The sequence below is a fragment of the Microcebus murinus genome, chromosome 6, assembly GCF_040939455.1.
Source record: "Microcebus murinus isolate Inina chromosome 6, M.murinus_Inina_mat1.0, whole genome shotgun sequence".
Lineage (NCBI taxonomy): Eukaryota > Metazoa > Chordata > Mammalia > Primates > Cheirogaleidae > Microcebus > Microcebus murinus.
In genome coordinates this window covers 10900484-11164382 of record NC_134109.1, presented here as the reverse complement: position 1 = coordinate 11164382, position 263899 = coordinate 10900484, and the positions used below count along the sequence as shown (strand labels likewise).

Here is a 263899-nt window from a genome sequence, read left to right as displayed (position 1 = left end):
CACAACTCAACCAGCCTGTACTGGAGATGCATATTTCCCCCAGTTTTTTTGTCGTCTCGCCTCTTACACACCGCAGGATGGAGTGGTCGCCTGACTCCCAAACGCCAGCTTTACTCGCCAAGCTAAACTGTTTGCAGAGAAATCAGCTTCACAATAGATAGTTAACCTTTCGATGTGTGTATCACTGGAGTACCTGGGGAAACCTTTCTCGTATATTGTTTTCTGTGTCCTAAAACCTTGGGAATCACCCAGCTTAGGGCAAATGAGTGCCCTCTACCCTGCCCCTCCCTTGAAGCCACCATGGCACGGAGCTTAACTCATTTCTTGTGGTAGAGGGCTTGCCGGTGTGCCCCCAAGAGTTTGAGTGGCATAGAGCCTGTGCCCAGCTGGTGCCTGAAGAAGTCTGGTAACAAGAGACTGTCCCTGATGGCAGAGTGAGAAGGAAGGGCTGCAGGTCCCTCCCTGGCAGGACAGAGCCTTGCCCAGCCGGGCTGTTTGCTGGGAAGAGGGATTCCACTGGAGAGAGGCTGGAAGTAAGGCCACTGAGGTGAGAATTGAGCGTGTTACCGGGTCAGAAGGGTGGGTGAGGAAATTCTCAGTGGGGGCCTCTGAAAAACTGACAAAAATCGTCTGTGTTAATCAGGATTCTCCACAGAAACAGAACCAATAGGGAAGGTGTGTGTGTGTGGAGAGAGAGAGACACACAGGTTTATTTAAGAAGTTGGCTCACATGACTGTGGGGGCTTGGCCAGTTCAAAATCAGATGGGGTAGACCAGCAGGCTCCAGACTCAGGGAAGAGCAGATGTTTTCCAAAGGAAGTCAGCTGGCAGAATTCCTTCGTGCTCAGGGGAGATCAGTATTTGATCTGTTAAGGTTTTCAATCCGCTGAATGAGGGCCCCCATATTATGGAGGATAATCTGCTTTACTTAAAATCTACCCATTTAAATGTTAATCTCATCCAAAAAGAACCTTTACAGAAACATCCAGAATCATGTTTGGCCAAATGTCTGAGCCTGTGACTCAGCCAAGTTGACACATAAAATTAACCACATCACAGCCTCCAGGCGAAAAAAGAGTAGTTTTTGTTTGGATATTTTCCATGACAGAAGAGAGAGCTTCTTGGACTCCCTTGGACAGCCAAGAGAGCTGCAGACCACGCCAGCTGAGTTAAAATAGCATTTTGCCCCATTTATCCTTCATGCCTCCACTCAGTTGACCCTGAAGGTACCCAAAGCAGCCATGTGGCAGGGAAGTAGAGGAAAGAGAAGTGAGGAGCAGATCATCTCTCTCTTCCCAGCTCTTGATTTCAGAGCCTGGATTAGATCTAAACTAAGGAAAGGGAAGTTATAAATTGCCTGTGAGATGGATATTTCAGCTTCAGATTAGATAGTGTTTTTATTCATTATTTTTTTCATAATAAATTTTTTCCCTGATTTTGTGGATGAGATGTTAAATGGTATTCTTGGGCTGGGTACAGTGGCTCATGCCTGTAATCCCAGCAATTTGGGAGGCAAAGGCATGAGGATTGCTTGAGGCTAGTAGTTAGAGACCAGCCTAGACAATATAGCAAGACCCCTTCTCTACAAAAAATGTTTTTAAAAAATTAGCCAGGCATGGTGGCACATGCCTGTAGTCTCAGCTACTTGGAAGGCTGAGCCAGGACGATTTCTTGAGCCCAGGAGTTTGAGATTGCAGTGAGCTATGATCGTGCCATTGTACTCTAGCCCAGGTGACAGAGTGAGATCCTGTCTCAAAAAAATAAATAAAACAAATTGATATTCTTTCTGAGTTAGTTTTATTGGAGGCACAAAGACTGAAAACAAAACAATAGGTACAAAGTTTCCCCACTCTCCAAACCAGAGTGCTTGGAGACTCTTAGACCTGGCAAGGACATTGTTTTAAAACCAGTGTTGTGACCCTTAGCTCAATACTCAGCTTCAAAGTATAAAAAGGTTGAAGTTGAAGAGGTTGGGAGAGAACATTTCCTACAGAACATAGTTTGAAATTCATGGCCAATGTTAAATAAAGTATAATTCAGGCTTGTAATTAGTTATGTCAACAAATATCTTTTTCAGAGTTCCAGAGTTTTCTCCATGGAATATAGCACTTTCAGTTCTGTATTAGATTCAGAGATTTATGTTCCTGTTTTATCTTTCCTCCTAGACTGCAGCTTCTCAAGAAATTCCCCTTGGATTCATCTTGGCATCCCCCAGAATGCCTAGTCGGTGCCTGGCTGACTTGGTGGGTCATAGTTGTTTGTTGAATGAATGCATAAGTAAGCAGTTGACCTTAGTTTGAGGATAGGCTCTCTCCAGCATTTTTAGTTGGACCAAACACCAGAGGTAAGAGTACTGACCTTGCCATGTAGCATCTGTTGATAATTCATAATAGCTTTATTTGTAATAGCCCCAAACTGAAAACAACCAAAATGTCCTGTAATAGGTAAATGGCAAACAAACTGTGGCACATCGATACTATAGACTACTACTCGGCAATAGAAAGGAATGAACTATTGATATACAGGCATACATTGTTTTATTGCACTTTGCTTTATCACACTTCACAGATAATGCATTTTTTACAAATTGAACATTGGTGACAACCCTGCATGGAGCAAGTCTATTGGCACCATTTTTCCAACAGCATTTGCTCACTTTGTGTCTCTGTGTCACATTTTGGTAATTTAGATAATAGTCAAACTTTTCCATTAATATTATATCTCTTATGATAATCCATGATCAATGATCTTTGACATTACTATTGTAATTGTGCCCATATGTGATGGCAAAGTTGATCGATAAATGTTGTGTGTATTGTGACTGCTCTACCAACCAGACTTCCCCCTTCTCTCTTCCCCTCCTTGGCCCTTCGTATTCCCTGAGACACAATAATATTGAAATTAGGTCAGTTAACAACCCTATAATGGCCTCAAACTGTTCAAGTGAAAGGAGAAGTTGCACATCTCTCACTTTAAATCAAAAGCTACAAATGGTGCAGCTTAGTGAGGAAGGCATGTTGAACGCTGAAATAGACTGAAAGGCCTCTTGCACCAAACAGGTAGCCAAGTTGTAAATGCAAAGGAGACGTTGTTAAACGAGATTAAAAATGCTAATTCAGTGAATACATGAAGGAGAAGAAAGTGGAATAGTACTGTTGCTGATATGAAGAAAATTTTAGTGGTCTGGAGAGAAAATCAAACCAGCCACAATGTTCTCTCTTTTTTTTCTTTTTATTTAATTTATCAGCCTCCAACAGATGCAAACACAATATTCTCTTAAGCCAAAGCCTGATCCAGAGCAAGGCCCTACCTCTCTTCAATTCTTTGAAGGCTTAGAGAGGTGAGGAATCTGCAGAAGAATATTGAAGCTAGCAGAGATTGCTTCATGAATTTTAAGGAAAGAAGCCCTCTCCAGAACATAAAAGTGCAAGGTGAAGCAGCAAGTGCTGATGGAGAAGCTGCAGCAAGTTATCCAGAAGATCTAGCTAGATAATTAATAAAGGTGGGTACACTAAACAACAGATTTTCAAGGTAGTCAAAACAGCTTTATATTGGAAAGAGATGCCATCTAGGAAATTCCTAGCTAGAGAGGAAATGTCAATGCCTGGCTTCAAAGCATCAAAGGCCGGGCTGACTCTCTCATGAGGGGTTAACACAACTGGTAACTTTAAGTTGAAGCCAGTGCTCATTTATCATTACAAAAATCCTAAGGCCCTTAAGAATGATGCTTAAACCTACTCTTCCTATGCTCTATAAATGGAACAACAAAGCCTGGGTAATAGCACATCTGTTTACAGCATGGTTTGCTGAATATTTTAAGTCCACTGTTAAGACCTAGTGCTCAGAAAGATTCCTCTCAAAATATTACTGCTCATTGACAATGTGCTTGGTCACCTAAGAGCTCTGATGGAAGTATACAAGATTAATGTTGTTTTCATGTCTGCTAACACAGAATCTATCCTACAGTCCATAGATCAAGGAGTATCAATTATTGAGTATTACTATAAAGAAGTACATTTCATAAGGTCATAGCTGCCATAGATGGTGATTCTTCTGAGGGACCCGGGCAAAGTAAATGGAAAACCTGGAAAGGATTCACCATTCTAGATGCCATAAGAACATTTGTGATTCATGGGAATTGGTCAAAATATCAACATTAAATAGAGTTTGGAAGGAGTTCATTCTAACTCTTATGAATGACTCTGAAGGGTTCAAAACTTCCCAGTGGTGGAAGTAACTACAGATATGGTGAGAATAGCCAGATAATTAGAATTGGAAGGGGAGCCTAATTATGTGACTGAATTGCTGTAATCTCATGATACAACTTGAACAGACAAGGGGTTACTTCTGATGGATGAACAAAGAAAGTCATTTCTTGAAATGGAATCTACTCCTGGTGAAGCTGCTGTGAACATTGTTGAAGTGACAACAAAGGATTGAGAATATTACATAAACTTGGTTAGTGAAGCAGTGGCAGGGTTGGAGAGAACTGACTCCAATTTTGAAACAAGTTCTGTGGATAAAATGCCATCAAACAGCATCACATGCCACAGAGAAATCTTTTGTGAAAGGAAGAGTCAATTGATGTGGCAAACTTCATTTTTGTCTTATTTTAAGAAATTGCCACAGCCACTCCAACCTTTGGCAACCACCACTCTGATCAGTGAGTAGCTGTCAACATCAAGACAAGACCCCCATCAGCAAAATGATTACAACTCATTAAAGGCTCAGATGATTGTTAGCATATTTTGGCAATAAAATCTTTTTAAATTAAGATACATACTTTTTAAAAAACTTAATGCTATCACACAATAGACTACAGTATAACTTTTATATATGCCCTGAGAAACCAAAAAATTCCAGCAACCCACTTTGTTGCAATATTTGCTGTATTGCAGTGGTGGAACAGGACCCACAATATTGCCAAGGTATAGCTGTATGCAATATCTTCAATGGATCTAGAGGGCAGTATGTTGAGTGAAAAAAAGTTCATCTCAAAAGGTCATATAATGTTGAAATGGCAAACTTATAGAGAAGGAGAGCATATCAGTGGTTTCCAGAGGTTATAGGGAGGAAGGCTTAGAGGGTAACTGTGACTACAAAGGAGCAGCACAAGGGAGTTCTTTGTGGTGATGAAATAGTTCTGTCTCCTGGTTGCAATAATGACTACACATGTGCTCAAATGACATAGAACTATACACATATATAATACCAATGTCAATTTCCTGGCTTTTATTTATTTATTTATTTATTTATTTATTTATTTATTTTTTTTTTTTTTTTTTTTGAGACAGAGTCTCGCTTTGTTGCCCAGGCTAGAGTGAGTGCCGTGGCGTCAGCCTAGCTCACAGCAACCTCAAACTCCTGGGCTCAAGCGATCCTTCTGCCTCAGCCTCCCAAGTAGCTGGGACTACAGGCATGCACCACCATGCCCGGCTAATTTTATATATGTATATGTTGGCCAATTAATTTCTTTGTATTTATAGTAGAGACGGGGGTCTCGCTCTTGCTCAGGCTGGTTTTGAACTCCTGACCTTGAGCAATCCGCCCGCCTCAGCCTCCCAAGAGCTAGGATTACAGGCGTGAGCCACCGCGCCCGGCCTATTTCCTGGCTTTTATATTATAATTACATAAGACATAATCAAAGAAGGAAACTGAATGAAGGGTAAACAGGACCTCTCTGTGCTAACTGCACAACTTCCTGTAAATCTATAATTACTTCAAAATAAAAAAGTTAAAGACTACATCGTCCATGTTGTATTCTTATCATAAAACATTTAACCTGGATGTCACGAGGAAACAGACAAATTCAGATTGTGAACTATTCTACAAGACAACTGACAACTCTTCAACAAAGTCACGTGAAAAACAAAGTCTGGAGCACTGCTTTGGACCAAAGGAGAACAAAGAGAAATGACAACCAAATGAAGTGGATAATCTCTGATGGATCCTAGATGTACACATTTTTATAATATTGGTGTGTGTGTGTATGTGTTTGTGTGTGTTTAGACACAAGGTCTCACTATGTTGCCCACGCTGGTCTCAAACTCCTGGCCTCAAGTGATCCTCCCACCTCAGCCTCCCAAAGTACTAGATTGCAGGCATGCACCACTGCACCTCGCTTTTAAAATAGTTTAAAATTTAAAAGTATGTAACTATTTTAATAGGAATAGAAGTGGAGCTTTTTTCAATTCATAAAATAATCAGGATCAAGACACTCAGTAAGGGGTGGGTCCAGTTGCCAATGGACTCTTTAGAAGCCTCCATTGCCAGTGGCTGGAGTAGATGTACTTGCAAATATGTAGATCTACTTTCCAAAAAGAAGAGTAGATGTGGGCTATGGAGGAATCTTCAATTTGGAGCAATTGGAACAGTTGAGCTTGTAAAACTCCCCAGTAAGAAAGTGACTCATCTAGCTAGGGAGTGATTTTAAGGAGGGTTGGGGTCTGGAATCAGATTGCCTGGACTCAAGTCTGAACTCTGAACATCAGCTGTGTGACTTTGGCAAATTACTTAATCTTCCTGAATCTGTTTCCTCATCTGTAAAATGAGAATAATAACAGTAAGCCTCAGAGGGTTGTTGGAAGGATTAAATGCAATGATATATGTAAAGTGCTTACTGCAGTGCCTGGCATATGGTGAGCTCAGATCAACATTAGCAACTCCTGTTGTTGTCATCACACACGTCCTTCTAATCATACACATCAATGAGGAGGAGCTCTTTGAAAAAGTAGAGAATTACAATACAAAATGCCAGTAGTGCTACAATGTCACCCCAAACCAGGGGAAGTATGGCAGAGGGAAGTCAGGTCGGAAAGCAGTTAAAAGATAGCAGTCTTAATCAGTTGCTCTTAGAAGAACTTACTTTTGCAAAAAATAGTAATAATGATGATAATAATAATGTGAGCACATGGCTAGAGCTGTTCTCCCAGTCTTGGAAGGAGTCAGTGCAAGTGAGGGTCCCTGAACTCAGGTTTCTTTTGCTTCAGGGCAAACCCACCTCAGCCTTTGCCATTAGTGGCTACATAGAATTCTGTACAGGAAGGTATAAAATTTTATTTATTCGATTTTCTGTTATTTTAAACTTTTTCTATGTCACCCTAATTAACAGACAGAGGCTCTCTAAAAGAAAATGATATTTACTAGGGAACAGGATTGCAATGGGAAAATGTGTTCTGTGGCAAACTGTGTATTCGGAGGTAAAGGTAGACAAAGATTTTTAAAGGAAAAATAATTGTTTTGATATAATTATCCTTGCTATAAGTATAAATGATAAGGGTGACAGCAGTCCAAGGTTGCACAGGCAGTTGTTGGGCAAATGTCCTTGTGGAAATATTCTGTGTATAGGTTGTGATGGCCTTTGTGCAAGGCTGTAGTTTTTGCAGAGTCTTTTGTGATAGTTTGGTTATTAGGCATACAAGTGTGAGAGCCATATCTTCGTGGGCTTCCTCAGCTCTATTTCTCAGAGTTTTTGTTTTTTAAACACAAGTGACTCCATTTTGATTCTGATCACTTTCACAGCTGTTATCAAAAACATCATGATAATCATTCACGTGAAGACATTTTTGTGCACATCTCTGATTGTTTCTTTTTGATGAATTCCAAGAAGTAAAATTTCTGAGTCAAATGAGCTACATGTTGCCAAATTGTTGACCAGAAAGTATGGGTCAGAACACACTCAAGGCAGCAGGGAATGAGGATCCACCTTTCCATGCCCCATGCAAACACTGGGTATTTCCAGTTATTTGCTCTCTGGGGCAGATAAAAAGGATGTGCTCACTCAGTGCTCTTTCATCCTCTGCCGTGTGAACCCTCAAGTATAGAAAGCTAATGCCTATATCCCCCAGGCACCCTCATGCGCAGTTCTGCAAGTGACCTAGACCGTGTCAATCTGACTCCCCTGTTGAGGAACGTAAAGGTGGAAAGGGCGCAGGAACTGTGCTTCTGCTTCTGCTGCCAAGCATTGTCGTGGGGACTTGTTTTTTTGCAATAGCAGAAGCAGAGTCCAGGTCTTACTTTGCTATGTGAAGTGCAGACCGTGGTGCATCATTCAGTGGCATAGATGACACCAGAGGCAGTTTGGCCCCAGATTGAACAGGTGGGGCAGTGGCTTCCCAAAATCCCAGTTTTTTGATCATGGCAGCAGTTGAAGCATCCTTGGTGACCCATTTCTTCATTGTCATTTTGGGCATGGGGGCCATTCCTGGAACCTCAGCCTGGGCTTCCCTCCTCCAGTCCTTGAAAAATCTTGTAAGTCACCTAATTCCCTGTGTTAAAATCCATGCTGCCTAAGATAGCTGGGGTGACTATCTATAGCCGAACCCTGACTGATAGATACATGAGATAGCAGTTATATTTAATGGTCTGATGTGATATCTCATTTGGTATTTCCCTAACGATTAGTTATCTTAAGCATCTATTCATATGCTTGCTGGCCATTTGTATATCTTCTTTGGAGAAATGTCTATTCAGGTCCTTTGCCCATTTTTAAATTGGGTTGTTTGATATTTTGTTCTTAAGTTCTAGCAGTTCTTTGTATATTCTAGATATTAACTTCTTATCAGATACACAATTTGCAAATATTTTCTCCCATTCTGCAGGTTATCTTTTCACTCTGCTGATTACGTCCTTTAATGCACAATTTTTTAAAAGTTTGAGGTAGTCCCATTTGTCCTTTTTGATACCTGTGCTTTTGCATTATATCCAAGAAATCATTGCCATGTCCAATGTCATGAATCTTTTCCCCTACGTTTTCTTCTCGGAGTTCTGGGTCTCACATTCAGGTCTTTAGCCCTCCATGCCTTTTTAAAGTTATTTCTGTCAATAGATGATAGGTGAGATAGAGATATATAGATACCTCCAGAGAAAAACATTTTACATAATGCTATCATATGTATTTTTATGGATATTGTTTTGTTTTACCTAATACATATCATCTGCTGCTGGCTTTTTTCTATTCTGTGGGTCTTTTTCATTATTTTAAATTGTTGCTTAGTATTCTATGGTAATCATATGCTATACTTTATTTAGCCTTTTCCCTATTTTACTAGCACTTGTGTAGCTGGATGTTAAAGGAACATTCCCTATTTTGAGGAAATTTCAACATAAACCTCAAAGCTGAGGATAGTAGGGACAAGGAAGAGAGCTTGGAAGAGAGCTGCTAGACATGCCCCTTTGGGTTTTATCATAGAGAGCAAAACGAGTCCCATGGCTGTGAGTCCCTGTCACCCACATGTGACCTGTAGGAGGGAGGGCTTGGGTTCCTTGAAAAAGATGCTTCAAAAAGAATGCATTCAACAAATATTTGTTCAGTGCCCTCTCATCTATCTGCTCAGTGCTATGACACATTGGTTAATGCCACACAGCTCCTGTCCTCACGAAGCTTTCAGCATGAGGCTGGAAGGTGCATTGGCTTTTCTTGGTTCCTCTCTCAGAGCCCAGGGGGGCTAGGGTACACCTGAAATCCTAGGGCTGTACCTGCCACTCCACTGGCCAGAGACTTTCTACAGCTGCATATTCTTGGGTGAGACGAGGGATGTCCAGGCAGAGGCTGGGGCTGTTGGTACCGGCAGGCTGAGAGGGCTGCCTTGCTCAGGGTTGCCTGGAGGCTGTGCAGAGGGAACGAACGGACTTGAGTTGTCTTGAAGGGCCCAGGCAAACCCAGCCAAGAGAAATACCCACCTAGGTGTGGAGACACCTGCAGACAGAGGCAATGGATGTGGGGGTGGGGTGGGGGGCGGGTGGCTGGGAAAGAGAAGGGTCCACAGCACTAGGGCAGGGGAGAGCATAGGCCATCAGGCAAAATGGCCATTGGGAGGGCCCCGTGGGGAGTTGGCAAAGAAGCTCCCCGGGACTCACCGGCTCATCTGTGAAATGGGATAACAGTACCTCTTCATGGGGTTGCTCTGAGGGTTCAAATACTGGATGTTGACAGGCACACAGCCTCAGGGCAGTGCTTGTCAGTCAGCAAGACCCGCCTCCGTGCCGCATCGCGCTGTCTTTGGCGCCCTCTGCTGGGGAAGATTCGAACCGCTACCTCTTCTGTCCTTGGTCAGCAGGGGTCTGTCACCACAGGGTCTTTGGTCACAGGAGGCCTCCCAGGCTGGACCCCTTGGCGGCTGCTCTCCAACAGCCCAGCCCTGTTGGTTCCCTCCCGACACTCGGGGCAGTGCCATGACCAAATGCTTCTCAGCTCCGTTGGGCAGGTGCCAGGTCAGGCCCAGGGGACACATGGTGCCAAACTCTAGAGGGGCGGCTCACCCTGCAGAGTAACCTCCTTACCCTCCCTTCTCAGGGCAGCCCTCTAACCGTCATCTCCTGCCTTTAGACTTTATAGGCCCAACTCGGACACCGTCCTCCTCCCCCTCAGCTTCCAAGAGATTCAAGTCAAGCTTTCCAAGTGTGCCCCAATTAGCTCTGGGCAGGCAGAGCATCTCCCCTTCTCTCATCCATGGGGATCAGGGAAAACTACAGCCCACCAACCCCCTCTCCTCTCTTTCACCCTCTTTCCCTTTCCTTTCTCTGCAATCTCAACGCCCTAATTATATCCTCTACTTCTTTTAGAACTAGTTGTACAGTTTCTCAGCATGACCTCCGGGAAAGGTTAGGAAGGGGAGGTTCTTAGCACATGATCCTGACTGTTCCTTGCCTTTGACCTCGTGCTGAAATGCCAATGAGCATCCAATCAATGGAAGGAAGTTCTGCGTTTAACATTTTATATGGGAAACGTATAAAAACATGCAGGAGAAAACCAGCTGTAAATCCTGGAGAGGGGAGCAGAGAAAGTTTAGGAAAAGATTCTCAGGTTGTTTTAATTGTTTCTGTAATGTTTGAGTTCTTGAGCTGAGTGATGGGTACAATAAGTGTTATATTATCATCTATAGCCTTTTATTTTTTTTTTTTTTTTTTTTTTTTTTTTTTTTTTTTTTTTTTTTTTTTTTTTTTTTGAGACAGAGTCTCCCTTTGTTGTCCAGGCTAGAGTGAGTGCCGTGGCGTCAGCCTAGCTCACAGCAACCTCAAACTCCTGGGCTCGAGCGATCCTTCTGCCTCAGCCTCCCGAGTAGCTGGGACTACAGGCATGCGCCACCATGCCCGGCTAATTTTTTATATATGTATCAATTGGCCAATTAATTTCTTTCTATTTATAGTAGAGACGGGGTCTCGCTCTTGCTCAGGCTGGTTTTGAACTCCTGACCTTGAGCAATCCGCCCGCCTCGGCCTCCCAAGAGCTAGGATTACAGGCGTGAGCCACAGCGCCCGGCCATCTATAGCCTTTTAGATGCCTGAAGTTATTTTATATTAATATTATAAACAGTGCATCTTTTTTTTTTTTTTTTTGAGACAGAGTCTTACTTTGTTGCCCAGGCTAGAGTGAGTGCCCTGGTGTCAGCCTAGCTCACAGTCCAACTCATGGGCTCAAGCAATCCTGCTCCCTCAGTCTCCTGACTACAGGCATTCGCCACCATGCCCGGCTAGTTTTTTCTATATATATTACTTGACCAATTAATTTCTTTCTATTTATAGTAAAGGCAGGTTCTCCCTTGCTCAGGCCGGTTTCGAACTCCTGACCTCGAGCAATCCGCCCACATCCGCCTCCCATAGTGCTAGGCTTACAGGCGTGAGCCACCGTGCCCGGACAACACTGTATCTTTCTAACCGAGTCTATAAACTGAGAAAGAGGAGAGCAGGGGAACATGTCTCTGAAGCAATTTGCTGTAATGGCAGCAGAGAAAGTGAATGGCAGTTGGTCAAGACAGTGAATGGAAAATTGAGCTCTATAATAACTAGATTGGCCTCTTCACTGGGGAAGAGAGGAGGAAAATATCTGCGGTTTCAGTTTTCTGGAAAAACAAAACCTATCTCATTTGCTGCCTGCATCACCTGGGCTGGGCTTCGGCTGGGCTGGACCTGCTTAAGGCATCTGGAGTCAGAGCCCCAGGACACAACTAAGCTCAGTTGTGTGTTCTTGCGAATTCAGGCAAGGGAGGAGGCAGTTGCAAAATCAAGGCTTTAAGTAGACAAGGGGGGATGAAATCTTTAGGAGCTGGGATAGTTCATCCACAGCTATGGAGGGAGGGCGGAGTGTATGGGTACAGTTGCTAGAGGTTGGATTTGATGTTGCGAAGTGATTTATTTTCTGATTGGTTCTACCTTCTTAATGAAATAAGAAATCTTCTGTGGGTAGCTGAGAGGAGATGGTCATAGACACTTTGGAAAAGAGAAATAGAATTTATTATTGAAATTTCATAGAATTGATGGGTAAAAAGTCCACATGCTGGCCTGTGTCATGCCTCCAGAAGTGTTTCAGCCCCAGCAACAGGATGACCCCCACCCAAACTGTGGAGGGATGTGGAGACTGTTGAGGCCACATACATACAGTCATTATGCTATTTAGCAAATTCTCTGGTGCTGATGTTGCAGCTGCATTGGGGTGAGGGGGGGATTTCTGAACAGGGGTGCAGATTGCCATTGGTGCAGGGTAAACTCACTAAAAAAACCTGTTGATGTCACACTACTGTCAACATGAACAAACAGGGAGAGACGAATGTCTAAGTAAAAAGGTTTTATTTGAGAATAATATACAAGAAGTAGGACCGCAATCCAGTACAGAGCACGGTGGCCTCCAGTGTGTCTGAAGATCAAAGGAAAAGATTAGGGTCTTTTAAGGGAAAGAGGAATGCACATTGTTTTGAAAGAAAGTTCACTGGCACTGGCAGCATCTTGCAAGAGCTGGTGAGTTTTGATTGGTGAGTGTCAGTAGTTGTTAGGTAGGACTTGTAGTTTAGAGTTACAATTAGGGCCTTGCAGTCTTGGATTGGGTTTGTGAGACAATGTGTCAGGCAGGTATTATTGTGCAGCTAACTGTCCTCATGTGACTCATGTAATAAGCTGCGGTTTGGAAGAATTCCCTGTGATATTTCCAGGTCACCAGGCAAATCATGGATGAGAGGCTTTCCTTCCTGCCCTTCCCCAGTGCCATCTGCCAGGGTTTGACACAACTGACTCCATTTTGAATCTTACAATTTTCTTAGCACTCATGTGGAATCCTTACATGTAAATTTCAGAAATCCTGGTGCTTTCTCTTCCATCTGTTCTCAAGGCAGTGGCAGAGTGAAGGTGACTATGTCACCTCTCTGCCTTAGGCCCTGCGATGCTCCTGGTCTCACTCAGGGCATGAGACCAAATCCTTGCACTGGTGGTGAGGCCTCACATGGCCTGACCCCCGCTACCCTGTGACCTCAGCCCTTGCCTGTCTCCCTTGCTCACCAGCTCTGGCCACCCTGGAGCCCTTGATGTTCCTCACACCTGGGCCCTCTGCCATCACTTCCACCTGGAATGACTTTCCCCACGATGCTGCCTGGCCTTCTCCTCTAGGCTCATCAAATAACATTCGATGTATCTGGTTTCTTATCTTGTTTAATTTGCCCTCACTGGCTTGTAACCTCCCTCAGGACAGGCATTTCAGTCTGTCCTGTCCCTAGTCAGTGTCTAGCAAGGGGGGCCTGTGGCAGAGACTTTTTGAACAACTGAACATCTGGCCACTTTCAGGACTAAGATTATTCTGGAAATCACCTTCTTGACTTCATTGGAAACTAATATTTATCCTTTTATTATAAAACTTCGGACATATTTCTCATGAACTTTATTATGCACAGTGCAGTGCACCCTCCTGTTCCTGAATTAAATGACAAAGCATAATGTATAGACTGGCAATGATTGATATAGGGACCAAAGCCCATTTCTTTTTTTAAAAAAATTTTTATTTTTAATTATTATGGATACATAGTATTTGAACATATGTATGGGGTATATGTGATATTTTGATACAAGAATACAATATCTAATGATCAAATCAGGGTAACGGTGTCTATAATATCCAGATTTTTCCTTGATTGGAAAAGAGGAGAAAGATGTCCGTGGTTTCGGTTTCCCGAAAATTGAAACTTTTCTCATTTGCACCTGCATCTTCTGAGACTGCGGAGAAAGATGTCCATTGTTTTGTTTCCTGGAATTTGAGTCTTTTCTCATTTGCTGCGTGCATTGTCTGTGACCTTGCTCCAGTGGGGGCGGAGCTGATAAAAACCCCTGGAATCAGCCCTTTCAGGAGCCATATAAGCTCGAGACCTCGGTGTCAGTTCTACCTTCTCTGGAACTCTCCTTCTCTGGGTAAGACTGGGGGTGCCAGCAGGGGCTGCCCCTCTGTGGCTCTCACCTTGGGTGGGGAGGGGGTTCGGGCAATGGGAGGGAGGCCGGCACATCCACTCTCTCACTGGGCTCTTTGTTCTCAGGGTGACTGTGATCCTAGCAGGTGAGTCCAGGAGGGAAAGGGACTGGACCCCCACCTGCCCTTGGACTCAGGACCTTGGAGATGGTGATCCTCCTCCATGCCCGGGTCTCCCTCAGGCCTTGAGAGTAGTTGGGGGTGAAGCGGGCAGGGGAAGAGGGGTCTGGGGCAGCGCCAGCCCATGCCTTGGAGGCAGCTGGACCGTGTGGGGTCTCGCTTTGCTGAGAGACGCCTTCTGACCTCCAGCAAGTCTCTTACCCTCCCTAAGCCAGACCACGTTTCCTCATCTATAACACGGGCGTAGGCTCGCACCTTCCTCCTGTTAGTGGCATAACATATGTAAGAGCCGGCACCTCACAGAGCAATATGCCTTAAAAATGTACTTGGTCCAATGTCCTAATGTTCTTGCTTTGAAATTGCTCCCTGTAGACCTAAGGGGGTCCCAGCAGTGTGTAAGGAGTTGGCGCTGGGGCTTCAGGAGGAAGGAAGCAGCCTACCTGGGAAAGAAAAGCCCCCAGAGCCCTTCCCAGTGCAGGTCCCTTGGTAACCCCGACACCCTAACATCCTCCTTCCCTCACCCCAGGGCGTCGGCAGTGTCCCAGCTGGCCTTTCGTCATGGGTGAGTGTTCCTGGGAGAGACTGGCACTGGGGGCAAGGAGGCACGTGGGTGAGCACAGGGTCCTGCCTAGGGACCTGTGAGTGGGGGTTGGGGGCTGCCTCACTGCACCCCCATCCAGCTGTCCTGCGTGGCTCTCCCTCTGAGAAGTCTCAGCCCTGGTCACCCTGCAGGTCCCCTCCCATCTAGGCCTGGCCTCCTTCTGCCTAGACCGAGGGGTCTGCAGCTCAGTTCCGCTCCTTTTGGCTCTCACTTCCCCTGGGTTCCCCCCAGAATTGGCCTCCTGTAGATTTTCACTATGTTGACGGGACCCCTCTGTCCTGCTGCATCTCAGATCCAGAGCACTGAGGTCTGATCTCTGACCCTTTTATTTTTCTCTTGCCCAAATTGCTTTCTAGGTTTGGTGAGTCACACCTACAAACCCTATAAGCGATCAAATCTCATTAAAGGGGATTTATTAACCTGGTACGAGGTGGCTTACTTTCCAACCTGAATCTGGCAGAGCATCACGTGACAGAGACCCCCTTGTCTTAAGTGGAGCGTTCCCTTCTACTGCCGCCAGGGCTTTAGACAGAGCTTACCTCTTTCAACCAGTTGCCAACTAGAAAAATTCCTAAATGCCCCCGTGACTTGTAACCCCTACTTCGAGATGGCCTACCTTTCTGGGCAGACAGATGTAAACCCTCTACGTACCGACAGGCAGCCAACTGGGTCGGGACATGCAGATCCATTTGGGACAAGCCATCTGTCCAGCAGTCCCACCTTCTCTAGAAGTCCAGCTTCTCTGAGTGAAGCAGGGAGAGCCAGGCAGGGTCATTCCTTCCTCCAAGCCCAACCTGGGCAGCCCCCTCCCGATCAGTGGGAGTTGGCTCAGAGAGTGGAGGGGAGGCCAGTGTGGCGTCACTCACGGAATGTTCTTTTGGTTTCTAGGCAAAATTGCAACTATGATTAAAAATGGTGAGTCTCTGCAGGGATGGGGCCAAGTCCTCACCTGCCCATGGGAAGGTGGACCGGTTCAGGTTGGGGGGGGGGGTGCAGCCGACCCAGTACAGGCTCAGGTGTCCTGAAGCTGCATGCAGGTAGTCGTGGGCATGAGAGAGATAAGCAGGAAACAAGGAATAGAAATAAGGAGCTGGAAACTCGAAACAGGGAGCTTGCAGACAGGGACCTGCAGTGTGGAAAGCCAGGCGTGCTGGCCATCTCGCCTTTTCTGACCTTTCACTGTGTGACCTTGTCTTTACACTCCTCTGACCCTCTGTTTCCTCTGCTGAAGAAAGGGCCACTGGATCACGAGGGTGACATGGGTTGAAACAGCAGAGTGTGAACACAGCAGATGCATTAGAGGGAAGCTGTGGGCTCAGGTCCCCTGGGTCTAGTGGCTTCCGATGTGCTGTGCGGTGACACCACGGTGTGTTCCTTGCTTAGCTCTCTCCTGGGCAAGATTTGCTCCCATAAAAAGATTTGCTCCCCAGTGAAGATGAGAAGCTGGTGAAGCACCCCGTTGCTCCAGGGTCTGATGGAGGGAGACACTGAGGCAGCTTCTCTCTCTGCTCCCTCACCCGGCTCTACCCCCGGACCACGCCTCCTGGCCGTGCCCATGGTCTTCCTGCACTCAGGGCTCACGTCCTCTGAGGCCCCGGAGGTTCCCCAAGCTTGACCCAGAGTGTGGGTTCCTTCCCCTGAGCCTACCCCCCAACCCAGCTCCTCTTCCTCGCAGCTGTGGTCTCCACGGCTATGACCGTGCTGGTCCAGGCCATCGTCTTCCCTGGGGCAGGAATGGCTACAGGCTTAATGACCGGGATGACGGCCGCAGCGGCCACCACTGTCACCAGAGTTGCTGTGGGCAGCCTGAGGGCTGTTCTGAGGTCACTGAGTAAGTGTCTGGGCAGGGCTTGCTGGGGAGGGCAAGGAGGAGGACAAGAGCCTCCAAGGACCAAGCCCCGGTCTCAGCCCTGCCATCCCAGCCCTGTTCCTTTGTCTCACCTCCACATTGTCTCTCTGGGCTACTCTGAGGGAGGCAGGAGCCCTGGCCTGGGGCAGGTTGGGGTCAGGACAATCCTGTCTGAAGCAGAGTTGCCAGGTTGCTTGGGGCATCTCTCTACCTTGGGGGTTCAGCAGAGAACCCACCACCGGGGTTCACGCCACTGGGTAGCCGCCTGCAGCAACCCTTTCCAAAGGAGACATCCTGAGGGTTCTGGGAAGAGGGGTGGTGATGCCAGGTGGGGTCTCCAGGCCTCTGGCCCCCCTGAGAGGCCCTGGAGTCTATGACTCCACAGTTCTGTCTCCCGGAGCTGCCTGGCCTGCTTGTCTCTCTCACCTGCCGCCTCTTCCCCAGGACTGGCCTGACTCTTCCCGTCACGCACTCATGCTGGTCTCCCTGAGTCTGCCTTTGTGACCTGCGTGGTGGCCTCTGCAAAGCCCTCTGCCCCTGAGGAGAAGAGGACCACGCTATGGCAGGGGGTGTGGCCAGCCATCCGACTCAGCCAGGGACCCGTCCTGGGGGCACAATGAACCCAATGCTGCACCGCCAGAGGAAAATAAAGAATAAAATTCAATTGTTGAACTCCTCCCTGCGTGTCAGGCTCAGTTCTCTTTCCTGACCATGGCGTCACAGACAGCTGTGCGTGGCGGCTCCAGTGAATCTAAACTGGGAGGCAGAAGCCGTCTCTGCTCCGCTGCTCACTTTGTGTGAACCCTGGGCAGGTCCCCTTCTCTCTGGGCCTCTGTTTGGCCCTCAAAATGGGGAGTGGAACTAAATGACCCTCAGGACCCCAGGCAGGGTGGGTGTTTGGCTCTGTCCTTCTGAGGAGGTGGGATGGGGCAGGGGAGGGCGTCCTGTATGGAGCCACTTACCCCAAAGCCAGAAGTCCGTGTCCTTGCACACTCCCCTAGCCCCAACCCTGTGCACATCCAGTCACTATTTCCCAAGTGGCTTCCTCAGGCTCAGCAATGTCACTGCCCCATCTGAAGGTCAAGATCCAGAGTCACTCTGGGCTCCACTGCCCTGTCTTTGGCCTTGTTTTCCCCAGCAGCCTGCAGGAAAAGTTAAATTGTCAGAGGGCTCTGACCTTTCTGTTTCAAGGCCCTTGTCCCTACATGTCCTATCCCTCTCAGGACAAGGCTCTGTAGAAACTTGTCATCCCTAGGATGGGTTCTACTCCAGGACATCAGGACATTCACTCTCACATTGATTCCTTCTTCCTCTCCACACACCCTCTGATCACACGTGCTGGGGTCAGGCACTGGGTTGGCTGCTAAGGGACATGACTTGGCCTTTGTCTAGGCAGTACGCAGGGTCCACTGGCTATGGACCAACAGGCAGGTACCCATCAACAATGACTTCAGATAAATGCTACACCAGGGGCCAGCTCAGGGTTCTGGGGGCCCAGAGGATTTGATGGCATGATGAGGAAGGCATGGATTTCTTCCTGAGGGCTTTGGGGAGGCACTGAAGGGTTTGGATGTGGCAGTGTCTCCATCACACAATCAGAGACGCTACAGCCTTGTGCACCCTGTCCTATGCTGTCACTAGTCTGACAAGTTCTTGGTTTCCAAGGAGAACCAACATCATCAGCCTATGTGTACATTTCAAAACGTTGAACAACTCAACTTATTCGTGTTCTCAAGTGGTTCCTACTTGGGTCAGTGAAGCATGGTCTCTACCCAGCCATAGGAATAAACCTCTTGGGGTATTCATTCTTTCAATATGTGATTTTTTTTCCTTTGCCCCTTTCTATGATGCCTTGGGAAATCTGATAAAAGCTGTGAAACTTCTCCCCACAAAATGCACACATTCTCCAAATAATGCCCTCAATTCCAGGACATTCCTCAGAGTCTCTGAAGGCCCTCATTCGAATAGCAGGAAAAGCTCCTGCAATGACTGGAAGTCTAAGCCCCCCACACAAGGAAGGCACTGGGGTCTCACCTGGATCTGGAAGGATGGACGGGTGTGCAGCCCAGCCGAGGCCTGGTAGACAGCCCTTCAAGGCAGGTTACCCAGAGCTCCCAATTGTTTTGCCATGTGTCCTGATATCCTCCCCATCCCCACTCATGATCCTGGGATCTTCCAGTTGCAGAGGGCCTATTTCCATTCTGGCATTGAGTTCCTGGCCCCCATCCCACACTTTGCACACTTCCTTTTCCTGCTTGCGTGCCTATGGCCCTCCCAACTGGACTTTGAACTCAGGCAAGGAAAGGGCAGTGTCTTGCTCATGCCGCATGACTACTGCCATTAATAAGGACAGAGGGCTCAGGGTCAGTGGCTCACAATGTGTCCTGGCTGCCTTCTATCCCTTCCTCCCAACAGGAACCTGCAACCCCAAAAATGAATGAGGGGGAAACTGAGGCCCACAGAAGACCCATGAATGGCCCCACACCATACTGCCCATCCCTTGTGTGTCTGGGACCAATAAAATCCTCCTGCCTGCTGATTCTGTGCTTGGTCAACCTGTCACCTCCTTCTACCCCTCCAGGACAATGCAGGCTGGGAGAATGAGTGGCCTTGAAACCTCCAGCTCAGAACTCCCCAACCAGAGCTGCAAGAAGCAAAGCCAGGGGAGGAACATCTGCAGGTGACTATATGCGTCACGTTCATCTGATTTGAGTGCAGGTTTTGGAGGTTCCACTTGGGGTACATTTTCTCTTGGCTGGTCCTCTTTAGCCTCAGGTCCAGCTGGGGGAGGAGAAGAAGGTGTCTTTTTTCACTTTTTTAAACTCTTCGACTAGGCTCCAAAAATGGGCCCAGCAGTGCCCAGGAGGAATTTGGATGACAGGGAGAGTCCAGCTGACCCTGGGGAGGAAAAGGAGGTGAGCGCAGGGGAGTGGGCACTGGGCAGTGGCCGGGGCTGCTCAGGAGGCCTGAGGCCCAGAGATCCCACCTTGATCCTCCTCCACGTCCCGAAACCCCCAGGGCTCTGCTTGGGGCAGAGGATGCAGGAGGCAGCCGAAAGGGAGAACACAGGTGACTCCTAGGAACTGAGAGATGTAGAGTCCTCCACAGACAGACCCTGAGAGCTGCAAGTCCCTCACTTTGCACAGGTGGCCAAGAGGCCCAGAGAGGGGAGGGACTGGCCAGGTCTCCATGGTGTCAGATTTGGGTAGAGCTGAACCCAGAACCCAGGCATCATGTGCCCTGGGCCCCTTTCCCTCCACTCCCAGCCCAGTGCCCTCTGACCCCTCCACACTCACTTTCAACCTCACCCAGAAGGAGCCTGAGGGCATGGTGAGGGAGAGACAAAGGACTCTGCTCCTGACAATTGCAGACTATAGGGAGAGGATCTCTCCTTGGGCTCAGCCCCTCGGCTGCATCTTGTCCTGGCTCTGGTCCTCCTGCCCCAGGCACTTACCCACTGACTGCAGAGTAGCCACCAGGCCACTCGAGCACTCTCCACCCCCATTGGCAATGGCCCCTGCAGACACAACTTGGCTGCTATGGAGGAGGCTTCCTCTCTCCGAGCCCAGGGGGGATCTCCCAGCCCGTGAGATCCTTAGGCCTGTATCTGCCACTCGCCTGACAGAGACTTTCTAGTGCTGTCCATTCTCGTGTGAGCAGGGGATGTCCAGGCACAGGCTGGGGCTGTTGGTACCGGCAGGCTGAGAGGGCTGCCTTGCTCAGGGTTGCCTGGAGGCTCTGCAGAGGGAAGGGACTTGAGTTGTCTTGCAGGGACCCAGGCAAACCCAGCCAAGAGAAATACCCACCTAGGTGCAGAGACACCTGCAGACAGAGGCAATGGATGCGGAGGTGGGATGGGCGGGTGGCTGGGAAAGAGAAGGGTCCACAGCACTAGGGCAGGGAAGAGCATAGGCCATCAGGCAAAATGGCCATTGGGAGGGCCCCGTGGGGAGTTGGCAAAGAAGCTCCCCGGGACTCACCGGCTCATCTGTGAAATGGGATAACAGTACCTCTTCATGAGGTTGCTCTGAGGGTTCAAATACTGGATGTTGACAGGCACACAGCCTCAGGGCGGTGCTTGTCAGTCAGCAAGACCCGCCTCCGTGCCGCATCGCGCTGTCTTTGGCGCCCTCTGCTGGGGAAGATTCGAACCGCTACCTCTTCTGTCCTTGGTCAGCAGGGGTCTGTCACCACAGGGTCCTTGGTCACAGGAGGCCTCCCAGGCTGGACCCCTTGGCGGCTGCTCTCCAACAGCCCAGCCCTGTTGGTTCCCTCCCGACACTCGGGGCAGTGCCATGACCAAATGCTTCTCAGCTCCGTTGGGCAGGTGCCAGGTCAGGCCCAGGGGACACATGGTGCCAAACTCTAGAGGGGCGGCTCACCCTGCAGAGTAACCTCCTTACCCTCCCTTCTCAGGGCAGCCCTCTAACCGTCATCTCCTGCCTTTAGACTTTATAAGCCCAACTCGGACACTGTCCTCCTCCCCCTCAGATTCCAAGAGATTCAAGTCAAGCTTTCCAAGTGAGCCCCAATTAGCTCTGGGCAGGCAGAGCATCTCCCCTTCTCTCATCCATGGGGCTCAGGGAAAAGTACAGCCCACCAACCCCCTCTCCTTCTCTCTTTCACCCTCTTTCCCTTTCCTTTCTCTGCAATCTCAACGCCCTAATTATTTCCTCTACTTCTTTTAGAACTAGTTGTACAGTTTCTCAACATGACCTCTGGGGAAAGGTTAGGAAGGGGAGGTTCTTGGCACATGATCCTGACTGTTCCCTGCCTTTGACCTTGTGCTGAAATGCCAATGAGCATCCAACCAATGGAAGGAAGTTCTACATTTAACATTTTATATGGGAAACGTATAAAAACATGCGTGAGAAAAACCAGCTATAAATCCTAGAGAGGGGAGCAGAGAAAGTTTAGGAAAAGATTCTCAGGTTGTTTTAATTGTTTCTGTAATGTTTGAGTTCTTGAGCGGAGTGGTGGGTACATAAGTGTTATATTATCATCTATAGCTTTTTAGATGTCTGAAGATAGTTTATGTTAATATTATAAACAGTGCATCTTTTTTTCTTTTTTTTTCTTTTGAGACAGAGTCTTGCTTTGTTGCCAAGGCTAGAGTGAGTGCCCTGGCATCAGCCTAAGCTCACTGCAACCTCAAACTCCTGGGCTCAAGCAATCCTGCTGCCTCAGCCTCCCGAGTAGCTGGGACTACAGGCATGCACCACCATGCCCGGCAAATTTTTTCTATATATGTTACTTAACCAATTAATTTCTTTCTATTTATAGTAAAGGCGGGTTCTCCCTTGCTCAGACTGGTTTTGAACTCCTGACCTCCAGCAATCCGCCTGCCTTGGCCTCCAAGAATGCTAGGATTACAGGTGTAGGCCACCGCTCCAGGACAACATAGCATCTTTCAAGCGAGTCTATAAACTGAGAAAGAGGACAGCAGGGAAAGTGAATGGCAGTTGGTCAAGACAGTGAATGGAAAATTCAGCTCTATAATAACTAGATTTTCCTCTTAACTGGGGAAGAGGCGAGGAAAATATCTGCGGTTTCAGTTTTCTTGAAAAACAAAACCTATCTCATTTGCTGCCTGCATCACCTGGGCTAGGCTTGGGCTGGGCTTGGGCTGGGCTGGACCTGCTTAAGGCATCTGGAGTCAGAGCCCCGGGACACAACTAAGCTCAGTTGTGTGTTCTTGCGAATTCAGGGGAGGGAGTGGGCAGTTGCAAGAGGGGATGAAATCTTTAAGTAGACAAGAGGGGATGAAATCTTTAGGAGCTGGGGTAGTTCATCCACAGCTATGGAGGGAGGGCGGAGTATATGTGTACAGTTGCCGAAAGCTGGATATGATGTTGGGTAGAGATTTATTTTCTGATTGGTTCTAACTTCTTAATGAAATAAGAAATCTTCTGTGGGTAGCTGAGAGAAGATGGTCATAGACACTTTGGAAAAGAGAAATAGAATTTATTATTGAAATTTCATAGCATTGATGGGTAAATATCAAGTCCACATGCTGGCCTGTGTCATGCCTCCAGAAGTGTTTCAGCCCCAGCAACAGGATGACCCCCACCCAAACTGTGGAGGGATGTGGAGACTGTTGAGGCCACATACATACAGTCATTATGCTATTTAGCAAATTCTCTGGTGCTGATGTTGCAGCTGCATTGGGGTGAGGGGGGGATTTCTGAACAGGGGTGCAGATTGCCATTGGTGCAGGGTAAACTCACTAAAAAAACATGTTGATGTCACACTACTGTCAACATAAACAAACAGGGAGAGACGAATGTCTAAGTAAAAAGGTTTTATTTGGGAATAATATACAAGAAGTAAGACCGCAATCCAGTACAGAGCACGGTGGCCTCCAGTGTGTCTGAAGATCAAAGGAAAAGATTAGGGTCTTTTAAGGGAAAGAGGAATGCACATTGTTTTGAAAGAAAGTTTACTGGCACTGGCAGCATCTTGCAAGAGCTGGTGAGTTGTGATTGGTGAGTGTCAGTAGTTGTTAGGTAGGACTTGTAGTTTAGAGTTACAATTAGGGCCTTGCAGTGTTGGATTGGGTTTGTGAGACAATGTGTCATGCAGATATTATTGTGCCGCTAACTGTCCTCATGTGACTCATGTAATAAGCTGGGGTTTGGAAGAATTCCTTGTATTACTTCATGGTCACCAGGGAAACCATGCATGAGAGGCTTTCCTTCCTGCCCTTCCCCAGTGCCATCTGCCAGGGTTTGACACAACTGACTCCATTTTGAATCTTACAATTTTCATAGCACTCATGTGGAATCCTTACGTGTAAATTTGAGAAATCCTGGTGCTTTCTCTTCCATCTGTTCTCAAGGCAGTGGCAGAGTGAAGGTGACTATGTCACCTCTCTGCCTCAGGCCCTGCGGTGCTCCTGGTCTCACTCAGGGCATGAGACTAAATCCTTGCACTGGTGGTGAGGCCTCACATGGCCTGACCCCCGATACCCTGTGACCTCAGCCCTTGCCTGTCTCCCTTGCTCACCAGCTCCGGCCACCCTGGAGCCCTTGATGTTCCTCACACCTGGGCCCTCTGCCATCACTTCCACCTGGAATGACTTTCCCCACGATGCTGCCTGGCCTTCTCCTCTAGGCTCATCAAATAACATTCAATGTATCTGGTTACTTATCTTGTTTAATTTGCCCTCACTAGCTTGTAACCTCCCTCAGGACGGGCATTTCAGTCTGTCCTGTCCCTAGTCAATGTCTAGCAAGGGGAGCCTGTGCAGAGACTTTTTGAACAACTGAACATCTGGCCACTTTCAGGACTAAGATTATTCTGGAAATCACCTTCTTGACTTCATTGGAAACTAATATTTATCCTTTTATTATAAAACTTCAAACATATTTCTCATAAACTTTATTACGCACAGTGCAGTGCACCCTCCTGTTCCTGAATTAAATGACAAAGCGTAATGTATAGACTGGCAATGATTGATATAGGGACCAAGGCCCATTTCTTTTTTTAAAAAATTTTTTATTTTTAATTATTATGGATACATAGTATTTGAACATATGTATGGGGTATATGTGATATTTTGATACAAGAATACAATATCTAATGATCAAATCTGGGTAACGGTGTCTATAATATCCAGATTTTTCCTTGATTGGAAAAGAGGAGAAAGATGTCCGTGGTTTCGGTTTCCTGAAAATTGAAACTTTTCTCATTTGCACCTGCATCTTCTGAGACTGCGGAGGAAGATGTCCATTGTTTTGTTTCCTGGAATTTGAGTCTTTTCTCATTTGCTGCCTGCATTGTCTGAGACCTTGCTCCAGTGGGGGCGGAGCTGATAAAAACCCCTGGAATCAGCCCTTTCAGGAGCCATATAAGCTCGAGACCTTGGTGTCAGTTCCACCTTCTCTGGAATTCTCCTTCTCTGGGTAAGACTGGGGGTGCCAGTAGGGGCTGCCCCTCTGCGGCCCCCACCTTGGGTGGGGAGGGGGTTCGGGCAGTGGAAGGGAGGCCGGCACATCCACTCTCTCACTGGGCTCTTTGTTCTCAGGGTGACTGTGATCCTAGCAGGTGAGTCCAGGAGGGAAAGGGACTGGACCCCCACCTGCCCTTGGACTCAGGACCTTGGAGATGGTGATCCTCCTCCATGCCCGGGTCTCCCTCAGGCCTTGAGAGTAGTTGGGGGTGAAGCGGGCAGGGGAAGAGGGGTCTGGGGCAGCGCCAGCCCATGCCTTGGAGGCAGCTGGACCATGTGGGGTCTCGCTTTGCTGAGAGACGCCTTCTGACCTCCAGCAAGTCTCTTACCCTCCCTAAGCCAGACCACGTTTCCTCATCTATAACACGGGCGTAGGCTCGTACCTTCCTCCTGTTAGTGGCATAACATATGTAAGAGCCGGCACCTCACAGAGCAATATGCCTTAAAAATGTACTTGGTCCAATGTCCTAATGTTCTTGCTTTGAAATTGCTCCCTGTAGACCTAAGGGGGTCCCAGCAGTGTGTAAGGAGTTGGCGCTGGGGCTTCAGGAGGAAGGAAGCAGCCTACCTGGGAAAGAAAAGCCCCCAGAGCCCTTCCCAGTGCAGGTCCCTTGGTAACCCCGACACCCTAACATCCTCCTTCCCTCACCCCAGGGCGTCGGCAGTGTCCCAGCTGGCCTTTCGTCATGGGTGAGTGTTCCTGGGAGAGACTGGCACTGGGGGCAAGGAGGCACGTGGGTGAGCACAGGGTCCTGCCTAGGGACCTGTGAGTGGGGGTTGGGGGCTGCCTCACTGCACCCCCATCCAGCTGTCCTGCGTGGCTCTCCCTCTGAGAAGTCTCAGCCCTGGTCACCCTGCAGGTCCCCTCCCATCTAGGCCTGGCCTCCTTCTGCCTAGACCGAGGGGTCTGCAGCTCAGTTCCGCTCCTTTTGGCTCTCACTTCCCCTGGGTTCCCCCCAGAATTGGCCTCCTGTAGGTTTTCACTATGTTGACGGGACCCCTCTGTCCTGCTGCATCTCAGATCCAGAGCACTGAGGTCTGATCTCTGACCCTTTTATTTTTCTCTTGCCCAAATTGCTTTCTAGGTTTGGTGAGTCACACCTACAAACCCTATAAGCGATCAAATCTCATTAAAGGGGATTTATTAACCTGGTACGAGGTGGCTTACTTTCCAACCTGAATCTGGCAGAGCATCACGTGACAGAGACCCCCTTGTCTTAAGTGGAGCGTTCCCTTCTACTGCCGCCAGGGCTTTAGACAGAGCTTACCTCTTTCAACCAGTTGCCAACTAGAAAAATTCCTAAATGCCCCCGTGACTTGTAACCCCTACTTCGAGATGGCCTACCTTTCTGGGCAGACAGATGTAAACCCTCTACGTACCGACAGGCAGCCAACTGGGTCGGGACATGCAGATCCATTTGGGACAAGCCATCTGTCCAGCAGTCCCACCTTCTCTAGAAGTCCAGCTTCTCTGAGTGAAGCAGGGAGAGCCAGGCAGGGTCATTCCTTCCTCCAAGCCCAACCTGGGCAGCCCCCTCCCGATCAGTGGCAGTTGGCTCAGAGAGTGGAGGGGAGGCCAGTGTGGTGTCACTCACGGAATGTTCTTTTGGTTTCTAGGCAAAATTGCAACTATGATTAAAAATGGTGAGTCTCTGCAGGGATGGGGCCAAGTCCTCACCTGCCCATGGGAAGGTGGACCGGTTCAGGTTGGGGGGGGGGTGCAGCCGACCCAGTACAGGCTCAGGTGTCCTGAAGCTGCATGCAGGTAGTCGTGGGCATGAGAGAGATAAGCAGGAAACAAGGAATAGAAATAAGGAGCTGGAAACTCGAAACAGGGAGCTTGCAGACAGGGACCTGCAGTGTGGAAAGCCAGGCGTGCTGGCCATCTCGCCTTTTCTGACCTTTCACTGTGTGACCTTGTCTTTACACTCCTCTGACCCTCTGTTTCCTCTGCTGAAGAAAGGGCCACTGGATCACGAGGGTGACATGGGTTGAAACAGCAGAGTGTGAACACAGCAGATGCGTTAGAGGGAAGCTGTGGGCTCAGGTCCCCTGGGTCTAGTGGCTTCCGATGTGCTGTGCGGTGACACCACGGTGTGTTCCTTGCTTAGCTCTCTCCTGGGCAAGATTTGCTCCCATAAAAAGATTTGCTCCCCAGTGAAGATGAGAAGCTGGTGAAGCACCCCGTTGCTCCAGGGTCTGATGGAGGGAGACACTGAGGCAGCTTCTCTCTCTGCTCCCTCACCCGGCTCTACCCCCGGACCACGCCTCCTGGCCGTGCCCATGGTCTTCCTGCACTCAGGGCTCACGTCCTCTGAGGCCCCGGAGGTTCCCCAAGCTTGACCCAGAGTGTGGGTTCCTTCCCCTGAGCCTACCCCCCAACCCAGCTCCTCTTCCTCGCAGCTGTGGTCTCCACGGCTATGACCGTGCTGGTCCAGGCCATCGTCTTCCCTGGGGCAGGAATGGCTACAGGCTTAATGACCGGGATGACGGCCGCAGCGGCCACCACTGTCACCAGAGTTGCTGTGGGCAGCCTGAGGGCTGTTCTGAGGTCACTGAGTAAGTGTCTGGGCAGGGCTTGCTGGGGAGGGCAAGGAGGAGGACAAGAGCCTCCAAGGACCAAGCCCCGGTCTCAGCCCTGCCATCCCAGCCCTGTTCCTTTGTCTCACCTCCACATTGTCTCTCTGGGCTACTCTGAGGGAGGCAGGAGCCCTGGCCTGGGGCAGGTTGGGGTCAGGACAATCCTGTCTGAAGCAGAGTTGCCAGGTTGCTTGGGGCATCTCTCTACCTTGGGGGTTCAGCAGAGAACCCACCACCGGGGTTCACGCCACTGGGTAGCCGCCTGCAGCAACCCTTTCCAAAGGAGACATCCTGAGGGTTCTGGGAAGAGGGGTGGTGATGCCAGGTGGGGTCTCCAGGCCTCTGGCCCCCCTGAGAGGCCCTGGAGTCTATGACTCCACAGTTCTGTCTCCCGGAGCTGCCTGGCCTGCTTGTCTCTCTCACCTGCCGCCTCTTCCCCAGGACTGGCCTGACTCTTCCCATCACGCACTCATGCTGGTCTCCCTGAGTCTGCCTTTGTGACCTGCGTGGTGGCCTCTGCAAAGCCCTCTGCCCCTGCGGAGAAGAGGACCACGCTATGGCAGGGGGTGTGGCCAGCCATCCGACTCAGCCAGGGACCCGTCCTGGGGGCACAATGAACCCAATGCTGCACCCCCAGAGGAAAATAAAGAATAAAATTCAATTGTTGAACTCCTCCCTGCGTGTCAGGCTCAGTTCTCTTTCCTGACCATGGCGTCACAGACAGCTGTGCGTGGCGGCTCCAGTGAATCTAAACTGGGAGGCAGAAGCCGTCTCTGCTCCGCTGCTCACTTTGTGTGAACCCTGGGCAGGTCCCCTTCTCTCTGGGCCTCTGTTTGGCCCTCAAAATGGGGAGTGGAACTAAATGACCCTCAGGACCCCAGGCAGGGTGGGTGTTTGGCTCTGTCCTTCTGAGGAGGTGGGATGGGGCAGGGGAGGGCGTCCTGTATGGAGCCACTTACCCCAAAGCCAGAAGTCCGTGTCCTTGCACACTCCCCTAGCCCCAACCCTGTGCACATCCAGTCACTATTTCCCAAGTGGCTTCCTCAGGCCCAGCAATGTCACTGCCCCATCCCAAGGTCATCCAGAGTCATTCTGGGCTCCACTGCTCTGGTCTAGGCCTTGTTTTCCCCAGCAGCCTGCAGGAAAAGTTAATTTGTCAGGGGGCTCTGACCTTTCTGTTTCAAGGCCCTTGTCCCATCCCTCTCAGAACAAGGCCCTGTAGAAACTGTCACTCCTAGGATGGGTTCTGCCCCAGGGCATCAGGACATTCACTCTCACATTGATTCCTTCTTCCTCTCCACACACCCTCTGATCACACGTGCTGGGGTCAGGCACTGGGTTGGCTCCTAAGGGACATAAATTGGCCTGTGTCTAGGCAGTATGCATGATCCACTGGGGGATGGCCTAACAGGCAGGTGCCCATCAACAATGCCGTCAGATAAGTGCCACACCAGAGGCCAGCCCAGGGCTCCTGGGTCCCAGAGGATGTGATGGCATGTTGAGGAAGGCATGGATTTCATCCTGAGGGCTTTGGGGAGGCACTGAAGGGTTTGGATGTGGCAGTGTCTCTATCACACAATCAGAGACGCTACACCCTTGTGCACCCTGCCCTATGCTGTCACTAGTCTGACAAGTTCTTGTTTTCAAGGAGAACCAACATCATGAGCCTATGTGTACATTACAAAAAGTTGAACAACTGAACTCATTCGTGTTCTCAGGTGGCTCCTACTTGGGCCAGTGAAGTATGGTCTCTACCCAGCCATAGGAATAAACCTCTTGGGGTATTCATTCTTTCAATATGTGATTTTTTTTTCCTTTGCCCCTTTCTTTGATGCCTTGGGAAATCTGATAAAAGCTGTGAAACTTTTCCCCACAAAATGCACACATTCCCCAATAATGCCCTCAATTTCAGGGCATTCCTCAGAGTCTCTGAAGGCCCTCATTGGAATAGCAGGAAAAGCTCCTGCAATAACTAGAAGTCTAAGCCCCTCCACAAGGAAGGCACTGGGGTCTGACCTGGGTCTGGGAGGATGGACAGGTATCCATCCCAGCCGAGGTCTGGTAGACAGCCCTTCAAGTCAGGTCACCCAGAGCTCCCAATTGTTCTGGGCTGCATCTTTGTCTCTTCCCTAGCCCCACTCATGAAGGTGGGACCCCCTCCCCCCGGGTTCCAGGGGTCCTGTTGCATTCTGGCATAGAGTTCATTGCTCCGACCTCTGTGTGCCATGGCACCCATGCCTGCACAAAGACAGGAGTTTTCAGGTGAGAACGTGGTCAGGCTTGCAGAACTTCATGTGTGAACTCAATCTCCCTTTCGACTTTCCAGTCACAGCAGGGTTGTTGGAAAATAGACTAAGAGATGTTAGAAGTTTCAGGGGTTTTGCAGGTCTTTGCCTTGAAGGAATCTGTGGACATGTTACTTCACAAAATAGAAGCTGCTTCCAACAAGGGGGACATTGTGAAAGGATGTTTGCATTTCTTCTTTTGGTGCAGGTCATCGCTTTGAGGATTTTTGCAAAGCAGAAGCTCGATTTGGCCCCTTGGCAGAGAAGCTGATATAAATGCCTGCCCAGCAGATAACGTGCAGCTGGAGCTGTCCTAGAGTTCAAGGCTATTCCTGCTTCACTCTTGACTACATGTCTCTGTGTTTAGAAGAAGTAGATTAGAGTAGTACACAGATTCAGTGTTCTCATTTTATACATTTTATCTTTAATTTGTAGGCTCAGCTAGGTCTGTTTCTAACTTAGAGCTTCACATGCTTATGTTTGAAAAATTGTGTAACCGTCTATTCTTGTAGACAGAATTAGGTAAGGTTCTCCTGGAAACCTCAAAAAGTGAACTGTATACGTAATTCTGTAACAAAAGACAACTATTTGCTGTACCAATAACTACTGATGCGGGACTTCATTCAGGGTCTCAGTCTGTGGGAAGCCGAGAACTCCTGACTCCCCCATCTTTTAAACTGCTCTTCGTCTCTGTCTCAATCATTTCTCTGTCTATAATATATCATTTCTTTATTTCTTATTTCCACATTCCTTGCGACGATCCCTCCTTGCGACCTGTTTGCGCTGGTAGGGTGGCCAACTCCGGGCACAGGGTGACCATTCCTGACTCAGTCACCTCCCCTCCATGTGCACAGGGCCCACACGTAACACTTGGTGTTAGGGACCGACCTTCCACAGCCCCACCGGACAGAAAAGCAGAGACATTGAGGATGCAATCACACAAGAGGAGGTTTATTTTCTGGCTAGCCAGGGTCCAAGCCCCAGAGCACCAACGCAGTGGCCACTCTCGCAGGCAAGGACCCCGACCTGAATTGCGGGGTGCCTTTTATCCCCCCCCCAAAGGGCCCTAGCAACGCACAAACTAATCACGCGCTGGTCATGAGCTGACCTTAGAAGTGATTAATTTTCTTTGTATTCTGCGCAATCCCTGCGCATCCCACCTCCCTTTTGCCTTTCTTGACAACCCAAGAGATAACCAGAGGTATGAGTATAAACAGATGTGTGCTGTTCGCTAATTGCCTCACCCTACTTCACACGAAGGGGGGGGGGGGAACTCTTTTCTTGTTGTGCCACTGAGACGCCGCCGAGGCTCCATCGAGGCGCCCCCACATTGGCACACTGCTCTTTCCTGCTGGTATGCTTGTGGCCCTCCCAACTGGACTTTGAACTCAGGCAACGAAAGGGCAGTGTCCTGCTCATGCCACATGACTATTGCCATTAATAAGGACAGAGGGCTCTGAGGTCAGTGGCTCTCAATGTGTCCTGGCTACCCTCTATCCCTTCCTCCCAACAGGAACCTGCAACCCCAACAATGAATGAGGGGGAAACTGAGGCCCACAGAAGGACCATGAATGGCCCCACACCATACTGCCCATCCCTTGTGAGTCTGGGACCAGTGAAAGCCTCCTGCCTGCCGATTCTGTGCTTGGTCAACCTGTCACCTCCCTCTGCCCCTCCAAGACAATGCAGGCTGGGAGAATGGGTGGCCTTGAAACCTCCAGCTCAGAACTCCCCAACCAGAGCTGCAAGAAGCAAAGCCAGGGGAGGAACATCTGCAGGTGACTTTATGTGTCATGTTCATGTGATTTGAGTGCAGGTTTTGGCGGTTCCACTTGGGGTGCATTTTCTCTTGGGCGGTCCTCTTTAGCCTCAGGTCCAGCTAGGGGAGGAGAAGAAGGTGTCTTTTTTCACTTTTTTAAACCTTTCGACTAGGCTCCAAAAATGGGCCCAGCAGTGCCCAGGAGGAATTTGGATGACAGGGAGAGTCCTGGGGAGGAAAAGGAGGTGAGCACAGGGGAGTGGGCAGTGGGCAGTGGCCAGGGCTGCTCAGGAGGCCTGAGGCCCAGAGATCCCACCCTGATCTCCCTCCACGTCCTGAACCCCCCAGGGCTCTTCTTAGAGCAGAGGATGCAGGAGGTGGCCAAAAGGGAGAACACAGGTGACTCCTAGGAACTGAGAGATGTAGAGTCCTCCACAGACAGACCCTGAGAGCTGCAAGTCCCTCACTTTGCACAGGCGGCCAAGAGGCCCAGAGAGGGGAGGGACTGGCCAGGTCTCCCTGGTGTCAGATTTGGGTAGAGCTGAACCCAGAGCCCAGGTATCATGTGCCCTGGGCTTCCTTCCCTCCACTCCCTACCCAGCACCTCCTGACCCCTCCACTCTCACTTTAAACCTCACCCAGAAGGAGCCTGAGGGCATGATGAGGGAAAGACAAAGGACCCTGCTGCTGAGGATCACAGACTGCAGGGTGAGGATCTCCCCTTGGGCTCAGCCCCTGGGCTGCATCTTGTCCTGGCTCTGGTCCTCCTGCCCCAGGCACTTACCCACTGACTGCAGAGTAGCCACCAGGCCGCCCGAGGACTCTCCACCCCCATTGGCCATGGCCCCTGCAGACATCATTTGGCTGCTGTGGATGAGGCTGCAATTTCTGACCCGGTGAAGCCCAGGAACCAAGTACCAGGGGAACAGCCACCATGGCCAGGGTTGTTGGGGGAGAGAAGCTGGATGGGGGTGGGGGGCTCAGGGGAAGGGATCCCCTCAGGACTTCCTCCACAGTTTCTGGGAACCGTTGGCTTGAGCGTTTGGAAGATAGCAGCTTGGAGTGGGGTCCCAAGGTGAAGAAGAGGTGGTAGGTGTTGAGCCAGTGCTATGTGACGCTGGGAAAGTCACTGTCCTTCAATGTGTCTCAGGTTTGTGCATGTGTGAATGTGGGGGTGAAATAAGGCATTGTAGTGTTTAGGTTAACACATCAACTGCCATGTGAGCTGCATTTAATTCACACTAGTTTTGAGCCCGGGGCCTCGTGAAATGTATGTAACTCACACGTCTCTTCACCTTGCCGGCCACGTGAACTATTTTTCAAGTTGCATATAACTGACACCCAGAAAACAATTTAAAAAAATAACGTTTTCATTAAATTAGAAAGGATCATTTTGTTTTTGAAGTTTTTATTCTGTTTTCATAGTAAAATACCGTGGCCCCAAGGAAAAATAAAAATTTTTTTCTAGTGTGGCAGTCAATATGTTTAACCCCCTTGGAAACAAAATCTTCCTTATGCGCTCGTTATACATAAGGACGACAGTAGAAGCTGGGACCGGAATGGGGGGAGAGCTTTTCCGTGGAGTATGGCGAGCGTTGCTCTCTGCCCCTGCGGTTCACCCAGGCAGCTCCGGGAGCGGAGGGTGAGGGGGTGAGCCAGGTTTTTTAACCCCCAGCAGCCGTGTCTCCACGGTCTCCCAGCCACCCCGGACAAGGGCCAGGTAAACTCCTGGCGACGGAGACGATCCAGGTCACTCACCTCCTCCGACCGCAGCAGCCACCACCAGCTCTAGAGAGCGAGAGCAGGGGGAGCGGTGGAGGGGAGCGAGGGGAGCGCGTCCGTCCGACCGTCCGCAGGTTGAAGGGGACCGGGAAGGTAAGCGCACGCTGGCGCTTCGCGGGCTGGGGTCGGGGGAGGCCTGCCCACTCACTGCCCAGCCCCGGCCCGGGACTCACCGCTCACGTTGAGGCCGGTCCGGGTCCCACTCGGCTCAGGAAGGGAAACCTGGCGTGCAGCACTTCCCCTGCCAGCAGTGGGGCCCGAGCACGGCGCGGGCGTCGCCCCACTCCCCGCCCCCACGCCCAGGTCCCCGTCGCTGTCTTCCGCCCACCCCGCACCGGGTCTCCCCGGGGCGCGTTCGCCCTTGCAGGATGGATCTGCCACGGAGGAACGCGCGCTCGAAAGCGCCTGAAAGCCGTAGCAACGGGGCCCCGCGGTTCCGAGCTGCGAAATTGTGTGCTGCACACATCAAACAGGACGCCAGGAGCAAAACGGCATTTCGTTTCACTTCCAGAGAGAGACACCGACGCGCTCTGGAGCTTTCCCTTCCGGTCCGGTCCTGGCTCCCCTGGAGGTGCACACGCGCCCCGCGCCCGCCGCCTTCCGGTCACGCTGCGCGGGGCTCTGCAAACTGCTCGCCTTATTTAACCTGCCATTTGCATTTCCCCGGGCTGTTTAATATTCTTTAGCAAGATTTTTTTTTTTAAGTCAAATTTATTGAGGTGTAATTTACATAAAGTAAAATTCACCCTTTTCGTGCACACTTCCATGAGTTTGGGCGAACTTTCACAGTCGTGGAACCACCCGCTCAGGTGCATAACATTTTAGCACCCCCTCCTCCTCGTCCCCCCAGTTCTCTCAAGCTCTTTTGGAGTCAGAGTCACCCCCTCCCCGCCCGTGGCGACCACTGATTTGTTTTCCCTCCCCACACGTTTTGACTTTCCCAGAACTTTAACGTCATATTTAATTGTCATCAAATATTCTATAGAGTTCAACGTGTCAGCGCCCCCCCCCCCCCGTTTTAAGGGTTTAAATTCGAACTTTTACACCTGGAGGTTATCTGGGCATTGCAGTGCTGCTAACATCATAGGGCGCAGGTATTTTCTGTGTATTCTAGAAGTGGAATTGCTGGGTTAGAAACTATGCATTTCTTATGGCACCTGAAACTTACTGTTAGGCTAACCTCCAAAAATAGTATCAGCCTACACCCCCACGCAAGTACGTGGGAGGATCCATTTTTTTTTTTCTTCTCCTCGCCAGCAATTAGCATTGTCACTTAAAAGAACCTTTGTTGATGTAACAGGTGAAAAATGATAACTTATTTTAATTTACACTTCCTTTTACCACTAGTAAGGCTAAAGCTATTTCTAAGTTTATTAGGCTATGTAGTTCTCATTTTGTGAATTATTTTCTTTTATTCTTGGCCCTTTTTTCTGTTTTCCTTATGGATTCAGAGAAACTAATGTTATATTAACTCTCTTAATCCGTTCTCATAGATGTTGCAAATTTTTGTTTTCAGTTCATCGCTGTCTTTTGTGTGTGGGGGGGGTTCATAGAAAGGTTTTTAATATTTATGTAAACTTGTCAATATTTTACTTTATTGTTTTTGTCTTTGTGTGCCTAAAAAGGACATTTCTGCTAGCTATCAGATACATCATCATTGGTATTTTCTTTAGATTCTTCTGGGGTTTCACTTTTTTAAATTAACTTTTAATCCATCTGAAATTTAGTTTGCTACATATAGAGTGCTTTACATATCTTACATATGTCTTAGCCAGTTGTTCCAACATTGTGTATCATATCATCTTTCATTTCATCTTTGATATTCCATTTTTGTATTCAAAACTCATATAGTAGACTATATATCAGTTTACCAGTTAGGACATTTTCTATTCTGTTGCAAAGAGCTTTATGTCCTACAACAACATCACACTGTTTTAATGCCTGTAAATGTATTATTTGACTTAAAATCTGTGCATAGCAGTGTCAGAATTGTTAATCCAGGGTTATACATTTTTTGTGAAGATTAAAAATACTCTGTAAGGCCGGGTGCTGTGGCTCACGCCTGTAATCCTAGCTCTTGGGAGGCCGAGGCGGGCGGATTGCTCAAGGTCAGGAGTTCAAAACCAGCCTGAGCAAGAGCGAGACCCCGTCTCTACTATAAATAGAAAGAAATTAATTGGCCAACTGATATATATATAAAAAATTAGCCGGGCATAGTGGCGCATGCCTGTAGTCCCAGCTACCTGGGAGGCTGAGGCAGAAGGATCACTCCAGCCCAGGAGTTTGAGGTTGCTGTGAGCTAGGCTGACGCCACGGCACTCACTCTAGCCTGGGCAACAAAGCGAGACTCTGTCTCAAAAAAAAAAAAAAAAAAAAAAATACTCTGTAATGCCCTCTATCATCCAGAAGTGCAATTCATAGATAACATCACCTAGTGACACACAAGATATTGCCCAAACTGGAATACAAAAGAGAAATGAAAGGAAATTATTTATAATAAAATAGTCTATATTTCAATTTCAATATGTAAATGCTCAAGCACTATTATACCTGAAGATATAATGAAAGAATGAGTCCCTTGTATCTATATTAGTTTAGAATTAAGATGACATAATATTCAATAAAAAATTCTTTTTTTTTTTTTGAGACAGAGTCTCACTTTGTTGCCCAGGCTAGAGTGAGTGCCATGGCATCAGCCTAGCTCATAGCAACCTCAAACTCCTGGGCTCAAGCAATCCTCCTGCCTCAGTCTCCCGAGTAGCTGGGACTACAGGCATGTGCCACCATGCCCGACTAATTTTTTCTATATATATATTAGTTGGCCAATTAATTTCTTTCTATTTATAGTAGAGACGAGGTCTCGCTCTTGCTCAGGCTGGTTTCGAACTCCTGACCTCCAGCAATCCTCCCGCCTCAGCCTCCCAGAGTGCTAGGATTACAGGCGTGAGCCACCGCGCCCAGCCTCAATAAAAAATTCTTAATGCTTACTTTTTATATTTGATGTTTTGAAACAAGGGCTTAAGAAATATATCTATATATTCATACCCATATATCTATATCTAATCACCAAGAATGTGATAGTGGGAAAAACAGACTGAAGTACCTTGCTACTGGTGACATGATCTTCTGTAATGGGGAATAATTCTTGGGAAAGTTCAGAACAAATCAAAGTACAATCTCTCCCCAACTTAATGACATTCCTGGAACATTCAATCTATATTATGATTATGCCAAAAATACTTAACACATGTAAAACGTGGTTAAGTTCTTGGCTCTGATAATTATGAGAGGTTTTTTTTGTTTTTTGTTTTGTTTTGTTTTTTTGCTTATGTGACAGGATCTTTGGAATTTGTACAAGATAATTTTCAGTTGTGCACGATGGTCTTACATATTTCAAGATGTCAAGCACAACATCAAATTTCCAAAATGCCCTCTAGGGGGCAGTACCATCCTGTTAAAAATGAATGCCTTGGCCAGTAATTTTTTTCAAAAACCTACAAATGTTTATAATTACTTGTAGAGAAAATAAAATAAATAAAACTAATGATATTAAAATTTTCTGGAACTAGTGTTAAGAATTATTTGTGCATATTGAATATTTAGCTTGGTATATGTGACAGATTAGTTGTAATCACAATTTTAATGATGTATTTTAGTTAAGAGATTTACAAAGTAATCCTCAGTACCCACCTGGATAATACAGGATGATCTGCGTATTAAACAACCAGGAATCTTTCTCTCGTTCATTATATAAATCATCCTTCCTGTTCCATTGTCCCACTCTTAATAGAGACATGGATATAGAGAAATAGTCTTTTACTCTAAGAAAAATGACAGTCCAACTCATTATTAATGTCAACAGGGGCTGGGGAGGACTCAGGCAACCCAGAGACCTGTCCTCATGCTCTGTAAAGAAAGAGACAGATCTGAGGGGCTTCCCTGTAGGATGGGACTCCAGTAGGGCCAGATCTGAATTTTGACCAGAGGAGGGGAACCTGGAAAATTTGGATTCGGCCAAAAGGCCACACTTAAGGATCTAATAGACCGCAGGTGGCTCTGAGACTGCATATTCCCCACCCCTGCCTGGACAGTCTTACATGAAGATAACATCAACAACCACAACCACCATCACACTGTGGCCAACGCAGCCTTGGAGAGATGCAGCCCTGGGCTTCAGGCCTGGGGAGAAAAGCTTTCCTCTCCCCTCAGCATCAACCTTTCCCTTTGATGGCCACGGGGGCTGGGTCTGTGTCCCCCGGAAGATCCACCTCTCTCTCCTTTGCACAAAGTTTCCATTGTTTTGTTCTCTGCCATCCCTGAGGTTTAGGTGAAGCACTCACTGGTCCGGGACATCTCACAGCCCCACAGTGGGGTTAATGGAGCCTGTATCAAACTGAAGTTCATTGATTCATTCAAAATGTAGATATTTATATACAGTTTCTTTATGTCAATCACTGTTTTGATCCAAAGCAGAGTTAATGAAGCCTACATCAAGAGCCTTTCCCTGAGAAGTGTGTGAAATACCATAGTTGCTGGGTATAGGTGACCCAAAATATTCAGTGATGCCCCATTTCCCCACTTTTTAAATCTATAAAAGATGCCATCACTGGAAAATTAATCCCAAGCCACAAGTCCTCATTTATGCAACATTAGAATAGCTCCTCTTCGAAGGTTTGTGATCTCACTGCATAACCACTTACCGTGATGCTTTAAAAGTCATCTTTCAATCTTGTTACCTGTTGTCTAGCACTTGCATAGGTGAGATTATGCTCTCAGAAATGATTATGAAATCCCCTCCCACCAATTCCCAGGTGACCCTTACATGCATCTGAAACTAGCATTCATTGAGGGAGTCTCACAGTCCTCTGCTCTTCAAAATAAAGCAGAGGCCACCCCTTAGGACGAAATGCTTTATAATTGTGCAATTATAAAAAAACTTGCTTCCAAGGGATATTTTTCTAAGGGGGGATTCTCTCCTCAGTCCCCAATTCTGCACTGTGATTCAGGGTAGAGGGGTGTATGAGTTTTCTAGGGCTACTATAACAAATGACTACAAACTGGGTGGCTTTAAAGAGAAATTGATTCTCTTGAAGTCCTGGAGGCCACAAATCTGCAATCAAGGTGTCAGCAGGGCCATGCACCCTCCAAAGGCTCCAGGGGAGGTCCTTCTTCCCTGCCTCTTTGGCTTCTGCTGGCTCCAGGCATTGCCTGGCTTGGGCTGCAGCACTCCAGCCTCTGCCTCTGTCTTCACGTGGATTTCCCTCTGTTTTTTTCTCCTCTTCTGTCTCTTATAGCAGCAATCTCCAACCTTTTTGGCACCAGGGACCAGTTCTTCATGAAAGACAGTTTTTCCATGCACCTGATGTGCAGCACGGTTCCTAATAGGCCTTGGACCAGTACTGGGTGGGGTTGGGGACCACAGTCTTCTAAGGACACTTGCCATTGGATTTAGTACCCACCTGGGTAATCCTGGATGACCTCATCTTGAGATCCTTAACTCAATTGCATCTGTCTTCAAAGATCCCTTTTCCAAATAAGGTCACAATCATAGGTTCTAAGGGTTAGGAGATGGACACATCTTTTGGTAGCCACCATTCATTCAGTCCACTATAGTGGACAAGCACCCCACAGCCCCCGGGTCCCCTAAGTGCCACCACTGGGTGTCCTGTCTACCTGACTCCTTCCTACTGTCTCAAGTTCCTGCCTCCTAAAACCGGGCACCTGCCTAGTCCCTGCCAGTCCCCACTCACAGTAAATGGCCCCAACTCTGGTTGTCCCTTGCCTGCCTTGGCCCAAGGCTAACACTCTGACCCGCCCTATCTCACCTTCGTAGCCTGTGCCTGTAGTCCCAGTAGGCTGTAACTTCAGATCTCTGGTTTCCTCTCTGGTCCTTGCTGACTGCTCCCTGAGTTGCTTTCCTGCACCCCTGCAAACTCCCCCTCCTTCTGGGCTGGGTCTTACCTTGGTTCCCAGGATAAAGGGCAGCTGGTATGACTGAACCATGTGACACTACAGCGTGTTCCCACAATGTGTGCCTGCAGCAGAGAACATGCAACGGGCCATGTCGAGTTTCAGCCGCAGTGAGCTAGTACAGCATAAGGAACTCCCACCTCCTCTCTTTCCTGTTCTCTTTTTCTCCCCACATGTTTTTTCCTCCCATTTTATTTTTTCACATCTATCACATGGTGTATGACCGTTTGTTATGACCACAGTCATGTCATATAATAAACTGTCCCCAAACACGGTGTCTTAAAACAACAATCTTTTTTTTTTTTTCCTGATGAATCTGCGGCCAGACTAGAGCCATTCTGCTGATCGAGGCTGGGCTTGGCAGGTGGCTCTTGGTGGGGGGCCTGCAGCTTCCATGTTCACTGACAGCCTGGGGGTCAGGTGAGGTGGCACTGCTCCACCTGTGTTCATTCCAGAGCCCAGGGGAAGTCCTCCTTATGGGGATGGCAAACACGTGAGGCCTCTTCAGGCTTGGAACTGGCATGCTGTCACTTTCAATTGGCCAAAGTCAGTCACATGGTCAAGCCCAAATTTGAGGGGCAGGAACTACTCTGTCCAAAAGGAGGCCACAGCAATGATGAGAATGCGGGGGCTGGGGGAAAGGACTTGAGGCGAGTGATTCAGTCTATACCTGCTCAGCGCCCAGGAAGCCCTCACCCAGTGTGCCCCACGTGTTGATTTGCATGTGCTCTAGGGTTTGAATGCACACCTGGGAGCATTAAAAACTCCCGAGATGACATCTTTTTAGCTTGATTTTCTCAAGGGATTGGGTTCAACCATGGAAAGCACAGAGGGCCAAGCTGCCTGTGGTTCTTGAAAACAATGGAAGAGCTTTTAGGATCAGGCCCCGGGGCTCCATCATCTTGCACTTAAAATATTAACAGAGCCATTAGAGTTTCCACAGCCAGCTGAGGCCAAGGAAGGGGCCTTGGGGCCAGAACAAGCTTTCGATTTGTCTGGAAGACAGCTGGGAAAGACCAGCAACAAACCCGTGCCAAGAGCGGTCCCCACGTTATCTCATTTGATGCTCACCACAGTCCGGTAAAGTGGGTATTTTTAAACCCACGAAATGGAGCACTTACATCCTTGCAATTATAATACCTCTCCCTGGGCAATTGCTCGAAAGGAATCTTGTCAAACGTGATGCAGTCCACTTCCCGGCATTGCTGGAAAAATTGGAAACGTAGGTCAAGTACCCTCTCCCGTCGAGTTACATCAAGAAGCTTGCTTGCCAGAGAAACCGGCGAGCTGAGAACATCTCTCATTAGACGTGCAGACAGTGCCTCGCGGACAGCCTGCAGGGTTCCCTGTCCACCTCTAGGCCTCAGTCCTGGGTCTCCAGGTGCTATACGGGAATGTCCCGTGGCCTGGGGGCAGGCTGAAAACCCTCCAGCCCTCCTGGTGCCAGTCTGGATATCTGGCAACCAAGAGGGACCTGTCCACTCTTCAGTTGCCTTTGGGCGACAGCTGACTCCAGGGTCCATGCCCAGCAGCTCTGGCGACTGGGGAAGGTATGGGGCAGGGGGACCGGGGCAGGCGGAAGGAGGCACTGACCTCTTCCTGCTCTTCTCCGTTGTCTGATCGCCTCCTCCTCCATCCTCCGCCTGGCCCCAGAGTCACCCCTGAATCCTTCCCTCCCTTCCCCTCACCCCACGGGGAAGGGGCTCCCTGCTCCCTCAGCCCTCCCCCAACTCCCCTCCACCCCACACTCTCCCACCGAAGCTCCAGTTGAGGGAACGGGAGCCTCCCAAGGCCACAAAGACCTAGAGGCTCCGAACCGCACATTCTTCCCCCCACACCCCGGTTTCGTTTGTTCGAATATTGCAGCGCCTCTCACACAAATCACTTGGCGGGTGCCAGTGTGTGTGGGGGGGCTTGTTACAATGCAGATTCCAGGTCTGGGATGGGGCCTGGGATCCTGCTTTGCTAACAAGCTCTCAGGGGACACCCATGCTGCTGGTCCACAGACCAAACTTCGTGCAAGGGTCTAGTGTTTAACAAAAAGTACACGTGTTTTATTCCTCTTCATCCTAGCTGCGGCACAGTGAGGCTGGCAGGGCAGGCGCTAATGCCTGTGCATTTTACAGGTGAGGAGGCCAAAGTCTAGAGAGCCGGCATGACATGTTGGAAGCCCCCTGGGTGGCAGGCAGCACCGAGGGAAAGGAGCCCAGGCTACTGATGAGGAACATAGTGCCTGGGATGTCATGCTGTTCACCTGCACAGACGTGCTGCCATGAAGCTGTGGGCCTCAGCCCACCAGGGATGGCTCTCCAGCTGCTGGAACCCATCCTACGTGTTGAATGTCACCCACACCTCTTCCTCTGAGAGCAGCCTTGAAATTGTGGTGACTGTCCTATTATTCTGAGGTCCCATTGTTGCTGGCCTAGTGAGGTGCCCCAGTAAAGCAAAAGACTTCAGAAAAGCTGTGCGTGGTCTTAGGTGGAGAGCACACACACCCCGGAGGGCGGAGCTCGCTGTCTTCCTGTGCAGGATCAAGTGCACTTTGTGGGTTGTCCTTGGCAGTGAAAATGGGCCATATAAATTATACATTGAAATAATAGAGGCTGCTGCAATGTGCCAGAAGGTCTGCAACGGTGGAGATGACGGACATCTTCGCCAGAGAACTGTAGGTTGTGCCAAAGGCACAGAGAGAACTCAATAAGGGAAGAGATGCTGAGGCCAGGAGTTCAACTTCTGGGTTTCCATAAAGCAACGACATGTGCCTTTAGCTGTGGTCAAAGCTTGCTGGCCTTTGACAAAGGACCAGCATGCTCAGGGTTTCCAATCTTGGGCAGAAAAAGGAGAAGGAACAGTGTTCCGATCTACAAGTGACAACGTCGTTGGTCCCAGCAAATCTGCGAATGTCCAGGCTGGAGGGGTGGAGCTGGGAGAGTCTGAGCGCCCAGTTCATCTGCTGAACAGCTGAGGAAACAGAGGCTAGAAGACAGAGACACGTGTCCAGGGTCACCAGCTTGTTGTGGGCTGTATCAAGGCCAGGGTGTGGGCTCCTGAGTTGCAGTCTCAAGTTCACCACCGGGCTTCACCTCTGTGCCTTCTTGTGCACCAGCTCTTGCTGGCTTTTCTTAAGCAGATCAAAGGGGCTCTGGATTTAAAACCAATGGCAGTGGAGCCACACGCTGCAGAGTCTTGGAGAGAAGGACTTACGTGGAAAAAGGCAGAATCTCTGACATCAGAGAAAGACACATTCCAACAGGCTGTCCCCCTTCTCTGTGCAGGGCTTTTTTCTTGGGCCACTATTCAGCTGGCATTTCAATCTTCAGCAAATGCTTGTCCATGAAATGAGGGGAAGAGTTGCATGTATAGGTCATTCCCACTTCGGGTTTTCATTTTTCTCTTCAACAAACGCGATTTGACATCTTCTCTCCACAAGCCAGTTCCTGTGCCGGGTGTGGGCCATGTTTTTAAAAGTTGGGATATCTATTTTCTTAATGTTGAGTAGTACATATTTTGGATACAAGTCCTTTATCAGACACATGATTTTCAAATATTTCTTCTCAGTCTATGACTTGTCTCAACAATCTCTTAACAGTGTCTTTCAGAAGCAAAAGTTAGTTTTGATAAAGTCCAATTTATCAATTTTTAATTTTATGGATAGTGCTTTTGGTGCCACGTCTGAGAACTGATTGCTACATTCAAGGTCATGTATTATAGATGTTCTCTGGCCTTTTGTTCTAACAGTTTTATAATTTTACATGGTGAATTTAGATAAACTTCATGTTTTGTTTAAGATACGAGGTTTAGGTTTACTTTTTTTGCATATGGATGTTCAATTGTACATTAAGTTCTCACCACCATTGATGGGCTCATGGAAACTGTGACTTTAAGCAAATAGGTATAACAAAACCAAGTTTACCATAGGCTAATTGATGTAAACAAATATGCAAGTTTCCACAACATATTTCTGGTCACAAAACTATCACCAAACTTCTAAATAAAACTCAAAACACAGCTAATATTTTAAAACAATTGTTTTAGACACAGGGTCTTGCTCTGTTGCCCAGGCTAGAAGGCAATGGAGTAACCATAGCTCACTGCAACCTTGACCTCCTGGGCTCAAGCGATTCTCCTGCTTCTGCCTCCCAAACTGCTGGGATTATAGGCATGAGCCACTGTGCCTAGCCCTATACATATATTTAAGGAAGGTTAATAAAAACAAGTAAGATAATTATTTGTCTGTTTACTTCAGTTCAGGGTCATGGGTGGCCAGACCCTATCCCAGCAGCTCAGGGCCCAAGATGAGAACTCACCCTGGAAGGGACACCGTCCCATTGCGAGACACACTCATGCACCCATACTTACTAACACTGGACAATGTAGACATACCAATTCACCTAACGTGCACATCTTTGGGATGTGGGAGGAAACCCACCAGATATGGGGCAGAATATACAAACTCCACACAGACAGTGGCCCGAGCTGGAAATCAATTCTTTATTTCATCAATATCATAACAAAACAACATTTAATGAAACAATGTTATCTGAAGACCTGCTGCATCTACATGATTTGATAAAGACTACACTTTCTCCATGCTATTGTTTTTACAAAAACTAATAGGCCATATCTCTGTGGGTCTATTTCTGTATCTATATTCTTTCCCATCAATCTATGTGTCTATTCCTTTGCTAATACCACACTGTCCTCGTTACTATAACTTTATAGCAAGTCTTAAAATCAGGTTGTATAGTTCCTCCAACTTTATTCTTCATTTTCAAAATTGTATTAGCTATTCTTATTCTTTTGCCCTTCTGTATAAATTTTATGGTTTGTCAACATCTCAGAAAAATATCCTGCTAAAATTTTGATTGGTATAGCATTACATTTACAGATTAATTTGGAGAGAATTAATTGGTATCTCTATTACATTGGGTTTTCTAATTCATGAACATGTTATGTCCCTCCACATATTTAAGTCTTTGATTTATTTCATCAGCATTTTGTAATTTTCAGCATAGAGATTGATACTTCCTTTTTTTAAAAAAAAATACGTATTTCATTTTTGAAGCTATTTTGAATAGTATTATTTTAAATTTTTTTTCCAACTATATGTTTAGTGTATAGAAAGACAATGGAGTTTTGTGTGTTGATCTTGCATGCTGTGGCCTTGTTAAACTTACTTTTAGTTTAGGGAGTGGATTTTCTGTTGTTGTTGAGATTTTCTACATAGATAATAGCACTTTATATTTTTCACATGTACAATTTGCCTTATAGCTGTCTCTACTGGGAACCCTAAATAACAGTAACTTAAAAAACATAGCAGTTTATTCTTATTCAGCTCTACTCTGTGCAGTCTTGAGGGTGAGACCTTCCATCCCTAGGATATTGGCTCTACCTGCAGGGTCTGAATCGGCTCCTCACTTACGTTTGCTTTCCAGTGGGGACAGGAAGGATAGGGCATTCCCTGGAAATTCTGCTCATCCCTAACTGCAAAGGATGCTGGGAAATTAGGGCTTTATTCTGGACGACCATTTCTCTAGCCTCTCCTATAAGATAAGAGGGGCAATAATTATTAATAACAGTCCCAGCCACAACAATAAGGCTCAAGAAATGTCTCATTTCTTTATTTTTATTTTTTTTTTCTTTTTTTTTTTTTTTCAAAGCATGATCACGTGGATCATTTCTTTATTTTTAAAAGCAAGTCAAATCGGGCTTGGAGCTGCCAAGGTTGTCAAGGTGTGGGACCAGCTGACTCCCTCCAACACACCCCACTCCACTGCCTGAAACAACATGGGGAGAGAGACCTCTATTCTCATGCGCTGCCCAGTACCACTGAGGAGGGTGGCTTCTTCATTCTCTGGGGGGCACGGTGGCTCTGAGGAGGGGACCGAAGCTACTCCTCACTGAGGGCTCAGCTACACGGGTGCATGCCCCTGCCGTGGAGGCCACCTCTGCAGCATCTTCTCAGCTACTCCTCACTCTGGGGCCATGGCCTCAGCGCTCTGCATGGCATTGGGTCAGTTTCTCACTCTCAGGGAAACCTCCAAATCCCAGGGGTCCCTGACATACTCTCAAGGAGCATCAAGGTTAAATATTTAAAATCAGTATAAATTATAAAATTCATACTAATACTAATCTTAGAAATATTTATATTTTTAAAATAGTCTCGTGCAAAATACATCCAGAAGAGCCTCAGGGGAACTGACCTTTTGTCAGGGAAATGACGTTTGACTGGACAAAACATTGTTAGGTTTAATATTTAGAAAGGAGGTGTCTCCATCAGGCTCTTGGCAAGAAACAGACGACACAATTAATTTGGGGATTTTCAGGAGACTTTATTAAAGGGACCATTTACACAGGTGAGGACAGGTGTGGAGAAGCCACAAGGGTGGTGCAGCACTTTGGGGCTAGTAGCATGGGGGGTCTGAGGCGGGGGAGCCTGAGGGTGAGGGCAGGAGCTGTTACCAGGACGGGGAGAGGGAGAGAGCCCTGCAGAGGGGCAGGGGGCGTCTGTGCCCTCAGCAGCCCACACAGAAGGTGCTGGAAGAAAACAATGCCCTGACAACACTCTGCTCCTCCCTCCTATCCTTTGTCAGTGTTTCTTCTTTCTCCTTAGCTGGACCCAACAGGACGCGAGGGGCAAGGAGGCCTCACAACGGATCCCTGGGAGTCCAGAGGGGCCTATGGAAGTGTCCAGCACGGTGGGCAATGGAGGAGTAGAGTAATATTAGCCAAACTTCCACAGTGCTCGCCCTGTGCGGGCAAGAGGCTTTTCTTAGGTTAACTCACTGAGTCCTCTCAGGGCCACAAGCAAAGGACACAGGATGGGGTGAGGATTCAGAGGCCTTCCAGGCGACTTCTTGTTGAAAGGATGAGGGAGGGCTTCCTGGGGAGGTGGTTCTGAGCTGGGCCCTACAGCGAGGAGTGGCTTGGAGAGGACACACTTACTTGAAGTGCCTAGACTGAGGCGCAGAAGAGGAGCAAACAACACCCCTGGGCCAAAGTGAATAAATCGTCTCAGGAACGAACAATGGCGAGTGGCATTTCGTATGTGCTGGGAGGGAGGGCAGGCGGGAGGTAGGAGGGGTTTGCATGTTCAGACAGGATTGGGATGAGGAGGAAGTCACTGGCTTTCTGCCCCTGCTGCAGTCCGTTGGTGTTTAACCATGACCTTTGAGAAGGCCAGGCCAGAAGGAGGCCTTAGAGGTCATCACCACCAATGATTGTCATCCTTAAGCTTCCTGAGTGCATTGATGCTCATTACCTCTAATAATCACCACAATCCTACAAAGGAGGCATTGTTGTCTCTTTGTAGATGAAGAAATGGAAGCCCAGAGAGATTAAGTCACCTGCCCAAGGTCACACCGCTAATAGGTGGCAAAGCTGAGACTCGATTTCAAATCTGACGAGATCCTACTATACCATACGCCCTCCACATTTGAAACAGAGACATAAGCCATGGGGAGGAGTAGAGGACTGGAACAGACCTTGCACATAAAGATGGGGGCCCCGGATTGAGGAGGAGAGGAGGTGTAAGATTATCCAAGGCAGTTCTAGGAGGAAAGCAGGCACACATTGAACTCTGAAGGGCAAGGTGAATTGCTGTTAGTGGAGAGGAGGGAAAGTGCTTTCGAGGTGGGGTGACAGCTTAAGAACATTTATGGAGGTAGAATGAGCATGGTTCACAGCCCTAGCAGGGGAAACCGTCCTGGCTAGAGCAGGGAGGCTGGGCTGGGGAGGGACTTTGCAATGACAGTCTGGGGACAAGACTGAACTGGCTTTAAGAGGACTTAGGTATTCACTCAAGTTCATGAACAGGAAGATGACATGATGAAAGTAGGGATTAAGGAAGATTAAAATCCAAGGTACACAGTTTATCACCATAGACATGACTTTGAACAATGCAGGTGACACAGCTACTTAAATTAGGTATTCACAACAAGAGGCTCTTAAACACAGTCACCCAGTTTTTCCTTTAGCACTGGGTATATTAAAACAAAGGGGTGTCATTCAAAAGGTAGCTAACACATAAAGTAAGTGGGTTTTTTTTCCCTTTTCTGACTTAATAAGTTTAAGTGACATTTGTATTGCTTTTCTGGAAAACTACTGCCCATAAATAAAACCAATGAGCATGTGTCTGCCTTCACAGTTCGTGAGAGAGCCTGTTATTTTGTCCATGTTGATAGAGGGCACCTGTAGCACAGTCCTGCCACCTGCTCCCTGGCTTGTCGGAAGCCCTAGGCAAGTGCTGGAAAGGAGGGCTTGGTCTGAGGAGCCGCAGGACTTGAACGTCTAGCATGGGGTGTGGGGTGCCAGGCTCTGTTTAGACCCCTGGTGGAAGAGCTCCTCTTCCAAGACAAGGTGAGAGCCTGGAAGCTGGCTTTGCTTTGGTTCTTATAAAATTGTCAAATCAAACTTAAACACACACAAATGAACTTGTCGCCCCACGCCCCTCACCTCAAGCTCAATGAATGAGGAGAGGGAGAAAGGGGAAACCAGTCACTGGGATGGGATGATAAGCCATCATCTGAGATGCTGGAGGAGGTGACTGTGCAGGCCACTGGTTATTCCACATCCGCCCTGTGTGAGGTGCTGTGCTAGGTATGGGGAGGATGCAAAGATGGCTGAGCCCAAGTCTCTGTGGAGAAGCCACAGCTTGGAGTCCTCGGATGTCACCTCTTCAAGGACCCCTTCTGTCCCATCGGGAATACGTGCCTTATCTGGGGTCCCATTGACTGTGTTGCCCACCATACTGAAAGGTCATTTGCTAGCTTACCTGTCTTTCTGTGCTCTTCCCAGTACTACTGCATTGTTCCTGGGATCTGTGTCTTAAAAAATTGATTGTCCAGTGAAGCAAGGAAAGTGGATTTAAATCCAGCTGAGAGAGTGGATGAATTCTTTTGAGGCGGAATCTAAGAAAGTCAAACTCATATAAACCAGAGAGTAGAAGCATTGCTACCAGGGGCCTGAGGGTAGGAGATGGGGAGATGTTAGAATACAAACTTGCAGTTAGTTATAATAAGAATAAGTTCTGGAGACCTAATACACAGCATGGTGACTATAGTTAATAATAATGTAATGTATACTTGAAACTCGCTATGGGAGCAGATTTTAAATGATGGATGTATTCATAAGCTTGATTGTGGTGATTATTTCATAATGTATACATACATCACATTGTACACTTTAAATACATACAATTATTATTTGTCAATTATACCTCAATAAAGCTGAGGGGAAATAATTTTGAGCTGTCCCGGGACCATTTGCTTTTCTAAAAGAAGCGATTTACAAAACATCATCCAGCAGCTCAGACAGAAACTACACTGGGCGTTTCTGGGCTTCAGGGCGATTGTGGAATTCTGAAAAACTGCAGCCACCACTAGGCTGCCCCGTTGTCTGGACAGCCTGGGCAGCATGGCACAGCTACTAGGAGGAAACACCAATCACATTTCATCCTCTCACTCCAGGGGGACGAGAATGCCACAGTCTCAATGGCCTTTGTGCCCCTTGGACTGGGAGTGGGTAGAGTGACTATGACCATAACTGTGGACATTTTGCCCCTCACTTTTCTGGTCTATGTATGTTGTGGCATCGAGTCCTTGGTGCCCAGACTTGACCAGTGTGACAACAAAGTATTTGAAAGGGAGGACAAAAGATGTTTGACTGCCGCCTGGGTTAAATGTGTCAATGGTAGACCCCTGTGGATTGTCACGTGAAGAATCATATTTACCACCTCCCTCTTATGATCTCAGTTCTTCCTTGACCTCTCTATTCTTTCACCTTGTTCTGGAAAATATCCTTTAGGCCTCTGGACAATAGACTAACTGTATAGGTGATGAAAAATGAAATCCCACATTCCATTCTCCAATGTTAAGTTCACTCTAATTATGTTGGCATAATGACTTGACACAAGAAACAGAGTGGTCACGCACTCATACAGTAGCGGTTACTTAGCAACAAACTAGGAACTGTGTTAAGTAGGTTTTGCTTGTGTCCAGATTTGTGTGGAGGAAGAACTGGAGTCACTGTTGAACGTGGATGGACATTTTGTGCATGAGTTGAGTAGAGTTCTTCTCTGGATGCTACTACAATGTAGTTGCCTAACAAAGAGTTTGAAAGGCTGTAGTACTCCTGAAACTGTTTCATGGGTCTAGAGCTAATTTTAGGAGGAACTAATTGTATCTGATTATACTTGCCATTTAGTATGTGGTTTGAGTTATAACAATTTTGCACAACATAGAATAGCTATTCTTAAGATCTGCCTTAGGGCCAGGTGCAGTGGCTCACGCCTGTAATCTCAGCCCTTTGGGAGGGCAAGGTGGGAGGATCACCTGAGGCCAGGAGTTTAAGATCAGCCTGGGCAGCACAGTGAAACCCTGTCTCTACAAAACAATTTAAAAAAAGTTAGCCAGGTGTGGTGGCACATGCCTGTCATCCCAGGTACTCGGGAGGATGAGGCAGGGGGATCAATTGAGCCTAGGAGTTTGAGGCTGCTGTGAGCTATGATGATGCCACTGCACTCTAGCCTGGAAAATAGAACAAGACCCTCTCTCTCTTAAAAGTAAAAAAAAGAAAGAAAGAAAGAAAGAAAGAAAGAAAGAAAGAAAGAAAGAAAGAAAGAAAGAAAGAAAGAAAGAAAGAAAAAAAGAAAGAAAGAAAGAAAGAGAAAAGAAAAGAGATCTGTCTTAGTTTCTAAATCCATCAATCATTTCTATTTCTATTGCTCAGGTGATCTTAGAGAACATGCTTTATTTCCATTTTACCTCCTGCAATAGAGGCTCAGAGAGGAGAAGACACATGCCCAGGACCACACAGCTAGTGAGGGAGGCATGACTGGGCTTCAGACCTAGAGCTGCCCACTCTGTCATTTCTGTGGGATTTGTGGGAGGTGTCTGGTTTGAGACTTGAACACCCAGAGTGGGACTCCTCAAAGATGGTAGCCAGGGTTTTCTTGGGTATCTGTCATGTATGTTTTCACTCTTCCAAAGCCCAGCATCAAATGGTCGTTGTTCTGGCCAACTTTCCCTCAGGATCAAGATGCGGGAGGGAATAAAGCCAGACTCTTCTCTGCTCCACTGTGTACAGGGTCTGCCGCATTGCTGGTGGTTTATTAGTATGTGCTGAATGAATGAATGATTGAATGATTCTAATTCCATTTACAGCCAGTGCTTACACTTGCCATGAAAACTGAAGCAGAGCATAATGGTTTCCATTACTCGAGACTCAAGATATTATTTTTCTGTAAACGACACTACTTTTGCATGTTACTAGAGAATTACAAGTTCTCATTGTTCAAATTATTGTTCTCAATAATTATTGTGGTGACACAGGGAGAGAAACGGAGCTGCTCCTTCTTATGAAACAGTGAGCCAGCATGAGTCAGGAATGAGCATGAGCGGGTATTGTGGCAAAACAGGTGGCAACGGACTGCCTATAGCTCTGTTTGCCAAGACAAACGCTATCACGGTGCATAGCTTTAAGACGCTCGTGCCGTCTTGCTGAGCAATTGTGTAGAAGCCTGTGTGTGCCAGCTCAGTCCGTTTCATCCTGAATGTGAGCCAGTCTGACATAGGCTGACTTCTCAGGTGCTTTGAGTTTTGGGGGCCATAGCACCTATTTATAAGCTGGGTCTCCACATAGAAATGAACAGAAGCTCTGCTTCACCTCCCCAGCCAACACGCACCGTCTGGAGGCACCCTCAACGTGTGTGTCCTGTATCTTCAAGTCGGGCCCAGATGTAAGGGTTAGGGAAATCCTTGTGCTAGAGGGCCATCGTTCACTCTCTCCATTGTCCATTCATTAATCATTTCTTCTATTCTGTCTCTCTCTTGTAATAAATAGTTATCAGTTTCTTGCCAGGTGCCAGACACACTGGGACATGTAAAAATGGGTAAGTCATTCTTTCTGCTGAAGCAGCCCCATTCACGGGGCACAGTGCCTTTGTCTTTGGGGCTACTTTAATTTTTTTCTTTTCTTTTTTCTTTTTTTTTTTTTTTTTTGAGACAGAATCTCACTTTTTGCCCAGGCTCGAGTGCCGTGGCATCAGCCTAGCTCACAGCAACCTCAAACTCCTGGGCTCAAGCGATCCGCCTGCCTCAGCCTCCCGAGTAGCTGGGACTACAGGCATGCGCCACCATGCCCAGTTAATTTTTTCTATACATTTTTAGTTGCCCAGCTAATTTCTTTCTATTTTCAGTAGAGATGGGGTCTCACTCTTGCTCAGGCTGATTTCAAACTCCTGACCTTGAGCGATCCTCCCGCCTCGGCCTCCCAGCGTGCTAGGATTACAGGCATGAGCCACCGTGCCTGGCCCACTTTTTTTCTTTGAAGATTTACTGGCAAAGGAGGGGCTTTTGCAACTCAGAAATTCAAACAACTTAACATTGAATATTAGACATCACTATCTTTAAGAGTCTTCCACTACTATGCCTGTGTCTTGGGCATCTCCTCTTTCTCCTTTCCCTCAGAAGGAAAGACTTTCATCCCTGCCTCCCAAATGACTCAAAGAATGAGTCATTTGGCCAAAGAATCCTTGATCCAAACTCCTTGAACAATCAGCACCTCCATTAGGTATTATTTACTCCCCTCCTTGTCTTTTTAAGAGGAAGGAGTGAGTGGTATAAAGATTTAATTTACTCATGGATATGTTATGCCACATTTTCTCGTCCTTTCCCACCCTTGCTCTATGCTGCCCCTTAAAAGTAATTTCTGAGTAACTACAGTAAGTTTTGGTTTTAAAACACTTACATGTGCATTATATGCAGCTGCACTCATTAACAGTTTGCATATTTTGCATTTTCTCTTAGATTATAAGCTCGTCTAGGCAGGGGCTGCATCTCATTAGCATCCTTCTTGTTCTCTCTTAGTTCCAAGCAGCGTGCTAGGTGAGTAGAATGAAGCTTTATACATATTTTTGCTAGATCCAAACAGTTTTTCACATTGGGTTTGAATAAAGGGGTCGTCAATTCCTTTATGCAACAGAACTGAACATGCAGGACAGGAACTGAAAACAGCCTTCAGCTGTGCTAGTTGAAGGAGCTGATGAATAAAGCTGGGACAAAAAGCTCAGACAAGTGACAAATGTGTGACGTGGCCAGGTTATACCACAACTGGGAGTAGGAAGGCCGGAGGCAAGTGGGCAGCACTGCTTCCCTTCAAAGCTTTGAAATTCATATCCCAAAACAAAGCAAAATATTGTACTGGCCTAAAAAACCCACAACCTCAACCTCAGAAACCAATGAATGAGGGAGGTTTGCTCTGGCTTGGAATACATAATAATAATGGCAAAGCCTTTGCTATAGTTTGGGTATTTGTCCTCTCTAAGCTCATGTTGAACTGTGATCCCCAATGTTGGACGTGGGGTCTACTGGGAGGTGTTTGGGTCATGGGGAGGCAAGGTGCCCTCCTTCCGGTAATGAGTGAGTTCTTGCTCTGTTAGTTCCCATGGGAGGTGGTTGTTATAAACAGCCTGGTTTTCTCTCTCTCTCTCTCTTTCTCTCACTCACTCTCACTCTTTCTCTCTCTCTCTTCCTCTCTCATCATGTGAACTCTGCATGCATGCCGAGTTTCCCTCCTGCCATGAGTGGAAGCAGCCTGAAGCCCTCACCCACGCTGGTGCCCTGCTTCTTGTACACCCTGCAGAACTGTGAGCCATAGATTACCCAGCCTCAGGTATTCCTTTATAGCAACACAAATGAACGAAGACATCCTTAGAATAATACTTTCTATGCTGCAGCTACTATATCCTTAGCATTTTATTTGTACTAACTCATTTAATCCTCAACAACGATATGAAAGTCAGTCAGTCTTTTTACTCCTTCTCACTTCCTTTAAAGTTGTTGATTTGCTTCCTCTGTAAGGGCTGGGACATTTTCCAAAAGAATGAAAGAATGAAAAAATGAGCTCTTTGGAGACAGGCTCTGTTTTCTCATCTCATGACCCCAGTGTCTAGCATGGTGCCTGGCACCAGGGCTGTCTCCATAATTTGCAGGGCCCAGTGTGGAAGAAAAATGTGAGGCTCCTTGCTCAAAAAGCAAGAAAAAAAATATGATTAAAGGTACTAAACTATAAAGCATGTTCCTTTCTTCTATGCTCTCTCCTTAACATATTATGTATTTTTATTTTTTTTTATTTTTTTTTTTTTTTGAGACAGAGTCTCACTTTGTTGCCCAGGCTAGAGTGAGTGCCGTGGCGTCAGCCTAGCTCACAGCAACCTCAATCTCCTGGGCTCAAGCGATCCTTCTGTCTCAGCCTCCCAAGTAGCTGGGACTACAGGTATGCACCACCATACCCGGCTAATTTTTTCTATATGTATTAGTTGGCCAATTAGTTTCTTTCTATTTATAGTAGAGACGGGGTCTCGCTCTTGCTCAGGCTGGTTGTGAACTGTATTTTTAATTATTATTTAATGTTGCTCTAAGTAAAGACAAATTAAAAATTTAAGTTGCTACCCTGAATTTTAGCATTCATCTTTACATTGTATAATTCCAGTCATAAATGCAAAGATGAGTTCATTTAACTCATTTATGAAATCATGGAAACTATGCAATTCATATTTTGTGGCTTATAGGTGCATATGTATTTTTTTCTTACTAGGACAGTGGAAATGCTGCAGAAAACAAGCTCATCTTGCTTTTCTTTAACTTCTTGATGTATGTGTGCCTGTTTCATCAACATGCCTTACCTTTCTCTCACTGGGGAGTAAGGGAGGACTGGCAGGACCAGGCACTCAGGTCCTGTATTCTACCCTTCTATGTCACCAGCCTTGGTGGCAGTGGTTGGCAAGGTAGGGAAGCAACATGAGTAAGAAAGGATGTGACGGGGCTCCTTGGCCTTGGTGCCTGTTAGAACGCCTTTGCCTTCATTCTGCACTTGAGCAAGGTCTGGTTTGAACGGAAACGGTGGCCTCTTGATGGATCACACTTACCTTGGACTCACTTAGAGCCTCTCTGAATTCCCATGGGTGTGGGTCCACAGGAATTCTGTGTTCGTGGGGCATCATGACATTATGCAAATGGCACAGCAAAGAAAGGTGAACCCACACATTGCACTTAAGACCTCTGCTCACAGACATGCTCCAGTGTCCCATTGAACTTCACTTGCAAATACAAGTACAAAGATAAAATTGTTAAGAATTTCAATACAGCCACAGGAGGGTACCAAGCTCAGGGCCCTTCTGAGCTTGGGACCCTGTACAACTACCCAGGCCACCCACTAATGCAGTTGGCCCTGCCTGGTCAATATTTGGTTAATGAATTAACAAATATTACTCCTTAAGCACAAGCCTCATTAGCCAAAACTCAATTCTTTATTAATGGCGAATAGCATAAATATATTAATCTCTTGGATTTTTTAAACTTCTAAGGAAAAATTTTAATCTTCTTTTCTTATATGAGGTTGTTTAATCAGCTGCAATTTTGAGCAGATTTGAGTTTCATCAATTCCATTTTTTGCTAGAGAGAGGAAGTCTTCAAGAAAGAAGAGGAGGGAAATAGATGAGGCATGAAAAATTCATGGTTAGGGAAATCAAGCCCCTGCAAGGGAAAGATGAATTCTTGTGGCATATAGTGTTTGATGTATTAATAACCACTGTGGTTCAGAAGAGATTGAATGAATAAGTATGTTGAGGCAATGCTACTTCAAAAATTGGGGGGCTGGTGGGTTGTATCTGCATGCCCTGGGCTTTCCTAGGGGGTCCTGTGTTAATACCAAGGTGACTAAATACCATTTAAAGGACTGAAATGCAGTTCTTTCAAAGGAGATAGTGGGGGAGAAATCAAATGACAGATGCCTGGAGTACTAATTCTATTTTACCTCCCTCCTGAAGGAAGCCCTTTGTTGAGTAAGAGATTCAAGAGAATCAGTTTACACTAAATGTGTTAATTCAACCAGCATTTGTCAAGTGCCTACTGTATGCCAGTGCCTACTGTATGTTAGGTGCTAGGACTTTGAAGTTAAGTCCTCATCCCCCCAGAAGCTCTCAGTTTATCCTGCCATGATAGTTGAAGTGTGGCTTGGATCCAGGTGGGTGAGGAGCCCCCCTGTCTCCTGGTGCGTGGTAAAATGACCGTTTACATCCAGAGCCCTCGGATGTTGGAGGAAATCATTTTACCCCACAGAGGTTGGTGTAGCTACGATTGTCATGGCAACAGATTAAGCAGCGCTGGGACTCGAGAGTGAGTGCCCCAGCTGTGCGCGCTGCCTCCTCCTCCTCTGCTTCAGTTCTAGCCTGATGATTCTCGCTTACTGCAGAAACCTGGATGTGAAATTTGGGTGGAGAAGAGTGAGCAGATGGGCAGGGGCTTCAGGAAAGAGGAGAAGTGAGTAGAGACCCTCTAGATTCATATAGATAAATAATAAGCTAAGAAGTATAACACTTGCTGGACCCTCCTGGTGTGCCAGGACCTGTGCTAGGCTTGTGACCTCATCTTACCTGAACTTCACAGTAACTCTCTCTCCCAGTAGAGGCGAGGAAACCAAGGCTCAGATGGGGTACAGGTAAATTGTCCTGTCTGATCCCAAAGCCAGTGCTTGAAATGCCAGATGGCAGTGGTTCTGAAATGCAGGTACTGTGTATCTGGGGCTACAGTGAATGGAATGGCTAAAACGCAGATTCCTAGGCCCCACTCTGGACTTACTGAATCACCACAGTGTCTGGGGGTGGGGCCCAGAATCGGAACAGGAAGGGACCTTGGAGGGTACCTGGTCCACGTGAAGCCTAGGGATGGGGAGTGACTTGTCCCAGGACTAACTAGTTAGGACTAGGGTCTGGCTCTGCCAGCTCAGTGGGCTCAGAGGGAGTGGAGTGGGGTTTTCACAGGGAACCAGAACAGGACATGGTGGGTCCAACCACTGAAAGTTGTCCTTCAGTTATGATGACGAGTCCCCCTTGAACTGGTGTTCCAATCAAGGGAAAGAAAAGAGGGAGAGAAAAATCTCTCGCTGGTGCTTATTGTATTTTCTTTCCAGTATTTCTGTCGGCAAGGCCAACCCACCTCCTAGCCCGGTCACCAGGGCAACCATCACCCCCACCTTGACAGTCAAGTGAGAACGCAGCTTCTAGCACCCACATCCAGGGCCGGGGACCCAGCCCTGTAATCAGCCTCCCGCTGGCTCTGCAGACAGCAGCGACAGTGAGGCCGCCAGCTCCCTGCTCTGTCCCCCGCACCCCCACGTGGTGCAGGCGCCCCCTCCCCACGCTCACACCCTGCGTTCGCTTCCCTCGCCCACTGCCTCCCAGGAGACAAATGTGCAATCTGCTCTCAGCCTGTATCATCACCTCTGGAGGGAGGAATCTGCCCTTGAGTCGAGGCAGAGCCCAACACACGCGGCCCACACATGAGAAAAAAACACCCCCTCCCGGAGAAGGGGAGTGAAGGCAGCGGACGCCCTCTCCCCCTCCCGAGACATCTGAGGGGGCGGCGGAGTTAACCGACAGTTTGCAAAGTGAAGATGGGAAGAGAGGCGAGGCGGCCAACTGGGAGGCGGGCTGGGGGGAAGTTGGGCGCCCCCAGTAATGGAGCAGCTCCCCTGCTGGGCTGCCCAGCGAGATCAGGGCCGTCTGTGGTCTGTGGCCACGGACACCTGCAGTCGGACCCCCAGCAGGTAATGAGCCCTAGGCAAGGTCCCTGCTAGAACACTTTCCTGAGGCCAGGCTGGGGGCATGGGTCCTCTGTCAGGACTTTGAAAGGACTGATTCCATGGAGCCCACCCAAGTACCTGCCTGCTACCCTGCGCTCATCTGAGCTCTTCGTCACGGACTGGAGCCCATCCATGCTTCTGGCCAGCTCTATCCCCGCTTCTGTTCCAGATGCCACAGTAGTTTCCCTCTCTCCTTTCCTCTTCCCGCCTGTTTTGCACACAGCCTAGGCCATCTCAGATCCTCTGGGTCTCACCTGTCTCTAGGCTGAGCCAGAGACAGAGGATTGCTGCAGCCTGAGGCCAGCCGCTTCCGGCTCCCCCGCCCATTTTCTGACCGGATACAGCCTTCCTCCTGCGAAGTTGGGTCTCAGCCCCAGAGGCTGCGGAAAGAGCCAGCTGAGACCACTGAAGTGCCAGGGAGTTGACTGCCCCCAGGAGCCAGTTCTGGCCAATGGGAGGCACAGGGTTGGAGGAAACCTTATACTTCCTTCCCGGGGACGGTTCCCAGGCCTGGGGTTTCTGTACCGCCTGTCTGGGGGTGTCCTGTGTGGCTGAGCCCCCGGCCCTGCTGTGGGGAAGAGGGCCGCCTGGCAGCACTGCACTCTGTCGCTTCCCATCCTGCCCAGCCTCTCTCCACTCTCTCACTCCGGCTGCTGTGGGATTGCTCTTCCCAGCCAAGCGTCAGCACTTAAGCTTTGCCTCAGACTGTTTCTAGGGACTCCAGCTAAGTCAGCACTCAGATTCAAATACAACAGAATTCTTGTCCTATATTATCTAGCCTAATTCCCTCATTTGACAGAGGGAGCTGAGGCCCAGAGAAGATAAGTGATTTTCCCAAGTTTACAGCTAGTTAGCAGAGAAGCTATGTCTATTCATTACTGTAACAAATGATGTACAAGCATCTACGACATGCCAGGCATGATTCTAGGCTCTGGGAATGCAATGGTGAATAAGATGGACAAAAATCCCTGCCTTTATGGAACACAACATTTTAGTGGAGGATTGGAGGAGAAAAGACCATAAACAATATGAATATGTAAACTCCTAAGAATGTTAGACTGATAATTGCTGGTAGTGGTGATGGTGGATATTATAGGCCTAATTGTGACTCCCTAAAATTTGTATGGGTACTTCTCCTCAGTACCTCGGAATGTGACTGTCTTTGGAGACAGAGCCTTTGAAGAGGCAGTTAAGTTAAAACAGGCCCTAATCCAATATGACTATGTCCTTATAGGAAGAGAAAAATCTGGACATCCGACCAGGGATGCCTGCACACAGAGAAAAGGCCATGTGAGGCCCCAGCAAGAAGGCTGTCACCTGCAAACCAAGGAACAGGCCTGAGGGAAACCAAACCTGCAGATACCTTGACCTTGGACTCTCAGCTTTCAGAACCAAGAAAAATTTCTGTTGTTTAGCCTCCCAGTGTGTGTTATTTTGTTATGGCAGCTCCAGCAAACTAATAAGATGGGATTTTCATTTCATCAAAGGCATCCTGAGTTGGCCTTGCTGAGAACATGACATTTGAGTAAAACCTATAGGAAGTGATGAAGTAAGTTTGAAAGTCCAAAGGAAGAGCATTCCAGGCAGAGGGAATGGTGGGCTCAATGGTTTGGATCCAGGTCATACCTATACTTTGAGTGTTGGAGGAACAGCAAGGAGGGTGGTGTGCATGAAGGAAGCAGAGTGGGTGAGGGGGATGGGAGGACCTGGGATCAAAGAGATGAGGGTGTATGGAAGGATGTTCTCTGCATGAGATGGGGAGATCTTACAGGGCTTGGGGTGACAAGGAGGGATTTTGCCCCCAAGGGACATTTGACAATGTCTGAAAATATTTTTCATCATCTCAACTGGGGTGAGGAGAGGTAGGGATCCTGCTAGGATCAATGCACAGGAGCACTTCCCTTCCCCTCCCTAGCAAGTACCAGGCCCGCAGTGTTCATTGTACCAATGTTGAAAAACCCTGGTTTAGAGCACATGGTGACTGGGTCTAGCTTTTGTGTTAACAGGTTCATTCTGGCTGCTTTGGGAACAACTTTAGAAGAGGAAGGGCAGAAGCAGAGGCACCCTTGATCCAGGTGAGAAATAATGGTGGTTTGGACCAGGGTGGTAGAAGGTCTCCTGACATGCCAGTTCATTGCTTCCTGCTTCTTCCCTCTGTCTCTTCTGACTTTCTCAGTAAACATTAGCAGAGCCCTTACTGGGAGCTAACCATTGTGTCAGGCATTGAGCAGATTCCAACAGGTATGGCCTGCTAGGAATCTTGGGTGATCTAGTTCACCCAATATCCAAACTGGAGAGAAGGGAGCCAACCAGGCCCTGTGGCTCATGCCTGAAATTGGAGTGACTCAGAAAGCTGAGGCAGAAGGATCGCTTGAGTCCAGGTGTAGGAGGCCAGCCTGCACAGCATGGAGAGACCCTGTCTCAAAACAATTAGCCAGGCATGGTGGCATGCACTTGTAGTTGCAGCTACTCTGGAGGCTGAGGTAGAAGGATTGTTTGAGCCTGAGAATTAGAGGTTGCAGTGAGCTATGATTTCATCACTGCACTCCAGCCTGGGTGACAGAGCAAGACCCCATCTCTTAAAAAGAAAGAAAGAAAGAAACAAACAAACAAAAAAACTGAGAAGGGAGCTGCAGGGAACAGCTGCTGACTTGGGAGGCAGACTTTGTGGTGATATGCTCGGGGCCACAGATGGAGCTCTGGGCCAGTTGTCAGCAGTGGCCATCTACTCAGACATTAAAGAACACACAGAATGAAATAAACTTTCACTGTGTTAAGCCATTGAGATTTCATGCTTTCTGTTTCTGCATCATTGGCTACCTCTTCTGCCTAATAAAAGACTGAAGGGCCACAGAATGACAACAGTGACCAGGTGGGTAGGATCGTAGCTTGGACAAGCTTCATTGTGATAGAGATGGAGAGATGTGAAGAGATTCTAGAGAAGTTTTGGAGGTAACTGGGGATGAATTAGAGGTGGAAGGGGTGAAAGTCAGGGAGGTGGAGGCAGTAAGGATGACTTCTAAGTTTTTGGCTTGTACACCTGGATGGAGACATTGTTTTTTGTTTTGGTCATTTTAACCACATATGGATTTTATATATGTTATTGTTTCTGAACACTATGTAAATAGTATCATACTGTAGATAATCTTTGGTAATTTGCATTTGTTGCTCAACATGTTTGGGAGGTTTAACCTTGTTGAATTATGTAGTTGTAGTTCATTTTCACTGTCAGTTTTCCATTGATTATAATACAATTAATGTATCTACCTCTTGATGAATGTCTGTTTCCAGGTTTTTGGTATTTCAATTTGTATTCCTATGAACTTTCTTATGCATGTCTCTTTGTGCTAACGTGCAAGAGTTTCTCTAGTGTTTTACTAGTTAATGCCAAATTATTTTCCAAAGCGGTTGCCAAAGTGGTTATACCAATTTACACTTCCACCAGCAAAAACATGTAAGAGTTCCTCTTGCTTGACATCTATAAAACATTTGATGTGGACCTTTAAATTTTTGCCTGTTTGGTGGATGTGTAAATTTGCCTTTTCCTTTTTATTAATGAGGATTAGTTTAATTATCATTAATTGAAGTTGATCTCCTTTTCATAGGTTTATTGGTAATTCTTCTTCTGTAAAAAGGCTATTTATATATTTTACTAATTTTTCATTTTTTTATTTATTTATGGTAGATAGTGCAAGGAATCATTTTTCTATTTAGTTGTCTTCTGACTGATTTTTTGGAGTTCTTGATTTGGATAGTAATCCTTCTATGATTAATGGGTTATAAATGTTTTCTTCCTAGTCCATAGTTTGTTTTGTCATGGTCTTTGTGTCTTTGTGGTATCTTTCAATGAATACAAGTTCTTAATTTTAAAGTAGTTGGATTTACCAATTTTTTATTTTATAGCTTGTTTTTAAAAATTTTTTTCCCTATTCAGTTATTCTTCTATATTTTCTTCCAAAAGTTTGGGAAACTTGCCTTTAATATTTCAGTCTTTATTTATTTGAAATTGTTTTTTTGTATAAGATCTCAGGTAGAAATCAAATTTAAATATTTTTCTCATGTAGATAATTGCATTAATTTCCTATTCCTGCTGTAACAAATTATCACCAACCTAGTGGCTTAAAACAATAGAAAATTATTATTTTATAGTTCTGGAACTTAGAAGTCTGAAGTGGTATTCACTGGGCTAAAATAAAGGTGTCAGTAGGGCTGCGTTCCCTTCTGGAGATTCTTGGGGAGAATTTTCAAGTTTTGCCTTTTTTTTTTTCTTTTCCAACTTCTGCAGGCTGCCAGCTCATGGCCCCTTCCAACTTGAAAGCCAGCAATGGCCAGTCACGCGTTTCTTACATCCGCGTTTCTTAGCATCACTCTGACACTTAACTTCTGCCTCCCTCGCTCATGTAATTACATTGAGCTCACCTGGACAATCCAGGATAACCTCCCCACCTGGAGATCCTTAAATTAGTCACATCAAAGTCTCTTTTGCTATGTAAGGTAATTTATTCACAGGTTCAGGGGATTAGGACATGGACATCTTTTGAGAAGCATTATTTTGCCTCCCACAATAATCAGTTGATTCAGTGCTGTTTATTGAATCTTTTGTGAACCTGGGTTCAGAGGACACTGTTCTGGTGACAATAGTAATAGCAAACACTTGTGCCAGGAATTTTTCTAAGCATTGTATGCATATTATCTCATTTAATTCTCACAACGACATTTGTGCTAAGTGCTACTATTATTTCTATCTTAGCGATGAATAAATTGAGGGACACAGAAGTTTAAAGTACCTTGTTGAAGGTAGGAAGTAGCAGAGCATGGATTCAATCCCAGGCAGTTTGGCTCTAATATCCATGTACTTAGCACCATGCTATTGTTAAATGGATAAATGAAGTGGATAAATCTAGCTTCCCTTAGATGTGTGTTTGTGACAAAGTCATATAACTTCTCTGAGCCTCTGTTTCATTATCTGTAAACCTGGAATAGTGGTATATCTTTTCTGCACTTCACAGGGCTGCTGTGAGGGCACACTGAGACAGCAAGCATGAAAGCAGTTCAGATAAGGAAAATAGGGCTCCACGAGTCTTTCTACCACATGTAGAGCCAGGAGTGGGACTCAGGTTTCTTGGCAGCGAGACTGGGGTGGGCTACTTCTACCACAGTGGTAATTAGAGCAATTACAGATTCCAGTCCTCAAATTGAGCATTTTCCTTTCATCAGCCTCCTGCCCTGGAGCAGGCAATGTCAAAGCTATATCTGTGTATTCAATCAATTGTTCATTAACACATTCACTGCCACACTAGAAAAACAAATTATTCCCCTGGGGCCAGGGTGTTTTATTAAAACAAAACAATCCTTTACAATTTGTTTTTTTATTGTTTTCTGTGTGTGTTATATGCTATACAATCCATGTTTTTAGAATTAAATTGTTAATTGTAAGAATTAGAATAGCAACAATTAAGATTTGATGAACCCACTGCAGGGTTTTGCTTCATCATGCCCCAGGCCCAAAACTAGCCTGAGTTAAATATAACTCACATGGCAGTCAATGTGTTAAGAATGTCATCATTCTTATAATATATATAATATATAATAATATAATAGATTATATTGTTACAAGATCCAAATATGAGATAATACTTTTCACCTGGAACAGTGTAAAGTTGCAAGTAATATTTAGTATCATTTACAAATCAAGGGGAAAAGGAGGAGAGTTTCAGAAATTGACAGAGAAGGTAGGCTCAGGAAAACCACTTCCTCAGGTCTTTGTCTCTTTTCCATCCTCATCTCATCATATTTTTGTCCCTTTCCATTTCCCTTCACGCTTTCTTACTAGAGTAGGGATCAGAAAACCTAAATTTTAGCTGTGGGGGTCACCACTGACCACTTTCACTTTGAACTTCAAAGGCAAAAGTGAAGAAAAAGAGCAAAGAGTGGGGAAATTCACTCTACCAGATCTTAGGATGTATACCTAAGCTATAGCAATAAAATCTGCACAGCATTGGCATAGGAACAGGTCTAGATCAATAAAACAGCAACAGGAGCCCAGAAACAGACGTGTGTTTCTGGGAACTTGGCATATGATAGAGATGCCATCACACACCAGAAGGAAAAAGATAGATTGTTTAGTGTGTGCCACTAGTAAAACTGGCTCACTAAGTAGGGATAATAATATCGTATTCCTGTTTGCACTATATGCAAGGTGAATTCCAGATGGATTAAGACCTAACTGTCATAGGCAAAAGTAGAAGTCAAATAGGGGAAAATGTAGGAGAATATTTTGCAATTATTGGTGGGAAAAGATTCTTAAACAAGACCCAAAAATCACACTCCACAAGGCTTTAGCATTTGGCTACATCAAAATTAAAGATTTCTCCTTCATTGTAGGATAGCAAAGACTGAGCTAACAGGATGCATGAAAGATTGGGAGAAATATCTGCAATGTCCAACACTGATGAAGGATTAATGTTCTAATTCATAAGAAACTCCTTCAATTCATTCAAAATCCAGAAGAAAAATAGCTAAAGGATGTAATATGTAATTCACAGAAGGAAAAAAAATCTCAATGGTTCTTAAGTACATGGAAAAATGGTTACTACTACCAATCATCAAAGAAATGCAAATAAAAATTACAATGTGACACTACTGATACCAGATTGATAAAAATTAGGACATTAGAAAATACACAATATTAGTATATAAAGTGGGGAAACGGGTATCTTCCTACTTTTATGTGCCATTGGTGAGAGTGTGAACTGGCAAAGCCATTCTGGAGAGCTACATGACAGAGTGAAACCAAACACTGTAGACTTTGTGACCCAGCAGTTTTATTTCTTTCCTAAGGTCTGTAAAGGACACATCTAATACTTATTCCAGCATTGTCTACGGAACTGCTGGCAGCCTCATCATCCACCATTTGAAGAGTTAGCAAGTAAAACGTGTTAGACACAAATCAAATAACTATTAGTGGTCAGAATTCTTGAACTCCTAGTATATAGAGCCACATGGATAGATCTCTAAGACATTAAGTTGAGGGAAAAACAAGACACAGAATGGGTTCTTAGGACAGTACCATTCATGTATACTAAAATTAGGTACATAAACCATGTCTCTTTCCAGGATATATACAGTAAATGTACTGGGAAATACTTAAACATACAAGAGAGGGTGGATATGGCGGGTAGAAGAAAGGGGAGTGTGGAGAAGGAAGGAGTGGAAAATAAAAATTAAAAGAGAGGGCCCTTGCTGACTCTGAAGAGCTGAAGAGTATGAACAACATCACTGGTGTCCCCAACGTCCAAAAATCGCCCCAATCTCCCTTCTATCGTTTCCTGTTCTTAACAGAACCAAGAGCAAGCGACTCCGCGTGGCTGTCCACAGCAGGGCCTTTCTCCATAAAAGACCTGGGTCCTCTCTCTTCCGCCCCCCGTGCCAGGCACTCGCTTCCTGAACCCCAAGCTCTACCTTGACTGCACTTAAGATTCAGTTTAAGTGTTTCTCCTCCAGGAGGCTTCTCTGAGCGCTGCCCTTCCCAAAATGTCCGCTCCCCCAGGACTGTATTCCCACACACCCCTCCCTCAGGGCTAGAGCTGTGCCAGGGTGACTCGGCGTCCGCAGCCCGCCAGCTGGGGTGGCAGTTGTAGGGATAAACGGGAGGATACTTCAGCAGTGGAAGCCAAACCGCCCTCTCTTCTGCTTCCCCTCTCATTGGCTCTGCCTCGAGCCCATCCCTGCCCACGGTCCCCTTCCCACGGTCCCCTTCCCCGCCCCCTTCCCTGCCCCGCCCCCTTCCCTTTCCCTGCCCCCTTCCCTTTCCCCGCCCCCTTCCCTTCCCCGCCCTCTTCCCCGCCCCTCCGCCCCCTTCCCCGCCCCTCCGCCTCCGCTGGCAGTGGGTGGAAGGCTCTGCGCACGCGCCACAGGGTGGGGCGCGCTCGCTTGGGGGCGGGGCGAGGGGCGAGGAGGGCAGAGGAGCGGGCGCAGAGGGGCGACAGGGGCGCTGCGTCGTTGCGCGGCGGTTGCGTCCGGCCGCGTGCGCGCGGCTCCAGGGAGGGGGCGGGGCCGAGGCGGGCGCTGCTGCGGCTCCCCCGCCCCCGGCCCCGCCCCCGCCGCCCGCCCGTCCCGCCCCCCCCCAGGCTGCGCTCCTCCTCCAGCCGCCCGCCAGCTTCCTCGCTCGGCTCCCGCGGGCGAGAGCGGGAGAAAGTCCTGCTGGTGGGCGGCTGCGGGGCTGCGCGCGTCAGGCATCCCGGGGCCGCTCCGGCCCGGGCAGCGAGGGGGCCCGCCGGTCCATGCATCCGCCGCCGCCAGCCGCTGCGATGGATTTCAGTCAGAACAGCCTGTTCGGCTACATGGAGGACCTGCAGGAGCTCACCATCATCGAGAGGCCGGTCCGCCGGAGCCTCAAGGTGCGCCCCGGGGAGAGAAATTGCCCTCAGGGCGCCCGGCCGGCTGGCCCCGCGCAGCCCGGCGCCGACCCCCGCCCCACTCCGCCACCGTCTCCTCCCCGAGGCGACCCGGGACCCTCGCAGAGTCGGACCGGCCCCTCCGTCCTCCTCCAGTCCCCGGTCGCCGTGTAATCCAGAACTGGCCCCCCCCGGGGCCCCTTCTTCAGCTCAGCCCCGGTTCTTCCACTCTGGATCCCCTACCCTGAAGGACTGGTCCCGACCCATTCCCTGAGCCGTAGCCAGCCCCGCGGCCCCGGACCCTCCTGAGGCGTCTTAGCCGCTCCCCACCTCAGGAACGGCCGAGCCCCTGTCATGGGGCAGCCCCAGGGTCCTACCCCTTCAGGCAGACGTGGCCCCTCAGTTCCGGCCCTGTTCTCCCGCCGCCTGCAGGGGCTGCCCCTCGCAGTCACAGCCCACTTCTCCTCGGTCCTCTCCTCGGCTCCCCCAGCCCTGGTCCCCTATGGTGTCTGGGTTCTGGCCCCGGGACCACCCCTTGGACCACACAGCCTCTCCCCCTCCCCCCACCTCTCTCTGGGACCACCCCAGGTCCCATCCTCACCTCCCATCCTCAGGCCCCCATCAGATCAAGCATGGGTCCTTCTGTTCCCGAGGCAGCCCGGCCTCCCTTCGTTTCCCAACCAGTACCCATTCTCAGATTCATCCTGGTCCCCATCTTCAAAGCCCTGTCGACTCTTTGCCCTCACCCTAAGTCCCCTCACCCCCTTTCCTCCTAGCCCCTCCAGGACTCTAGCTGGGACTCTGCTCCCCATCCCCCTTGAAAGAGTCAACCTTCAGCTTGTTCTCCCCACCCCCACTCTCTCCCCCACCCCGCAGAGTCATCTTCCTTCCAGAGGTTCCAGCTCTCACCGCCGGCAAACCTAGTTTACGGACCCCCCTTTCCCTGGCCATCCTCTTAATAGTTGTTTTAGCTCTTCTCTCTCCCACCTGCCGCAATATCTCCAATCTTTGATTCTCTTTCATCCCCAGAGTTTATTCCCTTCCCTCCCCCACTCCAGATCTTGTCCTTTACGTTCCTACTCGGTTGCAGCCTTCATCCATCCCCTTTTGAACATTTCCTGGGGCAGAAAAAAAATGCTGGGAAAATAACCTTGAGATATTAAAGGTAAAAAGTGTATATGTGTGTATGTATGTATATATACATATATATATGCAACACATATATAAATATTTATTTTATACATGCGTATGAAATTGATTTCAGTATGGTTCTGAAGCCACGATGTGATTCTTCAAGCTGCAATCTGAAAGCTAGAAGAGTAAAAACAAAAAATCCCCCAAAACTCAACCACCCAATTTGAGACATCTGTGGTTGATGTAGCCTAGTATCCTCAGATCCTTGATTAGTTTTCATTGTTAATGCTTAAGGGTGAAACTTTTTCATTAGTCTATACTCATAGAGGGTCGGGGTGGGGTGGGGCACAGAAGACTGACTTGATGATTGTGTGCATAATTTGTATTTTACATTTGACAGACACCAGAAGAAATAGAAAGATTGACAGTCGATGAAGGCCTCAGTGATATTGAAAGGGCTGTCTATCTGCTCAGGTATTTCCTAGTCTTTCTGTGACATTGCTTTTTTTTCCCCCCTGTGACAGCGTGGATGCATGTTTTCTGATATGTCATGTTAGTTATGCTCACATTTACTTAACCACTTGAATGGAGTACTTTCACATGCATAGCACTTAATTCTATTATAAATTAGATTTGAGTATGGACTTATGAATTTGAGAACTGAAATCAAGTAAGATACCTAACTTATAGAATATTGTTTGGAGAAGGAGGAACAGAAGAACTAATGCTTTGATTTAAACATCATCCTCTTTTTCTTTTCTGGCTTTGTTTGGTTTTCCTCACATAAGATTTAGTAAGTTTAGCATTTCTTGGGGGCAGAAAATGCTGGAGGAACAACCTTGAGGTATTAAAGGTAAAAAGTGTGTGTGTGTGTGTGTGTGTTCTTTTGCGTGGATGTCTATGTTAATAGTCACAGTATCCTGTGATTAATTTTAAGTTAATTGTAGAGGATGAATGTTATATGGTATTTATTACATAGAAAAAAATCCACAAATATGATAGTTCAATTTGCTGTTTAGGATATCCTGTTTATATTACTTTTGTTATGTGAACTTTAATTTTGCCTGAGAGGTTTTTAAAATTTAATTGAGCCTGCTCTCATTTAAGTTTCAAACCATCTCACAGGCTCTATAGAATTGCTTAAGGCAAATGGTATTGTAAATATTTACAAGATTTTTATGAACTATTTAAAAAATTGTGTTGTAGATTTAGCATCTTAAAAGCAAGTACAGTGAATATTAATAAACATATTGATGAAAATACCTTAGAAACAGAAAATTTCCTAAGGCATTTGTGTATATTTACTTTAAAAATTTTCCTTAGCTTACACAACATTTTTTCTCCTTCTGACAAATTAGTCTTCACTTCTGTTCTTGTTTTTTAGAATCAGATTTTGAAAACTAGTTTTATTTGTTTACTTCCTAGGATATTTGTAACTTGTCATCCTTGTTTCCTTAGCTCAGTGCCTCCTTGTTCTCCTTTCTTGTTGCCACTCCTGTGTTATTCACTGAATGATCCTATGAAAAAAATTCCCTCTCTAGGACTTCTATTTTCTTAATTATTCTTTAGCCTAATAGTGGAGTCTTGAATTTCTGTTCTTTAGTCAGAGTACCAGCATACTTACCATTTAGACCATTTCCTTTGATAATTCTATCATTTAAAAATGTTTCTGCATCTTGGACTTTATGTTGATGTTATTTTTTCCCCCTTTTGGTCATTTGTGGTTTGCTCTCATCATTTCTACCTATTTATTTAAAAGAAAACTTTTATTTGGGTATGAATGAACAGTATGTGTTTTTGGCGTTTATTAGAGAATAATGAAACTTTTAACCCATTTTATTCCTTAATAATTAACATGTTTTTTATGGTAAACAGTAGTTGTCAGCATTTGCCTTTTCCCACAGTTCTTTTACTTGAAGTAGGTAGACAGTTGATGAACGTTTGGATAAATTTCTTTTAACATACAGCAGTTAATGATTTCAAAAAAGCTCCTATTCTATTGAATTATTTTCTTTAGTATAAACACTGGCTTAGAATTAGGAAATGGAGAATCTTGCTCTACTTACTTGTGATAGCAGACACCTTATTCTAGATATCAGTGATAAGGCTTCTTTTTTAGGAAAGCTTGTTTTCTATTTGCTTTTATTGTTTGTTAGCAAACCAGGTTGTCTAAGTTGTCTTTATTTCCCAGATACAGAACATAAGTTTCACTTAGTTCGGGAACTTACAAAGCCCTTATAGAGACAGATGGGCCATCTCATTCTTAGGAGAGTTTTAAGAGAGATCCGATATCTCCTTTAGTTTCTTGTGGCTTACCTACCTTGAAGGAGGTTTGCAAGGTGACTCAGAAGAGGAACACTAGTTTGGTTGTGTATGGGTTCTCCAGCTGAATTCTTCTTTTGTATTCCTACCATCTCACAATCTCCTATGGGAAAGTGGGATTTCACCTTAAACCAGCTAATGGAGGGATTATGCCAAGACTGCCTGAAAGATTCTTTCTTCCCTGGGATTCAGGGCAGGGAGTGGGATTATTTCATAGACTTGTTCCAAATTTTGCCTCTGTTAAAGCCTCCTCGTCTGCTCTCATGTATTGAGCCTCCTGTTTTAAATGTAATTTATTTCCTTTTTTTCACTTGTACTTTCTAGTGCTATAGAACTTAATACTGAGTTCCTTTTCCCCATTCTGTCAATGATATTCAGGTTTATTTTTAAGTGCTTTACTTTTTCCTCTGTATTGGATATTTAATATTCATATATACATATATATTTTGCTCTGCTTTTGTGTGTTAGATTTGTTTCTTTAGTCCTCTTATTTTGTATATTAAAACTATTTTGGAATATTATGTTAAATTGGAATTCAGAGTCAAATGTGTGTAAGTATCATTAGGAAATGCTTTATATTAGCAAAGGTTCTGATGGCAATCCAGTGTATAAATAAAGCATTATAAATAGCCAGTGAAAAACAAATTATACTGACAAGTCAGTTATTAATGTTATTTTCATTAAAGTTTGGAATGTTATGGTATTGAAATATTTGACACAGATGAATTTGTGGTTTTGCATAAATATGATGCTGATATACCCATCTATGGCATTTAGCACTGGAGCAAAGCAATGACTTTCTTAATAGTCACTTTCCTAATAATCTTATGTGAGTCTTATGTGACTTTCCTAACAGTCACAGCTTGTGTCTCAGTCAAAATCATATCACAGCATCTTTTTCCTGTTCTTGCTCTTCTTTGTGATGTTGGCATATATTTTAGTAATGTACTTAAAATATGTGAATAATTTTATTATAGAAGAGTCCTAAGTATGTATACTGTGCTTTCCTTAAATAAATCTTTTCTCATATACCTCTTATTTTCTACCAGATAAAGTCCAGACCCTCAAGCCTGTAATTTAGAATACTCCATAAGTGACTCCATTTTAGCTGTGCAGTGTGATGTCCCAACAGTCCCTTACTTTTTTTTTTTTTTAACAGCCTTATTGGGATAGAATTCATATTCTATGTAGTTCACCCATTTGCAATATACAGTTCAGTAGGTTTTAGTATATTCACAGAATTATGCAATCATCACCATAGTCAATTTTAGAATATTTCTTCATTCTCCCCAAAATCCTGTACTATTAGCAATTACTCCTCATTTCCTAACTCTCTCAGCCTTTGCGAATCACTCATCTGCTTTCTGACTAAATGGATTTGCCTATTCTGGACATGCCTATAAATGGAATCATATAATACGTAGCTATTTGTGACTGCCTTCTTTCACTTAGCATAATGTTTTCAAGGCTAATCCATATCATAGCATGTGTCAGTATTTTATTTCTTTTTATTGCAGAATAGTATTCCATTTTGGGGATATAACACATTTTGTTTATCCATTCATCAGGTGATGACATTTTGGGTTGTTTCCACTTAATCCTTCACTTTTTGAAGCAGTTATGTTGGCCTCTTCACTGTAATTCAGACACATTGTGTTCATCCTTAATTCTGCTTTTCTCCATCCTGCCTGGAATAATACTTTTTTTAAATTATTTTTTTAGAGACAGGGTTCTTGTGCTGTTACCCAGGCTGGAGTGCAGTGGCATGAACATAGTTCAAGGCTCACTGCAGCCTTGAACTCCTGGGCTCAAGCAATCTTCCTGCCTTAGCTTCTCAAATAGCTGGGACTACAGGCATGCACCACCACCATGCCCAGCTAATTTTGGAATACTCTTTCATTATACAGCTATCCAACATTTACTATCCCCAGGATCCAGTTGTAATCTTGCATCTTTCATAAGGTCTTCCATAACTACTGAAACCACATGGGGTCCAGGTTTCTCTGCATTCCCAGGTTACTTACTTAGTGGCTGCATCCCTCAGGTGGCAATTCATTACTGCTTGACATTTCTTAACTTCTGTGTGTTTGTGTATAACTTTTTTGTTCTTTCTCTTTGTTGTGACAGAAATACACACCACTTAATGGAATGAAGCATATTTAAGATGACCAGAATGCCATATGAATTAAGCAACTTCTAATATTTTTTTTCATAGTGGGCAATAGGATCAGATAGACTTAGGCTATATCCAGTTCTACCATTTATTATCTGTGTGACCATGGACAAGTTACTTATGGTTTTTAAGCCCTGGTTTTCTCATCTGTAAAATGGAAATAATATTTCCTATTTCCCAGAGTGGTTATTTTTTTTCTTTTTTAAAGGCTGGTCAAGTGAAGCAGTGGGACAGAGTGGTTATGTGAGGAGTACTTGGCATGTAATATGTACCCCATTAATGTTAATTTCTTTCTGTCTCCTTTCCCGTTTACCTATTTCCTTGCTACTTAGGTACTCAAGTTACATTTCAAACTTCTAAAGAGGATAATGGTATTAATTTTGCCTTCCAATAACTTAATAAAGTGACAGGCAAAGTATATCAATTGAAGTTTATGATAAATATCCATTAACTTCCTTTGCTAATAGTATATATCAGAAACCAGAATCTTCATAAATTATAATTAAGCTTTTTATAAGTGACAGAAAGGTCAGCCTGTTTATTTATATTTTCTTACCAAATGACCTTATCTTAAGTAATATTTGCTATTTATACATTAAATCTGTTAGTTGGTTAATGTACCTAACCTTTTATGTTGCTTACTTTTTTTTTTTCCTGCAAGGCAGAGCAGAGGTGGGATGTTGCTTACTTTTAAAGTCACTTGTGACTTTTAAAATATTTTTCACTTTGTGCTGTGAGTTTTAAAACATTTTGCATTTTGCCTTCTTGGGACAGTCAGATAAAGTGCATCTTTTTTTTCTTTTGGATATGGGGGTCTCTATGTTGCCCAAGCTGGAGTGCAGTGGCTATTCACAGGTGCAATTATGGTGCACTACAGCTTCAAACACCTGGGCTCAAGCAATTCTCCTGCCTTAGCTTCCTGAGTAGCTGGGACTTCAGGCACATGCCACTGTGCCTGGTCATAAAGTGCATCTTTAATCAGGAACTTTTCCCCTTTTTCTTTCTTGGCCCATTTTGTTTTTTATAAGAGTAAGTGCGTCCCCTAGTGGTATAACAGAGTGAGAGTTCTGCAGTCATATCAGTGGATGTAAAAAGGTAAGTGTGAACTGGAGCTGTGGCTAATCACATCTAAGAAGTCTGGCATCTCTCATCTTGTGGTCAGGACTAGAATGGGGCCACAGCAAAGCTGTAGGGAGAACTCTGGTGGTTAGCTTTGCTACTCAGCCAGCTTTTGATTGTTCTTTTAAAATACCTATCCTGTTTGCTATCCAAAAGTGAAAAATTGTGTGAAAAACTTTGTAGACCCTTATTTTTAAGACCTATTTCCTCACATTTCTTTTACTTTTATTATTGATTTCTATTTTTGATGCCTTCCACCTTTTAGTACTGGGCCTCCCTGCAAAGGATAACTACTCTCCTGACTTCTAACACCATGGGTTGGTTTGCTTGATTTTGAACTTATTTTTATATAGTAGCAACCGTAGTATGCACTTTTTTTCCTAACTTTTTTTCTTACCATTTAAAAAAAGAGATTTATCCATATTGTTGCATATTGAGCAGTAATTATTCACTTTCATTGCTGTATAATATTCCATTATATGAATGTACTACAATTTATTTATTCTGCTGATGTACATTTGGCTTGTTTCCAGTTTTTGGATTAAGAATAATACTGTTATAAACATTCATGTACAAGTTTCTTGGTGAATATCTGTATGCATTTCTTTTAGGTATCTTAATAGAAGTAGAATGCTTAATAGAAGTAGATTGCTCATGGCACATGCCCATATCCAGCTTAAAATATACTGCTAAACAGTTTTCCAAAGTGCTTTTACTAATTTATACTTCTGCCAATAATGTATGGTCCCAGCCTATATTTTTAAGGAAACGAAAGTGACAAACTTTCTAGCACATAATTTCTACCATCTTAGTAATGTAGTAACTAGCTACATAGTTAATAGCCTTTAGATGTTTCTGTTTTTCTGTGCATAATTTACTTACATCATCTAACTTTTTTCTTTCCATACAAGAAGGGAGTTACAGGTTTTTACAATAAATGTTCATAGGGCTAGACTGTTGGTTAGAAAACTCTTGGCTATAAGGTTGTCTTTTAGGAGATGAGGTATTTTGTGTATTCTTTTTTCTTTAAAAAAGAGAAACAAAGTGGATGTTGGAGTCCTTTACCTGTTTTGGGGAGTACCACCCCCAGTCCATGTACTTCTAATGATTCTAAGAGGTCCCAATTTTAAAAAATTGTCCAAGTTGTCATCCTCTGTGAAGATAATGTACAAATGACTTGGCTCTCCACATAAAAATTGCAGGCATATTCATTTTTGTTTTTGAGGACACAGGGATCACTGTTTAATGTATTAAGAGGAGTATATAATGGATTTCAGCTGTATAGCTTCCATTATTGCTAAGGCCAAATGACTTAAGTTGTTGGCAAACCCTGAATTCTCTGTTTTGGAAAAGTACTAGCTCTCTGAATATAAGGGGTTTGGAGATTATGTCCCATCTCTATTTCCTTGTCATTTGTAATGAGAACAACCATGGGAGGCATCTGTTTCTTTTTTCCTACATACTGAAGCTTGAGAAGGCTCTCTCTGTGATATCAGTAGAAAGCAGAAAATGCTTTCATGGGATCTGTAGGAAAAGCTTAAAAATAAAAAGTAAACTATTAAAAGTGACCCATATAGTGTCATTGAAAAGACCTGTAACTTAATAACATGCAGTTATGAGAGAGTTGAGCAAAATTTTCATCTTGTTTGGTTATTTAAAATACTTATAAATTTCTATGGTAAAATAATATTTCATAATATAAAATAATAAAATATATTAAAGTGAATCTATAAAATATAAGAAAATATATCAATACAGTAATATTAAAATGAATGGTTGTACAGATTTGAATGGATTAAGTTATGTAACTACAATGTAATCATAACATGTATATGTATATATTACAGGTTTATGTATATGTACGTATATATTTGTTTTCATGAACAATGAACTCATGTTAACACCCTTGGGAAGAAGCTAAGCGAGACAGAGGAAGATTGGGTTTTGTCCTAAATCATAGCTAATTAGTTCCCAATAAAAAGTGGGAATTCTATTATTTGGCTTCCAGTCTTATTAAGTTGAATTATACAGTGGTTTCTTAGTATTTGCATTAACAATTAAAGTGATGCCTATATCAAGTGGTAAAATTTATATAGCTTTCTTAAAATTAGGGTTACATGCAGAGAATTAAACCATGGAATAAAGTCCAATGATCGTTTAAATCTGTATAGCTTTCAACTTGGATATTTTGGTTATTTTAGTATCTTTCATTGACCATGTTGGCCATCAAATGTGGGAAGCATAGAGAAAGTGTTCAGACTTAGTTCTTCATAGTCACCACTTTTGGCTTATACTGGTATGTGGTGATCATGTTAGAAATAATTGCAAAATCTATTATATCCTTGTGTATGGATGTGCCCTATAATGTAATTTCTCTCCAGTCAGAGATGTTAATAATAGTATTAATAGTTGCTTTACAATAAATCATATGAATTCAGGTTAAAACCTACAAAATATTTATTAAGTACTTATTTGCTAGGCATCTCCTGGGGAATGGATGGTATTGTACCAGCAGATACTTGTATTCAAGAAAGTTGTTTAAGGAAAAAAATGCATTTTTCTTAAAATTTCAATGTATTAATAATAGAGGTCATCCCCAATTAGCAAGTATAATGAGCATTGAATATCAGTATGTTGTGTTGGAAATACTCTACATTAAGACAGATCCAGATTTATTCTTGGAGGCTAAGTCTTGCTCATTTACTTACTGAGAGACTCTGGGTAAGTTGCTTACCTTCTCTGAGCCCAAGTCTAACATGGGAACAATAATAGCTACATTATAGGCTTATTGAGAAGATTAGAGGAAATGTATGTAGAAGGCATAGGCATAGTGCTCCGTACAGAGTTGTGTTTCAGTAAAGGATAATTATCTCTTAAATCATCTGTTTGCAATTCAGAACATATTTTACTTTGGATGTATAGGAAAATGCCCATCTAGAAACTCCATTAATTATAAAATTTTCTCTCCAGATTAGTTTTCTAGATTGGGCCACCAAAACTCTTACCCCTCCATCCCATTTTTGGAAAATAACTTATTGAGGTATAATTTAAATAAAACAAGTATACAGTTTGAGTTTTGACAAATGAACATGAACCAGCACAAAATAGAGAACATTTTTGTCACCCCCCAAAAGTCACTGGTGTCCTTTTGCAGTTAATTCCCCACCCTGACCGTAGGCAACTGTTGATCTTTTTGTCACTATAGAATAATTTTGCCTGTTAGGGAATGTAGACATATGTTTTTATATTTCTTGGATAAATGGCTAAGAAAAGAAATCTGGGTTATATGGTACGTATATTTTTTTCAATTTTTTCAGCTGTATTGAGGTATAATTGACATCTAACAAATTTCACATATGTAAGCTATGCAGTTCAATGAGTTTTGACTTATGTGTACACCTGTAAAACCATCATCACAATTCAGATGATAAACATATTTATCACCCTTAAAAATAACTTTGTGTTCCCTTGTCATTCCTCTCTCCTTCCCCTGAAAACCTCCATTTCAGGCAATCACTGATCTGCTTTCTGTTAGTATAGATTAGTTTGCACTTTCTAGAATTTTATAGAAATGATTCATACAGTGTCTACTCTTTTATCTGGCTTGTTTCATTCAACATAATTATTTTGAAGTTCATCTGTGGTGTTGCGTATATCAATAGTGTCCTTTTTTATTATAGATAATTATTCCATTTTATGGTTACAACACATTTTGTTTATCCATTCATCAGTTGATGGACATTTGGGTAAATTCCAGTTTTTTGCTATTACAAACTTAGTGTCTAGAAACATTCATTTACAGATCTTTATGTGAACATGTGCTTTCTTTCCTCTCTGGTAAACATTTAGGAGTGGAAAAGCTGGGTCATGTAGTAGGTGTATGTTTACTTCTTTAAGAAACTACTAAACTGTTTCTAAAGTGATTGTACCGTTATACATTTCTGCCAGCAGTATATGAGGTATATGAGAGTTTGAATTGCTCTGTATACTCAAGAACACTTGGTATGATCAGTGTTTTTAATTTTAAGCCATTCTAGTGGTATGTGGTGATATTTTATTGGGTTTATAATTTGTTTTATCGATTATAGAATATTGAAGTCTCCAACTATAATTGTGAATTTGTCTATTTCTCCTTTCAAATCATTTTTTACTAGTACATAAAATCCTAAACAATTATAGTATGTTGAAGCTCTGTACTTAAGTGTGTATACAACTGTTAGGATTGTTGTTTTCTTGGTGAATTGACCCTTTATCATTATATAATGTTTATCCGTTGAAATATTCTTTTTTTGAAACCTAATTTATCTAACATTAGTGTAGTCACTCCACTTTTCTTTTGGTTAGTGTTTACACAGTATAACTTTTACTGTCCTTTTACTTTTTTGTAAATACATTTTTTAGTTTGGAATAATTTTAGATTTTCAGAAAAGTTGCCAAGATAGTACAGAAAATTCCTGTATATCTTTCACCAGTTTTCCCTAAAGCTAACATCTTACATAACCATGGTACGTTTGTCAAAACTAAGAAATTAATATTGATATATCACTATAAACTAAACTGCAGACTTTATTTGGATTTCATCAGTTTTTTCACTAATATCCTTATATTTCTGTTTCAAGATCTAATCCAGAATACCACATTGTATTTAGTTGTCATGTCTCCTTAGTCTTCTCTTGGCTGTGACACTGTCTTAATCTTTCCTTGTTTTTCATGACCTTGATAGGTATTTTGAAGAACGTCCCTCAACTTGGGTTTGTCTGATTTTTTTTCTCTTGACTAAATTGGGGTTAAGGGCTTTTGGGAAAAGTACCATAGAAGTGAAGTGCCTTTCTCATTCCATCATATGAGGAGGTGCATGCTAAAAACAATGATTCATCTCCAGTAATGCTAATCCTGATCGAAGGTAGTATCTGCCAGGTTTCCCCAATATAGGAGTGATGAGAGAGGACTTCTCAGCCTTTCCTGATCTTATGGGGAAAGCATTCAATAGCTCACCATTAAGTATGATGTGACTGTGGTTTTTTATAGATATCATTAATTTTTCTCTATTCCTAATTTGCTGATAATTTTTATTATGAATGAGTTTTGAATCTTGTTGAATATTTTTTCTGAATCTATTGATATTATATGATATATAGCTTTTCTTAGTCTTTTAATATAATGAATTATACAGATCAATTTTTGAATGTGAACTAACCTTGCATTCTTGGAGTGAATCCTACTTAGTCATGATGTATTAGTCTTTTTATATGTTTCTGGACTGTATTTGCTACAGTCCAGACTGTATAAATACAGACTGTATTTTGTTGAGGATTTTTTTCATTTATGTTAATGAGAGATTTTGGTCTATAATTTTCTTGTTAAGTCCTTTGCCTAGTTCTGGGGTAATGCTCATAAAATGACTTGAGAAGTGGTTTTATATGTTCTGGAAGAGGTTGTATAGAAATGGTATTATTCCTGTCTTAAATGTTAGGTAGAATTCACCCATTAAACCTCTGGAGCTGGAATTTTCTTTTTGAAAGGTTTTTAACAAAAAATTCAATTTCTTTAATAGATATAGGGCTATTAAGGCTATTTCTTCTTGGGTGAGTTTTGATAGTTTGTGTCTTTCAAGTACTTACTGTATTTCATCTAAGTTATCGAATTTATGGGCATTGAGTTATGTGCTATGGTAGTATTCTTTTATTATCCTTAAATGTTTGTACGATCAGTAGTGATATCCTCTTTTTGGTTCCTTATATTAGAAAATTGTGTCTACACAAATTTTTTCTTGGTAAGCATAGCTAGAGGCTTTTCAGTTTTATTGATCTTTCAAAGAATGAGCTTTTGATTTTATTAATTTTCTGTAATGATTTTCTATTTTCAGTTTCATTGATTTTTGTTCTAATCTTTATTATTTCCTTCCTCCTGTTTGATTTGCATTTAGTTTTCCCTTCGTTCTTTAGTTTCTTAAGGTGGAAGCTTAGAGTACTGATTTTAGTTCTTTCTTCTAGTCTAATATATTCATTGAATGCTATAAATTTGCTCTAGTATTGCTTTAGCTGTATCCCACAAATTTTGATATGTTGTATCTTCATTTTCATTTAGTTGAAAAAATTTTTTTATTTCCTTTGAGACTTCTTTGACTCATGGGTCATTTAGAAGTATGTTTAATTTCCAAATACCATGTTTCCTCAAAAATAAGACCTACCCATAAAATAAGCCCTAGCAGGATTTCTAAGCATTTGTGCAATATAAGCCGTATCCCAAAAATAAGACCTAGTGATGGGTATGGCTACTCAGTGTATCTGCACAACCCATGCATTTCGTCGCAGAGCAGTAAAGAAGATGAGCAACCCTTCTCATCTGCCCCATGAGAGCTCTATTGCTCGACATGAGAGATTGGGGCCAATAGTTCTAAAGGAAATAGAGTTGCAAGAAATTCAAGATGGAATTCGGGGTTTGGAGAGTTATGATGATGTTCCAGAAGAAGACAACTTAACTATATTTGAATAAATGTAGATTGTTGTACCGTGCTTAAAAAAAAATACCACATCCCCTGAAAATAACCCCTAGGGTGTCTTCTTGAGGAAAAATAAATATAAGAACCTGTCTTATATTATAAGATAATTATAAATTATCTTATTAAAATTATTAAAATTATCTTATTAAAATTATAAAATAAATATAAGAACCTGTCTTATATCTCAAAAACACAGTATTTGAGGACTTTCTAGATATCTTTTTGTTGTTAATTTTTAGTTCCATTATGGTCTGAGAATGTACTTTGATTTCTGTGACTTACTCCTTCATTATAGTTCTGATTTCGTTTCCTACTGTTCTCTTCTTATGGTGTATACTCCAGCCATCCTTGCTATTCCTTAAACACACCAAGTTCACACTTATGTCATGGCTTTTGCACTTGATGTTTTCTCTGCTTTTAATATTTTTCCATCAGATACCTGTATTGCCAGCTTCATCATTTCCTTCATATCTTTACTCAAATGTGGGTTGCCTGCTAATCTCAGGTAATGACACCAGCATCTACTTAATGTCACAGATTAAAAACCTGAGAGTATCTGAAATTTTTCCTGTTCCTCATCTCTGATATTTAAGCATATTAAGTCTTTCTTTTACAAAATAGGAACATTCGCAAGATATCCATAGTTTTTTGATATACATATTAAAAAATAAACATTTAGTCAAGATGATTTTCAAATACTTGATTAGCAAAAAGCTGCTGGTGGTAGGGGAAGGTTAAAATTAAATTTTTACTTTGGAAAACACTTATTTCTTCTTTTGGTATACTAGTGAATAAATAGATGTAGCTTCATTTCTTTTTCTCCAGAAAAATTATTTCTTAATGTTCCAAGACAGTGTAGATCTTATTGGTTTATCTTTTGTAATTATATTTCCTTAGACATTTGTGTACTTGAAATTTGCTGAGAGCATATCTTTAGTCTCACCACAAAAAAGTAAGTATGTGAGGTGATGGATATGTTCATTAGCTTGATTATAATAATCATTTCACAATGTTTATGTATATCAAAACATCATGATCACTTTGTACCCCATAAATATATACAATTATAATTTGTCAATTTATAATAAAAATGGCAAGAGACCTCCTAACATATTGTACATTTTGAATATATACAAATTTTATTTGTCAATTATACCTCAATAAAGCTGAAAAAAATTTTTTTCTTTTAGGATAGCTAGAGGACTGGTAATTCATATATTGCTGAAAAGAATGAGAATGTCTAAAACAATTATTATAAAAGACATCAGGGAGAAAATTGACTTCTCTTAAAGAAGAAAATATTTAAAAAATCAAGAAAATATATATGTATGAAATTAATTTAAATGAATAGTTTATTTAGGATCCCATAAGAGATTGTATAGGACCAGCACTTTTTAAAAAAATCAGATTCTTGCCTTATGGAGATGATGCTTTGACCCTGACAATAACTAGTTGTTTGACTTTGAAGAAGTTCCGTGATCTCTATAAATGTTTCTTCATTGTCACAATGTGAAGGAGACAAATTTCTAAGGCCCTCTTTAGCTCCAGCATTCCATTGTATTCTATTTTATCCTGTCCTTTTTATTAAAGAAAAGAAATTATTATTTCACACAGATTTGATAGATTGATTTTTGATTGATTGATGAGCTTTTTAAGTACTATTATTGATTTGTATTACATTTCTTCTGATTGTGCCCCATTTATAGTAGTAATCAGTCAGATGAGCAGATAGGCACCACAATGTATTATTTGGGACTCTCTTTCTGGGTCACATTATCCATTCTACATTTTAGTCATGGTCTCCATGACGTGATTTCCAAATCTGTGGCTGTAGCCTTGGCCTTTTCTCCTGAACTTTGGAGCAGGCCTGCTTGCTGGCTGCCTCCACCAGGATATCTCCACCAGAGTGTCCTGCTGGCTTTTCAAATTTGGTGTTCCTGAAACAGAATTCATCACTTTTTTTCTAGATATGCCTCTACTTGTTATTGGAGCCTGATCATCTTTTTAAATCATACTGGAGGGAAACCTGGGAGTAATTTTATACTGTTTTTTTTTGTTCTCAGTATTCTAAGTACTCAGTCTTTGTTGTCTAACAAATTCTGTGCTAGGCATAAAGCCTTACTAGGTTGTGTTGGAGAATCCAGAACCATGCTTTGTACCCAGCAGTTCCTGAGTAAATACTTCCTGAATGATTGAACATACCAGCCCATCTGTCTTCTCTAGATTAAATAATTAGGTTCTTTCCCCTTCCTGTGATAGCTACTTATCACCTCTTCTTCCTGTAGGTACCAGGGATTTGGTCTGCTTTTATCTCTTTTTTACAGCTGTTGGTTACTATTCTATTTTCCCTTCTGAGTTTTTCTCTTGCTGGGTTGGCAGTATGTCTTCTTAGCTAGCCCCTTTCCCCTGCTCTGTCCTAACATAGCTGTATGTTTTAAAAAGTATTTTTAGAGGATTTTTACTGCTGTTTGTTAGTGGGGAAATAGAAAGGCTAGTTAAAAAAAAATGACAAGGAGGAGCTTACAGTGTTTCCAGAAATCTTCCAAATTTATGTAGTTATTTCTGAACTTATATTTTGCATTCAATATTCTTGCTATAGCTCATATATTTAGGACAGACTTTGGTAATCTTCCCCTTTACTCTTTGCAAAATACTTTAGAGCAGTGATTTTCAACTTTTTTGTTGTTTTTTTTACCATGACCTTACCATGTAAGGAATACATTTTAAATTGGGACCCACATATACACACACATGTTGGTGTGCACATGTATCAATGTATAAAACCGAAACTAAAATTTCACAATAATTATCCTCCCTTATAGGTACAGTATATATAATACAGTGAAAATATACCAAAGCTAACATCAAATGTAATCTTGTTTGTATTGAACTACAATGTGGAAAAAATCCAAAATAAACAATACAAAAAAACCAAGGATTTATTAATGCCACAGGTATGCTTGCATCTTGGTAACTTGATTCTACTCCAGGACAATTGAGGATCATATTCATTGTGTTATACTGTTGTAAAATTTGCTCTGGAATGAGGAAGAAAGAGAGGTTGAAATAATTCCAAGATGTGTGGCTGAGGAGTCAGAGGGCTGTTTATACCTCCGTGGGTATAAAGAGGAAAAGTGAAAATGAGCTCAATTTTTTTTCAGGCAAATTTTGGACCATTCATTCATTGATTCATTAATTTTTAGTTGATGCATAATAATTGTACATATTTATGGGATATGGAGTGATATTTCTGTATATACAATGTATAATGATCAAATTAGGATATTTATTAGCATATCCATCACCTTGAACATTTATCAGTTCTTTGTGTTATGAACATTCCAAAATCCTCTCTTCTAGCTTTTTGGAAGTAATACACTAAATTGTTGTTAATCATATTCATCCTTTGGTGCTATAGAACACTAGAACTTATTATTCCTATCTAGCTATATTTTTGATATATAAAATTGAAGACCCATTCAAAGGCGTTGCTCTCTGTATAACTAGTGGTACAGATTTAATCAAAAGAGGAGTTTGTCTCCTCACAATGAGCATGAAACTTCTGCATACTATGTTGACATGATATTGATTGTAAAAGACACTTAGTAAACATTATCAGTAAAGAATTTATTGTAACATGAATATTCTTAAATAAATCACGTGCATAACTCTTGCAAAACTATCAATTTAGAGACCTTTTTAGGCTGACAGTTAATCCAATTCTTATAATGAAGAAACTATGATCTGAGATGATGTGATGGCTATAGGTTATAGACTTAGAAAGCATAGGTTGGAATCTGGCTCTGATCTTGACTAGTTGGATTACTTTGGGTGAGTCACTTCTTTTTCTGGGCCTCAGTTTCCTCAACCTTAAAGTAGGGTTAGAAATATATTGCTTCTATATTGTGAAGACTAATGTGATGATGTATGTAAAGTGCCTTGTCTATCGCATACTAGGCCCTTAAATGTTAATTTTTCTTTTACCTTTCCTTTGGTCTTATTAAAAATATACCTTATCCCTCTCTACGATCCTACATGTGATGACTATAATCAGGTTTGAATAGTTCTCTAACCATATAATTAATATAATAATTAATGCAATGAATTTTTTTTTTTTTTTGAGACAGAGTCTCGCTTTGTTGCCCAGGCTAGAGTGAGTGCCATGGCATCAGCGTAGCTCACAGCAACCTCAAACTCCTGGGCTCAAGCAATCCTTCTGCCTCAGCCTCCCGAGTAGCTGGGGCCACCATGGCCGGCTAATTTTTTCTATATATATTAGTTGGCCAATTAATTTCTTTCTATTTATAGTAGAGACGGGGTCTCGCTCTTGCTCAGGCTGGTTTCGAACTCCTGACCTCGAGCAATCTGCCCGCCTCGGCCTCCCAGAGTGCTAGGATTACAGGTGTGAGCCATCGCACCTGGCCTGCAATGAATATTACTATATTGTTCTTAATATAATATAATTAAGGCAATGTTTTAAAGATTTAACATTATTAAGGATTGGATTTCATAGTACTAACATATGGAAATGTGCCATATTTGAAAAATTACTGATGTTATTCATTAGTATTCAGTATTTTTTGCTCTAGATTCTTGAGTCCCTCAATCAGTATCTTTTTAAAGAAGGTTTTGTCTTTCTTGGAAGGTTAATTTTCTAAGGTAATCATTTAACTTACTTTGTTTTATTCATTAAAATAAACTTTAATATGGCCGGGCGCGGTGGCTCACGCCTGTAATCCTAGCACTCTGGGAGGCCGAGGCGGGCGGATTGCTCAAGGTCGGGAGTTCGAAACCAGCCTGAGCAAGACCCCGTCTCTACTAAAAAAATAGAAAGAAATTAATTGACCAACTAAAAGTATATATACAAAAAATTAGCCGGGCATGGTGGTGCATGCCTGTAGTCCCAGCTACTCGGGAGGCTGAGGCAGGAGGATCGCTTGAGCCCAGGAGTTTGAGGTTGCTGTGAGCTAGGCTGACGCCACGGCACTCACTCTAGCCTGGGCAACAAAAAGTGAGACTCTGTCTCAAAAAAAAAAAAATAAATAAATAAACTTTAATAATTTGAGTAAATAAATAAATATCAGCTATGCAAAGTTTCATTGTGAACTCAAAGCAAGGCCTGTGGAGCATCTGCTTTATTGTTATAAATTCAAGAAGTGTCAACAGCTTATGTATCATATTTTGAATTTCTAGTGAGAGCTGTAAGGTGTAGGATCACTGGCTCTTTATAAATACAAGTCATTTAATACCCTACACATAGCTGAACAGTAGCCAAACTTGAGTTCTCAGATACAGTAGTGACTGACTATGTCATGTCATCATATTTGGATACCATCTGTTCCTTCTCATCTGCCTTTTCCAATTGGTTTAGGACTAAATAAACTATGAGAATATCCAGGCAAGGAAAAGAGATAGGACTTTTTGCTATATAGTCAAAATCTACTCCATTAGATTTTAAGTTCTTAGATGGTATGAGAAAGGTACAAGAATAGAGAGAGATAATATTGTTAGTGTCTAAATCTGTTCTAACATGAGGCTTATTCTTTGTGGGGAAGGGCAAAGGTTTTGTAAACTAGCGCACATGGCCTCCTTTTGACAGGCCCAAGATAGTGTTTCTGAAAGTGCTTTAGGCAGTATCATATACTAAGAATTACTGGACCTTTGTTGATTGCTACAAATTGGCTATCATTTTGTGTTTTCAGCATCATTGAGAACCAGCTTTTTTCCTTTTTGAAGTGATATGTTTTTAAAAGCATTAAGCAGCACAGTTATACATTTTCTCTAGCAGTGCTGTATAATTTAGGAGCAGGAGTGGGATGGAAAAAGCAGATGGTTGGGTTTGGTATTGTCTGGATGCACAGTTAGTAAGGGAGTCAGTGTCACGTAATGGTTATTAGCATGGGTTTGGGAGTTGCACAGGCTGGATAACTTTGGGCAAGTACCTTTATCTTTCTAAGCTCCAATTTCCACATCTATACAAGGGAGTAATAATAGTATCTACCCACCTTTGTAAGATTATTGTGAGCATTAAATAAGATGAATGCAAATAAAGTGGTCGTCAGCACAAATCCTGGCATATAGTTTTAAGGCACTATTTTGATTTTGTTGTTACTAGGATCAGGGGAATTGAAGAAGTAAGGTTATTAGTGAGAGTCTAATTGAAATGATAGGGAGGTTCAATCTGGCAAGGAAGAAAGTGAAACTAGAAGGAATATTAGAAACTGGAGAATAAGAAGATATTAAGATATTAGAGATGTGATGAGGGTAGGAAATGGGCTTAATAATAGAAAAATGGAAACATAAGAGTTTATGGCCAAGAAGTGAGATCACAGAGTTTGAGATTATGTAAGTGGAGCATTTCCAGGTAATAAGATTCAGCCTTTGACAATAGGAGTAGGTGGCTGATATGAAGTGGAGACATATTCATTTTATATCAACAAATATTTATGAAGCTCTAACTGTGTACTGCTGTGGTAGGCACTGGAGAATGTGAAATTTGGGCAAAACATCCTTGGATTAGAGGAAGTTAGAAACCAGCTATTGGTCACTTACTTGAATGGTGAAGTTTACTATCACAATGCCAAAAGCTGAGAGAACAAAGAAGACTATGCAACTTTCACTATAACAAAGAATATTTGAGTAGATTGACTTGTTTTTCATTGGTTTAAGATATTACTATAAATGGCTCTTTAAAATAGGTGCATCTCCCAGTGGGGATAAAATAATTAGTAACATTAATTTAGAATTTAAAAGATAGCTGTCCTAAATTCATTTATTTAACTAGTCTTATTTTTTTCTCCTTTTTTGTCTTTAGCCACTAGTGTACAGATTAGATGATTAACCCAGTTCTTTTTACTTTTTACTCTTTTTACCTTTAGAGTAATGATTTGTTTTCTTTTTGTTTCTGAGTGAATATCCTAGACAAGGAGCATGTTTGAGAGAATAGCACAATTGGGGCAAAAAGAAACAACTCAAGTTGTAACCATGATGATTATTTCTTGTTCTGGACTTTGTTTGTTGAGACAGAATCTTACTCTGTTGCCTAGGCTAGAGTGAGTGCCGTAGTGTCAGCCTAGCTCACAGCAACCTCAAAGTCCTGGGCTCAAACAATCCTTCTGCCTCAACCTCCTGAGTAGCTGGGACTACAGGCATGTGCCACTATGCCCGGCTAATGTTTTATATATATATTTTAGTCAGCCAATTAATTTCTTTCTATTTTTAGTAGAGACAGTGTCTCGCTTTTGCTGAGGCTGGTTTCGAACTCCTGACTTTGAGCGATCCTCCTGCCTTGGCCTCCCAGAGTGCTAGGATTATAGATGTGAGCCACTGCACCCGGCCTTGTTCTGGACTTTTCAATTGAAAATTGTAGGTTTTGAAGTCTGGGAAACTTATTTTGTAGAAAAACAAAAAAGATAATGTTGATTAAACATTTATTTAAAGAAAAGTACCATATAAAATAGCAGTAAAGTAAATTTGGTACTGTTGACTCCCTCAGTTCTGATTGTTTTTTGATTTCTTCCAGTCAATGATGGTAGCATAGATCCATACATACTTGCTTTATTTACAGTGACTGTGACTAAAGTCAGCAGGAGATTATAGCACGTTCACAGCCTCAAGACTTTCCCAGGCTTGCAAGTTAAGAACCCTCACTTTAATGCACAACCAAGTCTACTCTTCTCAGTATCTCTTTTGTGTGATATGCAGCTCTTTCCCAAATTCCTCCTCACTTTACTCTGATGTACATTTAAGTAGACTTACTGTTGTTCCATCCCTGCTATTTTTGTCATATTACTTTTAACATTGTCATTATGAACAAGAGTCCTGTTGCCAGGACTAACAGAAGTAGTGAACACATGCTGTCTGATGTCAGATGGACTTTGTGCTTCATTCAGGCATACTGTTACTGTGCACTTGGCTCATTTCACTCTTGTTGTCTAAAAAAGTGTTAAGATTCTGCAGTCTTCTTTTCTTCTTTTGACTCTCCCTCTATTGTGGTGACCCAATATTTGGTCCCAGAATCACCTGGAAACTTGTTAGAAATCAGATTCTCAGGCCTCACCAAGACCAACTGAACCAGACTCTCTGGGAGTGGGGCTCAATGTTAACAAGTGCTCCAAGGTGATTCTGATAAATGCTAAAGTTTGAGAACCACTGCTCTAGCATTTTGTTATTACCCAACTTGTATACATTTATATGAATTCACTGACTTAATATATAATACTTATGCTAAGCTCAATGTATAGGTTGAAAGTATGAAATTACCATTGTTGTAGGTCAATAATGATCTAATGTTGGCAATTTCATATGGCTCAACTAATAGTTGATTTGTCTAACTCAGGGTTTCTTAGGCATATTTGTCGAGATTTGACATTCTTTGTTGTAGTCAGCTGTCCTATGCATTGTAGGATGTTGAGCAGCATCCCTGGTTTCTCCCTACTAGATTACAGTAACATTTCCCAAGTTGTGAGATCAAAAATGTCTCCAGACACTAAGGGATTGGGGAAGTGTATGTGGGAGGATTGCTCCCGGGTGAGAACTACTAGCTAATCCAGTTGCATTCTCTTCTAATTCATAATACCCAATGCACTACCCATAATATATCCATTTTTTCCCCTGCGTGAGAGAAGGGTCAGATATAAATTGATTATATAAATTAAATTTAGTTTTTATGTTTGATAGAAATTATGGTGATTGTTTAGGTTCATTATATATTTTTTCATGTCTTGTTTATAGTGAGCAATGTCAGCCTATAGACTAGTATTATTTGTTTTTTAAAAATCTTAATTGCTATCAAAGTCTAAATGACAATTTGATTTTCTTTCTCTTACTAAGTAACTTGCTCATTTTGTTTGGATGCCCAAAGGATTTTTTCTTTTCTTTAAAGCTCAACAGTAGATCTTCATGTTGGTTATACTGGGTTGATTTTTGTCAGGTATATGATATTTTTTTAATTACAGGAAAGGTTTTTTTTCTTTTTAACTTTTAAAAAATCCTTCCCTTGTATTGGTTTTCTTCTTCAGCAACTCTCAAATCCAATTACTTTCTTTCAAATCTTTTTTATCTTTTTAAAATTTTAAATAATTTTTAACCTTTTATTTCTCTTGAGGCATCATCCATTGTATTCATTTATCTTCTCTTCTTTCTAGTTTAGTCTTCTTTTCTGAAACATTTCTTCCAATTTGTTCCTGAGTTTCCTCTACCACTGTAGTTCAGTTTACATTTTCTATAATTTTATTACCTCATTTCTGAATTATTCATGTGGTTTTTCGTAACATATGCATTTAATTTTTTTTTTTGCCCAGGGAGATATAGTAGGTTATAGTTATCTGTTTTGTAGGCATGTCTGTCTTTCATTGTCTTTAGGAATATTAGTTTGCTTCTTATTCTCTCTTTTTTTTAAAAAAAATTACATATGGAATCTGTGATCTTTACTTCCCATTTTTATGTGAATTTGGTTTTAATAAACCTTAGAAGGAGATTTGCTTCAGGACTTAAGACATGTAAATAAATACAGCTTCCAAATAGCTTTTCTAATTTCAGGTTTTAGAGCTACTTTTTTGTGTTTTTGTAGTATTTAAAATAGGATGCCTTACTTTCTGTGGTTTCCTGGTTCTGTTTCTCTTCTGCACTTTTATTTGGACCTTCTTTTTTTTGCATGTAGGATCTGTTATTACTGTGTCAATTTGGATTTTATTTCCTAGAACTTTTCTTTAATGTGGGCCTTTGTTCTAGAAGTTTTGAAAGTTCATGGGGATAAGACTACTCCTTCAGGTATTACTGTGGACTTACCCTGCTCATTAGCTGTTGGAGTATACAAAACCATGTACATCTTTAGCTATTGTCCATTAATGCATGTATTTTTGGTTTGTGTGGGAAATCTTATGTAATTATGGTGTAGATGCTGTGCATGAGGTTTGTTTTTAAAATTTTACTCTCCTAGTTGCTCTGTTTTTTCCTGAGGGATTCAGGGAATTTCAAAAACTCTGTGTTCACTGCTGTTTTCTTTCTAGGTACCCTTTCATCAGTCTTTCTTTTTGTATCCATATACTTTATTTTGCACAAGTTTATTGAAATATTGATGTACAACGAATTACATTTATTTAAAGTATACAATTTTATGAGTTTTCAATTGTTTCATGGGCATTTCAAAATGCCCATGAAACCCTCACTGTGACCAAAATAATAAACATATCCATCACCCCAGAAAGTTTCCTCATGCCCCATGGAACCTGGCCTTCATTCTCCTTTCTTCATCCCCAGGCAACACTGATCCGCTTTCTGCCACTGTAGTTCAGTTTGAATTTTATATAATTTTATATAAAATCAAACCATAAAGTAGTTCTTTTTTGGTATGGCTTTTTTCATTTGGCGTAATTATTTTGAAATTCATCCATGTTGTATGTATTAGTATTTCATTCCTTTTTATTGCTATGTGGATATATCACTATATGAATATATCACAATTTGATTATCTGTTCACTTGTTAGTGAAAATTTGAGTTGTTTCTAGTTTTTGTCTATTACAAACAAAGATACTATGAATATTTTTGTTCCAGTGTTTGTGTGAATATATGATTTCATTTCCCTTAGGTAAATATCTAGGAGTGGAATGTCTGGGTTGTTTGGTAGTTATATGTGTAACCTTTAAAGAAATTGTCAAACTTTCCAAAGTGATTATACTATTTTATATTCCACCAGTAGTGTATGAGAGTGCCAGTTCCTCCTCATCCTTGCCAACATTTGTTATATTCAGTCTTTATAATTTCAGTTGTTCTAGTGAATGTGTAGTGATATTGTAGCTGCTATTTGAATTTATCCAATGATTAATTTTATAGAGCATTTTTTTTCAGGTGTTTATTTGCCATTGGTATATTTTCTCTGGTGAATTATCCAAATCTTTTGTTCACTTTTTATTGGATGTTCTTGTTATCAAGTTTAAGAATCTTTATACATTCTTGATACAAATTGTTGAATATATGTTTTGCAAATATTTTATTCCAGTATATGCTTTACCTTTTCATTTTTTTTTAAGTCTTTGAAAAGCAAGCATTTTTAATTGTGATGAAGTTCATTTGGTTGTTTTTTTAATCTTTTATGCTTTATGCTTTTTGTGTCCTGTTTAAGAAATCTTGTCAAACCTGAGTTCACTAAGATTTTCTGCTAAGTTTTCATTTAGAAGTCTTATAGTATTGGCTGTTACACTCAAGCCCGCATGCAATCTGCTTTGTATTAATTTTTGTGTATTGTTTCAGGTCGAGGAGTGATTCACTGTGTTTGCATATGTCAATTTGTGTTCTACCACCACTGTTGAAAAGATTATCAGTTCCTTATTGAATTGTCCTTCCATCTTTGTGAAAATTCAATTACCCATTTATGTTAGAGTCTATTTTGGGACTCTCCATTCTTTTCCATTGATTTATATGCCAGTGCCACATTATCTTGTTCATTGTAGCTCTATAATAGGTTTGAAATCAAACAGTATTAGCCCTATACATTTTTTTTTTCAAATTTGTTTTGGCTATTTTATATCCTTTTCATTTCCACATACATTTTAGAATAAACTTATTCATTTCTATGAAATGGCTGCTGGGATTTAGAATGGGATTATTTTGAATCTGTACTTCAATTTGGGAGATTGACATCTTAACAATATAGAATCTTTAATCCTTGAATTCTTAATATTTTCTCATACATTTGGGTCTTCTTTATTCCTTTCAGCATGTTCTATAATTTTTGATCTATAGATATTGTACATCTTTTGCCGCATTTTCCAAATATATTTTATATTTTTATGTTTATGTAAATTTGGTTACTTTTAAAATAACAATTTATAATTTTTCTTTTATATAGAGATACGGTTGACTTTTATATATTGAACTTGTATTCTGCCACACTGTAGACTCACTTATTAACTGTTAGCTATTTTGTAGATTACTTAGGCTTTTTGCTGTAGGCAATCATGTTTTTTGTGAATAAAGACAATTTAACTTCTTCCTTTCCAATCTGTAAATCTTTTATTTTTCTTGCTTTATTGCACTGGCTCAGATCGCCAACATATTGTTGGTATAAAAGTGGTCATGGTGAACATCCTTGCCTTGTTCCTGATTAGGGGGAAAGCATTCCTTCTTTCACCATTAAGTATGATGCCAGTCATAAGTTTTTTGTAGATATTCTTTATCTGGATGAGGAAATTCCTTCTGTTTCTAGTTTGCTGATACTTTTATTAAATCATGAGTGGATGTTGGATTTGTCAGATTCTGAATGTATTTTCCTGGATAGAGCTGGAACCCATTCTACTATTGGTAAGTGAAGTATCCTAAGAATGGAAAAACAAACACCACATGTACTAAGCAGAAATTGGTATTAACTGATCAACCCCTAAGTGGATATATAGGAATAATATTTATCGAGTGTTGGGCAGGTAGGAGGGGGAGGAGGGGATGGATATATACATACATAATGAGTGAGATGTACACTATCTAGGGGATGGTCATGCTTGAAGCTCTGACTCAAGGGGGTAGGGGGACCAGGACAATATATGTAACCTTAACATTTGTACCCCCATAAGATGCTGAAATAAAAAAGAAATAAAAAAAAAAAGAAATAATACAGAAATATCCATGTACCCTTTACCCAGTTTCTCCCTATGATAACATCTTGAAAAACTGTGTTACAATATCACAACCAGGATATTGATGTTGATACAGTCATAATACCTAAGATTTCCATCACCATAGGATCACTCATATTATACTTTTATAGTCACACTTATTTCCTTCCTGCCTCTATATCCCTCTTTAACTCCTGGAAACCATTAGTTTGTTCTCCATTCATATAATTTTTTCATTTCATGAATGCTATAGAAATGATATTATATAGTATGTAACCTTTTGGGATTGACTTTTTTTACTTAGCATAATTTTTTGGAGATTAATTCAGGTTGTTACACATATTATTAGTTTGTTCCTTTTTATTGCTGAGTAACATTCCATGGTATGGACGTACCACAGTTTGTTTAACCAGTCATCTGTTTAAGGACATATGATTGTTTCCTTTTTTGTTTTGTTTTGTTCAAATACAGCTGTTACAAACATTCATTCACAGGTTTTGTGTGAACATAGGTTTTCAATAAACATTCATCCACAGGTTTTTGTGCGAACATAAGTTTCCATTTCTTTGGGCTAAATACCCGAGACTGAATTTGCTGGCTTGCATGATGTTACATTTAGTTTTTAAAGAAGCTACCAAACTGTTTTCCAGAGCAGCTGTACCAGTTTATATTCTCAACAGCAATGAATGAGTGATCCAGTATCTTTGTTTTTGGTAATGTCATTATTTTTCCTTTAGCCATTCTAATAAGTGTGTAGTGATATTTCATTTTGCTTTTACTTTGTATTTGCTTGATGATAGGAATTGTTTTAAACCTGTGTATGAATTTGGGGAGAATTGACATATTTATTATGTTAAACTTCCCAGTGCATCAGCAAAGCATGTCTTTCTAATTGTTTAGATCTCCTTTGATTTCTTTCATCAATATTGTGTAATTTTCAGCATACAAATACTGTACATATTTTGTTAGTATTTCTTTTTTTTTGAGTGCTTATAAATGATATTGAATCTGAAATTTCAGCACCCATGTGTTGAATTTTGTCAAATGTTTTCTCTGAATTTATATGATCACGTGATTTTTTCTTTAGCTTGTTAATATGATGGATTACAGTGATTTTGAGCTTCATCAAATGATTTAGAAAGTGTTACCCCCCCATTCTCTTTTCCGGGAGAAATTGTTTAGAATAGTGTTAATTCTTCACTAAATGTTTGGTAAAATTCTCCAGTGAAACCATCTGGGCATGGAGATTTTTGTAGGAGTTTGAAAATATGAATTCAATTTCCTTAATAGATGTAGTACTATTCAGATCTATTTCATATTGGATGAGTTGTGATTGTTTATGTATTTTGAGGCATCAGTCCATTTTGTCTTAAGTTGTCAACTTGTATGTGTAGAATTACTCATAGCAGTCATTTATTATCCTTTTGATATCTGTACAGTCTGTAGTGATATCTACTGTTTCAATCCTGATGTTGGTAATATGTGTCTTGTTTTTTTCTTTGTCATTCTTGCTAGAGGTTAATTGATTTTATTGATTTTTTAAAACAACTATGTCTTTGTTTTCTTCCTTTTCTGTGTTGTTTTCTGTTTTTATTTTTATTAATTTCTGTTCTTTATTATTTCTTTTGATTTGAGATTTTCCCTCTTTCCTAATGTATGCATTTAGTGCTATGTATTTCCCTCTTTGCACTGTTTTAGCTGTGTCCCACAAATGCTGATTTGATGTATTTTCATTTCAGTTCAAGTATTTTAAAAGTTTCCTCAAGACTTCCACTTTGACCCATGGAGTATGTATAAGTATGTTGTTTAGTTTCCAAGAGTTTAGGGATTTTTCTGTTATTTATTTCTGGTTTGATTCCATTTTGGTCAGAGAAAAATCTCTTATTTCAATTTTTGAAAATTTGTTGAAGTTTGTTTTATGGTCTAGGATGTAGTCTGTCTTGATATATGTTCTTTGGGCCCTTAGTTAGAATGTGTATTCTGCTATGATTGGATGGCATGTTCCATAAATGTCTATTAGATCTTGGTTGATGGGACTGTTGAATTTTTCTGTATACTTGCTGATTTTCTGTGTAGTTGTCCTATCAATTGTTGAGAGAGGTATATTGAAATCTCCACCTGTACCTATGTATTTATCTATTTCTCCTTTCAAGTCTATCAGTTTTTGCTTCACATATTTTACAACCTTGTTTGGTAAATATACATTTAGGTTTGCTATGTCTCTTGATGGATTGCCTCTTTTATCATTTTATAATGTCTGTATCTGTCTGCAGTGATTTTCTTTTCTATAAAGTTTACTTTATCTGATATTAATATAGCCACTCCTGCTTTCTTTTGATTCTCACTTCTATAATACATCATTTTTCATTCTTTACTTTCAACCTACTGATAAGTGTTATATTTGAAATGGGTTTCCTGTAGACTGCATATAATTGAGTCATATTTTTTAGTCCACTCTGCCAATCCCTGCCTTTTAATTTATGTATTTAGGCCATTTATATTTAATATAATTATTGATATTTTAGGGTTAAAGTCTGCCATTTTATTTTTTGTTTCCCGTTGTTCTCTCTCTCTCTCTTTTGTTTTTCTTTTCTTTTTTTTTTTTTTGCCTTCCTGTGTAATGCTTTGTCTTCTCGTCTACGAGGTATTAGAGATCATGTTCTTTTTTCACTAATTGCAAGTTAGTGAATAAAATTCACCAATGTTTAATATTAAATATTCCTAATATTCATCCAGCTTGTCATCTACTCATCCATCCTTTCAAGAGATACTTACTGAATTTCTGCTCTGGGTTAGTATTATCATATTAAACATCACTTTTTCAGATTATTCTCTTTCTCAGTTCTTTAGTAGTATATTTATTCTCTGTGGCTACTGCAACAAATTACCACAAATTGGGTGGCTTAAAACAACAGAAAATTATTCTCTCATAGTTTTGCAGAACAGAAGTCTGAAATTAAGTTGTCAGCAGGGCTCTAGGGGAGAATCCATTCTTGCCTCTTCCAGCTTCTTGTGGTTGTCAGGATTCCTGGATTGTGGTTGCATCACTTTAATTTCTGTGGTCAAATTGCCTTCTCCTAATCTGTCGTCTTCTCTGAATGTCTCTTTTAAGGACAATTGTTATTGGATTTAGGGTCTAGCCAGATAATCCAAGATGACTGCTTCAACTCAAGATCCTTTTACATGTGCTGGTCTGATATATATATTTTATAACTATAAATCCATTTGAAGAGATAAGAATAATTTGTTAAGTAAATAAATATTATGGCATCAGCAATTAATATTTAAGTTGGTGTTAGTTAAGAATAGGTGGAATTTCTCTCTGTGGTGATGCCATATTTACTAGCATTTTTTTGATGTATATTTCAAGTACTTGTAGAACTTACGTCACTTAGGTTATATTTTAAAGAAAAAACATTTTTGCAGTTTATGGAAATGGTTCAGAAGAATCTGAATACTTTTTTTTGAAGTATTTAGGTTACTCAGAATATCACTGAAATTATTTTGATAGAGCATTAATGAATTTTACATCAAAAAGTTATTGTATAAATATATCCTACTGAAATATATTAAGAGTATTGAGTTATCTTTAAGAAATTTCTGGCAACTCATGGAGTCAGTCTAGTGCAACAAGTAATTTCAGTGTACTAAAAGGAAGTTGTGTGATTTTTCTGTGGTTGGTTTTATTGCTTTCCCTGTTGCTGTGATTATTAATATTTTACCAGAATAAAATTTAGTGATTTATATTTTTATAAAGTACAGCAAACTCACAAATAAAAAATGAGGTAGAATTTTAAAGTGAGTGATAATAGTTTCATGATTTTTAGACTTAAGACATGTATATAAATAGTTTCAGAAGACATATATAACTAGCATAAGCATAACTAATATCTTCAGGTATTTGTTATAAGATTCACTTAGTAAAATTTCAGTTCTGATTTTATTTTTATATCTAAATGATGTGTTGATGTGTTTCATGTTTAAAACTTTGTCAGAAGTCTGAGTGCTTATCATTCAAAACAGTCGTTTTCAGATTAATCCATGCTTTTTATAACTGTGGACCAGGAATTCAGCTTACAATTACAAATTTTAAATTTGTGTCTTCTTTGTAAGTGCTGGTCAAGATATCCAAGGAACGAGCGTGATTGCAAATCTTCCATTTTTGATGCGGCAGAATCCTGCTGAGACACTTCGGAGAGTCTTGCCAAAAGTCAGAGTAAGTTGGTATGAAATAAGATTTGAATTTCCCATTTTTTCCCCAGTAACATGTTGTCATTGTTGGGAGAATACTTTGGAGCTTTGATGGCTGATCTTTTGTACCTAATAATTGAGTGGGGGAAGTATTATTATATACATTTGAATTATGATGAAAATATTTAGGGAAATTAGCTGATAGAAATGGAGAAGTCTTGATCTTAAGTTGTAAAGTTTTCTTTAGTCATTTTCCCAGTAGAGACATTTTAATAAAGCACGCTTTCAGTAGCTCAGATAAACCTCTTAATTATTCTTATAAAATCATAGGTAACCCCTTTTCCTCCCCAAACACTATAACTGTTATTAGTGATAAGGGTTCTGAGAGTAAAGAATAGGAGACAATGAGATAAAGTAATATAGTAACTGGGGTTGGTGTGGGGGGTACACTTGTGCATCAGGAGGTCAAGGAAAGCCTCTTTGAGTTGCTGAAAACTGAAGGGATGGGAGGAAGCAGCCATTTGAGAGTCAGGAATGAATAGTCCAGGTAGAGAGAACAGAAGATAGCTCTAAGGTGAAAGGTAGAACTGAGAGAGGCAAATGTGGCTGGAATCCAATGGATAGGGTTGGGTGTGACTTGAAAACAGATTAGAGAAATGGTCAATGATGAGCATGCAGGATTTGGTTTTCATTCCTAGGGCAGTGGAAAGCCATGAAAGGCTTTAAGCAGAGCAGTTTACATTTTACAATGATCATTTTGGTTATTTTATGGAGAATGGATTGGAATGAGACAATTAGAGAGCTTCAGCACTGGTCCTTGTGTTATTTTTATTTATTTTTAAGAGATGGAGTCTCACTCTGTCACTCAAGCTAGAACTCCTGGGCTCAAGTGATCCTCCTGCCTTAGCCTCCTGAGTAGCTAGGACTACAGGAGTGTACCACCACACCAGCTAATTTTCTTTTTTGTAGTGACAGGATCACACTATGTTGCTCAGGCTGGTCTCGAACTCCTGACCTCCAGTAATCCTCCTGCCTCAACCTCCTAAAGTGCTGGGATTGTAGACATGAGCCACCGTGCCTGGCCCCTCACATTGTTTGATGGTGGCTAGTATTAGGACAACCAATTAGGATAATAGATAGTAGCAGTCATATCTGAGATATATTTATTGATGTAAAATGAGCAGAACTTCATAATGAATTAGATTTGGGAAATGAGGGATGACTTCCAGATTTCTGATTTGAGCATTGCTATGGTTCTGCTGGTTTTCAACATATTGGTTGATAGTCTGTTAAATCCATAGGGAAAAATAATTTGAGTACTTACCAATACTGGTAGTCTATGAATGATTCACTTTTAGAGAATTTAAAGTATTTAACAGTAAATATTTTATGCAAAAAGTTAATCATTCTCAAGATTCTTAGCACATTTATAACAGTAATATATACAGCTTTTAGAGCTGGCCTTTACCTTACAGAATATAAGATAAAGTGATGTTGGAGATTTTTCTGGCTTTATGTATTATAAGCTTTGACCAGTGATATTTTCATTTTACTACATTTGCATTTTGTCCTTATAATAATGTATTAACTGAAAAATGGTTTTTAAAATAAGTTACTATTTTTACTGTTTCAGAGAAGAAGGAATTTAAGGTTAAAATAAAATGACGAAACAGAGTTAGGATTATAATTCTAATCATAGTACTTCCACAGTTTCGATTAAGTCATCTCAAGGTTAAATTTTTTTTTTTTTAGTTTTTGAAGTACACATGGGAAGATTTATTTTTCTTTTGTAAAATAATTTTCAATTATGGGTATATAATAGTTGTATCAAGGTTAAATTTAACTGAGAATTTAGAAAGGAAATATTTTGACCTCCAATCTAAATTCCATAATTGTGGAGACACTTTTTAAATATAGTTGGGACAGTATTTTCATGTTATATGATTTAACCCTAACGTATCTTTTGAAAAAGAAATAACTTCTGTGGTCTTTGTTGATTAAGTGTTAATTCTTTTTCCACAGTATATTATATTGAAATCTTAGATGTTAGATTTTAATATTTAATTTGAACTTCTGGTTATCTAGAAGTGAAAGAAGTTGATTGTTAAGATAAATTTCTAAGATACCATGGTACTTTGTAAAATGTAGAACAGTAATGATATAATTACACCATGTAGTAAAGGTGACTCCTTTATAATTAAGTGCAGAAAAAGTCTCTACCTGTTGAGTTATTAAATTTATTTGTTTAAGTTACATTTCGGGAACCAAATATATATGTCTTAAAATTATATAATAGAAAGTGTGCAGTGCCAGGGACAGATAAAAATAACTATAGTGAATATTTATTGAGGACTTACTATGTGTCAGGCACTGTACTCTGTCAAACATTTTATACATTTTTGTCTGTGAATCCTCATAGCAGTTCTATAAGGGTCACTTGATAGAGGAAGAAACAACTTAAGTAACTTACCCAAAGTTGCAAAGCTAGTAAGTGGTAGAATTATGTTTCAATAGGAGGTCTGACTCTTGAGTGCTTGTTCTTAACTACTATACAACCTCCTCATTAGCTGATCATGACTGCAGTAGATGTATTATGTGTAATTTCACTTCTCAAGCCTTAGTCATCTTTCGTCCAGTTACTACGACAGCCTCCACACTGAATCTACTGCTTCCTCATTGCCTCCTAGAGCACACTCACCCAGAGTGATCTTTAAAGGCATCAGTTGTATCTTACTGCTTTCTTGCATGAAAACTCCTTCAGTAATGTGGCAGGCAGAATAATGCCCCCTCTGCAAAGGATATTTGGCCCTAATCCCTGGAAACTGGAAATGTTACCTTATTTGGAAAAAGGGTATTTTGTAGATGTGGTTAAGAATCTTGAGGTAGAGTATCCTGGATTATCTCAGTGGGGCCTAAATTCCATCACATGTGTCCTTATAAGAAGAAGGCAGAGGGTGATTTGACACATATCTGAAGAAGGCAGTGTGAAGATGGAGGCAGAGATTGGAGTGATGTGGCCACAAACCAAGGAATGACAGAAACCACCAGAAGCTGAAAGAAGCAAGAAATAGTTTCTACCCTAGATCTTTGGAGGAAGTGTGGCCTTGTCAATACTTTGATTTTGGCTGAGTGATACTGATTTAGGACTTCTGGCCTCTAGAATTGTGTGAGAATAAATTGTTGTGTTTTAAGCCACTGGTTTGTGGTAATTTGTTACAGTAGCCACAGGAAACTAAGACAAGTAACTTCTCATTTTAGGTAGAATAAAATTCCTTACCATGTTCTTTAATCACCCCACCTAGCTTTCTGACCTCATCATCTACCAGTCTTTTCTCTTTCTTGCATAAGGGCAGAATCTTTGTCAGTCTGGTTTATCACTGTATCCTCACAACCTGGAACAATGCCTAGAAAATAACAGACACTTAAAAAAATTTTAAATGAGTATTGGTTGAACTCAATATTCTGAGACAGTAAGTGTCTACCTGAAAGACTGATGATTGGCCTGATCCTTTGGTGACATTCTTGGATGAGAAGTAAAAAGAGAATATTAATGTATGGTATAATGCTGATTTATGTTTGTAGAGAGACTTTTTTTGGGGGGGTGAAGGGAGGGAAATAATAATAATAGAGAAAGTATAGTTTCTTAGAGAAACTATAGAGAAAGTATACTTTCTATAGAAAGTATAGAAAAGGGACATAATATAAAATCTGATTATTTGAGATCAGTGTATGTGGTCTAGCAGTTTTCTGATTCTGAAAAGAGTCATTGGTTCTACTTTTATTAATTTTGCATGATTTTATTTTTATTTATATAAGCAATAGGAAAATATAAATTTTTCCAAATGTGATGATTTATTATGGTATTTTATATCTATTGAATATAGGTAGATATTAATAAATCCTTTTTAAAAAAGATTTATTCTAAAATTTTTATAGAAAGGGTTTACTTTGTAAATAAAGATATTTGTGAATAAAAAGCTTAACTTTACTAAGTCCTATCTCAAGTAGTATAGTTAAGTGGACAAACAATACAATGGTTGAGCATTTCTAATTTGAAAATATGAAAGCCAAATGCCTAAAATCTGAAACTTTTTGAGCACTGACATGATGCTATACATGGAAATTCCACACCTGACCTCATGTGATGGGTCATAGTCAAAACACAGTTAAAACTTTGTTTCATGTACAAAATTATAAAAAATACTGTCTTAAAGTACTTTAAGTCTATGTGTATAAGTTATATATGAAACAAATGAATTTCATGTTTAGACTTAGGTCCCATCCCCAATATATCTCATTATATATGTGTAAATATTCCAAAATCCAAAACAGTCCAAAATCTGAAACACTTTTGATCCCAAGCATTTCAAATAAGGGGTACTCTAACCTGTAATAATATGTGGAACACTTACTGGGGGCCAGGGGGCAGGCGCTTAATATTTTAGACACATCCTTTCAAAAATCCTCATGACAACGCCACATGATGTATTTATATTCATTTTATAGTTGGAGAAAATAGATGTTTAAAAAATTCAGCATTTTTTACCAAGAAAAAGAAGTCTTACCTAAAGGAATTAAAGACATCATATAAACAAATGATATAAATTCCTTTATTCTTGTTTGCTCATGAAAAGGTGTCGGTCTTGCTCACTGTAGATGATATTTTCTGAGATAAGTTAAAAGTTAAGCTCTGAGAAGAGCAAAAGGATTTTGTGAAAGCAATGTCTTTGTACATAATAAGCAGATCCTGATGTCCCAGACCCCCTACAGATCATAGAAAGCCCACTCTAGAGTACAGTATTCTATTAACAGGCTGATGGACTCTCTCACATGGAGGATGGTGAGGAAGAAAGTGAACTGATTCCTATAATGTAAGGTTGGTGGAAGAATGAACAGGGTCAGAATTGACTTCATAAGGAGGTTTTATGGTCTGGAAAGCATAAGATTCTATAATTTTATTCTTCCAGTTCCCTAAGGAAACAGAGGTAGTATTAACCAAAGGAATTAAAGAATAGGATACAATTGCTCTTTCTTCTCTGGTTTACAGCTCAAAACTAAAGGTACATTGACCTCAGTGCATTTTGAGAATAATGTCCATGTTATGTTTTTTCTTTTTTTGGTCTTTCTTTCTTTTTTTTTTTTTTTATCATGTTTTTTATTTTTTTAAGCCAGTCAAATTTAGCAGAGGGGGTTGAATACCAACTTTAGTGACACTAATGTTAATAAGTTCTGATAACCCACTACCGTCGGACCAGTCATGTTTTTTCTTTTTATGAATATCTATTTGTATTTGAGGACAAAATAGATTGACATTACTAATTATTTTATGATAATAATTAAAGTTCTATGGAAACATTTACTGAGTGTATGGTTTTTCTGGGCATATAGAGTTATATAAGCTAATATTCCTAATGGACCTAAAAATATTGCCTTTTGCTAAATTCTAGTGGAGACTGGTATTCTTTTTTTTTTTTTTTTTTTTTTTTTTTGAGAGTGAGTGCCGTGGCGTCAGCCTAGCTCACAGCAACCTCAGACTCCTCCTGGGCTCAAGTGATCCTCCTGCCTCAGCCTCCCAAGTAGCTGGGACTACAGGCATGTACCACCATGCCCGGCTAATTTTTTGTGTATATATTTTTAGTTGGTCAATTAATTTCTTTCTATTTTTAGTAGAGACGGAGTCTCGCTCAGGCTGGTTTCGAACTCCCGACCTCAAGCAATCCGCCCGCCTCGGCCTCCCAGAGTGCTAGGATTACAGGCGTGAGCCACCACGCCTGGCCGAGACCGGTATTCTTACATGTGCTGCTTAGTCATTCAGTTATTTGTTATTTTTACCCTTTCCACTAATAAAAATGAAGTGGAACTTTGAAATTCTTTTTTTTTTTTTTTTTTTGAGATAGAGTCTCGCTTTGTTGCCCAGGCTAGAGTGAGTGCCATGGCATCATCCTAGCTCACAGCAACCTCAAACTCCTGGGCTCAAGCAATCCTTCTGCCTCAGCCTCCCGAGTAGCTGGGACTACAGGCATGCGCCACCATGCCTGGCTAATTTTTTCTATATATATTAGTTGGCCAATTGATTTCTTTCTATTTATAGTAGAGACGAGGGTCTCGCTCTTGCTCAGGCTGGTTTCGAACTCCTGACCTTGAGCAATCTGCTCGCCTTGACCTCCCAGAGTGCTAGGATTACAGGCGTGAGCCACTGCGCCCGGCCTGAAATTCTTTTTAATGTGTAGTTAAGCTTGTAAGAGAGTAAAGAATAGTTTCAGGGCTCAGAAACAAAGTAATCAGTTCCAGTTCCATTTAGGATCTAGCAAGCTGCAAGAAAATGTCACTCCCATTCTAATAACAATAGGTTATCCACAAAATCCACACAATCATAACTTTTCCTGAGCACATCAGAGCTGACCACAAAGCAGCCACGTGAGCTGTACTCAACAGAGGAACAAACTCCTCTGAGGAAAGAGAGGACACAGGGACACCGACTTGGCAGAGTATAGGAGGAAGAGATGGCCACCACATAAGGTGTTTAGAAAAATCAGCTAAGATTTTAACAAATTTTTAAAGAATGACTGTCAGCTCCATAGTTAATATCAGCTTAGAATAACTGGGAGCTCCAGACACAAGGGAGCTTTGCACTCACTTGCAAGCTCTTTTTCACAGGTCTCCACTGTTTGCTCTGTGAGAAAAGTTTGAGGAGGCAAGGCAGGAGACTAGAGTCCCCCTTTCTGATGTAGGTGTGATGGTGATTAGTTGCTGTTGAAGAGCAGGAGCTGACTCTGCCCACCTCCTCAGAACCTTCTCCTGATGAAATAAAAGTCTAAGCGAACCTCCCTGCTTCTAGAGCACAGGTGAAGATCCATTGCTTCTGTGGGAGTGGTAAGAACAAAACCACCTGCCTCCAGGACCACACAAAAATCACTACTTCTGGAAGAAGGGTGGAAGCATAAGCCTTTGGACCCTGAGGAGGGGTAGAGATGTTAGACCCAGGACTCTGTACTGATTTACACAGAGGTCTGCTAGCAGTAGAGAAGAAACTCGACCCTGCCAAAGACACCTCCCCCTTTGTACCCCCAAGATACAAAGTTATAGGGTAGAAATAGTGATAAAGCTCCATTCATGAGGCCAAGGTTTACAGGCCCTGCCTAAGGTGGGGCTGGACCAAGATCATTGAGAATCCCCTACATCCTAGCAGGTAGTAATGAGCAACAGTAGTCTACTGCTAGGGAAGGCACAGGGGTGCAGAGAGAGACCCCTGCTTAGAACTGTAGGTGGGGCAGGAACGCTGAGGAAAACCCTTTGGCACCCCAGTCTGCACGTTAAAAATGAGGTAACAAAGTGAAGTATCTCCAGAATGGAAAAACCAGCACCACATGTACTCACCAGCAAATTAGTATTAACAGATCAACACCTAAGTGGACATATAGGAGTAACATTTATCGGGTGTTGAGAGGGTGGGGGGGGGGAGGAGGGGATAGGTATATACAACCACGATGAGTAAGATGGCAACATTTGGGGGATGGACACGCTTGAAGCTCTTACTTGAGGGGGGTGGGGGGCATGGGCAATATATGTAACCTTAACACTTGTACCCCCATAATATGCTAAAATAAAAAAAATTTAAAAACTTAAAAAAATTGAGATAACAATTAGAGGAATTTGAAACCTTTGCTGCTGTCAAGATTTCCATGGCAACATCAAAACTCAAATTTAGCTCAACTCCTGACTAGACTTATTCAATCCCCTATACTCACAGCCTAGCAGAGGAGGCATGTCCACTTCTGAGCATAAATACCATTGCCTCCATTTTCACTAAATGTCCAACATTCAATCAAAAATTTCTAGGAAATTTTTGGAAAAATAAGGAAAAAAAAATTACCGAGACATAAAGCAAACAACAAATCTAGTATCATATAGTATCAGTGGTGACTCAGATGTTAGAAGTATTAGGGAATGTAACTATGATTAATATGTTTTAAAAATCCAGTAGAAAAACAACATGCATGGACATAGGGATTTTCAACAGAGAGAGGAACTATAAAACAATTAAATGGAAATGTTAGAAATAAAAAGGATGATATCAGTGATGAAGCATTCCTTTGATGGGCTTATCAACAGTTTGGACATAGTTGGGGAAAGAATGGGGGAACTTGAAGATAGAAATTATCCAACCTGAAACAGAGATAAAAAAAGAGTGAAAAAATAGAAGAGGATATCCAATAACTTGCAGACAGTATAGAGAGATTGAATATATATGCATTTGGGGTCTCAGAATGAGAAAAGAGGAAACAGGGAAGAAAAACTATTTGAAGAAATAATGGCCAAGACTTTTTTGAAATTAATGACAAACAATAAACCACTGATCCAAGAAGCTCAGAGGACCCCAAGCAGGATAAACACACACACACACACACACACACACACACACACACACACACACACACACACACACACTCTCACACTCCTAGACATATCAGAACCAAACTGCTGAAAATAAAATAAGAAACAATCTTGGAATCAGCTAGAGACAAAGAAAACATTACGTAGAGAAGAGCAAAGGTAAGAATTAAATAGATTTTTGACCAGAAACTATGTAGTCTACTGGACAGTAGAATATTATATAAAAAGTACCCAAAGCAGAAGGCAAGACACAAAATTAAACTTTAAAAAACCCCAGAAGTATATACCCAGTGAAAATATCTTTTAAGGATAAAGGCAAAATGTGTTTTCTTTTAGACAAACAGAAATTGAGGGATTAATTATTCCAGACCTATACTACAAGAAATGGTAAAGGAAGTTCTTTAGGCAAAAGTAATGTGATGCCAGATGGAAAGTTAGATTTACATGAATAAATGAAGAGCACCAGGCTGAGTGTGGTAGCTTATACCTCTTATCCTAGCACTTTGGGAGGCTAAGGCAGGAGGTCAGGAGTTTGAGACCAGCCTGGGTAACATAATGAGACACCCATCTCTACAAAAGATTAAAAAAAAATTAACTGGGCATAGTGGCACATGCCTATAGTCCCAGCTACTCGGAGGCTGGGGCAGGTGGATCACTTGAGCCCAGGAATTTGAGGTTGCTGTGAGCTATGATGATGTCACTGCACTTGCCTGGGTAACAGAGCAAGACACTGTCTCAAAAGAAAAAGAAAGGAAAGGGAAAGGGGAAAAGAGGAAAGAAAGGAAGAAAGGAAGGAAGGGAGGGAGGGAGGGAAGGAAGGAAGGAAGGAAGGAAGGAAGGAAGGAAGGAAGGAAGGAAGGGAAAGAAAGGAAAGAAAGAAAGAAAAGAAAGAGAGAGAGAGAGAGGAAGAAAGGAAGAAAAGAAAGAAAGAGAAAGAGAGAGAGAAGGAAAGAAAGGAAAGAACACCAGAAATGGTAAAAATCAGGGTAAACGTAAGAGAAATAATAGCAATTCTACACAAATTCTTTCAGAAAACACAGGAGGAAATAACTTCTTAAGTCATTCTATCAGGCCCAGCATTACCTTGATACCAAAATGGGACATAGACATTACAAAAAAAACTGTAGATATGTGTCTCTTATGAGCTTGGATACAAACATCTAAAAAATGACAAATCCAGCAATATGTCAAAAGGGTAGTATATATCATGACCAATTGGGGTTTATCTCAGGATTTCAGGGTGGTTTCAAAATTCAAAAACTAATCAATATAAATTATCCTATTAGCAAACTAAAAAAGAAACATCACCATCTAATCATCTCAGTAGATTTAGAAGAAGCATTTGACAAAATCCAACAACCATTCCTGGAGAAACAAAAATAAAACACAACTCAGCATGCTGGGAATAGATAGGAGCTTCCTCTGTGAAAAACTTACAGGTTCACTTAAAGGTGAAAGACTGAGTACCTTCCCCTAAGATGAGGAAAAAGCCAAGGTGTCTGCTGGGAAGAAAATATCTTCTTCCCACTTTTGTTTAACACTGTAATTATACATTTCAGCCATACAGTCAGGCAACAAAAGTAAATGAAAGGCACCCACATTGCAGAGGATCAAGTAAACTGTCTTTTTTTCCTCAGAAAATATTATCATCTATGTAAGAATCTATAAAAGAATACAGAAGGGTTGTAAGATACAAGATCAGTATACAAAAATCAATTGTATTCCTACATACCAGCAACAAACAATTGGAAAATGAAGTTTTCTTAAACTACCACAAAATGGCATTAAAGTATGTAATGCTTAGGGATTAATCTGATAAATGATATGCAAGACCTATATACTGAAAACTTAGTGAATGGAAAGGAATATCATGCTGATGGATCAGAAGACTCAATATTGTTAAGATGTCAGTTTGCCCCAGATCAATGTATATATTTAATGCAAAATAATAAAAATTCCAGCAAGGTAGGTTTTTTTTGGGGGGGGTGGGTAGGAAACGACAAGCTAATTCTAAAATTCATATGAAAATATAAAGGACCTAGAGTAGCCCAAACAACTTTGAAAAATAGAAACAAAGTTGGAGGGCTTATACTACCTGATCTCAAGGCATAATGCACAGCTACAACAATTAAGGACTATATGATACTGGTGTAAAGACATACAAAGAAGTCAATGGGACATATAAGGAGTTGAAAAAAAAAACGAGTTTAAAAAAAAGTCAGTTGACTTCCACACAGGTGCAAAGACAATTCATCATAGAAAGGATAGGCTTTTCAATGAATGATGCTGGAACAATTGGGGGGAAAATTCCATATCTTGCATCGTATATAAAAATGGACTCAAACTAAGTCATAGGCCTAAATGTTAAAAAATAAAATTGGAAAAATTTCTAGAAGACATCATAAGAAGAAATCTTTGTCACCTTGGGTTAGGCAAGATTTTCTTATGTATACCACTAAAAACATGATAGAAGAAGAAAAATTTGTTAAGTTTGATCTTTTCAGAAGACACTGTTCAGAGAATGAAAAGGCAAATCAGAATGGGAGAAAATATTTGTAAATCACATATGTGATAAAGGACAATGTGTTCAGATTATAAAAAGAAGTCTCAAAACTCAATAATATTAAAATAATCCAATATAAAGAAACAGGAAAATTTTGAAAGATACTTCACCAAAGAAGATTTGTGGATGACCAATAAACATAAGAAAGGATGTTCAACATCATTAGTCATCAGAAAACTGCAAATAAATCTACTAGCCAACTGTTAGAATTATCTGCACTATGGAAACTTCAAATGGGCTGAAAAAAAAAAAAAAAAAAAAGAATTATCTGCACTAAAAAACCTGACCATACCAAGTATTGGCAAGAAATGTGAAGCAACTCAAACACTACTGGTAGGAATATAAAATGGTACAACCACTTTGGAAAACAATTTTGATAATTTCTCAAAAATTTAAGCATATACCTATCTTCTGTATTACCCAGCCATTTCAATCCTAAGGATTAAGAGAAATTAAAGCATATGTTCATATAAAGACTTGAACATGAATGTGCTTTACAACTTTATTTGTAATAACTAAAACTGTAAATATCCAAATAACCATCAACAAGTGATAGATAAATAAATTATAGTATAACCATTCAGTGTTATAATACACTTTATATATTCTAAATCTACGACCTTTGTTGATTATGTATTAAAATATCTTCTTCCACTCTGGTTTATCCTAACGTTTTAGATTCTGTTTTGTAAACAACATGATTGAATTTTTAAAATCCAATCTGATACTCTTAATTAGAATATTTCACCCTTTTGCATTTAATGTAATTGCATATGTCCTTTTACTATTTGCTTTTTCTTTTTGTCAACTGCTCTGTGTTCCTTTTTCTCCTATTTTGTTTTTATGAATTGATGAAGTAATTTTATTATTCCACATTTCCTCCCTTTTGTTAGCATGGAAGTTATATACTCTTTTCTTTTGTTAGTGACCTTAAACATTACAGCAAAGACATGTTATCAAAGTTTAATATTTATAGGTATTTTTACCTTCTTCCTGGATAATACAAGAGCCTCCACTCTTTAATTCCATTTAATCCCCTTCTGATTTACATTATTGTTGTCAGCTATTTTAATTATTTATATATTTCAAGCCTCAGAGATATTATTGTTGTTTGATATAATCAAATTTAATTAGATTTATCCACATATTTATCATTTTATTTATTTTTTTGCCTATAGTATTTCTATTTGGAATTATTTTTCTTCTGTCACAAGAACACCCTTTAGTATTTTCTTTGGTACAAGTCTGCTGATGACAAATTCTCTGTTTTTATTATTCTAAAAAAGTATTTCATATTAATTTTAAATAGATATTTTTATTAGCATAGGATTTTACACTACCTATATGGGGATTTCTAGAAATATGTAGGCAAATTTATGACTTCTTAACTCTGCAGCTTATTTTCTTTTGTCATTTTTGGAAAATTCACAGACATATTTTCAAATGTGTTTCTGCCTAATTTTCTCCCTTCTCTTCTTCTAAGACTCCAATTTCACATATATTAGATCTTTTCATAATATCTTTTATGTCTTTTATGTTCTTTCTTTTCCATTCCTTTTTTTCTGTTTTGTGATTGATTTTGTGTGTTGAATCCTAAGCCATAGGATTGATTTTGTGTGTTGAATCTCCTGGTTCACTAATTCATGTGGGTCTAACCTGATTTTGATTATTGTAGTTTTTTGATCTAGAATTTCTACTTAGCTCCTTAAAATCTGCCATATCCTTTTTTATATACCTTACAACTATCATTGAAATTTTCAATTGTGTCTTACATCCACTTGAACTAACGTATGTATCACCAGTACCTGGAATACCTTTTGGTATTGCTCCTATTTTCTGTTGTTTCTGCTGGTTCTCATTCATGTTATGATATTATCATATGTCTGGATATTATTGATTTTGTGCTTGATCTTGTATTTGACAAATTATTTGTAGAAATAGTTTAAAGCCTAGGGGTATCTTTCTCTAGAAAGGAATATGTTTTCTTCTGGCAGACATTTAACTGTCCTAGAAATAAAGTCTCATTTACCCCAGTTTCAGGTATTATATGATTTGAAGTTGCTCTCCCCTGCAAAGGCCTATCTATTCAGGATTACCCTTACTCCTATTGCAGAGGGGATGTCAAAGAATTTACTTAGGCTCCGATTCTCTCAGGACCCTCTTCTAGAATCAGCAAGTACCCCAAGGGGAGAAAAAGGCCCCAAATTATATGGCCACTTTTCTGGATTTCTGTTGTCTCTTAGATCTTGGAAGGGTAATTTTTTACTACCTCATTAGTTTCCATATCCCTTTATGCAGATGATTTTTATATTTTATCCAGATTTAAAAACTATCCTTATCAGGAGAGTTGATTAGACTTACCTAGTCTGCCTTTAGTCTTAAAGAAGTTCCGTTTCCTTTTATTTTTCCTTCTTAGTTTAATCTCAGAATGATATTAACCCAATGTTTCATTTATATACTGGCATAGGTTCCATGTACACATATATACATCTACCATAGCCTGTTATCATCCCCACATCAATACAAATCAATTGATTATTTTCTATTGTTATGTTAGGAATAATTCAGAATCTAAAATATTTTGCCAAAGCACTGTGACATATCTCCTTATTTAAACTTGGAGTTCTTAAGCTGCCTTATTTTGTTGGGGTGAAATTATGTTTATAGTAGCAGTTCTCTACTTTTTGGCTATGTTTTCTTTGTAGGTAAGCTCATCTTGACCCTTGCCTTTAAATATCATCTATATAAATTTACTTATTTGTAGGAAGACCTTTTCAGAGTATCAGATCTGCATATACAACTCCCTGTTTGAAATCTCTACTTGGATGTCTCAAAGTTAACAAGTCCAAAATTGAGTTCATGGCATTTGCCTCAACACCTGGGCTTCCTCCATTATTCTAATGTGGGCTTCCTCCAGTCCCCTATTTTAATGTATACCACTGTTAGCCACCTGATTTATAAGCCAGGATTTTGAGAGTTATTTTTTGATAATCTTGGTTCTTTTACTGCTCATATAGTCTTGTTTTTTAATGTATTAAATATTTCTTAAATTCATCCACCTCTCTCCAGCCACACTGCCTCTACCCTAGTCCAAGCTATTATGAGGGTCTGCTCAGATAAGATGTCCAATGATCCTTACCTACTACCTTCCTCCCATGCTATCCTGCTTGCCTCCTTTTGATTCATTTTCAACTTTATAGTCAGCACAATATTTTAAAACATTTAAAACTACAATTTGTATATTCTCTTGCATAATGTTGCTAGGGCCCTACATAATTTGGGCTTTTTCACTTTCTCAACAACCACTCTTGCTCTGTGCTCTAGGCACCCTGATCTTTTAGTTTTTTGAATCAGCATTCTCCTCCTTCTCAATGCTAGAAATGCTGTCTTTCTTACTCTCTTGCTTTCCTATCTCCCTTATCATGCCCTTTCTCTTCACACAGGCCAATTGTCACTTCTCAGTGAAGTCTTCTCTGATACTCCAGAGGAGATCACCTGTTAGATTACCCTTAGAAAATTTTGTACTTCCCATCCTTACCTGTTATCACAATTTTAACAAGAGAATTAACAGTGTTGTTAGAATGTAAGCTCCATGAAGGACAGGGACAATGCTAGTCCTGCTCATTGCTAGGTTTCTAGTACCTAGCAGCAAGTGCCTTAAATGCAGCTAAATGAATATTTGTTGAATGTTTCAGTGTGTATAATCGGCAGGACTCATTCAAGGGTATTGGTCCTTATCTTTGGCTTTTTTCCAATTTCCCAGAATACTTAGTATGATTCTAGTTCTTAATAAATAACTTTGAACGAAATTAAAATTTTATTATTTTTAGAATTAAATTTTCTTTGGGCTACTTTAGAGAGAGGTTAGGGATAGAAGGTAAAATTATCATGACTGACTAGAAAAAAAGTCCTGTTTTCACTTGCTTATAGAAACTTGCCAGGTTTTATTGCTGCTGTTTTTCTTAAGAAAACATTTATGATTTTTTTCAAAAAATATTTGATTAATTAAAGTTTGCTATAATGTGGGTCATTTGAAATGTTAGTTACAGCTATCACATGCACTAAATGTTTCTTTGATAAACACATCTTTTCTTTGCAAAGTTTTAAATTTCTGCTTATATTTACATTTTAAACCTTACTTATGAAATTACCCATGATCCTAATTTTTTTATATTTAAAAATGACTTAGCAGAGTAGTCTAGCTAGAAGCTCAATTTCAAAACCATGGTCTTAAAATTTACTTATTTGTCTTGGTGTTCTTGTGATTTTGCATGGCAGGATATTTCATTGTACATTTATAATAGTCACATGATATTTGCTATTAGTATTGGTATTTCCATTATGGAAAGAGATCTTCAGGATATTTTTATGTGTACTTCCTCATGAACCTTGCTAATCACTGAAATACAGATTTAAAGGAAAGTAAAACATATCCCTTTGTTATTTCTATTTACTGTCTTCACTTTATTTTCTCTCCAGATTTTGATTTTCAATGCTCTTAGCTAGTTCTCTCTACCCTTTATTTTAATGTAGAGCATGGCAGTCAGGGATAGGGAAAAGAATGAGGCATCATAGTTAATTGTTAAAGGTATCTTAGAGTTGACATGTTCCAATTATTCATATTTAACTCAGTTTTAAAGTCTTTTATAAGTATTGTGATTTTTATAGTGAAAAGAGCTGTTCATTGTTATTGTTAATTACTGAAAATTCCCACATTTATGATCCTCAATACGCCAGATATTTTACATGTCTTCAATCTTCAATATTTTAATATTTAAGTCCCTATTATTTACTTTCAAAGTAATCAGGCATGTTATCTCTAAAGATGCACAAAGATACTTTGTAATTTTATAGTTCCTTTACCAGTTAACAGCACCATTCACAGTAAATGCTTTTTAGTTTTATTTAAGAAGATTAGTTTCAGAATTTGTGAATCTAAAATATTTGCTCTTTTGGAATAAACCAGTGATTTATTTAATGCTTCTTTATATTGTGTATTGTAAAGAGAAATCTTCTTGATAGATATAATGCAGGTTTTTTTGGAGACAGAGCTATTTGCCTCTCTACAAGGAATTTATTTATGTTTTCAAAAAATGCTTTCTTGTACCACTCATGCTAACTAAAGAATGAATTTAAACACAGAAGTGTCTAGTGCATTTTCCTTTCTTGACTGGGCATAGTTTTTAAATTCTGAAGTGTGCCATTAACTCATTAATAAAATGTCTCATTTCATTTTTGAGGAATTCAAGTTGGGATGCCAGCCATGTAATAGTATGTAAGAGAAATGGTAACTGGCATTAAGGCATACACTTAAGCAATAGAGGAATTTCCTTTTCAGTGTCTTCCAAGGTCCATGAGGATGCACACTTATTTATCCAGAGAGTATGGATCTCACTTATGTTTGTCCAGAGGGTGTGACTCTGTGGAGGAGAACACTTATTGGTAAGTATCAAACTCTTATTGTATTATGTTTCAGAAAAATGTTTAGAAATCAATTGATTTTTAGCAGTGATAAAGTCTCTTAGTCTGTGCTGGTTTCTTAACAGTGGACAGTCCCAGATGTTGAAGTCAGCACAACAAGAGAAAAACCCAAATCCTGATAAGACTTGAGGATTTTTCGAAACTTATATGCAAAATAGTTGGGGCAAATGTTGCTGCGGGAGTCAAGACTAAATAATACAGTAAGAAGATATGAAGTTGGAGAGCTTCTCATGTTCTTCTTTTGCATAAAGTATCCATACGTACAAAATCCAGGACTTTAATGGCTTTAAGAGGTGGCAGAATTGCATCTCTTGGAACTTAAGACAACAGACTCATGTGAACTGGAATGTACATTGTGGCCCTCACAATTTACTTTAATATTTCTTTGCAAAGTCCTTTCTGTTTCTTAATAAAAGCTGTGTCTTTTGAAACTTGTAAGTTGATGTATATTGGCCACATCAAATCTCTTAAAAGTGTTTTCCAAGTCCAAAGTTGTTAGTGTGGAACAAATGTTTGTTTTGGAAATAGTAAAACATGGGAGTATGGGAGGGTTTATTTCACAAACCAATTGCTGTTTCTGCTTATGCCTTAACATTCCTTTCTTTTTCTCCCAGTCAAGAACTCTTAAGCTCTATAAATGACTATTGGTTGAAAAAACTTGTAAAATAAGTTTGTGCATGTGATACAGAAGTTTAGAACAACACCCTCCCCTGCCCAATCAGACACCCTAATATGTGATAGATTTTTCTGGGAATTAACCATAGCACACAAACATTTGCCATAGCAAATGCCATGGCCAGATTTCTCACACTACCCCATGAAGGCTTAGGATAGATTTTAACCATGCCTTGATACACGATGAATGGAAATGAAAGCACAGAATCTGTGGGGAAAAATCTGGCAGACAAGAGTAGTTAGAGTTGCCAGTTAGCCCACTAGCCTTCAGCAAAATACTCTGAGTCTATTTCTTCTGCTGCAGAAATATGTGTGTTATGTCCTATCATGATGCCTGGCAGTGTCCCACTGTGCTGAATCAAGGAGTCTGGATATGTGGTCTCAATCAGGGTTACAGGGATGCTGGGGTAGAAAGTGGCAGTGTGAACATGATAGAGGATTGAGAATGCGTTTCTGTGTGACTCATTTTTGCTTTGCCTTCTAATTTAGCCAATCCCTAATTTTTAGGACTCACCTCAAAATCTCTTGAAACCACCTTTTAGGAGATGTGGAAAATGTATTTGAAGGGAGAGAGCATCAAGAACAGAAAAGTGTAGGTGGAAGGATGAGAGACATTTAGTCACCCAGGGATTGCTTAAGTGATTGCTGCTGAGTGCCTGCTGTGTGCTAGGAGATGGGAGTACATGAAGCTCATGGCACAGTTGTGGGAGATAGACCATAAACAAATGAATATGTTATGTGTTGGCTGATGTTGATGAGTAAACCTGTAAAAGGGGTGGTGAGAGCTGGTGCAAGGAGATGGCTTTCAGTTTAAAGTAGGTTCATCGGGAAGGCCTCATTAAAGAAATGATATTTGAGTAGAGGCTTGAAAGAGGTCAGGGAGCCACACATATGGAAATCTGGAAAAAGGGGGAATTGAGAAAAGATCTTGTAAATCATTAAAAGGACTTTGACTTTTCCTTTGGGTAAGATGGAAAGCTTTCAGAACGTTTTGAGCAGAAAAGTGGCACAATCTGACTTATTTCTCAAAAGAATCTCTTTGGCTGCTGCATACGGAATAGAAGTAGAGGGGCAGTGATGGAATCAGGGACTCGTTAAAGGTTATTAGAATAATACAGGTTGGAGATGGTGGTGGCTTTGACTAGGGCAGTAGTGGTAGAGGTGACAAGTGGTCAAATTCTGGATCTAGTTTGAAGGAGGATCCTTTCAGGATTTATTGGTCTTTTGATCAGAAAGAGTGAGAGAATAAGAAGAGTTAAGGATGACCCAAAGTTTTCAGACTGAGCAGCTGGAAGGGCTGAGTTGTCATTTAATATTTACTGAGATGAGGAAGATAGCAGGAGGAACAGGTTTTGGGGGGAATCAGTTAAGGTGTGAACAACATGAGATTCCTACTTAGATATCCAAGGGTAATATAGAGAGGCAACAGCTGGATATACAATGGTCATTATTTAAATGCTTATTTTGAACAATAACTTGGTAAGTCATAAAAGTTCAATTTAAATGATTTAAATCTCTATTAAGATAGTGTTATAATTCACACCATGCTGTAGGAAATAATGCAGAAAAATTAATTTTCCTAAGATCATAGATATGAAACTTCATTTTATGACTATAAGTTCCATATTGTTCTATTAACTTTACTGTATTAGTTATAAAATAGGCATACAAAGGAAATTCTCATATTAATAATAATCATAATAGATTGAGCAAATAATACTTTTAGCTGCCTTTACATTACATACAGACACACACACTTAGAGAAGTGTAGGTAAATTCTTTGGGGCTTATTTAGAAAGATAGTTTTTTAAAAAATTTGTTGGTATGTTGAAAACTAATATTCTTATGTAGGCTTTAATTTTGAATATGCATTTTAAAATTATTTTAATGGTACACGAAGGTGGCTATGAATATAATTTTTAAAAACATGTTCTTATATTTAAGGATTTCTTTTTTAAAAACAGTTTATTTCATGGTAATTTATGTTCCTACCAGTTGTTAAAGGGAATGATACATTTGCACACTTTTAAGTGTATTCCTTTTTATAGTAGAATGTATAATGTTTAGTTTTTGAAGCAGAAGTACAATTAATGAAAACACATGACTGTCTGAGCTTTGCCGTTGTTCTAGGTAGGATGACAAACTGTACAATATAAATAGCAAAATAGAAATTGAAATCTATCAGAAATGCCTACTCTATTGTTTAAAGGTTTATGAACTGTTTATAATTTTCATTCAATAAACCAATGAAATGTTACTTTATTTTATAAATTCCTAAGACATTCAAATTTTATGTAGTCTAATGAATTAAATGATCAGCAGATTAATATAGTTCTGTTAAATAATAGAAAGAAGTATATATCCTTGAAGGTCATATATAGTAATTTTGTGGACTATGATTATGTTTGGGTTATATAATCTTAGATTTTTAAAAAACTGTAATTTTTTATCTCTCATTATGTAAATAGCAAATTCTTTCTGATTACACAGGAAGTCTTGCATGTTGCAGGAGTGGAAATGCAGTTAACGGCTGCGGTGTCGTTTTTGACCATTCTACAGGAAGAATCAGTGTCAATCCATGCATACGCCCATTCCTTCCTCCAAGTCATTCTACTACATCTGGAGCACAGAGACACAGGTCAGGGGCTTGGCATGCTTAATTATATATTTATTGATTGATTCTTGTATATGGCCATAAGGTTATTTGAATTCTGTTAGCCTGCTGAGGATAACTGAATGAGGCCATGCTGTTTAACAGTTGAGTAGTTGTATGACTTAAAATAGTCATGGCTGTCACCTCACAAAACCACAAAATTCACTGTTATTGAAAGATGAAGTCTCATTAGTTCATCTTATGATTTATACTTTCTTCTTAGCTTTCTTTTTCCTTTTTACAACACTTATGTTTATAGTATTATTATATAGCAAAAAAGAACACTTTGCTTTAGAGATATCTTCCTAATATTACTTTTATAAATATAAAAATTTTCTAGATGTTGGCTAAGAAAATAATAGAGAAACTTCCTAGAATAGTAATAAAATAATTTCTTCCATTTTGTCATTAAATGCTATTGTAACTATTAATGGCTGAGTTGAAACTGAATTTGTGAGACATTTAATTTAGCATTTTACATCTGTGTCAATCAGGTGTCAGCAATGCATGGTTGGAAACTCTTCTGTCTGTTATAGAAGTATTGCCAAAAGAAACCCTAAGGCATGAGGTAATACTTTTTTAAGTCACTCTAAGGCTTTTTATTTTTATGATTTTTGACAGAAATCATTTTTAGAAAAGGAATAAAATTTTCCATTCAGAAAGCAGCACATGTACATTGTAGAAAATTTAAGTAATATGGAAAATAGAAGAAAAATAATTCATAGTTCTGTACTTGGCCACTTTTAAGATTCTGATGTATTTCTTTTCAGATTTTTTTCATTCATATATATATATGTATATACACACACATATATGGCTGCTGCTTGGTATATTAGTGATCATGCTGAATTTATATATGGTTGTTTTTCACTTAGCATTATTTTCCTCTGCTATTTCAAACTCTCTTGGTAGTAGCTACAAAATATTTTACTAGTTAAGCATTTAACCAGGTTTACAGGCTTAAATTTTACTGTCAAAATAAGGCATTAATGAACATCTCTAGAGAGCTTTTTCTGCTTTTCAGTTAATTTCTTTAACTGTGGCTTCCAAAAAAGTGGAATTACTGGGTCAGAGGGCATTGATTCTTAAGCTCTTGACTAATAATATGTGAAATTTTGTTTCCCTGGACTTTTATCAGCACTAGTGTACAAATTTAATTTGATGGGACAAAATTTTTTGTTATTATGCTGTTGAATATTCTCCCATACATTATATTTATATCAGTTCTGTTTATTCTTTTGGAATTGTCTGATCCTACCCTTTGATCACTATTTATATGTACTGTTTACCTATAAAGGTTCCTAATCCTTTGTTATACTTGCAAATATTGTTGCAAATATAATTCCTAGTTTGCCTACCTATTAATTTTCAGCATTGAACAATATATCCTTCTCTAAAGGTTTTAAGTAAATTAAGATGAGAGAATAGGAAAAATAGTTAGCAAATTTATTATTCTCTAATAGGATGATTGTACATTCTTTGAACATTATCGCTATGTTTATTTCTTTCCAAACATGTTGTGGTTGATAAAAAAGTTATCAGTCATTGAAATGTACTCTACTGATTTCATTAAGTGTTTTTGTCCTTTCTTTGCCCTCATACAGTTTATGATTCTATCGTGGTACCAAAATAATTGCTTAAAAATGGGAAGATTTATCCAGTTATAAGGATATTTGTGTACTTGATGCCAAACATCTAGATGATTAAACGTTGAATGTAATGTAGACATGTGGTATTTATATTTTTTGAAGACTGATATACAGTAGAATGTAGTTTTTACTCAAGAATACCATATATTATTTAACATGTGTTTTTTTAAGAATGTATCTTATTTTATTTCAAACCTTTCACTTTTAAATTATATTTTTCATTATGTATTGAGTAATTCTGGATACTTTGTTGAGAGAAAACAAACTATTTGACCCTTTTATTAAAATCATAGAATTTTAGAACTTGAAGATATCTGAGTATAACATTTTAATCTTCATTTTAAGGAGATGAGAAACCTGGGGATGAGAAATAGCAAGATTATTTGGACAAACTAAAGAACTGGGACTAGAATCAAAGTCTGATCTGCATGGTTTTTCACAGTTTATCATGCTGTTGAGTTTTTGAGTGCCCAGTATATACTTAATACAATGTCAGACCCGGTTTGTTGTATTAAAATGACAGAATTACTTAATATGATTTATTTGAAGCTGTAATGTTTCTGATCTCATTAGGATAAATATAAAGTTAATCTATATGGGATAAAGGTAAAATAAATTTCAGAGTATCTGGTAATTTTTACACTTTTCTTTTTAAAATATATTTTCAAAATTATACTTTTATCTGTATGTACAGATCATTGCAGAATTCATCATAAACTTTACTTCAGGTTATTGTTTTAATTGTTTTTAATTGCATAATTTGTCGTTTTCAATAGAAGATAAAGTGATCTAGCATATGAAAAATCATATACCTCAAATTGTAATTCAGATTCTTTGAAAAATTTAGAACATTAAGATACTCTTTGAAGAAAATAGCTGACATTAGTGGCAAGAATGTATAAAAGTTTGTGAATTTTTTCTCTAAATCTTTTCTCTTTAGATTTTGAATCCACTTGTTTCCAAGGCACAACTTTCCCAAACTGTCCAGTCTCGTTTAGTTAGTTGTAAAATTTTAGGAAAATTGACTAACAAATTTGATGCCCATATGTGAGTATTTGTATATAATTTTTTGTCTGTTTTATGAAATTGATTTAATATATGTAATGACTGTATGATTAACATTTATATTAGATTTATATTTTTCCATACTGTATACCAGTTTAGTTATTTCAACTTTATAGAATTATCAGACAGAATTCTACCTATTCAGACTACCTATTCTCAGTCTCATGGCTTTTCAAAATTGATAAGGTTAACTTTTTTCCTGCTTCTTGTCTTAGTCTTCCCCACTCCATACTAAATGTACTTTTGAGGATAATAGGGCATTATCTTACTTCCAAAATCAGTAATCATGGCATAAAGATAGAATTTCTGCTTTCTTACATTATTGTTATGAATTAATTATTTTGAATAATTTATCTTATTTTGTAGAGCACATTTATAATTCATATGCTACTCTTTGCCCAGATGATAAATAACAAATGGAAGGAATGAGATATTATGTAATTATGACACAAGAATAACATGTAAACTTGAAGAATATTTTGGTTGATGGTTGCTAGAATCACATATGGTACTGCTATAGCATTCTATCTCAGCTACAGACATTCAGCTGCAAATCCAAAGTTAACCATTATTTTAAAAAGACCCTGTCATGTACAAAATTTACAAATAGCTGATGATAACATCCAAATGTAATGACCTATGTAAAAATACGTTTTAAACTCTACAATTTTATATTAAAATATATTGTTCTTTTTAAGATAAGATTTTGATAATAATTGTTTGAAAATATTAATTATTTGGTATCATTCATCCATTTGCATGTTTCTTTCCTCTGCTTCATCAGCATTAAAAGGGAAATTCTTCCCCTGGTAAAATCACTCTGTCAAGATGTAGACTATGAAGTTCGATCTTGTATGTGTCGGCAATTAGAAAATATAGCTCAGGGCATTGGGTAAGTATACTTTCAGTTCCTTATGCCATAGTCTTATTTTGGGATTGTTAGGCAAGCATATCCTGTTCATGTATTCCATGAAAACATGCCCACTGGAAGGCTACACTTTATATGATCTTTAAAATGATCATAGCAAGTACCTCCTCATGTGTCTGGATTAAGTGAGATAAAGGGAAATTTGTTTAGCATGGTGGAAGGCTTTCAGTTACTTTTAATTTCTTTTCTTCTCACTTTACTTAGTTATTATTCCAAAAACCTAGATCCAGGAAATGAAAATGTCCCAGTATAAATGATGCTTGGAATATAGTTGTACCATTTCTTTTGGCTGGCTATTCTATGCTGTAGAATTGGTTCATTTCAAATGGGCTTACAATTCTCCTTTAGTATCCATGGGAGATTGTTTCCAGGACCTCTAGTGGATACCAAAATCCATAGTTGCTCAAGTCCTTGATGTAATATGGTGTAGTATTTGCAAATAACCTACTCATAACCTCTCATATACTTAAAACCATCTCTAGATAATAATATGTAATACAATAATATAATGTTAATGCCATGTAAATAGTTGTTGTACTGTATTGTGTAGTGAGTAGTGACCAAAAATGTCTGTACATGTTCAGTATAGACATCATTTTTTTCCCCAAATATTTTCCATCCATGATTGGTTGCATCCATGAATATGGAATTCATGGATATGGAGGACCAACTGTGGTCTGATGGGAGCTTTTCTGTGTCTCTTGTGCAGCTCCAGGCTTCCACCCCCACTTCGTTGCTCTCTGCATAAGCTCGGGAAGGGGGAGGAAGAGGGCAGCCAATCTCTTCTCTTCACCTATAAAAACTGATCCCGTGTCAAGCTATAAGTATGATATTAAAGGGAGTCTTATCTAAAAAACATCTTGGGGCCGGGCGCTGTGGCTCACGCCTGTAATCCTAGCTCTTGGGAGGCCGAGGCGGGCGGATTGCTCAAGGTCAGGAGTTCGAAACCAGCCTGAGCAAGAGCGAGACCCCGTCTCTACTATAAATAGAAAGAAATTAATTGGCCAACTGATATATATATATAAAAAATTAGCCGGGCATGGTGGCGCATGCCTGTAGTCCCAGCTACCCGGGAGGCTGAGGCAGAAGGATCACTCGAGCCCAGGAGTTTGAGGTTGCTGTGAGCTAGGCTGACGCCACGGCACTCACTCTAGCCTAGGCAACAAAGGGAGACTCTGTCTCAAAAAAAAAAAAAAAAAAAACAAAAAAAAAAACCAAAAACATCTTGGGAAATAGTTTTTTTTGTTTTGGCACCTCTTATTTTTAGCAGAAGTTGCACTGTTTTCATCTGGTTTTTTGTTTCACAAGTAAGAACAATCATGTTGTGACCACTTGTACCATTGTTAATTTTTTAAAAATCTGGGCCACTATTTAAGACTTTGGGTCACATTCATTACAGGAAAACAAAAGCATTGAATAGACCTCTCCTTGATCAGGGATGACTAAAAAGAAAAAAAGAAAAGAAACAAACATGGGATCCACAAAACGATCCTCCAGTGACAGAGGGGAAGAACATACTTTTGACAAAGTTGATAAAACTTCTAGTGCTGGCGATATGACAAGCAAGATAACCAGAAAGTCCTAGAAATATCTAATTAGAAATATTGAAAAAATTCAATATCCATTCATAGTGAACACTCACAGGAAGCTATGGGTAAAGGGAACTTTCTTAATCTGATATTAATAAAAGGCATGTATAAAAAACTGCAGCTAAAATCATACTTAATGGTAAATATTGAATACCTTTCCCCATAAGTTAAGAACCAGGCAACGTTGTCTCCTTTCATCATTTCTATTCAGCATTGTTCTGGAGGTTCTAGCCATTGAAATAAGGCAAGAAAACAAAATCCTAAGAGGCCTAAATATCTGAAATGAAGAAGTAAAATGATTTCTATTTGTAGATAACATCACTATTTACATAGAAAATCTACAGTAATTTACAAAACAACTATTAAAACTAATAAATATACTTAAGGTTTCAGAATATAAGGTTAGTATGAAAAAATCATATTTTTATATACTAGAAGAATATATTCAGAAAATAAAATTCAAATATTCCATTTATGATAAATTTAATAAAAGGTATACATGATCTCTGCACTGGAAAACCACATAACAGTTTTGAGAGAAAAATTTTAAAAACAAATAAATTGGTATATACCATATTTATAGATTAGAAGACTCAGTATTCTCAATATTGTTAAAATGTAAATTCTCCTCAAATTGATCTAGCAATTTAATGCAATCTCAATCCAAATTGGACTGTTTCACAGAAATTGAAAAGCTGATTCTATAATTGATAAGGAAATGCAAATGACCTGGAATGGCCAAAGCAATTTAGAAGAAAGACAAAGGACTTACATTGCCTGATTTCAAGATTTACGATAAAATTCCAGTAATCAAAAAAAATATAATGTTGGCAAAAGAGACACATAGATCAATGGAACAGAAGAGGGAGGTCAGAAATAGACCTACACATAAATGACCAGTTGATCTTTAAGAGAGTGCTACAGCAATTAAATGAGGAAAAGAAGATCTTTTCAAAATCCTGCACTAGAATAACTAGATATTAATAAAAGAAAAAAACTGGTCATTGACACTCTGTTCACATCATACATGAAGACTAACTTGAAATCTATTATAGATCTAAATACAAAAGTTAAAACTATAAAACTCCTTGAAGAAAATATAGGAGAAAATATTTGACTTTTGGTTGGGCAAAGATTATTTAATTAAAAATCATGAACTGTAAAAATGTGACAAGTTAGACTTTATTAAAAAAATACTTTTGCTCTTTAAAATAAAAAGTGAGGCCCAGAATGGGAAAACCATTCATAACACATATATCAAACAAATGACTTGTACCCAGAATATATAAAGAATTCTTCCAACTCAAAAATGCAGAACTCTTACTAACAGCCCAGTTAAGAAATGAGCAGTACATTTGAACAGACTTGTCATAAAAAATGACATAACACACATTGACCAAAAAGTATGTGAAAAGATATTCAACATCATTAATCATAAAGGGATATATAAGTTAAAAACTAATAGGTTACTACTACACACTCACTAGAATGACTAAAGCAAAAAACCTGTTAATACCAAGTGTTGATAAGGATTTGGACCAAATTGGGATTCTCATACACTGTTTGTATAAATGTAAAATGGTGAAAATGCTTTGGAAAACTGATTGGTATTTATTGAAAAACTAAACATACATCTACATGGCCCAACCATTTCACTCTTAAGTATTTTATCCAAGAGAAGTAAAAATATGTGTCCATACCAACCATTGTATTATATGGACATGTTTATAGCAGCTTTATTTGTGGTAGCCAATTATCAGCAGGTAAATGTACTAACAAAATGTGGTACGTTTGTACAATGGAACACTGTTCAGCAATAAAAAAGAATGAAGACTGATACATGTAGTAGTACATCATGAATGAATCTCAAAATCAGGATGTTAAGGAAAATAAGCCAGAGAAAAGAATATATACTGTATGTTAAATGCTAACTAATCTATGGTAAGAAAAAGCAGATCCATGGTTGCCCTTGTCAGAGGCAGATTGTAGAATCTTCTGGGAATGAAAAACATTCTATATCTTGATTGTAGTGGCAATTTCCCAGGGGTTTCACGACTGTCAAGACTCATCAGTAAGTGTGTACTTGAAATAGATGATTTATTTTACCTAAATTGTTCTTCACTATAGCTAATAACAATCAAGAAAACAAAATAAAAAACTAAAATTTACTCCAATAGAAAATTAATAAGCCATCTACTTATTTTTAACAAAATTCTAGAAAATCTCCCTGCTGTAAAATGAGATTGAAAATTTGATGAGGAGACATAGTGAGATACGAAAGTTGCCAAGGAAGAAGAAAATTAAAAATCTGGTTAATTAAGAGATATTTTAAAGGAAATTAAAAATGGAATAGAAAAATTCAAATAAGCATAGTAAACAGTTAAGCACTGATAAAAACTGTAGTCAGTCAGTGACTTGGAAGATGAATTAGCTCTCTCAGAATTCAGAAGAAAAGGATAAATGTATGAAATTGCTTAGTGACAAGATATTAGATACGTAGTAAAGGGAAGAACAATCTAACATTATGGTCCCCAACCCCTGGGGTCCATGGCCTTTAGAAAATGTGCCACATACAATGGCCTGATTTAAATAATTGAGAAGTTACTGTTAATGTTTCTTATGTTTATGTCATGCTTTCCAACCAGACTGCAAGCCTCTGGAGAGCAGGAACAATATCTTTATGATTTTTCATATTTTCTGTAGCACCTAGCCCAATGCTTGTTTCTAGTAAGTTCTTGCTATAAATTTATTGATTTGATTTATTTTCTTCTATTACTTATTGTGCAGGACAGAACTTACAAAAAGTGTGGTACTCCCTGAATTAATAGAACTCTCCAATGATGAAGGCAGCAGTGTGCGACTTGCAGCTTTTGAAACTTTGGTTAATTTGCTTGACATATTTGATACAGGTAAATCTTCATGAGGACACGTCTTTGCTCTTGAAAGTGGTGTTCTTCCATATGTTTTGAATCACTGATAAGGAGTAAATGTAGATTTAGAATTTCTTATGTTAAGTTTTATAATAAATGTTAAGCTTCTCTTCCTTTCATTCATTTTTGTATTGTTGGTGGCTGTTTTTGTGCTATAAGGACATAGTTGAGTAGTTGGGACAAATAGCCTGCAAAGCCCAAAACATTTACAAAAAAGTTTGCAGATTCCTGCCTCATACTAGCTATTAAAACAGTGATCACATTGTCTTATGATTTTTTTAATGTATGATTTCTTTGCTGGTTGGGTTTCTCAAGTTCAGAGACATTTATTATTCATCTTCCTATTTCTACTTAGTTATAATGCTGTTCTGTAAAAAATCCAATAAATGTGTGAATGTCATTTAGTAAAAACAGTTGATATGGTACTGAAATGTGATGATAACAGTGATAGTAACAACAATAATACTGATAAGCCTATTATAGCATTTTACTTAGTATTGTCAGATGTTTAATAAGGTAGCAATTTATTTCTGAAAGCGTTAAGTAAACTATGAGAAATTTGAAGAGTATTTAGAATTGATGCTTTAATATTGTTTATATAGTAGGAACTTATAAACTAAGTAGACCTACTCAAAGAATTGGTTAACTTTTTAAAGAAGACTTATCAAAGAAATAAAAGTGATGAAATTCAATGTATAGAACATAAGCTAACTTAATTTCAATTAAAAAGGAAATGATAAACTGGGCTTAAGCTGCATCATTGTATGAGATGTAGGTAAAAGAGAGTAACTTTCCCATGCCTGCTACTCATCTATTAATATTTGTATTAATAGTGTTGGAATTCTTTTAGTTATTCAGACTCAAAACTTCAGCCGTCCTAGCTTTCTAATTTGTAATCACTTTTTATATTCTATTCCCATTGGCCCACATAAGAAGTCGAAAGCCCTTCCTGGCATTGAAGTTTTTGGTCATTTTAACCTTCCTTTTACTCCTTCTTCACCACATACCTCTATTCATCATTGTTTTCAGATATTTTCTATTGCTGTGAGGCTAAGATAGTAATTTTTCTTCTGGAATTTTTGTGTATGTATTAGTTTTCACATGTACAGTGTGGCAACTGGATCTAAAGTATGTATTATTTTGCTTTGCTTTCCAGATGACAGAAGTCAAACTATACTTCCGTTAGTGAAATCATTTTGTGAAAAATCTTTCAAAGCAGATGAATCAATTCTTATTTCTTTATCTTTCCATTTTGGAAAACTATGCCATGGACTATATGGTATGATATAGCCTAAGAATTTTAAGACTGTAGATATTTTTTTTCTTTTTTTTCCTGTTTTAGCCACTAAACTTCAGCATTTCACTTGTAAAACATATATTTTAAGTGTGTAAAATCTTATAAGATCTTAGAATTTTGGTAGCATAATTTAGAGCATTTGGGAATACTTTTTCACTAACAGAACCTATTTGAAAGAACAACAGAGTAAAGAAAGCATAGCTCTTTAAATGTCTGAATATTTTATACTAATGTATTAGTCGCTATGAGATAATAGAAGCTTAGGTATACTAACTATTGGTGCGTAGTAAGTATAACCTTATTAACCATTTTAACAATTTGTTGAATAATTAATTTATCATGAGAAGTTCAGCTTAGAAATAATACCACAACTCTTGGCATTTTGAACATATTAGTTCTTAGCTCACAATAATAATGTGATAATTAAGTTATAACTATCTAGCAGAGTAATATATTTTCTTTATGTGGATTGCAGATATTTAGTAGTAATATATTATGAGTTCCTAGCTCCCCGAGATAGTTAATGAATGTGGAACCATGATTTTCAATTTACTGAGCTATCTTTCAGATTCAATTTTTAAGTTCATTCTCTGCAGATACACACATCTTTTCTGCAAGCAATTTTAGAATGTTTACTATAAGTAAATAGCAATATGTATAAATAGCCACAAGGTATTGTTATAATGACTTGTTAGTGGTCTACAGGTCTCCAGCCTTTTTGGCACCAGGGATGGTTTTCATGGAAGACTATTTTTCTACAGACTGGGGAGGGGGATGGTTTTGGGATGATTCAAGCGTATGACATTTCTTGTGCACTTTATTTCTGTTATTACATTGTAATATATAATGAAATAATTATACAACTCATCATAGGTTGGGGATCCCTGGTCTACAGTATGATACATGCTACAGAAATTTATGCAGGCATAATTCCTGCTTAACATAGGTCGTACTTTTGAAATTAAAATTAAAATTAAGATGTTATTAAAATTAGCATAAGGTGAAAAAATATGACCTGCTAGATTTCTTCATGATAGCTACTGTTTCCTCATTTCTTTTATGAACTACTTGTAACCATTTACTTAAATATTTGGTTTCAATTATGTTTTTATTGTATTTTGATTTTCTTTTTAAAATTTTTATTTTCAATTGAAATGTCAAACATAGGTTTTACGTTTGTTTTAGGAATTTTTACTCCAGATCAACACTTGAGATTTTTGGAGTTTTATAAGAAACTTTGTACATTGGGTTTGCAACAAGAAAATGGACACAATGAAAACCAGATTCCACCCCAAGTCCTAGAGCAGGAGAAGAAATATATATCAGTACGGAAGAACTGTGCTTATAACTTTCCGGTAATAAATATATGTTTATATTTACTGAGCATTTGATTATAACTTTAAAATATGTGAATAGATAGCATTAAAGAATATTGCCATATTTGATGCTTGCTGTTTAACATTATGTCTGGCATTCATAGTAGGTACTGAATAAATATTTTTGAAATTTGTATTTCTCTCTATAAATCAGAATTATATGCATGCATTTGGATCTTCCAAATATCATTTCTAATTAAATTACAATTCAGAGAACATGATTTCAATTTAAGTGAAATGATTATAATATTAGGTGTTGATGCATGTTTTTCTCTCCTTCCTACTCATCTCTTCCCTTCCACCTCCACCAGGCCATGATTGTTTTTGTTGATCCTAAAAACTTCCACATGGAACTCTATTCTACATTCTTCTGCCTTTGTCATGACCCTGAAGTACCAGTCAGATACACTATTGCTATTTGCTTTTATGAAGTAAGTCTGAAGAATTGATACCACTTTACGTTTGTTATTCTACCTACATGAGCTAGATGAGTTTTTGATATTTTGTGTACTTCTGTTTATAGGTTTATTATAAGATATACTCTATATCTTCCATGTTCTAGATTTAAATATTATTTTAAAATTCCCATAATTTTTTTCTGTTTTTAGTATGTTTATAGACTCCATTTCCATAAATACATTATATTCATTTATTATTTTGTTAATCCTTTCATTCAGCATATCTATACCAAATGCTTACTTTAAGCCAGACATTGCGGTAGATATGGGTGATGTAGATTGGGTAATGAAATCAGTTTTTATATGCTTTCTAGTATTTATACTTTTTGCATCTAAACTTAAGCACTTGAGAACAAATGGGAAGTTGAGAAAAATTATTTAATTGTTTTCACTGCAAATAGATGATGTTTCTTGAGCATAGCTTTTAGATCATGCTGTTATGACTCTTTGTAAAAGTAAGTGCAAAAGTGAATTTAAAATTTTGTGATGGATGTTATTAGCTTTTTAGCCCTCAAAGCTGAAATTTAGGACATGCTTCTTGGATGATCGCAATGAGCACACGTATGCTATAGTTGCAGTAAATATGTATAAGCTACAACTTATTAACTTCAAAACTGTCACATAAAAATATCTTTATAAGTGGCATAATAAAATATTTCCTTTCTCTAAAAGTGATGTAATAATTTCTTACTCTCAATGAGAAGATTTAATCCTCTTCATTGCACTGTGTTCCTATGTCAAACCACTGTTAGATTAACTGAAAGTGTGCATGGTATCCATAGCATCATTGTAAATGTTACTTAAGATTCTTTTGGCTATTGGGCGATAGTCTTTGCTTCTTTCAAAGAGCACTCTTTCTTGTATGAATGAAATATGTATTCATTGTACAAAATCTAGGAAATATTCACTTTAAATTAAGGTATAATTACTTAAAATAATTCCAGTATTGTACAATTGTATCATTCTTGTAAATATACTTCTAGAAATCTGATTTTGGATGAGGAGAGAGGGCAGAGGGTTCTGGACAGCTAAGCATGATATTCATCTCCAAGATGCATTAACTGATTCTTCAGGCTTGGTTACTGTAAACACATGTATTTGTTAGATTAGTGGTCTCCAGAGAGGATTGTATAAGATTGGAGTTTGAAAATACAGTATTTTTATAATATTAGACTTTCTACTTATGTTTATCTCATCACTTTAATATTTAATTTTGTTTATGTTTTATAGTGGATATAGTATAGCACTGTATTAATAAACATATGGAAATGTATATGTGTATACAAAAATACTCACTGGTAAAAGTGAGTTTGATGATCATTGATCTATGAATTTGCTGGTTGGCTAGTTTGACAGTCATACTAAGTTAGGTAGGTTAAGAATGATGTTCTGCTCCATAAAATGGAAGTGTTAGTGTATGGTTGTCCTTTTAAATAATGAAAATCCACTGGTGGATTTAAATTTTTCTAAGCGTTAATGCTAGATTCTGATCATTGCTTTACTATGATCTAACTTTATTCTTATTTTTCAGAAAAATATTATTTTGAATATATTTTCAACAAGTCAAAAACAATTGTGTAGAACAAAGGATTTTAAAACATTTTCTTTACCCAAGAACCATTTTCTTTTTTCAAATAGAACTTTACTCAAGCCTAATATGTTTTTTTAAAAAAAAGTGAAGTAGAAGCTGGTGAATCTACCATTGTGAGCTCTGAGTTTGGAAGGAAAAAAACCTGTTTGCAAGGGGAGCTGGATTATTCTGGACTTTCCCAACTTCTTTCATGCTGACTAACGTCTTTGATGGGGAAAGGAAACTTGTTTTGCCTCCTTGGGAGTTATTACTACCCCGCTGTCACTATAGGCCCTCTGGGAAGTTCTAAAGTGATATGACTGGGATAGTCTTTAAGATCCTATTGGCTGGCTGGGCATGGTGTCTCATGCCTGTAATCCTAGCACTCTGGGAGGCCAAGGCAGGTGGATCCTTTGAGCTCAGGAGTTCGAGACCTTCCTGAGCAAGAGCGAGACCCCATTTCTACTAAAAATAGAAAGAAATTAGTTGGACAACTAAAAACATATAGAAAAAAATTAGCCAGGCATGGTGGCGCATGCCTGTAGTCCTAGCTACTCGGGAAGCTGAGGCAGAAGGATTGCTTGAGCCCAGGAGTTTGAGGTTGCTGTGAGCTAGGCTGACGCCACGGCACTCTAGTCTGGGCAACAGAGTGAGACTCTATCTCAAAAAAAAAAAAAAAAAAAAAAAGATCCTATTGGCTGCTCTAAGCCTTTAAAATGTGAAGTAGAGGCACCCATGGGCTTGTTATTGCTTGTGATTTGAAGCTTATGACACTGGTAAATCCTGTCCTCCTGTACTTCCTCACCTAATATGTGCATTTTCTCACCCTCATATCAGTCCAGCATATTATGAAGCAGACTGAAAAGCTAGTTATGTATTCAACTGATTTTTCTAGAATTCTAATTTGATATTTGTGTTATAAACTTGTTTTATTTTAGAAGTATCAACAAGGGTATATTTTTAAAAAATATTATTTTAAACTGTATATGTGTAATAGTCTCAAGTCTGAGAGACTTTATTGCTACATTTTAGGTATCTAAACTTCTGAATTCTGGAGTATATTTAATACATAAAGAACTAATAACATTATTACAAGACGAATCACTGGAGGTAATATCTTCTTACTCTTTGGTTTTTACTTCTTTTATGTTAATTGCAAACATATCAATGCCTTTCTACCCCCCACCCCTGCTTCTTAGGAATTGCATGAACTCTTTCAGTTGACCAGTCACAGAGGCTTCAAGATCAATGTACCTCTGTATCATAGACTGGAAACTGAGATCTTTAAAAATACTAGTATTTAAAATATATTCAGATTCAAAATTTAGTATATGTGTATTTATTTAAGGAAAATTTAGGAAGTGCTCAAAAGTGGACAAATGAGTACCTTTAATTCCAATCACTGTTACTATTTTGTTACATTTTTAAATTGTTCTATTTTTTCTATATAAATGTTATAATTTTTCATGCAAAGGTTTTTATTTTATACAATTGTAATCATATATCACATTTTATATCTTTTTTTCCGTTAGCATTGTTTGGAGAATGTTTTATAATTTAGTATGTACTTGTAAAGACTTTGAAATACTTTTATTTTGATGCTCTATTTAGTAGATCCCATTTACCTAAATGACTACTAGCTTTCCAAAGCTCAGCTCATCAATATTTTGATATTGCTGAGGGTATTGTCTGATTTTAAATGCCTTTCAAAAGTTGGTGGCAGTTTTTGAGCATGTTAGTTGTATAGTGGTAGTTCTTTCAAATTTAGACTATTTAAACAATATCAAGAGGCAGGTACACTAATCTCTTTCCAAAGGTAGATTGATCAGACAGTTAACTATGTTTCTAAGACTTTCCAACAAGAAGATGGCAGAGTAAGAGAATACATACTCCCAAAATGTTGTTTGGTAAAAAACATTCTATTACTCTGTAGAAATTGACATGTGGAGTTAACTAATCTAGAAAAACAGTAATCACTATAAGATAATCAATATCTCTATCAAAAGGTACTAGATGCTCTTATAGATCACCTTCCAGAAATCTTGGAACTTATGTCTACTGGTGGAGAAACCAATGTTCAAGAAAATAAGGTAAATCCCATCTTTCAAAAAGGTTTTTGAACTTTATAAGGATTGTCCTTCTCTGCAGGGTTGTTAAGAGGAATCAATGAAAGAATGAATGGAGAGCATTTAAGGTAGTGCTTACCACATAGTAGGTGCTCAGCAAAAGTCTGTTAGAGTTTGAATAGCTTGAATTTCCCCTATAATTCTTACATAAACAATTTTTCTATTACTATGATTCTTATTATCTTTGGAGTTTGTATTTTCATTTTTTATTAGCATTAGTTATTATTCCAAGAATAGCAAATAATGAGGATGAAAGGGTAGGAATTTACAGTGTCAAAGCTTGCTCACAGTAATAATATATAATCAATTTTACTTTAGTTAGAAGAGTTGCTATGGTAATCAGTCTGACAGGAAGAATGATGAGTCCTAGTCTCTCCTTCAAAATTTGGTTTCCAGGAACTATAAAGTTACTTATAGGTTTTTTAAAGAAGATTTTTTTAAAGACTTCACCAGATAATTATCTCCTTGTGAGAACTGAGATGCCCCCTAAATTCTAAAATGAACAGGTATATTCCCTTCCCCAATGCATTCATTATAAGACTGAATAATTTTATTGAATGCTGTGATTGATTTACTTAATTATAATTGACTCTTTTGATGTTTCTTTTTTAGTTATCCTCTCTACCTGACTTGATTCCAGCACTCACAGCTGCTGAACAGAGAGCTGCAGCCTCTTTAAAATGGAGAACTCATGAGAAGCTACTACAGAAATATGCCTGTCTACCACATGTCATATCCAGTGATCAGATATATTATCGTTTCTTACAAAGAATGTTCAGCATCATGATGACAAATGTGAGCACAGGACATTTCATTTTATTTTTTTGAACTCATGGTTGATTTTGGAATTACCAAATTCTTCCAGTTCTCAAAATGTACAACAAATTCAGTTCGTTCCATTCCTCGTAGAAGGACGTCATTTTCCCAGGTCCTAAGGAGGTAGCCTCAGTTTCCTTTTGCTTCTCTAGTCCTTCCTTGAGCATTCTCCCTAGCTGGAGCAAGGGTGGACAGGGGGTGCTTTTTGTTTATATACTTCCAGGGACAGTGTAAATAGACACACTTCAAACTTAATATAGTTCTTCAAGAGGAAGGTTGACAAGGCTCAGTGGTCTCGACCGCAAAGGACCTTCTGCCCTGATGTGTACCTTTGATGTATCCATGGCTTTGGTGTCTGACCTCAGCTATGCCATTTTGCCATGGCATCCCTTACATTTAAAATAGTGCTTGGGTTCTTAATATTAGTTTGGTTACTTTTTCTTTTATGGTACCTGAAGGGTAGCTATGGAACAGATGAAGTTTATACCAAAAACATGGATGCCCTACTATGGATAACCTTATAATTAGAGTCAAAAGAAAAAAAAAGACTCATCCCTCAAGGTGGTGCTCAAACCTCCCCATAAAATTAATTGTCTACTTTTTTCACAAAAATTTGCAGAGGATTATTTTCTTTATAGTTTACTATACATTTAATATGATACTCATTATTATTTTTTTCACCCCTCCCCCATTATTATTTTTAAGTATAAAAAAGTTCCATATATTTCTGTTTTAGAAACTGCTAAAAGTATTTTAAATTTTCATTGTTCTCAATAAAAAGGAGATGATGAATTCTAGCAGCCATCTCAAAAACCCAAAATCAACTTTAGCTTAAAAGATTTAAAAAAGGAAAAATTTATATTATTGGTGTTATTTATAACTTAAGTAAAAAAATAAATAGGCAAAAACACATTTTATCAACTTAACACCCCTACAAGTTTATTTCACATATCAAAGGAAAGCCTAGGGACTGACGGTTATATCGTAGATGCAACCATTTTAAAAAAGTGATTTGACAACAATAGCATCCTTATCAGTTTTATATTTGATAGCATGAATGTACCACATAGGACATTTCACATAGAATTGAACAGAATTTATTAATTTTATTCAGCAGTTAGTTGTTTGATGCCTCCTATGTGTCAGGTACTGTTCTACCTGGGGAGCTGGGGATATAGGAGTGAACAAAACAGACAGAATGGAGCTTGCATTCTAAAGCAGTGGTGGTGGGAGTGAGAGATAATAAAATAATAAATAAATGTATTAATAGGTGGTGATAACAGGTGCTGTGAAGTTTAATCTTAATCGTTGGTCTCAACCTAATTACTTGGTAGGCATGTTTGTGTTTAGAAAGCTGAAGATACATAATCTGTATTCTTAGCTTACTCAGGAAAGAAAAATGATTACAGTGTACAGTGTGGACAAGTACTTTTTAGCCTGAGATGTTTGTTTTACTGTTTTTTTTACAAGGAGCTAATTCCACACTTTAAAGGAAATACATGGGCTGGGCGTGGTGACTCACGCCTGTAATCCTAGCACTCTGGGAGGCTGAGGTGGGTGGACCGCTCAAGGTTAGGAGTTCGAAACCAGCCTGAGCAAGAGCAAGACCCCTGTATCTACTAAAAATAGAAAGAAATTAATTGGCCAACTAAAAATACATAGAAAAAATTAGCCGGGCATGGTGGTACATGCCTGTAGTCCAAGCTACTCGGAAGGTTGAGGCAGAAGGATTGCTTGAGCCCAGGAGTTTGAGATTGCTGTGAGGTAGGCTGACGCCACGGCACTCTAGCCAGGGCAACAGAGTGAGACTCTGCCTCAAAAAAATAAAATAAAATAAAATAAAGGAAATACATGGTTATATAGCACATTTTCCATGGTCAGAGAGACATATTAAACAAAAGATTTATGTTTTTAGTTCTGTACCTAATGGTCAGAATATTCATTTGTTCATTCATTCATTAAAACTTATTGGGTGCTTACTATGTGCCAAGCACTATTCCAGGTGTCAGGAATACAATACTGAACAAGAGAGACAAAGGAGCTATTTTCATAGAACTTACATTCTACTGTGGACATTTAACAAAATTAACAGTTATTCTTTAATATCATTTAATATCCAGTTCATATTAAAATTCTACCAATTATCCTCCAAATGTATTTTACAGTAGTTTTAATCCATACAGAATCCAATTAAGATCTCTATCTTAAGATAAACAAACAGTATGTCAGGGATGAAAAGTTCAATGAAGAACTATAAAGCAGAGTTGAGGAGAAAGCAGTGGAGGCTAGTAGGTAGGATGCCATTGTGAATACAGTGGTCAGGACCAAGTATGCTTTGTGTGGAGGCTTGAGCAAAGTGAAGGAGTGAGCCATGCAGATGGCTGAAAGACAAGCGATCCAAGCACAGGGGGTAGTAACTGCAAACATGTGATGCAGGATATGCTTGAGCATGCGGGGAGCAGCAAGGAAGCTACCGTGGCAAGTGGTAGAGAGCTGGGGCTAGCCGCGTGGCTGGGTCTATACACAGGTCCTTGAAGGCCATGATGTGGACTTTGGATTGTGTTTTCTGAGACAAGAGGATTCTTTGGAAGGTTTTGAGAAAGGAATGACACAAGTTTTTGTTCCCTACTTTTGTTATGAAAAAAATTTAAAGGTAAAAAAGGCAAAGAAAATATAATGAACCCTAAATACCCATCACCTAGATGTAACAATTAACATTTTGCTATATATTTGCCTTTTCTGTTTCATTGTACTAAAGAATTTTAAATTATAGATATCATCATATTTTGGCTCTAAACATTTTAGTATTTGTCTATAAAAAAGGGACATTTACCTATATAATCACAATACAGCTATTACATTTAATAAAATTAATATTTATTCTTTAATAAATGTTAATGAATAAATATTAAAATGTTAAAAAATAATATTCTTTAATATCTAGTCCATATATAAATTTTACCAATTTCCCCTAAATATATTTTGTTGTGGTTTTATTCCATACAGGATCCAATTAAGGTCTATACCTTGCCTTTAGCTGTTACATCTCTTCATTATCTTTTTTTTTTTTTTTTTTTTTTTTTTTTTTGAGACAGAGTCTCGCTTTGTTGCCCAGGCTAGAGTGAGTGCCATGGCATCAGCCTAGCTCACAGCAACCTCAAACTCCTGGGCTCCAGTGATCCTTCTGCCTCAGCCTCCCGGGTAGCTGGGACTACAGGCATGCGCCACCATGCCCGGCTAATTTTTTATATATATATCAGTTGGCCAATTAATTTCTTTCGATTTATAGTAGAGACGGGGTCTCGCTCTTGCTCAGGCTGGTTTTGAACTCCTGACCTTGAGCAATCCGCCCGCCTCGGCCTCCCAAGAGCTAGGATTACAGGCGTGAGCCACAGCGCCCGGCCTCTTCATTATCTTTTAATCTAGAAGATTTCCCTGTCCTCCCTCTTCCCCCACTTTTTCATGACATTGAATTGTGGAAGAGATTAGGTAGTTTTCCTATATAATATTCCAACTCTATTTGATAGATGGCTTCATGGTGTGTGTGAACTTGTTCATTTGTTCTCCATGTTTCTTGTAAACTAGAAGTTAGGCTTGAGGGCTTGCTGAGAATTAGGTTAAATGTTTTTGGCAAGAATACTTCATAAGTGCTCTGTGTATTCACATTTGGATGGTTGTCCTACTATGAGTGAGCTAAGAGTGGTTATGCAGGTGGTGACAGCCCTATTTGTCCACTGCAAAATTACACTTTCTTCCAAGTGATCTGCCTTATAATCTGCAGCTGATACTTCAGCCCTCTGGATATTCAGTTTCCCATCAGCCTTTCACCCATTAGTTTTAGCATCTGTTGATGATCCTTGCTTGAATCAGTTATTTAATTAGCACTTGGCAAAAGAATGATTTTAAAAATTCCTTCATTGCTTATGCATTTTTTGCTGGTGGTATTCTGTAAAGAAGTACTTTCCTTCATCCACATGGGTTAATTATCCTGGGCTGCCCTTCCTAATTAATGTAAAAGAATGAATTCTTAATGCTTTCCCTCTAATTATCCATTTTCAGAGCTAGGAGTTGTTGCGGTAATCACTTTTAATGGTGACAGATGAATTTTGTTTTTGATGGGGTGTGTGCGTCTATCTTTTAGACTAATTTTAAAATGTTAAATGATATTTTAATTAATTGCAATCATTATTCTATGTGTTCAAATTCTTACAATTTCTTCAAACTTGCTTTTATGTGCTTTTGACCTGATTACATTTATCTTTGATTTCTAGTCCCAGAGAATATTTACCTTATACTATAAAGTGTAATATGTATTATATATGAGGTACAAAATATATGTATTTTCATATGACTGGCATTTGAAATTCTATCAGTTTATGCAAAATGAAATAAAAGAGTAACTTATACCATAAAGTATAATATGTTTTATATATGAGGTACAAAATATATGTATTTTCATATGAATGGCATTTGAAATTCTTTTAGTCTATGTAAAATGAAATAAAAGAGTAACATACTTTTTAGTTCACCATTTATCTAAAATTCATTTTTCTTAAGCCCAATCATGCTTCTGTTTATGTATATGTCTTAAATTTTCTGTTCTAAATCATAGTAGATATCCTCTTTTTATATTCAATAGATTAAAAACATTACACTAATTGTACACAATTGAACGGAAATAGCTTATCATAAAATATGAGAGGAGATAGCAGGCAATACTGTCTCAGCAATATAAAGTTTTATTCTACTTGAATTTTAAGGATCCTTGCAATAATAGTCTGAATCTTTAGTAATTGAATATTATAATATTTGTATGTAACTCAAGATGGTGAACATGAATTTATACTGCCTCGTTGAGAGGGTTTTTTTAATGTTACATGGTTTGAACCCAAACCTAGTAAAGATAAATGGTTGCATTCATTTAGAATTAGGGTTCTGCCCAGTGGTGGGAAAGAAACTTGAAGCATAAAGGGGTTTGGAATATTGGTAAGAGTGGTTGACATGGTGTCTTTTGGATTTTAAGCTTTATCTGTACCATGGACCAGAGATCTCAATGAGTGACATTGAGGTTGAAGAACTAGAATTAAGCCAGAAATATCAAAGAGTATACCCTGTTACCCTCTAAATTTATATTTTAAAAGCGGCACATTTTTGGTAATGTACCTGACACATAGTATGCTCTAGCAAATGTTTATCGAATGAATGTGTGACAAAGTCCTGAGAATGACTAAAAGAATGGATGGTGGATGTGTATTTGAGGAGAATATCACATAAGATGATGTGAATCAGATCTGGATGATTTGTACAATTCTGTGCCAAATTAAATTAACTTCGTAATGTGATAAATTTGTTGATTTCCCTGAGTGATAGTAACATTAAATTTGAAGACACTTCCAGAAGGATATAAGTTCAGTGATTTGAGAGGAAGTAAACCACTCCTCTTATTTTCAACCAGTAGCTTAAAATCAGTTTGGTGGGGCCAAATTATTTAGAATCCATAATAATTTAGTCTAGTTAATTGTCTGTCTTATTTTTTTTCTTTAAGAATGTCTTACCTGTCCAAAAGGCAGCTTCACGAACTCTGTGCATTTTTCTACGTTACAATCGTAAACAAGAACAGAGACATGAGGTCATTCAAAAATTAATTGAACGTAAGTAATCATTGTCTCTCATTTTGAGAAAAAGAAGGTGAACTAGTTGGCCTTAGTTGTTATTAGATCTGATTTATGTATCTTTTTGCCATGAATAATTAGGCTGATATTGCTAAGTATCTATTGTGTGCTTTTATTTCAGTTTTGTTGGCTAATTTTTGTTTTTTAGAAATCTTTATGGCAGGATTAGATGGGTGATGAATGAAATTAATGATTACTTTGAGCATTCTTCTATGAATTTCTATACTTGAGAAATTAAATGTGAAATGAATGCACATTTACATTGAAAGCCCAGTTTCTACCTTAATGAAATAGCATTTGGAACTAAAATATAAATAAAACATCCATGAATCTCATCTTTTAGTTTGGTCTTGTTTTTAACATTAACATAATTAACAGAATGTGGGATTTTTTTCCTTTACTAGAATTGTTAATACATATGAATGTGAATCTGATGAGCTTAGGTGGTTTATAATAGCTTAAGAAACTAAGTTAATTTACAAATGCAAATTGGTTTTAATTTGTCAAGAGCAAAAATCAAGGGAAAAACTATTGGTTAAAGTGTTAATTATAAAAATAATTGCACATACCTATATATACCTAGTGAATTTGTCAATTATTGTATACTTGCTTTGACTATAATATCTAAATGTTTTTATTAAAGTCTATTATCCAGCATAGGCAGTAATGGGATTTTCTGGTTATTGGAGTTTACCATTTTAAGTATGAATCACCACTTTGCAAAAAATTAGAGTACTTTCATAAAATTCCATTTAAGAAAAATTATGGTGGGTACACTTTAATTTTTCTTTGTGTAGTCTATCTTAATGCAATTTTCATTTTTCAGTGGTAGGGGTTTACATTTAGAATGTTTTATTTTGAAAGAAGATTCTATTTGGCTTTAAATATTGAGTTTTGTTTTTGAACATTTATGTAAAAAGAAGAAAATTAACCTTTAAATATTGACCTGAGTTATTGTCAGTAGTACTGTTTACATATGACTCTGTCCACTTCTAAGCATTTTTAAGGAAACAAGAGGGAAGAAACAGTTAATTTGATTATTAAAAGATTTTGAAATTAGACTTGCATTTGAATTCTAGCTCTGCACCTGCCAGCTATGTGACTTTAACCTCTCTGAATCTCAGTAGCCTAATCTTTTAGGAGGAATAAGTATGCATATCACATTGGATTATTGATTTTCAGGGTCAAACAAGATAATATAGATAAAGTACTTAGCACATGGTGGGTGATCAAAAATAGCAGACCTAATCATTGAATGGTTAATAAATGCTTATGGAATTAAATGCTATGTTTAATAAAACTTTTTGCTGGTTTTTTAGGTATCAATAATTTGGGAATCTATAAATCTGAGGAATATATGATTTCTTTCCCTCTTATCTCTTGTATTTGCTAACCAAATTATGGGTATAAAGAAACTTATGGATTTTATGTGTTTAATTTTGTCACATGTAATTTCCTGTAGGAAAAATTAACTTTTGATAATTTTTGTAGGAAAAATTAACTTTTGATAATTTTTGTTTTTGTTTATAGAATTGGGCCAAGGAAAAAGTTATTGGAATAGACTTAGATTTTTGGATACCTGTGAATTTATTATAGAGATATTTTCCAAGTCATTTTTCTGTAAATATTTCTTTCTACCTGCTATTGAACTGACACATGATCCAGTAGCAAATGTGAGGTATGTTATCAAAGAAAATATTTAAAAACATTGTTATATATCTAATATAGTGAATATATGCAAAATCTTTTTCTTAGTCAATTAAAAGATTGAGTGAAGAATTTACACTTGCTTTGAAATTCTTGGTATTAATAATTGATGAGCATCTATAGGACTTGGAAGCATACTCCTTCAACACTGTCTTAGATCTTTTGTTTTACTGGGTTGAGAGTAGTAAGTTGCAGTCAGATTAACAAGCTGCTTCAGTCATTTGGATACACTATTGGCACCAGGAGAGGTTGAATAGGTATTATTAAGCTGTCTATCATTAAAAGTCAAGAAAAAATAGTCAGCTGCTTTGTCACTTCAGAGTTGGTTTGGTGAGTGTCTGTGCACTTCTAGGTGCCCATTTATTCTGAGAAGTAGGGCTGGTTTGAGGTCTTTTCCTGTCATCTATGTTCAATTGCCTTACATTTTGGAAATCCAATAAATGTTAATTGGATTTGGTTAACTGTTAAGTTGGACGGAACATGCCTGAGAATGGCTTGCTTGGAAATTGAAAAAAAAAAGAATAAATATATTTTGTTCTTTTTTTCTCCCAAAATGGGCCTATTGTTTCCTTTTTATATATTGTAAAATATGCATAACATAAAATTTATCATTTTAACCATTTGTATAGTTCAGTGGCATTAAGTACATGCATATTATTACTTAAAAGCTATTTGTACATTTGATAATGGGATTAAAGGAGTTTTAAACCCATGTCATAAGTGGGGACCAGGTGCAGATTTACATCTTTTATAAACAACTGACATGAATTATAGGCAATATGTAAAACATGTTAATACTTTTTAATAGGAAGACTTGGTAAGGCAATAAGATAGCCTAGGTTACTAGTCTTGCTGTTGAGATATATACCAAGAAAAATTGTCAAACGATATTGAAAAGTTCAACCTAAGAATTTCATGAGCATTAGTTAATGGGAACAATCTGGGGTTGATTTTTGTTTTGTTATTTTTAATGTGAGAAAATACAGAAAGCACAGCTGTTTTGGCTTTAGCTTTTTGTGCATCTTACTTGTGCTTTATATTAATAAATGAGAGGTGGCATATCCCTGACATTTAAAGTAAATTGAAAAGAACCTCTTGGTAATTCTCTAGATTTTAGCTCTTCCTGACCAACTAATGAATCCAGCTATATTGTTAACATTTTGTAAATTGAGGTTATGATTCTAGAAAAGCAACTTCTAATGTGATAAATTGTCACTTATCAAGCAGTTGACAAAGATAACTTGGAAGGAAATGAAATCATCTCTACTCTGGTCAATGTGACTAATAGCATTGCACTGACTCTAAGAGAAAGTGATCTGCCAATTCAAAAACTAAAAGAAGATTAATTAAATATCATTTCATAAATTTTGGGTTTTTTTTGGGTAATATATCATCGTATAGCAATATGTCTTGGTTCTCACTCTTCTGCTTGGGAAGCCGCCAACCAAAGAAATGAGTCTGGCAGCACTGTATGCTAACTGGTTTGGAAGTAAAAAAGCCTATATGTAATGCTATAGAGCTGTGTAGACAGTATGAAAGCCATCACAGGCAAGGGTGGTAAGATCACATAGATTAGGAGCATGGTTTCTGGAGCCATACTGCTTGAGCTGAAATTCCAGCTCTATGCTGGATGTGTATATTTGGGCAAGTTACAAAACCTGTCTGTGCATTGATTTCTTTCGTACATAAGTCATAAAGTGTTCTGAGGTATAAATACCTGAGATAATATACATAAGCAATTTAGCTCACCAGAAAGATATCACCTCTAATCTCAAGAATTTTATAATCTAATGGGACCAGGAGTCTGATAGGGAATGAATCACTGTTATGGCTTGCGCTGAATGTATATTTTCTAGACATGAATTGGGTTATAAAGAATGAAGTGTGCATCGACTGTTAAGTGTTTTTGTTTGTCCTTAAGTGAATGTTTAAAATCTAAATTGACTGAGTTTAGACAATATCAAAGTCTGGAAAAAGACTTGGTATTCAGAGAAGCCTTCTCCACAGCTGTCAGAAATAAAATAATTTCTCTTTGGGGGAATTGGGACTACTTAATTAGAGAAAGCATCACCAGGCTAGCAGTATCCATGATGAGCTCTGAGTGAGATTGAGGCTATTATTGCTACTTACAGTGCTGAAAATTATACAGGAGGAGGTTTTTTACCCCTTTTTACTTGAATAAAAAGCAAATTTTGCTGGATATGAAGAATCACCAACTGAAGGTTCAGCTGGGAAAGCGTACTGGAAAATTTAGGAATGGGATTTAGTTGTTTCAAGGTTTGCGATAGAAATAAAAAATAATAATGTGGCGAGCACTCAGATTAATGAATGAATATAGCAACTATGCAATAGAGAACCACTTTGCATCCCTCTCTAAAACCAGCTCTGGCAAAGAAGTAGATTTTTAGTTTAGCAAAGCTGAACATTTTCTCTGAACTACCTCCTCCTGGAAAGATTTTCTTTAGATTGCTGGATTTCCTCTTACCTCTCTGACATTATTTAGCCTCCTTATTCTTTTCAACCCAATCTAGACTGTGATAGTACCTGGACCTGGACTGTATTCTTTTGTCTCCTTTCTTCTCTAACTGCACTTATTACCTTGGTGATCCCTCCAATCTCATGGCTTAAATATCATCTACATGCTGAAGATTCTTCATTGTGTCACTAGTATAGACATCTACCCTGGACAATGGACTCATTGAGCCAACCGCCTGCTTAGCACTTCCATTGAATATCTAATAGGCATCTCAGACTTAATCCATCCAAAATTAAATCCTGATCTTTCTTATCTGCTTTTGATCCTTCTGTAGTCTTCTCCATCTCAGTAAATAACTATTTCATCTTCCCACTTCCTTAGGTCAAAATCTTAAATAAGTCCTTTTTGTCTCTCCAGCTCTAATCCCTCAGCACATCCGCTGCTTATACAGTATATTCAGAATCCAAGCACTTCTCTCCACCTTTACTGCTGTCACTCTGGTTCAGTCCACCTCATCATCTCTTGCCTGAATTATTGCAAGGACCTCCCCTATTGTTTCTCTTCTTCTGTTCTTGACCACTTACAGCCAAGACAGTAGTCAGATGTTATTTATAAAGTTTTCAGTCAGATCACTTCACCTCTCTGCTCAGAACCCTCCAGTGGCTTCTCATCTCACTCAGAAGAAAAGCCAGTCTCCTTACTGTGGCCTGCAAGTCCTCTCGTTCCCACTCTGAGGTCTCCTGCTAATCTTACCTTCACTCTGTTGTGCTATAGCCACAATGGCCAGTTTGCTAATGTGAGGCAATGTGGGAGGCACGCTCCCCCTGTGTCCCCTACAGCTCTTTTCTAGGTACTCACATGGCTCATTCAGTAATTTTCTTTAGGTTTTTGCTTAAATGCTATCTGTTCAGTGAACCCTTCACTGACACCTTCTCTGACCACCGGCATTAAAACTGATTAATCCCTCTCTCCTGGTTCTCCCTCGTCTTTTTCCGTACTTTATTTTTCTCCATTACCACTGTCTGACAGACATTTTACTTGTTTCTCCTCTCTTCTCTACTGCCATACTAGAATATAAGCACCATAATAAACGTGTGATACATAGTAGATACTCCATAAATACTTGTTATTTAATACATGAATAAATGAACTCTGAGGCTATCTAAAACTTGTTTATTCTTTCAGTTTCATGTTACTATTATTCTTAGTTCTTAAATTTACTCAAAAGTAAATACTGTGTAATTTATTACAGAATGAAACTTTGCTATCTGTTGCCCAAAGTGAAATCTACCCTGAAGACTCCTGCAGATAAGCATCTACTTCAGCAATTAGAAATGTGTGTGAGAAAACTCCTATGTCAAGAAAAAGATAAAGATGTTCTGGCTATTGTAAAAAAAGTAAGTATCACTCTTTCCACAATGTTGCATTTCTTATAATTAAGGTCCTGTTATTCATAGCTTCTCTATTTTAGCTTGATAGGATAGCAATATGTTAAAATACTTAACATCCTTGCTAGAGTAGAAAGAATTAATAAATGATTTGGTTTATGTGTGCTATGGTTGGATATAACTGGAAAGATATTTTTAATAGGGCACTTAGATATTAAACTTTTATTACTAGTAATATAAACTCCATGGCGGAGAGTTTGGCACATGTTAGGTGCTCAGTGAATACTGTTCAATAATAATGAATATCATTCACCAGACTTTATTTATAAATGATTATAATCCAGTAAAACTTTGTTGGTAAAATTGAGAAAGTCATGTCTTATAGAAACAGCCCTGGAAGGGCCCTCAGACTTAATTCAGTGGTCTGCTTGAGATCAGGTGAATAAGTGGCAGAAGCTAGGACTATAATAGAGTACATTCCTTTTTAAATAATATAACATTATTGTATCTTATAGTTTGTTTTGTTTCAGTGTGAGATCTTATTATATTGGTTGTTTGGGAGTGTTAGAAAACTAAAACAGTAAAAATTTGGGTTAGTGAGCCAAACCTTAAAATACATTATAATCCTCAAAAACTCTCTATGCTGAATATATAACTAATATTTTTATAAGATTGAGTCAAATTAAAGTGGTTACTTTTATGAATCTGAATGTGAACTTCAGGACACATAATTTTTGAGCATTTATTTGTAGTGAGAAAAATTAATTTATTAATGCAATAAATAAATTAGCATTGATGGTGAGAACAAAATAGAATCCTTTTATTTTTTTCTCTTTTTTCTAAAAATCATTGGCAGATGTCACACAAGGAACTTTTTAATGAAGTGCTTTGGTGACTTAGTATTAATTAGTATAATTTTATTTTTACTGAAATATGAATTCCTCTTTCGTTAACTGAAATAACCCAAAATATCCAGAGTTGGACATGCAGCTAAATTTAAAAGCATACATACACACACATACACACACACATTTCTACCTGCTTGTTCTGTCCTTACTATTTAAGTACAAAGTTTAGGCAATGGAGTTAACTTGTCCAAATAATAAACACGAAAGGGTTACTTTTCCCAAAGAATTTATTAATTCAAGAGATAATACAAGCTAACCTCATATAGGTACAAGCGAATGTCATATAGACACAATGATATCATTAAATAATGGATTTTTAACCTACAATGGATTATTCTAGAGTATAGATCTTATTTTAAGTACGTTTCACATGAAGTCAGTCTGTCCAATGAAAATTTTGTAGTCTAATGATTTATTAGTATGGGAACCTCTGAGGAAGCTACACAAAGCTTTGAGATAAAAATGGAATCATTTATAATCAGTTTTTTAATATAGAAAGTAACTTTATTTAACACGGGCAATTCATGGTATAAATTGTAAATTTTTCATAAATTTCAGCATAAAAATAAAGCTTGAAAAATTTTATGTTTGTAATGAATAGCTTTGGGCATATAAATATATTTTGGCCATTAGAGTTCCTCTTGTAAAAGAAGTGCTAGAAGTACTGTCCTCTATCACAGATAGAACCCTGGATTAGATTGACCATTGTTTGATTGGAATAATTTGTTTCAAACTAGTATATTCTGAAAGACACATAGTAAATTGAGAGAATATTTTCAGAGCAAAGTCTTTTCTATTGGTTAGAGTATCATAATGATAAAAAAAATTCTATGGAAGAGAACTAAAGATTTAAAGCCAAATGATAGCTTGTTTCATATATATTTAGTTGAAAGACTTTAAAAATTCAAAAGCTATATTTCTGAAAATTTGGAAAAGATTGGTATTGGGAGTTATTAGAAATTAGTTAAATTGCATGCATTTGGTATTTAAAATATGCCTCTAGACTTGCTCTGCTTAAGGTTAAACCCTTTTAAAAGTTAAAATTAATCCTGGCATTGCTGTTTAGAGGTTGATTATAAATACAATGTAGAATTAGGCAGAATTTGCAGAAGTCTTCTCTTTGAACTTCCCTCTGGAAAAGGAGTCTATGAGAAATGATTGGTTGGTTTTGGTTTCATTTAATTGCTGTTGAATAATTTTTAAAACTTTCTTTATAGACTGTCTTGGAGTTGGACAGAATGGAAATGTCTATGGATGTGGTAAATACACTTTCTTTTCTTTATATTGGAAGGAATATTTAAAAATTGAGAGAAACTTATCACTAATGTTTCACAATTTCATTTTAAACAGTTTCAGAAAAAGTTTTATGAAAAAGATTTATTAGATCAAGAGAAAGAAAGAGAAGAACTACTTCTTTTGGAAATGGTATGTTGTTTTCACTCACACACACATATATTCTTCTGTAACCAATATTAACTGTTTTGTTATTAAACTTCATAAATAATTTATTTCAATTTCACACTACTTGTTTTTTCCTAAAACACGACTTTTTTTCCCTCTTTGAATAATGAAGATTCCTGATTTTCTGAAATCTGTTCTTTTATCAACCAGGAGGAAAACTATATTCTAGAGCCTTTTAAAAAAACTACTTTATTGAAGTATAATTGACAAACAAGTGCATATTTTAAAGTGCACAATTTGATGAGTTTTGACATAAGGACATGTCCAAGATACTATCACCACAATCAGAATAGAAACATTTTCATTCCACCAAGTTTCTGTGTGCCCCTTTGAAATTCACATTGTCTTCTACTCCTGTGTCCCCAGCAACTTCTGATGTAGTTTCTGTCACTGTAGATGAGTTTGCATTTTCTAGTAGAATTATTTAAATTGAATCATATATTATGTACTTTTTTGGCATCATGCTTCTTTCCATTAATATAATTATTTTGAGATTCATCCATATTGTTGTATGTATCACTAGATCATTTTGTTTCTTAGGATTCCATTGTATAGATATACCACAATTTATCTGTTCACCTCTTAATGGGCATTTGGGTTACTTTTAGTTTGGGAATATTAGAAATAAAGTTGCTATGAACATTAGGGAAGTTAGCCTTCAAGAACATTAGCCTTTGGGTAGACATATGCTTTCATTTCTCTTGGGTAAATACTTAGGAATAGAATGGCTGGATTATATGGTATACTTAACTTAAAAACAAACAAAAGTCTTTTCCAAAGTGATTATAGCATTTTTTGTGCCCATTGGCTGCGGTGGAAAGCTTTACTTATTCCATACCTCTGTAATGCTTGATGTGGTTAATGTTTTTAATTTTGGCCATATAGTGGGTATGTAATGGCATCTCATAGTTTTTTCTAATTGCATATCCCTGATGCCTAAAGATGTTGAGTGTTTTTCATTTGCTTATTGGCCATCTTTATCTCTTATTTGATGAAGTCTGTTATCAGAATTTAAAGTAGGTTATTTTATTACTATTGAGATGTAAGTGTTTTTAATACATTCTGAATATATATAACTCCTTTGTCAGATATACATATTATGAGTATTTTCTTGGAGTTTCTGGCTTATCTTTTATTTATTGTGTAAGTCCAATTTATCAATTTTTTCTATTATATTTTTTGTTCTAAGAATCCTTTGTCTATACCAAGATCACAGAATTTTTCCATTGTTTTCTTCTAGAAACTTTAGTTGTAGGTTTTACATTTAGGTCTATGATTCATTTCAAGTTAATTTTTATATATGTTTATTTTTTTCCATCTGTATATCCAGCTTTTTCAGCACCATTTAAAAAACTTTCCTTTCCCCCTTGAATTGCCTTAGCACCTTTTAAAAATATCAATTGTCCATATACATATGTGTCTATTTCTTGACTCCCTATTCTGTTCCACTGGTTTATATGTTTATCTTTTTGGCAATACCAAATTGTCTTGATCACTGAAACCAGATAGGGTAAGTGTTCTAACGATGTTTCTTTTTAAAATTGCTTTGGCCAGTCTAGGACCTTCGCATTTTGATATGAAGTTTCAAATCAGTTTGTCAATTTCTATTAAAAGCCTGCTGATATTTTAGTTATGATTGGTCTATAGATCAATTTGGAGAATTGCCATCTTAACAATTGAATCATCTAGTCCATGAATAGTATCCACCATTCTATTTAGTCTTCCTTTCTCTCAGTAATTTTGATAGCATTCAATATAGAGCATAAGGAAGTCTATGCTAGATTTATGACTAGGTATTTTATGTTTCTTTTGGCATTGTAAGTGGAATTATAATTTTTAAATTTCACTTTTCAGTTTTTTGTTGCTGTGGTATAAGAATATTATTGATTTTTGTGTATTGGCCTTGTATACTTGTATACTTGCTAAATTTGTTCTAGAAGTTGTTTTTTAGATTTTCTAAAACTAGGATTTGTCTATGTAAGCCACCATGTCTTCTTTAAATACAGAAAGATTACTTCTTCGTATTTAATATTATGCCTTTTAGGACCTCCAGTACAATTAAAGACCTCCAGTTGAATAAGAGTGGGACAAGTGGGCATCCTTTTCTTTTTACTGATCTTAGAGAGAAACAGTTCAATCTTTCATCATTAGGTCTTATGGTAGCAGTAGGTGTTTTTTTTTTTCTTTTTTTTTTTGAGACAGAGTCTCACTTTGTTGCCCAGGCTAGAGTGAGTGCCATGGCGTTAGCCTAGCTCACAGCAACCTCAAACTCCTGGGCTCAAGCAATCCTGCTGCCTCAGCCTCCCCTCCCGAGTAGCTGGGACTACAGGCATGCACCACCATGCCCGGCTAATTTTTTTTCTATATATATTAGTTGGCCAATTAATTTCTTTCTATTTATAGTAGAGACGGGGTCTGGCTCTTGCTCAGGCTGGTTTCGAACTCCTGAGCTCAAACGATCCACCCGCCTTGGCCCCCTAGAGAGCTAGGATTACAGGCGTGAGCCACCACGCCTTGTCTAGCAGTAGGTTTTATGTAGATGCCTTTTATCAGATTGAGGAGGTTCCCTCTTACTCCTAGTTTGCTGAGAGCTTTTATGAATGGTTGTTGCATTTTGTCATATATAGAAATGATATTTGGTTTTTTTTCTTCATTCTGTTAATACCCTGAATTACATTGATTTTTCAAACATTAAACCACTCATATTTTGGAGATAAATCCTATTTGATGATGATATATTATCCTTTTTCTCTATTTTTAGATTCTTGGCTAAAGTTTTTGTTAAGGAATTTTGCATTTGTACTCATAGATTCATAGTGAAATTGGTCTTTAATTTTTTTTTTTTTTATCATTTTTGGGACAGATTTGGTATTAGAGTTATTCTGGCCTCATAAAACAAGATGAGTAGTGTTCCCACTCCTCTATTTTCTGAAAAAATGTCTATAAAATTGGTTTTAATTCTTCCTTGAGTATTTGGCAGAATTCACTAGTGAAACTATCTAGATTTAGAGTTTTTATTTGGGAAAGGATTTTGGTAATTGATATAATTTCTTTACTAGATATAAAACTATTTAGATTTTTCTAATTCTTCTTCTGTCTGTTTTGACAAGTTGCTTTTTTTCCCCCTTCACGTCATCTAAGCTGTCAAATTTGTTGGTGGCAAAAAGTTGTTTATAATATACTCATATTATTACTCTTTTAATATATGGTGATAATCTATGGTGATAACCCCTGTTTCACTCTTATATTAGTGAATTATGTTGTTCTCTCTCTTTTTAAAATTTTTTGGTGGTTTCTCTAGAGATTATAATATATATATATATATATATATATATATATATATATATATATATATTTCTAACCTTTCACCATAAGCTTATTGTTAATATAGTACCACTTCACTTAACAATGATTGCTTTACCCACTCCACACCATTCTTTATGTTACAGTTGTCATGAATTACATCTTCATTGAGGACCCCACCAGTGCTATAATTTTTGCTTTAATTGTCATGTGTATCTTGAAGAATTTAAGAGAGCAAACTTTTCTGTTTGCTCAGATGTTTACCATTTCCAATGCTTTTCATTCATTGCTTAGGATCCAAATTTCCCTCTAGCATTTTTTTCCTTTCCAGCCTAAAGAGTTTTCTTTTGCAGATCTTGTATCACAGGTCTTCTGGGGACAAATTCTCTTGTTTTCCTTTCTCTAAAATGTCTTATTTTTACCCTCATTCCTGAAGGATATTTTCATTGGGTATAGAATTCTTCTTTTGTTAGTTCTGGTAAATTGTGCTTCTGTCTATCCTCTGGCCCCATAACAACTGAAAAATATCTGCTGTCATTTCAATTGCTGTTCTTCTGTAGGTAATGTTTTTATGTGGCCACTTTCAAGATTTTTTTCTTTTATCTATTGTTTTTAGCTGTTTGCTTTAGATATGGCAAGGCATGATTTACTTTAGCCTCTTTTAGATTTGCTCATCCTACTGAATCTATCTATAGTGTATATCATTCTCCAACTTGGGAAAATTTGGGCCATTGTTTATTTAAATATATGTTTTGTTCCAGTCTCTCTCTGCCTTATTTTTGGGTCTCCAATTACATATGTGTTAGATGTTTTAGTACTATCCCATTGGTCCAGGAGGCTTTGTTGCTCTAATTTTTTTTTTTTAACTCTGCTGCTCAGTGTGAGTAATTTATTAATAATTTATTGGTCTGTCTTCAGTGTCATCAGCTTTGCCCCTGTCTTCTCCATTCAGCTGCTGAGCCTATCTAGAGAATTTTTTTTTTATTTCCAATATTGTATTTTTCACTTCTAAAATGTACATTTTTAAAATATTTTCTGTTTCTCTGCTGAGAATTCATGTGCTGTAAAATGAAAAACTTATGTGGAAAACCTCTGAAAAGCAAAGTACATTATTTCGGCAGTCTTCCAAGACAGAGATTAGAGCTCAGGATTGCCAGTTGTAGAAGCTGTAGAGAATAAGGAGGCTCTAAAAAAAATTTTAATATGAAATGACCTAAGCCCAAGACTAGAACAGACAATATAAAAAGAACCACACCTGATCCTATATTGGAGTTAGCAGACAAGGACTTAAAGATAACTGTGATTAATATGATCAAGATAATACAGGGGAAAATGGGGAAAATAGATAATTCTGTTAAGCCCACCTAATAATATTTTTAAATTTTATGTGTGTTCTGTTTTAGAATTTCCATTTGATTCTTTTTTATGTGGTCCAGTTCTATGTGGAAATTCTTTTCCTAATTGATTTTCTCCATCCTTTTCTTTATTTTACATGTGCACTTAAAAAGAATGTTTGTTCTCCATTTGTTGAATATAGTGTTCTGTGCATGTCAGTTATGCCAAGTTTGTTCAGAACATGCTGTGTTCATTGATTCTTTTTGCCTATTTGTTCAGTTGGGAGAAGGGGCTTCTGAGTTTTTGTAATGTTTTGTTTCTTGATATTGGAGCTGGTTATACAGGTGTATTTACTTTGGAAAAATTCAGTGAGCTGTACACTTATAATTTGTGCACTTTTTCTATGTGTATTGTACTTAAGTAAAGCATTTAAAAATATGTAAGAGACCATTTCCTTTTCTCTAAATTGGTTTAAAGGAAAATGTTATTTTGCCATTTTACCAATCAGAAATTGAAATAACTAATAGTAACAGGTATTTTGCTAATGAGAATTGATAAATACCTTTTAGAAAATAAAGACTCACTATAACAATAATACCAGACTCATTGTTTTAGCTTGACAGACCCCCAAGGGCATAATTCTGTAAATGTCAGAAGAGACAAATCTAAAAGCCCTAAATTCTTTAGATACTACTATGAAAAAATACTTCTTTTAGATGTTTTTATGAACCTTTATTTGTATCTCTAAAGCTTAATTTCTCAGAACAATTTTTCTAAATTTATTAAATTGTACCTTTAATTCTAAGATATTAAATTGTACCTTTAATTCTGTTTTAATAACAGGAACAGTTAGAGAAGGAAAAGCAACAGAATGATGGAAGGCCCATGAGTGATAAAATTTTTGAAAAGAAGCGTAAGTAGTTTTTCTATGTCTTCACCATTCAGTTACATAATTATGTTGCATCCTGATATTCTGAAATACCATGCAGATTTTTTAATTTATGTGGAAAATTGCTTCACTTTCTTTTATTTTTCAAAATTTGTTTTTTAAAATTGGCTGTTTAATATGGTACAGATGTTAGAAATACATGAATAAAAGATAGAAACCAGTATGAAGGTTCAGATTCTTTAAAGGAAAGCTTGAAGTTTGATTACAGCTATTAGATTGTGAAATTGATCACTGAATAACAAAGATTGAAATATATAAATAAATAAAGTAAGAATATTTGGAAAAGACAACTGCTTAGGTAGGTATAGTGATTCACATTCTCTGTATTGTCTTATATATTTATGGAGATTAATAAGGTCTCAAAGCAAACTATAGAACTTAAAACAGAGGTTTTTTTAGGTAGAGACAATAAGACAGCAACGCAAAGTCTGCCCAAGAGCATCCCCATTTCTGTTCCTGGATCCTCATCTCTCTCCCCATCAACAAGTAAGAAAGAACTTCTTTTTATGTCTCTTTTATACATTTTTTCCTTTCACAAAAATTAATTATAGGCAAAGTCATTCTATAAGATGGATATATTATTCTAAAACAACTTTGGCCTTCTATCACTAGTTGTTTTGGTAGTTATTAATGGGCAGTATGGGTAAGAAATAATTCCCATCAGCTCAAATTAAGAAAAGAATGCTAGGCCCATCTGTGTTTTACTGAAACTGATGGTAGTTCAGGAGGGAATGGGAATTGGGGCAGCTAAGGATGAACTGGATGCATTTTCCTTTTTTTCTGTTTATTACTCTAGGCAAAGAAATCAGGAAATCCAAATTAATTCGAAGCCAGTCTTTTAATAATCAAGCTTTTCATGCAAAATATGGCAACTTGGAGAAGTGTGCTAAGTATGATCTGTCAACTATTTACTTTTTAATATGATTTTTAATTTTATAGCCACACATCTTTACATATGTGAAATAGTTATGTTATTATAAAAATAATTAATTTTGAGCTTTTTATGGGCCAATAATTTGTCAGTTTTCTTCTGTAATTATTGTTAAAAAATAATTGAAGTCTCCCAATTTGCATAAAAATAGATATCCTGGCATTCAGGGAAGAACTCTGACATGACACTATTTAATAACATCATAGAATCCATATATCATTTTATGAAGAAAATGGTGATGATGTATCACATATGCCATTTAACTTTTAAATGGGTACGAGTATGCCCCATTTGCTACTTCTGTTCTTTTCGTCTATAAAGAAGCGAGTAGCATGTTCATATGATCACAACAGAGTTCTCCTGACAATAAATGCATATCTGGTTTTCCCTTTAGCCCAGGTGACAAAATTATAAATGGTTAAGATTAGGAGAGAATCACATAAATTAAATTACCATGATTAAAACAGCCCAAGTGTTAGATGACGGAGATTATAAGAAGCATATTCTTGTATTTTAAACTAAATCATGTTCTCTTCTAGTAAAAATTCTACAGCAGGATATACACCTACTGTCTCAGGGTTAACAAAGTCTTCTGTGCTTTCACTAACTGGTAAGTAGCAATATAAGCTTATCAAAAAATTGCTAAATTTAATAAAATATGATTTTTTAATTGATCTACTTATTTATTTCTAGATACAGTATTTTTCCTACATTTACATCTTTATCGGATCCCGAAGAAATTAAACTCTTCCCTAACAATTGAGAAATACTTGACTATACTATTTTGTTTTCACTATGTCAAGACCCAGAGTTTAATACTTCTCAAAGAGAAAAAGGACAAAAAGATAAATTAAGTTTTATCATAGTCTGAGGGCCTGCTGAATCATAGATGAAAAGTTTTACAGTAATTTTTAAGGATGTTAAAAACAGTAGGACTTCACTGCAAATCATGTACAGCTAAACACTTATGATATTATGTATTTGAAAATTTGTATTGGGGTCAGCAAAATTCTGTGAAGAGCCATATAGTAAATATTTTAGGCTTTGTTGGTCAAATTGGTCTTTGTCACAATTACGTAAATCTGTTGTTGTAGAGTAAAACACCCATAGTCAGCATGCAATGAATAGATATGGCTGTGTTCTAATAAAACTGTATGTACAAAGACAGGCAGTGGGCAAGATTTGGCCCATAGGCTGTGGTTTGCTGACCTCTAGTTTATATAGTAGAACACAGAATTACACTATGAATAAGCTGGAATATATGACTAAAAACTACTAGTGGCTAACTGTGTATTTTTAACTTTCTGCCTTAGAAATAATTGTTTGAAAATTATAATAGTAATTTTTTTTTAGGGTATATAGTGAATCTTCTCAAAGATCTACAATTTTTAAGAGCTTAGGTACAGTTCCTTTTTACGTTAGATTTTGAATATTCTGCCTTCCTCTTACCTTTTTTTTTTTTTTTTTGAGACAGAGTCTTACTCTGTTGCCCAAGCTAGAGTGCCATGACGTCAGCCTAGCTCACAGCAACCTCATATCCCTAGGCTCAAGCCATCCTCCTGCCTCAGCCTCCCGAGTAGCTGGGACTACAGAAATGCGCTCCATGTCTGGCTAATTTTTTCTATATATTTTTAGTTGTCCAGCTAATTTCTTTCTATTTTTGGTAGAGACAGGGTCTCGCTCTTGTTCAGGCTTGTCTTAAACTCCTGACCTTGAGTGATCCTTCCGCCTCAGCCTCCCAGAGTACTAGCATTACAGGCGTGAGCCACTGCGCCTGGCCCCCGATACCTATTGTTATGTTTTCTAAATTTTCACGAAGAATATATCTATTCTTTGGCTGTTCTGTGAAAAGTGTTTTCATTGGCCAAAACAGAACATCTTTGTAACATTAAAGCATTTACATTCATGTATGGTGATATAGGGTGATTTTACAAGGTAGAACATGATTATCATAAGAAATGATTTGAGGTTGGGCATGGTGGCTCACACCTATAACCCCAGCACTTTGAGAGGCCAACGTGGGAAGATTGCTTGAGGCCAGGAATTCAAGACCAGCCTGAGCAACACAGACTCTATCTCTACAAAAAATAAAAATAAAAAACCCAGGAATTTGTGGTTGCAGTGAGTGAGCTATGATGATGCCACTCACTGTACTCTAGCCTGTCACTGTCTCAAAAAGAAAAAGGAAAAAATAATTTGATAACAACAGGAAGTTGCTGAACTAAAATTGTCACCATATTTTGAATTTGGGGCTATAAATAATAAAACTTGATTATTTTATCTCAGCAAAGCAGTGAGTCCTTTAGGAGAGGTCCTGAGGAACATTCAGGGTTTAAGAACTTTATGTACGAAGTAGAGTGCTTTTAAAAATTGTAAATTTATATGGAAAACCAGTTTGAATTAACTCAACTTGGAGTTAATAGTGCAAATGATTATAGATGTCCATAAGGGCTTCTTCAAACTTGGGTGGAGCTCACCTGTCCTTTTGGTGATTCCTTCACTCACCTATAAATGAGCATATTTATTCATGAACTTGTAATAGTTCTTGTCAAGAAATTTCTTTGCCTAAATCATTAAGGATATTGATTTAGGTCTGGGCATGATGGCTCACACCTGTAATTCCCACTTTGGGAGGCCGAGGCTTAAGGCAAGGAGTTCAAGACCAGCCTGGGTAACATAGTGGGACACTATCTCTACAACAAATAAAAAATATTGGCCAGGTGTAGTGGTGTTTGCCTGTAGTTGCAGCTACTCTAACCTGAGTGACAGAGTGAGAGCTTATCTCTGGGACAAGCTCTCAAATACATAGATATATATATACATATTGATTCAGAACTGTTTTTAAAAATTTTTAATTATGTGCATTAATTTCTTTAGTTTTTACTTTGGTAGGCAAGTCATCTTGAGAATCAAGAGAGTAGATATGATCTACAAATCCTAAAACTTACATCCAAAGTCTTAAATAAAAGCATGTATTTTATAAGGGTAAATCTTTTATTAAAATAATTGAAAAATATTCTATCTTAATGGTTCAATATTATTTTTGGGTGAGGGTGAACTATAGTTTAAATGAACTATCTCCTAGGGTTCTTGGTTAGAAAAATGTGCTTATTACTTATTGTTATATATTAATGAAATACAGACTGAAAAAAGTCAATATATAATTATACATATTATCTATGAAGAGAAATTGGAAGAAAAATGTCTTAACAAATGTATTAAATATTACATGTTCACATAGAGAAGACATCTTATTTAATTTGAGACTCAAAATGGACTTCAAGATGATTATATCCTTTGAAAGAAACCTTAAAGTACAGTAGGATTTTGGCAGGCAGAGGTGTGTATAGAATAACATTCCATGCAGAGTACAGCTCATCAACAAGGCAGACTGTTGGTATCTTCAGGGAGCAACACCTGGCTAATTTGGCCGGAATAAGGAGTAGGTATAAGGGAGCAGTGTTAGGTAAAACTGAAAGGAAAGGTTAAAGTCATAGCTTGGAAGGCCAGTTTGGATATTTTTTACTTAACAATAACTCACTGTTAGTTGTGTAATGATTTTAGCCTGTCATCAATTAGACTATCCCATCCAAGGTAATGAGGGCACAACAGAGTTCAGGAAAAATAAAGAGAATGCTAGTAAAGATTTATGGGAAAAAATTGCAATGTATCCATTGTTGGTGGGTATGAAAATCAGTGGAACCCTTTTGTAAAACAGTTTAGCAAAGTTCATCAAGAATTCTAGTTTTTATAATACACTTTGACTCACAAAACCCATTTCTAGTGATTTGCATGAAGCAATAAAATAAAAGACATAAAAATATCAAATGTTCCATCATATATACCCTTTATATGATATGATGAAAATGACACTTGTCTGTCATCCTCCTCCAAACCCATAACCCTAGTCTATTCTTAAGGAACAGGCAAATTTCAATAGAGGGGCATCCTACAAAATATTTGACCAGTAACTCTCAAAATTGTTAAAGTCATCAAAAATAAGGAAAGTGAGAAACTCTCACATCGAAGGAGAGAATATGGGGACCTGACAAATTAATATAATGTGATATTCTGGATGCGATCCTGAGATAGAAAAAGACATTAGATAAAATTAAAACTATTATGGATTTTAGATAATAATGTATCAATATTTTCTCACTAAATGTAACATGTATAGCACACTAATGTCAGGTGTTAATAATAGAGGAAACTAGGTGAGAGGGTGTAATAAATAGATGGAGAGATATAGCATGCTTATGGATTAGAAAACTTAATGTTGTTATGATGTCAGTTCTTTCTAAATTGATCCAGAGATTCAATGTAGTCCTAATTAAAATTCTAGCAGTCTTTTGGAAAAAATTTATAAGCCAGTCCTAAAATCTATATTGAAATGCAAAGGACCTAGTATAGCTAAAACAGTTTTGAAAAAGAAAAGGTTGGAGAACTTAAACTACCTTATTTTAACACTTACTATAAAATTCCAGTAATCAAGACAATATGGCCTGTGTTCTCATATATATTCAGTTGATTTTCAGTGAAGGCTCCCAGATAAATCAATGGTGATGGAATAGTATTTTCAAAAATAATGCTGGATAGACCAATATCTTCAAAGATATAATTTCTCAAAAATCACAAGAAAAATAGATAATCTGAATAGGCCTATATCTAGTAAAGACATTGAATCAAAAATTAATAGCCTTCCAAAACAGACAGTACCAGGCCCAAATTGGTTCACTAATGAATTCTACCAAATATTTAAGGAAAATATTATACCAGTTCTCTACAGTCTCTCACAAGCTAGAAGTGGCAGGAATATACCCTAACTCATTTTAGGAGGCCAGCATTACCTAGTACCAAAACTGACAAAGACATTCCAAGGAAAGAAAACTATAGACTAACATCTCTCAAGCACACAGATGCAAAAATCCTCAACAGAATATTAACAAATTGAATCCAACAATGTATAAAAAGAATTATACACCACAACTAAGTAGAATTTATCCCAGGTATATAAGACTGGTTAACGTTTGAAAAACAATAACTGTAACTCATCACACCGCTAGTCTAAGAAAGAAAAATCATGTGATCATATTAATAGATGTGTTGAAATCATTTGACAAAATCCAACACCTACTTATGATAAGTGCACTAGTGCTTCAGTGCACTAGGAATAGAGAGGAACTTCCTCAGCTTGATAAGGAGTATCTGTAAAAACCCTACAGATAACATGATACTTAATAATAGTGAGAAACTAGAAGCTTTCCTATTAAGATCAGGAACAAGGAAAGGATGTCCCTATTATACTGCTTCTTTTCAATATTGTGCTGGAAGTCCTAGAAAAGGAAATAAAAGATAAACTGATTTGGAAGGAAGAAATAAAACTGTCTTTGTTCACAGATGATATGATAATTTATGTGGAAAATCCAAAAGAATTGACAAGCTCCTGGAACTAATAAGTGATTATAGCAAGATTGTAGGATAATATACAAGGTTAATATATAACAGTTTCTTTCCTGTATTCTAGCAATGAACAAGAAGAATTTGAAATTAAAAACATAATGCCATTTACATTAGCACCCAGAAAAATGAAAGGCATAATCTAAACAAAATATGTATAAGATATATATGAGGAAAATTACAAAATTCTGATGAAAGAATTCAAAGAACGAAGTGAATAGGGTAATATTCTACATTAACAGTTAGGAAGAATCAATATTCTCAAGATGTCATTTCTTCCCAACTTGTTCTATAGATCAATGTAATCTCAATCAATATTCTAGCTAGTTATTTTGTGGATATTGATAAACTGATTCTAAAGTTTATATGGAGAGCAAAAAGACCCAGAATAGCCACCACAATATGGAAGAAGATTAAGTTGGAAGATTTATACTACCTAACTTTCAAAACTTACTGTAAGGCTACAGTAATCAAGGCAGTATGGTATTGGCAAAAGAATAGTCAGATAGATTGATGGAACAGAATCGGGAGCCCAGAAACAGACCCATATAAGTATAGTCAATTGATCTTTGACAAAGGAGCAAAGCCAATATAATGGAGAAAAGGTAGTCTTCTCAACAAATGGTGCTGAAACAACTGAGCACTCACATGCAAAAAAAGAAAATTAGATATAGACCTTCCACTCTTCACAAAAATTAATTCAAAAATGAATCACAGATCTAAATGTAAAATGCAAAACTATAAAATTCCTAGAAGATAATATAGGAGAAAATCTAGATGACCTTGGGTATAATAATAACTTTTTAGGTACAACATCAAAGATATAATCCATGAAGGAAATAATAAGCTAAACTTCATTAAAATTAAATATACTCTGAAAGACTGTCAAGAGAATGATAAATGAGCCACCGACTGGGGGAGAATATTTACTAAAGACATATCTGGTAAAGGACTGTTATCTAAAATATAAAAAAAAACTCTTAAAACTTAGCAATAAGAAAACCACCTGATTAAAATGTAGACAAAGATTTGAAGGTGATACCTCACCAAAGAAGATACATAGATGGCAAATAATCATATGAAAAAAGGAATTTGTTCTGTGAAGTTTGGATTTGATGAGTGGTTACACTCAGGGTCTGGATGGCCACCTGTGACCTTGAGGCCACAGGTTCCTCAACCCTGATTGCTGGCAGGATACAGAGCAACAGGAACTTTTCATTGCTGGTGGTAATGTAAAATGGTATAGCCACCTTGTTGGCTAGGTCAGTTTGGCAGTTTCTTACAAAACTAAACATGCTTTTGACATATGATCCAGCTATCATGCTTCTTGGTATTTACCCACTGGAGTTGAAGACATGTCCACACAGTTGTTTATAGCAGCTTTATTCATAATTGCCAAAATTTGGAAGCAACCAAGATGTTCTTCAATAGGTAGATGGATGAATAAACTGTGGTACATCCAGACAATGGAATATTATTTAGAGCTAAAAACAAATGAGCTGTTAAGCCATGAGAAGACATGAGGAACCTTAATTGCATATTACTAAGTGAAAGAAGCCAATCTGAAAAGGTTACATAGTGTGATTCCAACTATGTGACAATTTTACCTGGAAAAGGTAAAACTATGAAGAAAACAAACAGATCAGTAATTGTCAGGGGTTGGAGAAGGGAAGGAGGAATAGATGGAGCACAGAAGATTTCAGGGTAGTGAAAACACTGTGTAAGACACTATAATGATAGATACGTGTCATTATATATTTGTCCAAACCCATAGAATGTACTTTAAGAGTGAACCATCTGAGTCACGGCACCAAAGATAAAAAAGAAAAAAAAAAAAAAACCCTAATGTAAACTATGGACTTTGGATGATAATGTGTCAATGTAGGTTCATAAGTTGCAACAAATGTATCACTGGTGGGAGAAGTTGATAGTGAGGAAGGCTATTTACATGTAGGGGAAAGGGAGATATTAGAAATATCTACTTTCTGCTCAATTTTGATGTGAACCTAAAACCGTTCTAAAAACAAAGTCTATTATAATAAAAAAAGTGATGCTGGAACCATTGGATATCCATATTCAAAGAACAACCAAAAAACTGAACTTCAATTCTCATTGAATTATAGACCATAATATTATATGAACTATATGAATTATGGAACTATAATATTAAATTATATGAACTATATACAAAATTAACTCAAAATGTATTGAAATCTAATAAAAACTAAAACTATGAAATTTCTGAAGAAAATATATAAGAAAGTCTTTGTAATTTTGGAATAGATAAAAAGATTTCTCCTAACCATAAAAAATATTGACATATTGGACTTTATCAAAATGTAAAACTTCTGGGCTTTGTAATAGAGCATTAAAAAAGATAAGAGGCAGGGCTTAGATTGGGAGAAAATACCTACAATCTGTATACCAGAAAAAGAATTTGCATTCAGGCCAGGCGCGGTGGCTCACGCCTGTAATCCTAGCTCTCTGGGAGGCCGAGGCGGGCGGATTGCTCGAGGTCAGGAGTTCAAAACCAGCCTGAGCAAGAGCGAGACCCCGTCTCTACTATAAATAGAAAGAAATTAATTGGCCAACTAACATATATACAAAAAATTAGCCGGGCATGGTGGCGAATGCCTGTAGTCCCAGCTACTTGGGAGGCTGAGGCAGGAGGATTGCTTGAGCCAGGAGTTTGAGGTTGCTGTGAGCTAGGCTGACGCCATGGCACTCACTCTAGCCTGGGCAACAAAGTGAGACTCTGTCTCAAAAAAAAAAAAGGATTTGCATTCAGAATATACAAATAAGTCTTTAATAATTAGGCAACTAATTTTAAAATGGGCAAAAAAATTGAACATAACCTTCACAAAAGAAGACACACAAATAAGTACATGAAAAGCTGCTTAATATCCTAATTATTAGGGAAATGCAAATTTAAAAGCAATGAGAAAAAAAGCACATAAAGAGATACTACTTCGCACCCACTAAAATGTCCAAAATTAGAAAGACTCACAAAACATCAAGTATGTGTGAGGACATGGAGCAACTCTGCAGAATTCTCATACATTCCTGGTGGAAATGCCCCCCCCAAAAAAAAAAAAAAATTCCGAACAACAATTTGGCAGCTTTTTATGAGATTAAATATACACTTACTATGTGATCTACAGTTCCACCCCAAGGCATCTACTGAAAAGAAATTAAAACCTTTGTCCACACACAAACTTGTACATGAATACTCACAGCAACTTTATTTGTAATATATGAACCCCCCCGAAAAAAAATCTAAATGTCTATCAACAGATACTATGGTTAAACTAATTTTGGCATGTTCGTGCAATACCAGTCAGAAATAAAAAGGAATGAAGTATTGATATATATGATATAGATGAATCTCAAAATAATTATGCTGAATGAAAGAAGCCAGACAAAAAAGTATATATTGTGTGATTCCAATTACAAAAAATTCTAGAACATGCAAACTAATTTCAGTTGACAGGAGGCAAATCAGTGGTTTGGAGGAGGAGGGATTGCAGAGGGGTGTGAGGGACCATTTTGTAGTGATGGCTGTGTTCACATCTTGATGGTGATGACGGCTCCATGGAGGTATACATGTCAGCCTTAACATTTTGGAGCTTATTATATGTAAATTATACCTTCATAAAATCTATTTAAAAAGAGAAAAAGTTCTCATTAACCTTTTCTTCCTCTCTTAGGTCAGCATATTTCTTAGTATATTCAATATGTCTGACTCTGCACGTATTACTTTCAGATGACTCATTCCGGATTCGTAATGCCAGTAGTGTTCCAGCTTCCTTTTCTCCTAGTACACCCTTACCAAGTACCTCCCGTGGGACAGCTAACTCAGTTGATCCCAAGAGCAGTGGAAGTAAAGACATGCCACCACGGAAGGCTACCTTGTAAGTAATCAAGTGATGTCCTACTGAGTGTATTGTTCTACTGTTTTTCTCAATACACTTTCCGTCCCACTTAAATCCTTTCCAAAAAATAGAAAATGCCTATAATGAGGATATGTTACAAGTTAAAGGGGATTATTATCACGTGTGACTCTGTTATGTTAGGCATCCTCAAACTACGGCCCGCGGGCCACATGCGGATGCTTTTGCCCATTTGTTTTTTTACTTCAAAATAAGATATGTGCAGTGTGCATAGGAATTTGTTCATAGTTTTTTTTAAGCTATGGTCCAGCCCTCCAATGGTCTGAGGATCAGTGAACTGGCCCGCTGTTTAAAAAGTTTGAGGACCCCTGTGTTAGACAGTTTATATAGGATGATTTATATATGGCTAAGGCATTGTACATAACATGAGGTAATCAACAAGAAACATTTAAATGGTTCCCACTAATATCTGAGATCTATTTTTTTCTATGAAATATTTGCATTTGAGGAACTTATCTCTGAGTAGACATCCCTTTAAACATCTAGCTTAAGTATACCGTATTGAATCGTCCAGTGCTCAGAAAGATGGGTACTGATATCACTTAAATAATTACTACAGCATAGATCCCAGAGTTGTGGGTCCAATAAATTGGAGATATTTACAGACTATACTTGTGCCTTGAAGTTGTGGTTATAAAGGGCCTATATTCTCTTTCCCCCATGGTTCCTTTTTATGTATTATTTGTATCTTGTTTGATTTGTTGAAGATTGTTTCCTTTAGCTTAAACATTTGAGGGATAGTGCCATAAAAATCACCGTGATAAGAGACTATATCAAGGTATAAATGATTGAGCCAGGATGCCCACACTATAGTTACAGGTTTGCTGTTTCATTTAGGGCGCCTGAACCTTCTGATAAGAATAGATTTTAAACAAGATTTAGATTTTCTTGTAAACCTATTTCACTTAATTCATGGGCGTTTTCAAATAAAGTTTCTCAAATGCATCTTTTTGCAGAAACTCCAGGCTGGAGTCCATTTTAGGAACTTAACTATATTGTAATTTATTTCAAATTTTAATAGGCCCTTAGGTATAGACATATATGTGTGTGTGTGTGTGTGTATATATATATATATATATAAAACCAACTTCATTCAGAATTTAGAAATTTATTGAATTGAACTTAATGAATAATAGGACTATATAATACAAAAAGTAATAGTAATACAAGACAGTCATAATTAATATTATAGCTTAGTAGTCTTAATACAGATGGTACTTTTATTTACAGAGAATACTCTTTACCTATATAATTATTGCTCTACTAGTTATTCTATGGAAGTTCCATTTAAAACTCAGGAGATTAGAGGCAGGACAGGGTAATGGTCTTAGGAAAGCACTGAGCTGGAGCCTTGTGTGCCCCAGTTTCAGCAGCTGCTAAAGTGGCTGTGCACAGTTCAATTCTCACTCTGGCCCTCCTTGGGCACGTCTGTCACGTGATGGGGCTGACTCACGGTCTGCCTTCTAAGGTGCCTTCCTGTGCTGTGCTTCCTCAGCTGTGACATCCTGAGATCCTTCTCCCTATCACCCTAGACCTTCTTCCTCTCAAAAGACTGCCCTGGAATTCTTCTATTGAGGACCATATTTAGTAACATTAGAACTAATGCATTTTCTTCTTCGCTTATTTTTTTAAATGCCATAGGCATTTTTTAAAGTAAAGACCATTGAAACCTAATATATTTATGCCAGCTCTCTATTTCAGATTACTATCTTTATCTGTTCTTTCATTGTTGAGCATGTTTCCTTTTTACAGACTGAATTTTTTCTTGCTCAATATATGTAACATAAAGTTATATAATCAGTTATGTATATATAATTGGTGATTTAAAAATGAATCTAGAAACAAAGACTCTGATAACAAATCACATCAGGTTTATTTCTTCTTTTCTGATTCTGAAGGAGGAGGAATATTGGTATCCACAGCTGCTTTTTTAACATATGACTAAATATACAAGTCCATAAGTATATTTCCATATAATAGGCCTCTACTACGTACTCTCTCATGAGTGCACACTGCCATGTAGCTGGAATAGGTGATTGATATCTACAGTAGTCTTTTTTCTGTGAAATATTATCCACAGTTAAGAGCCATGCCATATCCAAATGAAAATGTATCCTTTTTATTTAAAATAAACTTATATGAAATGATTTCAGAAAGTATTATCTCAATTTTAGCTTCTCTAAAAAGTTCTATGCAATTCATTTTCTAGCTTTTCAGTGTTATAGATGACACATCTGATATTTAGCAATATTAATGTCTTAAAGTAAGTACAGGTATGTATTAACATTTTTTAAGAGCAGACAATTCATATATTTAGGCCGGTGTACTTTCTGTTATGGTTATGCAATATTTAAAATGTAGGAAAAGTGGTATGAATTAAATTGAATGCTATGTTAAGAATATACAGGATTTTTGGTAATTAAAGGTAATTCCAAGTAATCTTTAATGTGTAATTCATTTTTTCTCTTAATTAGAATTCTCATATATTAGTTTTATTCAAAGTAAATTATCTATATTTTCAAAATTTACTTTGTAAGCATTATATGAATAAAATTTTTTGTTTTATTTTCTTTTTTCCTCTTCTTCTCTCTCTCCCCCTCCCCCTTTTTCCCTTTTTCTTTCCTTCCTTCCTAAGAAAATCCAGAAAATCCAATCCTTAAATCAACTGTTTGATGAAGGAGGCAAAACAAAGGCAGCTGGAGATAATGTGATTGCCGGACAAAAGCTAAAGCAATGGCCGGGCTTTTTTTTTTTTTTTTTCAAGTTTTGTTTTTTTTCTAATTAGTGGAAAAAGAGACATAATGGCAGCTTATGTTAAACTTTCCATATGTGAAATTAGATTCCCTAGGAGTTACAATATATATTTATTGCATAATGATGTGGTTACAGAATTCCAATGTTACAGTGAAGTGTAATGAAAAACAATCTTAAGAATGTGCTTTACTGCTACAGAAGAGACAAATCTGCCTTTATTTGTGCAGGAAACCAACTATTTAATTGTTCTAGAGGTTTAACGTTGAAAAATCCTTTGAAAGTCCAAATCAGCTGAAATTGTCCTAGCTAGATAACCACTTGGAGGAGGGCTTGGAATGTAAAAAAGTTATTGAATTTTCTCACAACTCTCCGAGCCCAATTGAAGTCATACTGAAACCGTGCAAACAGCTGTCTGCGATTTTATCAGTCCTATGACTATGGTGACAATATGTTGTACCTGGATGTTCCCAAATTTAAATTTGGCAGTGAAAATTCTACAAAGATTTCTGATAACTTTGAGTTATAAATACCTTAAAAATAATAGATTGATGATTTCCTTTATTTCCTAGAAGAATTTATTTTATAAATACTTTGTTTACATTTAGATTGTATTTGTCCTTACTTAATTTAAAATGATGAATCTAGTTTGAATTAGCTGTTATTTCAAGCTATCATGCTTAAGCTATGTCAACAGCATTTATTTGTACTAATGCTAATATTTCCATCAAAATTTGCCTGTGGAACATATACAGTTCTTAATTTTAAACTTCAGTTCTTGAGATATACTGTATGAAGCTATTGTCAGCTTCTCTATTTCAAAATGCAATCAGCATATAACTATATTGATATTAGAAAATATTTGTTTTTTAAAATATATTGATGTATGGCAAAGATGATCTGATTTGCGAATGCATATGTGTGTGTGGTTACTTTTTATAATGTGAAATAATGAATAATGAATTTACTCAAAATAAAACATAGGTTAATGAGATACCTGTGTTTGTGAAAAAAGTTTTAAATACTTCCCTGCAGTTTTTATTATAAAATTAAAAAGAGTTCATTTTTAAGTAATGAATAAGAGGAACATACCAATGTCAACTATAAATTACTCAGAGGACAGTTACTCAGTGTGAAATTATTTCATGCTATTTGTTTCCCTTTTACCTTCCATATGGCCTCTTTTGGGCTATTTTTAGTGATTCTTACTATCCTTCACCAAAGGACAATCAAGTAAATGGAATTGTTCAACTACTCATTTTGTCAGCAGTTAAAATTTGGTAGGTATGAGAAACTTGCCAGTACTGGTTAAAGGAGTTCAATACATTCTTTGTGGATTTCATTTAACTATTTTAATTATGTCTGTCTCCTACTAGCATCAATAATGTGGAATTGAACATATTATTAATATGATCTGGGGAATTTGGTGCATAATAGGACATCAAAGCTGCATCAGTTTTTCCAGTACTTTGATTCACATTCAGTATTAATTCTATTATTTTAAATAAGATGAAGAATTTTAATTTATTTTTTAAATAATAAATTTAGCAGAGTTATAAACTTTTATTTTCTCATCATGCAAGTGGGAGAAATGGAAATTGATTTGACAGAGAAAAATCACTACTACCTATAAAGTTCAGGAGTGTAAAGAAGTCAATTTCTAGGCCATAAATTATCAATTAAAGTAGTTAATCAGAATTACTGTTGGAATTTTTTTTCTTTTTTTACAGAACATAATTCCTAAAATCTTTGGAATATTTCTTAAAATTATACTTTTAAGGGGCAGATATATAGCAACAGAATAAATTGGTGACAGTTATGGATATCCACACATATTTCCATTTATAGCAGAAATAAAAAAGATACCCTTGTAAAAGTTCTGTTTATAGCTTTTCAAATCAATCCTTTAATTGTATGACAAAGAATGATCTCCCTCCATCTGTACTTACAGGGAAAAAGGAACATCTCCTTTATCTTTTTTTTTAATTATTAAAACTTCCATTTTTAAGAGTAAGTTCTAGAATTTCACGTTAGCATTACAAGCAAAAAACAGGCCTGTAAAACTTAATTTTACTGCACATATGGAGACAGGGCTAAAAAGGATTTTTACTAAATAGAGGTAAAATAAGGAACATGTAGAATTTTTCTTGTACAACCTTTTACACATTTTTAAAATCATTTCTATTGTTCGACTTTCTGAGCTTGGATATTCTGGAACGATAAGTCTATTTTGCCAGGCAATTATGAGAAATTTTTTAATTGAAATGAAACAGTCTCCTCAGCTTAAGTAAGACTTTTATGATGAGGGTAAAACAAATTAGATTAATTCAATAATTTGTTCTCAGTTGTTACAGTGTGTGTGTTCATGCATGTATGCGCAGATGAGTCGTGAGTCTGTGTAGGAAGAATTTTTAGAACTTGACAAGTGTAGTGAAGGCTTATACAAGGTTAAGAGCTTTTTCCCCTCAGTTGGAAACTTTGAATTTGTGTGTGTGAGATAAATTACATTTTTCATTGGTCTACATTATTTCATCATGCATATATACTTGGGAAATCTGACACCGAGTTTCTTAGGAACTTCTTAAAGCAAATGTGGGGGAACATTGAAAAATGTTTTAAAAATAGAGAATAGGACCATTTTCTGCCTTAAAGAATAATATGGTAGATATAATTGTTACGCTACTGTTGCTTTGCAGTGTATGTGGTGGGAAAAAGGTAGGGGAGTTTGATCTTCGTGCTGTATGAATTCTTCAATAATAACCTTTTTATAACTGGATTTGGCTATATTTATTTCAGAGGGTATTGCATTCTCATACCTTTTTTCTAGATTTCATTTCTTAAAAATGGGAAATTTGACTGAACTCTCTTTTATTCCTCTTTCTACTGTTTTTTTCATAAACAAACATGACTAATTGAACACAAACAAGTCACTTAAGAATGTCACTTGGAGTTGGTCTTCTATCTTTTTCTCTTTCCAGGGCCTAGAATTGCCTGGCTCTTAATGAATACCAATCAGTGCCCTTGGAAGAATGTAGGAATGAATGAATGTCCAGATTTTAGAATGATGAATAGTCAGTCTTTAGACTATAACTATTCACATTACTCTGATTTATATTAGTAATCAAGATAACTAATTAATAAATTAATTTTAGGTATGTTTAAACATAAGATAGCAAACTGAAATCCAATTAGGCATTTAGTCAACACAGTTGACACACTTAAGTTAGTTAACTCTATTTGTGATTCTCTGAATTTACTCCTAAAATATTTTCTTGTTTCTATGACAGAAAATGACTACTTAAGAAAGTTTCAGGAGTATTTGCTGTTTTTCTTCACCTTGGGACAAAAGTTGATGCTTATATTCTGTTTAACCATGGTGGGTACCTATAAGCTGAGTGCATGCTGCCTTTTTAGCTGGACCCCATCAGATGTGTTAGATAGAAGGAAGGAAGAATGAAAAGGGCTTGAGGACTAGCCTTGGGAGAGACAGCCCTCTGACTCTGCCATTGCCACTGGCTGACCTTGGGCAAGTATTTTCCTTGCACTGAAGTGTAAGGTGTGACTTAACCTGCCAGGTGCAGGAGGCACAGTGCACACAATACTCTAAGGACACATGAAGATGTTTTACTTCTGACAGTAAAGCAGAATACAGACTTCAACTGCATTGGTAGAAAAATGAACATAATCCAGAATATATTCATCTTTATACCAATGCAGTCACATAATTTTTAATATATTTTTATGAAGTAGGGGATCCATGAAGGCAAAAGTGCTGAGGGCCAATGAAAGTCATAATGTGGCCCTGTTTCTGGGTCCCTATTTCTTTCCTTTGTAAAATGTAGGTATTGAACTGGATGATCTTTGGTTCAGCCAGTGCCTCTGCCAAGTGATTTCAGGCACCAGGGAGGAGAATAGAATGAGCAGCATCAAGGCAGATGCTGTGATCAGGACTGGTTAGAGCTATTTTATTCTAATTTTAGTCAGAAAGAAAATGGTTCCATAATAGATTAAAATAAAACACTTATTTTGCACCAGAGAGAAGAGAGAAAAGTACATGACTCAGGGAGAATGTGTACATGACTTCCTCCCAAAGGCTTTATCTTGAAATAGTGTTCTGAGCTACCGTTTTTTACAGTCCAGATATGTGAGCAACAGAGAAAGCTAAAGATATTCCACCCAGTGAGGCTTCAGCCAGATAACTAAAGATCTTAGAAACAGGCTTAAAATACCAGACAGGTTACACAAACATCTCCTTTAAAAAATGTATGAATTTAATACTTTTACAGCAGTCCCCTTTATCTACAGTTTCTCTTTCCTCAGCTTCAGTTACCTGTGGTCAACCTCAGTCTGAAAATATTAAATGGAAAATTCCAGAAGTAAACAATTCATCAGTTTAAAATTGTGTGCTGTTCTGAGTAGCATGATGAAATCTTGTGCCATCCAGCTCTGTACCACCTGGGACATGAAGCATCCCTTTATCTGTGCTTCCCGCTGGCTTGATGATCAGATCAACTTTCATGATATCACAGTGCTTCTGTTCAAGTAACCCTTATTTCATTTGGTTTTATTTTTAGCTATTGTTGTTAATCTCTTACAGTGCCTAATGTATAAATTAAACTTTATCGTAGGTGTGGTTGTGTAGAAAAAAAGATAGTATATATAGGATTTGGTACTATCCATGGTTTCAGACATCCACTGGGGGCCTGGGAACAGACCCCCACAGATAAGGGGGACAGTTGTGTTTATCTGAGAGCTGCCTAAACTAGCCGAGGACAAAGGAGATGCTCTTCTGCCATGTCGTGCCAGGATCCCGTGTGGGTTCAGGTACCTCAGATTCAGCGTTGACTGTAGCACTAAGTCCCTGTGCATGCCATGGATCATTGGAGAGTGAGATTCACCACCCTGCTCACAAATGAAAGCATCCCAGAGGTTTCTTCATGCACCATCAAATGGCTGGTCCACTTGGACATGGGTACCATGGAATGAGCAATAATTTCTGGCAGAGTTCCTGCCACTGCCTCAGTTTCTTTTTCATCTACTTCAGTCACTGCTCTATGTAAAGCCTGGCAAAGGAAGTAATGTGGAAGACCATTTATTTGGCAGTGGAGGAGGAATTTAATTGAGCCCCTTGAAATTCTTCACAATGGTCCTACCCACAAGGCCGTGCTTCTGGGATTTAGTGGCACGAGGCCCATCTACATTAAGAAGGATGGTCTGGGCTTGCACCCAGGACTGCCACAGGAGTCTAAAAGATACCAGGAGACCTCAGGGGAATCCTGTCTGCAATATTGTGGAATATGTGAAATTCATTCTGGGCATGGATTTAGGGACTCTCTGGCCAGCCAATTCATGCACACATGTCAAATAAATATTTATTGAGTATATACTCTATGCTACTGATTCCTGGGCTGAGCTGGTACTCCTAACAAGTTTTCAAGCTGCTTGGATCATTTAAGGACCTTGACTTTCCTTCTGGCAGGCAAGGTGGGGGCTTGGTGGTTAGTCTTCTGTAGAAGCTTCCCAGCACTGGTGCTGCTCTGAGGCATTTCCTGGGGCAAGCCCAGGGGTCCCTGAAGCCTTCCTGAACTCTGGCTGCCTCTATTCCAGCTGTCTGCTGTGTCTGGGAGGTCGTTTTGTCCAGGAACCAAATGTGACATGAGTGATGTATCTATATATTTACTGTATTATAGGAGTAACATCAGTGTAATAAATACCCAGCAACTCTCTAATTTCCTGGAGTGAAAATTGACTCTCCAGAGAAGAGGGGAATATTCAATGGTTTACAATTTAAACTTCATGAGGATGCTTTGTAAAACAGCAGCCTATTTCTTCAATTTTTTTATGTGTTCACAGCAGAAACTCTTTCAGGTACTGGTCTGCAGGACTGTTAGTTTTAATTGTTTTACCTTCCCTGAGATGGTGAGGCCTGATCACAGGCCAAGGTCACCCTATTGGGTCCACTTAAGTGGATGTCATTTTTAATCTCTCTTGGAATTGAAAATGGTCATTGTATGGGAAAATATTAACCAAACCCCATAGCTAAAGGAGAATAGTGAGATGTAGCTGCCATTTGGAAATGTGTGGAACATTTTTATAACAATGACTGGGGATTACTACTGGCATTAGTGAACATGGGTCAGGAATGCTGACCAAGTTCCCTGCCATGCACAGAACTGCTCTGGACAACAGACAATTATTCTCCTCCAGACCACGAATACTTCCATTGAGAAAACTGATTAGCTCAAAGGATTCTATCTGGGAGGTGACTAAACTTGTTCTTAGTAGTTTTAAAGATAGAACTAGGACCAAAAACTATGAGTTAGGGAGAAGTTACAGGTCAATATATTAAAAAATAAACGATTTTAGCCATCTGTGGACTGGGCTACTTTTCATAGAAGTGGTGAGTTCCCTGTCACTAGAAGCATTGAGAGAGAAGAGAGAGATTGATTGGAGGGCTGCTTTGTAGGGAATTATAGGGGGGATTTCCACAAGGAATGGGAAATTGGGCTAGATGATGTCTCAGGGTTTCTTTCATCCTAAAGGTGGTGTAATTTCATGGACTTTTCAAGTTATATTCAACATAGATGATGAATCTGTAAGGTAGTTTCATTTCAGGGGCAAATTTCTCCTTGATCATTAGGAGATCAGAGGGAGAAAATTCTACTTAAGAGAAATTAGTTGAAAATATGTTATAATAAAGTAGCTTAAAATTCTTAAAACATCCAACTTGAGTGGTATTTCAAGTCTTTGGAATTTAAATCAAATTTTCTACTACAACTAGGTATTTTATCAAAGTTTAAATGGTTTATAAAAATATTTTGTTTGTTTTGATGACATTTTGTACTTAGAGTTAGGCTCTAGTGAAAGACCCTGGTTTACTTTGGCTTCTTGAAGACTCTTGCAGTAGCTGAGAGCTCACTAAGGCCGGCCCTGGGTGAGAAAATTCTTCTGATTCTCCTCTGTTTAAGCAGCTCTTGCATCTCATATTCTCCATTTAGCTTAACCTTTGGAAAGAAAACTTTCATTTTTCTGTGGTACCAGTGCAGGCAATGATAAAATGTAGACAAAGCCATAGTCTATGCACACTAAAAAGGTCACACTTTCCTTTTTTCCCTCTTCCAAGATTATTTCCATCAATGAGTCTTTTGTAATGGTCTATCTCAGGGAAAATTTCTGCCTTATCAAATATTATTTCAGCTTTAGTGAACTGGTTTTATTTCTCAGCCAATGACTCATCCCACGTTCTCTTTAGCAAGGAATGCCTATGTGCCCATTTCCCTGTGTGTTTTTTTGTTTTGTTTTTTTAGAGACAGAGTCTCACTCTCTCACCCAGGCTAGAGTGCTGTGGCATCGGCCTATCTCACAGCAACCTCAAACTCTTGGACTCAAGCGATCCTCCTGCCTCAGCCTCCCAAGTAGCTGGGACTACAGACACATGCCACCATGCCCGGCTAATTTTTTCTATATATTTTTAGTTGTCCAATTAATTTCTTTCTATTTTTCATAGAGACAGGGTCTCACTCTTGCTCAGGCTGATTTCGAACTCCTGACCTTGAGCGATCCACCCGCCTCGGCCTCCCAGAGTGCTAGGATTACAGGTGTGAGCCACCACACCCAGCCTTCCCTGTGTTTTAAAAACAACCCAAATTAATCCAATAGCTGCTTCTAGCAGTCCCACAGACTCCTGGGTGGTGGCTGTCTTCATTGCCGAGATTCTACAGCTCCTAGTGCTTCCAGGAGGATTCTCCAGGGGTCTGGGATGGCCAGGGAGGGGCAAAGAGCACTTTCAACACTCTACCCATCTTTAGCTAGAGAAACTCTGATAGTATCTATTTTATATATTGGAGTTCTCCTTTGAAAATATGCTGTTTGGAAAAATGAGTTCTGTGGCTCCAAAAAAACGTGTGAAAACTATTAATTGATACTAAACTAGTCTTAAAGAATTTCCAATTTTGCAGGATTGTTCAGAGGAATAATATATATTAAGTACCCAGAACAATGGTGTTATAGTAGGGGCTTAAATGTTAATTCCCACATGGTCACTATATCTCCCTCATTCTCTCCCAGTTGCAGATTGGTCCAGACTCTCAGACTGGAATATAATTGAAGACATGATTTATCTGGAAGGTTAATTTATAAATTTATTTATTCAACAAACATTTTTTGAGGGCTTTTTAGGTTTGAGGTTCTTTGCTTCAAAAAAAAAAAATCTAAAGATTTGAAGAAACAGGAAAGAAGAATGATGAAGATGAAACCAGGGATCTTTAGCTGTACTCAACTCTGTGTCAAATTTTAGGTTGATAAGCTTCAGAAGGCATGGCTGTGGTATTCTTACAGCTGTCTTCCCTGTACCCCAGTAGGTGGACTGATCTGTTGGACAAATGAGAGCCTACTCTGTGCTTCCAACTTTCTCCCTCTGCACAGCCCCCTCCGTAGGCAAGCTCATCCTGTCTCATGGTTCTCAATTCTGGTTATATGCTAATAAGTCTTAAATTTATATTAATATCTCCAGCCTGGCCCTGGCCCTAGACTCCAGATCCAGCTGCCTTCTTGACATCTCCACTTAGATTTCTAATAGATATTTCTGATCTGAATGTTTAAGACTGAACTTTTGAAGCTACTCCCAGACCTGTTCCTTCCACATTCTTCCCATTTCAGTACATGGGAAATGCATCCTTCCAGTTGCTAAGGCCAAAAACTTTGCAATCACCCTTGACTCCCCTCTCTCCCTCTCTCTCACCCACGTATTAGCGAATCCTGCCAACTCTTGCAGAATCTAACACTTTTAATCACTTCCACTGCCACCACCGTAGTCCAGGCAGCAGCATTTCCATTTGGATTATTTGTATGTTAATTCCATACCCTGATATCCTGCAAAATTCTTTTATTGTTTGGGTTTGCGTTATCATTTGATTTGCAGGTTTATTTTTCTATATGGACTTCGGTATCATCTTGTTTAGTTATATAATTATGCAATATTTTACCATGTCATCTGCAAATAGAGATAGTTGTACTTTATTTTATTCCAATTCTTATGCCTCTGTTCTCTTTTATCTAATTGCATTGTTTAATACCCCCAGTACAGTGTGAAATGGTAGTGGATTTAACAAGCAGCCTTGTCTTACTCTTGTCTTAGTGGAAATGCATTTAGAGTTTTCCTATTAAATAAGATGCTAGTTTTAGGAATCAGGTGTGTGTGTGTGTGTGTGTGTGTGTGTCTTAGAAAGGTATAAATATGTACTTATATTTAAGCAATTATCCTTAAATTCCAGTTTCTCAAGGTACATTCCATGTCTCTCTCTTTTAATCTGATTATTTAGTTATTTGTTTCATTGTTACGGTTTTTGGCCTGAACCAGGGAGAGGAAGCCTCATTCTCCTGAAGTGTCTCTCTAGCACCCTCTACTGACGAAGTTAACATGCTTGGCTGACAAAGCAAAATTACTGAAAAGGTCCAGAACCATTTTTGCAAAGCAGCAAGAAAGGGAGGATTTGGAGCTGAGAAGCAGTAAGTTGACAACTAACATACCAAAATGCATTGGCATTATTTTTGCTTTAGTCAGTTATTTTAAAGATATTTTATATTTTTTAACCCATATTTACCCTATCCAATAGGTCCAAGTTTCCATCTGGAATCCTCTTCTTTTTGCCTAAAGAATTACTTTTTAAAATTCTTGAGTGAAGGTGATAAATTTTCTCAGCTTTTATTTGTCTGAAAAAAAAATCTTTACTTTGCCTTTATTTTTGAAGGATTGTTTTTGCTTTTTTTTCTTTTGGGGAGGTATTATGATATTCCCCTCCTCCCCAACTTTAAAGGTGTCATACCATTGTGTTATAGGTTTTATGAATTCTTCTTTTTTAACTTTCTATTTAGACTTCAAACTTAACAAAAATTTGCAAAAACAGTGGCGTTTCCACATACCCTTCATCCAGGTCTTACTAATATGAACATATCACACAACCACAGAACAATGGTCAAGACCAGGGAAATGCAGTGATATTATAATATATGAATATTATTCCATCTTTTTCAGTTGTCCCACCAATGTTCTTTTTCTGGTCCAGAATCCAATTCAGGAACCCACGTTGCACCTGGTTGTCACATCTCTTCCTTCCCCTTCCATCATCTGGGACAGCGCCTCAGATTGTCTTTCTTGACTAGGACCTTAGGAGAATGCCAGCTAGATGGTTTATAGAATCTCTTTGCATTTGGATTTGTGTGATGTTTCCTCACGTCAACCTCAGGCTGGTACTTTGGGCACACATACTGCAGAAGTAATGTGCCCGTCCGGGTGTATCACATCAGCTGGCTGGCACAATTTCTGATGAGAACCCAGTCCTTTTCTTTATCTTTGTGCCTTACATGTAATGTGTCTTTTTAAAATTTTTCTGGCTGTTTTTAAGATTTTCTCTTTATCCTTGGTTTTAAGCAGTTTGATTATGTTGTGCCTTGGCTTGTGGTTTTTTGCATTTCTATTTGTTGAATTTATTGGACCTGTGTGCTTATAGTTTCCATCATGGTTGGAAAAGAACTAGTTATTATTTCTTCAAATATTTTTCTGTCTCCTGCACCTCCCCCCTCCTGGGGTTCCAATTGCATGTACTGATATAATGGTGAAGGCTTGGATCACGTGTGGTTTTATTTGTACTACTGTTGATTTTATAGCTTGTTGGAAGGATGTGTAAGAAATTCATATTCATATGGCTACCATTATTCTAGGGTCAACCAGAACTTCATTTTGGTTTTTTTAAGAATTGACTTATAGAAGAAATTAACTCTTGGAGTATAATAATATGAATGGCAATAATTTTGGCAGTTTGTCATTTGTCTTTGAAATTTGATTAGTCTTTAAACAATTTTTATGCAGTTGAATGTATCAATATTTTCTTTAATGCCTTCTGGATTTTTAGCATTCTTAGATACGTCTTTCTCATTATGAAGTTATTTTTAAACACTCATCTACTTATTTCATGATTTTAATTTTTATATTTAAATCTTTGATCTATCTGGAATTGATCTTGGTATAAGGATGAGAATAATTCCAACTCTACTTTGTTTTTCAGCTGGCTGGCCTGGTTGTCCTCAAACATTTTTAATAAGTATTTTAACATGATTTGTTTTCCCCATTGATTTGAAATGCTACTTCTGATTTATTTGAAATTTCCCATAATAAATAAAAGAGCAGGCTCTGAAATAAATGTGTATATATGCACATATATAGTGATTCAACTGGCTGGAGTTAGGGGAGAGGAAATTTATGAACTCTGTGTGGTTTGGCTTATAAAAACTTAATGCGAAAACCACACCAAACAAAACTCAACAAAACAAATCCAAAACCCACCAGAGTGTTACTAGTGCCTCGAGCGGAGGATCACGCTGGTTTAGGGGGAGGGCAACTACCTCTAGATGGCCCGACCTGAGCTTTTTCCCAGGGTTTTGCCTCAGTGTGTGTTGCTTTTATAATAAGAAAAGAAAACTAATGAATGTTAGAACTGATCCTACACATCGGATAAGTCTCCTTCCATCTTTCTGGAGTGCGACTCCACTCTTCACCCACAGCAGGCTTCGAGTGGAGCCCAGAAATGCCCTCCCCACACTCCCCCTCCTCCTCCAGGAACCTTAGAAAGAGCAGCACGAGCTCTAGCATCCCACCTCCTGGAGACCTGGCTGGGATTTTGTCTCAGGCCAGTCACGTTCTGAAGCCTTGCTGTTTCCCACATGTCCCTGCACCGCCCTGACCCTTAAGATCCAGCATAAATCCAAGGTGCCACATCCATCTGCTCTTGTCAGGGAAGAGAGGTGGGTCTGTTGGCTGGGGATTTGCTCCTCCTGTGGTGGTACCAGGTGTTATGGACTGAATGTTTGTGTCCCTCCAAAATTGCTATGTTGAAATCCTCACTGCCAAGGTGATGGTCTTAAGAGGTGGGGGCCTCTGGGAGGTGATCAGGTCAAGAGGGTAGAGCTCTCATGAGTGGGATTACTACCCTCATAAAAGGGACCCCAGAGAGCTCTTTCTGTTCTCTCTGCCACTTGAAGGTACAGCAAAAAGTCAGACATCTCTGAACCAGGAAGCAGGCCCTCATGAGAACCTGACAAGCCTGGCACCCTGATCTCAGGCTTCCAGCCTCCAGAACTGAGTATAAATTTCTGTTGCCTGTGAGCCACCCGGACTATAGTACTTTGTTATGGCAGCTGGAACAGACCGAGACCAGGCTTGGCAGTTTATAACTGTGCAACCGTCAGTGTCCCCAGGCCTTTTCCCTTCATCCACACTTGTCATCAGAGTCACAGTGACATTTATTGCAAGACATCTAAAGGTACAGACAACTCTGGTTGGATGGAGGAGAAGTTGGAGAAGATTGGAGGAAATCATCCACCCTCCAAAGCATTTCCGTGGGGTTCCTCATACCCAAAGTCAGATAGTGCCATGGCTCCTGGCGGGCATTCTCCTAGGTCGGGTTCACAACTTTGCCCAGGAAAAGGCTGCTCCATGTGAAGTGGTCAAAGATCAAGATGAGGAAGGGCTTGTTGAAACGGATGGTGAGAGGCTCAGACGTCAGGTTCAGGGTGAGCCCAGTGGAGGCAGCTGCCTGCACACCCTTCTCATTGAGCTGCAACACAGCCTTATGGACCACCTGTTAGATCAGACCAGAGACAGGTAGCGAGCACCTGCTACGTGCAAGTGCTTTCCAGGCCTCATTGCCTGGATTCCTCCCACCCTCAGCTTTGAGTAGGTGAAGCTGAGGCTCTGAGAAGGTCATGTGCAGGCTCCTCAGCTGAGCGGCAGCCCCAGGACAACAGCCCAGGTCTGTCCACCTCCAGAATCTGGCCACACCCATGCTTCCTCCCTGTACAAAGGGAGGCTGGGCCCGTCATGCAGAGATTAGGGTCTCATGGCTTGAACTGGGCTTCAATATCCATATTGGGTGCTTCTTACTGGGTCCTGGGCTGACAGAGACCTTGCTCCCTTTCTACTCTGCTAGGTAAATACCTGGGTTCAGTTTCTGCAAAGTACTTATGCCTGATCTGTTTGGGAAAACTGAAGCAGAATCTAAAATGTAAATGACCATTAACACATCCCTCGTGATCAAAATTAGAAGAAATTCTTAGATCAGCCATATATTTGACTAGCTTGTATTGAAAGTCTTTGGTGGATCATAACCCGGATAGTTAAACAACAGGTGAAGTTTAGTGAGTTCACAGCACCCCAAGGGGTGGGAACTCTAACTGACTCTGCTTTACAGCAAGGACTCTGAGACTCTGAGCAGCTCTGTACGTAGGCACCCATGGGGGAGCTGGGATCTTCCGACCATTGCAGTATGTCTTGAGAATATGAGATTTTGGATCAACAGACCCGAGGTCAAATGTCAGACTGACTTACTAGCTCTGTGTATCCTCCCTGAGCCAGAGATTCCTCCTCTGAGAAATTGGGGCAATACCTGCCCTGTAAGGAGGTAGCTGTAGTGACTCAAGCCACTCACCCAGCAAGCATTTTACTGAGCACATAACTGTGTGCAGGTACTGTGGTGGCCACAAAGCCCCAGTGCTTTGAGTGCAGGGGCCACATCTGAGTAATGCAGGCGTGCTCAGAGCCTCGCATGATTTGGGGCAGTTAGTAGATGTTCAATAATTATTTTCTGAATAGATAAATCACAGAACAATGAAGCCAAAGAGTAAAGACAGTGACTGTAATTGGGTAGAAGGCTCCATCTGACCCCAGTTAGGCGTTTGCCACTTTCCCTGTTTCTTTTTACCAGGGACACCATGACAACTCCGTTTTCTGTAGGGCCCCTCTGCATGGTCTGGTGGGACAGGCAGATGCCTAGGCCATTGCCCTCCCTTGTTGGAGACCCTACATTTTCTCACTGAGCCTTTATTTACCCCATTGTGGAACAAGGGCTTGGCCCAGACCTGGTATTCTCAGCCTGGGACCTAGAGGCCCATTCATGAATGAGCTCAGTGTTGCTGATTATTATTTTTATTGTGAATTTTGGAGGGAAATAAAGGTGGGCTCCCAAGACACTTACCTTAGATAACTTTAGCTGGGCCTCCTGAGTGATGCCGGAGAAATTTGCCTGGTTGGAGAACACGTCTGCAATGCCCATGTCTGCTAGCACGCTCTGCAGGTCGTAGGCTCCGGAGATGTAGACCTTCGGGACATACAGGTCCACCTGGCTGCTCGGGGTAAACAGATGGGGTTAGACATTCCAGAGCAGCACCTGCTCTCCCCACCAGACTGCCATTTCCTCATGTGATTCCTCCAGCTCCTGCCTCCTAGCTGACCTACTCCTTGGGGACAGGACAAGGGGCAGGCCTCTGCTCCCACCACACAGCTTCCTCTTTGGGCCCCTGAATTGCTCATTCTTTTTTTCTCAGCAATTCCTTTGAGCCAGTTCCACCTGTGACATAGCTGGACCACTAAGCACTTAAGACAATGGTCCCTAAAGAAGTCCTCTTGGTGCCCAGAGCATGCCCCCTTGCAGCAGAGGAGGGAGGGAGCAGTAGTGTGGCCTTTGCCAAGTCCAGCCTCCCCCCACCCCCGGTCTGTGCTCATGTCCTCATCCATGCGAGAAGGTAGATGAGCCCAGGTTCTCCCAGCCCTGGGTGCTAAAGCTCTGGTTCTATAATAACTCGATGATTTGGCTGGCAGTTTCCACTGGGTGAGGCAGTGGGGTTTCTAGAAAGGTAAGTGGTATCATGGTGGGGGTGGCATGGACATCCACATTTTTTGACATATCAAGGCATTTGTTTTATTTTTAAATTTCTTCCCTTGCTCCCTAGAGGGAGAGAAGTTGTCTGAACCCTGAAACTGAGGGCAGCAGTGGAGGTGCTCAGGCCCTGGCAGGAGGGAGGGAAGGCAGAGACCCTCTTCACTGAGCAAAAGCAGCCTCAGGCGAGGCCTGGAGCCCTCAGGCACCGGCCAGCCGGCCAGTGTGAATTCTAAGTTGTCCCTTTGAAATGCATTGAGGAGGGACCTAGGGCGAGTGGGCGTGTGCCGCCTCCTCCAGACTGGGAAGTAGTGACCGCCAGACATGGGAGAGAGGCGCCTCCCAAAGCCCGGCCTGTGTTCTTTACCTTCTCTGCCCCTTCTCATCGGCACACACACAGCCCTAGGGAGTTGGAATCAACATCTTCAATTTCCAAACTGAGAACTTAGGCTGAGGCATCCCCCCAAAGTCACACAACTGGGGAGCAGCAGAAATGAAGACACCAGGACCAGCGTGCCACCTGCCACCTGCGGCATCATGTCCGCAGCTCTCTGAGGGCGTGGCCAGGGGGCTTCAAGGCACGGATTGCTGTTGATGTTGTTCACATTGAAGTGTTTTCCTGAAGAGGTTATTTTTGGTGTGAAGAGAAAGGTTATCCTTCACCCCATTTTCAGTGGGATAGGGTCTGGAGTTTGCATCTCAGGCGTTATCACCAGCTGGTGGTGTGACACCTAAGTCACAGGTTCCCTTCGGGGCAGGGGCAGGGTGGGGATGGGAAGAGCTGAAACGGCAAAGAGCTGCATCATGTGAACACAGGTTCACACCCATGCATATGCACGTGCGTGTGTGCACACGCTCTCAAGGGTGGGTGCAGACGGTTCCAGAACTGTGTCCCCGACATGGTTATAGGGGATCTCACTGAAGCACAGGGCTGACTGCAACGCTCTTCCCTGTGGGAGGGAAGTCAAACTCCCAGACACTTCTATGGGTACCACAGAAATGGATGAACCTTTCTAGAAGCATCCAGCAGTGAACAGCTCTCTGACAGTATAATTCAAGATAAAAACAACCTGAAACCATAAACCACAAAACATGCATATATAATAAAGTAGAGGAGGTTCTTCCTGGATCTTCTACTGCAGAGTTCTTGGAGCACACAGTTCACCTAGGCCAGTTTGTCTCCTTCGTTGCTGCAGGCCCTGCTTTGCTGGTGCTCCGGGCACAGATCCCCTGACTTGGTTGGGGCCATTTCTTCTTCATGGCTGCTCTGGGGTCACGTCCCACTGGCTGAATGTCCCCTCAGGCTCAAGGCAGTTCGAGGAAAAAGCAATCTGCTGTGCAGCCCCTCTCCACTCCCCGGACGGAGTCAGGAGCTCCTGCCCCCCCCAGACTGCAGCATTTCACATCTCTCTCTTTTTCTCCCTCCCTCTGCCTCTCTCTCAGACAGAACTTACATGACTGTGCTACTACTAATTCCACCAGAATCTGTTTTCTGCTCTACCGTGCATTTTCTTTGAGGTCTCTATTTTGTCCATTCACCACTCCATCCGTGTGTTTGGCCTAATGCGAGCCACATAGCAGGTGCTTCCGTGTGTGTGTGTGTGTGTGTGTGTGTGTGTGTATCAAATGAATGAATGAATAAATGAAAGGCTGCCTGGCCCTCCAGTCTTCCTGAGCTATTCCAGATCCAAGTGCCCACTCCCTCCCCTGCATCTCCTCTGCCCTTTCAGTCTGCAGCAGCCCACCTGCCCCTGGGGTCTATATTGGCTGGCATTTTCTGATTCTTGGGCACAGACAGAACTTGACTCTCCGAGAGGGGGACCATGTTCTCAAGAACACTTCCCTTCTCCTCCAAGGTGAGGAGCATGGCTGGGCACATGCATGACAATAATTTCAGTTGCCCTTTAGCTAAGAGGTGCCTGGGGGAAAATGAATTCACTTGCTCATTCATTCATTCATTCATTCACTCACAGCCTCAGCTGATCTTCCCTGAGAGCTGACCCTGCACCAGCCCCCCTTGCTTGGGCCAAGGTTGCAGGCAACTCTCCTCCTGGCCACCAGCTAATCAGTATATACATCCCTCTCTTTTTTTCTTAATCATTACCTGTGTATATCCTCACTTTCTTATTTAATGATAGAAGATGAGTTAGATCCCCTGGGCGACTGAGCAACCATTCATAGGTCTTGCATTGGTTCCATGATGGATACAGAGGTCATTTTCATGGGATTTTAATGGGGTCTCCCAGGAGTCTTTAGCAGGCCTTGGTTTCAAGCAAGCAAGATAAAATTGGTAAGTGGGAAGCTGTGTGGTTCATGAGCTCACTTAAAAAAATGATGCAAAAATATAATACAGAGGGTAGCTCTAAACCTCATGGGGAGAGAGATCCTCAGTTTGTGGAATGCCCCAAAGTATCTCAGTGTTGACTGACAGTTTGATAAGTGTGACCTCTGGGTCAGAGAACCTCACAGCCTTTGAAGACCCAGAAGACAGGAAAAGTGAGCCCTGAAGGGTGAGTCAGGGGAAAGAAGGATGCCAGGTGCACCCTCTTTCCACCTGCCCCACATTCTGGGAACAGGTGCGTTACAGAAATCAGCACGATGGCCAGAGGGCTTACCCAGTGGTCAGGGACGTGGACCACCTCTGAATCGTGTCCCGGCTCAGTGCAGTGATGACCATGTCCATCTTCCCCTCCTCGGGAAGGATGAAGAAGACGGTCCCGTTGCCCACATAGTCCAGCTGTACCACCTGGCAGGGGAGCTCTGAGTCACGCAGGTAGTTGATGGCGCTAGACTGGAACATCATGGGCACCTTCACCACGGTCGTCTCATTCACGTAGAAGTTCTCCTCCCAGGTGCTTTCTGGGTCAAAGGGCTGTGCCCATGTGCCTGGGAAGGGCAGGAGAGAAGATAGGAGACAGGTCTGTAGGGCAGAGGGAAACAGAACTTGGGGTGGCCTCAGGGACAGCCAAAGAGTGTGACAGAGCAGCCTCCTGCATGCCCAGAATGTCCCCACTTGAGCCTTGAGAGTTTTCTGGTAAGATGTGAAAATTCCCAGGGGTTTAAAGCCTGTTCCATCCTTTACCTCTCAGAATGGGCGGGGCATTAGCTCTGCTTCAATGGGCGGGGGATTAGCTCTGCTGAGAGTGGCTTCTAAATACAGAGAGGGGCAAGACCAAGAGAGGGGTGGTCCTTGGATCTGGGGTAGGATTCACCTGAATCAGACCTTGCCTCGGCACCCCAACCTGGAGCCAGTCCGGCTTTGAGGCTCTGGAAGTCGTGCTGGGCCTCAAGCCTTGAACTCAACGTCCCTGGGGCCAGGGTTGGGTAACTTAAGGGAATGGGCCATCCATTCCATCTCTACCCAACAGCTGGCTGGCCAGGTCAGCGGTACCCAGGCCCCTGCAGGAGGCTCCTGCCCCACCGTGTGGTCCCTCCTTCTCACCCACATTTCCCAAATGCAGAGTCAGAGCGAGAAGACTCCCTCAGGCACAGACTCCCACCCAGGCGGACCTCAGATCCCTGTCCCATCCCCCACAATGCTGTCATCCAGCCTGTTGGTTTGCCTGGGGATGGGGACCTCACCACCTTCACAGCGGGATCTGGCAGTACAGGGAAGCCCTGAGGGGAGGAGAATTGCTCCTTACACTGAGCCAAGCCTGCTCCATTACCTGGCACCTGTGGGGCCTCTTCTGTCCTGAGCTTATTCCAAACAATCCTGAGTCACACGGGCTTAGTCTCACAGGGCATCCTCTGCTCTGGGTCACGGCTCCCAGCCTTGACCGGATGACTGAGTTCCCTGCGTCCAGCAGGCCTCAGGTGTCCCAGCTGCCCCTGACTGCAGGCCCCGAAGTCCTTGTGAGGTCACCATTTCCTAGCTGGGGCTGCTTAACCACTTCGGTACAAGCGTCAACTATAGTCGACACCAACAGATGAACTCGCACAGCCGAGCGTCGACTTTAGCCAACAGCCATGATAGGACTTTTCTAATTTTTCATTTATCAAAATAAAATTGTGAATATTTCAAAATAACATAATGAAAACATATATGTGTAGTGTATGTTACCTATTCTGATTTACATGACAAGTAAAGCTGCCTGTAAAGTAAAACAAGCTTTCAGTGCTTTAAAGCTTTCCTCATCACACAAGAGCAAAGCGGATGCGCCGTCAATGCACAGCACACACTACCGTGCGGACTGTGAGTGCCGGCTGTGGGCACGGTTTTGTGGCCGGTGAGCGCTGCACTGAAGTGGTTAAAGGTGGCCCAAACACAGCTCCAGGTAGAATCCTCTCCACCCCACCGCCTGCGGGATCTACGAATGGCACAACCCAAATGCTCGGTGCTGAGCCAGCCTCAACTCCCCTGTAGAGGCTGCTGATGGAGATGACAGGGAGGAGCTGGGGGAGGGGGAGAAATGAACCAGGGTCGGGAGCCCCAGGAGCTGTGCCTGGTCCCTCCTGAACGACCTCGCTAACCTGGCATCTGCAGACACTTGAGTGTGAACTCATCATCGTCTGTCTCCCAGCAAGTGGGATAATCTGAGGGTTCTCAGCGCATCCTCCAAAGGACGTCTGAAGTCCTCAGAACTGGAGGGGGTGGTGTTTTGTGGCTAACTCATCCTACTTAGAGCAAAAAAAAAAAAAAAAGTGGATAAAATATTTTTCATTGTCAGGTTTTTTGTCCTTAAAATTTTGCTACTTGCTTTTTACTACTTCTTTTCTAGAAGCAAGAATAACATATCTAGTTTGGCATAAAACAAAATACAGAATGGGGTTCAACCTCTACTTTAAGGGATTTCTTCTCGAAAATTCTTAGGAGAACTGTTGGTGGAGAAACATAAGAATTTATGGGAGAAAATCTGGGAGAGCAAAGATGATTCTCCTAGAAAATCAACAATATTCTTAATGTTCTCTAAAAAACAGAGCTGTCAGGAGAGTCTAGTACATAAAGAATGTACCAGGGACATTTTAAGTGTCCTAAATTTAGTGATAATAGTGACACCACACTCTTCATTTGTATTTATCATCCAGGCTTGCTGGAGACATTTCAGAGTATTCCCCAGCTTAACCAAGGGCTTGCCAGTTAGTTTTGCTGTATCATAGAAAGTCTGTGCATTTCATTCCCATCAATGCCGGGTAAGCTGCCCACACATGCTCAGGCCCCGCCCAGGCGCGGTAGGGCCCTCCCTGTACCTGAGTTTACTGTGCCCTTTGCCAAAGTAGTGTTGCCAGAACCTCCATGCAGCCACTCTCCTTCCGTATGCCAGGCACTACGCCAAGGTACGGGGCCCCCAAAGAGACAGGGAAGCCCAGCACAGGAGTACACAGTCTCGCGGGACTGGTGGGAGCCCCCAGAACCATTTCTGGGAAAATGTCCCCACCCTCTCCCTGGCCCTCCCACTGTCAGGTGTGTAAAGAAAGCTGCCTCTGCCCCATCAGACTTGCAGCTTCGCCTCCCTTAGAGGAGGGCAGCCTCTGCGGGAGCTTCCCACACTTGGGATGGAGAAATGGCAAGACCCAAGGGCCGGTGGGTGCTGGTGGGGGCGGGTGGAGGGGGCTGCTCTCAGAGCTGCTAAGTCGGCCCAGGCAATAAGGAAGTGTGGGAGGGGGCGGGGGAGGGAGCATGAGGAGTCTTTGCCGGGGATTAGGACAGGGATGATCCTGTGATGTTGAGGGACGCATGCTTGTGGCAGGCAGAAAAATGGCCCCAAAGATGTCTTCATCGTAATGCCTGGAACCCGTTGCTATGTTAGCTTACATGTCAAAGGAAAATTAAGTTGCAGATGGGATTATAGTTACTTATCTGCTGGCCTCGAGATGAGATTAACCAGGTGGTCCCAGTGGGCAGAAGAGGGAAGCAGGGCACTCGAATAAGAGGAGACCTGGTGACGGAAGCAGATGCTGGAGTGGCTGCAATGGCTGGCGTTGAGGATGGAGGGGGCCGGGAACCAGGTGGCTTCCAGAAGCCAGGAAAGGCCTGGAAACGCATCCTCCCCTAGAGCCTCCAGCAGCAACCAGCCTGGCCAAAACCTTCATTTTAGCCCAGTGTGACTCACTTTGGAATTTTGACCTCCCGAATTGCTAGATAATGAATTTGCAGTGTTGTAAGTCTCCAAATCTGCTGTGCTTTGTTACCGCAGCAATGGGAGGCTGGCCCAGGCTTCCCGGGGGACAGGCGTGCTCTAGGCTGTGAAAAGACTTCGGTGCAGTCGGACGGGGTGTGGGCGTCTGCCTGTCTGCTGCATGTCGACAGCTTGGAGGAGGGAAAACGTTGAGGCAAGAGGCCGAGAGGTCAGAAAAAGTAGCCGACTGCAGGCCAGGGTTTGTGGCCTTGGCGCTATGGACACCGGGGAGCAGATGTCCCCGGCAGGAGGCTGTCCGGGACACTGTGAATAGGATGGTCAGAAGCCTCCCCGGCCTCCACCCACCCCAGTTGTGACAACCCAAAATGTCTCCAGACATGGCCCAACGTCCCCAGGAAGGTAGGGGGATTAGCCTCAATCGAGAGCCACTGCTCTAGACCAGGGAGTTTAGATTTTATTCTCAGCAATAATGTGTCTCCAAATTGCCTGATCATAAAAAAATGATCTGGCATGGGAGGGAATACTTGTTAAAAATACAAATTCTAGGGCTTTCCTACAGAGGTTTTGTTCCAGTAGGTCTGGCACAGGCTCTGGAATCTGTAATTTTAGCAAATCTCCCTGAATATTTTTTCTTTTTAGCAATAGGCACTTTGGGAAACTGAGGCAGGACCAAGTCAGAGCTGGCCGTGAGTGCCTAGGCAATGTATGCAAGAGGCTTTGGGGGCATCTGGGAGTTCCTGAGGGGTGGGGGCTATGTCAGTTCTGGACTGTATTTCCAGCCCCTGGCCCAGCGCCTGACAGCCAATATTTGTAGAGACTGACACAGCCAGGCGTTCGTCCTTACATGCATGGGCCTTGAACCAACCTGCCAGAACTTGGGTAAGTCACTTAACTCTTTTGGGTGTTATTTTGATGTTTTGTAAAATGCTATGATTCCACCTTCCCAGCAGGATTGTGAAGATGGAGTGGATTCCCAGATGTGCATGTGCTTTGTAAAGTCAAAGGCTTTGCCCGAGAGTGTGCCCTGGATTTTGATCGCTGTTAGTATTCTTGGCAATAGCGGACGGGCCTTGCCTGAGTGGGATGGGTGGGGGTACCTTTGTAGAAGATGTAGTTGATCAGGATGAGGAGGGCTGGGCTATCCAGCTCTGAGAACAAGTTGACAATTTTCCCCTGTGTCTTATTCTTGATGTACTCATTAATTTGTCTGCTGGCTCCAGCCCAGTCCTGGAAATCCGTAGTCAAAGCCTCCGAGTCGTAGTAGCGCTTGATGTCTGCTGAGAACGTCTCCAGCAGCTCCAGGCTGCGGTCGTGGAACAAGGCATTGCCCATGGTCATTTCCAAGCTGGTGGCTGACTCCCTAAGGAGGTGGTGGAGGTGCCGGAAGCTCTGGTGGATCTCGGCCTCAGATGTCTCCGTGAGGTTGAAGCCCAGGCCCTGGAGAAGTTGGGTCCTCGTGTGGCCACAGGTGCCCAGGGACACCATAGACAAGGCCATGGAGATGCTCACAGGGGAGATGAAGATGTTCTCGCCAGGGGCCGAGGCCATGAGGTGCTTATACAGGCTGAAGGCAAAGTCAACATTGGCTGGAGCCAGGCCCCGGTGTTGGCTCCTCATGCTCACATTAGCATGGGTGTCCTCAGCCTGGATGGTCCAGAGGCCACTGGTGGACAGCCAGAGGAGACAGGCATACAGGGTGAGCGGCATTGTCCAGTGTGGCCAGGCCCTGCCAAATCAGAAATCTTGTTAGATGGTGCGGTAGCCTCCGTGTCAGTGGGCACAGTGCAGCAGGAGCCAGGCAAAAGAACCCATTTAAGCTCTGGTTCCTTCCTCCACTCTGGCTACGTGGCCTGGAGCAAGTCACAGGGGCTCTGGGCTCCAGCTTCTTCATTTGAAGATATGAATTATACCTGCTATGATTTGTCAGGTGTCTACCAGGCACCCAACACTGATCTAGGTATTTTTGCCTATATTATCTCATCTAACTTTTAACAAAACACTCATCAAGTAAATATTATTAACCTGGTTTTAGGCAGGCAGAAGCAGATGCTCAAAAAGGTTAAATGTCCACCCAACAGATATTTTCAAAGTGCAGAAAGAAACAAAACAAACTGTCAATGAAGAATCCCATAGCCAGCAAAATTATCCTTAAAAAATGAGAAAGAAATTAAGACATTCCTAGGAAAACAAAAGCTAAGCAAGCTTTTTACCACAATACCTGCCCTGTAAGAAATGAAAGGCATTTCATTCAGATTGAAATGAAAGAACACTGGACAGTAACTCGAAGCTGTATGAAGAAATAAGGACCTCTGGTAAAAGCAAATGCATGGGCAGCCATCAGTTATGTTTTTGGGCACCCAATGCATAAAGATATAATTTGTAACACAAGTAACCAAAAGAGGTGGGAACAGAGCTGTAAAGAAGCAGAGCTTTTGTAGACTATCAAAGTTAAGCTGGTTATATCATACTATATTGTCGCGCCCGCCTCGCCAGCAAGGAAGACGCGGCAACCGGAGTTCTTCTGACCGTGCTTTAATGGGGTTCCCTTTAGACTTACATGATGCGGAAGACGCCGAGGCGTTCTCAGCGGCTGCTTATAAAGGCAGTAAGTACACTGGGCATTGTCTGATTGGATAAGGCACTTGGAAGGGAGGAGACAAACTCTGCACATGCGCCGAGCAATTGTTTGTCAGACTAACAGGGTTTGACCAAGAAGCGGGCGCCATCTTGGAATGGCGTTGCCACCGCGCCCCACACTATATGTCACAGATTAAATATAGAGATATATTTCATTTTTTTCTCTATTGTTTTTTGTGCCTTGATTTTATTTACCTCTGCTCTAATCTTTATTATTTTCTTCCTTCTGGGTAGTTTTCAGTTTAGTTTGTCCTTTTTCTAGTCCCTAAATTATAAACCTAGACTCATAATTGTTTTTATACATTAGCCTTTTAAAATGTGATCCAACTATATGCTGTCTACAAGATACTCACATTAGATCCAAAGACACAAATAGATTGAAAGTGAAAAGGATAGAAAAGATATTCCATGCACATAGTAACCAAAGAGAGCAGGGGTAGCTACACTAATAGTAGACAAAATAGATTTTAAATAAAAAGTGTTACAAAAGACAAAGAAGGATATTTTATTTTAATAAAGTGTTCAATACAGCAAGAAGATATAACATTTTTCATCCCTCATTCCCTATAGTACTGTCTTCTCTTGTGTTTGACTTTTTTTTTTTTTTTTTGAGACAGAGTCTCGCTTTGTTGCCCAGGCTAGAGTGAGTGCCATGGTGTCAGCCTAGCTCACAGCAACCTCAAACTCCTGGGCTCAAGCAATCCTGCTGCCTCAGCCTCTGGAGTAGCTTGGACTACAGGCATGTGCCACCATGCCTGGCTAATTTTTTCTATATATATGTATTAGTTGGCCAATTAATTTCTTTCTATTTATAGTAGAGACAGGGTCTCGCTCTTGCTCAAGCTGGTTTAGAACTCCTGATCTTGAGCAATCTGCCCGCCTCAGCCTCACAGAGTGCTAGGATTACAGGCGTGAGCCACCGCACCTGGCCGTGTTTGATTTTTTTATACTGAAACACTTTAATTCCCTTCTCATTTCTTTTGTGTATACTTCTTTAACTATCTTCTTTGTGGCCACCATGGGAATTATAGTTACCATCCTTAAGTTATTTAATATAATACTCTAATTTGAATTTATGCCGTTATTGATTTGAGGCCTTTTTGTTTTAGGTCAGTGTTTACAGTTATAAATTTCCCTTGTTGCACTACTTTCACTGAAAATGTTGTGCTTTCATTTTCATTGGTCTCAAATTATTTTCTAATTTCCCTTGCGATATCTTTTTTGGTCCATTGGTTTGTCTAAGAGTGTGTTGTTTTATTTTCACCATTTGTGAATTTTCTAGTTTTTCTTGTGTTATTGATGTCTAACTCCATCTCATTGTGATTAGAAAAGATACTTTGTATTGTATCTGCCTTTTTAAATCTACTGAGACCTGATCTGCGGCCTAACACATGGCCTATCCTAGTGGATGTCTCATGTGCACTTCAGAAGAATTTGTGTTCTGTTGTTGTTGTTGTTGTAGAATATTCCATATATGCCTGTTAAATCTAGTTGTTTTGCTCTGTTGTTCAAGTCCTCTAGTCCCTTGCTTATCTTATATCTGTTTGTTCTATCCATTATTGAGAGGGAAGCATTGAAGTCTCAAAATTATTTCCCCTACATTTCTATCAATTTTTGCTTTATTCATTTTGTACCAGACACACCCAGAAATAATGTTTCACCAGCTGCTATGGTCTGAATGTTTGTGTTCCCCCAAAATTCATATGTTGAAATCTTATCCCCAATGGGGTAGTATTAAGAGGTGGGCTCTTTGAGAGGTGATTAGGCTATGAGGGCTCCACTCTCATAATGGGATTAGTGCCCTTAAAAAGAGGCATACCAGAGTATTTCTGGAAAAGATCGGCATAGGAATCAGTAGATTGAGTTAGGAAGATACGCTCCCACCAATGTGGGAAGGCAACATTTAATCTGCTGAAGGCCAGATAGAACAAAAAAGTGGCAGAAAGGCAAATTCTCTTTCAGTCCTTGAGCTGGATATCCATGTTCTCTTGCCCCTGGACATTGGAGCTCCTAGTTTTGGGCCTTTGGACTCTCGGGCTTACACCAGCACCCCTCAACCCTTGTTTGCAGGCCTTTGGCCTAGAACTGGGAGTTATACCATCAGCTCCCCTGGCTGTCAGGACCGTGGACTCAGACTGAATTATATATACCAGGATTCCTAGGGCTCCAGCTCACAGACAGCAGATTATGGGACTTCCACAGCCTCTATAATTACATGAGCCAATTCTCATAATAAATCTCCTCTTGTATATCTCTCTATATATCTTATTGATTTTATTTCTCTGGAGAACCCTAACTGATATGATGGATTAAATTAATTTTGAGGACCTGTTATTAGGATTATATATCATGCCCAAGTTAGATTTATTTCTGGAATGTAAGCCTGGTTCAACATACAGAAATTGATTAATGTAATATACCATATTAACAGAAGGAAGGCAAAACCCACATGATCATCCCAATTGGTACAGAAAAAAGCATTTGACATAATTCAACACACTCTTTCATAAAACACATAACAAACCAGGAATAGAAGGAAACTACCTCAACATAATAAAGACCATATATAAAAACCTATAAACATATTTTATCCTCATAAATATATTTATACCCATATTATACTTAATAGTGATAAAAGCTTTTCTTCTGAGATCAGGAACAACACAAGGGTGTATACTTTCACTACTTTTTTAAACATAGTACAAGAAGTTCTAGCCAGAGCAATTGGACAAGAAAAAGGAAAGACATCCAAATTGAAAAGGAAGAAGTAAAGTTATCTCTGTTTACAGATGATGTGATCTTATATGTACAAAACCCTTAAAATTCCACATAAAACTGTTAGAATAAACACATTTGGCAAAGTCGCAGGATACAAAATCGACACACAAAAATCAGTTGCATTTCCCAACACTAATAAAACACAATCTGAGGCCAGGCGTGGTGGCTCATGCCTGTAATCCTAGCACTTTGGGAGGCAGAGGAGGATAGTTTGAGCTTAGGAGTTTGAGGCCAGCCTGAGGAAGAGTGAGATTCCATATCTACTAAAAATAAAAAAATCAACCAGGCATCATTGCACACACCTGTAGTCCCAGCTACTCGGGAGGCTGAGGCAGGAGGATCGCTGGAGCCCAGGAGTTTGAGGTTGCTGTGAGCTATGATGATGCCACTGCATGCTAGCCCTGGCAACAGAGTGAGATCCTATCTCTGAATGAATGAATGAATGAATGAAATTCTGACATATACTACATGGATAAACCTTGAAGATACCATGTTAAGTGAAATAAGCTCTACACAAAAGGAAAACTACTACATAATTTTATACCTAGTATTGTCAAATATATAGGGACAGAAAGTAGAATTGTGGTTACCAGGGGCTAGGAGGAGGAGAGATTGGGGAATTAATGTTTAATGGGTATGGGTCTTCAGTATGGGATAATAAAAAACTACTGGAGATGGATGGTGATGATGGTTGCACAACAATGTGAATGTACTTAATGCCACTGAACTATATATTTAAAAAATGCTTATAATGTTAAATATTATATTTTACCATAATAAAAATTAAGAAAAAAATTAAATATAAGCCATTTTAAAAAGTGGTAAGAGCAATTGAAAAAAAAAAATCCACGCAAGTTCCAAATTAGTTAATGGACACTGTCTACAAGGCCAGTGGTCCCAAGCCATATACTTTATAGAGGCACCTGTATCACAATAAACAAGGGATGTTTATAAGAGAAGCAGGTCTCACTGGACTACCCCACCAGTGGAACCGGCAGTTCTGGGGAAGGAGCCAGGAACCCACATTTAAACCAGCACCTCAGAGCCTGTGATGAGTGAAACTAAATTAAATTAGGCCTAAAGCTGCCTCTGTATGTATTACAACTTAATATGTAAACAAAATGCAACCTAACTTGAGAGTATATTTTTATAACAAGTAGCGGAGTCTTGGCCAATCGTAGTACCTGAACTTTCAGCCAATCACAGGCTGCAAACTACAAAGACATGTCCAAATAAGGCAAACGCCCAACAGTAACCAATCATGCTACTTGTGTATGTCCCTCCCTTTTTCTGCCTATAAATCCTGTCTGCTCACACTGCTAGGTGGAGCTCCTGATCCCATACTGGTTTAGGTGCTGCCTGGTTCATGAATTGTTTCTTTGCTCAAATAAACTCTGTGAAATTTAATTTGTCTAAGGTTTTTCTTTCAACAGGTGCACAATGAGTGTGGGAGCCTCTGTTCTCCTCTGGGACACCCCGGCGGCCCCTCCCTTGGCATGTTCTAAAGCCAGAATCTCAAGAGAGACAGGTGGGTACCCCTCCCACAGATGCCCTACCCCACCTGAGTCCTCTTCCAACACTCCCTGTGTCCCTCCTTATCTCACCAGGGTGGAAACAACCCCTGCTGGCTGCTCTGAATTCTCCACGTCTCTATTTTAATAATGGAGGCAGGTGGGACCCACTCCCTGCCCCCCTCCCCAGCTGCTGGGATTTATTGGCTTCTCCCCCAGATCCGATTTCAGACTTGAATTTCTGCTGGGTCACTGGGACAATTGTTTCATGGGTTTTGTGGCAGATGGAGCTGGATTAGGACCCCAGTGCTGCTATTTGTGAACTAGGTGATATGGGGCAGACTATTTAAACTCTGCCTCAGTTTCCTCAGTATAGAATAGAGCTGATACTAATACTCACTTCTAGCCTTGCCCGTTTCCTGCAGTTTGTCTTTTCTCCAGTCCCAGGCACAGCCCAAGTATTTGGGGCTCATCATGTCTCCCAGGACTTAGCAGTCACCCCTCCCTGGTCTCCCTGACTCCTGCTCAGCTCCCTCCACCTTTCCATCCCTCTGCATCCAGCTGCATCGTTCTTAATTCTTTAACAGTCAAGCTGCTCAACTGTTCTGCTGAGAATCTTTCAGTGGCTCCCCATTGCCCACAGATGAGGGGGACTCTCATTAACGTGGCCCAGGGGGTCCTCATGACCCAGGCCCTGGTGACAGGCCTACCCCCAGCTTCAAAGGTAGCCATGTGAGGTCAGCCATAGCAACGCTGAGTGTCAGGGTTGCTCCCCTGTTGCTCCCAGGGCAGGGCGGGGCAGGCCAGGGCAGGTCACTGCAGCTCCCCCATGTTTGCTGAGCCCCTCTCCAGACTGGGAGCAGGGGACAAAGGTGGACTGTGGACCTGCCCTGGCCTTGGCCCAGGTGGCTTGACTCTGTAGACTCTTCCTCTCCCTGCCTCATCTGGCTCTCTCCCTCTTAGCCTTTGAGATGCAGGTCCCAGGTCACCACCTCCAAGAAGCCCTGCCTCTGTGCTTCCCTCTGTCCCTGCCCCATCGCAGACAGTGAAATCGTTAGCTCTGGTCACTGCCACACCCATCTGTGGCCTCCCTTGAACATGGACCCTGTGTAGCACAAAGCCAAGAATAAGATGGGCTTCCCATCCCGTCCTGTCCTCTCTGGGGTGATCGTGTTCCTCATCCTCTCCTGTGTTAATACCGCACGATGAGGATTACGACTCTACCCACCTCCCAAGGTTGTTGTCAATATCAGTCACAGCTGCTATCAATGCTTGGCTTGTGTGACCTTACTTAATGGGTCATCCTGGGGCCCATTTTACAGATGAGAAAACTGAGGACCTGGGAGGTAGAGTTATCCATTCAGAGCTGGGATTCCAAGCCCAACAGTGTGACCTCAGAGCCTGTTCACACCATTCTGCCCATCTCTGCAGAAAGGAAAATGATGAGTAAACGGCTCTCAAAAGTAAAAGTACTCAGGAATATAAAAATGCACAATATCAATAGTACTCATTCATTTCAAGTATGTCCTCCTTGTCTATCATCTCTGAAGTGACTCAGGTAAATACCCACTGTGTCCCCTGTTTTCACAAATGCCTGTATGGGGGGAGGCATGGTTCTAGGCCTTCCATATTTAGATCTTCTGAGGCACAATGCAGATAGTTCTGTCCTGTCTGCACCATCCCTGTCCCGGGTCACTGAGCGAGGAGCTGTGTGGAGAGAGGTCTTTGTCACTCTGCAGAGACGCGGGTCCCAGGTGGGCCCCTGTCCCAGGCCAGCATCCTCCATCAAGGGTGCTGACGGCACAGACCCATCCCTGCTCAGACTTTCGCTGTGTGGTGTTGTGGCCACGCAGAGAGGTTCAGCAGCACCAGTCATGGCAATGGGTGGGAATGACTCCTAGCAACAGCCTCCTGCTGAGCAGGAGCCCAGGGAACAACGGAACCCCTGGACATGACTCACAGCCTCTGGGATCTGGGAAATTCTCCACAGGGTTACCTCTTATCACTACTGGCTGCCCTAATGTTCCATGTCCCACTAAAAAACAAAACAAAGCAAACAAGCAAGCAAGCTGCAGTTGTCACTTTGTTCTGGACGCCAGGCAGGAGGAGGGACAGAGGGTTCTCGGGTGTTACTCACAGTCTGCAGTGGGCTTGGGCTGCTCCCGCTGGCTCAGTCCTGCTGCCCTGGACCCTGCAGGGGTACAGTAAGCCCCGGAGGATGCTGCCTGCTAAATCTTGTTTGCCAGCTTGCCTGCTGGTTAATGGTTAGAAGGTGCCAGTGGCCTTCACCTTTCAGCAGTCCCCTCCCCCCAGCCATTAACCAATGGGAGGCTTTCTTAAGAACTTTGAGTAAACACAGCAATGCTGCAAATTAACTTTGAGTTCAATTCCCTGAAGTTTTATCTTTTGATATCAAAATGTATGTGGAGTTGTATCAGTGTGGTTGCCCTGTGGCAGCTGGCAGAGACGTCACAGGTGTCTGTAATTAGCACCAAGGTGCAGACACCTGTGTAAGACCAGGTGCTTAGCTCTGGCTGGGGATGAATCGGTCAAGGTCCTGCCTTCCAGAGGGGCCTCAGTCTGGTGGGAGAGACAGACATGAGACAGTATCAGCCAAGTGCTTCCCATGGATTCTCTCACTTAGTCTTCACCCTGACTCTGTGAAGTGGGTACTGTTATTATCACTCTTCTTCAGACGGGAAACTGAGGCACATGGACATTAAGTGAGCTGCCCTTGAGATTCAAATCCAAGATCATTCAGCTCCGTAGTCGAGCACCTTCCCTCTCCCCCATGTTTTTATTCATCAATTTTCTTTTGATTGCACCTGACAGACATCAAATCTGAATTGCTCTACAGCAAAAAGGGAATATTTATTAGAGTCTCAGGAATGAGAGTTCCAAAGGGTGGAAAGGGCTTTGGGCATGGCTGGATCTAGGGGTCCCAAATTGGTCATCTCTCTCTCTCTCTTTTCACCCTTTCTTTCTGAGCTCTGCTTTCTTATCTTATTCTGTCTGCAGTGGGGAGAGTGGCCACTGCAGCTCCAGGTTATTTGGCTACTTGCTATCAGAAGGAAGGGGCACTGTGAATGCCCAGCTAGAGTCCTGTGCTCTCTGCTGGGCTGCCAGCACCTTTCCTGCACTCAGGGATGACCGAGGCTATTTCCATGGGAAAAGAGAAAGTAGGACCCACAGCTGGGTCTGCAGCTTGGAGGCACTTCAGTTTTGTTAATCCTTGTTGGTCTTTTCAAGTTTTCTATTCCTTCAGCCAATTCTGGAATTTGTATCTAGGAATTTATTTCATCTAGATTTTCAAATTAAATATGGAGAGATATTTATAATGCCCCTTCATTATTATTTTATTAATATAATTTAATAATACAAAGGGGGTGTTGAGGTAGGGTGAGACTTAGGGGAGTGATACGGAGGGAAGTCATAGGGACAGGAGTATAATTTCCAAGTGTGAGAGAAATGGATTTTTGGAGCCAAAGGGTGGCCAGTGATGCCTTTTCTCCAAGTGGCTGTCATCCATTCCTTCTCTCCTTCGGTGAGCATTTATGCCCTCATTCAGCGACGGAGTCTATTCCTCCCTTCCTTGTGAATATCGGCTTGTCTTAGTGACTTTCTTGACCAATGGAATGTAGAAGAGATGATGTTCTGGAACTTCCAAGTCTAGCCCATCAGTAATCTTGCAGCTTCTGTCTTGGTCTCTCGGAAGACTCTCTCTTGGGGCCCTGGGTCACCGCGTAATATGTCCAGTGACTCTGCTAGAGAGACTGAATGGAGAGAACCTGAGACGGCATGTGGGGGAACAGGAGTCATGCTGCGTCTTGCCTTCCAGCTGTCCCCATCAATATGCCACACGAGTGAAGCCATCTCGGGTCCTTCAGCCCAGCCGGGCCACCCACTGAATACTTCTGAGTGATCCTAGTCACTGCCAGGTGGAGGAGAATCACTCAGGCCTGCCCTCCCTGAAGTCCTGACCTAAAAATTGTAATAATTGTTGTTCTTTTAAGTCATTAAAATTTGGAATAATTGTTATATAGCCTCAGATAACCAAAATTGCTGGATCCTATATTTAGCTTTCGTAGATACTGTCAAACAATTTTCCAAAGTGATTAGACCAATGTACATTTTCAACAATGGTGTATGAGAGATACAATTGCTTTGCAGCCTTGCCAATACCTGGTGTGGGACATTTTTAAAAAAATTTTTAGCCATTCCAGTGGGTGTGTAGTGGTATCACATGATAGTTTTATTAATATTTTGTGTTTATCTGATGGCTAATGAAGTCGATTACATTATAATTTTTTTTTGCCAGGTATATGATTTGCAAATATTTTCTTCCTATTTGTAATTTGCCTCATTTTTCAATATATTTTTTATTTTTAAAGTTTTAGATTGACAAAAAAGTTGCAAAGATATTACAGAGAGGTGCCATATACCCCGCTCCCAGTTTTCCATGTACTCAACAGCTTATATTTGTGTGGTACATTTGTTGTAATTAATAAATATTAGTTTTTTAAATTAATAAATAAATATTGATACATTATTATTAAATAAAGTCTACACTTTACTCATATTTCAGAACCTGGAACTCTAACACGTTGCTGGTGAGATTGTAAAATGGTCCTGCCACTTTGTAGAGCAATTTGTCACATTGATAAAAACGTCAAACATAAACTTTTTACCTTGTGGCCTCTTTTTCTCTTCCAGACTCCCACCCAGGATAGCACATTACACTTAGTCACAATGTTTCCTTAGGCTCCTCTTGGCTATGACAGTTTCTAAGACTTTCCTTGTTTTTGACAACCTTGCCAGTTTTGAGGCATATTGGTCAAATATTTTGCAAGATACCCCTCTAAGTGCAGTTTCTCTGATTTTTTCCATGATTGTATGAGGGTTATGGGTTTTTCAGAGGAAGACCACAGAGGTAAAGTGCTAGTCTCATCACATCATATCAACACCATCACTGTTGATGTCCACCTTGATTACCTGGCTGACGTAGAGTTTACCAGGTTTCTTGACTGCAAAGTTACTCTTTTTATCACTCTTTCCATGCCATCCTTTTTGGAAGGAAGTCACTATGAGTAGCCCACATTTAAACAGTGGGGAATTAAGCTCCACCACCTTCCAGCTGTGTATCCACATAAATTATTTGGAATTCTTTTGCATGGTAGATATGTCTCTTCTTCCAAATTTATTTATTTATATCAATATGGACCCATGAATATTTGTTTTATACTTTGAGCTATCATCTACTATATATGCACATACTATTTATAATACTACTTTATTTATTTTTTCTTCAAATTGATCCAACTCTGGCCATCAGGGCTCTTTCAGTTGACTCCTGAGTTCCACTGACATACCCTCAGTGGGTTGTGGGGTTTTAAAAGCACTTCCTTACTTTCTGGCAAGACTAGATCTCCAAGATCATCTTTTTCTTTACACAGCTGATTGGACTGAATTCAGGATCATCGTGTATACTTCCTGCTCTGGTCCCAGAATCAGCCATTTCCTCAAGGAGTACTGGTTACTTTTTATTGGAGAATGGTATTAGAAACCGAGATCTTGGTGCTATGTGTGCTCATTGCTACTGAGGTATCATTTGCTTCTAGACTCTTTCAGCTGACAGAGCAAGAGAAAATATATATATATTTTCTCACATATATATATGAATATATATATGCACAGACCTGCATATATATACATATCTATAAGCATTTACACATGTAACCATCTATATCTATATTAAGCTAAATATGAGTTCATACTGATATCTCCAACTAACTCTAAGCCGTATACCATTTCAGATTCCTTTTGCTAATCTGTAACCGTCCACTCCAACCTGGTTCCCACCATCTGACCTCCGTTGACTTCATTTGGCTAATTGCTTAATTCCTGTATACATGTATACTGGTATCAAAATTGTTAACCTGTCTGCCCCCCCCCTTGACCCCCGCAACTTTACTAGCTAGATTGCAGTGTTGTGTGCACTTCCTTTTGCCTTTAGTCTCACACACTTCACTCGTTTCCAGAGTTACTGAGGTCAGCACCCCCATCCCTTCAGTGAAGTTGTCTTATACATCTGTAATACAATTAGATTGTTTCGTCACGTTATGCATTCCATCCTGAGATTCTCCAACTCCTAAATGAGTGTTTAAATTTGCGTATCTTCAGGTTCATATTTTGCGTGGTAAAGTTCTACGGGCTCTGACAAATGCACAGTGTCGCGTATCCACCGTTAATAGCATCATACAAAATATTAATAGTTTGATCACCCTAAAAAAATACCCTGTGTTTCACCTATCCAACCTTTCTCTCCTCCCCCTGAACTCCTGATAACCACTGATCTTTTCACTGCTGCTGTAGGTTTGCCTTTTCCAGAATGCCATGGAACTGGAGTGAGACACTATGCAACCTTTAGACTGGCTTCTTTCACTTAGCAAAATGCATTTAAGATCCCTCCATGTCTCTTTGTGATTTGACACCTCATTTCTATTACTTTACATTTTTTATTGTTGAATAACATTTCATTGTGTGCATGTACCACAATTTGCTTATCCACTTCACTTATTGGAGGACATCTTGGTTGCTTTCAGGTTTTGGTGACTATGAATAAAATTGCTGTCAACACTTGGGTACAGGTTTTTATGTGGAGAAAGTTTTCAGATTGGTTGGATAAATATCTAGATGATGATTGCTGGACCCTATGATAAGACTATGTTTTACTTTGTAAGAAACTTGCAGCTGGTCTTTTAATCTTCTTAACAGTATCTTTTGAAGTGTAAACATTTATTTTAGTGAACTCCAATTTATCACTTTTTTTGTTCTTTTATTGCTGTTGTTTTTGGTGTCATATGTAGGAATGCTTTACCTAACCTGAGGTCATAAAAATTTTCTCCTGTGGTTTATTCTAGAAGTTTTATAGTTTTAGCTCTTACAACTAGGTCTATGATTTATTTTGAGTTAGGAGTTAATTTTTTGTGTATGGTATGAGAGTAAATTATTTTTTAAAAAAATTTGCATATGGATATCCAATTGTTCCATGTCAATTTGTTAAAAAGACTATCCAGTCCCTACTTTTATTGGCACCTTTTTAGAAAATTTATTGAGCATTAATGCATGAGTTTCTTATGAGTATAATTTTGTATGCTACATCGAACCCTCTAGTTCTTTAGATAGCATTTATTGGATAGGTACGTTTTCCATATCTTCTGTCTCTCCTTCTTCCCTGCTCCCTGCTCCCACAATTAGAAAGTTAGTTTAGGCAACTGTGTTGCAATAGTTCAGGAGAGACATGGTGGAGGCTTGGACCAGAGGGTAGTAGTGAACGTGGTGCAAGGTAGTTGGAGTCTAGATATATTTTGGAGATAGGGCTGATGATATTTGCTGACAGATGCAATGTGTGGTGTGAGGAAAAAGATAGGTTAAGGATGACTCCAAAGTTTGAACTCAAGCAACTGGAAGGATGACATTACTACTAACATGAGAAGACTGCAGGGGGAGCCAGGTAGGGCTGTGGGATCGGGAACTCATTTATAAATATGTTAAGTCTGGGGTGACTATTAGACTTCATATGGAGCTGGCAAGTATGTAGTTGGATGTATGAGTCTGGAGTTCAGAATAGACACTGGTGCTACAGATATGAGTTTAGGAGTATGGGCTTTTAGATGGTTTTAACATTCACGAGACCATATGAGATCCCCTAGCAAGTGTAGATAGAAAAGAAAACAGGCTCAAGGACGGAGTCCTGGGACACTCAAATGTTAAGAAGTTCGGGAGGTGAGGCAGAGCCAGTGAAGGAGGCTGAGAGGCAGCAGCTGGCGAGGGGGCAGGATAATGCACGGAACGGGACCAGGAGAGTGTGACGTCCCGGAAGCCAAGCGAAGAAATGTATTTCTAGAGCCCAAAGTGATAAAATCTGCCCTAATGCTAACATAAGCCATCAGGAAAGATGCAGACTCACAGTGGATAGAGGACGAGCAGTGGTGGTGGGTGACTGGCCAAGAGTACTTTGGCGAAATGGTCGTGGATAGGTGGGGGTGGGAGGAAGCCTTGCTGGAGCACGTTGAAGAGCATGAGAGGATTTTGTGGGATGACCTGCTTGTCTTGGTTTATCTGGGAACCTTCTGGGTTTTAGCACAAAAGTTTGCATCCTGTGACCTCTGGTTTTAAAACTAAAAAACCCCCATGTCCTGGAATTCATGCTCAGGCAAACTAGGATGGCTAGTCACCCTAGTTTGGAGCTAGGGGAATAAATATTAATAACTTTTAGAAGCAATGGTGTGTTGGTTGGAGGGGAAATGATATCTATTTATCATCTATTAAATATCCTCTAGCCATCTGTCATCTATCTACCAGGTCTCTATCTACTCTCCCATCCATCCACCTATCCATTATCTAATTATCTGCCATCTATATATCATCTATCTACTCACTGCCTACCATCTATTTTAATATGGAAGCAACAAGAGCGTGTTTGCCTCCTGATAGAAAAGCCCAGTAGATAGAGTAGGTTTGTGGGTGAGGAGTCAGAGGGGAGGGTAGCTGGTGCAATGTCTTTTATAAATTGCATTGTATCTGAGTGAGAGAAAATTATGATGCCGGCATCTGTGGAGGGGTGGCTTTAGCTAGGAGCATCCATCGTGGCAGGAGGAACGGCAGAGGCATGGGCAGAGTTGCAGGTGGGCGGGCAGAAGGTCGCCTATATTTTGCCAGAGAAAAAGGAAGTGAGGTTGCTGTCTCAGAGTGTTTTGGGGCTGAGGCTGTGGGAGCCTGAGAGGACTCAAGAAGGAGAGAGTGCTCGGTTTGCAGGATCTAAGCTCTCTTGAGGTTAATGATCATGAATTTCAAATAAGGCCGGTCTGTGTGTTGTTTTTCTAGCTACACTCAGCAGCTCAAGTGTGGGCACGGAATAGGGAGAGAGTCAGGGGGCTTTGTCAGGCAACTCTGATAAAGCGAGAGCAAAGGATTAATCATGGGATTTAAGCTGGGCAGGGAGGAGGTGAGGACTCACGGAAGAGAGGGAAGTGAAAACTGGCGGAATCAATGGACCGTGCCTCCCAGTGGGGCTGAAGGGCTGCTGGAGTTGGCACCAAAAGCAATGAGCTGGAAAGGAAGGAGGTGGTGGTCGGAGTGGAATACTCGAGATCGTGGGGGGGGGGGAGCTGTTGTGACAACAGTGTCTGTGGAATGACCGTGAGAGCGATCAAAGTTCCCGCAGGTTCCTATCAACCTGCAGCTGTCGGTTGCTGCCAGCTGACGTGAGGCTACACCTTTCTCCCTCTCTGCCCTGGGTCAGGCTGTGTCAGTACCGGGCCGTTTGCCCATTCAGCCTCAAACCAGCTGACACTCCTCCCAGGAAGGACATGGATCCTATCTGCAGAGTGAAAGGAAGTATCACACTGGCTAACGTGTGCCCACGTGCCCAGGAGTGGCCGCAGCAAGGCAGCATGGCGTGTGCACCTGTGCGACGAGTTCTTTGAGGATAGATAGGGCCGCGTTCTCCATGCCACATGCTTTCAGCCTTAGGACTGTGGTTTGCACACAGTTGGCACCCATCAGATGCTTTCTGAAATGACATATAGGATTGAATGTTGGATGGAGACCCTGGTGGAGAACTCAGTCCCTGCTCTGAGATCTCCTCTCCTGGAGGAGTTGTCCCTGGAGATAGTTTTACGGACCGGGTCGGAGGGCGTTTGTTCTTGCTCTCTGAAGCCTATGCAGGCACACGGTGGAGGTGTGCAAAGGGCCTTCACGCACCGCGTATATTAAGTGGCCTCTCCTGTCAAAGGGACTCAGAGACGTTCCTTGCACGCTTTCCTTTTAAGCCACTTGCGGAAGAGACCTGAGACCCTGCTGGCACCCTGTGAACCACTGGACCCATCCGATGTTGGCGAGTGGCAGTGATAGGATGGTGCTGCCCCCTCCTTGTCACCCATGCACACTCCCAGGCCACTCTCTGCAGAGTCCCCAAGTCCTACTGGGAGAACAGCCTGAACACCCCTACAGAGTTTTGGTTTGCTGCTTTATTGGGGAGTGCAGCCCCGCCACAGCGCGGGTGGTGGGATCTGAGAAAACAGGACGCAAGGGGAAGAGCAGAGCCAGCAGGGACAGGCAGCTGGCGACGAGCCGGAAGAGGGACTCGGCTCTGGGATCCTGGCGTTGGACACTGAGACTGGCCTGCGATTGCACGGCATCCTGGACTTGCGTTTGCTAATCTGTGCAATGGGGATAATCACTCGGGGAGGCTTTGTGCAGAGTCCAGAAGAGGAGCCACAGTCGTGTGCCAGGGCCGGCGCGCTGCGGTCCTGTGTTCCTTTCTCTTCGGGAGCCCGAGCGGCACACAGCACTGGAGGACCACGCAGGAGGCGGCAGGCTGTCTCCCCACCGGACTACCACTCTGTTTTGGGGTTCAGCACTTTGCCTAGGAAGACAAGGCTGCGGCTGCTTTCCTCAAAAACCAGCAGTAGGAAGGGCCTGTTGAAGTGGAGCCGGGGCAGGAAGTGCTTGTCGAGGGCCTGGAGGTCCCTGTCGTCTGCCTCTTCTGCGCCTTCCTCATCCATGGTCAGTTCTGCCCTGTGCTCCGCCTTTGAGGGACCAAGGTTGACAGTGTTGCTCTGAGCAGAGGTGGCCCCTTCGTCAGGAGACGCCACACTGACCCTTGGTGTGAGCTTGGCCCAGGAGGCCCAGAATCGAGTCCTGCTTCTGTCTCGACTACAGCATGACCTGGTGTGTCCTGTCCCCTGGTGGACACTCAGTTTCCTTGTCTGCAGGGACTCGGGGGCGGGGGGCACGCTGCCTCCCCCCACTGGGCTCCACACCCGAGGCCGGGTCCTTCCTCCTGCTCTGCACCTGGCCCAGGGCCCGCCTGGGCTTCGAGGAGGGGGCCTGCTCTCCTGTTCCACCTGACCCCTCCTCTATGACAGGGCACCCCCTGCTCCCCAAGACTCCTGTGCAGCCCTGTGGCATGCACCGTGTCCCCTGGCCTTCCAGAAAGAAGGTTTGCTTTTTATTCACTCTCCACTCCCAAGCCAGCCATTGAGTCCTGGGGTTCCCATCTCCAAATGCACTGCCTTTCCAACCCACCTTCCTGTCCTGTGGAGGCCTGCCTCAATTGTCACTTGCTAGCCGCCCCCACTCCCTTAGGCTGTGCAGCAATCCCCTTCCTAAAGCTCAGACGCATCCCCAAAGCCCGAAGGTGGCCTCCTCACTCGGCTCAGGCGTAACCCCGGCTGTTGGGCACCTCAGCCTAGCAGCCCAGGCCCTCCTGTGACCAGCCCCAGCTGACAGTTGGGCTGCCCCCTGCCTGCCCCAATCCCCGCCGCTCTGCCCCTCCCCTCCAACTTGCCTTTTCCCAACACTAGGCAATATTTCCGGACACTTCCTCTTTCTACTGCCTGGAGAGTCCTGCGGTGGGGTTAAAACTTCAGGACTCCATCTAGGGGATCTTACTCTGCACCCCATCCTTGTGTAACTCAACCCCCACCCCGGCCCCCACATCCTTGTGTAACCTTCTCCTGCATCTGGACCCATCCTTGTGTAACTCCCCCCCCCCATCATTCTTATGTAAGCGTGAGTGTACTCACTTCCCCAGGAGAGGTAGCATTGCAGAAACATTCAGTTTCCAGGCTCCCCACTGTGGCTTTCCTACTCCCAGAGCAAGGCTGCTTGCCTGAGTGGTGGGCTTGGGACACCTGGCCCCTTCCCCGCCCCCCAGGCCCAGCTCTCTCCTGGGAGCAGCTGTCCTCAGGACGCCAGTGGGTGTTGTAATTCTCCACTTCCACCTGTGACGCCCCCAAGCCTGGGAATTGCATCGCAGGGGCCCCTGGTGCATCGGGAATAAATAAGCAAGTGAGAAAACTCATGGACTATTATAAATGACTCAACACTGTGGGTTTATAACTTACGTTGGAGACCCTCATGGGCATGGTTTGCAGAGAAATTCCCCAGAGGTGTGCGTGGTAGCTGAATATATCCGACATGCCTATTGTGGGCAAGAGGTTGTCCAGCTGAACATTCCCAGGTAGGGAGAATTTTGGAAAATACAGCTTCCTCTTTCTACTCAGGGGAATGAGAGGAGAAAACAGAGCTGAAATAATGGCATCTAATAAACGCCCAGCCAGCAATCTCACTGCAGAGTAATGGAATAAAATTAATGTGAGCTGTGTTTACCAAGCGGCTGCAATAAATGGGTCTCTGCCAGGTACTGTACAAGGTAATTTCATTTCATCCTCATAGTAATCCTGGGGGCTGAGTGCTAAAAATATCCACTTTATAAATGAGAAAATGGGGGCTTAAAGAGAGTAAGAGATTTGCCCAAAGTCAAAACCGAAGCTATTTCTCAAGCTGTGTTGCTGCTTCTCAGGCTGGCTGTGGCACGCTCTGGGTCCAGGGGAATAAGAGAGTCTGTTTGTCCGTCTGTCTTTGACCCAACATGTAGCCTTATCCCGTTTCCCTGCCTCCATAGGCCCAGCCTCAAGGCCTTGAAGGTCCAGGCCAGGACTGAGTGCCACTTTCACCTGTGTTTACCTTTTCACGTCTGTACCTGTGAGGGGACATGATCTCACTTACACGTGGAGTCTATAAAGGTGACCGCACAGATGCAGAGGGTAGAGAGGTGGTTGCCAGGGACTGGGTGGGGCGGGGAACGGGGAGACATTGGTCAAAGGGTGCAGAGTTAGTGACGCAGGATCCCTCGTACATTCCGGACTTCTACCGTGCAGCACGGTGCCTGTATTAACACTGTATTGCATGCTTGACACATGCTAAGAGAGCAGATCCTAAGCGTTCTCACTGTACACAGGAAACTGCGGTGCCCGTGTGAGGTGATGGATACGTGACTTACCTTGACTGTGGTAATCATGTCCAACGTGTATGTACATTGCAACGTCACGTTGCACGCCTTAAACATACAATTTCTCCTTGTCTATTATACCTCATAAGAGCTTGAAAAAATCAAAAGTAAAAGTAAAAATTAAAAAACAGAAACAACAAAAATTAGTCGTGGGGACGGTCCCTGCACAGCAGCCTGAGCGTGACTCATGTCCACAGCCTTGGGGATCACTGAGCGTTGAGAATGTTTCTTCCCAGCTTCGGTCTCCCAACTGTCTCAGCCGGGAGCCTTCTTCCTTCCCTCCTAACAGCTCCAGGCGCCTTCTTGGGTAAACTGAGCAACGGGAGGAGCGCTGGAGGTCCTCAGCCCCCACCAGGGGAAGCGCACTTGGGGAAATGAGAACGTTCTGCCAGGGCGAGCTCACCTCTCAGCTCAACGTGGCTCCCTGTGTGTCCAGGGACACACAGTGTCAGCCAGGCCTTCGGGGGCGATGGGGACTCCGGGCTGAGCAAAGCACACGTGTGGATTCATGGTTTAGAAGAGGAGTGGCTTGGCCCCCCAGGGAATATCTGGTGACAACTGGGGATAATTTTTGTCATCACAACTGAGGGGTGGGGTGCCACTGGTATCCAGTAGGCAGGGCATCCAGGGCCACCACTGAACATCCTCTCAAGCACGGGACGGCCTGTACCATGCTGGGGTGGGGGTGGGGGCAGGAATCCTGGTCTAGAAGACGGGGCCAGGTCTGAGGCCAGAATGATGGGTGCAGAGAAGGTACTTGGGACACAGCACGTAGGTCACCACTTGGTGATTTGTAATGACAGAGGATCTGAAAGACCTGTCGGGAAGCCCTGGGATTTGCCTGGGGTTTAGGTCAGGGCTTCCCCGTCCTTAATGTGCACATGAACCGCCTGAGATCTTGTGAAAATGAAGATTCTGATTCAGCAGGTGTGGGGTGGGGCCTGAGACGCTCTATTTCTGACAAACTCCGGGATGAAGCCAGAGATGCTGGCCGCGGACCACACTCTGAGTAGCAAAGCCCTCACATACTTGAGTAAAGCAAGTAAGTTGAGCACAGAGTGTGGCAGAGAGCAGAGACGTGCGGGTGGCTGGGAAGTGACTTTCGTGTAAAGTCTCCCTGAGAAGTGACCAGTAAAGAGGCCAGGGCCTGGCTCCCCCGAGTTAGTTACCGCTCGCACTGAATGCATCAGTTTATGAACTGGGAAGACACACCCTTGGTAATTAGCCAACTGTGGGGTGCATGGAGTTGTAGTTTGTTTATAGGTCTTACGTTAAAATGTGCGCCATGTTCAAATGCCGTTTGGCAAATGCTGAGTAAAGCTGCGTTCAACGCTGTTCAGTCCTTTACAACTTCTCAGCGCTATGAAATGCTCAGGTGAATTGCAATCTCTCAGAGGAGGCTGTGAGGTGCTGATACGGTGGCGATGATGATGGTTTTGTCCTGCCGCTCTGCTGCTCCCATCTCTGGGCACAGTGAATGGCTGAACCCTGTTTGATACTTAGAGCGTGGTCTAGCCCCACCCTCATGCCACAGAGGTGGCTGGGGAGAGGGTCTCACTGCACGCTGGGGCGGGGACAGCTGGGGTTACCTTAGCGGGAAGGGCTGAGTCCATGTGTCCAAATCCTCCTTCATCAGAGCCTCTTCCGTCTCCCGGATCCTGCCCACGTCGGGAAGGATGAAGACGGCGGTGGCGTTGCAGCTGTAGGGCAGGCGGAGCGCTTGGCTGTGCAGGTCGGGGAAGCGCTGGAGCTGGAACCGGCCCAGACGCTGCATCATGGGCACCGGGATCATGAGCCTCTCGCTCACCGAGAAGGGCCTGGTCACAGTGAGACTTGGGTCGAAGCTGTGTCTCCAATTCCCTGATAAGAGACAGAGCAAAAGCGCTGGAGGAAGCCACCAGTCTTTGGGGCACAGGGCACCAGAGGTCGGGCGTTGCATTCATTTGGGAGCTGTCTAGGGAGGGGCTGCTGAAAGGAAGGCCCTACTGTCTAGTGAAATAACAGAAAATTTACATAACGCAGAGTAAGGGCTAAGATCAATCATGAGCTCGCACCGCCCTCGGCCTCACTCTCTCCTGCTAGCTGGCTGGCATCCTGTGGGGTTCTGGTTTTCACAATGTCTGAAAAGAGCTGAATAGGCGGAAAGGAAATGTAAATCTTTCTCTTTTAAAACTGCTTTTGAGAATCTGCTTTGTACAGCCTCAGGCCTCGGCCCTATCTCATCCCCAGGGATAATTCTGCCTCTAAGGAAAGGGGAGGAGACACCAGCCAACTCTCTGACATCCCCCCTCCTGTTACCAGCCGCTGCTAAGCAGAAAGAAAGGCACCATGCAGCAGTTTCTCAGCTGTGCCCGGCTAACTTACCACCTCCCCTTCTAAACAGCCCGAGCGCCTGGTTCTCTCCGCCAACATTCTCTACCTCCCTCGCTTCCGTGTTGGCCCTTTTTCTGCCCAGGAAAAAGTAAATACACTTCTTCTCTCTATCCTAATTTCTGTCTGGGGAGATCGTTCCCAAAACCCGAGTGCCCTAGCTCACGCCCAACAGCTGCTGTCTGCCAGGCACCGTTCTCGCATGAGCAATCCCGGCCCTGTGGAGCTCATGCACCTGGGGAAGAGCAGGAACAAGATAGACTAGGAAAAAAAGGTGTTAGATGGTGATATGTGCTAAGGAGAGACATAAAGCAAGGGGAGATAAATCTCAGGGACGGAGAGTTATAATTTATATAAATCTCCTTGAGGAGGTGATATGGAGTAAATACGTAATGGTGAGGGAATGAGCCATGCTGTACCTGGAGGAAGAAAATACCAGAGACAGGGAACAGCATGTGCAAAGGCCCGGTGGCAGGAATGGGTCTGGCATGTTTAAAGGATATCAGGAGGCCTGTGTAGCTGGAGAAGAAACAGTGAGGCAGAGGGGAGTGGGAGGTGAGGCCAGAAACGGAATGGGGCCCTCATATGTACACTGGGGCGATGATGTCTACCTTTTTGATATCTGTGAACGTCAGTGAGATGTTCCAAGTAAAGGTCTGAGCACGAGGTCTGGCACATAGCAGTTGCTCAGTTATTGTTAGCTAATAATGTTCTTTTCTCGGTGCTTATTGCAGCTCCATAAAGTATAGGATCCCTGGACCCCACTTCTCTGTGGAATCTGTTGGAGAGGTCTGAATGCAGTCTGCAAGCGAACCTCCTCCTCTGGCGCCTGCTTCTGCCAGTCCTTGCTGGGGTTGAGGAGTCCAGCGCTGAGGGGCCGACCGGGACTGAGCCCTGAGGGCCGAGGGCAGGGGTTGCCGAGGAGACCGAGGACCTGAGTTTCTGAGCTCCGCAATCTCGACAGCACCCAGATCCAGGGATGGCAGGTGTCGCACGACAGGAAACTCTCCTGTACAAAGGAGCCCACAGCCTTGTGGGGATAGACAAGTGACCGGAAAATGACAATGCAGCGCGTCCTCAGATTAAAGAAAGGATGTGTTTCTACCAGAACACAGAGGAGAGGCAAGACTGTGCCCTCTGCTAGCTTGCAACTCGCCTGCGCACTGAGGACTCCCAAGTCTCTGCCCAGCCCACAGCTCTGGGAGCTCCAGGCCCACATCCTCACTCGACATCCGGTCACTTCCACCCGAGTGCCTACGGTGCATCTCGAGCTCGGCATGTTCAAAACGAAAAGCAATTTTTTTTCTCACCACCACTGACTCTGGGTAGTGTTGGGCAGAGTGCCAGATGAAACATAGGATGCCCAGTTACATTTAAATTTCAGAAAAACAATAATTTTTTAAAAAATACAAACATGTCCCATTTTGTAGTTGTTTTTTGTTTTCTTCCTAAATCTGGCAGCCTCAGTGGTGAAGACTGTCAAGGAAGTCTTCCTGGAGGTGACGGCCTCGGAGCGGAGCCCCGAAGGATGAGAACCTACTGGCCAGGGGATGTGGAGGGGAGGCGGGCAGTGAAGGGCACTCCAAGCAAAGGGGTGGCCCGTGGGGGTCTATCGGTGAGCGACGGCGCAGTTCAGGGCAGGGGTGTTGTTCCATGTGGGTAGCCTGTGGTTCTTCTGGGGAGAGGAAGAGTAGAGAAAGGACAAGGGATGTGGGTGAAGAAAGCAGCAGGGGACAGGGCACTTAAAGGCCTGGTCCTTCCTAAAGATGTGGAGCACTAGCCCAAGGGCTACAATTGGGCTGGGGCCACTGAAAGGTTTTAAGCAGTGGAATTACAAGGTCAAATGTAGCTTCTAGAAAGATCTTCCTGACTGCAGTGTAGAAACTGGATTAGGGGTGCAGGTGGGGAGGCACACTGCAGATAGCGAGACCCGTTAGGAGGCAATTGGAATAATTTTGGTAAGAGATAACGTGACTTGAACAAGAATAGTGGCAGTGGAGAGGGACAAGGGTGCACAGATTGAAGAAAGATGAGGGAGGCTCCTGCCACAGGGTGTGGTTCCTGTCTGGACGTGTGGTGTGGCTGATCTGCCCAGCTAGTGGTGAGTGGCAACCAAGGTTCTGGGTTGGGCAGGGGTTGGGGACGTTTACTGAGACTTAGAGGAAATGAGAAGGAAGAGGAGATGTGGGGGGGCTGTGGGAGATGGAGGAAGAAATGGCTTTTGTTTTGAACACATTGAGCTTGAGGTGCTTCCTTCAGAAGGAGGTGACAGGAGGTCCTGAGAGGTGCCAGCTGGTCACAGGGAGTTGGGAGTCTCCCGCCTACGGGTGGGTTAGAGGCCAAGGGCACCCAAGGAAGAACTCTATGGAATGTCAACAATTAATGGGCTCTGGCTCTACAAGAAAGGGAGGTGCAGTAAGGAGGGGGAGGGAGAGGAAAAGCCATGCTGAGCTGAAAGAGAGTGTCCAGAGAGAGTCAACAAAACAGCTTCAAATGTGGCCAAGAAGGGAGGGTGTGGAAGGAGGAGGTTCTCAGCTAGACAGAGTTCTTTTGGCGAGGGAGGCTGCTTGATGAAGCAATTGGAGACAAGATGAGTAATGGGTCCAATGCAAGACTTGTGCTCAGCAGAAAGGCAGGCAAGTGGGGACAGCTCACGTGGGCGGGCATGGTCTTAGCAGTCGCACAGGGCCCCATAGGGAGTTTAATGCTCAGCCTTCGCATCTTGAAACGTGACTTTGAACAAGGGGCTCCGCAACTTACGTAGCTGGTCCTGTGCGGGGGCACCTCTTCCTAAAACGTTGGTTGTGACAGAGAGGAGAGAGCTGGGGCTTAGCGCTAGAAAGAGAACTGGAGTTTCGAGGTTCAGGTGATGGTGCCTAAAGACAGAGGCGGCCAGTGTGGGGGAGAGAGCAGCTGATCAGTAGAACAAAGTCTTAGAGAGGCAGGATGGAATGTGATCCCAGGTAGGGGGAGAGGAAATACTCATCTTGGACAAAAGATGGATTAACTGTGAAGAGGCATAACTAATCAGTAGAGGTTTACATACCTTTAAAGAAAATATAATTGGCCAGAACTAAGACAGTGTCTTTATCCAACTCCTGGAAAAGATTGCCAATTTTGCCATGAGTTTTCTTCCTCACGAAGAAGTCCATCTCATCCTTGGCTAACTCTTCGTTCTCGAAGGAGGTGAGGAAGACCTCCGTGCGGTACAGACTCTGGGCAGTTTCAGCAAACTTCGGCACCACTGTTACCTTCAGGTCCACAAACAGCAGGCTGTCCATGTCTATGTGGCATTCCTCACGGGACGGCAGGAAGGAGCGGAGTTGCTGGCTGTAGTACACAGGGGCCTGCTTCTCTGGGACCGAGGCACGGCTAAGCCCCAGGCCCTTCAGAATCTGAGTGCGCACCTCCGGCCTGGCCTGGAGGGCCAACAGAGTGAGCGGGATGGAGAAACTCAGTGGGGAGAAGAGCACATTCCTGCCTGGGTTCTGGGCCACCAGCTGTCGGTACAGGCTGAAGGCAAAGTGGGAATTGTTCAGGAAAGCCAAGGAGGCCGACGAGGTCCTTCGGATTGGCTGATTTTTGTGGTCAGAAATCCATTGGCCACAGGCATGAGGAGCCAGTGCAGCCACTAGCAGCCAGAGGGACAGAATAGGGTGCGCCATCCTAGACAAAGAGACACAGAGTGCCATCACCCAGCTCCGCCACGCAGCCAGCAAGGCGCGTTGTCCCAGGGTGCTTTCTGGGCCTCCCCCCAGGGAGTGCCCATGGGGTCAGTGTTAGTGGGCTCACCCCAGCCTGAATTCACAGGGATCAGTCCTCCGTCTGGCAAAGCACCGGCTCTGGAGTCAGACAGACCCGTATCTGAATCCTGACTCAGGCTGGCTCCCACACAATCTCCCTCCCCAGTAGTAGTCCCAGGTGTAAATGGAGACAAAAATACCTGTTGTGCTGAACTGTGTGAGGCTTGATGTGGGAACAGGGTGGGCGAAACACAGCAGGTATTCAGTCAAACCACAGATGTCAGGAACAAAAACCTTACTTGCACCCTGTGGGCTTCTTTAGATTTTAGTTATAGTAATGTCATGTTCTATTTATAATACGTTCTAAATATAGTATGTACAATATAAAGTAAAAATCTAGCCTCTACCTGTTCACCCCAATCCTGCTCCTCAAGAAATAATTGGTGTTCAGAATTTGTTGTATGTTGGTCTAGAATTTTCTTTGTTTGAATCTGTATATGATTGAATATGTAAATTTACACAGAGAACACACCTTTGTATATGGATAATTATACATGTGCACTTCAAAGTGTAATGGAATTATATTTTACAAATTGATCCACCCCTAACTTTTCTGTTTAACACTATATGGTAGAAACATTTCATTAACTTGTCAGTAAGTACACACCACTTCATTATTTTAATGGTTATATAAGTATATATGTATTGCTCAGTAAGTATTTACTATTATATAAATTATTATATCATCTCTATTGATCTTTCCTGTTTCAAAAATGTGGTCGTGAACATCTTTGTACATATATCAAAATGTCAGTCATTCTATAGGGTCCATTTATCAAATTGTTATCCACATTTTAAATTTTCTTAGATATTGCCAATCTGCCATCCAAAATCTCTGAACCAATTGTGCTCCTACAAACTCTGGGCAAAAGCATACTCCTTCACTCCCTGTCTGATGTTCAATATTGACATCATCTTATTTGTGTCTAGTAGATGGAAATAGCCTTTCATTGTTGTTTTCATTGTTACTTAGTTGTCTTTTTTCCCTTGATTTGTAGGAAATTTTAACATAGATAATGAACATTAAAACTTTGTTCATCATAGATGTTGCAAATACTCTCCTCAGTGTGTCATTTGTCTTTTAACTTTTGTCATCTTGTCTTTTATCATAAAGCAGCATTAACATCTTATATACTCTGATCTGCAAACAGTCATGCTGACAAAAACCTTCCCCTCTCAAGATTATAAAAAACCACAAGCACCCACTTTTTCTAGTATTTTTGTATTTTGTCATTTTATGTTTAGCTCTTTATTTGGAACTCAAATAGAAATTCCAAATAGAAATTGGAATTTGGAAATAGAAATTTGGAATTTATGGCTTTTAAAATACATTTTGCAAGGCATTAATGTTTTGCTATTTTTCAAAAAATCATCAGCTATTTCTGTGGATTTATTCTCCCAGATGAATTTTATAATCAATTTGCCAAATTGAAAAAATACAGATGGAATTAATTAGAATGATTAATTTGAGGACAAATGTCTTCTTAAAAGTGAATCTTTTAAACCAGGGCCTCTGTATAGCTCTCTAGTAATTCAGAGCTTTTAAAAATAGCTTTTTTAAAAAAAATATATAGGTCTTGCCCTTTTTCTGTTATACTTATATTCTATATCGTATAGTATATTTGTAGGTAATTTTCGGTTGCCATTGTAAATGAGATTTTTTTTGCTCATTCCATTTTTGAATTGGTAGGATCTAATTTTAGTAAGTTATCTAGTGATTGGTTGGTTACTTTAGCAGTCGTTCTTGCTAGTTCTAACAACTTCTCAGTTGAGTCTGAACGTTTTTTTTACGCAGATTGCCATGCCGCAATCTCCCGGCAGCAGACACCTGTGCGCCCACTCCTGTCCTGGGCTTCCTGGCACCTCCCGCATGCGCACGCACGGTGGCCTCCTACCGCGCAGGCGCCCCCTCTGGCCACTCTGATTGGTCTGGGGCTGTCAGCTGACCCAAGATGGCGGCACCTGCCTTGACAATTTGTGTTGGCGCCTGAGCGGCTTCCCAGGTTTGTGACTGACTTCTCTGTCTTGTGAGCAGGGGAACGGTGGTGTTTGTCATCATTTGGGTAGAAGAAACTGGTCTAGAGAGAGAGAGCTGCGGAAGGGTTGGGGCTCTGTGAGACATGGGGAGAGAGAGAACTCCTGGGTTTCCCAGGGCTGCAGTCCCCAGCCCCCGGGCCTGGTAGGAACCGGGCGCACAGCAGGAGGTGAGCGGGGCGCAAGTGAAGCTTCGTCTGTATTTACAGCCGCTCCCCATTGCTCGCATCACCGCCTGAGTTCCTCAAACAGGATCGGATCAGCGCGGCTCTGTTCTCAGAGGAGCGTGAGCCCTACTGTAAACTGCATGTGAGGCTCCTTATGAGCATCTAACGCCTGATGATCTGAGGCGGTGATGCTAGCGCCTGGGAGTGAATGAAAATCATTAGCAGAGAGGTTAGATTGCACAGTAAATGTAATGTGCTTGAATTCTCCTGAAACGTCTCCCTGCCTCCATCTGTGGAAAGATTGTCATTCATGCAACTGGTCCCTGGGCCAAAAAGGTTGGAGCCTGCTGTCCCAGGGCATTCCAGGCCCTGCCATGGGGCTCAGGGTGCCCTGCCATCTGCCAGGCATGGCATGGTGGACACAGTCTACCACCGTCCTCTGCTGCAGTCATCAGTCTCCCATCTCTGGAGCCCCTGTGTATAGTGTTTTGTGATTTGGTCAAATGCACACTTTCATTCAAAGCAAGCCATTAAGGAAAACCTGGGATGGGGGTGGGGTCACTGATTTCCCCATTTCTTAAAAATGGCCAGAATCTGAATTTACTTTCTGGCTCAGTGGGAAAATCCATTCAACCAGTAATACAAGTTATATTACAGTGTGTGCCTATGTGTTCAGGGCTAAGCTCTTTATGAGTCAAAATTAAATGAACTAGTCAAAATTAAATTAAATGTAAGTGCTCACCAAAAGTTGACTATTATTACCATTACTGTCAATGATGCCTGTTCTGCAGGCTGTTCTCTGTTTGCCAGCCCCTGCTCAGATCCTTTCTCTGCCCTGTTTTGTGCCCTGAGTGGCTGACCCCTTTGGACTTCACTGCTGGGCTTTCCTGCCTGCTGGCTTCCTCTTGGGTTTGGTAGTGGGAGTCCTGGGCAGGAGGAGAGAGAGGTCAGGGTGTTAATGCCCACTTCCTCTCTGCTTCTCCTCCACATCTCTGATAGGAGCTGCATTCCCCTGGCCATGACCACTGCAGATCTCACCAGGCAGCCCCCTTTTCCCTGGCTTCAGCTCTCACTCTTTCCTCCCTTGGTTCCTTCAGCTCTGGGCAGGTAACAGCTCCCTGATTTTGCTAACATCTGGAGGCCTCGTCCTCATGATTTTCCTTTAATTTTTTTTTTTTTTTTTTTGAGACAGAGTCTCACTCTGTTGTCCAGTCTACAGTGCCATGGTATCCGCCTAGCTCACAGCAACCTCAAACTCCTGGGGCTTAAGCGATCCTTCTGCCTCCACCTCCCGAGTAGCTGGGACTACAGGCATGCACCACCATGCCAGGCTAATTTTATATATATATATTTTTAGTTTTCCAGCTAATTTCTTTCTTTTTTCTTTTTTTTTTTTTTTAGTAGAGATGGGGTCTCACTCTTGCTCAGGCTGGTCTTGAACTCCTGAGCTCAAATGATCTGCCCACGTTGGCCTCCCAGAATGCTAGGATTATAGGCGTGATCCACCTTGCCTGGGCTACTTTTTCCCTTAATTCTTTCCACATCTTTCCATGTAGACTCTTCATTAAAATCTTGTCCTTTGAACCATTGAGGGACTCTGGGTAATACTCCATTTAATCTTCACGACCAACCCCTACAAAACACTAAGTCCCAGGGAGGGAACTCAAGGTCAACAACTGAGCCAGGATTGGAGCCCAGGTCTGCTGCTTCCAAACATGAGTGCTTTATTTTATCCTTCATTAGATCCCTATTTCGACATAGGTGACCCTCTGCAATAAGATCTACCTGCCTGCAAGCCCTACAGGTCCTGTGGTGTTGCTCTGCTTTCCCTTATTGCTGACACCCATCAGACAGCTGTTTCCTTGGGAGAAAACTAGGAGCCATGGGGACCGGGCATGCAGCTAGAGGGGAGCTAAGTTTTACTTACAGGCCACGTACTAGGAGTCTGATTCATCCGCAGCACCCTCAAGTCTGGTCCCTGTAGGCAGCTCTCCTGGGTTAAGGAGTTGCGAAGGTAGCAAACATCATCTCCTCAGTCTTTTGGTCAGGAACACAGAGCCATATGAGAAGTTCAACTTGTACCCTCCTCAGGCAAATGTTCCAGCCCTCAGCCCACTGCACCTATGTCTTCTGGGTGCTACAGTGTGTGGTGCTCACTGATACATGGAGAGACTGAAAGGACAGCAACTGCTGAGCTGGCCTAGCTGTGGAAGGTGGTCATGCTGCACTGCCCAAGAGCTTGAGAAGGGAAGGATGAAAGTCACCTTCTGCAGGGGAAGTACTTTCCTGTATTTCCCCCTCCTTTCCTTCCTTCCTTCTATCCATCCACCCATCCATCCACCCGCCCCTGAAGCAATTCTGAAGCTACATGTCCAACCATGGGTAGGCATTGAGGAGAGGGGGCTAGGGGAGAGTGAATCTTATAACTCCCTTCAAGAGGCATGTCTCACTCGATGCCCTGGGTACCTGTTGTCTCCATAATGAAATCCTACATGTCTGGGATGGGAGGTGAGGGTGCAGAAAAAATTGGATCCAGGAAACTGAATTGACTGAAAGAACCCTGAGCTGACAAAGTTAACGGTGAACTTACAGAATTCAGCTAGAATTGATCAAGGTTAAACCTCCTCCAACAGGCAGAGTAGAGGTTCAAGTGTTCAGTGGAGGCTACTTTAAGAACGTGGCCTTGAGCTGGGTCCTGAAGGGTGGGCAGTATTTCAGCCAGCAGAAAGTGGGAAGAGGAAATGCTGGCTAAGCAGAGTCTGAGCAGTGCCCCAAATGGACTCAGGGCATGTTGTGGCAATAATGTATTTCTCCAGTTTGGTCATCTGTCTTTGCTTCCTTTTATACTTCTCTGAGCATGCACAATAAGTTATTTCTCTATGCAAAATCCCAAGATCCTGGCCCAAAGACTGGCAGATCAATGTAGAAATAGTACTAGTAATGACAATAATAATCCATGCAAGGATAGCAGCAACTCTTATTTATTTGTTGAGTATCTTTTAGGTGGGGGAATATGTGCTATGTGCTAGAATGACCTTATAAACAGGCATTAGTCCTATATTTGGACATTAGCTCAGGAAAGGTTGAGGAAATTGTTCAAAAGCAGCCAGCATGTAGAGGCAAGGCAGGCTTGCCGTGCTGAGCTATGTGACACCCAGATCTGCATTCTTTCCACCATAACAGGTGGGTTTTTGGGAATAGGCACCTTTGGAGGTTGCTGCCTAGGTAAGAAGAGAACCAGAAGGTGACTTGAAGGCTTGGTTAGACTCTTGAGTATTAAAAACAAAGCAGTTCATTTAGTACTGATTTGAAGCTGATATCTACAAATACATATATACACAAACGTAGTTTTTTATTGGTTTAATAATTTGTCCAAGAGTTTTTTTGGACACACTTTCTTGGGATGAAATGGCGAATAGTTTTCTTCTGATACATGAATTTCAAGAAATTGGTAGGAGCTGCCTAGGAGACTGGGTTGAGGAGGCATTTGAGACTCCATCTCTTTGTGGGATTGTGCCTTAAGGTGTTAACCATGACTGTCTTGGGCTTGGGCAGAGAAGGTGGTGAAATAAATATTTTGGTATGAACTAATCCTGCTCTAGGATACCTAGGAGTTTTGAAAAGTAAAGAGGGAGAGAGAAAGAGAGCAAGAGGCTACTTAATATAATGGGATTACCAAAACCTAAGACGCGGGCTGGTCCTATATTTGCACATTGGATATCTGGGATATCTGGACTGGGAGAGGGAGATATGGAACAATAGAACAATTCACAGTGTAGGGCCCAGGCAGTGAAAGATCCTAAATACCATGTGAAAGTCTTGGAAGATGCAAAATGAGGTCATTTCTGGCCAAGAAAGGGATCAGACTCAGAAAACCTAGGAACTGGAAGACATTTCAGAGATCTTCTAGGACAAGACAGTAAATGGTTTCCATCTAATCTGCCATCTTGGATCTATCGTAGTGGTTCCTGGAGTATCATTTTGAGGATTCTGAAGCTGTGTCTGAACGAAGACGGAAATAAGGGCCATGGTTGATTAGTGCTGTCTGTTGTGGGAATGTGAGAAGAATGGCTGGCACACAGACCACGTGGTTGCCATTGTTAGCCTTGTCCGATGCTCTCCTTTTACAGATGAGGAAACAGAGGCTGAGAGAAGTGCTAGAAACTTACCCAGGGTTACACAGCTGGGGGGCAGTGAGAATTAGGATCCTTCTCCTGCCTCATGAGCAAGTACTCTTTCTACCCAACCATGCATTCTCTCAGGACTGGCCAGAGATCACAGCCAATTCTCATGGTGTCTGATGGGGACAACACGTGATACCAGCCAAGTATTGATTCTGACCTCCACGGCCCTGCTGGCCTTCACCTGAAGCCACCTGTTTATTGAATAAACAAGCCTTTGAGCCTGTTTGTTATTCCTCTCGATCTGTGTCTGGATTTTTGCCCCCATTTTCTTGAGCACCTACTATGTGTTTAGAGCTTTACATGGAAGATCCTATTGAATCCTCTCAACATCCTAAAAATAAGCCACAATTACTTATGTCTTTGTGAATGAGAAAGTGGAGTTCAAGTGGCTTACCCAAGATGATGTAGCTTGTGAGTGGTTAGTGCCGGGAGTGGAACCCAAGCTCCAGCTGCTCTTTTGTCATGTAGGATTGCTTGGATTGCTATGGGTTTTTCTACAACCTTGTCTCTTTATTTGTGGAACAGCCTTGGGTGTCAAAAGTCAACTGTGTCAAAAGCTCTGTGCTTATAGCCCTGTTATTGGATATTAGCTGGCCTTTAGACCCCAGTGGGCAATGACTTCTCTTTATTATCACTCCCTTCTTCCTAAGGCAGACATTAGCTCATGGTCAGTTCTTCGCTCCCCAAACCCTGTAGTATGAACTCTCTCTACTAAAATACTATCCTCCTTACATTTCTATTCATCTTGAGCGTTTAAGAAGGTGATCAGCACACTGACAGACCTCAGGACACCTCCCTTTGTGCAGATTATTAAAAAATCTTCTATATTAGTTTTCTAGGGCTGCCATAACTGAGTACCACAAGCTGGGTGGCTTAGATAACTGAAACTTATTGTCTCACAGTTCTAGAGGCTAGAAGTCTGAAATCAAGCTGTTGGCAGTGTTGGTTCCTTCTGAGAGCTGTGAGGGAAGGATCTGTTTCAGGCCCCTCTCCTGGGCTCACACATGGCCATCTTCACGTTCATAGGATGTCGTCTCTATATCTTCACATCATGTTCCTTTTGTGTGCATGTCTTTGTGCTCATTTTAACTTAATTACTTCTGTAAAGACCCTAGCTCCAAAATAATACTTAAATTCTGAGGTATTGGGGGTTAGGACTTCAACATATGAATTTTGGAGGGAGACATAATTCAACCCTTAACAGTATTTCTCTGCCCATGAATAACTGGACAAGGAGTGACATGCCATGCCAACATTTTATTATGACAATTTCAAACATACAGCAAAGGTGAAAGATTTTAACAGTGGGCTACCTAAACCTATTACCTAGATTACACCATTAATATTTCATTATGCTTGTTTTATTACATACTCCCTGGAGTAATGGCATCTTTGCATAAAGTAAAAAGGCACTTTTAACTGGGAGACTGCCACCATACAACAGGCACACCACTTGGCAAGTAGAATGTAGGCACCTACGTGCAGTGCTGAATCTGTGCTGTTGCTCACATTGACCCTGAAGACAATCCTCCGAAGAAGCAGCAGAGTGATCAAGTATCTGCAAAGCCCTTGGTGTTTTGTACAAAGAAGTTTGTAATTCAGAATTGTTCGCTGAACATACTTGGAACTCACTCATGATGTGTAGCCTAGGACCTGCAGATGGTGGCACAGAGTACAAGACAATTGGTGGATGAATGATTCACTGAGCGCGAGAAGGTTGGATGGGTGAATGATTGGTTGACTGAATCTACTTTTTTGTAAGCCTAATTTATGTGAATTATGACTAGTAATCAAAAAAAATGTCCAGACACCAAACACAGAGAATGCCCACAGGAAGAAATGCATTCTTCTTAGAAGCAGCTTTGATGGTACAATTATTGAAATGACTCAGATGAAAATTATCCTGAAGCCCTTGGCTTGACAATTCAAGTTGCTTCTGCTGGGCTTCTGCTCCCACTCAGTCTCCCACCAGTTTCTACTCTGCTCTGTGGGAGGAACTTCCTCAATATGCAGCTACAGAGATTAAAGCTGCATATTTAGGGGGGACTCAGCGGGTTCACCATCGATGGCCAAGTGAGAAGCCTTGAAGATCTAGCCAACAAGATGAGCAAAACAAGGTTTATAAGGACTGTGGCTTTGGCGATTGCTAATACTCCCCCAGGATAGAGCTTGAGTTAATATTAACAGGCCCAAGGTGATAGAGGTTTATGCAATCATGGTCCCAGCCACCTCCTCCCCAGCGGGCAATCCTGTTCAGTCACCCCACCTCCTGCACTCCAGTTGCCCTCCAGTTGGTGCTCAGGGAGGAGGAGGGTGGGCTGGGACTCTGGGCAGCAGCATGTGATGATATTACTCTGAACCAAACATGTCAGACTCGACTGTGCCACTTCAGCATACTTTTAGTGTATTCCCTTTGCCTAGGTGCTATTCCCTTTGCCTGGCTGTTCTTTTCCCAGATACCCACATGGCTCACTTTCTCACCTGCCACTGCGCTCAGGAGTATGGGGAATCTGAAGGCATCTGCGTCACTGTCTTTGGGCACAAGGGAAGGGGCAACAGATGTGCATGGCAGGAAAGTAAACTCTGGGATCTGCTTATGCCAGATCTTGCTCCCAACAGATTCTTCTTGCTACTGCCGGAGTGAGCCACCTGAGTGCCAGTCTACCCTTGCCAAGACATCCTTTAAGAGCCTCTTCACCCCAGCAGCATTTTGAGAAGTGTATTCCATGAAATGCTAAAAATGGTTTGAGAATAAATGAGCTCCATGGTCTAATAACTTTGGGAAACCACATTCTCTTTCTACTACTTGGGTGGTAACATTTTAAAGGCTCTAAAAAGTTCTGCAGTAAAGACTTATCCAGAGTTTTCAAAACCTGTTTGACCATAAATATGAACGTTTATTTCTGGGCTCATTATTCTATTCCATTGGTCTGTAAGTATGTCTTTATGCCAGTACCGTGTTGTTTTGATTACTGTTGTTTTGAAATGAAGAAATGGAGACCTTTTTTCTTTTTCAAGACTATTTTGGCTATTCAGGGTCCCTTGAGATTCAATACAAATTTTAGAATGGGTTTTTCTATTTCTGCAAAAATCCTTGGTGGGATTGCCATAGGGATTACATTGATCTATAAATTGTTTTGAGTAGAATTGCCATCTTAACAATAGTAAGTTTTCCAATCTATGAACACAAGATGTCCTTCCATTTATTTGTGTCATCAGCAACATTTTGTAATTCTCAGTGTACATGTTTTTCACTTCCTTGGTAAAAGTTTATTCCTAAATATTTTATTCTTTTTGATGGTGTTATAAATGGATTTTTTTTCTTATTTCTCTTTAGGATTGCTTATTATTAGTATACAGAAACAAAAGTGATTTTTATGTGTTGATTTTGTATCTTACAACTTTATTGAATTTATTTATTCTAACAGTTTGTGTGTGTGCATCTGTAATCTTTTTCTATATATGATTATTGTTTGTGAACAGAAATAATTTTACTTATTCCTTTCTAATTTGCATGCATTTGCTTTCTTTTCTTTGTCCACGTGCTCTGATTAGAACTTCCAGTTCTAATCTATAAGAAATAGAAATAGTGAAAGCAGGAATCCTTTCCTTGTTTCTAGATCATAGAGGAAGAGCTTCAGTCTTTCACCATTGACCATGATATTAGCTGTGTGCTTTTCATATATGTCCTTTATTATGTTGACATAGTTTCTTTCCATTCCTAGTTTATTGAATGTTTTTATCATGAAAAGGTGTTGAATTTTATCAAATGCTCTTTCTGCATCAATTGAGATGATCATGTGGTTTTCCTCTCTTCGTTTTGTTAATGTGGTATATTATACAAGTATTGATTACTTTTCATGTTAAACCATTCATGCATTCAAGAAATAAATCCCACTTGGTCATGGTGTATAATCTTTTTAATTTTGTCTTCCTAAATAAACAGAAACTCTCTAAAGAAAAACTATGTTTATTCAGTAATGGGCACTGAAATGGGAACTTGTGCATCATAGTAAACTATGTACACATTCAGGGAGATAAAGGAAGGCAAAGGTGTTTTTTAATATAATTTTTTAAAATTTTTTACAAGGAAAGACTTGGCAAGGGCAAAGGGTCTTTATAGGAAAAATGGGGAAGATTACATAATTGTTTTGAGATAATTATCCTTGGCTACAAGGATCAATATCAAGAGTGGCATCAGTCCAAGGTTGGACAGGCAGTTACTGGCAGACATCCTCACGAAATTATGTTTTTGTGTAAGGTTTCAGTGGCCTTTGTGCAAGGTTGTAGTTTTTGAAGTCTTTTGTTATCAGACATTTGTGTATTAGAACCCTTCTTTCATGGCCTTCCTTAGCTCCGTTTTTCAGGGTTTTTTTTTTTTTTTTAAACAAATGACTCCATTTTGATTCTGACAAGTTTGACATTTCCCTCTTTTGATCAAGAACTTTCTCTGAAAGCATCACAGATCAGTCATCCTACAGTTAAGTTTTGATTGTCCTTCGATGCCAGGATGGACCTGAGCTGGGTTGTTGGTCTGGTCCCACATTAGAAGGAGCGATTGGTGATTAGAAGTCAGTGTCAAAATAGTTTTAGCCACAGTTGAGTCACAAAGGAGGTTTGGAGGGAGTGGCTTTCAGGCTAAGATTACCTGAAGCCCATTATTAAGTTCAATTTTGTCTGTTCCATAGTCTTTTGGCCATAACTCAAAGTGTGGGATGAACATTATTCTGTTAGGAGCTGTACTTCTAACAGTAATGGGTATTAAGTTTAAAAAGGGAAAATATAAAATAAAATTAATAGTAATATGATCACCTCAGTTTGTGTAATGGTTTTGAGCTATGAAGCTAGACTTAAAGGCAACCAGTTGAATAAATCAAATGACCACAGGCAAGTAGGTGAGACCTGTTGTAACTGACCTGTTTTTTTCATTTTGTGTATATGGGTCTCAACTTCCTTAGAAGAATTTATCCAGGCACAGCATGTAGTTATTAGCAATAGCACAGACAATTCCTTACTTAACCAATGGTTAATAAAGGATCTCTCAGGTCAGGTTCTGTCATGTTATCAGCAGTAGCTTTTGATTGTGAAATTTCAGTTACATTGTTACTCTGTCAAAGGAAAAAGTAGGCATAAGAATGGAAAATTTAAAAGGTGCAAGAGTCTCATTTTGATGAAGAGTCTTGTTCCATCATCTTGGAAAAACTGCCTGCAGTGTGAGTCTGTCCACTTCCTGTCCTGATTTGCAGTTTGAATGTCTCCAGTTATTGGCATCAAGCAGTTTGGTAAACTTTCTGTGTGGCTTCTACATCAGGCATGAGACTTGTTTCTTAAAATTTATATCAAGTAGTTAAGCTTCAGCTTCTAGGGCTTTAGGAACAGAAAAGTTTTTGACCTTAGTTGGAGAGTTGTAGCCAAATATTGAAGAAAATTAGGGGAATTCAGGATCTGATCCAGTCTGTAGGTAGATAGCAAGAACTTGAGATATCAAGGTTATGAATGGACACTATATGATAGGAGAACTAAATAAGAAAGTCAGTACCTTGAGCAAGGGGAGAATACATGGCTCTTAGAAAAAGTAAAAGCATGCGAAATTGCCTGGTTACTGGAACAATTCATACACATCAAGAAAAGCCAATAAGTACAGAGTCAACATATACTAGAGGGAAATATTGCTCTTCTAGACCTGTAAGACAGACTTTTCTGAGTCAGGTCACAGCAGCAGTGTTATAACTAGAGAAAAAATTTACAGAAAATGATAAAAAAAAGTTGAAGGAGAGAGTTATCACCCTAACCAAGCAAAAATAAAAAAAACCTTCTCAAGGGGAGAAAGTGAAAGAGCTCTAGAAGACAATGATATATAACCTACAAATCCTGTGCTGTGAGTTACAGCAAAAGTTGAACTTCTGAGATATGAATCTGAGAAACTTCAAGAGGAAAACCTCTACCTTGAAAAATAAAATGAAGACACATTTCTAAATTGAAATTAGGAAATTAAATGAAGACTGTAAAACAGAAAAAGACTGCAATTTAGAAGATGCCTGACATTTTTCAGAATTAAAAATCAAAACCTTTTGAAAATTTTACTATGAGCAGATCAATACTTCAAGACCTGTTGTTCTAACATAGGGGACCAAGATCTTCATTTTGTGTGTATGTGTATACACACACACACATATGTATTTTATCAAAGTTCAATCTAGAAACACTTATAAGTAACTCACTTTTAATTATAGCCAACTTGATTATATACAAAATTCCTTTTATAAAGTCATCCTTCACAAACCTCTCACAAGGTTTGAGACATGCTTATGTCATGCTTAAGCCTTTAGTTTTGTCCTTCACTTCCTCTTTCTTAGATAACCAGTCTTTTTGCTTTAGTATAAAATTTTACTTTCATTTTTCCCTTATTTTGAAAAATTATTTTCTTCTCTTTATAACTTTCCTTATCAAATACATTTTTTATGCTTATAATTTTCTTCTTATTTCTCTCCTACTTAACTGGTTTCTTTCTATCTTTTTTCTATTTCCTTTCTGTATCTGTATTTTAAAACAACCTTTAAATAACCTCTGAATTATATAAAATTTTTTCTCAATAAAGAATATATTTATGCCTTTCTTATATTTTTTCCCATCAAAACCACATCAATACCATTTTACTTATTTGGTATACTTTACGTACAGAATTATATTAATTAGAATTTGAACTTTTACTAACCTTAATTTCTAATGAAAATGTAGGAAGCAAAAAGTTTTGACCTATCACATGTCAGTATTTTATAGTTGAGAACCATTTTATAAAGTTAGAAACCTTTTTCCCCATAACATACTTTTTAAAATGAGTAATAATAGACCCAAATATTTTTAGTCTTCCTACAAAGTTTAAGAAGCCAAGAAAAAACATATTTATGTTGTAGTATTTTATTTGGAAATGACCCAAACATTTAATAAATAGCTATTACATAACTTTAAGATTTTAAGTTACCAAAAAGATTTTTGAAACTATGAAGAGTTCATTTTTAATATTTATGTCACAGTTCTCTTAATTTATTTTTAACAATTAAACCTGTATTATTTATGAAAACTTAGATATTAGACAAGGCTAGTCATTATTTCAAGCCATTTCTTTGATAACCATTTTATAGCCTGTGAATATCAGGCCTTCATCACTGAAGGAAGAACCTTAAAGTTAAAAATATGGATATTTTACTGAAAACTCAGACAGAGTTCATTAAACCAACAATATTAAATTAGACTTACTTAACAAAGAATTATATAAACAAATATCATTCTGTTTTTAGGCTGAGTTTATTATGACCTTCGTGTCAAACCTGATACCTTAAAACATCTAACAGAGATAAACATAAAACTATTTGACCAATAAACTCAGGCAAAAATGTATGTGGGCAATTCTGAAGACATTTCTGTTTTTATTTTGCCAGCAATCTGAATCAGTTTATTTAGCAAAGATTTACCCAAGTCACATAAACATAAAAACATTTCAGTTAATCACTATACTTTTGATAAAATATTTAAGTGTTTAATTTTTCCCTGTAAGTCAATTAATTAATTCAAATTCTTTGATATAGTTTGGTAGAAAAATGTTATGTACATACAACATAAAAGGTACATGTCTGTAATCCTGGCACTCTGGGAAGTGAAGGTGGGAGGCTTGCTTGAGGTCAGGAGTTCAGGACCAGCCTGAACAAGAGCGAGACTCCACTTCTTCCAAAAAATAGAAAAATTAGCCAGGCAAGGTGGCATGTGCCTATAGTCCCAGCTACTCAGGAGGCTAAAGCAGGAGGGTTGCTTGAGCCCAGGAGGTTGAGGTTGCTGTGAGCTGTGATGATGCCACTGCAGCACTCTAGCTGTGGTGACAGCGAGACTCTATCTCTAATAAAAAAATAGAAGGTACAGACAACACAAATACATTGATAGGAGAAGATTCTCTAGATTCTCTAGCTTCTGTTTTGAAATTTTAGTCAGAAGACAGTAAAACATAGTAATATAAACTCACCAGTTTTCAGAAGGACAGTTGCATCCAAATTACATTTTTGACAAAATAGGATCTATTCACATGGTAAAATTTTATTTGTCCTGATAAATAATCTTATGAAGGCTGTTGACCAACATTTTCATTAAAACACTTTTCATAGCGGTTTGATTTTTAAAAAACCCTCTTTTAAATCCTTTTTTTTTCCCAGTTTCAAATGAGTTTAGGGATTAAATATTCAAATGTTAACACTTTAGTTAGGACCGGCTGAATTGTATGAAAAAGACAAAATCTCCAAGTGGCCTTGAATTGCAGAAGCAAACTGATCTTTTTGTTTGTAGTCTTGTTTGCTTGATTAGTCATCTTGGGTACGGAAGCATTTTATAGAAAGGCATTAACAGGTTTTTTTCCTCAGCTTTTTCTGACTTGTGCATAGCAGACAAAGCAAAATTTTTATGCCGGGCAGTAATATTTACTATTAATGCTTTGAGCTCAAGATTTTCACCTATTTGTTCTAAGAGCCTAACGTCTATAAACATTTACCTAGTTCTTTCCTTTATAGACTGCCAATCTTTTAATGAACTGTTCTAAATAAACTCTAAGTGATTGTTAGCCAGGCAAATTAAATTGACATTTCCAAAAGGGATGACTCTTAGGTGCATAAGGCTAGGTTGTTGGTTGCCATGGGGCTGTTGTAATTTGAAAGCCCTCTTTTTTCCTTCTCTTGGCTGAAATGCCCTGAGAAAAATTTCTATGCAGCTTTTGAAATTAACAATGGTATATTATTTTTAGTACAAGTAAAAAAGTCAACAGATTCAGAGTAAACAGGGAAGAGGAAGAAAAGAAAAGAAAAAAAACAAGATAGAAAAGTTCTGGAGTACCAGAAAACCTGGCATGCCTTAATATTTGAGAATTCCATTTTGTTGCTTATTAATCTCTCTAGAGCAAGAAAATCCTGTAATTCCTGTCAGAGAATGTCAGGAGTTTGAACCAGTGTTTTAGATGGTGGCGACTACCCTAGTGGCTTTTAATTGGCCACTTCATGCCCACCATTTAGAATATTTATTTTGGCTCTCAGAAGATGAACAGAAACAAACAAGGGGAAAAAAAAGGGAAAAGGTCCAAATTATTTATACATGCACGTAACCAAACCAAAATGAGATAAAAATCAAAGTGCTCAGAAAATTTTAAGCAGATCAAACAAAATATTTTGCTAGGTGAGCAGAAAGAATCAAAAGTGAATTCACCAGAAAAGACATGCCTCACAGGCAGAACATAGGTTCTGTAGAAACCAGAAGAGTATACTCACCAGTAAGATGAAATGTCTTTGTACCAGAAAGGACTTGTCGGAAAAGACAAAAAGACTTTTATCATCCCAGGAGAGATGCCAGGTACTTTATTTAAGGGGCTTTATCCCATCAGATCCAAAATAAAGTCAAAGAACTTCTCCCCAAAAGGGAGGCTTGGCCTGAGACAAGGCTCACGAAGGGCAGAAAAGGAGAGCCCTGGAAGCAGAGAGCTCAAAGGGCTCAAGTGAGTACTGGGTACCGGTTCTAAGAATCGCCAGTTCCTTCTTTATAGAAAGTGATGTTTATTCAGGAATGGGCATTGCAGTGGGAACACACGTGTCATAGTAACTATGTGCACATTGAGAGAAGTAAAGGAAAACAAAGTTTTTTAAAGGAAAAATTGAGGAGGATTACATAATTGTTTTGAGATAATTATACGTGGCTACAAGGGTCAATAACAAGCTTGGTGTCAGTCCAAGATTGGACAGGCAGTTGCTGGGCAGATGTCCTCACAGAAGTATTTTTTTTGGCGTGTGTAAGGTTGTAACAGCCTTTGCGCAAGATTGTGGTTTTTGGAGACTTTTGTGATAGTTTTTGTTATCAGACATTTGTGCGTGAGAACACGCCCTTAATGACCTTCCCTAGGTCCGTTTTTCAGAATTTTTTTTTAACACAAGTTACTCCATTTTGATTCTGACAACTTTCCGAATGAGCTGCTAAATTCTGTTTGCTAGCATTTTGCTGAGAATTTTTGCATAATGTTCATAGGCAATATTGGTTTCTGGTTTTCTTATACTGTTTTGTCTGACTTTGGTATCAGAGTAATTCTGGCCTCATAATTAGGAACAGTTCCCGCCTCTTCAATTTTTTGAAAGAGTTTGAGGAGGATTGGTTTGAATTTTTCTTTAAATGTTTGATAGAATTCAACAGTGAAGCTATCCAGCCCTGGGCTTTTCTTTGTTGGGAGGTTTTTGATTATCGATCCAGTCTTCTTACTACATTTGTTCAGACTTTCTGTTTCTTTGGGATTCAGTCTTAGTAGGTTGTATATTTCTAGGAATTCATCTATTTTATCTAGATTGTCCAATTTTTTGATATACAGTTATTCATATTAGTCCATTATAATCCTCTTTATTTATATAAAAAGCTTTTTTGGTATCCCGTTTTTCATTACTGATTTTAGTTGTTTGAGTCTTCTCTATTTTTTTCTTAGTCATTCTAGCAAAGGCTTGTTACTTTAGTTGATATTTTCAAAGAACCAACTTTTGGTTCTGTTGATTTTTTTCTATTGTTTTTCTGTCATAGATGTTTTTCATTATTTTTCTATTATCTGTTTTATAGATCTCTGCTCTAATCTTTACTTTTCTTCCTTCTGCTAGGTTTAAGTTTAGTTTGTTCCCTTTTTTTCCTGGTTCCTAAAGCTGTAGTTAGGTTGTTGATTTTAGTTCATTATTTTTTAATGTAAATATTTACCGCTAAAAAATTTCCCTCTTAGCACTGCTTTTATTACATCCCATAAATTTTGGTATGTTGTGTTTCCATTTTCATTTGTTTCAAGATATTTTCTAATTTCTCATATGGTATCTTTGGCCAATTGGTCATTTAAGAGTGTATTGTTTAATTTGCATGTATTTGTGGATTTTCCAGTTTTCCTTTGATACTGATTTCTAGTTTAATTCCTTGTGATCAGAAAAGATACTTTGTATGATTTAAATCTATTTAAATTTACTAAGACTTATTTTGTGGCCTAAGATATGATCTATCCTGGAGAATGTTCCATGTGTATTTGAAAAAAATATGTGGTCTGGTGTTTTTAGGTGGAATGTGCTCTGTATGTCTGTTAGGTCCAATTGGTCTATAATGTTCTCTGTTTCTATATTTATCTTCTTTTTGGTTCTATTGATTATTAAAAGTTGAATATTGAATTCTCTTGTTGTATTACTGTCTATTTCTCCTTTCTGTTTGGTCAATTTTTTCTTCATATGTTTAGGAGCTCTGATGTTTGCTGCATATATATTTATAATAGTTATATCTTCTGGGTGAATTGAATGACATTTTTTGCATATTATTTGCATTTTATAAAGTGAAATATATCAGTCTTCCTTTTATGATTTCTGGGTTTTCTTTCTTGTTTAGAAAGGCCTTATCCACTTGAAAAATCCAAAGATAAATTATCCCATGCTTTCTTCTAGAACATTTATGTTTTTTATTTTTTAATGTTTGATCTACACAGAGATCACAACATCATCATTTACTTTGGGATTCACCCTTTAAATATCGTAAGCTCACGGTGGTCCCTCACTAGAGTGCATATCCCTTAGTTTTCTCCATGTTGTGTGGTCTGCCTGATTTATCCTTTCTGTGCCAATGTTTACCTACCTCTCTTTGAGAAATATCTAAATACTCAATTAAGTATCCTGACACACCTCCAGAGAGGTCTCTCTACTCGCATTTCCTGGCTCTTCGTATTTATTATATTTAAGCCTTGAAATTAACTATTTTTATATCAGATAAGCTGCAGAGCTGGAAACACAGGACGGGGACCAGTGAGGATATGTGGCCATGAACCCAGCAAAGAGAGAGGGTGCAGGTGATGGAAAAGGTCGCCAGGTCATCAGAGGAGTTAATGAATATACCTCTCCATTTCAGGCCAGGAGTTCTAACCAAGAGATCAAGGTCATAGGTCCCCTGGGGCAGGAGGGTTGGGCCCAGAGTGCAAAAGGAGAGGGCACATGACTGTCTCTGAAATCTGAGTAAAAAGAAGGAACCTGAGGCAGAAGAGCCTGTTGGAGAATAATGAGGCTGTCCCCAGGCTGACTCCTTCCTGCCTTCTGCAGGTGGCAGGGAGACACAGGTGAAGACCAGGAGGCTACAGGGTCCGTCCAAGCCTGGGAGGTCAGGGCAAGGAGGGAAATGACACCAGAACAGGTCCCAGCCACCAGCACTTACCATCTGTGGGGGCCAACTATGTGCTGGCAGCTTTCCAAGTGATGCGATTCCATCCTCCCAGCTGACCCTGCCAAGCAGGGTAGCCAAGGCTCGGCAGCCTGGGTTCATATGTGGGTTCACACCCTGGCTCTGGGCAGTAGGAGCTTAGACTTTGTGTACCTTGGTTTACTCCTGTGTCAAGTGGAGACAGAAGCCGGCAGGGAGGTTCACGGCCCTCACCATCAGCTCAGGAGGAGGCTGCGGGAAAAGTCCTTACTGAGCAGAAGGTGTGGATTGCACGAGAGGCTCGCTGGGTTGGGCTTGCAGTGCAGCTGTCCCTCATGCCGAGTTGGGACTTCTCATACTTATAGGCCAGTCTGAGAAATGTGGGGATGCTCAGTCCGTATGTGACCAGGGACACCCTGTCCTAGAAACAAGCTCGGAGCGCCTCCCTATCCTGGCCAGCTGTTTGTCACCAATGTGGCTGATATCATCTGAGGGCCTCGCTGTTCTTCCCTGACCTGGCTTAGTCCAGCGGAACCATCTGGTGCGAGGCCATCTGGAAGGGTGTGTAGAAGGGAGCCCCATGGCCATCTAAAGTCAAGGGTTCTTCTTTCCTCGATGTGCACCTTGGAGATTCATCATGAGAAGCCCATGAACTTGTACCCACCAGGTGCCTAGAACTGTGCCTGACCCTCAGTACATGTCAGCTGCTTGAAGTCACCAGGCCTACTTTCCGCCAAGACCCCATGTTGGGACATGGGTTTCTTTAGGAGCTGGAATCTGTGTTCAGTCAGTCTCCATCTGTCTAGACCAAGGGTCCTCCAACTACAGCCTGTGGGCCACATGCGGCCTGCTGAGGACATTTATCTGGCCCGCCAGGTGTTTTTGCCCCCGCTGCCCGTCCTGCTTAGCAGCTGACACGTCCCGGGCCCACAGTGCGCATGTGTGGAATGTGCGCCGCATGCTCCAACAGCCCTCCAACGGTCTAAGGGACAGTGAACTGGCCCCCTGTTTAAAAAGTTTGAGGACCCCTGGTCTAGACACTTAAGGCAATAACAGCCAAGAGCCAAGTGTCACCCATAGGGTCCTTGGTGTGACTGGGAGGGACTAATTCTCCTCACTCCAATGAGGGGGGTCCTTGTTTAAGGGTAAAGAGAGTTGAGACTCCACGTACTTAGTATATCTGCTTCTGTGTTGTGTAACACACACAGACACAGAAACACACACACACGGACATACCCACTGCCACATGCAGACATACACAGACCTACAGACAGACACGCAGACATATACGCCTGGCTACACACAGACACACATAGTTACATGCAGACACACACACACACAAACCTACAGGGAAATACAGAATCATAGAGACAGGCAGACTCAGACACACGCGTACACAAACGCGTTGGGGCTCCTTCTCACAAACACCAAGGAAGGCTGCACACCTGCACACCCTGGGGCCTTGGGCCTGGCAGGGCAGGGCAGGGCAATGTGTTGAAGTGACCCAGGCCTCCACCTGCTGCCAGCATGCTCTGCACTCACAGAGTGAGGACGGGGACTCTCTGTTGGTGTTGCCAGTGAGGACAGCGTGGCTTGGGACAGTGGCATGTCAGCGTCACCCAGTGCCAAGGCGTTCCCCCTGCACTCAGGCCTGGGCCTGCCCTCCCGCGGTGACTGACACCAGGCTGCTTCTCCTAGTAGCCTCCCGAGTTTCCCAAATCACCAGCTTCTCTCTCTGAGCCTCAGTTTCCCATCTGTGAGTGACCCTGATAACATCTGCCCTACCTTCCCTCGTGGGGAAATAGCTTCCAGGGCAGTCCTTTGTGAATTGCGAAGAATTCCAAAAACTGTTAGCCACCATGGTGGGCGAGATAATTAAATTTGTCCTCAACCCTTAGGTGAATATTTTTTTTTATTGCTTTCTGGGGGCTCAGAGTAGAACTGCAACTGTCCCCAAGAAAGGAAAAGAGTGAAATATTGGGGTCTGAGAGTTGGGACGAAACCGCTTGCTCTATAGAGAGGCCAAACAGGCTCAGTGAGAGGCCTGCCCTCCCCCTCCTCCTTCTCAGGGGTCCAGGACCGTCTCCACCTGGAACAGGGGACAGACACAGACAGCATTGCAAGTTGTCTACAGGGTGACCTAAAACGGTTCCTGAGGGACACACACAGGTCACTCCTGAATGGTTTTTCTGTAGGTTTGGCCTGCTAGTTGAGGTCTATGTCTCCCTCGTGGAGGTGCTGTGGGTCTGCACCCCTCAGGGAGGTGCACCAAGCTCCAGATGTGGCCCTGACCCTGCTGTGCCCATGTCCCCCATGGCCAGCCACACCATTCCCTCCCGCCCTGGCGTGGGAAGCATGTAGGCATCCGATGGTGCCGTCCCACAGAATGCTGTTCTGGACAGATGGGGCCGCCCTTGCTCCTCCGTTTCCTCCACTGCAGGCCATTTGCACACTTGCCTCTGGGCCTAGGTACCTGCCGGCCCACCCCCTCAGACCTCTACCTTTTCCTCCCTGCACCTCAGCCCTCCGCTGCCATCTGGACTTAGTCTTGGGGTTGGGCTCCCACAGTGCTCATTGGTGGCAAGTCCTTCACCCCCATTTCATTCCTTCACTCCTGGGGCCTCCGTGGCCCCCTCACCGGTAAAGTACGGCCTGCTGTAGGCTTAATAATGGCTCCCAGAGGTATGTCCCTGTCCTAATCCCTGGAACCTGTCAACGTAACCACATATGGGAGAAGAGTCTTTGCAGGTGTGGTTAAGTTCAGGGGTGTCTTAATATGTTATCCGGGTGGGCCCTGAGTGCTATCATAAGTCATCTCAAGAGAGAGAGGCAGGGGAAACTTTGAGACTTAGGAAGAGGAGGCCATGTGACCACAGAGGCAGAGTTTGGAGGGAATGGCCACGTGCCAAGAGATGCTGGCAGCCACCAGAGGTTGGAAGAGGATGGAATGTCACCTCCCCTAGAGCCTCTGAGGGCACTCAGCCTTCCTGACACCTTGACTTTGTCCCAGTGATACTGATTCTGGACTTCTGGCCTCTAGGACTATAAGAGAATAAATTTCTATTTAAAACTATGAAGCGTGTGGTAATTTGTAACAGCAGCCGTGGGGAACCGTTCAATGATATGGGGCCCTCAACTCTGCCTCTGCGGCCACTGTCCCTATGGGTGGTCCCAGTGCGAGGAGTGACTTTTAAGAGCAGTCGGAGCCCTTTTGCCTGTGTCCTGGCTCCAGCTCAGGGGGTAGGCACAGAGCACACGGGGGAGGATGACATGGGGCCAGCCTGACACCCTCATGTCTCTGCAGCATGTCAGGCCTCAAGGGCCTCCATGCTCACGTTTTGCTGCTGAGGACACTGATGCTCCGGGAAGGGAGGGGGCGTCCCAATGTCAAGGGGAAGGTTAGTGGGGAAGTTGGAAGCAGTCCTAGGTTTTCTGACTCCCAGCTCCTGGTCCTTGGTATCACACGGGTGAAGACCCGTAATTTATGCCCCTGTCCATTTCCTGCCAGTGTACGGAGAGACGGGGGAGCCAGCCATGCCACTTAATGCTTTTGAAGTCCACGGTCTTGATTAATGCTTGGCGGTCAGCTAAGTACCCCGGGACCTTTTTAGTGTGGCGCTCAGTAATCAATCCATGAACCTCCGAGCTAAGTCTCATTTCTCTGTCCTGCAGTGGAGGAAGCGGAGGAGCAGGGACGCCCCCGTCTGCCCAGGACGGCACTCTGTGGGATGGCGCCGTCGGATTCCCTCATTCTTCCCACTTTGCCATCCTGTCTTAGCACTTTCATCCTGGTGTTCTAATGCTCAAAGTCAACTTAGAACTAAAGGACACTCACATGGATCACTCTCAGAACATAATATTTTGAGGGTATTAACTGCCTGTGAAAGAAAAAAATCGATTTTTTACTTACTACACGTTGCCAACTTTGGTCCCTGTGCTCTCTGTTAAAGAGGCCCAGTGGGATTTAAAGCCAATCCTGTTAGCTCCAGGTGTCAACTGCATCATGTTGGCGTTGTTCCCAGATAATCCCGAACACTCATGGAAACTACTGGTCCACGCCACGTGGGGTGGGCACTGTCCCCTGGTTGGCCCGGCGTGCCATTATCCTCTCCTGGGAGACTCAGCGCCCGCACCCCCAAATGCTCCTGGCACGTGCTCACCAGCGCATCTGGGCTGACTTCCCACGTGGCCTGTGCTGAGCATCTTGTAACTGGAACTTTCCACAAGGGCCCTGCATGTGAATTTCCTCCAGCCTTCCCTGTGCTTGTCGGGTCTTAGGCGTCACTCTGGGCTGGCTTATGAGGGGAAGACTAAAAATTTCTCGATTTCTGACTGTACAGTCAGGATGGGTCGGGCAGTGCCGCAGCAGCCAAGAAGCTGACAGCTCAAGGGCATAACCCAGCAAGGGCTGATTTCTCTGTCACTCTGCGTGTCCTGTGGGGGACATATCGACCAGGCTGAAGGGGGCTTCATCTCCTCACGTCCCTGCTCCGGATCTTCTGACTCTAGTGCCTTGCATCATCCCTGATAGAACAGTTTCAGTCAGAAGCACGATAGCAACGATACCAACAATAGCCATCCGCACCTGCTGAGCTCGGGTAACCAGCCCCCTCTGCCCTGCCCAGGAGCCAGCCATCTGAGACAAAGGACAAATGAACGAGACACTTTTGTTTGTTTTTGACAAAGCTGACATTGGAGCGTGTGGATTATGCGTGTGGGAGTGACCCTTGAGCCAGCTTCGCAACCTACAGCGACGTGAGATCGAAGCCAGGCCCCTCCTTGGCGCAACACCTAGGCCAGGGGAAGGTTTCTGGGTTGCGCGTGACAGGACAAAGAACTCTAGAGACCTCGGCCATTCACTGCAGCCTCATATTTCACTCACGTTTCACAGATGAGGAAACTGGCACAGAGAAGTGGAGGAAGCTCTCCAAGGTCACACAGCCTGCTCCCTCCCAGTCCATCCCATGTGACACTATCGAGTCCCCTGCCAGCTTGGGTTGCTGCTGCCTGTGTCCCTGCTGGGGAGGGGTTTGCCCCAGCGAGAGCCTTTCTCTGCCTTCTCTGCCCAGGATCTTTCCATCTGTCCTTTTAGAACTGGCCCAGAGGGCTGGGCGCGGTGGCTCACGCCTATAACCCCAGCACTTTGGGAGGCTGATGTGGGAGGATCTCCTGCAGCCAGGAGTTTGAGACCAGTCTAGGCAACACGGTGAGACGCCATTTCTAGAAAAACTTAAAAAAATTAGCCAGGTGTGGTGGTGCACGCCTGTAGTCCGAGCTACTCAGGAGATTGACGTGGGAGGATCGCTTGAGCCAAGGAGTTGGGGTTACAGCACCCTTCCAGGGTGGGACCTGCCGGGGTTCGTGGCGAGGATCGAGTGGGCTCCCAGGAGGGGAGTCAGTATGCAATCTGCGTTCCGCGTTTGTGACTCAGCTCACGTCTGAGGGAGCCTAACAGCACCCTGTCTGTTGTCCTCACTTTCCCAGTGGAGCTCAGAGGAGGGTGCCACCTGTCGGGCAGAGCTGGCTCTTCAAATCAAAGTTTCTTTTATTTAGGCTTAAAATCTAATGTGTGTGTCCTCTCCCCTGCAAACTGCTAGGGGAGGTAGGGGGAGGTAGAAGGTCTTGACTCTGAGGTTCCTGGCTGAGCTAGCAGCCTGCTTTCTGTGTTTCCCTCTCACCTGTCACAGAGCCGAGTGGGGTCCCTGCCCGCAGAGGGAAACTGATCCGCAACACCCCAGAACTCCCAGCAGCTCTGCCTGCAGCCAGTGCGCTGCGGCACGGGCTGGAGGGTGGGGTTGTGAGCTGGGATCCCACATGCCCTAAGTGTGTGCACTGGGGCAGCCAGGCCTGAGCGTGAGGAGACTGCCTTCTACACTGGACCGGCCATTTAGCCTGCTGGGCCTCAATTTTCCCATCTGTACAGTGGGATAAGTCTTCCCAGCCCATGCCCTTCAAGACCTGTTTTGAGGATCAGATTAGACAGTGAATAGATTTGTAAAAACTCCAGAGAAGAAGGCAAAGCTGAGGGCTTGTGGCTGTCCTGCATATGCTTGTGGCATATGTTTGTCCTCCTTGTAGCAAGGTTGTCCTGGCGCTCTGCCCACCCCTGACTTTGATTCCCACGGGAGCCAGGGAATTCCGCTCTGGGATGGGAAGCCGGTTTGAGTGGAGGCTCTCCTGGCCAGACTCGCGACTCCACTCTCCGGAGTGCGGGGATGGTGTCCGTGGTGAGTGCCCTCGGCTTCCCACCTCTTCCCCTTCCCTGCGGGTTCTTGCTCAGCGCTGTGCGCTGTCTGAAGCTCGGGTGAGGTGAGCTGCGCACAGTGGCTGCTTCCATGCTGGGCAGCGGGGCATGTTTCTCGTGAAGCGTGCCAGGCATGAGCCGGGGGCCACCCGAGATCCTTACGGATTAAAGAGGAATCAGCTGCGCGTGAGTCCACTGTGGCCCTCGAAGGAGTGAGGTGGTGTGGTTTGAAGGAACAACGGAGCCCACGAAGCCAGCTTTGCCACTTACTACCTACGGGACATGGCGAGAAGCCAGTAGCCCCTCTGAGCCTCAGTTTCCTCATCTGTGGTTGTGGCGTAGAAGAGCATAGCAGATCTACTCACAGCATCACTGCTGCGACGATTCAATGGGAAAACACTTCCCGGGTGTTTGATAAATGCTGAAACGCAGTCTCTTACGCTCCTATCCTGCTCAGTAGCTGGAAAAGCCATCTCATTATCTGATTTGAACCTCATGCCATCTCAAAGGTAGGTTTTAGTATCAATGACAAGGAAACAGGCTCAGAGAGGTTTGGTGACTTCACTAAGGTCACACAGCTGGGAGGTGGCAGAGTCTGAACTTGGATTCAGGTCTTCAGACTCTGAGGTCGGGCATGGTTCTAGGTGCTTGAGGCTGATTGCATCATTAATGCCTCGTGGAGGGTGAAGAGATCAGTGTGGGATGGGCAGGGCCCTCCATGGGACAAAATCATTCCTGGCAGAGATGGGGGGCCGGAGGGGTGGGGAGCAAGTGCCTTCAGCTTGGGGCCCTGGCTGCTGCAGCCCATCCGTAGGGCCTTGGAGGGTGGGAAGGGGCCGCATGGCCTTTATGACAAGGGCTGTTCAGAAACAGCATCTTGCCGTGGCACTGGGGCTGTGGCTGCCCTCTGAGGCCACGGGGAGAGCCGTGGGCAGGAAGAAGCCAGGCTTCATGTGGCCCCAGGGGAGGACGTCCATAGGTGGGGGGTCCATGGGTGCTGTGCTTCCTCTCCTGTGCTGAGGAACCTTGTAATGACCTCTCAGAACCGACAGCAGGACCATGGCCACGGCGACTAGGAAGGAGAGGAGGGTGTAGGGGAAGTGGTCTGCTGGGGCCAGGTGGTCCTGGGGGAATGTGAGGAGGAGATAGAAACCAAGACCCGGAGACTCTCCTCTTGACATGGGGAGAAGGAACCTGCTTCTAAAAGGAGATGCTTGAGGATTTCTGAGGCAGTGATGAAGTGACAAGGATGGAGGCAGGTTTTCTGGTCCAGCCCATGGAGAAAGGGCTCAGGAAGATCTGCCTCAGCCATTTTCACGGAATACCATGAGAGACGTAGGGCCCATGCCTGGTCAAATGACAAAGTGGGACAAGGAGGGGACATGGTCTGTCCCTTCTGTTGCTGCAGTTCACTGCCAGGATGTGAGCCCACAGCTCTGGAGGGCCCAGTGGGGCAGCCTAGAGGGGGCACAGCCCTGGCAGGGTGAGGGGCTCTGGGTGTGGGCGGAGAGCAGTGCCGAGGGAGGGTCAGGAGGATGTGGGGGCGCTGGGTGGTCCTCTGGCCACGGGCTGTTGTCTGAGCTGGGCAAGGCCCTCCTTGGGGTTCCCAGACACAGCTCTTCCAGAAGCAGATGACCCAAGCCTGTAAAGTGGGGGTTCAGCCACCTTCCTCCTTGCCCAGCACATGCCTGCATAGCCCAAGTGCTCCGCGAGGATAACTCAGGCCCCCAGGGAGGGTGGTGAGACCTGGGTCCCACAGGCAGCCTCAGCGCGCAAAGGCAGACTCAGAGACAACAGGGAGGGTTTGCAGCCACGCTCAGGAATGGGCCCGGGCAGCCCTTCTTTAATGTCATAGAGGGAGGGGCCTGGTCTGGAGGGGCGAGGCTGAAGCCAGAGATGCAGTTATTCTTGGGTGGGATTGACTACTTTTCCCATAAAGAGAGCATTGCTGGTAATTCTATCATAAATTCCGAAGAGGAAGGGCTTGTTGAATGAGACCTTGGGGGGAATGGACATGGGTATGGCTTCTATAAATGTGGCCCCGGCAGCTTCTGTCCCTTTCTCATCGATGGTCAGCACAGCCTTATGCAGAGCCTGGAGGGGAGAGAAGCAGAGGCGGTTGGTTCCGAGGCTGACCTGTGCCCCACCCCGGGCCTGGCAGCAAGGCCCTGAGGGAGCTCCTCCCGGGAGCACTCTCTGGGGCCTTTCTCCACCTGGACCCTCCTGCCCCTGGCCACGCCCCACCCACCCCCGCCTGGTCACATGAGGCTCTTCTCTCTCCCTCAAGGCTCTGGCTGATTCAGCCAGCTCCCCTCGCCCTCCCTCCCTGAGCTACATCTCTCACCCTCCTTGGGATACACCAGACTCAGATGGGGACGACAGATCACGTCCCTCTCGGTGTCTGCCTCCGCAGGCCTCTGCTTTCTACTATAACATTTTAGCTCCTTGGGGACAAAATCTCTGATGGTGACCCTCACAGGGCTTATGCTACAAGCAGGCACACATGGAACATGGAACTGCAGTTGTTCTTTGGTTCCCTTTTAATTGTGTGAATAAGTGGCATCTTTAGCTGAAATGACTCATTACCTCCGAATAAATAATTCACCCATGGCTCCAAATCTCACAGATGGAAAAGGCCACAAAGGCCTGTGTAAATATGAATAAATTGAGGCCCAAAGTCTAGAAGGCCTGTGGCAAAGATGAGACCAAAGGTCAGTGGCACAACCCCTTGGAGGTCCCTAATTTGCCAGCAGCACAGGAGGCCACATGACGTGCCCAGCTCAGCCCTCTGACCACGCCCTATCCCAGTGACTCAAGGGCATGTTCAGCTCAGTCTCTGTCAATATATGTGTCCCTTGGCCCTTTCCTCAGCCTCATGACAGAACTGTGCCCACCCCTCTCCCCCAGTATCCTGCACTACCGACTGCAGGGGCCAACGCTATCGTCAGGGTGACCTTACCTTGGAGAGCTTTAGTGGTGCCTCCTCAGTGACCCCCGAGAGGTCAGCCCCATTGCTGAAGACCTTAGTGATGCCCAGTTTACTCAGGACTGTCTTCAGATTATAGGTTCCAGAAATGGACAGTTTGGGAAAATGTAAATCGACAGACCTATAATGCAAGAAAAAAAATGAAGGAGTTTCTCAGCACTTCTCTTGCTCTTGCACTGTGGAACCACCACACAGTGAAAGTGTTTTCTTTCTGACCATTTCTCCCACTTGGTGCTGTGTCCCCCACACTCCAAGAAAGGAAACTGGCCTTGATTTGTTCTGTTTTTAGCTCCCCTACACAAGGAGTCAGAGAATGTTGGCATCAGAGGGATCATCTTATTTTGACAGCTTCTGAAATGCCACCTCCTCTGAGAAGCCCTCCAGGCAGATCCTGGGTATCCTCTCTGAAGCGTGTCTCATCCTGCCCTGCAGTCTTTAGTTCTCCCCACCTCCAGCCTGGAACATTCCTAAGGCCAGACACCCAAGGTTCAGTGAATGAGAGAAGAGAGACTGCGCCAAGCTGAATGCCCAGCTCTCGTTTTCCATGGAGAAAAAGTGGCAATTGAGAAGGGTCTGACATGAGTGAGCAGATGGTACCGGGGCTCTCTTTGACCAGTTCCAGTCTCGCCTGCCTCGTTCTCTTTTCTCAACCCCTGCAGGGTGCTGGCAGGGGGCAGAGGCATTCAAACTGCTATTCGTATTATTAACCTCGTACCATTAGTATTTTCATATTTGTTTTACCATGTGCATAATAAACTAGGTCAGCAGGGCATGGGCATACCTCCCCGTCCCGAACCTCCCCATGAGATGCACCACTAAGGGGTGGTAGGTACTCAGTATTATTTACTGTTGGGCACCCAACCAAACCACACTGATGGAGTGGCAGAGAAACTGGAATATTCTGCAAACATGTCCTGGATGTCCCAGCTCTGGCCCTTGCTTTTCCGGGCCTTGTTCTCGCAGACTCTTTCCCTGTCCATCCAGAGATATTCTACCCTTGAGCTCCACACTCCACTGCTGCCTCTGCCCAGAGGCCTATGTTTTCAATTCTTCCAGAACATGTGCTGGCATTGCTGTCCCTGCCCCGGGCACTAGATAGTGGGAAGGGACAGTGTCCATGCTGATAGAGATGTCCCCCGGGATCGAACCTTTGCCTCCTCACTGCTGGGTACTGCCCCTGCCAGGGGGCCTGCCTAGCGCTACCTGAACTCAGGAGTGGCCTCTGTCTGGAAGCACAAGGTCATGCTCAGCAGCACTGAGGAAGCGTCCACCCTCCCCAGCCCTCTGGCCTGACCTGGGCCAGCCCCTGGTTGGGGAATCACCTTATCTGTCTGTTTTTCAGGAACTTGGCCACAATTTCCTTGGTGAGTGTGTCCTCCAGGTGCTGCAGTTTCCCATCGTTGGGCAGGAAGAAGATGGCGGTGGCGTTGCCCACGTAGTCCATCATCAGGACCCAGCTGGAGAGCTTGTCGCAGTAGTGGCTGTTGAACATGCCCAGGCGTTTCATCATGGGCACCTTCACCGTGGTCGCCTGGTCCACATGGAAGTCCTCTTCCGAGGTTTGCTCAAGGTCAAAGGGTTTCTCCCATTTGCCTGGACAGCGGGGAGAAGTTTGGGTAAGTGTGGCAGAACAAAGGCGTCCTGAGCCTCCCCGTGAGATGCACCTCCCTGAGCATCAGCTGCTTCTTCTGCAAGGGGCTGGACCCACCGTCCCGGCTGTTACAAAGGATTTTGTGAGGATAATTCAAGACTAGTGGAAGGTCCAGAATTTCTATTTTGCAGAGGCTAAGAGATGCCATCCTGGCTGTGTCTATTAAGCATCTTTATTAGAATTATATGTTTATTGGAGGGTGGCTTATGGATTATAAGCACAAATTTAGAGTATCAGTAATATATGTCACCTCCTGTCTGGAACTCCCAGCTGCTTGTTAACTGGCGCTCCAGTTATCATTCAGGGCAAACATTCTGGTTCCTACACCTAAGTCCATTTCCTGGACTAACATGTGAACTGTAGATGCCTGGGCAGCCTCCCGCTCTGGGGCCCCGAGAGAACTTCACCATCAAGGCAGTCAAAGTGGGAAGGTGCCTCAACTTTCTCTCGGGACAAGAGGAGGGGACAGGGCTGCAGAGGACACAGGGCCTGCCCTAGGTCCACAGCAGGGCTGGACCTGTGCTGACTCCAGCCAGGGTGCTCCCTGCTGTGCTACTGTCCCTCGAGAGCAAGGGAGCCACGGAGTGAAGGGAGCAGCCCCTGGCCTTGACTCCCATGGGCGACCCCCCCAGGCTGTTTCCATGGGACAGTGGAAGCTGGCTTAGGACACCCTAGGGGCCCACAGGATCCTGACATCTTAACTACTCAGGGGCAGGAGGGCAGGCTGAGATAGAAGGTCAGCTGATCATCTGCTATGTGCTAGCCAGTCCTACATCTTTTGTGACTAGTTTAACTTCACAAAAGCCTGACAACCATGATATTATTTTGTCCATGATAAGGTAGGGAAGTAGCACCTCAAAGAGGTAAAATGGCTTGCGTATTATCAAAAGCCAATAAGTGATAGAGGCAGGATTGGGACCCATTCAGACTGCAAAACTGACACTCCTTCTAGGACACTAGAGTTGTCCAAAGTTAGTTCCATGAACCTATATTTACTTTATGCAGTATGCTACAATATGTTTTTCTGTCTCTATAGTTTGGAAAGCATTATGTATTCTACATTTATAATGAACATAAGGGTATTAAAGTCTCTGAAAACTTCTGCAGAGACGTTGATAATTTTGACTATTTAATCCGTTATTCCCCAAACTTATTCAATGATGAAAAATATTTTAGTGTTCGTGTGTGGAAGAGTAAAGAACACATGCTGCAATGCATTGCCATCGCCCACAATGCGTTGCCAAAGGAAGTTTATGAATTGATTGAGAATATTTTTGAGTGTTTCCATGGGAACCAGCTCAGGCTGGTTGTGCAACCTTACCTTTAAAGAAAATGTAATTCACCAGGGCAAAAACTGTGTCTTCGTCAAGATCTTTGACCAAGTCCACAATTTTCCCTTGGGTTCCCTTCTCCACATAATTGTTGATGTGTTTCTTAGCCTCTTCAGTGTCCTTGAAGTTGATGGAGAAGGCATCTGAGTGGTACAGCTTTTTGACATCCTCCAAAAACTTTTCCACTAGCTTCAGACTCTCGTTGATGAATAGGCCGTTGCCAGTGGTCAGTTGGAGCTCGTTGGCTGGCTTGTTGAGCGCGTGGAGGAGTTCCTGGAAGCCTTCATGGATCTCAGCCTCAGGCGTCTCCGTGAGATTGAAGTTCAGGCCCTCCAGGATCTGGGTGTGGGTGTCAGCCTTGGCCCCCAGGGAGAGCATTGCAAAGGCCGTAGCAATGCTCACTGGAGAGAAGAAGATGTTGGTGGTGTTGGACTCATGGGCCAGTAGGCGGTACAGCCTGAAGGCGAAGTCTGCCAGGTTGGGGGAGACCTTGAGGTAGGCTGGGTGGTCGTGATCATGGTGGGATGTATCCTGGGAAGTGCCTTCCTGGGGATCCTCAGCTAAGCAGCTGGGAGCCAAGAGGCACAGGCCTGCCAGCAGGAGGAAGCCCCAAGAGACAGAAGATGTCATTGTCCTACAAGACAGAAAAGGGGTGCCAGGACCCAAATCAGGACACATGATGACTCTCAAGGACCAGGGATTGACACCATGCAAAAGCAACCAGGGTTTATTATATCTACTAGGTTCCCAGCCTGCGCCAGGCACTGTCCTGTGCCATCGCCGTTGAAAGAATCAGAAAGATCGCAAGAATGTAGATGGTGCTCACCATACGCCAAGCCCTGTCCTGAGCACTCACATGGATTACTCATTTCATTCTCACAGTCGTGTGAGGTGGTAACATTCCTGTTCTCCATTTACAGACAAGGAAACTAAAGCCTAGAGAGGTTAAGTCATCTGTCCAATGTCACCGAGCAAGTAAAGTAGCAGGACCAGAATCACACATCTAGGTCCTGAGTCCCTGCTCTGGAAAGCTCTACTTACATCTGCAGTACCCCTGAGGTGTAGGTCGTATAGCCACCGCTTTACAAAAGAAGAAACTGAGGCACAGGAAGAGTAATGGACTTGCCAGCAATTAGCCAGGAATCGGCCTAGATCTGACTCAAGAGCCATGTCAAGCTGAAGTCCCCTGCAGGCTTTCCTTCCAACGCTGTCACCTAAGGGCCAGGGCACCGGCTGCATGGGGAAAGCATCTTGCATAGTGGGCCCAGCTAGAGCATGGTGTGGCTGTGGCAAAGCCCCCTGGGGGGTGGACCCACTCAAACTCACAAGGACCCTCAGTCCCTGCTGTTTGTTCATGAGAGAAGGGGGCTGTCCCCACGATGCTCTGTGGTCCCAGCCACAAGTATGGGCCGATGTTCCTGCAGTCGGCTTACCGGCCATCCTGGCCACCAGCCATTTCCTAGGTCTGGGCTCTCACCTTCAGGGGCATTAGGGCGGCTCCTCTTTCCTTTAGTAGGGGTTCGTGTGTGTGCAAGTTGGAGGGAGTGGAAAAGCTTCAGGCAGACCTCAGTTCTAACCCAGGCTCTGTCACTTTCCAGCTGTGTGAGCCAGGACAAGTCATTCCTCTCTCCAGTCCTCATTGTGCCTCACGTATAAAGTGGGGTTGTTGGGAGCATTGAGTGAAAGAAGTGTAGACACAGAGCCTTCCATCAGAGGGATCTGAGAGCAGCTCTGGAGGTGAGGCTGAAACGTGTTTGTTGCAAACTCAAAGCCTTCAGGCAATAGGGGTGAAGGGATGAGAGTTTCACGGCTGGGGTGAGACCATGGGCATGTGGCTGAACCAGCGGGAACAAGCTCTGCCTAGAGATGGTCAAAGTCAATGCTGTCCGCAGCAGCGGACCCCGACCTGCCCCACAGCGCCCCCTGCTCCAGACACGCCCAGGCCTCCGACCACCCGTGCGGCCACCTAAGTAGAACCTGCCGCCCGCGCAGATGGGGCAGCTGAGGTCCCAGCCGAGGAGAGCGTGCCCGTCAGCCACGTAGTTAGCTACCAGGCCCCCAGCACAAATCATCATCTTAATAAAATACAAAGTGAAAGGTGTCCTTGAATTGGAGATGCGAAAACATGAGGGGAAAGACTTGGTAATAAGAAATGTTGAGTTTCATCTACGCCCTTGGACTTTTAAAAGTGATTTTTTCTAACAAAGCAACAAAACGAAGCACAAAACTTGTTTCTGTCTGCTACCTTTTCCCTGGTCTTCATGCCTCTAATCCAAATAGAACAGACCAACATTACATAATCATGTTTGTATTTTTCTCAAACTAGCCAGTGTCAGTAGAGCTGAAGATGGTGCTAAAATTAGTTCTGTATATTTCCATCTCCCTTAGATTTCTGTTTTACTTCCTAGCTGGATTTGGGTGTAGTCCTTCATGGTTTATGGAAATTCCCCATTTTTTGCAGGGTGCAGGCATCAGGAAGGACTTTGGCCTCTGCAGGGTGGGGACACTATGCTGAGTGGCCGCAGGGCCAGAGGTGGTGGCTTCTAGCCCTGGCAGGGCTATAACTATCTTCTTGGTCTCAAGCAAGCATCCCGGGTCCCTGGGGCCTCATGGTCCCAGCTGTACAGAGTGGGGCTGGGAGAAGACCTGACTGAGGTCCTTTGTACACTAACGTAGGATTTTTAATCAGAGGGGGACCTGTGTTTGGTGGAGCAAAACAGACTGAGATTCCCATGGGGAGGGCTGGGGTGAGGTGCTCGCCTACTCGGGGGGCTGCTGGGCTCTAAGGAGGTGGCAAGGCTGTTGTTGGGGGGGTAGGGGGTACAGCTGGGGTGAGCACATTTCCCCACCCCCCTCCATCTTCCCAGGTGACACACCACCTACTCTGGTTTCTTCCTTTTGCAGTGAAGAGTCTGAGGCCCAGAGAGGGTCGGGCCCTTGCCAAGGCCACGCAGTGAGTCAGTGACAAAGCTGAACAAGCCTTGGTTTTCCCACTGCTCAGATCACAGACTGAGACAGCCGTGAGTGTCAGGACTGGGCCTCGATGTTGGTCTCAAGCATCCCGTTGGGTTCTTTTTGCCTCGCAGTGGTTCCTTACAGCCTCGGGGCCCCAAGACCAGCTCTCTTCCTGCCCTTCTGTCTAGCATAGCCAACAGCCTGCACCCCCTGGAGGGTAGCGCCGGGGAAGCCAACTGGAGATGAGAGAGGGGTGTCTGGAGGTGTGTGGGCACAGTGGCCACGCTTTGAACCAGAAGAATGAAGATCTCATGGTGACAGTCCTGGGCAAGCGGGGCAGTCTTTGAGGCAGGGGAGAAAGAAGTGAGCCACCTCTGCCTAATCTTACAGCATCTCTACCCAGAGCAACCAGGCGGAGTCCAGGGAAGAGTACGTGGCATAAGGTCAAACACAGTGTTGAAACCAGCACTAAATAAACCCGGGTGTGACCAGGCCTGGCACTTACTGGCAGGTGGCCTTGGGCAAATGACTTCACCTCTTTGGGCCTCGGCTTTTGTCTGCACAATGGAGAAAAGAATCCTTTGAAGGCCAGAGATGAGGAACAGACCAGATAATGGGCGGATGGGCCCCTCCCAGGTGTGGATGCCCTGCCTGCACCTGCGTGGGGCTGAGCTCGCGTCTGAGAGGAGGCAGGTTTCTTCCCGGCCGGGGGCCACACTCCCCGGAACCAGGTCCAGCGGGAAGGGGTTGCTGCTCCGCAGCAAACAGCCTCGAGTGTGGCAGATTTTACTGTCAATTCTCCAGCCATTTGTTTATTTCCTGTTAGCTGCCCGGCCCTCTGCTAGGCACACGTTGGCATCCGCATCACGCTCACCGTCACGCTCACTGAACACCGGGTGTTTTACGTGCGCTGTCTCATCTAATCAGCCTCAAACCTTACCCTGAGAGGTGGAAATTATTATAGTATTAGCCCTATTTTATAGACGGAAAAATTGAGGCCCAAAGAGGATAAGCAACTTACCGAAAACCACAGAGCTAGTTGCTTACAGAGCCGGGATTTAATCCTAGACATTTTGATTCCAGAACCTGACACATAACCCTTCTCTGTGTTCAAAGCTGAAGGCAGAAGGCTTGAAACAGAAAGCCTCAGAGACCGCCTGGCAAAATGAAGAGGGGAAGAGCCGCTCTCTGGCTAAAATTAGAGGCTCCAAGGCCAGATTGCTCGAGTGCTACTTGCTATTAGCTGTGTGACCTTAGACAAATTACGTAACCTCTCTGAACCTCAGTTTCCTGGAGATGATAAAGCACTTCCTCATAGAGCTATTGTGCAAATCAAACACGTGCAAAGTGCCAAAAGTGCCGGAACGCAGTAACCCTCAAGAAACATCAGTTGTTACTGATGCTGTGGATCTTTTGGATACGTCGTATGGCCACCTTGGCCTTGGTTACCTTTGTAGCTCTCATCTCCAAAAACCAGAGATCGAAAGATCATATTCTTCTAACACTCCAGAGATCAAGGTCAGGTGGGGTGCGGTGAGGGGAAAGAGGGCAGAGGTTATCTGTGTCTTGCCCAAGAGGACAGAGAGGTCGAGCAGCTATCCAAGGTCCCAGCCCAGCTTCCTGTTGCCCAACCAGTGCCTGAGACCTGGGAGAAATATGGCAGCACTACGGGGTCAGGGTCATGGGGTCTGGAGCCAGGTGCCTGAGTTTGAATCCTGGATGGTGTGTGATTCTGGGCAAGTTATTAGCCTCACTGTCGCCAGTTTCCTCACCTACAAAATGGGAATAACCAGGCCAGGCACGGTGGCTCACACCTGTAATCCTAGCACTCTGGGAGGCCGAGGCGGGAGGATCACTTAAGGTCAGGATTTCGAAACCAGCCTGAGCAAGAGCGAGACCCCGTCTCTACTAAAAATAGAAAGAAATTAATTGGAAAACTAAAAATATATAGAAAAAATTAGTCAGGCATGATGGTACATGCCTGTAGTCCCAGCTACTCGGGAGGCTGAGGCAGGAGGATTGCTTGAGCTCAGGAGTTTGAGGTTGCTGTGAGCTAGGCTGATGCCACGGCACTCTAGCCTGGGCAACAGAGTAAGACTCTGTCTCAAAAAAAAAAAAAAAAAAGTGGGAATAACCACAGCAACTACCTCAGAGGGTTGGCGTGAGGCTCAAATGCATTTATGCATGCACCGAGGTTAGACATGGCTGGACCCAGAGCAATTACTCGGGAAGGTCGGCTGGAGCCTTACAGACAGTGCCTCTCGCGGGACCTTCCTGCCCCCACTGTGCAGGAGGGGCGCCCACAGGTCTGGCGTGCAGGGGAGCCCTGGCTCAGTCCTGCTCCTGGACACCGCCAGAGAGGACGGGATGTGAGCCTGCGTGTCTCACTGCCCCTCTCTGGGCCTTGCCGTCCTCATCCGTGGAAAGGAAGAGATACGCACCCAGGCGGCAGGCTTACAAGACACAACCAAAAGGAAGGCCCCTGGGCAGACGCAGGAGCTGGGCAGGCAGAAAGAAACTGCTGTTCTCATCGTGCCATTGCCGTGTCTTGGCTCGTGCCCCTCCTGGGGTGCCAGGACCCTGGAGCCAGACACTCTGGTCCACACCTGCTCACAAGAGCCAGTTGAGTGACCGGGAGGTACTGGGCAGGCTCGGGAAGCAGGAGCCCGCCATCAGGGCTGCCATTACTGTGACGGACCCAGCTCCCTGCGTCTGCCAGCATCCCGGGGAGGCTGCTGCTGCTCCCTCCCCCCAGGCCCTGTCCTCCGCCCCTGCCTGGGTGGTGCAGGGCCCCGGGGGCCCCTCCGGAGCCTCTTCTGCGAATGGCTTACTTACGATTGACTCCCTGTCCTAGGCTGGCGGTGGAGACGGAGGAGAGGAGACAGAGCCCTGGCCTGGTGCGTATTTAAGCAGTGGATGCAGAGGGGCGGTGAGGGAGGGCGCTGGTGAATATTAACCAAGGTCACCCAGTTATCGGGGAGCAAACAGGGGCTAAGTCCATTGGCCAGTGCCTGAGCCGCCTGCCCACGCAGCCCCACACTCTGCCCACGCTGCCCACGCCTCTGCTCCTCCCGCCAAAGGGAGTCTTTGTTCCTGGCTCATAAACCAGTGTCCTGTGTCTGAGGTGGGGGTGGCATGAGTCAGACGGTCTCTGGGGCAGTACCACTTTGCTGGCCCCGTGCTCTCTCTGGGAAAGCCTGGGTGGCAGCTCCACCCGTAGCTGAACACGCGCTGCCTCCCCAGGGGGTGTGGGGGAGAGAGGCCAGAGTGGGTCATGAGCCCGTTTGACAAATGAGGAAACTGAGGCCCAGAGCAGAGAGGCTGCTCATCCAAAGTTAGCCTCAGATACAAAAACCCTCTCAATTTCCCCAGTGGGAAAATGGGGCATCACTGAGGCGGTCACAGCCGTGTCAGGGTGGCACAGGGCGGCCATGGGACCGGCTAGGGGCTTGAGAGTAAGTCATTAAAAAGAGCTGTGCCACCTCAGGCAAGGCGCCTCACCCCTCTGAACCAGGAGGTGTTTTCACCTGCATCCCAGGAGGTTGGAAGTTCCGTTTGCAAGCTCGCTGTTGGGGATAGACACAGCGCCTGGGGGGAGGCCCGGCGCACAGTAGGCTCTTGCCTGGGTCTGCCAGCCCTCTGTTCAGCCTGCTCTCCCGGCCGCTCTGAGCAGAACGTTCAATCTCTGGCCAGCCTCGGGCCTGTTCCTATTTCTGGCTCCCAGAGGACCAGTGTGGTCCATATACTGCTTGGATTTTCCTTGGGGACGTGGCCCTTGCCCTGGGACTGTCGCAGGCCTTTGGGGACTGCTGGGGGTGGACGGAAAGGATGATGCAGGGCTGAGTCTGGTTGAATCACACCCGATTGGAATCCCTTAAAAATCCCAAATGAGATGGTATCACCTTCTGTGCACCCCCTGTGCCTGCTCGGGGTTGGGTCTTTGTGAACGAAAGGACGAGTGCGTTTTTGCTGCCTCTCTCATCCGCCAGTCCCAGGTGTGCCTCCGTGGTGGGCTCTGCCGCAGATGCTATGGCACACAGATTCAGGCCAGGGAACCCACTCACTGGCTGTGAGACCTCGGGCAAGTTGTTTAACCCATCTTTGCCTCAGTTTCCCCATCTGTAAAGTGAGAACCATGGCAGCACATACCTTGTCGGGCTGCTGTGAGGATGGAATGCAGCAGGTCCAGGCAAGCGCGGAGCCTGGCGCTGGGTGTGCACAGCAAGCCCTTTATGATGTCGCCCTGCCCCACGTCAGTAGGCCTCCCTGGTGCCACTGGGGGTGGAGTGGGTGACAATTTCAGGAGCTTTCCTCCAGGAGTTCTCATTGAGAGCCCCTCACAGGAGGTGGGAAACTGAGCTCTGACCCCCCCTCCCACTCTTCTCTCTCTCCCCCTCCCCCAGCTCTATCATCTGGCTTTGGGACTCTGGTCTTTCCCCTGAGCTGGCTGAAGGACACTTCCCTCCAGGATGCCACATCCACTCCCAGCTGGGAGTGCTAGGCTAGGCACTAGACTGGGCTGCCCTCTGTCCCCCCTGGGCATGTCTTCCCCTCTCTGGGCCTCTGTTTTCCCCTCTGTACAGTGGACTCCCCCTAAGCCCATCTGCCTCTCCCATCTGTCACACTGGGTGGGCAGTGGCAAGTGGCCCATCATCTGCCCTTTCCCCCAAGCTCTGTCCCCTCTGGCAGGTGCAGGCAGGTGGCCTGGGGGCTGGTGGGACAGTGCCTCACCCCCTACCTGGAATTCCTGGCAGTGGCCACGCCTCCTGCAGCAGCCTGACCCCCTCCTAGGCTGAGTCTCTGCTCGCTGGTCCAGGAAGGAGGCTCCGTCTGGGTTGCTGCAACTCTTGGTTGGGGAGAGGAAGGGCTGGGGCTGGGGCAGGAAGGGGCCCTGCTCATTGTCAGGCAAAGGCCGGACCCGCCCGTCCTGCTCTACCTGCCAGTGTCCAGTCTGTGTGATCCACGACGAGTCACCCTGTCCCTCTGAGCCTCTGTAAGAGGGACAGTCACACTGATCAGAGGATTACTAGAAATGACAGGTGCCTTCTTAGCACAGAGTCTGGCAGGTTTCCTGGGCCAGCTGTCGAGGGAAGAGGACTGAGACACCTCTGAAATGCCCTGTGGGGGCCCGCGGCTGGGAAGGAGTCGTGTGTCACAGGGGGCAGCCGGGGCATTTGGAGGAGGGATGAAGACAGCACGGGGTGGGAGCAGTGGGGGCTCAGAATCGGGGCCCTGCCCTTTGGGGTCAAGCGCTCCAGGCTCGGCCTTCACTCTGCTCTGGACACCCATCCTGGGAGGACGGGCTGGGATTTGTTGGGAAAATGAGCAAGAGCAGAACGCTGGGCGCCGGTGGGCTCTCACTGCACGGCGGGGAGAGTCCTGCCCCCTTGGTTACTGCTGGATCTGTCTCCTGCAGCAGCCGGGCTGCCTCCCTGGCAGCAGATACATTGTGAGAAGACCCAGGGCGCTGGCCGTGAGTAAGGGGCATCTGGAGAGAGCCTGCGCCTCCCAGGGCCCTGCCCGGAGATGGGAGCCGCGTGGCCATGGCGTGGGCTGGAGAGCAGTGTGAGGGCTGGGCTGGGGGCTGCAGCGTGGAAGGGAGCGGGTGGGGGTGCTAAGGGCCCCGGGCCAAGCAGATCAAGGCCGAGTGGCTGGTCAGGAAGACGGCGGTGGACTTCAGGGGAGCTGCCCCCACCGGCAAGTGCCCAGGAGAGCACAGCCCGCCCCTGCGCACAACACCACAGGCACCCTCGCTTGCGAGTCGCCCACCTCCCAGCACCGCCTTCCTTCTTGGAGGGACAGTGTAGGTCGATGGCTTACGGTGTGGGCTCAAGAGCTAAGTGTCTGGGGTCAAGCCTTAACTCTGCCACTCTCTTTCTGTACGTCTTAGACAAGCCACTTAACTACTCTGTGCCTCAGTTTCCTCATTTGTGAGATGGGGAGGATATAAGAATAGCCACTTCTCCCAGGCATGTGAAGGTCAGGTGACAACATTGAAGCACTTCGGGCAGCCCCTGGGGCACAGGATGGCCACAGGTCACTGCTGACCACCAAAGGTCATGACCTCTGGGAATGTGTCCTTTCGTGGGGTCCCAGGGGTCTAAGTGGGAGAAAGATTGCGGAATTTGTCCCCCGGCTCGGGCAGCAGTGCTCAAGGACACCTCCACAGGTTCAAGCTTCCATTTATTCAAAAAGAGGCTGTCAACTCCCACCCCCCATAGGGGTCACGGGCATTTTGCTTCCCGAAGGTGCAGAGCCAGGGGCATTGAGCACCTTTCTGAGCACCTGTGATGTGCAGAGGAGGTGGAGCAACTGGGGCTAGGCGGCCTTGGATTCAGTGGAGGGCATCACGTCCCTTCTCTGAGCCTCGGTTTCCTCATCTGTGAAACAAGGATTAAGAGTCCCTTTCTCACATGGTTGTTGTGAGGCTTAAATGAGGTGAGGCTGGTGGGGTGTTGAACACAGGGCCTGCTCCGTTAGGGTAATTGACACTTGAGTCTGTCTTCTCATAACTTGTTTCATTGGTAGCTCAGTTGCATATCCCGGGCTGATCTTCCAGGAGATGCATTGAGTCTGCACTGTTCATTCTCCTCCTGCAGTAGCTCATGAATCAACCACCTTGCAACACCCTAGTGCATCCTCTTTCCTTCTGTGCAAACTTCTGGGGCCACTTTCTGTGTGTGTGGGGGGGACAATTTCTGCTTTCTTTGGAACTATTTAGCTTACAGTTTTTTGTTTTTTACTCCTTATCATTACTCTGATTAAGAAAAATAAAGCAAATCTATGCATTGTCAGCAGCAATATAGTTAATAGAAGGAACAAAAGATGCACCTATAGCTTCATCCCCTTCTTGTTAAAATTAATGAAATTAATGTTTTATTACAGCTGCCGTTTTCTGCACTTTATTTTAACATTACTTTTTTGAGGTTATGGACCATGATGGTCACTATGAACCCACCACTTTTAATAGACTCAACCTGTCTTATTTATGAATAACTGTAATTTTGATTTTCTTTTAATGGTCAGATTGTCACATTTTGGCCAACAGGAGACTCTTTAAGTTATCTTTTTTTCTCCTTTCAGCAATCTCTGTTGATGTTTCAGAAAGCACACTTTCTAGCAATGACACTATGTCCCAGGCCCATTTTCATTTTCTCCTGCCCTAAAACATGATGTGGGGGACCTTTCCTGGGAGAAGGAGAGAGCAGGCAGTGACAACTGTCCTTCTGGGAATGACAGGTGGGGCCAGATGTGCAGGACTCACCCTTGCATGGGGGCCACGGGAGGCCTAGCAAAACCGTGGGGCTAATGGGAGAAAATATTCGCACACTACCCATCCTATAAAGGGCTGGGAACTAGAATCTACAGAGAACTCAAGAAAATCAGCAAGAAAAAGTTAAACAACCCCATTAAAAAGTGGGCAAAAGACACGAGCATAAACTTTTCAAAAGAAGACAAACTAATGGCCAACAACATATGAAAAAATGCTCAACATCTCTAATCATCAGGGAAATGCAAATCAAAACCACAATGAGATATCACTTAACTCTAGTGAGAATGGCTTTTATCAAAAAGTCTCAAAACAACAAATGCTGGCGTGGATGCAGAGAGATAGGAACATTCACTGCTGGTGGGACTGCAAACTAGTACAGCCTCTGTGGAAAGTAATATGGAGATATCTCAAAGAGCTCCAAGTAGAATGATAATTTGATCCAGCAATCCCATTACTAGACATCTACCCAAAGTAAAACACCCGAATGGTTATTGCAGCATAATTCACAATTACAAAGATGTGGAAACAATCCAGTGCCCATCAATACATGAGTGGTTTAATAAAATGTGGTATGTGATACCATGGAGTGCTACTCAGCCATAAAAAAATGGGGAACTAATACCTCTTGTATTGTCCTGGGTGGAGTTGGAGACCATTCTAATAAGTAAAGTATCCCAAGAATGGAAAAACAAATACCACATGTACTCGCCATTAAATTGGAACTAATTGATCTTAACACTTATGTGCACATGTGGAAATAACGTTCATCGGAAATCAAGCAGGTGGGAGGCAGGAGAAGGGGGATGGGTAAATTCACACCTAATGGGCACAATGCACACTATCTGGGGGATGGGCGCATTTATAACTTTGACTCAAATGGCACAAAAGCAATTTGTGTACCCAAAACGTTTGTACCCTCATAATATTCTGAAATTTTTTTTTTTGAAAAAGCAAACTTTGGGGCGTATCATTCGGGAATACAAGCCCTGCGTGGGTGGCCCAGCTAACAGCATAGGATTCTTAGGACTTGCCCAACGTGGACCTTGGCCGGAGATGGTTCCATTTACCCTGCTGACTTCCTCATGTTGACTTTGAACATTTGTGTTTGCTTGGTTTTAACGAGTCTCTGGCTGCTTTCATTTTACGATACAAATTCCCAAACTGACTGCAATGCGTGACATGTCACCACCTGCGTCATGGCTGATACTTCTGGAGCACTTTTAAATACTTTATCTGTATTAACTGGCACAGCCCCGTGTAGTGGGGACCATTACTATCTCCTTAGAACATGCGGGGACACTGAGGCCCACAGTTACCTGGATGGGGACGATATGTGCCTCCCGCCCTCCCTCCCTCCCTCCCTTCCTCTCTTGCCCGCCCCTGGCTGCCTCACACTTTGTACAGGCCCTTATGACACGCATGCAAGGGCTAGCAACTGCTGAGCACGGAGTTCACGCCAGAGTCCCTTCCAAGCATCTTTCACAGATTAGCTCCTCAGCCCCACGTCGAGCCTATAGGGTTGCTACTTTTGTTACGCCCTCATTTTACAGATGAGGACACGAGGCTCACAGTGGTCAAGCAACTAGCCCCAGGTCGTGGAGCCCGCAGGCTGTGTGGCACAAACTCCAAAGCTCCGATGTGTCCCCAGACTGCAAGTGGCCTGAGAGCGGGACTGTTTTTTCCATCTCTGTGACTTTGTATGGAGCACAAAATAGGTGATCAAAGGTTGCATGATGAACTGAGTTCATCAAGGACCGTAGAAACGGGGAGTTTCTTTCATCCAGTGGTTAAGGTGTCTTGCCAGGGCGAATGTGTGAAAACCTTTTGAAAGCTAAAAATTTGTATAAGGTGTGCAACTGTTAGGTAACAAAACAGAACAAAACAAGAGCAGTTGCTTTGCTGTCTGAGCTGGAAGTGCAGACTGAGGAGGGAGGGCTTGGCAGGTGCCCAAGGCCTCCCAGCCAGGAGCTAGAGCCTGTTCTCCTGAGGGCCAAGCCTGGCTCCCACCACCCAAAGCTGCTCCCCCTCTGTCCCCTCTGCCTCCCCATGAGAAAGGGGGAACAGTTTTGGGGAGGACAGCAGGGTGGGAACGGAGCTGTAATAATGAAATGCCACGGAGGGGAAAGAGAATGCTTCACGCCCTGCTGTCCTTCCAGTGGTCCCTCCTGAGCTCCCAGCGTAATCCCTGCCACAGCAACCCATTTTCCAATGGGTTTCCAGCTGCCAAGGCACTGTTAGCAATTCATGTACATAAACTCTCATTTCCCCAACAGCTCTGCAAGGAAGGCTTTGTTATACCTACTTTGCAGGTGGGGCTCAGAGAGAAAATATAAGATGACTCTATAAAACCTCTCTTGAGTCCTTCTCCCTCTCCACTTCTTCCTGCTACTGTGTCCAGATGTGCCATCATCTCTTCCCTGTCTTTATTAATTTTTTACTGAGGTGTTATTTGCATGCAGTAAAACCATGGATCCTATATGCAGAGCTCAATACATTTTTATATTTGTGTACATCTGTGCAACCACCAGTCTGAGTAAGAGAGAGAACAAATCCATCCACCCAAGAAGTCCGCTTTCTGTTCATGTCCCAAAGGTAACTTCTGTTTTTTGTTTTTTTTTGAGACCGAATCTCACTTTTGTTGCCTGGGCTAGAGTGCCGTGGCGTCAGCTTAGCTCACAGCAACCTCAAACTCCTGGGCTCAAGCAATCCTCCTGCCTTAGCCTCCCGAGCAGCTGGGACTACAGGCATGTGCCACCATGCCCGGCTAAATATATATATATATATATTTAGCTGGCCAACTAATTTCTTTGTATTTATAGTAGAGATGGGGTCTTGCTCTTGCTCAGGCTGGTTTTCAACTCCTGACCTTGAGCAATCCGCCTGCCTCCGCCTCCCAGAATGCTAGGATTACAGGCGTGAGTCACCTCGCCCGGCTGGTAACATCTATTTTGACTCCTGCCTTCATAGAGTGGCCTTGCCTCTTCCAGAATGGCAGGTAGAAGGGGTCACACACCAGGTACTTTTCTGTGTCTGGATTCTGTGGTTCAACATCATGTTTTTCAGGTTCGACTGTGTGGCCACATATACTAGCAGTTTGCTCATGCTCCCTGCTCAGTACCGCTCCATTGTGTGGAGGTGCCGCAATGAGTCCGTCTGTTAATGGGTATCTTGGTTGTTACCAGTTTTGTCTGTTACGAATGAAGCTTCTACGAGCACCTTCCTCTTCCCCTGCAGTCTCTGAAGCATTCTGGCGAGCAAGTGGAGACGCAGTTAGACAGATCGGCCATTAGCTGCTGAGAACCTGGAGCCAGTTGTTAATCTCTTTTGTCTCTGGAATGGAGGTAACAGTCCTGGCATCGTGGGGCTGCGGATTGTTAGGATTACATGAAATTCCGATCATGCGCTGCCTGGCTCAAGAAACACTATTTCCCTGTTCTTTCACTCTCAGGGCTGTGTGACTGTTGTTTTAACAGCGGGCAAATAGGAATTAAATGGTTCAGTGAAATGGTTGGAAACAAAAAACAAAATTGCTTCAGAAATATAGGGAAAAAAAAAAAATCAATGATTTCCCTTCTACTTAAGCCTGTTCTTAGGGTCTGGTCTTTAGTTTTCCACCCTGCATTGAGCAAGCGGCGCAAACACGCAAGGTCAACATTGCTTCCCGCCAGCAAACAGTGAGGACGTGTGTTCCGGGCTGCTCTGCCCTCTTCCCTCTACCTCTGTCCCCCACGGGCTCAGTGGGCAGCAGGTGGGGAAGGCTGAAGCCTTTGACGTCCTGTGGGCAGGATTAAGGGAGCGAGTGCACACTCGGAGAAGTGCCCTCCGCCCCCTCCCGAGCGAGCCCTCAGGCTCACCAGAGACGGGGCTGAAGGCAACACCCCACAGGACACTTTGGGGGTTCCCCTTCCTTGTAGAAGGGGCTCTGGAAAAATGATGGACCTGACACCGTCAGGGACAGTATGGACTTCAGCAAGATCACGGAATTTGGGGACAGTCAGAGCTGGGCTCGGATCGCTGTGGACAAGTTACTTAACACCTTGCGGCTTTATTGTCCTTATCTGTAAATGGAGATTATAGTTCCCAGGTCTTAGAGCTCGTTAATATAAAATAAACGAGTACACGGAGAAGACCCCCACAGAGAGAACACTCAGCAAATGTAGGTCCCCTTTCTCTCCCTTTTCCTCCTCTCTCCCGGCCAGAAGTGAGAGAACAAAACAGATCATAATACACTGCATCCGGTGAGAGCCTGTGTGTACAGAAACCAAAGTACATGCATAGAAGGCTCTGGAAGGAGACAAACCCGTGATTATCCCGGAATGTGGACTTACCAGCTGGGACAACAACTTTCACTTTATTCTTTAAGTTCTCTTGCTGTTGTTTCTGTTCTCACGAGCACGGTTACCTTTATAAGAAAAATACCTTTAATTCATTTCAACTTAACCAAACAGAAAGACTCCGTATTTAAATATGTGACAGTTTCTTTTGGGATCTTCTAAGCAGGTGACATCATCCTAAGTTTGCTTTTGCCTCTTTGCTTTCCCCCCAGCGCCCATCCCTGGGAGGGCAGGCTGACGCCAGACAGCACAGGGCTCAGATCCTAAGCCGCTGGGTGAGAATTTAGGAAAATTATTTAATCTTTCTGTGAGCCCGGTGATGAAATTGGGATATGTACCTACTGTGGAGTGTTTAGGGGAGAGCTGAATGAAATAGCAACATACAGTCCGAGCACGGAGTGGCAGTTTCCTCCCCCGTGTGCGAGCTCAGTCTCGGGGAGGCCTTGCCTCTGACAGTGGTCGCCGTGCGCTGTCATCTCGCCCTGCAGATGAGCAACCGAAACTCAATTTAACTGCCTTGCTGAGCGAGTTTTGCCCTGGAAAAGCAGCATCACTCCTGCTCCCCGTGTTCCACGACAGTAGTTACATTACATGCATTACGCCACGCAATGTTTCAGCCTCGACTCTGGTGCCTGCAAAGGTCCTTAGGTCTGTGTCCTTCAGTCGACCTCTTGCGGTTTGCACCAGGCGTGGTGTAGCCTCCAACCCCAGGCTGGAGCCGCCTGGGGCTGAGGGTCCCCAGGGCCTGGATTCCAAGCCTTATCCCATTAGCCTCATTCGTGTGAAAAGACCCTGGAGAATCCAATATTTTTGCATATAAATATCAATAGCATCTTCCAGATGCAAACGAGTGTCGTCAAGATCCCTGTCTAAGAGCCTTTGCCTTCATAGTTAATCATAGGGTCATCTGGTCACCTAAGGCAGAACTCTTGTGAAATTGTGACTTGTTTTCTACCAAAAAGTTTGGTAATCCTTGAGGATTTGCAATTGTCCTGAATTCAGGGCAGTTCTGGGAAACGTCTCCATGTGTGATTTTCTAAATCATGATTCCAGATTAAGTGTGAATCCCTACACAGCTGAACTCATGAATAAATCAACAACAAAATGATGTTTGTATTTTCTCCCTGCAACTTTAAGCTCAGTGCATTAAAATATCACAGGAAGGAACTGCTTGTCTGTGAGCCACTGAGATTCTTCTTATTATTTGTGTGTGTGTGTTTAGAGATGGGGTCTTGCTATATTGTCCAGGCTGGTCTTAAACTTCTGGCCTCAAGCAATCCTCCTGCCTTGGCCTCCCAAAGCTCTGAGGGTACAGGCATGAGCCACCACACTTGGCCCAACCATTGGAATTCTTAATCAGTTGGATCTTTTACAGCCCTGGAATTACAAAGTCTTAATCTGAGAAAGTTGCTGAGTAAATTTCTTAATTCTACAGCCTAGACTTTTCCATACTTTGTGGTAACTTCTTTCCTCTTTCACTTAAATTTGGAATTAGTGAGGACCCTGGGAGGACACCAGTTTATAATTTTGACCATTTGTCTACCACACTGAGCAATAAATATAATTAGTAAATCTCTCGCATATCTTTCCTGATGAGTTTTTCCCATGGAGGCCAGGAGCGCCACCTTTGATCTTATGATTTACATGAAATTCTGAAATCTCCATTTCCTCATAGTTTCATGAATTAGCCCCAGCCTATAACAGGCTGTGAGATGTTACAGTAAGTTCCGTACCCTTAGTATGTGTGTACACACACATACACACACACATGAATTTAGCACTTGGCATTTAAACGTCTTAGAAATCACATCCACCCTGCCTTTCAGCCTGCTTCTTAGTAATGGCTATAGGGAAGTGTGCAATGGGAGAACACGAACAGCGACATATTATTCTTCCAAGCCCCCTGTGCCTGGTTTGGATGCCAATAATCTTAGCAAGGGGAAGTCGCCAATTTCTGAATTTCCCTGCTTCCTAGGCCCAGCCAACAACTGATTGTGCACCCTACTTGCCTGCTAACAGCAGGGGGAACACAAATATCAAATACTGAGCAGTGTTTACAGGAGTGGGTCACTTAAGTGACAGTCTTGCTGACAGCAGAGATTGGACCTGACCCTAACGAAGAAACTATCGCCTTTATCTTGGAGTTTTCTAGAAGCCGGCTGCAAGGCTATGGTAGAAACTTTCAGGAGAAGGAGGGCTAAGCGGAGCATGGGAGACATTACCAACCTTACCATATCTGGGTCTCCTTTTCTTCTGGGCACGTGGGAGGCAACACTTTCCAGCCAGCTTGTAGCTGGGCAGGTCCACGTTCTGCCCAAAGAAACGCTGGAAGAAACGCTGTGCGTCACCTCTGTACCGCAGCAGTAAAGGCCTCTGAGTGATTCTCCAGTCTCTTCCTCACAGTGGTCACTACGGGGCTCGTGCTGAGATGTGACACCCTAAGAATGGACACCTTCATCTCTGTATTGCTTCCTGCATGATGCCTGAAGAACAGCTGGCCTGAGAATTGTTCAAACCCATAGCCGACTTGCAGCAGAGGGAAGTTTTATCAAAGCCACTAAGATTGTTGGAGTTGCTTGTTATTGAAGCATAACCCGATTTACCCTAACTAATACAGTAAGACTTTGATGTTTTGGTGAAGCCACCTCATGCCTGAGCCTGCTCATGACCGTAGAATTCCTGTTTTATAAAAAGTGTCAGTTTAGTTAAAATAATAAATCTCTTACTAGCCTTGAAGTGATTGAAGTTATCATTTTGATTTTTAGCAAGCCACAAATAAGAACAACAATTTCGTATGATTGATGTATGACTAGATCGTAAATCATCTTAGTCCATTAATGAACTCAACTCTTCCATTTTTAGATAAAACTTCTCAAAATGATTGTGCCTGCAAATGAAATGGTTCTACTTTCCTGTGTGCTGGCTTATTAGGTACTTTATTTAAAAAAAAAATCTCAGATACATCATACCTGGGGGTTAAGTAGCCTGTATAAAAGTCATGTATTACAGAATAATCGAATGTATTTTAACAATTCCCTGAGTGAGGCTGTTTGAAATGTACTCAGACCAGGAACAAATGTTTTGAAACAAATAATCTAAGCACCATGATTGGCCAAAATTAAGTGAGGGCTGGTACGAATTTCAAATTTGAAATTAATGATTCCTGATTTATTCTCCAGTTCTGTTGACTTTACATCTCTGTCCCTGACAACTGCTTCTCCCTTCTGTCTTCCTTATTTTTGTGAACAATGCCTCTGGTATTTAATAGCTAACCTACCCCCTATGCACATCTGATGTATATGTTGTATCATTTTAATCATGGGCCCAAGTTGATTCTTGACTAACCCTGTCAGATATATAGTTGATATTCCTCTATCAGTTTTCTCAGTTATCTTACAAGTACCAATAAAGGGCTGCAAGCCAACATCCACACCTGGGCATCTGCTACACCTGCTTGTGGGTTGCATCCCTTCTGCAGTGATGGAGCTTGGTTGAATCGACACAGTTGCAGCCTGGGCTGGAGTGATCGATCAACTCAGATGTGCACAGAAAACACGTGGCTGGAACTTAGTTATATGGAATGATACACAACCAAGACAGATGACTCAATGTCAGTCAGCAAAATCTGTGTCTTGAGCACAGTGAGGCTTGAGGAGTATGGAAATGCTTAGAGCCCACCAGCCAGAGACCTCATCAATGACTCTAAGTAGCAGTTGCCATGGAGGTGTTTACATACACAGTGTTTGACTCCAAGCCCTGCCCTGAGAAAGGGCTAGAACTTCAAGGATTCCAACTCCCTGGCGGGCCTTCTCACCTATCTTTCCCAGGCAGTGTCCTCATTCATGGGCACATCATCTCTCAAAGTCGTTAATTCCCCCAGTACAGCATCAATGCTACTCTTCTCTGCTTTAGTCTGTAGTGATGCCTCTTTGGCATCTTCTTATGCTCAGATCTCATGCTAACTCCTTCGTGGTTCCTCATCTAGAAGTGAGCATGCCAGCCTCTGAAATTCCAGAGTCATCTAATTCCATGTTGTTGTATGTGCAAACTGAGTTCAGGGGCAAGATGTGATGCCACCCCCTGGCATATTACCGAAATTAGCCTCACCTCTTCCACGTCTCTGTAATCTGAGTTTGCACTCATTGGTCACTGGGTGCCCATTCCCTGGAGGCCCAGTGAGAGGAGACTGGCCCCCTCTGGAGCTGCACAGGCTCACTTTCCCTGCGGGGGACCTTCCAGCTGGACCATGTCGAGGACATTGCTGAGGGAGAGGTTGGGAGAGGTTGGGAGATGTCAGAGGTTGAGTTGCTCAGAACTTTCCAGCTCTGCCTCCTGTGTTCCAACTTGTGGCTCTGCTCTGCGTCCCCAAACTCCCCCTCCCACCCTCCCATGAAGAGATCAGTGAGCTCCTTTGTCTCACACACAAATCATATTATCAGTGCATACGGGAAAAGGGTAACTTCTGGAAGCTGCTCATTCACTCTTGTGCATCCCAGGGCACCTGACACAGAGCCTGGCAGGAATAAGCTGTGTTTGTTAGCAGAGGAGGATGATTCAATAGAGAGGAAAACATTGGTGGTGCGGGAGCGGGCAGGGAGAGTTGCCAGGCATCGCCCGTGAGCTGGTAAAGGCGGTGGATCCGGTGCGTGAGTAGGGCGGTGGCACTGGCTGAAAGCATGGACACGTCACCCATCATACAAGAGAGAGAGAAGAGTATGATGCAGGTACGAGCATTCCTGCAATATAGGTGGAGGAATGCAGAAGAATGTTGACCTGGGAGCTTGTAGAAGTCCTTTTCTTATTGCTTCAATTTTCTCAGTGCAGCAAGAAATAATATCATCTGCTGAGAATAAAAATGGGAGAGGAGGTTTTAGAAGGCTGAGAAAATGGGAGAAAGTATGAAATAGTCACCTAGGAGAATGAGAAGCATGGATTAGGGAAATACAGTGTGATTGTGGGGTGGCATTGTGAGTCCTTTGGTGATGACAGTGATTGTAAAGTCAAAGCCCAACCAGTCACTGAGGCTGCGTTTTTCTGCCATCTCCTTGGGCTGCACAGGTGCACACAGGGACTGGATGAAGAGTGGGGTGTGATCAGGGTTTTGCATGTTAGCCGAGTGGTCACGATGATGAGTCTCACAGTCATTGGAAATTGTAACGTCAAGGGTGTGACCATGGGAGTAAGGGTCTTAGCCAGAGTGGAAGGAAAACATCATTGGAAGACAGGAGGAGGTCCAGAACCAGAAAGTTCTATTTATGTGAATACTGAAATAGCCAAGATTTAAGAAAGGAAGAGTGTCAGAGAGTGTGACAAATGAGCAAGTAGCTAAAAATCTTCAAGGAAGGTAAACAAATAAATAACAAACGCTATGTTACGGAGGGAATTAATAAGGGGCTGAGATAGAATACTGAGATGTGTATGGGAGCCCACTTTAGGCAGAGGGTCGGGAAATGACCTATGAAGAGGTGAGCTATGGTCGATACCTACAGGATAAAGACTGAGGGTGGAAACAGCCGGGCAGGGGAAACAATGGCATGTATAAAGGCCCTGAGGCAGAAAAGAGCTTATTCCAGGACCTAAAGGAAGATTCCTGTTGCTGGAACATAACAAGAGGGAAAATAGTGGGAGATATTTGTTAGATAGAGGTGTCAACCTAAACAACAGGTAAAGAGAGGCTCTCAGAAAAGTGGTAAAATGTGTGTGTATTCAAGGAGGTCAAGGGAGGCAAAGGCTTTTAAAGGGAAAATGAGGAAGATCTCATAATTGTTTTGAGATAATTATTCTTGGCTACAAGGACCAGTAAGTAACCAGAGAGCGTCATGCCAGTCTGAGGTTGGACAGGCGGTTGCTGGGCAGATGGCCTCTTTCTGTGCAAGGTTGTGGACGTTTGCTTGAGGTTGTAGTTTTTGCAGAGGCTTTTGTGATAGTCCTTGTTGGGAGACGCACAAGCATGACATGCCTCCCTTCCCGGCCTTTCTCGGCTCCATTTATCGAGGTTTTTAACACAATGACTCTGTTTTGATTTTGACACTTCCACATTTTCCCCTTTGCATCAAGAGCTTTCCCTGAAAGCTCTGCAGATCATCATCCTGCAGTTAGGTTTTGACCGTCCCTCAGTACCTGCACGGAACTCTACCCGGGTGTTGGTTTGGTCCCACGTTGGAAGAAGTGCCAAAGCACTTTTAGCCACCTTTGAACAACGAGGTAGGGTCAGAGGGAGTGGCTTTCAGGCTAAGTCTACCTGAAGTCCATTGTTAAGGTCAGTTTTTTCTGTTGCATAGTAGCTTTGAGGCATGAACCTGGGCTTACAGGCAACCAATTGAGTAAATAAAATGACCATGGGGAAGTAGGAGAAACCTGTGATAACCATGTAGCCTGTTTTCTTATTTTGTTTAAATGGGCCGCAACTCTCCCAGGTGAATTTATCCAGGCACAGTATGTAGTATCAGCATTAGCACAGACATTTCCTTATTCAACCAATAGATAATACAGAGCAGTTCTATCATCCAGCATCCCATGACTGGACTGAATTAGAGCAGAGAGTGAGCAGCAGTTATATTAGGCATGTTGCCAGAGTCACCCACCAGGTAGACTAAAGGATCTCTTAGGTTGAGTTCTGTCAAGTTACCAGTTAAGTCAACTATGAAAATTTCAATTACCGACTGACCCTGCCAAGTGAGAAACGTAGGCATTGCTAGGGGTAAGAGTCATGTATGATATGGAGTCTTGTTCTGATATTTTGGAAAAAGCTGTCTACAGTGTGAAGCCATCAACTTCTCGTGTTGGTTTGCAGTTTGCCTCTGATTATATCATGGAGCAGTTTGGTGAACGTTCTGTGTGGCCCATACAGACGTGAGACTTAGCCCTTGAAATGCATCTAGTTTCAGCTTTCAGGAACAGAGCTGCTCCAGTTTTTAGTAATTCTGTCAAAGAAAGTTGGATTGGAGGAAACTAGAAGAATTCAGGATCTAGTGTAGTCTACAGATAGACAACAAAACCTTTAGTAAAAGCAGGGGAAGTTGCCTAGTTGCATGGAACAATTCAGACACATCCAGAAAAGCCAAGAGTACAGAATCAAGTTACACTGGGTGAAAACATTGCTTTCCTAGGACTTCAAGACAAACATATTAGCGTCAGGCCAAAACAGCAGAGTTAGGACCAGAGAAAGAAGTTGCAGGAACTGATGAAAAAGCTGAAGGAAAGAGTTACACCCTAGCCAAGCAAAAATAAATAAATAAATAAAAATTAAAATCTTACCTCTCAACAGGAGAAAGAGCAAGAAGAGCAGATGGCAATAATGTATGACCTGCAAGTCATGTGCAACAAGATACAGCAAAAATTGAACTTCTAAGATACAAATCTGAGAAACTTCGAGAGGAACAATTTACCTTGAGAAATGAAGTTACCATTCTAAATGAAGATAGCATTTTTAACCTGAAACCAGAGAAATTAAATGAAGAGTATAAAATAGAAAACAGTTGCAGTTTAGAAGATGTTTGTAAATTTAAAGAAACAAATTTAAAATTTAAAACTTCTTGCATTTTTTGTTAAGAACAGATCAATACTTCAAGAAAACTTGTTTGATTATAGGGAACAAAAATTTTAGTTTTCTATCTATCCATCTCAATGTTTCATTTTTAGAAAGCCTTATAAAGAATTTTCTTTTAATTATAGACAACTTGATTACATACGAAATTCCTTTCACAAATCTTCCACAACTTATTTAGACCTTTCACGATGTGCTTTGACCTTTAGTTTTTGTCCTATTCTTCCTCTTTCTTAAACAATCAGTCATGTTACTTTAGGACAAAAATTTACCTTCCTTATTATTTGAAAAATTATTATCTTCTTGTTTTAACCTTCCTTACCAAAAATGCATACATATAACTTTCTTCACATCTTTCTTTCCATTTATTAATTTTTTCCTATCCTGTTTCTATTTCCTTCTTAAATTTACTTTTTGAAACAACCTTAAATAATCTCTGAATTGAGACAAAATTATTCCTTTTCTCAATAAAAACATATTTTTATGTCTTTCTTATATTTTTTTCATCAAAAACACATCTTATTTCTTTGGTACACTTTGTAAACAGAGTTATATATATTAATTAGAATTTTTAACTCTCAGTTGTTTTAATTTCTAGTGAAAACCTGAGAAACAAGAAATTTTGAACTATCTGTGATATCTTAGTATTTTGTAAATGAGAACAATTTTATAATTTTAGAAACATGTTTCCCATAACTTTTGTGTGTATTAATAGACCCAAATATATTTAGTCTTTGTATAAAATCTAAAGAGCCAACAACAAACTTATGTTTATGTTTAGTATTTTATTTTATTTTATTTTATTTAGAAATGACCTGGATATTTAATAAGTATCTATTACTTTAGCATAACATAACTTCAAGATTTTAAATCACATGAAAAGATAATTTACAAATGCTTATTCCATGTACATTCACCTAATTTGTTTATTTTTTAACGATTCTACCTAGGTTACTTATGAAAACCCAGATATTAGACAAAGCTAACTATTATTTCAAGTTATTTTTTTCCCATTAACCATTTGTGTAGCCTGTGAATGTCAGGTGTTCACCTGAAAACCTTAAAGTTAAATATGTGGGCATTCTGCTGATAATTCAGACAATACAGCTGTTTTCATTAAACCAACAATGTTCAATTAGTCTTATCAAAAATTTTCACAAACAAAAATCATTC

General features: G+C 41.9%; 3 protein-coding genes and 4 long non-coding RNA genes across 15 annotated transcripts; 4 read left to right on the top strand and 3 right to left on the bottom strand.

The window, feature by feature from the left end:
* Window positions 1-14048: 14048 nt before the first annotated feature.
* On the top strand, window positions 14049-17469 carry LOC142871434 (uncharacterized). 2 transcript variants are annotated; one of them, XR_012919681.1, is made up of 6 exons: window positions 14049-14166; window positions 14289-14308; window positions 14868-14903; window positions 15831-15857; window positions 16618-16773; window positions 17236-17469. It is a non-coding gene; the product is annotated as an uncharacterized LOC142871434 (long non-coding RNA). The 2 variants fall into 2 exon arrangements; XR_012919682.1 differs by lacking the exon at window positions 15831-15857.
* Window positions 17470-19455: 1986 nt separating this feature from the next.
* Window positions 19456-20311, bottom strand: LOC105856762 (uncharacterized). The gene is made up of 2 exons (XR_012919613.1): window positions 20246-20311; window positions 19456-19689 (listed from the first exon to the last, which is right to left on the bottom strand). It is a non-coding gene; the product is annotated as an uncharacterized LOC105856762 (long non-coding RNA).
* A 4182-nt stretch (window positions 20312-24493) lies between these two features.
* LOC105856764 (uncharacterized) lies at window positions 24494-27996 on the top strand. Of its 2 annotated transcripts, XR_001147313.3 has the most exons (6): window positions 24494-24695; window positions 24818-24837; window positions 25397-25432; window positions 26360-26386; window positions 27146-27301; window positions 27764-27996. It is a non-coding gene; the product is annotated as an uncharacterized LOC105856764 (long non-coding RNA). The 2 variants fall into 2 exon arrangements; XR_012919680.1 differs by lacking the exon at window positions 26360-26386 and having other exon boundaries at window positions 24496-24695.
* Window positions 27997-64891: 36895 nt separating this feature from the next.
* On the top strand, window positions 64892-175348 carry PPP4R4 (protein phosphatase 4 regulatory subunit 4). 5 transcript variants are annotated; one of them, XR_012919677.1, is made up of 27 exons: window positions 64892-65157; window positions 66689-66762; window positions 95127-95229; window positions 114808-114955; window positions 115465-115538; window positions 117560-117666; window positions 118469-118576; window positions 122989-123110; window positions 124288-124410; window positions 125614-125783; window positions 126116-126235; window positions 128865-128942; window positions 129839-129922; window positions 130571-130753; window positions 136320-136425; window positions 137977-138124; window positions 141882-142026; window positions 144143-144184; window positions 144276-144350; window positions 149868-149937; window positions 150373-150459; window positions 150770-150863; window positions 151444-151514; window positions 160125-160272; window positions 162947-164342; window positions 166350-166438; window positions 167383-175348. XR_012919677.1 is itself a non-coding variant. In XM_012738628.2 (25 exons), the coding sequence occupies exons 1-25, from the start codon at window positions 65041-65043 to the stop codon at window positions 162969-162971; spliced, it is 2622 nt and encodes an 873-aa protein (XP_012594082.1). In that variant the 5' UTR covers window positions 64892-65040; the 3' UTR covers window positions 162972-165551. The 5 variants fall into 5 exon arrangements, 2 of the variants coding, with proteins under 2 accessions (XP_012594082.1, XP_020141207.2); XR_012919678.1 differs by adding an exon at window positions 111500-111603 and having other exon boundaries at window positions 166350-175348; XR_012919676.1 differs by having other exon boundaries at window positions 166350-175348.
* On the bottom strand, window positions 175342-193040 carry LOC105856768 (corticosteroid-binding globulin). The gene is made up of 5 exons (XM_012738630.3): window positions 192914-193040; window positions 184948-185576; window positions 180386-180656; window positions 177090-177237; window positions 175342-175697 (listed from the first exon to the last, which is right to left on the bottom strand). The coding sequence occupies exons 2-5, from the start codon at window positions 185555-185557 to the stop codon at window positions 175512-175514; spliced, it is 1215 nt and encodes a 404-aa protein (XP_012594084.2). The 5' UTR covers window positions 185558-185576; window positions 192914-193040; the 3' UTR covers window positions 175342-175511.
* LOC142871433 (uncharacterized) lies at window positions 189887-195463 on the top strand. The gene is made up of 2 exons (XR_012919679.1): window positions 189887-190793; window positions 194615-195463. It is a non-coding gene; the product is annotated as an uncharacterized LOC142871433 (long non-coding RNA).
* Window positions 195464-236453: 40990 nt separating this feature from the next.
* Window positions 236454-248411, bottom strand: LOC105856770 (alpha-1-antitrypsin). 3 transcript variants are annotated; one of them, XM_012738632.3, is made up of 6 exons: window positions 248312-248409; window positions 247723-247848; window positions 240609-241252; window positions 238959-239229; window positions 237610-237757; window positions 236454-236744 (listed from the first exon to the last, which is right to left on the bottom strand). In XM_012738632.3, the coding sequence occupies exons 3-6, from the start codon at window positions 241246-241248 to the stop codon at window positions 236553-236555; spliced, it is 1251 nt and encodes a 416-aa protein (XP_012594086.2). In that variant the 5' UTR covers window positions 241249-241252; window positions 247723-247848; window positions 248312-248409; the 3' UTR covers window positions 236454-236552. The 3 variants fall into 3 exon arrangements, with proteins under 3 accessions (XP_012594086.2, XP_075859866.1, XP_012594085.2); XM_076003751.1 differs by lacking the exon at window positions 247723-247848 and having other exon boundaries at window positions 248312-248411; XM_012738631.3 differs by lacking the exons at window positions 247723-247848; window positions 248312-248409 and adding an exon at window positions 246409-246514.
* Between the last annotated feature and the right edge of the window lie 15488 nt (window positions 248412-263899).

Coding starts and splice junctions, on each gene's coding strand:
- PPP4R4 (XM_012738628.2), top strand. CDS start 65,041: ATGCATCCGCCGCCGCCAGCCGCTGCGATGGATTTCAGTCAGAACAGC. Junction 117,667..118,468: donor AACAAATTTGATGCCCATAT/GTGAGTATTTGT, acceptor CTGCTTCATCAG/CATTAAAAGGGAAATTCTTC. Junction 123,111..124,287: donor GCTTGACATATTTGATACAG/GTAAATCTTCAT, acceptor TTTGCTTTCCAG/ATGACAGAAGTCAAACTATA.
- LOC105856770 (XM_076003751.1), bottom strand. CDS start 241,248: ATGACATCTTCTGTCTCTTGGGGCTTCCTCCTGCTGGCAGGCCTGTGC. Junction 237,758..238,958: donor CTGAAAAACAGACAGATAAG/GTGATTCCCCAA, acceptor CTTGCATTATAG/GTCTGTCGATTTACATTTTC. Junction 236,745..237,609: donor CACCACTAAAGCTCTCCAAG/GTAAGGTCACCC, acceptor TCTCCCCTCCAG/GCTCTGCATAAGGCTGTGCT.
- LOC105856768 (XM_012738630.3), bottom strand. CDS start 185,557: ATGCCGCTCACCCTGTATGCCTGTCTCCTCTGGCTGTCCACCAGTGGC. Junction 180,657..184,947: donor CAACTACATCTTCTACAAAG/GTACCCCCACCC, acceptor TGCCCTTCCCAG/GCACATGGGCACAGCCCTTT. Junction 175,698..177,089: donor CCCAGCTAAAGTTATCTAAG/GTAAGTGTCTTG, acceptor CTGATCTAACAG/GTGGTCCATAAGGCTGTGTT.